This window comes from Monodon monoceros, unplaced genomic scaffold, assembly GCF_005190385.1.
Source record: "Monodon monoceros isolate NGI ecotype Baffin Bay Population unplaced genomic scaffold, NGI_Narwhal_1 Super_Scaffold_12, whole genome shotgun sequence".
In the NCBI taxonomy this organism is placed as follows: domain Eukaryota; kingdom Metazoa; phylum Chordata; class Mammalia; order Artiodactyla; family Monodontidae; genus Monodon; species Monodon monoceros.
The window spans coordinates 117,134,046-117,422,403 of NW_021703768.1; the positions used below are offsets into that span (position 1 = coordinate 117,134,046).

Below are 288,358 nucleotides of genomic sequence, written 5' to 3' on the forward strand. Positions count from 1 at the left end.
TTGTCTGACATAAAGAGTTCTGGGGATGGAATTGTTTTCTTGGCAAATCCAGCCATATAGATCTAACTGCTGTATGTAGAAGACACCACCTGTAGGAGCTGGAAGGTATCAGTGCTTCTCACATTGTAAAGCATTGGCCTAGGAAGGTGAAACAGTTGTCTTTGAAGGATTTTTTTTTTCTGCTGGTTCTTTGGGTTTTGATTTGGTATTTTTAAGCTCCCTGGTTGAGTGTGTTGTCTTTGAGATCTACTGTATGTGTTGAATAACAAGCTATTTCCATTGTACTGTGCATTTTCCCATTAAATTGTTTGCTTTTAATATTCATACAATGTTTAATATGAGGTGACCGTACAATAGTTAGGAGTTTCTTTACTTACAAAATCACTGGAAATGATTAAATTGCTTTTCCCCTTCCCCCAAGGTGCATTTTTCTTATTTCCATATAGTAAAGTTGAGCTTTTACAGTGCATAATGTGACATTTGGAATGCTTATCAACTGCATGTAAACATTAATAACCTGCACTTTTTTGTCTTAAGGTTTGTTGAGCTGTTTTGTTCACTGTACTTTAACTGTGATATGGAAAAGACTGCATTCTCTGTGCTGTTACTAGTTAGGAAAGAGAATTGCTTTGATTTTGTCTCTTGTTTACTATAGCTTTTTAAAGTTAAGCCTTGTACTACAGGTTGTTGGAGTACTCCTAGATCAGTGTTTCGTAGTAGCCAGCAATAAGTAGTGCAAGTCAACAAAAAACACAGCAAACTTAGGCAAAGTGTCCTTTCTTTGAGATGCGAGTTCTTTCATGAGGTTTTCTTTAGGGTCCGAGTTACCTAAAGCGAAGCCTTTCTTAGCTATAGACTTCAGATTCTGCTTGGAATCCTACCGGATCAAGAAGCACATGTATTGTGCAATTGTCTTTACACTATAACAGTTAAACACAATCTTACTCAGATTTTGAAACCAGTGTCTGAATTATGGTCAGTGGGTTTAAAAAGAAATCCACATGCAGATCTTTTAAGACTTCTTAAGACGTGATCATAGAAAAGACAAATGACTGTAAAGATGCTCTTTTTTTGCATCTCACTTTACCTCCCCAAGTCCCCTCCCAAACTTTCCTTCTCCCCCCTCCTGTTTCATCCTTTTCCCACCCTTCCCCCCAGGTGCTCGGTACTTTACCAAGGTTCTATTTCTCAGTGTTTTATGTTGGAGTTTTTCCTTGTTTTTATTTTACTAGTTGGTAAACCCTGTTTGTGCTGAAACAAAAAAGGAAATGGTATATTTGACCATATGTTTTATTCATAGAAGACAGTATGATCAAATGTGCCAAAAACAAGTAAACAAAACTTAATTCATGACAAGTATGCCTTATTTTTAATGATCTGCTTTGTCTTACAATTAAGGTCCAAGAACTTGGTTAAACTGTATTATTTGCCTAAGTATAAAAGAACACTTGAAATGCATTGCGTTCTTTAAAATGAGAGACATTGTCAAGTAATTTAATCCAGAGATCAGCCACCAGATTTGAAATGCCCATGTAAGTGTATGTGCTTTAGTGTTGTTCGTTTTTTTGGGTTTTTTTGTTTTTTCTTTTAAGTCACCAAATCTTTTTTTAAGCTACTTTTTATTTGTGCCTCCTATTTATCATGCTGATGTTGGAAACAGCAGTCATCCAGCCACAGAGGGAGCTAAAGTTAACTAACCAGAACTGTAGAAATCATTATACATGCCTTTGACAACAAAGGAAGTTCATAAGAAAAGCCATGTTGGCTTTTCCTCCACTAGATACAGATTGGAGGTAGATGAATATTTGCCAAATGGAAAAAAAGACAATGTGAGTCAGGAAAGACAAACTTTTCCAGCTTCTCAAAAGCCATGGAGAGTAGAAACCAAAACCAACAGGGAAATAAAAAACCTTGAAAGTCTCACTTTCTAGTTGTCCCATTCAGGGGTTGAAATTTGACTCAAAGTGAAAAATGTATCAATGTGTTTTTTAGGTCTTCACATCTAGAGATGGATAACTATTCCAGTTTGATTTTTCAGGTAATGGAGAAAGCTGCTAGTAATTTTAACCCCTGCCTAAAGAAGATAATTTCATTTGGGAGCAAATACTTGTTGCCTTGAAAAATAGCACTGTAATAGCCTATGATAATTAGTTATAGAATAACCTTTATCCCTTTTAAACTATGCAAATTATTAAATAAGTGTAAATTAGGACTCAAAGATAGTTGATTATATTGCAATCAGATGGCATTCACAAACTTAACTGGAGCATATACAAATAAAATCTATTAGTCTAAGAGTTTTGTATGCTAACAGAAAAATATAATTTAGCTACCTATTCTAAAAATGGTGAATATTATTAATATTGTACAATAGGACTGGGAAGACTGCCTCCTTTTTTGAAGAGAGAGATTAAGGATTTTTATAATTGTTTTTCATCAAATTTTAATATTTTTGTCAAATTTTTAGGTATTTAATTTGTAAAACAGTTTGCTTTGTACTGGCATACAGAAAATAGGGTATTGATTTTAAACTTTTTGAAGCCAAGTGATCAAGTACATTTGTAATAAAAGTCAATGGATCTATATCAGTTGTACTCACTGTTTTCATTTCTTATACTTATTAATATAGGAATGCTGTGCTTTTTCTGCAGGAAAACAACTAAATTTGGGTGGAAGGGAGGGGAAAAGATAAGTCTGTTGATAATGAGAATCTGGGTGGGTACCATGGCCCAAATACTTTATGTAATATTTAAGTCAGTTAAGATTTGGTATATTGAAAAAGATGTATAGGTCACTTTTTTCTACTTTTTCTTCTTATGAAATGATGTTTGTGGGGGTTGTCTCATTCATTTTTTCTGTGCTTTAACATTTTGCATTTGGCAATGTTGAAACTTTCTAAACTAACACATTTTTCTTTTATGATATTTTGGATTATCTGCCAGCCATGGTTGACCCCACCATGGGCATGATTATTTTTATCTCCCACACATGGTTCACCCTCTCTTCAATATTCCCATTCATTTTTTTCATGTTACACATACACACATTTCCATATGATTTCAGAACGGAGATTTCTGAAATTGTTCTGGTGGCTTTCATAGCTCCACGATTTGTTTTGTTACACATGTGAACATACTTTTAAGATTTTTTCCCCCATAAAAAATGAGATACCAAATCTGATGACTTTTTTCATTTTCAATATCAGAATGAGATCCGGCTTTCTATGTAAAAGGATGCTAAAACAAGAGAATCTTTAGCAACTTAGGTTTGGAAAAATTGGTGATAACTCTGAGTATAACATTTATAGTTGATGATCCCTAAATCTGAATATCTTAATGATATATATATATACACACTTCCCCATGAGAGTGGAATGAATAGGAAAGAGAATTTATTAGAATTCCTTAAGTGAATAAATTCACTAAAGTTATTTGTGCAAAGTTGTCTGTTGAAGTTTATCCACTTTTAAGTCATATAATATTTCTGTTTATTTTCATTGAAAATTAAGCAAATTTAGGCCATTCGTAGTGAAATTAATGTAAAGCTTAAGCATTCACCTCTATTAAAATTACTGTTTTCACTCAGCAACATTAATTACCATGAAGAATTTGCAATAAATTTTTAAGAAAAGCTGATTTTAATATTTGAAGAGTTATTTGATCCTAAAACAAAACCTGAATTTAAGGCCTAGGCCATTTGATAGACTCTTTTTGAGCAGAAATTTCATTATTATGGGCTAAATGAAGATCATCTAAACTAACATTAGCATGGGTCAGGTAGAATTTCATAATGCAAGACAACCAGGTGAAAAGTGAAATACATGATTGGTTTCAAGCCAACAGTTTGTCATCTTTCAGCTGCTAAACTGACTACCAGATTTTGATGTTGAATGGTCCTAGGCAATATATGCCTTTAGGAAAGTTGAGTATGGCAAACGTCACTTGTTAGAAACATTTTTCTTGAAAAGAATTTCATAGCTATTCATTTATTTTTATTTTGTCCCCATATTGTGTTTGGCATTTCCTTCCTCCCTACCTTCCTCCTTCCTTCCCTCCCTCCCTCCCTCCCTCCCTTCCTTCCTCCCTTTCTTTTTTTTTTTTCCTGATGTGCTTTGCTTTTATGGAAAATTGTCTTGTTTGATAGGTAGAAACATGGTGGTGAGCCTCTGTGTAAAATAAGGTTACTTCTTATGGACCAGAAATATTTTACTCATTTTGGAATTATAAGATTTTTGCATTTTCATGAATACATACTTTGTTTTGGTGATTATTAGTAATTTGCTTGTTAATTAAATTTTTGTAGTATTTCCTGGAAAAAATTTAAGCTAAAGAGTCTAATTTTCTTGATTTAGGGTACACTTTAATAAGTCTAGAAGCCTCCAAGTTCAAGGACCAAACCTTTATAATCTAGAATTTTGAGAAACGTGGAAATACTCTTGTTAGCATGTGTTTTGCTCTAAACTGGATTAATGCAGAAGGATCCTAGGAGGACTTAAGATGTTCTTATTATGAAGTGGCAGTCAAATTTGTGGGACAGGTGACTTATGTATTCACATTGACCAGCTCAGTGATGGCCATCCACTGATGAATTAATAGACATATGTTGGGGAATGGGTCACGCTCCCTTTGAGCTGGAGTGGGTGGGCAGTTTCCAGTGCAGGTAGTTGTTGGTGACATTTGAGCTACTTCCCTACCATAAACACTGGAATTTTCTTTTTCCCATCCTTCTTTTCCCCTGTTTTTGTCTCCTTTATCCTTCTCCTTGCCATAGGCCTACCAGTGGCACTCCAGTTTACCTCCTTAGGAAGGAAGTAAAGAAATTGCTGACTCCTGCCTTAGAAAAGAACATAGCTAACTGATCCCAGAAAGATTTCTGTATTATGAGGTAATTGGGCAGTTTTTTCTGACTGTTGTTTTCCCCATAGTCTTAAGTTGGCAGTTTGAAGAGCATCGAAATTGTTAAGAAATTTGTGAATTTAAGAAAGTAAGAAGTATGTGTATTTTGGGTAAGTTCCTGGAAGCTGAGACTTACTGGTTTGGAAATTGGAGAGCAGAAAGAGGAGAGCTGTTTAATGTGTTTATGAATGGAGAGTGAGAGGTATACAAGGGAATGGTTTCAAGGTAAAGTGGAAGAAATTTTTACTGGAGGTAGGAAGAGACACTGAGATGGAGTCTTAAATGAGAGTTTGTTTGCTAAGGACAATGAAGTTGATGTTCACTAAGGAAGTTTCAGTAAAATCAGAAAATGGGTCCCTTGTTGGATATGGGAAAGCTATTGGTCTGTAACTAGATGTTATAGTGATGATGCAATATACAAATCTGTTTTCAGGTGTAGGATGTTTGCTTTTCTGGACAAATTAAATAGCACAGTTGTGGAAGGGCAACTTTCCTGGTTAAGGCAAGTTGCTGCTGGAGACTTATTTTGAGGGGAAGAAATAAGAAAGTTTCAAACTTTTTCACCGTTACCATTTTTAAACTATCAGAAATATGTATCTTACATTCTCCTGGGTTCATGTTACAATGTAGTTTACCTTTGCTTTTCAAAATGTTCTTTAGATCAAATTATTTGATTTTATAGTCCACAAAGATCCATATTATGCCTTGCATTTATAGAACCTTGAGCCTTTGTTCCACATGAATTTCTAGAAGAGGACAATAAACCGGGTAAAAACACTGAATTGCAATTTTAGGCATCCTTTCTATTTCTTTTATATTTACAATCCTAGCAACCATTTAACATTGTAGACCTTATGAGATCCTCAATAATACTATATTTCTGAAATTAGACAACACACACCCCTCCCCCCGCAACTCAAGTTTCTGTTTGTTCTCCCACTTTCTGTGTTACTTTAAAATTGTAGAATTCTCAAGAGTTCGTTGGTGGCAAATGTTAATAATATAGTTTAGTACATCTTGGAAGTTCTTACGTCCTTTGTAGGGTGAAGTGATTGTGTTTAGATTTCTGTTCCCAGTATCCCAGGAGCGTTGTAAATTATTTAAGATAAAGAGTTGCTATCATACTTGTTTTTAAAGTTACATAATTCAAGTATATTTGGATTAACTCTGTTTTCTAGTTTAGTATGGACTTATTCTCAGTGATTTTGACAGATTACTTTCAAGTTTCATTTTACCCAAATCTGTATACGTTAGTGATAAAACCTCTTTAAAGATAACTAAAAAAAAGAGGTTCTGATTTTGTATTTGGAATGTAGTGGGTTTTTTTTACAAATGTCAAATACATTAATAATAGAAGAATTATTTTTATTTTAACTTATTTTGTAGAGTTGGCACTTAGTATGGTTTTCACATAGTATTGTGTGTCAGATTTTAAATTATTATAGTTACATACTATAACTTAAGTTAGTGTAGAGCCTTCTTAAATAACCCCTCCCTTAGGAATTGTTTAAAAAGAAGTGAATTCCCAAACCTGTGTCAAGAACCAGTGATTTAAATGACTGTGAGACAAGTCTTTGAAAGGCTTCCTTGAGTCTAGTCAATGGAGATAAACGATAGCCCATTTCCATGCTGCATACAGTTGTTAGGGTTTATAAAGTTGTCAATATGTAAAAGTGCAAAAGCAGGAAAGACTGTAAAGTTGCCTATAAAATTTCTAGTTTTCATTATTTGCACTATTTATCTTTGCACTTGATTTTTTGAAAATTAAGACTAGTCACTTTCACTTTTGTTTCTAGTCTTTTCTAATTTCTTACAGAATTATGTTTTCAATATCCCTCCCAAAGCAAAACTTATATGCAATTAAATATTCTTTATAAGTCCAAGAAAATATTTCTTAGTGTTAGCTATGTAGAACAAAAATTTGTTTTGATAAAATTTTTAATATGGGCCTTTATTTGCCAATAAAATCCTTTGTAACTGTGAGTTTTATTAGACTATTTGAATAGACAAACTGAAAGCTTAGGATAGAAAAAAAATTATATATATATATACATGTATATATATATACACACACACACACACACACACACACACACACACACGAAGTAGTGTTTTTGAGATCCAGTTTCCAGCCTGAAATGGCCTGATTTTGGAGTGTTGATTTGTTTTCACTGAAGTCAATGAGATTTGAGTCTAGCTGGGTATTGGCTTTAAAAGCTGGAAGTGAAGTGGGTGGCAAGTGGCAGCTCCCTCTTTCATGTAGTTTTCCATAATACTCATGGAGTTTCCTCATGGTCTATGTGATATAACTGGTATCGAAATAATTATATTAAATGAATATTCCTTTTTGGAATTCAAGGTTGACTCACTTTTTGAGGAGGGGAGGGTGGCAGGGGATAAGAGACTTTATTTTAACTAGAGGCATTATTATAACCTCAAGATGTGCTCTAGAAAGAATAGGAGAACAAAAAGTGTACCTGTGAACATATTTTTTGTCTTAGTGAGATTGCGCGACACAGTTAGTGTTCGGAATTGCAAAAAAAAAAAAAAATTGACAGTTTTGTCAATAGAACAGAAATGTGTTTTGGCTAAAATTATATTTTGTAAGTTATTTAATTACTTCGTTTTATATTCCCTTTCCCATAGCCTTTTAGGCACTTCATACTTAAAACCAACAAGTGAGAGGCCTCTTTTCAGATCTGGTTTATTTTTGGAATGCCTGAGTGTGTTTCTGGATGGGTGGGGGGGGTGGGGGGGCGGTGCGGCGGGGCTGGTGTTTTAATTCTTGACATGCTCGTCTCAGCATGTTTTGCTATTCATTCTGGATCTTAAGTTTGCAAATTCTGCTGAAAATTCAGTGATGTATTTGAAATGAGAAACTTCTCTGTGATATAGTGTGAATGTTTGTGGCTGGACTCTATTGTGGAAACTTGTGGCTTTGTTTTTAATTGAGGTAGAAAGTTAAACTTCCGTTGTTCAGATTTTAGGTTTATCTAGTGGAATTGTGCCCAGTAGTTATCTAAATATGGACCAATTTTGGGAAATGAAGGTTGACAAATGTGTATTTGACTCTAGATAATCCTTTATTCAAAATCATAAAGGCTTACATCATTAGAGTTGTCTTAGGTTTTATGTTGTCTTGGGTTAAATGTGGATGATGATCAGCATTATATCTATGAACTTCCTTTGGGAAAAGAGAAAAATTCAGTCTCCAAACCTTTTCTTGGAGACTAAATTTACCATATATGGATAATGAAAAAATTTTAGAAAGTGGCTTTGATTATTTTTAAATGGAATTTAATCAGCTTAGTTATTTTTCCTAGTTTGAAGCACTTATTTCCCAAATGTGAATAAAGGGAAAAGATCAACAATTTGGCACCCCCCTTTTTTGAGGCCATTTTTAGTTTTCTGCCCCCATTTCCCAATCCTGTTATAAAATGAATTACGGGTATCCCTCTAAGTCCCTACAACCCCTTTTGGGGGTCACAGATACCTTTGATAATCTGACAAAAGTGATGGACCCTCTCCCCAGAAAGAAAATACAACATATACAGATAATTTTGCATACAACCTCAGGGGCATCACACATCTTCTGAAACCCAAGTTAAGGATCTCTAAGTAAACTCTGTAGAGAAAATTTTAATGCAATTAATTGATAAAATTAAGAACTAAGTATTGGCATAAAACATTTCAGATTGGAATTATCGTTAGATGATGGCCTCTACTAGCAAAATGTGACATTCCAACCAGCTTTGTTAGACATTATAACATCCAGATAGAAGGAAAAAAGAAGCAAAGTTCTGAGAGCTATTTTTAAGGAGTCAGGGCATCTCTAGACATGGGAGCCACTCCTGGTTCAAGGCAGGGGTCAGGGTGCCTGACAGCTTCTAGCAGGGTAGAGTTTGATAAACCACAATGCTCAGGATGCCAAGGGGTTAGCCATTATCTTAACCCCTTTCTCACCAAAAGATTTTAGTTTTGTGTATTGGGAAACAAGACGTCACTAGGGAAGAAAAAGATTTGCCTTACAACTTTGCTGGAACACATCAGTTTGGTGACGTATGGGACACCGGTATCATTTTTGAGAAGGTGCATAAAACCAAAGTAAATTATTCTCTATGTAGAACATTATTTACTAGTAACATTTGTTTGGATGTATTAGCTTTGACAATTTTTACCAGTAAATATTGGTTTTATTTAAAACTGGGAATCCAGTTTATAAATAAGATAGTTGATATATCTGTCCTTTCCCCCATGTAAAGAATAGTTTAAAGGTTTATGCTTACTTTTTATTTTTCTCTCTTGATGTCATGGAGTGGGGTGGGGGCGGGGGAGATCTTTGAGTCAACAACCGACAAAATATCTTCTTCAAATTTAAAAATTGAGAAAGCAGCACCTTATTTAAGTCTAACTGTATACCATTTTAGTGCATGTATTAGTTTTAATAATGATTTTTTGGTGCATGCCTTTGGGCTTATTCAAAAGTGTACAATAGGAAAGTATATGTATTTCCTTTCTTAGAAAGGAGATGTTTTTCTACTTTGCAACATGTGATTACAAAAATCTTCCTCTGTGGGAAGATTAACCATGTATTGAACTACTGAAAAGTATATATTTTTAGATATACAGAAAGCATCTACATGGAGCAGCATTCAGACCTATATAGAAGTCATAGCATTCTATATAGGACCAAAAAGGAAATAACATTAAACACTTAAACAGACTTTGTTGGGTAGAAATACCTTTAGATCTTGCATTGACTTCCAAAAAGAAAATGCCACAGAAGTTTGCTGAAAACTTTTGTTGTTTGAATTTTCTCTGTCAGTGTATTTAGCCCAAATAGAACAGCTTTGGGTTAACACATACGTAAGAATCAAAAAAACAAAGCTAACTAAATAAATCAGTCTGGTTTGCCAATCCAGCTTGACTGAAATAAGTAAACTAATCACTTGCAACATGAAAAACTGTTCAACTCCTCTAAGGTTTTGACAAAATAACCTTGGCTGATGTGGGAAGACTCCCACTTTGATTTCTGACCTGACAGTGAAGATTCATGCTTGACATGATTTCATACCTGACAGTGTCTGTTTAAGGAGCTGTGGTACAGTCTGCTAATTCAATCCCAGATACCTGTTGATTACCTGTGAGATCTAGAGTCCAAAGTAGCCAGCAGCTGTATCCCTGAGTGCTCTGTGCCCATCAGATCTCTTAAAGTAAGCAGGGTTGGGACAGGTCACAGCTCTGATGAGTGACCTCAGGTGCTGTGGACAGCCCCAGATTTAAGACTTGTATCTGCTTTCTTGGGAGTCATCGCTGAACTAATGTCCCACATGGTGTTACTTACTGTAGATGCTCTCTCTTGGAGGAGGCCCAGAGCACACATCCTAATTGCTTGTGGTACTCAGAGAGGGGGTGCTAACTCTGATGCCCTGGCCAAATTCCAGTTTAGGGATGTGGGTCTTCTTGCTATTCTAATCGGAAACATGCATCGCTTCCCATTTTCCCTGTTGATCTCAGTGCAAACTGCACTAGTATATTTCTTTGCCCCGACCCCAAGTCTCTAAGATGCTGGTGTGTATTATATAGGCCAAGTTCATGCCTTATCCTAATGCTGGAAAGTTGAGGAATGAGTGAGCTTGGTGTCACAGTGCCCTGTAGTTGGAAGGTAAACTCTTGTGGTGTTTTAGGGATGAAGCTGGCCCTCTTCTTAGCATAAGTTGGGGAATGTGCACTGGCCGGAGGCTTCCAGCCATGAGGTGTGAACTGAAACCTATTTTCCCTCTTTTCTTATAGCATGTTGAGAAAATCTGTTGGGTTTTTAGCAGTCAGGGAAGGCCGGAGTTCTGCAGCTTTAATCTGGGTAACTGAGGCTAGTTTGAGCAAGTCTTTGGTTAATTAACTAGGTTCTCAGATGCCACAGACTCCGTGAAAAGTCACCATTATTTTCAATGGTTGTGATAGAATTTCCCCCAGTAGCCATTATTTTAAGATTATATTGCAGAGTTGCTTTATTTGAGCTTTTCGTGTATACACAATCCCAAACTGGAAGAAATAATAATTAAAAAAAGGAATCCTGCTGTGAAAGGTATATATTACTCTAGATTTTTCTTACTGTAAATATTGTAAGATTGTAATACTGTCGATATTTTATTAACCAACAAATGTTAATCTATGTGAATTCAGACTTATTTTAAACGTGCTTCTTATTTACTGTGTGTGGTCCCTGTTGCTGACAGTATTAAGTTATATTCTGATGTAAGATTAACTTTATTAAAGAATGTAAACATTGTTTCCTTATGGGAAAACAAATAAAGTATAAAGAAGACAATTCTTTTCATTAAAATATACTGTGTATTTACACTTGCTAGACCCAGCACCACTTATAAATTTAGTACACTCTTCAAAATTTTAGTTAACACAGCTGACATGGATGTGCTCTGTTTGAAAGTCTAAGAGTAGGTATTGTTGGAATATAAACAGTTTGTATTTGTCTGCTGTGAATCATAATCTTCAAATTTCTAATCGAGTTTGTAAAATTTTTATAGTAAAACATTTTAACGACAATTTAAAAATTTATCTTCTCTAAAGAATGGTCAAAACAATATCCTTTCAGAAATAGAATTGTTCTCTAATATCTTTCCAAAATGATTTTGGTTAAATGGACCAGATGTATGTTAGTTAAAATTGAAGACAAAGTTGTAATATTCTTTGAGTTTACAAGTTAATCCTTATTGGAGATGTGCCAATTATACAGTAGAATATCATTAATTTGCACTGTTTGGGGACCCCATTAAGAATGCTGAATTTTTCCAACTAAGAAGTAAGCAAATGCAATTTAAAAAGTAAATTTGAGCATTCTGTATTAAATATGTGCAGTTATTATCACATGAAGAAGCTCAGTGTGTCGGGCTGTAATATAACCATACTTGCTGTCATGTTCTCCCATCTCAGTGCTGGGAACTCACCATGTGGAAACCAAGCAAATGTGTTGTGCATCAGCCGGCTTGAGTTTGTTCAATATCAAAGCTGAAACTAGCGAGGTCTGCTGTACTGCTTATTGAAGTATTGTGATTCTTTTAGGCATTGATTCTTACAAAATATATACTGTAACAGTATACTTTGTACAGATTTAAATTTTATTTGAAAAAAATGAAATAAAGTAGGCAAAAAAATAAAGATGTTTATTTTTCATGTGACTATATAAACAGATCAGTCTTTTGTTTCAGTGCCTTTGGTGGGGGTGGTTATGGTTGCTCTTGGAATTTTTGGGGGGGAGGGGGGATAGAAACCATTTTAAGGATTCAGCAGCAGGTATACTTGCCTAATCATTAACTTGCTGTAAGGATTAAGTGGGCTGTCTCACACTGGAAAACTGTTTTCTATTTTATTTTAAAACAAATTTAATTTTAGAGATTTTATGTGAATGGCTTCCCCATCTTGCTTCTTGAGTCAGTTTTTTAAATTCTCTGGTGGTGTGACGGTTAACCAAGCTATCACAATTGAAGAGAAAGAGAAACTTTTCCCATAGATCATGTCCCTTTTCCATAGAAGGCTTTTTGTTTTCTGTCGTTTTAAATTTGAAGTTGGTTTGGGTTACAAAAGAGTCATGACAAAAGATGAAGAGAATCCTCTGCAGAAAATAGCAGTTGTGCTTGAAAATAAGATCCTTTCAAAAATGCTCTTCTAGTGAGTGGAGTGGTAGACAGTGAATGAAGTTACCAATAAAAATGTGGCACAGGAGTGATCCTTCAGAATAGTTTTAATGGGACCTTCTCAGAGAAGATTAGATTATCTGACCAAAAAGAACCATCCCATTTATGGCCTCTGACTCAAAAAGCAACAGTGGCTTCAGGTGTATGGTATTTTCCTCAACCTTTAGAAATGGAGTTGGAAGTTTTATTTGTGCTTTCTCCTCATTTTATCTTTTCTGATGCTTTCACTTACTTTTAGGCTGGATATGAGAAGGTTCAGAACAAGCAGTTGCAGGAACAACGTTCCTGCAAAAGTCACACTATAGAAAATTTTTTCATTGTTATTTAAATGTGTATGACAGTAGTTATACTCTGAAAACCGATGCATGGCCATAGAAATATCTCAAGTTCGCAGTAGCACAGTTTCAGGCTTCCCTGGGTAAATTCCAAGAAAGTTTTGTTGTTGTCGTTGTTGTTTTGGGTTTTTTCCTGCTAAAATGGCCCTCCTTTGTAGAGAACAGCAGACTAGCTGTTGGACTACAGCTAGCCACAGCTAGCTAGCTTTGGACCAGCTTCCACATCTGACAATCACCAACTCCAGTAAAAATAATACAGACATTTTGCTGCATGAAAACTTAAAGCCGAGGGTTTTGGGTAGGTAGGGCAGGTACTAAGAAACTCTAATTTTCCCTAAGTTCGGTAGTGCCTCTGATTTGGGTGGCACACAGAGAACAGGTGGGTACTTCCTGAAGATTCCCCTCTCTCCTCAAGGTGGAATCGGACAAACTCCTGGGTCCCTGTCCCAGAGGAGGGCTCTCTAGTACAGGACGTTGTGGTAGAAACTCTAGCCACGATTTGTAGTAAGTATAAGGGAGTGAAAAGCCAGAAGCCAGGCCCCTTCCTAACTGTCCTGTGGCCTTAATCTTTAAAAGATTCCAAATGGGACTATGATTAAATATGCCCTGTGGTTATTTTGGAGGGCTGGAGGTGAGTTCTATTGCAGGGCTACAGGGGGAACATCCCAGACTTGGGATGGGTCTGAACTATACAGGGCAAGGCTTACAGGCCCATGTGAGCCTCTCAAGAAAGGGGCCCAGCATGGTCAACAGAACTGTTAGTCATTTTTATTCAGCACTTTCTTTTCTAAAGTGATATAATTGGCAATTGCTTCCCACCCCCCACCTCCAATGGATGTTAACTTTTATTTAACCATGTGGTATGTCATTTACTTAGGCCCTTTTGCATGGTTTTTAGAACTCCCTTTGTTCCTAGTGCCAGTAACAATTTCTAAGCGGATTGGACTTTTTGACTTGGGGTACTGGGTTGTGGAAGAGGTTCTGCTCATTCAGGATCAGAGGAAAGAGATCCCTTTTTCCCTGTTTGGCTGCCCGGTAACCTCAGGGCCAGCACAGTCACTGCTGCTTTCACTTCAGCACCATCCCCCACGCTTCCGGAACTTGAGGAGGAGCCACTTTTTTTTCTCTGAAAATGGGGATTCTACCTTAATTTTGCTAATCTCTGGAGTGTTTCCAATAACGTCGTTCCAGTTTTCCTACCAACATTGATTTTCATTCATTTTGATCAAATCAGGCCATTTGGCACTTAGGCTGGCAGTGAGAATATGTCGCAAACAGACTCACTGAATGTTGCAATGTTTAAAAAAGCAGGATATCCCTACCTCACAGCCAGCAGGGTTGTCCAGTTAACCCCACCATCCTAGGAATCCTGACTCTCCCTGCATGCTCAGCTCACAACTCAGACCTTCCCCAGGGAGCAGGAGTTTCTCTGTCAGCCTCCTAGGAAGATTGGCAGCCGCTCTGACCTAGCTCGGCCTTCTCTTTCTGTCTCTGGCAGTGACACTAAGGGTGGGTCTGTACTGCCACCATCCTAAATTTTTCCAAGCCCCCCCACTTTTTTGTTTTTAAAGCTAATATCGAGTGCTTAAAATATGCAAGCTGTGTTTTATCTAGGTTATTTCATTAAATCTTACTACAACCCTATGAAATAGGCACTATTATTATCCCCATTTTACAGAAGAGGAAACTAAGACAAAAAGAGATTGAGTAGTATGCCCAGGGTCACACAGTCAGAATTCAAGTCATGAGGCCTGGCAAGCTGAGACCCTTGGTCTCAGACACTCTAGTGCTACCTCCTCCCCTAACTTGCAGGGTCTTCCTGACTTTGACAGTGCCTTACCTCAGGATGTACTTAGCTGGATGGCAAAGCCAGCGTTCCCTGCGGCAAAGGAAGATTTCTCTGTATAACTCAAAAGCCACATTTCCTGTTCTGAAGGTTGATTCATGAATGAATCCACATTTTCATTTCCCCTGCCCCTTTCATGGGGGAATGACTTACTCGGAGCAGGTCTGAGGAAAGCTGGCAAATGGCCCTTCCAGGCCTCTCTCCACTGCTCTTGCTTAAAGTACAGCGCTGAGTACTCTTCCTGCCTCTTCCCGTCCTCACCACGATGACCTGATCAAAAAGCTCTGTGAATGAGCTCTTCAATTCTGTCTAGCGGAGCTGTCGATTTCTTTCTTGTTCCCAGATTATACCCCCCAGCAGACACCCTATCATCCTTATGGCTGACCTCCTATCTGGGTTCATTTGGCTCCAGATATAGGCTCAAAAAGGAACAGGAGGCAATCTCCAGGAGAGGATCTGGGTCTGCCCAGATTCCCCAAACCTCGCTATTTTCCAACAATTGGCCAAGTAATTGGATCAGTCAGGGCCAGCCCTGTAGTTTCCAACTCAAAGTTTTGCTTGGGCTGTTACGTTTCTGAAGGCACTTTCCTGCACCCTCTAAAATACTACTTCCCAGGTGCTTCCTGACCTCTAAGGGAAGGTCCAGAGTGTCACTCTCCAGGGGCTTCTTCCAAAAATAAAATATGAAATTCCTTGGGACTTAGGGGTGGTTTAGAAGGCTGTGGTATCTATTAGAACTCTTGTCTGAAAAGGGGCGATCATAATCCCTCATAATCCCTCATGTTTCTTGTATCCTCTAAAGCAGTGATTCTCAAGGTGTGGCCCCTGGACCAAGAGCATTAGCATCCCCTTGGAAATTGTTAGAAATAGAAAAAAAAAATTTTCCCAATTTTTTGGCTGCGCCACACGGCATGTGGGATCCTAGTTCCCCAATGATTGAACCCACGACTCTTGCATTGGAAGCGTGGAGTCTTAACCACTGGACCACCAGGGAAGTCCCCAGAAATAGAAACTTCTTGGTCCACACTCCAGACGGAACTGAATCAGAACCTGCAGGAACCCAGCAATCCCTGTTGTAACAAGCTCTCCAGGTGACTCTGAGGCACAGTGAAGTGTGAGAACCACTGCTCTCTAAAGCAAAGCTTCTTTATCTCTTTTGGAGTTTTAGGTTTGAGACTCATGAAAGCTTGGGGCCCTCTCGCCTGCTTCACAGACCTCCTCAAGTCCGTGTTAAGAATCCCTGCTCTGGAACTTAGAGCTTGTCCGTGCCTCTCTGGCTTCCACCCTCTCCACACCACCTTGAGAAGGGGTGGCCACATGCTCCCTGTTTGTTCCTTCATTCATGTCCTATTGGTTGTCGCTGAGAGTGGACAGCCCCCGTGCCAGAGAACACAGGGGAAACGGCTTCCTGCTCCATTTGTGCTGCAAGTGTAGCCTGTGGCCTCTAAACAAAAACCAAATGCTTGGGCATGGGGCACCAGGCCAGAGCCTGGGCAAACAGCAAAGTGATTTCTTCTCCTGGAGCTGGGAGCTGTGTGTCAGAGCAGAACTGCTAAAAACTGTGGAGCTTCCTGTGACAGTCCTGGCTGGGGCATACTGACGGCAGCTAGAGCTTTGTCGGTGGCAAGTCCTGGTTATGCCTGTTGTCCCCATTTAATTGTTTGTGGCACCCCTGTTCAGTTACACAGGTATCCTGGTTTGGGTAACAGATTATATGGTCCCCCATTTACTCACCTAATGGCCTCCTCACAGGTCTCCTTATGGCCGTTCTTGCCTCCTGTAATCCATTCTCCACACAGCAGCTTGCCCATAAATATGGTTACAAGACCCTTATGATCTGGCCCCATCTAACTCCTCAGTTTTCTCTCCTTCCTTTCACCTCCTTGTTCATCTCTCTTAAGCCATACTGGTCATCTTCCCGTGTCTTGAATGCATGGAGCCCATTGCCACATAAGTGTCTTTGGCTTTACTCTTCCTTCTGCCTGGAATGTGCTTCCCTACAGATCCTCACACAGTGGCCCTTTTTCATAAACAGGCCTCAGCTTTCATGTTCTCCTTTCAAGGAGACCCCCTTCCAATCACTCTCCCTCACAGCACTGTTTCCTTTTTCTTCCTAGTGCTTATCACTGTCCAAAACTGTCTTTTCTTTTTCTGTTGATGCACTAACACTGTGAGGGCAGGACTGAGGCATCCCCAGTGCCTAGACAAGCCTGGCACACAGCAGATACTCAGTAAACATCTCTCAGCTAGGCGGTTGGACTTCATCCACTCCCAGAGTGCCTCTGGGGGCTGACTTCCTCATCCATGTTGAATGCAAGTACTATCATCCTGTTTTATCTCACCTCTTGCCCACAGGTGGCATAGGACAGGGACCCTGAATATGAGATGATTCTTCTCTGCCTGCTGCCAACTCTCCTTAGCTTCCTGCACCTCCCACCTCTGTACGGGCCTCAGCATCTCCTCTCCCTAGGTATTTCATCTCCAGATGAGGTTCTGGGGAAAGGGCAATAACCCTGGCCTCAACAGATAGCTTAATGCCCACTCTGCCCACAACTGCCCCCCAAAGCACTGTGGGTTGGGGCTCCAGCCATTCAGCATGCACTTAGGGGGCCCCTTGGCCACTGAGCATTTGATGGGCAGCATTCTTCTGGGCTTCTTGATGAGCTGGGAATTCACTCTCCCTGGAATCCACTAGTTGAGGGAAGGGAGGAGACTAGCTATCCAAGAGGTTATATGCCCTGTTTCCAAATGCCACAGGGTAGGAGGTGTCCAGAGAAGTATGGCTTCCATAGAGCACCAACATCACTGGTGACGTTTCACCAAACCCTGGCTCTTCTACTCTCTGTTACTTGGCCCTCCCCTGAGTCTTTAAAATGAGAGTGGTGACAACTAAACCCCCTCCCTCCCATAACATTCCAGGGCAGCAGCGAAAAAGAACCTCCCTCCTTCATTCTAAACCTGAGGAGGAAATGAGGCTCCTGAGCTCAGCTGACTTTAAAATAAATTTAGGCTCCAAGATAAATTTAGGGCTATGGAATATGGACTCAAATAGCAAAGTCATACAGAGATAGGAGGTAGAGTTTGAGAGTTTCCAACCAACTCGCCATAAAGTGAGACCCTGATGAGAACCAGGCTGCTGCATGGTGGGCAGAGGATAAGGAAGGGGAAGCAAGGACTTGGAGACCAGACCATCACTCTGGAGGATTTCCAGGGCCTTTGTCCGAGTTCTGGCCTTTGGGGAAGGAGCATGGAGGTGGAGGTTAAAAATATTAGGTTTGAAATCAGATCGATGCAGATCCAGACTCTGTCACTCACTAGCTTTGTGGCCTTCAGCAACTCTACCTAACCTCCCCTGGTCTCAATTTCCTCATCTATAAATGGGATAAGAGTTCATTTGATTGTTGGGAAGATTAAATGAAATCATTCCTGTGAAGAACTTACAGCACAGAGTAGTGTTTAATAAATGCTTTCATCATCATTATCCTTGCTGTTGTTGCGGTTGTCGGTCAGAAGGGAGACAAATGTGGAACTTGTGTAGCCGATAGGAGCCCTGCTTCCATTAGCCTCCGCGCTCCCAGGTGGAGGAGCCGTGAAAAGAGCACATGCCTCTCAAGAGTGACCAGCTAGACTGCATTTGGCTGAAGGGAGGGGAACCCAATCTGACCCCTTCCCATTTCAGCTTTGGTCCTACCTACATACCTTTCTCCTGCCAGCCCAAGGAGGATCCAGTCTGTGGTGCTCTCTTCACAGGCCCAGATGTGTACTGGACCAGATTTATTTTTGGTTTGTCGCTTACTATCTCTGTTCCAGGCCTGGAATGTCTGAGGTTTTCTAGGGATGGTGGAGGAGAGCGCTCTTTTGAAAAACAAAACGAGGTCTCAGTCTAGGGGCTCTGCTTCCTTCTGGCTACAGGCAACAACAGAGAATCTGCCATCTGCCAAGGGTGCAGGATGACTAGAGGTCAATGCTGAATATTAATTCACCTGTTGGACATCTAAGATAGCAGTTAATCAGGCCTGGGGAACAGCTCTTGCATAAGGAAAGGAGAGATTTGCCTTTGGCAGAAATTTTTATTTATTTATTTATTTTTGGCTGCGTTGGGTCTTCGTTGCTGTGCACGGGCTTTTCTCTAGTTGTGGCGAGCGGGGGCTACTCTTCATTGAGGTGTGTGGGTTTCTCATTGCGGTGGCTTCTCTTGTGGTGGAGCACGGGCTCTAGGCTCATGGGCTTCAGTAGTTGTGGCACACAGGCTCAGTAGTTGTGGCATGTGGGCTCTAGAGCGCAGGCTCAGTAGCTGTGGCGCACAGGCTTAGTTGCTCCGTGGCATGTGGGATCTTCCCGGACCAGGGCTCGAAGCCATGTCCCCTGCATTGGCAGGCGGATTCTTAACCACTGCACCACCAGGGAAGTGCTGGCAGGAATTCTTAAGCTGGGGCTTTTGGGAGTCTGTAAAGCTCCTGAAATTTTCTACAAGATTATACCTGTATGTGCAAGGTACATTTTTCTGAGAAGAGGATCCATAGTTTTCTTCAAAACTCTCAAAGGAAGTTACAGCCCAAATAGGTTCAGAATCACTGGTCCTGATCTGAGAGTAGAAATAGAACCCTCCTCTAGGGGGTCTCTGAGAAGCTGCATTCTTCAGCTTGGCTGATCAGAAGGACTGAAGAGGACCTGGAAGCAGGGCTGCTTAGGCTTCGAGGAAAAAGTGCTATTCTCTTTATTGCACCTAGGTTGACTGGTTGGAGCTTGCCCTCTCCATTTGGAAGTTGGGGATTTTGAGCTAGCTAAATATCCCTTATTTTCTCTGAAGTTTGGTTGCAATATTATAAAGCACTCTAAACTGCCATATTTTGTGCCAGATGGGGGGACTGGCCTGGTGTCAACTCAGAGGTGGGAAGCAGGGTTGAGTGACTGTGCTAGGTTGGTGTGGTAGCAGTAATGGTGGGGGGTGAGGTGCAGGGGTCTCCTTATGTTGCCCTCATTTGGGTGCTTGTTACATAGTTGGTACTCAGCCACAGTTTTTGCACTGATATGTAGTTGTTTCCTTCCTTTTGGAGACGTTAAATCTAAGTTCCATGGTCCATTTTTTAATTTCACCAAGGCAGTGGCTTCTCCTTACCCCTATGGCATCTTTTCATGAGAGGCTAGGAGCCCCAGTCTTCTCCCCAGCTGTGCTTATTTACTCCTTACCCCTCATCCTACAAACCCTGAAAAATAGCTCTGAAAGCCAACTTGGGACCTTTGAGATTGTTTGCTGCTCCTTGGAATATGATTCCATCATTGAGTGTATTCCAATTCTGGCCAGTCCTGGTACTGTCTCCTGCTTTCCTCAATACCCATCATTCCTTGTTGCAGCTACTCGTTCATGTTAAAAAATGGCATCTATCTCCCTGCTGAGAATTTTCCCCCTCCTCTCAAACCTCAAGTCCATGTGCTCAACCCAGCTTACTGGATGGCATCAGAATGCGACAGAGGTTTCCTAAGGCTTGCCTGTCCTCCTACCTGAATCAGGCAAACACTCTCTTAGCTCAGAGTCAGCTCACAAGTAGGAAGTATGGGCTGAGACTAGCTGAACACAATGGTTCCCTGGTCTCCCCCAAGAGCAGAACCTGATCCCTCTAGGGTGAATTGGCTGACAGAAGCTCCATGGGACAAGAGTTTCACTTTTCTTTGAGGGCCTTGAGTTGGAGTATTCTCTAGACATGAAATAGAGTCAAGTCTCTAGGACATAGGCCTCTGATTTGGAGTCATCAGACCATATAAGGCCACTCAGCCCACCCAAGAACACAGGTACTCCCATCCTCACTGCCACTAGGGGTCTGGACAGGGGCCACCATCCCAGGACTACCCTGATCCTCACAGAGCTGAGGGGTCTGATGGAGGTATTAAAGCCCACACAGGGCAACATTTTCTCCACATGCTCTTCCAAAAGGCTCTCTACGCAGGGAAAATGAGGTCTTGGGAGGATCTGCCTGAGCCACATCCCCTCTGTGAAAGATGGGCCTACAGACTGGAGACCATGATGTCTGACAGAGAGTCAGCCCTTCCTCCTCCTCCTCACCCAGGGCCAGCAAAACTGTTTCTGGTCCTTCCATCTTGCTTCATTGCTCCTCTCCTGCACACTGATCCACTTAACCCGCTCATTTTACGCTGGCTCTGAATAACTATGACTTGAGTTGTCTCTTGATTGTAGGGCTCTGAGGATGATAACAATGGAAAGTACCCACCCTCTGGTGTTTGCTTCCTCCTGAACCCTGACTTCTACGAAGGAATTGTGAGGGAAAGGAAAGGCCTTCGAGGCCATCTGGTCTCACAGTCTGCTGCCAGGCAGAATGAGCCACCCCTTGGTCCAGGCCGACTTGTCCTTTTAACCTTATAATAGTTCCTTGGGTTATACAGAGGCTTTTTATTTTGATCAAATGTATCTGTCCTCTCCTTCATGGCTTTGTATTTTATGGTTTTTAAAGAAGGTTTCCCTATGCCCAGATAATAAACATATTCTCCCATATTTTCTTATATTTCTTTCATATTGGGTTGGCCAAAACTTCATTCGAGTTTTTCCGTAAGATGTCACGGAAAAACCCGAACGAACTTTTTGGCCAGCCCAATAGTTGTACTTCTATGTTAGTTCTTTAATCCATCTGGAATTTATGTTCATATATGGTGTGAGCTAGGGATCTAACCTTATTTTCTTTTCTTTGGGCAGAGGGTCACGTGTTGCCCAGAATTATTTATCCTATAGGCCATCCTCTCCCCCGTGACTTGAAATACTACTCTTCTCATATTCAAAAGTCCCGTAAATATATGTGACTGTCTGGATTCTCTATGCTGTTGCATTGAACTTTTTTATATTCCTTGTACAGTACCATTTTAATAGTTGTAGCTTTTGAGTGTGTGTCGATACAGTGTATTTTTCTCTTTCATCCTTTTCCCCCAAAATTGTTTTGTTATTCTTACATATTTTTTCTTTCCAGATGTACTTCCCAGTCAGCTTGTCAAATTTCATTTAACAAGTCCTATTGGGATTTTGGTTGGGATTTTATTTATCATGTAAATTAAGTTGGGAGAGAGTTGATATGGTTACAATATTGAGCCTTCTTATCCAGAAATAGAATGTCTCAGCTATGTTCTTAAGGGCCTCCAGGGGAGACATTCTCTCTTCTCCTGACCCCTGCAGTCTCTCAGTGTCCATTGGCTGGTGTCCTGAGCCACCAGAGCCTGGTGTTGCAGTGTCCTGTGATTCTAGCTTACTCATTCCCTCTTCCCACTCAGAGATGGATGAAACAGTTGAGTATTTGCTTTTGCTCAGGAATTCCAAGCTTTATCTGTCCAAGACCCAAAAGTACTCAGGGGAATTGTCCTATCTCTTTTAAGCCCTGCTTTTATATCCCGTTCCTAGAATCCCCCTTCTCGTCTTGCTCTCTCAGGAATTCCAATATTTCAAATCTAGAGTAGTACGGCTTAATATTTTCTTTAGTCAGGATTTCCCTGAGAGTCTGGTTGGCCTGAAACACAGTCTCTCATTCTGACCTTCTGTCTTTTCACATTGTTCCATGTAATTTCTAAGCTTCATTCAGACAAGATGATAGCTTGGAAGGAGAGCTCACAGGTATTCGAGAGAATAGCAGTGTTAATGATTCTATGCCCGATGCCTACACTAAAAGGAAGAGCTTATTGCCCCTGACTTGCCAACAGATAGCAGCCTATGACTCTGCTCACCACCCTCAACTTTACAGAGTGTCTAGGAATTCCCAGGCATTTTTGATTCCTGATTTCTGTGCACCAGCCTCAAGAGGCAGGTTGTTAGATCCAGCTGACTGCCAATGGCCAAGAGGTCCTAGCCCTTCTGCTCAAAACTCTTCCAGGGATAGCTGTATCCAGCTGTTTTGCTGCCAATATGAAAGCCAAAAAAGCCAGAGCTAAAGTTTTCTGGGCTCTCAGAGCAGGTGTGGCAGCCAGGAAGTAGGAAAAAGGAGCCTGACCAGGGTCCAGGTCCTCACCTCATCCCCCAGAATAGCTGAATGTGCTTTAAGGCCAGGTACGATGGCAACACAAAGATATAGGCAGTTTGCCCAAAGTGTTTGCATATACACCTGAGTACCAAGAAAGGCCATGGAGTCCAGACACCCAGACCTGCTTTGCCCGGCCATGTTCCTCTCCTGTTTCTGCATCCACTTGGCTGTCTGCATCACCTCCTCCTGTTTCCAGGTACCTTTGGGTGAGGTCAGCACCACTTACCACTAAAATATCCCCTTGATAAATCTTCACCTGCTGCTTATCCAGTGAATAAGATTTCAGGGTAAGGACTGCAGAATTTGTCATAGTGATTGGAAAGTTACTCCAACTTAAGACTTCCATAAAATGATTCCTAGACATTTGTGTTTCAAAGGACAGAATGAGCCACTCCCGCATAGTGAACCAATTTCAAGGCCAGGAAATCTGCCACAGGGGCTGAAAAGTTCTATAACACAAACAGAGCTACAGCGTCTGATTCCTCGAGGTCTCGCTTCCAAACATAATATGCTGCAAAGAATTTTCCCTAACCATCTCCCACCACACCCCCCAAGTTGCTCAAGGCCCAGCCAGCCACCCAGTTTTACATGTCTAAATCTGAAATCAAAGTCCCAGGCAGGGAGAGGGATTGTCACAAGTAATTGCAACATCCCACAAGAATTTGTTTGGGAGTTAAAAGGAGCCAAACCTGGGCCTTCTCCAAAGCTTGCAAGTCTGAATTTTTTGAGAACCACATTTGATCTGTTCCAATACGTTGAATGTAAACGTTTGTCTTGTGCCTGCTTGGCAGCTCTAGGGGACTCTGCAGGGCTCCTGTGGCCCACCATGGCAACCCGTGTGACTTCCCCTAGGAGAGGACAGTGTGGGGGACTGCCTGCTATGAGCCACAGGCCCCCAGAGTTGGCCTTAATCTTCTGAGCCCTGCTCGAAACACTATCCCAAGGGAAAAGGAGGAGTGAGGGCTCTGAGGGGCAAAGGCTCCCAAGTGGCTGCAGGAAGAGATTTGGATGGGAGGGGAAAGGGCATAGGCATCCTGCCACACTGCCACATCCTTTCTCAGCAACTTCTACACTCACTCTTCCCTTGCCCTCACCCTTACCTTGTCTCATTTTAGCCTTACATGTTGACTTCATGACATTATTTAGAGATGATGTTCTTTCTTTTTCCATATAGAAAATAACCACCTTCAAAGTGACAGCTTAGGGCTCAAACACAGTAGCTATTCCAGCTACATCTGAAGACAGACCAGCATTATTAGGGATACAATTGGTTGTTATGAACCAGACAGTCGTCGTCGTCGTCGTCGTCATCAAACAGGTACTACTTGCTGAGCCCTTACCTTATGCACAGGCCCCTTGTGAGGCTGACCTTATTACTTCCCTATTTAATGGAGTAGGGCCAGGCCTGGTGAGGTTAAATGGCCTGCCCCAGGTCTCCCAGTTGGTCAGAGGGGGAACTGGGCCTCCAGAGGGCCTGAGCCATTGCCATGGCTCATTTTCTTCTGGAAGAAGCAGAAGGAAGCAGAGCCCAGCAAGGCGCCTGCCGGCCCCAACAATCTAACACTGCCAGCAACGGTGGGAAGGGGCTTTCACAGCATGTCTTACCTGGGTCCCAGGTCCCCTACAGCCGACCCAGGACCACAGGGACATGATGACTCAAGGATGAGGATGCAGTGGGAGGGGAGGGTGAGGGCCAGCCAGTTCTGTCTTGTTCCTTAGAGAACTCTCATGTCATTGTAGGCAACGGGGGGGGGGCCCCCGTGCGCACGGGAGTCCTGCCTACCTCCTCCCAGTTCTCCAGGACTTCACAGGGGAGGCTTTCTCCAAGAGGGGTTATTCCTCATCCCCACCACTCTGGCCCTAGCTTCAAAGAACGCAAAGAGAGCCAGGGCAGGCCAAGATCAATTTCTACTTGAAGGCCAACAGTCCTACTGTCCCTCAGCCCAGCTTCTTTTCAATATAGCCTAACGTCTCTCTGTCCCCTCTGCTGATTTACATGGCAGGTTTATTTAATTAGCCAGAGGGGAGTCAAAGTGCAGCTTGTCCTCAGAGTTAATTAATACTTACTGAGCCACCACACTGTGAGTGATGCCAAGATTGGACTGTGTCCTCTATATCAGCTTAGGGAACAGACTTCAACCCCTTGTGCCTGGCTGGGATTGGGAACTGGAACCAGTTAAAGAGTAGGAATGATGGGGCCCTGAGCTATTGTGAGGAGCAAATGAGGCCGTGCACCTAACATGTTTGCCACAGTGCCTGGCACATAGTAGGGACTTAGATATTGATACTGTGTTTGTAAATTTGAAAAACAAGTGGCAGGGAAAGGTGGCCGAGAGGCCATGTTCCCCTCTGGGGCATGTTCCAAGGGAGAGAGGGGTAATGGTAGCAAATACCACAGGGAACACAAACCCTCAGGCACACTCCCACAAGCATTGTCCATGAAGAAACGCAGCATGCTTCTCCCTATTTTCACCAGGCTCCTTTAGAAGATGGGGAAGGACTTCCCTGGTGGCACAGTGGTTAAGAATCTGCCTGCCAATGCAGGGGACACGGGAAGATCCCACATGCCGCGGAGCAACTAAGCCCGTGTACCGCAACTACTGAGCCTGCGCTCTAGAGCCCACAAGCCACAACTACTGAAGCCCATGAGCCACAACTACTGAAGCCCGCATGCCTAGAGCCCGTGCTCCACAACAAGAGAAGCCACCGCAATGAGAAGCCCGTGCACTGCAGCAAAGACCCAATGCAGCCAAAAATAAAAAATGAATTAAAAAAAAAAGACACAAAAAAGTTGAACATGAAAGGATTGAAAAAAAAGAAGATGGGGAAAGTGCAGGTGGTTGACCCTGGAAGAATTCAAGCAGAGCATGAGTAAGTGGAGGCTCTCCTTTAATTGTGATCTGATTGCTAAGGGAAGGAAATCTGGCCTGGGCAAAGGAGTGCTGCTGGCCTATGCGATTCCTGCCAGGCCAGGGCCCTTCCCCTCCTTCCATCACCCCATCTCTGCACACACTGGAACCCCACTCCACTCTTATGTCAAAAGACTTTTGACCCTGGCTTTTCTTTCAAATGGTGCTTCCTTGGGCCCTCTCCTGTGGAGTGCCCTGACAGAGCCATCACTAGGGCAGGATTTGGTGACAGTGCTTGCCCTCTCCCTCTGCCTCCTCCAGGGCTGCCATGCCTGACGAGCATCTCATAGTCTGCCCTGTTTGACTGCTTGGCTGCAGGGGAGTCCCGTCGCCCAAAGCCCTCTTTGCGGTTGGTGGCTTGGGACAGCCTGCCCTAACTCTCCCAGCTCAATATCTGGGCAGCTTCAGTCCTTCTCTTGGGAGTGCTGGCATAGCCAGTGCCTGGGTGTGTGGGCTCTTCACTCTTTGTCTGCCAGGCTTGACCCCATGATCCTATTCAGAGCCTGCCCCAGAGTCTGGATGAGAGGTTACCATGAAGCTACCCAACCCCAGGCATGGATAGTCCTTTCTGGATGCTAAGGCCAAGTAGGAAGACACACTACTGAGGCAAGACCCAGTGGCTGTCTCCGCTGCCAGAAAGATAGCTTTTCTAAGCCAAACGCTGAGGCAAGATACCTGCAGCCCTAAGACCTAGACAGATTTGGACAGGAGGGCACAGTGAGGCTTAGAAGTTTCATCCTGGGTTTGCCACATCTTCTGTACAAAGCCAGATGCTGGGAGGGAAGCATTCTTCCCAATTACCTGAGATGACTTTGGTAAGGAAAATGGAATGCGAAATGGGTCAGAGACTGACACAGCCAGACTGTCAACTACAGCCAGCTCTGGCGGGCCTGAGGTTCTGGGGCCCCTGCGCCCCCTGCTGGCCCCTCAGACAGGCTCCTGCCCTTTGGCTTCCTCCTCCCCAGGAAGCAGCCTGGTGCTTCCTTCTCATCCCAGCGCTACTTCATCGGCTCCCTCCCACCTCACTCTTTTAATCTTTTCACCTTTGGACCTAGCCTACAGCCGCTCCCTCTTCCTTCCATAACCTGGGCTTCCTCCTTCTGGACAAAAACCTCTGAGTGTGACCCACGGTTTTTTTTGTTTGTGGGGGGAGGGGGGTTGTTTTGGTTTTTGTAGTGTATGACCCAGCCTCTTGAAGAAGACCTCGGAGCTGTGCAAGTGGCAGCCTGCCTCAGCCAGCACCTCAGAGCAGGCTCTTCTGCTGCTTCCCAGAGGGCATCCAGCCTCCAGCTCTTCCTTCTCTCTGTCTCTCCCACTGCAGAAGCCCACCCTTACAGAGCCTCTAGGGGTGGCCCCTCTAGCTCTCCCAGACCAGCCCTCCACACCACTCCAGACTGGACCAGGAATATCTTCTATCTCTCTTTCCCTCCCTCCCTCTTCCTCTCCCTCTCCCCTTCCAAATCCTGTCCACTTAGCAAGTTCTAATGGCTCCAGTGTTCACACTCCAGCCCATCTCCACTATGTCCTCTCCTGAAGCTCCTGCTGCCAGGCTACTTGCTATGACAACAGTCTCTTAGGTGTGTTTGTCTTCTGAGATTGGAAGCACCCAGAGGGCAAGGACTTTTAACCTCCTACAAAACCAAGGGCAGTGCTAGGCTCCCAATGGGCACTCGGGACCCCGTTGAACGCTGATCCTCTCCTACTAACCTACCAGCACTGCCTCAGGGCTCTCTGCCTGCGCAAGGTCCGAGGAGTGGCAGGTCCGGTGCGGCTGTGCCTTCAAGGCTACCATTGTCAGGTCACTGCAGAAGGAGGGAAGATGGGGGCCATTTCCCAGAATGGGTGAGAATGACAGGGAGGCTTTTATTTCCAGGGTGAAGGGAGGGAGGACCAGTCGGGAATGAGGTGCCTGGGTGTCAGTTATCACGCTGGTGGAGAAGCCCACGCGCGATGTAGGGGACGGGGATCCCAGGAAAACCCCCAAACCTCATAGTTGCCTCGTCCTACCACCCCTCCATTCCTCCCAAGGGCGATCTGCCTCCCGGTTCGCAGCCCTGGGACAGATCCTTGCGTGACCTCGGGCGGCGCCCAGTGCTGCTGTGGACAGCTCATCCCGCGGCGGTGGTGGCGGCGGCGCCCGGCGTGTCCCCAGAGCCGCCAGGGGGCGAATAGGGTGCCCGCCGGCTTTTGGGACGCCCGGGGCGCCGGCGCTGAGCTCCGGAGCGTCCCGGCCAGGGAAGACGCGCCCGCCAGAACCTCCTTGGCTTCCCGCCGCCGCCGCCGCCGCAGCGGGGCCGGGCCGCTACTTCCAGCCCCGCCTTCGGGCCGTCTCGGTCGCTCTGGGCGCCCCAGGCCTGGGTGGGGGCGCAGCCGCTGCGCGCCCGCACAGGTGACGGGCCGCCAGCGCGCCCAGCTCCACGCGCACAGGGCACTGCCCGGCGGACTCGCCTCGCTCGCATCCCGCCCCTCCTTCGCCCTCTTGGCAGCCCCGGCTCTGCTCTCGCAGCCGCCCCGATTTTGGGGCCGGCGATTGAATAGGCCGCACCCCGGGCGCAGCAAATGGAGGACGCTGGAATTTAAGGAGGGGGCGAGGGAGGACGCATCTCAGCCCCCTGCCTTCTCCCCACCACTGCGAAGCGGCCACGGGCGACGCGCAGGCCGGTCTCTGCGCCCTGGGGCTCTGGTCTGGCCCGGCGCCGGTGCCGGTACGGGTGCCAGGGAGAGACCCCGCGCGAGGTTGGCCGGGCGCAACCGCGCTGCACCTGTTGGAGCGGGCCTCTACGCGCTCGGACCCGAGCCGGCCTCCACGGTACACGCTACCCGGGCGTGTACTGAAGGGCCACAGTTGGCTTTAGGAAAACAAAACGAAATATTTATCTAGAATGGATGTATGCGTATGTCGGCTCCTCTCTGGGTCAGCTGGTTAGGACCATATTTCGTTAAGTCTCAGCCTGCAGCCTGAGACCCCCGACGGCTTAGGACCTGCCCCCTGGCTTTGGCACTGCTGAGGATCTTTTGACTTGATGACATGCTGTTTCCGTTGAAAAACAGTCTGTTCTTTGGAATCCAAATCAGCTTTTATCAAAACATGTCGGGCCTGACAGAGTTGGTGATAAACGTGTGTGTGTGTTTAAATCCTTTTTGTGCCCACACACTAGCCTGCATCCATTCTAGGTAAATATTTCTACCATTGAACAAAAGGAAGTCAAGTTTGTTTCGTTTCAAAAGGAGTCTTAGAAACAGTATCTCTCTACTTGTGTCTAGTCAATTACCCACACTTTATTTTGCTTTAATTTGGTTAGGTTTAGGGGGTTTTGCGACACTGGAAGCAAGAATTTAGGTTAAAGTACGTCTCAAGCTGCACATGAGCTCTGGTTTCAAATCCTAACATTTAGCACAGGCTTTCACAGCGGGAGTGCCAGGGTTGACATCTGTGTCCGGCTGTATTCTGATTCATGCCGGTCAGAGAGATGCTCAGACAAACCCCTGGGAGAGGGGATCCTGAATGGTTGCACTCCTCTGCCCACCAGGAGGGAGTCAGGAATCCACAGGACAAGACGAGTTTGTCGGCTAAGGGAGCCAGCGCTATATGTCTTAAGTTGCTTTCAGGCTCTGGGATGTGGGATTGGGCTGCAAACTCTGGACTCTAAATCTGTTTAGCATACAGGACCTGGGTCCCAGGAGACTCTCTACCTTCTCCTCAGTTCATCTGGACATGAAAGGTGGGCTCAGAAATCAACAAATCAACCGATGGTCAGAGAGCCTGGGCGATTCTGCAGCCCTGAGGGAGCCTCACCCATTCCGCACTCCCCCTCCCCCCCGCAATACAGCACTAAGGCTCTGCTGACAGGGCAGGGATCCACCCCAAGCCCAAGGCAAGATCCCACCCCCGCTCCTTCTGTCCTTCAGTTCCCCGTGTGTCTGAGACTTCCTGGCTCTGTGAAGGCAAGGAGTAGCCTAAAGTCCAGAGCCTCACATCTAAAGAGTGGCACTTGTGGGAGCCCTGGCCCCAGTCCCCAACCTCAGGAGGCTCTGGAGATGGATGGGGTCAGGTGAACAGCCGGCATGACTGCAGCCTCTGACCTTAGCCCGGACACCAACACTGCTGCCACCCTGCCTTCTTTGAGCTTTCCCAGAGTTGAGCGCTCACCAGGTATGGCTCCCACAGAGTTTCCCCATTCACCGGAATGCAGCCACGTGCCTGGAAGAGCACTCTTAGTTCAGCCCACCCGAGACCTCAACTCCCATCCTCTTCGTGAGTCAGCACTACACTTCCCCCTTCTCAGCTCTGCTGGGGAGCCCTCTATTCCCAGGAGAGCTACCTGGAGGAGAAGGCCATGTCCTCACTGCCTCACAGGTGGGAAGGGATAGACATGAACACATCTGCAAAGGCTCTTCCTGGCCCCCCTTAAATCCCAGTGAGTCGTCCATCCCACACTATTTATTGGTTACTGACTTTGGGCCAGGCACGGTGGCAGAGGTCGGGGAATACAAAAATAAATGAAGCCGTTCCTGCCCTTAGAGAGTCCATGGTGTCTGATGGAGGAGTTTATTCTTTAACTCATTCTTTCACTCAGATGAATGAGTCCCTTTGCCAACTGCTAGGGAGACAGCGAGGAAGACAAGCACAGCCCCAGCCATCCTAATAGTACCACCTTGTAGACCCACAGTCTGTAGGGGAGACAGACATTAATCAAGCCATCTGGCAAATAGAGAACTATAAGCCATGATAAAGAGAATCACAGGATGCTTGTGAGCACGTGTAAAGGGCCGGGGCGGGGTGTGTGTGTGTGTGTGTGTGTGTGTGTGTGTGTGGAGAGGGGGAAGACCGGCTGAGGGGGAGGGGCAGTAGGAGGGGACTGACCGGGACCCAGACCTGGCAGAACCTGGTATGGTGCTTATCTTCCTCATGAAACATGACCTCAGAGCTTCGAGAAGGCCCCTCCCTGTACCCTATCCCTCACCCCCACACTCAGGAATTCTGCCAGCCTCTCTCTCTGAGGATGCCAGTCGCTTTTCCTTGCCGCCCGTTGGTGGCAGGAGGCCACAGTGCCCCTTGTGGCCACTGACTGAAGTTTCCAGGACCGTAGAGGGGTGGGGTTTCAGGCTGTGGAGCCGCTGTGTCCCAGCCTCCTGAGCTCCACCAACTAGCCTCAGTCCTTAGGCAGAGCCTCTCTCTCGTGCCTCTTGGTGTCACCAACAGGGGACTCCAGGGTGGCCTGCCTGGGAATAATGCCAGGCTCCCTCAGCTGACACACAAGTGCCTATGCGGCTGCCACGAGTTAGCCAGCAGTAGCCTATGGTGGATAAGGTGGCCTAGACCCACAGGCAGCTGTGCCTCTGCATTTGCTTCCTTTTGTCTTTACAGATGTGGTGGATGTTACCTCCTGTGTGCTCCACATAGTGAGGCCAGAGCCTGGGATCCAGGGGAGTGCTTTACACACCTGCTTCCCTCTGTGGCCCAGGCCTTTGGGGATGTGGGTCTCTTGGCCTCTTCCTTTCCCCTCTGCCAGCCACTCCACATTCACGGTGGCTACAAAGCTTTGTGGCTGGATTTGGTTGCCCTTGAGGCCCAAGCACAGAGAAAGAGGCCACTTGCCCTGCTGGTATCATCGTCTCTGTGGAGAGGAAAGTTTGAAAATCCTCATTAGAAAGCTAGAAGCAAGCACTGAGCAAAGGCATGATCCTTGTTAGCACTTTCTAGCCAGGCACACATCCCAGCCAGGGCACTTGGGCCTCAAATGGCAGGGCTGCCCGCCTGCCTGAGTTTCTCACAGGAGGAAGGTGAAGCAAGACCTCCTTGAGCTTTTAGACGTGGAAGAGCTAAGGCTAGCAGCAGGACCACCTGGGGCTCCAGGCAGGGGTAGGGGCAGAAAAGGAGAGCATTCCATGCCTTAGAACCTGGTGGGCATCTTTCTCCTCTCATTAGGTTGACTGAGCTCCTCTTTAAGGTATTATAAATGTTCAATGAATTCTGATTGTTAGGTTGGACAGCATTAAGGTATCCTGGGTAGATGCTGGAACACAGCAAGGGACAGGTAATAATAACAGTAACACTACCATGTATTGTTCACTTAATATGTGCACTCTGAGCTCCACGCACTGCATGAATTTTAGTATTTAATCCTTACGACTTTCTCAGAGAGAACTGCCGTTGTCATCCCCATTTTATAGCTTAGGAAACTGAGGCTCAGAGAAATGAAGTAATTTGGCCAAATTCACACACAGCTAATTAGGATTAAAACTGAGATCTGTGTGCCTCCAGGGTTCACACCTTCCTTCTCTCCCACCAACCATCCTCCAGAGCCCAGAGCTGGGAGAGGGAAGAGCACTGGAGAGAAGGAGTGGGTGCCATGCTGGCCTCCGCCCTTGGTCAAGTTCATCCTGCCTCCACACAGACTGTCTTCCTGTGGCCTTGGGGATGGTGGCCTGAGGATGGGCAGTGAGGCCTCCAGATGCCAGGGCAGGGAGGTGGCTGCTCACTCATGTCTCTGAGAGCTGAGCTCCCCAGATACCTGGGCTTCCTGATCTGCTCCCCACCTTGGGCCTAGGTGGTGACTTCTCAGAGCCTGGCACCTGGCAGGCAGGTGGGCATAGGATCGAGGACACACCCTTGGAGCCAGAGGCACCTTCTGAGCTCAAAGCCAAACACGAACACATGGGCAGAGAACCTGCCACTGAAGCCACTCACTTATCCCGTGTGCCCAGAGCTTCCTCTGGAAGCTCTACCACATCACTTCGTCCCAGAGCAGCCCTGGCTTCTGTGTTATGGAAAGGTATGGACCTAGGGAGGGAATGGGGTGGGGGCGAGGGGTGCAGAACTTCTGCAAACAGGATGTGGTGCCAGAACCCAGAGCTGCCCTCCCCTCCCCAGAGGAAACCACAGACCTTGGGGAAAGAGAGTCGCCACTTGCCCAGAGGAGCCAGGGGGAGGGAAGGGGTTCAATATGGGGATTATTACATTCAGTCCTTAAACCACCCTAAGAAGGTGCTATAAATTATTCATTTTACAGGAGAGGAAACCGGGGTCAAGGTCTTTCCCAGCTGGGAAAGCTGGGTCCCTCATCTGCCAGGTAGCCCCCTGTTAACTCCTCTGCTGCACCATCTCCATGGCCTTTATCAGGTGATGGCAGTGGGGGGCAGGGGTGGGCGTAAGCAGAAGAGAAAGGGGCCCTAAACCCCAGGCCTTAGAGAGGGGAGAGGCAGCCGCAGGTGTACATAAGGTGTTTGACCTAAAGCCCGAAGGTGACCGCCACTCATTGGTTGATTCCAATTGAGCCCCTTCCACATGTAGGTCCAGCGATGGCAGCGTCCCTGTCCTCTGGCAGTGAAAGGGGACAGATGCTTTACCAGGCGAGTACCCTGGAGACAGCGTGTGGAGGTGTGGAGGGACAGCCAGCCCAGCCTGAGACGGGGAGGGATCAGCAAGGCTTCCTGGAGGGGAGTCCTAAAGAAAGAGTAAAAGTTAAATTAGGGAGAGGAAGGGATGACTGGAGGTAGGGGCAGAGGGGACCACAAGAGCAAGGCCCAGGGAAGCCTAAGCCCTTTGAGAGCCGCTGAGAAATGGGGGGTGAGGGGAGCAGAGGCAAGAGGAGAGGGTGGATGGGCAGGCCAGAAGCCACAGCGTTTCCAAGCCCAAGGAACCTAGGACAGCCAGACACCCTCCCACAATCTCCCTGCGGACATCGCTGCGAACCGGACCGGGAACATTCCAGCCTAATCGAAGCTCAGATCGGGAGCTCCAGAGGCTCCACACGCTGGGGCCGGCCTCCCCCGGGGAGCTTGCCCGCTCCCTCAGGCCAGGCCCCAGTAGGGGCTAAGGGGTCCTCAAGGGTTCAGACCCTAAAGAGGCTGGAAGTTTTCCCTCTCCGGTATCGGGGGGGAACTGGGTAGGGATGGAGCAGAGGGGAATGGAAATGGAGCTGGAGGGAGGGCCGTCTGGGTTCTCAAGGGGCCCCTGCTCAAGCCGGTATTTCGGAAAAGGGCTGAAGGGCAGGATTTCAGTCCCAGCCTGAGCCCAAGCCTGTGCTGCCCTCTACCAGGCCCAGCCTCGTCTGCTCTCGGCTTAAGTGGGGACACAGGCTAGGATATGGGAGCAACAGCCCCCCCAGCCCTGGAAATGGGGTGTCAGATGGCCAACTGGACTGCATATTCTGTTGTCCGTTAGTCATTTTTATTTCTTCATTAAAGCTTCCATCCTTTTACTATGTAAACAGCATCATGCTTAGGAAAAGAGCTAAGGAGGTGGAAGGGTATGGGGACAGAAGTCTTAAATACATTACCTAATGTCACCAATTTCAGCCTAAGAGAGAAGTGACCCCTATCCTCTTTATACACTGGAGAAATTCCTGCCTCTGATCTCCCAGCTCCCTTGATCTTCTCTCCACCCTGCCCCCCACCCCGCCCCCTCACAGAGAAGCAGGTCTCTGGCATTGGCAATAGTTAGAGACAAAGAAGCAGTGAGAGGAAAGGAAGAGAAACCAGGCTGCCTCAGGGTAAGGGGACCCCATCCCACCTCACAGGCTGGCAGGACACCACCTGCTGGGAGTGGGGGTGGAGTGGGGGAGGGCGACTCTCCCTTCCAGGACCTCTGAGCTTCCTAGTTCAGGTCCAAGGACCTGGTGTCATTATCAGGGGGACCAGGCCAGGAGGAAACCTCCCCCAGCTGACCTGGTTGACCTTCTTCCAGAAGCTGGCCAAATTCTTTGCATGGCCTTGTCCCCAAGGTGTCATCAATAACAGTAGCAGTGGCCACAGCAGCAGCAGCAAAGGAGATTATGCATGGAGGGTTGGCTAGGTGTCTGCACTGAGCTCCCACATTTTTCATTATCTTTTGAAGTCCCCACAAACCTCAGGAGATTTTAACAACCCCATTTTACAGATGAGACGACTGAGGCTCAGAGAAGTTAAGTGACTTCCCTAAGTCATATAGTTACTAAGTGACAGTGTCAGGACTCAAACGAGGTCTCACTGACTCCAGAGGGTGAACGAAGCTGCACTGCCTCTTCCCTTCCCCCGCCACGCCCGCTCACTCCCAAACCCAAGGCCTCACAGGGCAGCATCTTCTACGCTCTGCAACCCTTCTGACCTCTTCTTCCTCACGCTCAGTTCTGCCCCAGCTCCTGGCCCACCTTTGCAGAGCTGGGGAGGGAGCAGGATGGTTCTACTGCTGGGGTGGAAGGGCCCGTGCACCCTGGCGCATGGGAAGGGGCCCGAGCTCAGCTTGGCACACTGACTGGCTTGGCCTGGCCAGCAGGCATCACTCACACGTCAGAGTAGCCATGGTCACTTTTGTTAGTCGAGATGACTGCATTCAAGAGGGAAGAGGAGAGAAGGAGGGGCCCAAGCCCAAGAGGGCAGAGTGGGTGATCAGGGACCATAACCTCCTAGGGGCACAGGTGAGCGGAGATTTGTGGCTCAGGCTGACACACCAGGCTCTGTAGGTGCCCTCAGCACCCACCTGCCCTGGGAGGTTCTCTCCCCACCTCTCCACTGCTGCCTGCTCTGACCCCACCATGCCTGGGGAACCAGGGACCACCTCCTTCACCTCCCAGGAGCCCAGGCTCTGGAATCAAAGGAACCTGGGTTTGAATCCTGGGACCCTAAGCAAGTTACTTTATCTCTCTGGATCTCAGGTCCCTTAACTCCAAACTGACAGAACATTGTGATAAAGGAGCTAAAGAAAGAATGTTTAATAGTAGTAACATTAATGTTTATTCAGCACCCACTGTGTGCCAGGATGTTTCATGTATTATCTCACTAAATCCTCAAAACCGCCCTAGGAGTTCAGTGCTATTATCATCGCCCCTATTTTATAGGCAAGGAGACTGAGGCTTAGGGGAAATAATTTGCCAAAGCTGGCAAGCCACAGAGCTGGGATAGGCCTCCAGGGTCTGTGCTCGCAGCTACCTCGATGTGTGATGTGCAGCTGGCTTGAGTGTTTGAGCCCTCAGATCCTCTGGCTTGCTTCCTATTCCACTTTGCAGAGGGGCTGCAAGAGTCCCTGGTATCAATGGGGAATGCTGACCTCAGGGGTTGGCACGCTGCCCAGGATCCCCTTCCTAGGCCTTTTTGAGCCAGTGACAGACTTCTCCTGGTCACCTCCCTGAAAGGCTCTTCTTCCTTCCCCAGGGCTGAGCCTGGGGATCTGCCTCAGGTGTCCCCGGGTGACACAAGTGAGGACAGCAAATGTCAGGAGGATCCTGTGTACTGGGGTGCATATGTTTTGAATCTTCTCCCATCTGACCACTTAATTGATCCAGGAAGGGCCTGAGGTTCCACTGGGTCAACAGATGAGGAAACTGAAACTCAGAAATATTAAGTGATATGTGCAAAGTTGCCCATCATGTGCAGGGTGGAGGGAAGATTGTGGAGCCAGGTGGCCAGAGCCCAGAATCAGAAGTCTTAACCCCAAGCTCTTCTCTGTCAGGGGCAGACTCTCTAATTTGATAGTTTGGGGCAGGTGCAGCCTGTTAATGGGCCCAGGCACTGCCTGTATTCACACATGCTGAACTGTCAGGATCCTGAAGCCCTGTTCCTACTCCCATTACTCAATAGGGCCCTCATTCATTTATTAGGTTGACAATTATTTATTGAACACCTACTGTGTGCCAGATCCTATACTAGGCACCAAGGATGCATTGGTGAACAAAAGCGGACCCGGTGCCTGCTCTCATGGAGCATATATACCAGTGGAAAAGAATCAAACAAATATGTGTCCAGTTACAAATTGTGATACACGCCAAGAAGGAAAACTACAGCCGATTCTAAGGCAGAACAACAGCGGGGGCATAACTTAGACTGGGGGGGGGGGGGGGGGGGGGCGAGGAGCAGCGGGCGGGAAGACCTTTTGGAGATGACTTTTATATACGAACATAACCAATCAATCAGCCAGTTGATTAACCCAGACCAGAGAGGTGGTCAAGTTCCACATGCTATGATTTCCAGAGTAAAGAGGTTTCCGTTCGGCTTTCCTCTCCATCGAGGAAAAGTGCTGTTGTCTACGGCCGTTTTGCCATTTGCCTTGAGACTCCAGGTCCCGGTGATCTCAGAGTACAAGTGAGGGAAAATATAATCTGACTTGGTTTTTTGGATAAAACAAGAAGTGCTGGGTCCCCCCTCGCCCAGATCGGCGCCGGCCCCTGCCTCCCCACCCGCCCTCAGAAGTGCGGTGCTCTGTCGCCACCTGGTGGATGTAACAGACCACGCACGGGGTCGCCCGGCCTCCCGGGTCTGGGATAGGATACGGAAAGCGGCTTCCTTCGGGCGGAGGCTGAAAAGGAGGCAGTGGGTTTGGATGACTTCCTGGCAGGGGGCGGAGATGGGGAGAAGGAGCGAGGGTGGATGGAGAACTGCTGCTTGAAAGTCAACTGACTAGAGACCGACAATGGCCCCATTGTGTCCGGAGCCTTGACCTTGATTTCCTGCCACTGTCGTCTCCCGGCGTGGCATCACCCGGGGCTGATTGGCCCGGAGTCCGTTCCGTGACAGTGGGCGGGCCCCGGGCTTGGATGGCGAGCACTGGGCTCCCCCGGGGGCTGAGACACGCGACTGGCCCTGTCCCCCCAGGAATCCCAGGGAAGGCGGGTAGGGCAACAGGTCGACGCCTCTCAGAAGTCATTTCCTCCTTGCTGCCCACAGTCGGGAGTTTGGGGCAAGAACTCGGGACTTTCTTTGAAAAGCAGTGCTACCTTATGGTTAGGAACTGGGATCTGCAGTCTGAGAGACCCAGCTCCAAATTAGGGGATCCCTGGACACAGCCTTTAAAACCACCCACTCTTTTCTTCTTTCTTTCTTTCTTCCTACCTCTTTCTTTCTTTCTTTCTTTCTTTCTTTTTCCATTCTCTTCCCTTCCTTCCTTCTTTCTTTCTTAGCACATACTGGGATACACATTCCCTTTGTAAAAAATATTACACAATACAATAAAAAGTTACAGCTCCCCACCTTTGTCACACACACACACACACCCTCAGGTAATTGCTACTGTTAGATTGATGTGTGTCCTTCCCGACCTCATTCAATGAATTTACATGAGTCTGTACATATGAAAATACATGATTCCTTGTATGTACTCTCCGGGCCTCAGTTTCCTAATCTGAAAAATGGGAATGAAAATAATAGTAGTTAATTCTGAAAAGTTACTGAGAATGTTACCTGAGATAATTCATGTGGAGCGCTTGGCTCGGCACCTGGCACACAGCATCTGTGACTATTGTTGTCATCATTCACCATGATTATTATCATTATCATTGGGACCCAGACCCAATTCTAAGGTCTGGATAGAAGCCCTGTCTTCCTCCACAGCCTGCTCTTCCCCCTCCCCCTTCTCCCTCCTAACAGCCTGTGATAAAAATCTGTGTTCCCTAATGCCTGTGTTTTTTAAAAACTAGAAAGAGCATCTGGTGTTTTCTGCATGTTCTCTCCTCCCCTTCCCTTCCTTCACCCCACCCGCCCCTTCCCTTCCATATTTGACCTAGATGTGACTGCTCACCCCACCGCAGAGAGAACATTCCATTCTGTGTCAGAAGAAGAGTTTCATGGCCCATACGATGCTGTTGGACCCACAGTGTTTGTACATAAAGGCTGTCTGCTGGGTAGGGGTAGGGCTAGTGGCTGAAAGGGGGCAGGGTGGGGGGCGGCACGCTCTGTGAAAGAGCACATAGTAAAGCAGGTAAGTAAGCAGTAGGGTCGGCTGTTAGAGCAACCCAGGGTGTGGCCAAGGGCAAGTCATTTCACCTGTCTGAGCCTCAGTTATCTCACCTGTGCAATGGGGCTACTAACAATAGCCACCACATTCAAGTGCTATGAGGATAACAGGGAACCTGTGAAGGAACTTGGTACTGAGAAAGCCAAATAGTAGTTATGTTGGAAAACTAAGTGTCATGTTTGTTTAGCATTTTATGTTTGCAAAGAGAATTTCTAACTTCTTTTTTTCTTTTTAATATGAACTAGTTTTTGCTGCATGGAGAAGGAAGTTTGGTTTGGATTTACAAGTCTCAGGAGAAAGGCAAATGCCTTTTCCTGGGCCTCTGTTGAAGCAGCCAGGTGCCACTTCCTGGAGCTGTTGCTGGTCCCTAACATAGCCACAGAGAGCATCAGGATACAGGACACTGAAGGACCTCACTGTTCCAGAGGATGTAGCAGGAAATACGTCAAATCCATGTGAGTAAGACAAGGCCAAATCACCCATTCCACAAACAGTCATGGAGCAGCTGCTTCATGCCCAGCCTGTACTACAGAGCCCTGCACAGCTGAGGGTCCCTGGAATACAGGGGTTTTTTTTGGCGGGCTTGGTGGGGGGAACTTACTGCACATACAAGCTAATATTTATTCAGTGCTTATTAGATGCCAAGTGTGTTATAAGGACAACAAACAAGTCTTAGATAAGATCTTTGTCCCCCTATAGCTTGTGTTTTATTGTAATTTTTAAAAACTTTATTGAAGTATAGTTGATTTACAATGTCATGTTAATTTCTTCTGTACAGCAAAGTGACTCAGTTATACATACATACATACGTATATATATTCTTTTTCATGTTCTTTTCCATTATGGTTTGTCACAGGATATTGAATATAGTTCCCTGTGCTATACAGTAGGACCTTGTTGTTTATCCATCCTATATATAATAGTTTGCCTCTGCTAATCCCAAACTCCCCATCCTTCCCTCCCCTACCCTGCCTCCCCCTTGGCAACCACAAATCTGTTCTCTATATCTGTGAGTCTGTTTTTGTTTCATAGATATGTTGATTTGTGTCACATTTTAGATTCCACATATAAGTGATATCATATGGTATTTGTCTTTCTCTTTCTGACTGACTTTGCTTAGTATGATAATCTCTGGGTCCATCCATGTTGCTGCAAATGGCATTATTGCATTCTTTTTGATAGCTGAGTAGTATTCCATTGTATATATGTACCACATCTTCATTATCCATTCATCTGTCGATGGACATTTAGGTTGTTTCTATGTATTGGCTATTGTAAAGAGTGCTGATTTGAATATAGGGATGCATGTGTCATTTTGAATTAGAGTTTTGTCTGGGTATATGCCCAGGAGTGGGATTGCTGGATCATATGGCATCTCTACTTTTAGTTTTTTTGAGGAACCTCCATACTGTTTTCCATAGTGGCTGCACCAATTTACATTCCCACCAACAGTGTAACAGGGTTCCCTTTTCTCCACACCCTCTCCAGCATTTGTTATTTGTAGACTCTTTAATGATGGCCATTCTCGCTGGTGTGAGGTAGTTCCTCATTGTAGTTTTGATTTATATTTCTCAAATAATGAGTGATGTTGAGCATCTTTTCATGTGCTTATTGGCCATCTGTATGTCTTCTTTGGAGAAATGTTTATTTAGGTCCTCTGCCCATTTTTTGATTGGGTTGTTTGTGTCCTTTTGTTGTTGAGTTGTATGAGCTGTTTGTATATTTTGGAAATTAAGCCCTTGTTGAGCGCAACATTTGCAAATATTTTCCCCCAGTCTGTAGGTTGTCTTTTCGTTTTTTTCTTATGGTTTCCTTTGCTGTGCAAAAGCTTATAAGTTTGATTAGGTCCCGTTTGTTTATTTTTGCTTTTATTTCTATTGCCTTGGGAGACTGACCTAAGAAAACGCTGGTACGATTTATGTCAGAGAATGTTTTGCCTATGTTCTCTTCTAGGAGTTTTAAGGTGTCTGGTCTTATATTTAGGTCTTTAGTAGCTTGTGTTTTAATGGTTCTTCTATACATGTTACTTTCCTCTGCTTTTTTGGGGGGTGTTATACGCACATTAAAATTTATCTTTTTGAGTGTACAGTTCTGTGAGTTTCAACGAACACAGACATGAAACCACCATCACAATCAAAATATAGAATGTGTCCCCCCCCCAAATTTTCCTCTTGCTCTTTAGTGATAAATAAGACCTCTCCCCCAACCCCAGCCACTGGAAACCACTGATCTGATTTTGTCCTTATAGTTTTGCCTTTTCCAAAATGGATTCTTACCGTATGTAGCCTTGAGTCTGCTTCTTTCTTTTACCTTAATGCTTTTGAGATTCACCCACATTGTTGTACATATCAGCGGTTTGTCCCTTTTCTCTTTAACTTTTCATTCTAAAATGTTTCCAATATAAATTTAAAAGAATAATAGTGTGGGAATTCCCTGGCGGTCCAGTGGTTAGGACTCAGTGCTTTCACTACTGTGGCCTGGGTTCAATCCCTGGTCAGGGAACTAAGATCCCACAAGCCACACAGCCAAAATAATAATAATAATAATAGAGTGAATATCTTTAAATCTACCACCTATATTCAATAATTGTTTGCATTTTGCTATATTTTAAAATAACATCTATAACAGGCATATATTTGCTGAACCATTGGAAAGTAAGTTGTAGGCACTGACACTTCACCTCTAAAACTTCAACACATATCACCTAAGAATGAGTGATGACCATACGTTATCACACCTAAGAAAGGTGACAATAAATTCCCAAGTGTCATCTACTATTCATCCATTTGCAAATTTCCCAAATTTCAAAAAAGACTTTTATAGTTTTTATCCACTTGCTAGAGGGGTTTTTTGTTTGTTGGTTTGTTTGTTTTTGGCCGAGCCCGGCAGCTTGTAGGATCTTAGCTCCCCAACCAGGGATGGAATCCTGAGGCCCCAGCAGTGAGAGTGCCAAGTCTAATCACTGGGCTTCCAGGGAATTCCCAACTAGAGTTTTATTTCTAAACTTTTAGTTTTGAAATAGTTATAGACTCATAGGACGTTGCAAAAATAAAAGAGTCTCATGTACCCTTTAACCATCTTCCCATAAAAATGACATATTACATTGAGCTGTAGTAAAATATCGAAACTAGGACACTTGCAGTAGTACATTACTGTTAACTAGACAACAGAACTTATTCCGTTTTCACCAATTTTTTTTTTTTTTGTGGTACGCAGACCTCTCACTGTTGTGGCCTCTCCCGTTGCAGAGCACAGGCTCCGGACACGCAGGCTCAGCGGCCATGGCTCACGGGCCCAGCCGCTCCGCAGCATGTGGGATCTTCCCGGACCGGGGCACGAACCCGTGTCCCCTGCATCGGCAGGCGGACTCTCAACCACTGCGCCACCAGGGAAGCCCGACCAATTTTTAACCTGCATTCATTCGTGTGTGTGTGTGGGGGGTGTATGTTTAGTTCTATGCACTTAAATCCCAAGTAGAGATTCTTGTAACTACCACCACGGTCAAGGTTGTTACTGTTGAGCAGAAGCAAGAAGAACTACAGTCCTGCAGCCTGTGGAACGAAAACCACATTCACAGAAAGATAGACAAAATGAAAAGGCAGAGGACAATGTACCAGATGAAGGAACAAGATAAAACCCCAGAAAAACAACTAAATGAAGTGGAGATAGACAACATCCCAGAAAAAGAATTCAGAATAATGATAGTGAAGATTCAGGACCTCAGAAAAAGAATGGAGGCAAAGATCGAGAAGATGCAAGAAATGTTTAACAGGGCTTCCCTGGTGGCACAGTGGTTAAGAATATGCCTGCCAATGCAGGAGACATGGGTTTGAACCCTGGTACAGGAAGATCCCACATGCCGCGAACAACAAAGCCCATGCGCCACAACTACTAAGCCTGCACCCTACAGCCCGTAAGCCACAACTACTGAGCCCACGTGCCACAACTACTGAAGCCCATGCGCCTAGAGCCCATGCTCCGCAACAAGAGAAGCCACTGCAATAAGAAGCCTGTGCACCACAATGAAGAGTAGCCCCTGCTTGCCACAACTAGAGAAAAGCCCGTGTGCAGCAACAAAGACCCAATGCAACCAAAAATAAATAAATAAATTTATTTAAAAAAAAGAGAAACGTTGAACAAAGACCTAGAAGAATTAAAGAACAAACACCTACAAGAATTAAAGAACAAACAAACAGAGCTGAACAATACAATAACTGAAATAAAAAATACACTAGAAGGAAGCAATAGCAGAATAACTGAGGCAGAAGAACGGATAAGTGACCTGGAAGACAGAATGGTGGAATTCACTGCCATGGAACAGAATAAAGAAAAAAGAATGAAAAGAAGTGAAGACAGCCTAAGAGACCTCTGGGACAACATTAAACGCACCAACATTCACATTATAGGGATCCCAGAAGGATAAGAGAGAGAGAAAGGACCCAAGAAAATATTTGAAGAGATTATGGTCAAAAACTTGCTAACATGGGGAAAGAAATAGCCACCCAAGTCCAGGAAGCACAGAGAGTCCCAGGCAGGATAAACCCAAGGAGAAACATGCTGAGACACATAGTAATCAAATTGACAAAAATGAAAGACAGAAAAAGTATTAAAAGCAACAAAACAAAACAACAAATAACATACAAGGGAACTCCCATAAGGTTAACAACTGATTTCTCAGCAGAAACTCTACAAGCCAGAAGGGAGTGGCATGATATATTTAAAGTGATGAAAGGGAAGAGCCTACAACCAAGATTACTCTACCTGGCAAGGATCTCATTCAGATTTGATGGAGAAATCAAAAGCTTTACAGACAAGAAAAAGCTAAGAGAATTCAGCACCACCAAACCAGCTCTACAACAAAAGCTAAAGGAACTTTTCTAAGTGGGAAACACAAGAGAAGAAAAGGACCTACAAAAACAAACTCAAAACAATTAAGAAAATGGTAATAGGAACATACATATCGATAATTACCTTAAATGTGAATGGATTAGGTGCTCCAACCAAAAGACACAGTCTCACTGAGTGGATACAAAAAACAAGACCCATATATATGCTGTCTACAAGAGACCCACTTCAGACCTAGGGACACATACAGACTGAAAGTGAGGGGATGGAAAAAGGTATTCCATGCAAATGGAAATCAAAAGAAAGCTGGAGTAGCAATACTCATATCAGATAAAATAGGCTTTAAAATAAAGAATGTTACAAAGACAAGGAAGGACACTACATAATGATCAAGGGATCAATCCAAGAAGAAGATATAACAATTATAAATATATATGCACCCAACATAGGAGCACCTCAATACATAAGGCAAATGCTAACAGCTATAAAGAGGAAATCAACAGTAACACAATAATAGTGGGGGACTTTAACACCTCACTTACACCAATGGACAGATCATCCAGACAGAAAATTAATAAGGAAACACAAGCTTTAAATGGCACAACAGACCAGAGAGATTTAATTGATATTTATAGGACATTGCATCTGAAAACAGCAGAATACACTTTCTTCTCAAGTACACACGGAACATTCTCCAGGATAGATCACATCTTGGGTCACAAATCAAGCCTTGGTAAATTTAAGAAAATTGAAATCATATCAAGCATCTTTTCCAACCACAACGCTATGAGATTAGAAATCAATTAAAGGCAAAAAAACGTAAAAAACACAAACACATGGAGGCTAAGTAATACGTTACTAAATAGCCAACAGATCACTGAAGAAATCAAAGAGGAAATCAAAAAGTACCTAGAGACAAATGACAACGAAAACACGATGATCCAAAACCTATGGGGTGCAGCAAAAGCAGTTCTAAGAGGGAAGTTTATAACAATACAAGCCTACCTCAAGAAACAAGAAAAATCTCAAATAAACAATCTAACCTTATACCTAAAGGAACTAGAGAAAGAAGAATAAATGAAACCCAAAGTTAGTAGAAGGAAAGAAATCATAAAGATCAGAGCAGAAATAAATGAAATAGACACAAAACAATAGCAAAGATCCATAAAACTAAAAGCTGGTTCTTTGAGAAGATAAACAAAATTGATAAACCTTTAGCCAGGTTCATCAAGAAAAAGAGGGAGAGGACTCAAATCAATAAAATTAGAAATGAAAAAGGACAAGTTACAATGGATATGGCAGAAATATAAAGCAACCTAAGAGACTACTACAAGCAACTCTATGCCGATAAAATGGACAACCTGGTAGAAATGGACAAATTCTTAGAAAGGTATAAGCTTCCAAGACTGAACCAGGAAGAAATAGAAAATATGAACAGACTAATCACAAGTAATGAAATTGAAACTGTGATTAAAAATCTTCCAACAAACAAAAGTCCAGGACCATATTGCTTCACAGGTGAATTCTATCAAACATTTAGAGAATAGCTAACACCTATCCTTCTCAAACTCTTCCAAAAAGTTGCAGAGGCAGGAACACTCCCAAACTCATTCTACGAGGCCACCATCACCCTGACACCAAAACCAGACAAAGATAGTACAAAAAAAGAAAATTACAGACCAATATCACTGATGAATATAGATGCAGAAATCCTCAACAAGGGTCTTCCTTGGTGGCGCAGTGGTTGAGAGTCCGCCTGCTGATGCAGGGGGCACGGGTTCGTGCCCTGGTCTGGGAAGATCCCACGTGCCACGGAGCGGCTAGGCCTGTGAGCCATGGCCGCTGAACCTGCGCATCCAGAGTCTGTGCTCCACAACGGGAGAGGCCACAACAGTGAGAGGCCCGCGTACCACAGGAAAAAAAAAATCCTCAACAAAATATTAGCAAACAGAATCCAACAACACATTAAAAGGATCATACAACATGATCAAGTGGGATTTATCCCAGGGATGCAAGGATTCTACAATATATGCAAATCAATCAATGTGATACACCATATTAACAAACTGAAGAATAAAAACCATATGATCATCTCAATAGATGCAGGAAAAGCTTTCGACAAAATTCAACACCCATTTATGATAAAAACTCTCCAGAAAGTGGGCATAGAGGGAACCTACCTCAACATAATAAAGGCCATATACAACAAACCCACAGCAAACATCATTCTCAATGGTGAAAAACTGAAAGCATTTCCTCTAAGATCAGGAACAAGACAAGGATGTCTACTCTCGCCACTATTATCAACATAGTTTTGGAAGTCCTAGCTACAGCAATCAGAGAAGAAAAAGAAATAAAAGGAATACAAATTGGAAAAAAGAAGTAAAACTGTCACTGTTTGCAGATGACATGACACTATACATAGAGGATCCTAAAGATGCCACCAGAAAACTACTAGAGCTAATCAATGAATTTGGTAAAGTTGCAGGATACAAAATTAATGCACAGAAATCTCTTGCATTCCTATACACTAACAACGAAAGATTAGAAACAGAAATTAAGGAAACGATCCCATTCACCATTGCAACAAAAAGAATAAAATACCTAGGAATAAACCTACCTAAGGAGACAAAATTCCCGTATGCAGAAAACTATAAGACACTGATGAAGAAATCAAAGATGACACAAACAAATGGAGAGATATACCATGTTCTTGAATTGGAAGAATCAATATTGTGAAAATGACTATACTACCCAAAGCAATCTACAGATTCAATGCAATCCCTATCAAATTACCAGTGGCATTTTTTATGGAACTAGAACACAAAATCTTTAAAATTTGTATGGAGACACAAAAGCCCCCGAAGAGCCAAAGCAGTCTTGAGGAAAAAAACAGAGCTGGAGGAATCAGACTCCCTGCCTTCAGACTACACTACAAAGCTACAGTAATCAAGACAATATGGTACTGGCACAAAAACAGAAATATAGATCAATGGAAAAGGATAGAAAGCCCAGAGATAAACCCACACACCTATGGTCAACTAACCTGTGACAAAGGAGGCAAGGATATACAATGGAGAAAAGACAGTCTCTTCAATAAGTGGTGCTGGGAAAACTGGACAGCTACATGTAAAAGAATGAAATTAGAACACTCCCTAACACCATACACAAAACTAAACTCAAAATGGATTAAAGACCTAAATGTAAGACCGGACACTATAAAACTCTTAGAGGAAAACATAGGAAGAACACTCTTTGACATAAATCACAGCAAGATCTTTTTTGACCCACCTCCTAGAGTAATGGAAGTAAAAACAAAAATAAACAAATGGGACCCAATGAAACTTAAAAGCTTTCGCACAGCAAAGGAAACTATAAACAAGACGAAAAGACAACCCTCAGAATGGGAGAAAATATTTGCAAATGAATCAACAGACAAAGGATTAATCCCCAAAATATATAAACAGCTCATGCAGCTCAATATTAAAAAAGACAAACAACCCAGGCTTCCCTGGTGGCGCAGTGCCTGCCGATGCAGGGGACGCGGGTTCATGCCCTGGTCCGGGAGGATCCTGCATGCCATGGAGCAGCTGGGCCCATGAGCCGTGGCCGCCAAGCCTGTGCATCCGGAGCCTGTGCTCCGTAATGGGAGAGGCCACGGCAGTGAGAGGCCTGCGTACCGCAAAAAAAAAAAAAAAAAAAAAAATCAAAAAATGGGCAGAAGACCTAAACAAACATTTCTCCAAAGAAGACATATAGATGGCCAAGAGGCACATGAAAAGCTGCTCAACATCACTAATTATTAGAGAAATACAAATCAAAACTACAATGAGGTATCACCTTACACTGGTTAGAATGGGCATCATCAGAAAATCTACAAACAACAAATGCTGGAGAGGGTGTGGAGAAAAGGGAACCCTCTTGCACTGTTGGTGGGAATGTAAATTGATACAGCTACTATGGAGAACAGCATGGAGGTTCCTTAAAAAACTAAAAATAGAATTACCATATGACCCAGCAATCCCACTACTGGGCATATACCCAGAGAAAACCATAATTCAAAAGGACACATACACCACAATGTTCATTGCAGCACTATTTACAGTAGCCAGGTCATGGAAGCAACCTAAATGCCCATTGACAGACGAATGGATAAAGAAGATGTGGCACATATATACAATGGAATATTACTCAGCCATAAAAAGGAATGAAATTGGGTCATTTGTAGAGACGTGGATGGACCTAGAGACTGTCATACAGAGTGAAGTAAGTCAGAAAGAGGAAAACAAATATATATTAATGCATATATGTTGGATCTAGAAAAACGGTACAGATGAACCAGTTTGCAGGGCAGAAATAGAGACAGAGATGTAGAGAACAAACGTATGGACACCAAGGGAGGAAAGCAGGGTTGGGGTGGTGGTGGTGGTGGGACGAATTGAGAGATTAGGATTGACATGTATACACTAATATGTATAAAATAGATAACTAATAAGAACCTGCTGTATAATAATAAATAAATTAAAATTTTAAAAAAGATTGATAACTGTTACATCACAACTCTTAACATCACTAGGAGGAACTCTATAGTGCTACCTCTTTGTAGTGAAACCCACTCCCACTTCATGCCTCTCTGGTCCTCCTCCCTGACCCCTGGAAACTACTAACCTGTTCTCCATCTCCACAGTTTTGTCATTTTGAGAATGTTGTAAAAACGAAATCATACAGTATGCAACCTTTTGAGATTGAATTTTTTCACTAATAAGCGTAAGGTTCTTGAGCTTCCTCCAGGTTGTTGCATGTATGATCGGTAGTTTGTCCTTTTCTATTGTTAAGTAGTATTCTTACATGGATGTGCCACTCTTTAGCCATCCACCAGCTGAAGGATATTTGAATTTGTTTCCAGTGTTTGGTGATTATGAATCAAGTTACTGTGAACATCTGTGCAACAGGTTTGTGTGAGAACATAAGCTTCACTTCACTTGGGTAAATACCTAAGAGTGGTATTGTTGGGTTGCTTGGTAAGTGTAAATTTTTTTTTTTTTTTTTTTTTTTTGCGGTACGCAGGCCTCTCACTGTTGTGGCCTCTCCCATTGCGGAGCACAGTCTCCAGACACGCAGACTCCACGGCATGTGGGATCTTCCCAGACCGGGGCACGAACCCGTGTCCCCTGCATCGGCAGGCGGACTCTCAACCACTGCGCCACCAGGGAAGCCCACATGGTAAGTATAAATTTATGTGAAATGGCTAAACTGTTTTACCAGCTGGCTCTACCATTTTGCATTCCCACCAGCATTGTATGAGAGTTACGGTTGCTCTGCATTCCTGCCAGCATTGGGTATTATCACTTTTTTATAAAAATGTCAGCCATTCTAATACATGTGTAATACTACCCCACATAACTCTTAAACCGTAAGTAAGACCGTGTCACGACCCTTCTTAAAATATGCTTCACATCACACTCAGAATAAAATTCAAGCTCATTTCTGAGGCCTGCCAGACCCTCTCTCCTGACCTCTGGGTCTCACTCGGCTCCAGCCGCAGCAACCTCCCTGTTGTTTCTCTGACACCCTAAGCTTGTTCCGCTGGAATGTTCTTACCCTCGGTATCCAGGTGACTCAGTTTCTCGCTCCATTTACTCTGTCTAATATCAGCTTCTCAGAGGCCTACCCTGATGGTCCAAATGAGCCCCATCCCTCCACTCAGCTCACAATTCTCCTACCCTGTTTTATTTTTCTTGAAGGCACTCATCTCTGCTTGATACAATACTGTATCAATTACTGAACTGTTTACTGTCTGCCTCCCCCATAAGGACAGGGATTGGCTTTTTGATGACTGTTTCCAGTGCTGAACCCAGTGCTTGGCACATAGGAGACACTCAATAAATATTTGTTGAATGAATGTGTATCGGAGACCTCTTGTGACCCTCCTCCCATCCTGGCCCACCTTTTACTCAGCCGTCGCCGTGGCAACCAGTTTTGGGGCAGGTAAAAGCCCCCTGGGTTAGCTGCTCCCCACAGGTCTTGCCTTCTGCCCAGGCTTGTGTCTGGACTCAAGCACTGTGGCTTGGAAGTGTGAGGAACTTAACCCTACTGGGGCAACCCTGGACCCACAGATATATGCTTGCTTCTCTGATGCTCGGTGGACAGTTCTGAGGTGCCCTCCGTGTTGCTCCTCAGCAGATCCTCCCCACCGGATTGAGCCCCACTTGCCCACAGTGGTGACCAACTCCGCAACACACCATTGTCCTGCTTTCCTTCTTTCCAGTCCCCCTCTCCCCACGGCCCTACTCCTGTTCCCAGGGGCCTGGTACATAATAAATATTTATTAAGCGAATAAGGTAATTACTAGCAACACACATGCACACACACACACACACACAAAAGAAAAGAAAAAAGAAAATGTATGTCCACACAAAGGCTTGTCATGAATTGTCATAGCAGGTTTATTTATTTATTTTATTTTAGGTTTTTTAAAATTGAAGTATAGTTGATTTACAGTGTCATCTTAGTTTCTGGTATATAGCAAAGTGATTCATAGATAGATAGATAGATAGAGATATTCTTTTTCAGATTCTTTTCCATTATAGTTTATTACAAGGTATTGAATATAGTTCTCTGTGCTATACAGTAGGACCTTGTTGTTTATCTCTTTTATATATAGTAGTTTGTATCTGCTAATCCCAAACTCCTTATTTATTCCTCTGCCACCCTTTTCCCCTTTGGTACCATAAGTTTGTTTTCTTTTTTTTTAATTTATTAATTTATTTTATTTATTTATTTTTGGCTGCTTTGGGTCTTCCTTGTTGCGTGCGCACTTTCTCTAGCTGTGGCAAGCAGGGTCTACTCTTCGTTGCAGTGCATGGGCTTCTCAGTGCGTTGGCTGAGCACGGGCTCTAGGCACGCGGGCTTCAGTAGTTGTGGCTCGTGGGCTCTAGAGCGCAGGCTCAGTAGCTGTGGCACAGGGGCTTTGTTGCTCCGCAGCATGTGGGAACTTCCCGGATCAGGGCTTGAACCCTTGTCCCCTGCATTGGCAGGCGGATTCTTAACCACTGCTCCACCAGGGAAGCCCATACGTTTGTTTTCTATGTCTGTAAGTCAAAGCAGCATTATTCATAATAGCCCAAAACTGGAAATGGCCCAGGTGTCCATCAACAAGCAAATAGATAAATTGTGGTATATTCATACAATAGCTTACTACTCAGTAATAAAAAGAAACAAATGCTGATAAATGCTACAACATGAATGGACCTCCAGAACATTATGCTGAGTGAAAGAGGCCAGACAGGAAGAGTACATACTGGATGATTATATTTACACTGTTTTTTTTTTTTGTTTTTGGCTGCACTGCGTGGCTTGTGGGATCTCAGTTCCCCAGCCAGAGATTGAACCCAGGCCACAGCAGTGAAAGCGCCAGATTCTAACCACTAGACCACCAGGGAAATTCCTGGATGATTACATTCAAATGAAGTTCTGGAACAAGCAAAATGAAGCTATGGGAACAGAAAGCAGAGCTGAGATTGACTGGGGCTGGCCATGGGGAGGGAGGATATCGACTGGAAAGAGGGCTCAGGAAAATTGTACAGATTATGGAAATATTCTATGTCTTTCGTAGAGTGGTGGATACTTGGGTATTTGTCAAAACTCACATAACTGTACACCTTAAACATGTGCATTCTATTGTATGCAAATTATACCTCAATAAGGCTGATTTTTAAAGTGAATTAACTATAAATGCTATGAAGGGAAGAAAATATGGTATGTAAGAGAGAATGGGGGGAAGGAAGATTACTTTTGATTGGTTGGCCAAGTGATTCTTGAGGAGGTGACATTTGAACAGAGATTTGAATGTCAAGAGGGAGACAGCCATGGAAAGATCTAGGGGAGGCCATTCCAGAAAAAGGTCAATGCGGGAACAAAGACCCAGAACAGGAAGGAGTTTGGTAATCTTGGGACCAGTCTGAAGGCCAGTGTGACTAAGTGAAGTGGGTAGGGCAGAGAGGGGTACGAGACAGGGTGGAGAGTTGGGCGGAAGCCAGATCACTTACGACCTTATCAGCCCCAATAAAGGTGTGGAATTTGAAATGAATAAAATGCAAATCCCTCATGGGTCTAGTGGAGCAGAAACACATAAGCAAATAAAGGCAAATACAGGGTCATGGGTGATATTTTGGGGACGTGTACAGGGAAAGAGGAGGGAGTAGTCAGCGCTACCTGGGAACATCTGGGAAGGCTTCCCAGAGGAGGTGACATTTCAGCCAAGACTTGAAGGAAGAGTAGAAGAGGAGAAAGGGTATTCCAGTGGAGGGTGCTGTGTCTAGAGTAGCCCAGAGGTGAGCAGCTCCATGGAACATTCAAAGACCTGAGCATAACATAGGTCTAGTTGGAGTTTTGCCTCTAGGGGAGTGGCAGGAGATCTGAGGTTGAAGAGAAAGGCTTTTAGATGCCTCATCAAGGACTTCCCTGCCGGTCCATTGGTTAAGACTCTGAATTTCCACTGCAGGGGGCAAGAGTTCGATCCCTGGTCAGGGAACTGAGATCCCACATGCCGTGAGGTGCGGCCAAAATACATAAATAAACGCCTCATCAGACTTGATCCTGCAGGGGATGGGAAACCCCTAGAGAATTTTAAGTAAGAGAGTATTAGGGCCAAGTTTATATTTCAGATCAAGACCTCCAGATTGGGCACATGGAGAGCAAGACTGCTGGTTCTGGTGTGAAATCACGGGGAAGGCCTGAACAAGGACCGGTGGGGCAAGGAGAAGGGCCAAACTCTGCTACGAGGTAATCAGGGCTATCTTGAACTCAGGGAAGTTCAGGTCTCTGGCTTGAAGGCCTGGCTTCCCTGCCGGACGGTGGTCCAGTTAAGCCAGACACACGAGGAGAGACAGGTTGAGGAAAACATCTACAGAGTTTGAGGTACCAGAGGGCCATAAATGCTAACTTTTACGGGCTCTGCTCCCTCAGAGGGCTTGTTACTTGAAGATTCCTAGGCCCTTGCTCCAGTGATTTGGAAGCAGTGGGTCTAGGATGGAGCCCAGGAAACTGCATGTGTACACAGTGCCCCTCCCACTCTGAGGCAGGTGGACTCCACACCTACAGAGCTGTCAATGTGGCCTCTCCAGGGAGGGGCCTGGAGCAGGAGGTGGACAACAGGCACACTCTCATCTGGACTGTGGCCAAAGCAGCCAGAAATTCAGGCAAAGGTGGTGTCCAAAATAAGGCTCTAGGGGTAGTGGGTGCAAAGGTCTCCCCTGCTGCAGCTAAAGAGTTGCACTAGAGAGAAACAACAAGGTTCTACTGTATGGCACAGGGGACTGTATTCAATATCCTATGATAAGCCATAATGGAAAAGAATATGAAAAAGGATATATATATGTATAACTGAGTCACTTTGCTGTAGAGCAGAAATTAAACACAATATTATAAATCAACTATACTTCAATAAAATTAAAAAAAAAAAAAGAATTGCACTAGAGTGGCCCTGGTCATCATGTGTAACTCCTGATCACCTGACCAAGGAACCACAGAAATTAGTGGTAGGGCCAAGATGAAGCAGATACCTTTTAACTTGTTGCCTCTCCGAGGGTGTGGATGGAGGGTAGCCATGGTGAGGATACATGGAGGCTTCGGTGACCTGGAGATGTGCTCTGTGCAAAGAGAGCAGCTTTTGTGCGCATCAGTTTACCCTTGCGACATCTCTATGTGCCTGGGCCTATTATTATTTCCACTTAACAGATGAGAAAACTGAGGCCCAAAAACATTTAGTAAAATGTTCTGGGCTCCAAGATGAGTATGTAGGGGAACTGGGGCTGGAATGCAGGTCTCTGGACACTCCTAATCATAGCATTACCCTGCCTCCCTGAGTGGGAGAAGTCACTTCACCTCTTAAGTCAGGGGTCCCCAAACCCAGGGCCATGGACCGGTTTCAGTCCGTGGCCTGTTAGGAACTGGGCCACACAGCAGGAGGTGAGTGGTAGACGAGCAAGCGAAGCTTCATCTGTATTTACAGCTGCTCCCCATGGCTCACATTACTGCCTGAGCTCCGCCTCCTGTCAGCATTATGGTGAGTTGTATAATGATTTCATTATATATTACAACGTAATAATAATAGAAATAAAGTGCACAATAAATATAATGTGCTTGAATCATCCCGAAGCCATCCCCCCCACCCCACCCCACCCCCGGTCCGTGGAAGAATTGCCTTCCATGAAACCAGTCCCTGGTGCCAAAAAGGTTGGGGACCAGTGTCTTAAATGATTGTCCAAGCAAGGGATGGGGGAGAGTACACGTTTTCCTTGTCCTATCCCTTTCAGAAAGTGTCTAAGTCCTTACCATGTGTGTTTTCCAAAGGAAAGGCTCCCAGGGCCCAGAGGAGCTAGGATTTAGAGCCTCATGGTACAAACCGACTTGTAGGGTCCCAGCCAGGAACAATCGCCCATCTTCTAAGAATCTCACAGCAGTGCCACATGCCTCAGCTTTATCCAAGCAACAGAAGGAGGTGGTGGAGGCGGCGGTGGCAGCAGCAGCCTCAGCAGCAGCAGCAAATCTGTCCCCAGTGCACGACAGCATTGTTTTGCTGTGATGGAATACACGTGGCATATGTCTGCAAAGTTACTATCTTGAGAGCGGGTAGAAAGGGGGTTTTTCATGTGCCAGATTTCACTTTCCTTTCTGAAACAATTCCTGTAGTAAACAGAGGTTTTCTGATCTTGCTAAGATCCAGAAGATGGGAATCCCTTTACACATTTTTAAGTAAAACTATTGTCTCGTAGAGTTTCAGTCTATTGATGGTGCAAATGTTTTTTTTGTGGTACGTGGGCCTCTCACTGCTGAGACCTCTCCCGTTGCGGAGCACAGGCTCCGGACGCGCAGGGTCAGCGGCCATGGCTCACGGGCTCAGCCGCTCCGCGGCATGTGGGATCCTCCCAACCGGGGAACGAACCCGTGTCCCCTGCATCGGCAGGCAGACTCTCAACCACTGCGCCACCAGGGAAGCCCGGTGCAAGTGTTTTCTAAACGTGGAAGCTCTCCTGTGCCCCCTCCCTCCCTCCAAAGGCCAGGACAGGAAGAGGCACTGCCACCTATAGGCAACCAACTCTGTTCCAGTCTCAGACCACCCCAGTGATGAGACCACCGTCTGTCCTGTGGCTGCCATCCCCTGGCAAACGGAGTGGGTAAGAGGAAAGGCTTGCTGAGCATGGGAGGCCTGGGGCGGAGGCGGAGAGGCAAGGAAGGGCCAGGAGGCGAGCAGAATGTGACTTTTAGGAGGAGAATTATTTTGAACTACATCTTGTGTGCTGACAGCATAGTGATCATTATTAGGACCTCAGATGCAACACGAAGCCCGCCCTGAAGTTAAATTTTCCCTTTCCGATAAGCATGGCCTATCAACCCAGCCTAAGATAGCTCAATGCAACCTCCTCCAAGGTAGGGGGTTGAAATGCTCCAGCTGCTCCCTCAGTTACCTTTCATTAAGGACTTTGCCTTATTGGTAAACAGGGGCACCTGTTTGCCTTAGCCTTATCAAATCAACCTGACAACTACTTTGTGCAAGAACCAGAGTTGTATTTGCATTTTTCTACCCACATTTAGTTTTGGGGGGTGCTGTTACATGGAGGGGCAGACCTGTGGCCTGAATGATGCTCAGACAGATTTTGATTGGCTTTCACAGCGTTTTTAAAATTGGTTTTCACATCAAAATCCTGTTTGCCGGCTTCTCTTGAAAAAATCAGAAAACTTGGCCGCACTGGGCCACATTCCCCTGGGCCAAGTGGCCAGATAGTGGCTCCCTTTGCACAGAGTTTGCTCTCCAGTTTGCCATAACCCCACCACTCCCCATCAGCTCCCTTCCACACCCTAAGAAAAGGTACAAGTTAAAAGGCAGATATGGAGAAACGAGTTTCAGTCTTGGCCCACCCCTTACCTCCTAGGGCCCCTTGAACAGGTGTCTACATCTCTCTGAAGCCTGTTTTTAATCCCTAGGAAGAAGAGAATAATGAGATAATGCATGCAGAGCACTGGCCAGAAGCCTCGCCTTAGAGGAAGCACTCACTGAGAATTTGCCCTGTATGTTTATTGGTGATTATGACTAATTCCTGTCAATGACGCAGGTGAGACCCAACACTGTATACAAGTGGACACACCTACTGAAATGTAAGTTTGATATAAGCAAGGATTTTGAAAATCTGTTTTGCTTATTCCTACATCTCTAGAGCTTAGTACAGTCCCTGGGACATTGTTGGCGGTTGGCACTTAGTAAATGTGCTGACTGAATATGTGGATTTAACGTTTCCCTGAGTTCTTATTCTTCATATGTCATGTGCTAAATCATCATTAGTCCATTGTATAAATATAAATGCAAATGGACATATGGGCTGAGTATTTCAAATTTATATGGGCTGATTTTTTTTTCTTATTTTCAAAATATCAAAAGGTAGGGAGATTCTTAAGAGTTGATGGGAACTTCATACTCAGTTGAGTCACAGCCTAGGAGAAAAATGTGTTTTCCTCCAGGACTGGGTTTCTAAGATCATTATCCGAATGCCAGGCCACTTCAGGAATCAGTGCTTCAAAAAATCACAATTAAAATTGCACGGCTTTCTGTGATGCCTCTTGAGAACTCAAGGTGCTGTACAAACACATTTAAAGCATGAAGTGCTCCCTGAAGCACTTTCTTCAGAAGTAATACTTCCAGAGAGGAGAGTACACTTAGGTAAAACCAATGGTGAGTTTTATGCCATGATCTCAGCAAGACAACCTCTGAGTGCTGGAGTTTGCACCCCAGTGGATGCAACTTTCCTGGAAATATGGAAGGTGAGTTGGCTCCCAAGTGGATTCAAAGCTATCCTACTGGAATAATATTGGAATATTATGTTACATGTGCCTACAGGACTCTTCAATAAGCTTGTGGTTTTGGTATCGGTGGCCTGTAGGGGTCAGCTGTGTTTTTTGTTTGCTAGGCATCCGCTCTTCCTAGTGCTGGTAACTAAGCTTCTATTTTCCTGGGGAAGCTGTTCCTTCCAAATTTTAAACTGTGGGGTTTGGGGGGGTGGGCTAACCTTACTCCCAGGCTCCAGAGGACAGCATGGAACTAGCCAAGATGTCACATCCTCTGGCTGCAACCACACATTCAGAGAAAAGCAAGTTACCCAAAGCCGATGCAAACAGTCAGACTCCAGTCTGGAGCTTTTCTTAGTACTGTTGGGAAAGAGAAAGCCTTTTGTCTGCTGGGAACTTTTTGCTATGAGAATGTAATTCTGACACTCTCAGAGGGACTGCCTGAGAATGCAGAGAAGAGAGCTGAGAGAGCAAGAGAGGAGACTCCTGGTGATACTGTTTGAGTGCCCGGATCTGGCTATGCCTGAAGTTCAGATTTGCCTCTGGACTCCTGGTTTTAAGAGCCAATAAATTCTCTCTCCCTCTTTCTTAAACTGATTTGGACAGCATTTTAGTCACTTGCAATGGAGACACTCCTGACTAGCAAATTGGAATTCGAAAATGTAAATCAGAAAAAGAGGCATAAAACTGTGAGACTCATTGCTCAGGTAAAACCCAAAACCTTAAACCATGACCAGAAGCAAACTCATGCCTCTTTCTACTTCACATGAACCTCAAATTCCATTAGAACCAGGCAGAGCAGTGAGCTAGTGAACAGCAGAAGTGAAATTTTCTTCTCCTTTCTTTAACATCCTCACACACAAAAAGAATCTGGTCATTCTTTTCTGGGTTTTGTGCATGTGCTGGCCACACTCACTGGCTTTCCTTTCACATGTGTTCATTTGTCTGCTTCCATGGGGGGAAGACACTGAAATAAGCCAGAGGCCAAGTCTTAGTGGATTTCTCCAGTGCTTTAAAACTCTGTTCTTAGGGGAATTCCACAGTGTTTGCCATTGAGCCTGAGAGCTCCAGAAAGTCATTGTTTGACTTGTGCAGCATGTAGAGATGTTCATTTAACAGGGTTACTGAGCGCCTCTGCCTGCCAGGCCCTGACCGCCACACACGTGTGAGCAAGGGGGCACAGTCTTTCTCTTTTTCAGGAGGGGTGGTTTCTAGTACTTCGTCAGCCCTTCCTTACCCTTTGGGGCTGCACCTTTGCCCCTAGTCTCCCTTCTGACCAGGTTGAATTCTGCTGCTAAATGATTCTTTACAAAACACTGCATCCCATTCCCATTTCCCATTCTGAGGAGCTTCAGTGGTTTCCTATACTTTTTGTATTAAATCGATACTCTTCTCAGGCCTTAATAAAACTAATACTAATAATAAAGAAAAGTGAATAGTTTGGAGCACTTACTATGTGCCAAGCGCCACATTTAGGTTTCATATGCATTATCTTAGTTAATCCTCAAAATAACACTATAGATACACTGGGGGTGGGGATGAGGGTGGGAAATAAAAACACTGTAAAGTAGATAACAACGTTATCCCTATTTTTTTCCAGATAAGGAAGCTAACGCACAGAGAGGTTAAATAACTTACTCAAGGTCATGTGGCCAAGAAGTGATGGAGTTCGACCCTGTCACTCTGGCTCCAGACCCCATGTTTCTACCGGAAGATTTTGCTATCTCAAAAGCTCCTCTACAATCTGCTGTGTCTCTACCTTATTTCTCACAACTGTCCAATTTCCACAGTCCACTTAGGCTGATCTTATGGCTATGCCCACCATTCTCTAGTGTTATTGCCCTTGCTTATTTGTTCATTCATTCATTCAGCAAATATTTACTGAGCCCCTGTCTCAGGTGTTCATGTCGTCCAGATGATATAACCAAGAATGCTCTCTTCTCTCACCACTTCTCCAAATCCTCCAAATTTCAGACTTTGTTCCAGACCCTTTCTTTTATACATCCCACTTCAGCCAATGCAGCTGGCATGGCATCCCTCTCCATGAATGCTGAGGGCAGAGAAGGGCATGACATAGTTTAGCACTCAATTTCACAGGGGCTTTGTGACCTCTCATGCTGTCTCACTGTCCTATCAGGAGTGTGATGTCTGGAGGACCGAGTCAGAGAACTTGCTCCTTTCATATCCATCACAGTGTGGAGTGTAGATTAGGCATCCAAGAAACATTCTTTCACCCAATTGGTGACTGAACAAATGGGGTCCAATGAAAATACGATTTTTTTTTTTTTTTTTTTTTTTGTGGTACGCGGGCCTCTCACTGTTGTGGCCTCTCCCGTTGAGGAGCACAAGCTGTGGACACGCAGGCTTAGCGGCCATGGCTCACGGGCCCAGCCGCTCCACAGCATGTGGGATCTTCCCGGACCGGGGCACGAACCCGCGTCCCCTGCATCGGCAGGCGGACTCTCAACCACTGCGCCACCAGGGAAGTCCACAACGATTTTTTAAAAAATTAATTTATTTATATTTTTGGCTGCGTTGGGTCTTCGTTGCTGCGCTCAGTCTTTCTCTAGTTGCGGTGAGCTGGGGCTCCTCTTCATTGCAGTGCGCGGGCTTTTCCTTGAAGTGGCTTCTCTTGTTGTGGAGCATGGGCCCTAGAGCACAGGCTCAGTAGTTGTGGCGCACGGGATTGGCTGCTCTGCGGCATGTGGGATCTTCCTGGACCAGGGCTTGAACCCATGTTCCCTGCATTGGCAGGCAGATTCTTAACCACTGTGCCACCAGGCAAGCCCTACAATGATTTTTTAAATGGCCTTCTGAAAAACTGTGAATCTGGGTTCTTCCTTTGACCTAGAATTCACCTCAAGTTGCTGACAGTCTCCTGAGGTAGGTATTATACCCATTTTACAGATAAGACTGAGGCTCAAGGAAGGTGGGTAACTTGTCTGATTTCACAAAATGAATAAACCTCAGAGCACAGTTTCCCAACCCCTGCATCATGCTGCCTCCACAATCCTTGGATTGTTCTCCTGAGTTCACAAATGTTGAAAATCCATTGCAGTTCCAGTGGCTAATGGACTTTCACAAAAAATATGCTTCGTCAGGACCTTCCACACAGACATTTTTATTTCTGGGAATGGAAACTTGTGAAGAAACTCCAGTGACTTCTACATCTGGCTGGCTGCTTACTCCTGGGACTTGAGGTCAAATCCTAGAAAAGAGTCATGTGGGATGTGCTCCCTGGCCATGTCTCTAGTTCTTGGATGCTGCCAAGTAACATTCCTTGAGTTTGTACTCATCTGATAGCACTCCTTCCTCAAGGGGGTGGTGGGGATGGGGGTGGGGAACGTTCTATTTTTTCCTTTGGTGGTTATGCCCTGTCACACCCAAGCAGCTCAGTAAAAGGGGAGTGGCCAAGGACCTTACTGAAAACACCGTTCTTTCATCTCTTCTCCCCCAGCATGACCCCATATGTCCCAGCTGCCCTCTCCAGCCTCGCTCCCTTGCAGGGGCAGTTATCTCCACCGTGGCCCTCACCCTCACCTTGACCTGCCCACAGTAGAGCCTCAGAGGCCCTGTGCTTTCCCCTCGGGCCTACATCAGGTTCTTCTCACCTGCTCCTCCTTCTCTGCAGTCCTCACTTTTGCAGCCTCTCAGCCTCCCTTCCCTTAATGCTATTAGTACACGTTTCCATTCAGCAGCCTCTCCCCAAACCACTGCTCCTTCTCCTTCTTCTAGATCCCTTCTCCATTCTCTCTGCTCCTAGCACTTCTCCCCTCCACTGCCTCCCTCAAACCTCATTCTAGCCCAACTCTTCCCCAACCTGTCCCTAACCTGCAGTTGGAGTTCCCCTCCTCAGATCTGCCACCCCAGGTGTGGCTGCCCCTGCCCTGCTCCCACCATCTTCCTGCTTCCGAATCTCTGCCCTTTGGGACCTGGGCTCATGTTTTAAATCTCTTCTCTCCTATTAGTACACCTCTGACTGGAGTCATGGCTCTACTTTATCTTTCACAGCTGTCTTTTATTCCCATTTGTATGCTAGTTTCTTTTTTTTTTTTTAAGATTTTTTTTTTGATGTGGACCATTTTAAAAGTCTTTATTGAATTTGTTACAATATTGCTTCTGTTTTATGTTTTGGTTTTTTGGCCACGAGGCCTGTGGGATCATTGTTCCCCGACCAGGGCTCAAACCCGCATCCCCTGCATTGGAAGGCCAAGTCTCAACCACTGGACTGCCAGAGAAGTCCCGCTAGTTTCTTTTTTAAATAAATGTATAAAAATAAAGAAGTGTCACTTAAAATGAAACTATTAAGTAAACAGCACAGGTGGTACTTGGATATGAGGTACACCACCGATAAACTCCTGATCTTCAAGAATCATGCCTCAAGCAGCCTGGAATTGCTCATTGCTCATTGCACACATTCTAGTGTGCTCACTAGAAGTTATTTATAAACTAACTTTTTGGTTTAAAATCCCACCGGCTGAGAGGGAAGGACGACATACATGAAACCTCCATAGTGGTGCAGGGACTAGAAGAGTAAAACTTAAATGGAACTCAGAAAGTGAAGGGACGAAATAAGCAGTGGCTTTCAAACCAGGACCTCCATGGAGTGTTAGATTTTCATTTTGAAGCTGATGGTCTATGTCTAGCAACTGGAAAGTCATAGAGGTGCAGGCATACGATTATAGTGAGCAAGGGGAGGAAATTGAGAAAATCGATATCTAATCTGAAAAACAAAAAAGCTTTTCAAGTAGGACGTCCAGGCTTGTTCTAGGCTTTGCTCTGGGAGTGTTTCAGTGCTTTCTCTTTCTGTTGGAATAGAAGGAGGCCTTCAGGACAGGAGGTCTGGGCCTGGGCTTCAGCCCGTCTCCTCCCCTCTCCTGAATGAATGAAGTCTTACTACTTTCTCCAGCAAAGGCTGCACTACTTGTTGAGAGGCTTATGGGGAAAGTTGCCAAAGAGCAATCCAGTTATCAGCCTCAGCCCCAGCCCTCTCAGGTACAGTTCGCGGAGCAAACCCTCGAACCTAGTTGGGTCCAGACCCAGAAGACACGGAGAGGAGCAGCCCACAAGCGAACCTGCGTGCCACGCACTGAACCGGGTATGGTGGGGACACAGGCCCTGCCAGCCAGGCACTTGCACTGGCGGCGAGGGGATAAAGTCTGGAGTCTCGGAGCACTGATCGAACTTGAGGGGAGTGCCTGTTGGAGTCTCAGGTATCCATCCCAACTCGGAGGGCTGAGCAGCCAGGCCAGAGACGGACCTCGAGTCTCCGCGTCGTCAACAGCCCGGGAGCGCTCCAGGAGGCGCTTCCAGGACCAGCTGCAGGGAACTGGGCTCTTGCTATGACGCCGCCCACCGCCTCGCCCCGCCCCGTGCGGGTTGCCAAGGTGATCAGGTGACTCAGAGCTTGCGGCGCTCGGGCCGGTTGTGACGTCAGGCGCGCCCAGGCTCCTCACTCGCTCCTTGGCAGGTGCGGCGCGACTTGTGCGGTCTCGTCTGATCCCAGCGGGTCCGGGCCGAACCAGTGCCTAGCAGGTTCGAAGAGAAGAGAGGTAAGGTGCGGCGGAGCCGGACCCGGCCAAGCTGGGACCAGGGAGGGGGTGAGGCGCGGGCAGGGCCCTTCCGGGGTTTTGCGCACCCCCGAGCTCCCCAGAGGGCGCCGGAAGAGCGAAGGGCCCCGGGGCGGGATGGGCCGGCTCCGGCCGAGGAGTGCGCACGGGCTGGGAGAGAGGCCGGGAGCTGGGGAGCGGTTGCAGCCGGCCCGATGCCCACCCCGGCTCATCGCGGCTGCTCCTCCGGGTCCCGTCGCAGCGCCGCTGGCGGAGGCTGGGAAGATCCAGCGCCGCCCGCCCGGCCTCTGGGCAGTGGACTAAGGGGCTCCGCGTTGCGAGAAGTCGGCTGACTGAGAGCTGGGCTCGCCACACCCGGTCTCGGGAGACGTCTGCGGGAGGCTTCTGCATCTCTTCGCCTTGGGCTGCGATTTCTAGGGCGCTGCCGGGGATCCACTCCGTGCTCTGAGCCGGGCCTGCTGGGGGCGGGAGAGCGCTCGGGAGCCCCTCGGGTGGGAGCAGGGGCCGGGGGTGTTCAGGAAAGGTGTTGCGGGGGAAAAGGAATCTTCACTATTGAGAACGGTGTCTAGGGATCTGAATAGACCTGTTGGAGGAAGTGAAATCTGAGCGGAGCCCTGAGGGGGGCGGCTAATCTCCGGCAGCTGTGGGCATTGGACAAGTAGAGGGAGGGAAAGGGGACCTCTGGAGAAGGAGACCTTGAGCCTCGCGCTGGAGGTAAGGGAAAGACGATTCGGCGACTTACTGGACCGAGTGCTAGGGCGGTTTTGGGGGCGGAGGGGAAGTTTGGAGATTTAGGTTAGGGCCGGTTGGGAAAAACTCTTTGAGCGCTTAGCTGAGGGTTTGTGTACTGTGGGGAGCCATTGAAGCGTCGGCTGCGTTGGGGTAGGGGAACACTGGGATGGGGAGACACCGAGGAGGCAGTTGTGACAGCCTGGAAAAGAGGTGACAACGCCTAGAACTCTGGTCCGTTGGGATTCTGTGAACCCTGCTTCTGAAATCTTTGTAGCAGACAAGGATGTGGGAGCAGGCAGCCAGGTGCCAATTACCCCGGCCATTGTTAGCAGATTTTTTTTTAAATTCCTTCTTAGGCGGGAAAGGAAGCACGCAGCTGCGGCTCATTTTCTCTTCTCATTTGGCCGGGTGAGTTAATGACTCTCTGAGGGCTTTGCTACCCTTGATATGCACTGAGGTTGTATTGTCCACAGCACTTACCCTTTAGAAATTTCAGAGTGTTCTACAAACACCTCTTATCCCCAGGGTGAAACCCAACCCTGAGCGAGTGGTAGGAGATTTAATGCAGAGAAGTTATTGAAGGATAATCAGTGCCCCAAACATGAATGGGGGCATTGGGGAAGCTGAAAGGAGTCCCCTGCTCTTTGTTAATTGTAGAACAGAGTTCCCCTTTCCTACCTGCTACCCTCAGTTTGTGGGCTTCTTAGGTAAGGCTGCTTAAGTGTTAATTGGCCATTTTGTCTTAAATTCTTGAGAAATAGGAAGAAGATATTTTGATTTTTGAAGAGGAATGATTTGGTGATATATGGGTTTTTTTCCAGCTCTGAAATTTACTGATCCTGTGAACAACAACAAAAAGCACACAGTTGTCCTTTTTAGATCGAACCTTTCACAAACTTCTGTTTTCTGGGAGGAAGTGAAATAGCTGAAACTTCTCACCAATTTGTTTTGTATTTGTTTGACTCCAGAAAACAGAATTGGACTCCAGGAATCCTGTACAGTAAAAGGCAGTTGAGGGAATTGCTGCGAACTTGGCAAGGTGGCTGCAGCTGGTTTATGCATTAAACGGAGAAACCAGCACAGCACTCAAGGGAGGACAAATCCAGAGTGCTGGCAGCTGGGGAGAGCGAGCTTCCCAGTCAGATCAGCCACATCATTCTCTGTAAAAGATGTCTTAAGACAGGTCATTTGAGCATTGAGCAAATATGTGTTTACCACATATTTCTACTTACCCGAAGAGTCCCCCCCCCCTCCCCGTGTACCTATTCATTGGCTGGGCTTGTTATGATAGAGCTTTTTACAGGGCTCTCCAGAAGCCCCATAATATTAAGAATCGCTGGAAGTTAGATTTCTGGGCCACATTTTTAAAAAACTGTTAACCATTTTCTAAATGGTCTTTGGAATTATTTGGAACGGCCAACTAATCATGCTTCCTTTGGAAACAGTCTGCGCCCCCTCCCCCAGACACTGTAACGATGTGCTGTCAGGGCGGTTAAGTAGGCCGAGAGTTTTGGGAAATTTTCTGCTTTCATTCATCCCGGCCGCCCCCACAAATGTTCCCATTGGTAGAGAATTTAAGACTTCAATGTTAGGAAAGAAAGATAGTGTTTCCCTCAACACAAGCAATGATAAACACCAGGCCTGGCTGTTCTGTTGAAGAACAGAAATACCCTCCCTTAAGGGGAACTGGGCCCAGGTGAGAACCAGGGCTAGGGTATGAGCCAGAGACCCCCACGGAGCGTTCTAGGCCTGCACCTTTGTCACCCAAGGGCAGGCCCTCCTTTCTTGGCTGGAAACAGTCCTCAACCTTGAAACGGGGTAATGGACTGCAGCACACCATAGCAGGTCCTCTGCACAGCAAGGCCTCCTAGGGGTTTGTAATGCAGAGACTCTGCCTGGGCAATGGCGCACAGACCGCTTATGGCCAACTTTTCAACATAAAGCTCTACACTGCCCTCATGGAAGCCAAATCTCTTCTGAAGCACAGTAGTCAATTCCTGGATCCGTCAGCCCTTCCTCACCAAGAACATTCTGTGTCCTGGTGGCCAAGATAATGATTTCTGTCCTGGTTGGTGTAACTCGGACCTCAACTCCAGAGTACCCATCTTCAGCCAGCTCCCTAGTGAGAAACTCGTTCAGTTCAGCTTTGAATATGCCGTCAGTGACAAACTTCCTCTTCTTGGAAATCTGCACGGCCATCTTGCCACCGCGCTCCGCCGAAAGGAAAGGCTTCACAGAGGGTACCCCCCCCATAAATTTATTTATTTATTTTTGGCTCTGTTGGGTCTTCGTTGCTGCGCGTGGGCTTGCTCTAGTTGTGGAGAGCGGGGTGGGGGGGGGCGTTACTCTTCGTTGTGGTGCGTGGGCTTCTCATTGTGGTGGCTTCTCATTGCGGAGCACGGGCTCTAGGCGCGCGGGCTCAGTAGTTGTGACTCACAGGCTCTAGAGCACAGGCTCAGTAGTTGTGGCGCGTGGGCTTAGTTGCTCCACGGCATGTGGGATTTTCCCCGCCCAGGGCTCGAACCCGTGTCCCCTGCATTGACAGGCGGATTCTTAACCACTGCACCACCAGGGAAGTCCTTCACAGAGGTTCTGAAGGAATATTAATGGGAGGCTTTTATGAAATTTGAGCTCCTCTAAAGCAGAATATTTTAATTTTGGGATGATTGGTATTTTTTTGAGATGCAGTGAAATAAAAAAAGAGGTGGACATTCTAAATTTTTTTGGTAAAAGCCTCATTCAGCACCCTAAGGCTTTTTTGTTTTTGTTTCCGGGTGTATTTGGGCTTGGTTACCAATAAGCCAATAATCAGATCTGGAGGCCTGAGGGTAAGTGCATGTTTGCATTTCATATGTAAATAATTTCAGACTGTTTCACACTTTATCCAGCTGGTTTAGAGTGCCTGGAGTAAACCTTGCAGCTTCTTGGGCTTTGGACCCTACATCCTTTCGACCCAACATCCTTTCAACCCTAAAGGAGTTACTTACTAAGCACTTCAGAGACTGAAGTGGGCAATAATGCTCACTAAATTGAATGAGGAGTGAAATAGTCATCTTTTAAAATTTCATTCTCCTGAGTCACTCTGCCAGTCCTCCATCAGATAGAGATTCAAGTGCTTGCTGACGTGCCCAGGGAACTACAGAACTACAACGTCCATCTCTCGGACTTGTGACATTTGTTGCCTATGCATAGTTCTCACAGGGAAGTTCTGACAGGAGAGGCTTCCTGTTTTTCTCAGGCTGAATTGAGTGCTGTGTTCTAGGCCTCCAAGCTCCTCACGCTTGACCAGCCCTACTAATTGGCTTGGCTGTACAATGGGAGTCAGCAATTAAAACACAGCAGTTTAAAAGCAAGGGGCTTGGGCATGAGTTGACCCTCCAGGCTCTGGCCAAAAAGTTTCACACCATTTTGGGCACTGTATACAAAGGGCTCTTCAAAAGGCAGTGAGCTTAGAATGACTTCTTTTGTAGTTTTTAGGAGACAGATGTGGAATATTAATACTGATTTAGGCCTCAAAACCAGAGCTAGGAAACTGGATGGGCCCTCAGTTCTAAAGCAAGGGAGGGAGTTCCCTGGTGGCATGGTGGTTAAGAATCTGCCTGCCAATGCAGGGGACATGGGTTCGATCCCTGGGCCGGGAAGATCCCACATGCTGCAGAACAACTAAGCCCATGCACCACAACTACTGAGCCCGCGCGCCTAGTCCTGTGCTCTGTAACAAGAGAAGCCACCACAATGAGAAGCCTGTGCACCGCAACGAAGAGTAGCTCCCCAGTCTCTGTAACTAGAGAAAGCCTGCACGCAGCAATGAAGACCCAACGCAGCCAAAAAAAAAAAAAAAAAAAATTAAAAAAAAAGCAAGGGAGATAAATGGTTTGAATCCAGTGTCTGTGGGTAGCAAGTCTGGTATGGCTTTGTCAAAAACAAAGGATGGTTTATATTTTTCTGAACCTTTTGATTAAAGGCATACCTCGTTTCATTGTACTTTGATCTGTTGGGCCTTGCAGATACTGCGATTTTTACAGATAGAAGGTTTGTGGCAACCCTGTGTCTATCGGCGTCATTTTTCCAACAGCACTTGTTCACTTTGTTTCTCTGTGTCACATTTTGGTAATTCTCGCAATACTTCAAACCTCCATCAGCAAAAAAGATTACAACTCGCTGAAGGCTCAGAAGTTTGTTAGCATTTTTCAGCGATAAAGTATTTTCTTTTTAATATTTATTTTATTTATTTATTTGGCTGTGCCGGTTCTTAGCTACAGCATGCATGTGGGATCTAGTTCCCTGACCAGGAATCCAACCCGTGCCCCCTGCGTTGGGAGCGCGGAGTCTTAACCACTGGACCACCAGGGAAGTCCCACAGCGATGAAGTATTTTTAAATTACGGTGTGTACATTATTTTTTTAGACATAATGCTATTGTACCCTCAATAGACTACGGTATAGTGAAAACATAACTTTCATCTGCACTGAGAAACCAAAAAATTTGTGTGACTCTCTTTATCGTGATATTCAGTTTATTGTGGTGATGCGTGTGAATGATTTAAGGGAGTCTTGGTAATCAGGGTGAGAGGAGGGTTTGATCTACCTGAATTTACTCATTGGAGAGTAATGCCTTATTCACAGATGCCTTTCATCAGTTCTCTGATTTGTGTTAAAGAGTCATTAGTCTCAAGAGAATTGGCCCAGAAAATAAATCACGACTGAAATCTACCTGGCCTCCTGGCCAGTGTTCAAAGAAAGGCAGGGGTGGGGAACAATTGAATTGCAAAGGTATTTGGGAATAGGAAGACCTGGGAAGTGGTGCTAGACTTCTGCTCTCAGTACTTCACCCATCAGCTTTCAGTATTGGGACCTCGGGCAGGATCATTTGGGGACAGTATGTGTGAAGAGGGGGACTTCTATAGGAACGTGCCTATCTCATGAGTCCTTGCCGTTAAACCTATACTTACTGCTTTCCTGCTGCCCGCTAGCTTCCCAGAGACCCCAGACCCCGTGTCCCCCCTTCCCCCACCCCCAGCCTTTCTTCCGCAACACCCTCTCTAAAGGCTGGTGTGAGTCATCAATCTCTGATCCGATTTCTGCGTCCTCTGGTTCTGCTGACTTTGCTGAACTAAATCTTGGTGATATTCGATGTGTGATGCTGGCAGAACTCCAGTGAGGGGTAGTTGCATTCTAAGGGCTTGGAGGTGGATGCTTCATCTGTTTCTCACACTTAATTTGTGTTCCACCTGCATGATTTTTGTCTTATCTCTTTGCCATCAGTACTATTATTTAACATTTTTCTTTAAATTATGCCATTTTTTAAAAACTCTAAAAGTTATTTGAAAGGGAAACTATGATTGGCTTAAACTGGAAACCACTATCACCTGCCACAAATAGAAAGCAAATATTAAAAAGCATAACTATCAAAATTAAGTTGTCTGTCCACATTCCCCAAATTGTTCCACATACTCCAGTTGGAAAAATACTGCCTTCATCCAAAGATATGACTCACTCTGTTAATTTTTTCAGGTGGCAGTAAACAGGTGGTAGGAATGGTTTGGGGGTAGGCAGGGCTTCAGAGAGGGCCCCTTGAATCCCATCTTCTGAAACTCTGCGTGGCTATATGACACCAGGAAGACAGCAGAGTGAAAAATGTAGGAAGTAAAAAGAAATACATGCAGTCAGTTGAAACCACTGGTGTTTCGACATGAGGTTTGCCAAAAGGAGGCCCAAGTGGTGGTGAGCCTGTATACTACATTAAATTCTAGGCCCTCCACCAGGGATGTGACTTCATTGATGCTGTGTTCTGTTGTCCTTTCTGTGCAGGTGCGCTCTTGGAAAACTCAGATTTTTGTTCGGGGTGGATGCAGTTTGTTTTCTTGTTTTTGTTTTTAATTCATCAATACTCCATACTACTTTGGGCCCCTTGTCTTCCACACGTACAGTTGCTCTTGGTGGATGTTACTAATGACAGAACTCTGAAGTTATCATCTAGCATGTGTTTTTTCTAACCTTTTTGTCCATAATGCGTATTCCTTTAAAAAATTCTATGAAAATGAAAGCGGGGGGAGTGAGCTGCCCTGGGATGTCTGGTCCTTAGGGTGCTCACATGGCAGGTGTGACTGGTACTTGCTGGTGTTCAGTGAAATACACTCTTGTCCTTTAAAGCCGCCCTGCGGTGCTGACTGAGCTGCCGCTCCCGCAGAGGGTCAGGAGAGCGTGCTTTAATGGTGGAGCAAAGCCAGGGCTGGGCTGGTAGCCGGCAGGAACCAGGAGTGCTTAGTTAAATTGCCAGCACATGAAGCTGTAGGGGCCTTTTTCTAAGCCGTCAAGATTTCAGTTTTCCCACAAAGCCTAGTCTAATGCTCTGGGAGGGGGCAGGCAGAGCCTGTCTTTCAGGGGCCGTGCTGGTGAGGGACCTGGCCTGGGAAGTGGCCTTGTCAGGCTTGTTGGGAGGGATAGACTGTCCCTTTCTAGTGTGTCCTGTCAAGTTGGCAGGAAGCAGAGTTCCTCCCTTTTCTCTCTCTCCCTGCTCTAACCTATTCTTTAATCTCCCCAACTCACTTTCTCTGTTAACAGCTTTCTTCCCTTTTTCTTTCCCTTCTGTTCACTGCTGCTTTTGCTTCCTACCCTCCCTCTTGCTGGGCTCATTTTCCCTCCATTGTCACTTTGAGGGCTGGCTGTTTGAAGTTCCAGAGTTACAATGCTCTCCTGTACATCCCATGACTAGATGTAATTCAGAGGTCCCCAGCCTTTTTTTCTGAGCAGGAGCCAGCCTTCACTTCCCCATGGCTTTAAGATAGCAGCATCAGTGGGGTGCTGACCGGAGTTTCCGAGCTGAGGGACGCAGCTGGTGGTTGGAGTTCCCAAGGGGGGAGTGGGCAGTGGGGGGGGGGGCTTGCTGGCATTATGGGAGCTGTCAGACAAGGGGCTGAGTGAGGTCCACCTTTGGGGTGTCCTTCCAGAAGCTGAAGGCAGAAGGCTGTCCTACATTCAGGTAGTCCTCTGGCTTCTGCAGAGGACCATCCGTGACTAATAAAGGCTGGAGAAGGGGCCCTTGGTGAGGTTGGCCTGGAACCCATGGGACTGTTCACAGCTGTGGATCCTGCCCTGGTGCTGGGACAAAACATGTTCTCAGTGGTAGCTGGATGGTTGTTGGAAGCATCTAGAAGTGTGGCCTTTCCTGCTCAATGAGTGAAGAAATAGGTTATTTTCTCCTAAAAGCCATGGGGCAGACATTACCCAAAGATATCTTTCATTTTTTACTGTGTGTAGTCATCTCTCAGTAGTTCCAGGACCCCTTCATACCAAAATAATGTGGATGCTCAAGTCCCGTAAATAAAATGGCATAGGGTTTGCATTTAACCTACGCACATCCTCTGAATACTTTAAATCATCTCTAGATTACTTATTATTTTTTTTATAAATTTATTTATTTTTGGCTGTGTTGGGTCTTCGTTGCTTCATGCGGGCTTTCTCTAGTTGTGGCGAGTAGGGGCTACTCTTCGTTGCGGTGAGCAGGCTTCTCGTTGCAGTGGCTTCTCTTGTTGCGGAGCACGGGCTCTAGGCATGTGGGCTCAGTAGTTGTGGCTCACGGGCTCTAGAGCACAGGCTCAGTAGTTGTGGCGCATGGGCTTAGTTGCTTCATGGCATGTGGGATCTTCCCAGACCAAGGATCGAACCCCGTGTCTCCTGCATTGGCAGGTGGATTCTTATCCACTGTGCCACCAGGGAAGTCCCAATTATTTTATTTCTATTATCAGTGATACTGAAGGGGAAGAGGAAGGCAGCTAGAGTTCTTTCTCTCATATCCTCAGTACTGGGCTTGTCATGTAATAAGTACTTAATAATGTTGAATAAACAAATGATTAGGTTTGCCAATAGTATCTGACAAGCAAACGAATAAAATTACATGACTCCTATTAAAAGAGATAAAGGATAACTATAGAAAAAGAAGCTGCAGTGATCCTGAAAGTCTACTCTTAGTAAGGCTGTTTATCTCTGACCGGAGTGTGAAGGTTGAGTAATCCGCATTTCCCTTTCAGCCTAACTCTCAGTGTGATCATTGCTTCCCGTTAGGAGCCTTCTCTGACTTCCCTGACCTACTGTCTCTACTTTTTATTTTTATTTTTATTTATTTATTTATTTATTTTTTGCGGTACGCGGGCCTCTCACTGTTGTGGCCTCTCCCGTTGCGGAGCACAGGCTCTGGACACGCAGGCTCAGCGGCCATGGCTCACGGGCCCAGCTGCTCAGCGGCCATGGCTCACGGGCCCAGCCGCTCCGCGGCATGTGGGATCTTCCCGGACCGGGGCCCTGCATTGGCAGGTGGACTCTCAACCACTGCGCCACCAGGGAAGCCCTGTCTCTACTTTTTATAGAAGGAACAAATGACTGTGTGAATGGAATAAACGAACACATCAATGCCAAAATTTAACAAAAACTGTAAACCTGAGATGATAGAGCAGCACCAAACCAGTAATTCTAAAGCTTTTTTTAGCCCAACAAACAATACCCGAAATTATGGGTATGAGAATCAAGAAAAACTGAGGGACCTAGAATATAAAATAATCTATTTACGAAGATCCCTAATTAGGGAGTTCAGAAAAGACACAGAGGAGGTCTTCAGAGTAAAATCAGCCCTTTTTTTTTAAAAAAAACTTTACAATTTTATAAATTCACAAGAAGGATATGTAAAGATGGAGGGATAAGCATGACTTCTGGCTTTGAAGATAAGAATAGTTCCAAGGTAGGGGAAGTCTGCATGTAACCAAGAGAATTTTTTTTTTAACCCCATGTTTGGTACTTAGCCAAGTGACTTTTCAGTTTGAAGCAGAGAAAAAACATTTAAAGAACTTAAGAAGCTGAAGTGTCTTGTGAAAAAAAGAATCATGGGACTTCCCTGGCAGTCCAGTGGTTAAGACTCTGCACGTCCACTGCAGGGGCCATGGGTTCGATCCCTGGTCGGGGAACTAAGATCCCACATGCCGCATGGTATGCCTCCCCCCCACAAAAAAGAACCACAATTACAAAAATCACTGTAAAAAGCAGTGAAGAGCAGATATAAAATAGTTTATCCACAAGGGAAAATTAATAATAGGAAGGGAAGTTGGGGCACTAGAAGGGGTCTACAGAAGCATTCTAGGCATTAAAAAAAAAAAAAGAGGTGGGTAACATGAAAATACCAGAAAGCACTAAGAAAACTTAATTTTTTTCTGACTATATAGGTTCCTTATTGAAATTTTCAAACATACAGAATAAATAACAATTGCCAATAATTCCAGCACCCAGGGAAAACCACTATAAGTGTTTTTTCCTTCTAGCCAAATTTTGTCTGTCTACTGTTACTGTACACTTAAAGCATGAAAATCTTTTTTTTTTTTTTTCCCATTTTAATCAGGGCTTCTCAGGATGGTCCCCTCAGCCCTTCCCAGGCTTGTCTGCCAAAGCATGAAAATCTTAATGTACAACTCCAAAACTGTTCCATGTAATCATGACTCAGCTCAAGATGTGGAACATCTCCCTTATCCCAGAAATCTCCTCTTGTGCCTCTTCCAGTCAATATCCGTAGATTCGTTTTGGCTGTTCTTGAACCTCATATAAATGCAGTCTTACAGTGTGAAGTCTGTTGAGTCTGGCTTTTGTTCATCATTGTCTGTGGGACTCATCCACGTTGCTGCATGTAGTAATTGTTCTTTCCTTATCACTGGGCAGTGTCTATTGTATAACTGTACCGTAATCTTTCTGTTCTGCTGTTGATGGACATTTGGATGGTTTCCGGTTTGGGGCTATAATAAATCAAGCTGCTATGACCATTCCTTTTTTTTTTTGGCCATGCCGCGCTGCATGTGGGAATGTGGGGTCTTAGTTCCCTGACTAGATATTGAACCCGTGCCCTCTGCACTGAAAGCACGGAGTCTTAACCGCTGGACCACCAGGGAAGTCACTGACTATTCTTACATGTGTCTTTGGTGGACTTACGCACTCATTTTACTTCAGTATATATCTAAGAGTAGAATTGCTGGGTCATAAGATAAATATTTCCAAAGTCATGAATATATTATAAACTTTGTTCTAAAAGTGTGATTGTGTCCAGGGTACAGTGTGAATTATTCTTGGTTTATAAGGATGGAGATCAAGGTTCATTTTTTTATTTTCTCCCATTAGAATAGCCAGCACTCTTTATTGGAAAGATTAATTTTTACTTTCTGAGTTGCAGTGGTGCCTTTCTATTAAATTAGGTGACTACTGTGTGGGTCTCTTGTAGAATTCTTCATTCTGTAACACTGATCCATTTATTTATTTTAAAGAAAATGGGATCATGCTTTTACATTTTTCTATGCTTACTATTATATCATGCTTCAAATTGAGAATAATTGCAAAGGAACTATTATATAGATGTACCGTAATTTAGTCTTTTCTTTTTTTTTGGACGTTTGGGTTGTTTTTTCTTTTTTCTGTTTTGTTCTTTTATGTTGCAGGCTTTCCTCAAATGTCTTGATAATCCTTGTTCATTCATTTATTTATGAGGCAATAAAAAGCTGATTAGAAGTTCTGCGTGCATGGGCTTTTCTGAGGAGTGACTGGGTGAGTCATTGGAGTCTCCTCGAGTATTATCAGTAATTTTTTCCCCTTGGGCTGCTCAGTTTTTCCAGAGGAACATTCTCCACTCTACTGCCTGCAGGGTCAGTGCCATGCTACCAGGTGTCTTGTCATTTAAAAAAATAACTTTGAAAACTATTATCTTTTCCTTCATCTCTGCTTTGATGAGGTCTTTTATTGTGATCTTACCTCCATGGGCCACTTTCCGAAAGAATAGTTTCTGCTCTTCTCATTGTATGGTTGAATGACTGAAAATCCTATGACTTTGAGCGTGTCTTGAGTGGGATCATCAGATAAGAGTGTTCAGTGCAGCTTTTTTTTTTTTAATTTTTGTTTTATATTGGAGTATAGTTGATTTACAATGTTGTGTTAGTTTCAGGTGTACCGCAAAGTGATTCAGTTGTACATATACATGTATCTATTTTTTTTCAGATTCTTTTCCCATTTAGGTTATTACAGAATATTGAGTAGAGATCCCTGTGCTGTACAGTAGGCCCTTGCTGGTTATCTGTTTTAAATATAGTGTACACGTCAATCCCAAACTCCCAACTTATCTCCCCACCCCCACGTTTCCCCTTTGGTAACCATAAGTTTGTTCTCTAAGTCTGTAAGTCTGTTTCTGTTTTGTAAGTAAATTCGTTTGTATCATTTTTTTTAGATTCCGCATATAAGCAGTATCATATATTTGTCTTTCTCTGTCTGACTTACTTCACTTAGTATGATAGTCTCCATGTCCATGTTGCTGCAAATGGCATTATTTCATTCTTTTTTATGGCTGAGTAATCTGCCATTGTATATATGTACCACATCTTCTTTATCCATTCATCCGTTGATGGACATTTAGGTTGCTTCCATGTCTTGGCTATTGTAAACAGTGCTGCAGTAAACACTGGGGTGCATGTATCCTTTCAAACCATGGTTTTCTCTGGATATATGCCCAGGAGTGGGATTGCTGGATCATACAATAGCTCTATTTTTAGTTTTTTAAGGAACCTCCATACTGTTCTCCATAGTGGCTGTACCAATTTACATTCCCACCAACAGTGTAGGAGGGTCCCCTTTTTTCTCCACACCCTCTCCAGCATCTGTTGTTCATAAACTTTTTGATGATGGCCATTCTGACTGGGGTGAGATGATATCTCATTATAGTTTTGATTTGCATTTCTCTAACAATTAGCAATGTTGAGCATCTTTTCATGTGCCTGTTGGCCATCTGTATGTCTTCTTTGGAGAAATGTCTATTAGGTCTTCTGCCCATTTTTGGATTGGGTTGGGTTTTTTTGTTTTTGTTTGTTTTGTTTTTTGTTTTTTTATGTTGAGCTGCATGAGCTGTTTGTATATTTTGGAGATTAATCCCTTGTTGGTTGCATCATTTGCAAATATTTTCTCCCATTCTGTGGGTTGTCTTTTCACTTTGTTTATGGTTTCCTTTGCTGTGCAAAAGCTTTTGAGTTTAGTTAGGTCCCATTTGTTTATTTTTGTTTTTATGTCCATTACTGTAGGAGACAGATTGAAAAAGATATTGCTGTGTTTTATGTCATAGAGCATTCTGCCTGTTTTCCTCTAAGAGTTTTACAGTATCTGGTCTTACATTTAGGTCTTTAATCCATTTTGAGTTTATTTTTGTGCATGGTGTTAAAAAATATTCTATTTCATTCTTCTACATGTTAGTTGCCCAGTCTTCCCAGCACCATTTTTGAAGAGACTGTCTTTTCTGTATAGTCTTGCCTCCTTTCTCATAGATTAATTGACCATAGGTACTTGGATTTATTTGTGGGCTTTCTGTCCTGTTCCATTGATCTATATTTCTGTTTTTGTGCCAGTACCATACTGTTTTGATGACTGTAGCTTTGTGCTATAGCCTGAAGTCAGGGAGCCTGATTCCTCCAGCTCCATTTTTCTTTCTCAAGATTGCTTTGGCTGTTCAGGGTCTTTCGTGTCTCCATACAAATTTAAAAAAATTTTAGCCATGCACATGGTTCATGAGAAAAAAAATTTTTTTTTCTAGTTCTGTGAAAAATGCCATTGGTAATTGATAGGGATTGCATTGAATCTGTAGATTGCCTTGGGTAGTATAGTCATTTTGACAATATTGAGTCTTCCAATCCAAGAACATGGTATATCTCTCCATCTGTTTGTGTCATCTTCAGTTTCTTTCATCAGCATCTTATAGTTTTCAGAATACAGGTCTTTGTCTCCCTAGGTAGGTTTATTCCTAGGTATTTTATTCTTTTTGATGTGATGGCAAATGGGATTGTTTCTTTCCCTTTTGTTGTTAGTGTACAACAATGCAACAGATTTCTGTGTATTAATTTTGTATGCTGCAACTTTACCAAATTCATTGATTAGCTCTAGTAGTTTTCTAGTGGCATCTTTAGGATTATCTGTGTATAGTATCATGTCATCTGCAAACAGTGACAGATTTACTTTTTCTTTTCCAATTTGTATTCCTTTTATTTGTTTTTCTTCTCTAATTGCCATGGCTAGGACTTCCAAAACTATGTTGAATAAAAATGGCAAGAGTGGACATCCTTGACTTGTTCCTGATCTCAGAGAAAATGCTTTCAGCTTCTCACCATTGAGTATGATGTTAGCTGTGGGTTTGTCATATATGGCCTTTATTATGTTGAGGTATGTTTCCTCTGTGCCCACTTTCTGGAGAGTTTTTATCATAAATGGGTGTTGAATTTTGTCAAAAGCTTTTTATGCATCTATTGAGATGATCATATGGTTTTTATTCTTCAATTTGTTAATGTGGTGTATCACACTGATTGATTTGCAGATACTGAAAAATCCTTGCATTCCTGGGATGAATCCCACTTGATCATGGTATATGATCCTTTTAATGTATTGTTGGATTCTGTTTGCTAGTATTTTGTCGAGTCTTTTTGCATGTATGTTCATCAGTGATATTGGTCTGTAATTTTCTTTTTTTTGTGGTATCTTTGTCTGGTTTTGGTATCAGGGTGATGGTGGCCTCACAGAATGAGTTAGGGAGTGTTCCTTTCTTTGCAATTTTTTGGAATAGTTTCACAAGGATAGATGTAAACTTTTCTCTAAATGTTTGATAGAATTCACCTGTGAAACCATCTGGTCCTGGACTTTTGTTTGTTGGGAGTTTTTAAATCACAGTTTCAATTTCAGTACTTGTGATTGGTCTGTTCATATTTTCTATTTCTTCCTGGTTCAGTCCTGGAAGGTTGTACCTTTCTAAGAATTTGTTCATTTCTTCTAGGTTGTCCATTTTTTTGGCATATAGCTGTTTGTAGTAGTCTGTTATGATCCTTTGTATTTTTGTGGTGTCAGTTGTAACATCTCCTTTTTCATTTCTAATTTTATTGATTTGAGCCTTCTCCCTTTTTTTTCCTGATGAGGCTGGCTAAAGATTTATCTATTTTGTTTATCTTTTCAGAGAAACAGCTTTTAGTTTCATTGATCTTTTCTATTGTTTTCTTTGTCTCTATTTCATTTATTTCTGCTCTGATCTTTATTACTTACCTTCTACTAACTTTGGGTTTTGTTTGTTCTTTCTCTAGTTGCTTTAGGTGTAAGGTTAGGTTGTTTGAGATTTTTCTTGTTTCCTGAGGTAAGATTGTATTGCTATAAACTTCCCTCTTAGAACTGCTTTTGTTGTGTCCCATAGGTTTTGGGTCATTGTGTTTTCATTGTTGTTTGTCTGTAGGTATTTTTTGATTTCCTCTTTGATTTCTTTGGTGATGCATTGGTTGTTTAATAATATATTGTTTAGCCTCCACTTTTGTGTTTTTTTACAGTTTTTTTTTTCCGGTAATTGATTTCTAATCTGAGTGTTGTGGTTGGAAAAGATGTTTCACATGATTTCAGTTTTCTTAAATTTACCGAAGCTCGCTTTGTGGCCCAGCGTGTGATCAATCCTGGAGTATGTTCCATGTGCACTTGAAAAGAATGTTTATTTTGCTGTTTTTGGATGGAGTGCTCTATAAATATAAATTAAGTCCATGTAGTCTAATGTGTCATTTAAGGCCTGTGTTTCTTTATTGATTTTCTGTCTGGATGATCTGTCCATTGATCAAAGTGGGGTGTTAAAGTCCCCCACTATTATTGTGATACTGTCGATTCTTCCTTTTATGGCTGTTAGTATTTGCCTTGTATATTGAGGTGCTCCTATGTTGGGTGCATATATATTTATAATTGTTATATCTTCTTGGATTGATCCCTTGATCATTATGTGGTGTCCTCTTTGTCTCTTGTAACAGTCTTTATTTTAAAGTCTACTTTGTCTGATATGAGTATTGCCACTCCAGCTTTCTTTTGATTTCTATTTGCATGGAATACCTTTTTCCATCCCCTCACTTTCAGTCTGTATGTGTCCCTAGATTTGAATTGGGTCTCTTGTAGACAGCATGTATACAGGTCTTGTTTTTGTATCCATTCAGCCATTCTGTATCTTTTGGTTGGAGCATTTAATCCATTTACATTTAAGGTAATTATCAGTATGTATGTTTCTATTGCCATTTTGTTAATTATTTTGGATTTGTTTTTGTAGGTCTTCTTTCTCCCCTTCCTCTTTCGTTCTCTTCTCTTGTGATTTGATGACTAACTTTAGTGTTGTGTTTGGATTGCTTTTTCTTTTTTGTGCGTTTTTTATCTATTTTAGACTTTCAGTTTGCGGCTGCCATGAAGGTTTTTTGTTTTTTCCCCTGCCCTGTGGAATCTTACTTTATTATTATTTTTTTAATGTTTCTACATCTTTATTGGAGTATAATTGCTTTACAGTGGTGTGTTAGTTTCTGCTTTTTTTTTTTTTTTGCGGTACGTGGGCCTCTCACTATTGTGGCCTCCCGCTATTGTGGCCTCTCGCGTTGCGGAGCACAGGCTCCGGACACGCAGGCTCAGCGGCCATGGCCCACGGGCCCACGGGCCCAGCCGCTCCGCGGCATGTGGGATCTTCCCAGACCGGGGCACGAACCCGTGTCCCCTGCATCAGCAGGCGGACTCTCAATCACTGCGCCACCAGGGAAGCCCTAGTTTCTGCTTTATAACAAAGTGAATCAGTTATACATATACATATATCCCCATATCTCTTCCCTCTTGCGTCTCCCTCCCTCCCACCCTCCCTATCCAACCCCTCTATGGGTCACAAAGCACAGAGCTGATCTCCCTATACTATGTGGCTGCTTCCCACTAGCTATATAAACATGATTGTCTTAAGTTGCCAGTCTTTTAATTTCAAATTCATTTCTAATATCCTACATTTGTGCTCTCCTCTTCTCGTGATTGCTGGTTTTCATATCATATTTGTGTGTGGATGATTTCCTACCTTTACTGTATATTTGCCTTTACTGGTGAGCTTTTCCACTTATAATTTTCTTATTTCTAGTTGTGGCCTTTTCTTTTCCACGTAGAGAAGTTCCTTTAGCATTTGTTGCAAAGCTGGTCTGGTGGTGCTGAATTCTCTTAGCTTTTGTTTGTCTGTAAAGCTTTTGATTTCTCTGTCAAATCTGAATGAGAACCTTGCTGGGTAGAGTATTCTTGGTTGTAGGTTCTTCCCTTTCATCACTTTAAATACATCATGCCACTCCCCTCTGGCCTGCAGTTTCTGCTGAAAAATCAGCTGATAACTTTATGGGAATTCCCATGTATGTTTTTTTGTTTTTGTTTTTCCACCAAGCAGCTTGTGGGATGTTAGTTTCCCAACAGGGATTGAACCCGGGGCTTTCACCCAGCAGTGAACGTGCCGAGTCCTAACCACTGGACTGCCAGGGAACTCCCCCCTTGTATTTTTTTTTTCTTTTTTAAAATAATTTTAAATTTTATTTATTTATTTTTGGCTGCATTGGGTCTTCGTTGCTGCACGCGGGCTTTCTCTAGTTGCCGTGAGCGGGGGCTACTCTTCGTTGTGGTGCATGGGCTTCTCATTGCAGTGGCTTCTCTTTGTTGTGGAGCACAGGCTCTGGGTGCATGGGCTTCAGTAGTTGTGGCTCGCAGGCTCTAGAGTGCAGGCTCAGTAGTTGTTGCGCATGGGCTTAGTTGCTCCGCGGCATGTGGGATCTTCCCGGACCAGGGCTTAAACACCTGTCCCCTGCACTGGCAGGCGGATTCTTAACCACTGCACCACCAGGGAAGTCCCACCCCCCTTTTATGTTATTTGTTGCTTTTCCCTTGTTGCTTTAAAAAATTTTTTATTTTATTTATTTATTTTGGTTGTGCTGGGTCTTAGTTGCAGCAGGTGGGCTCCTTAGTTGCGGCTCACTGGCTCCTTAGTTGCAGCCTATGTGCTCCTTAGTTGCTGCCAGTGGGCTCCTTAGTTGTGGCATGCATGTGGGATATAGTTCCCTGACCAGGGATTGAACCCACATCCCCTGCACTGGAAGGCGGATTCTTAACCGCTGTGCCACCAGGGAAGTCCCTTTCCTTGTTGCTTTTAATATTTTCTCTTTGTCTTTAATTTTTTGTCAATTTGACTATGTGTCTCAGCGTGTTCCTCCTTGGGTTTATCCTGTATGGGACTCTCTGTGCTTCCTGGACTTGGGTGACTGTTTCCTTTCCCATGCTAGGGAAGTTTTCAGCTATTGTCTCTTCAAATATTTTCTCAGGTCCTTTCTCTCTTCTCCTTCTGGGACCCCTATAATGCAAATGTTAGTGTGTTTCATGTTGTCCCAGAGGTCTCTGAGACTGTCTTCATTTCTTTTCATTCTTTTTTCTTTATTCTATTCCATGGCATTAATTTCCACCATTCTGTCTTCCAGCTCACCAGTTTTTCTGCCTCATTTATTCTGCTATTGATTTCTTCTAGTGTATTTTTCACTTCAGTTACTGTGTTGTTCATCTCCATTTGTTTGTTCTTTAGATCTTCTAGCTCTTTGTTAAACATTTCTTGTCTTCTCGGTCTATGCCTCCATTCTTTTCCTGAGATCTTGGATCATCTTTACTATCATTAATCTGAATTATTTTGCAAATAGATTCAATGCAGTGGTTTTTTAAAAAATTTTATTTATTTTATTATTATTTATTTATTGTTTCTGGCTGTGTTGTGTCTTCGTCACTGCGCGCGGGCTTTTCTCTGGTTGCAGTGAGTGGGGGCTACTCTTTGTTGCGATTTGTGTGCTTCTCATTGTGGTGGCTTCTCTTGTTGCAGAGCACGGACTCCAGGTACACAGGCTTCAGTAGTTGTGGCATGTGGGCTCAGTAGTTGTGGCTCGTGGGCTCTAGAGCACAGGCTCAGTAGTTGTGGCGCACGGGCCCAGCTGCTCTACGGCATGCAGAATCTTCCCGGACCAGGGATCGAACCCATGTCCCCTGCACTGGCGGGCGGATTGTCAACCACTGCGCCACCAGGGAAGCCCAGATTCAATGCAGTTTTAATGGATCTTGGCTGCTGCTTGATTTGAGCTGTCTCTTTTGGAGCTATGATTTGTCTTTAATGCTACAATTTCCACTGTTTACATTTGATCCTCAGTGTAACACACTCTACTATAGTAGAGCTTACATTTCACCCGACCAAATTTATAAGGGAAAACATTCATGTTTTAAAGTTTTGTGTCATACCTTAAATTTAAAGCTCATTTATATTTTGCTTATATTAAGTGGTTTGTACTAGACTGTGTCAGTGTGAGGGAATCTTTCTTTACTTGGTTTCACTTCTGTACAAGCATGGGAACAATTGATTCCCACTGGGTGAACTCCTGCTTTTAAGATGCCAGCTCTGGAATCTTTGATCTTGACACAGATGCTATTTCTATGACTTTTGCTGCTCTCTTACTGGGATTTTTTTCCTGCTTAGAGGAAACTGAAAATAGTTCCAGATTTTATTCCTCTAAGGTGACTGTGTTCTGGGAACACAGGACAGAGTGTGGGGTGGGGGGTGGTCATGACAGAGCATCTGTATGGCTTATGCTCTTTATAAGTGCCTCTGAGTAGTACATGGGGTTCCCCTGACCCCAGACATTAAGCAATTTCTCAGGCAGAGGGAGAAAGTTACATACTAAAAATGAGGGGGAAACATGATTGAGGGAGAAAGGGGAGGACACATACATTTGGGAGAGTTTTGAGGGTCCCAGGAATAATGAGGAATAGATACACATAGATCGATCAAGAAAAGTCATGAAACATTGAGGTGTGAGGTTGTGATAGTTCTAAACACTTTGTTCTCTGTGCCTTCTCATTGCTCATTGTTCTTAGAAGGGCAGTGTCTTCAGAGAAATATAGGTGTAGACTTTGCTAGAGGGAGAATGATCATTATTACAGGGTCTTGTTGGATTAATGAAGTTAAACTACAGTTTTGATGGAATTAGGTCAGTACAGAGGACACACACACACACACACACACACACACACACACACACACACACACACTGAACTTCAGGAAAGAGTAGTTATGATGGCTGTGTTCTACTTCTGTGACTTAAAAAATAACTAATGGAATAGCTGTAGGGGGGTTAATGAGACTGATTTCTGTGTTAACCAGGGCTCACTAGGTTTACCACAGCCTTCCAGGCAGGAGAGAGGGAATGCAGAAGTAGTCAGCAGTTAGGTGCCCAGGTTCACGTGATGATTGCAGTGTTTGTCACCGTGAGCCTTTGGTTTAGGGTAAAGGGAAAGGCCATTTCCAGATCAGAGTGTGATGCCACGTTGGCATAGACCAGAGAGCAAAGAAGGGAAAGAACCCTAGTTCTTTTCTGAATCCCTCCCAGGCCCCTGAAGAAAGAAGAATGAGAGACAGAATGCAGATGAGGTCAAAAGAGAGATCTTCTAGCCATTCTGATTTCATCTTACAAAGTTTCAGTTTATTATCCCCTCCTTCAAGTGACACTCTCCTCACTCCCACCTCCTCTCAACTGAGTTTAAGCCCCTACTGCTACCCAGCAGTCTGTTTACCACCTTTTCTAAAAACTACCATCCTTATGTTTGTCTTTTTAACCTGTTGTCCAGGGGAAGGATTTGAAGCATATCCATTTCTATACCCCACTACTTAGCACAGTGCCAGGCACAGTCAGCACTGCATAAATGTCTGCTTGCTTGAACATCAATCAGAGGGGTTCATTAGCTTACCTTACTATTGGTTCCTAGTAGTGGAAATTCTACAGAGGTAGCTTAGGTTAGGTTGGTGTTTTGTTTTTTGTTTTTTTTTTTTGTGGTACAGGGGCCTCTCACTGTTGTGGCCTCTCTTGTTGTGGAGCACAGGCTCTGGACGCGCAGGCTCAGCGGCCATGGCTCACGGGCCTAGCTGCTCCGCGGCATGTGAGATCTTCCAGGACCCAGGCACGAACCCGTGTCCCCTGCATCGGCAGGCGGACTCTCAACCACTGCGCCACCAGGGAAGCCCTAGGTTGGGTTTTAATCTGATTTATGAGCTATTATAAAGTCATCTGGAATTCCATTTCTTTCTTTATTTTTTTAAAAATTATTTAGTTATGTATTTATGTATGTATGTATGTGGCTGCGTTGGGTCTTAGTTGCTGCACACGGAATCTTTGTTGCTACATGCGGGACCTTCATTGCAGCCTGCGGGATCTTTTTTGTTGTTGTTTTAGTTGTGGCATGTGGGATCTAGTTCCCTGACTAGGGATCGAACCCATTGGGAGTGCAGAGTCTTAACCACTGGACCACCAGGGAAGTCCCTGGAATCCCATTTCTTTCCTTCTTTCTGCTCTACCTTTCTGAAGTATCTACTTCATCTTAAGGCTGGTGGCTCCCTCACGGCTGCAGATTGGCTGTCAGCAATTTTGTAGGCCATGTCCTTGCTAGACCGTGTATTTGACTGTGTTAAGGGGAAGGGAAGGTTGGGAGTGTGTTAGGAGAGGCCCAAGATTTTTGTTTTTGTTGTTGTTGTTGTTGTTAAATTTATTTATTTATTTTTGGCTGCGTTGGCTCTTCCTTGCTGCGTGCGTGCTTTCTCTAGTTGCGGCGAGCGGGGGGCTACTCTTCATTGCGGTGCGTGGGCTTCTCATTGCGTTGGCTTCTCTTGTTGCGGAGGATGGGCTCTAGTCATGCAGGCTTCCGTAGTTGTGGCTCGTGGGCTTCATTGCTCCGTGGCATGTGGGAACTTCCCGGACCAGGGCTTGAGCCCTTGTCCCCTGCATTGGCAGGCGGATTCTTAACCACTGTGCCAGCAGGGAAGCCCAAGCCCCAAGATTTTAACTGATCAAACCACTTTCGAACTAATCTGAGTGGCCAAGGGTTGCCATTTGTGATTGGCTTAGTCCTGGAGTCCTTGAATCAGTCTTGATGGAAAAGAGGAAAGGGTGACCTGGATTGGCTTAGGTTAGATTGGGCTCACCCTGGAACTGGTAAGGAATGAGCTTCCCCCAAAGCACATGAACTACAGGAAGAAAGAATGGGTACTTAACTGGGAATCTGACTTATTATGAAGGGGGATGTGGTTGTTGCATGGGTAGCCAGCAAAGTCCACTGTTTTAATGCAGATTTTCTAGGGAACCTTACTTTATGGCTACTCTGTTCTTATAGAGTCATTTATGAATTTATTGATTGCATATTATGAAAAAGAATTAATGGTGAAATTATTAAATTTTGAGTATGAGACTCTTCCCTCTATTAACTTACTCAGATAGGTAAAACGTTAAACATCAATACAGGAGAGGGGTGAGTACAAGGCAGCAAGATGACAGCAATCATGTTCATCCAGAATATATGTACTTTGCATTCCCCAGTAATGCTTTTAATCAGGAAGTCATTGTGTCAGGCACTTCGGGGGCTACAGAGATGATAGAAAGGAGATGCTGGCCCCCTCCAGACTTCAGGCCCAATCAAGAGAATGGATAAGAGGCTTTGGGGACTGGGAAGAAATGGCCTCCCTCACAGAAGCAAACCACCCAGAACAGGAACCTGTAAAACAAAGTGGGGGCTCCTGGGGAGTGCTCCAGAGTCCTGGGAGCCTGGATGGTCAGAAGAGATGCTTGGCATGTTCTGTGGGCAGTTCTGCCCTTTGGGTAGTGACAACCGAGCATACTGCTCAACTGCTCAGAGCTGTGGGTCTCAGGAGAGCAACCAGATCACCCAGTGCCCAGGGTGGGGGCAACCTTTACACTCACTGGTCACTCACTGCCGGTGTTGCTGCTTGTTAGAAAACCCCATTGTGGCCCAGCCGTGTTTGTTGGAGGATTTCTGTCACCAGGTCGGCCTCTGCTGATCTGATTCATAATTAATGCTTTTAGACTTTCTGCCTTCTTCTTAGAGCTATCCAATCACATTTATGGATATTTTAGAGAATTAAAAAACAAAATAATAATCGGTTCTTCATTCAGCACATTTACTGGGGCCTGCCTTGTGCCAGTCACTATGCTAAGCTCCAGGGTCATGGTGGTGACCCCAAACTGATGTGATTCCTGCTGTCACAGCCTGTAGTCTAGTGGGGGAGGCAGACAAAAGGCAAACAGATACATAAGATATTTGCCAATTGTGATGGTGAGAAGGAAACAAAATGGGCAGAGCTGAAGATGTGCAAGAGGTTTAAGATATCTTTAAGGCAATTTGTAAACGATCTCATGATTACAGTTTTTATCCTAACGATTTCCCCAGATTAAATGCAAATAACTTTCATTGTCTGTCTCTTAGGTGTACTCAGCAGGTCCCTGATGAACCCAGAGAACCCTCCACCGTATCCAGGGCCCGGTCCCACGGCTCCATACCCACCGTATCCACAGCAACCGATGGGGCCTGAGGTCTACCCTCCAGGACCTATGGGGGGACCCTACCCACCTCCTCAGGGGTACCCCTACCAAGGATACCCACAGTACGGCTGGCAGGGCGGACCTCAGGAGCCTCCTAAAAGCACAGGTACTGTGACGTGAATGGGGCATGTGTACAGTTGGTCCTCCATATCTGCAGGTTCTGCACCCACAGATTCAACCAACCACCAGATTGAAAATATTTGGGGGAAAAAAAATTCCAGAAAGTTCTAAAAAGCAAAACTTGAATTTACTGTGCTCCAGAAACTACTTACATAACATTCACGTTGTATTTACAACTATTTAAATGACATTTACATTGTGTTAGGTATTATAAATAATCTAGAAATGATTTAAAGTATATAGGAGGATGTGCGTAGGTTATATGCAAATACCTTTCATATAAGGTATTTATATATAAGGGACTTGCGCCACCGCAGATTTTGGTATCATGTGGGTCCTGAAACCAATCCTCCGTGGATACCGAGGGACGACTGTATGTGTATTACGTAGGTGTGCATGTGTGCAGTCCAGTGTCACCAATGGAAATGTTTGCATGTTTTCTTTGGCAGAGAAGAAACTCTGGCCTTTGTTTGCCATGGTTGACATTTCCAAAGCTTGGTGACTGCTTAGGGTGGCTTCTAACTCCTGAGAAGGACTTCTTTCTTGGGAGGGCTGAATCAATTCTGCCTCCTTTCTCTTGTCCCCTGTGGGGCTGATGACTTCCTGGCCGACATGTTTTCTGAAGGCATCTCCTCGAGCAGTGAGAGGGGGCAAAGTACCAGTTGGATTCTTGCTCTGGCAGCCAGTTTTGCTTTACAGGTTTAGCCTGTTGGGATTGTTTTATGTCTCAACTTGTTGACCCTCAAGTCATCCTCTTGCCCCTGCTATTGGGGTGGGTTTTCTTTACTAATATGTTTTCATAATTCTGTTTAACCTGCTAGCCGAGTTGTCAGCAGGCTTCTGAGTCCTTCTTGTGTGCTGGAACAGTGCTACTCAAAGTTGACTGTGCAGACAAGTGCCAGTCCCTGAGCGGCTATCAGGCTGCAATGAGATAAATACAGAAAGTGAGAGTAAAAATGTTAAAACTTTGAGAGCAATTTGATATTGCTGTGACATTCGAGCATGGAATCTTGCATTTTACAAAAAAGTAGCAGTCTGTGAAGGGTTAGGAAGGAAACATCTTGAGAAGCACTGTGCTACATGTCTTGGTGACCGTTATGACTGTTTTATAACCTTTTGGTTTGCAGAATAGTTGCTGTCTTAGAGCTTTCAGCTTTTGAATATAGCTCATTCTTACCGAGTGCTTATTATATGCCAGGTGCTCTCCTAAGAGCTTTATATACATTCACGTTTAATCCTTGCAACAGTCTTATGAAGTTATTCCCATTTTACAGTGAAGTAATTGAGACACATAGTGGAGTAACGACTTGCCCAACGCCACCCAACTAGAAATAGCCAGACCCCAGATTTGAATCCTGAAAGTTTGACTGTGGAATCTGTACCTGTATCTTATTGCTGTACTGTTGTCCCTTTCCTGTCTTTTCTGACCTGACACATTTGTCTGAATTTAGGGCCTTAGGCTGCCTCAGAGATTTTCCTATAGTTTAACCTCTTACTAATCAAAAGTAATAACAGAACTGACAATTCAATTTATTTCAGAATTTGAGGGTTCTTTAAAATGGGTGGATGCCAAGGAAGAAAAATAGGTTTAAGAGGAATTGTGCGCTCAGTATGGGAAAGATTTTACTTTTATGGGGTCAAGTCAGGGGCTGTATTGAGATTGAATAGATTTGAATAGCTTTAAAAGATTTAGTTTATCTTGAAGGAAAGCTTTTACAATCCAAGGTTCTGTTTTGTTATAAATTGTTATAACATCTGCTTGGAGGACTGCAGGAAGTGCAACCAGTATAAATCAGAGCAGTTGGCATCCAGGTCTATGACATGAGAGGGGGATTTCCTGAAAATAAATCTGTTTCTGGGGTTTCTGCTTCAAAACAAGGTAACCCTGTGATGAATGAAAGAAGGCCGACTGAAAAGACCACATAATATATGATTCCGTTTTTGTGCACTTCAAGATTAAGCCTAACTAATCTACGGTGATGGAGATCAAAATAGTGGTTACTCCTGGCTGTGGTGTCGGAGACTAGGATAGGGTTTGTTATTGACTAGGAAGGACACAGGGAAACTTCTGGGGTATTAGGAGTTTTTTTGGTTTTTTGTTTTTGGCTGCATTGGGTCTTCGTTACTGTGTGCAGCCTTTCTCTATTTGTGGCGAGCGGTGGCTACTCTTCGTTGCAGTGTGTGGGCTTCTCACTGCGGTGGCTTCTCTTCTTGCGGAGCACAGGCTCTAGACGCACGGGCTTCAGTAGTTGTGGCTCGCGGGCTCTAGAGCGCAGGCTCAGTAGTTGTGGCGCACGGGCTTAGTTGCTCTGCAGCATGAGGGATCTTCCCGGACCAGGGCTCGAACCCATGTCCCCTACATTGGCAGGCAGATTCTTAACCACTGTGCCACCAGGGAAGCCCTAGGAGTATTCTTTTATCTTAATCTGGGTATAAACATTTTCAAGCCACACACTTAATATTTGTGCACTTTAGTATATGTTATATGTCAATGAAAAAAAAGTCAGCCCAGCATTTGTATTAAACAATAGATTCAGGCCAGTGCCTCCCTAGGTTGTGTCTTTCACCCATAGCCCTCCTGCTGTATGGTTTGTAGGCCGTTTCTGGGCCTGTATTGTTTATACTGACTGTAACTACCATTCAGTGGATTTGGAACATTATAGAGCTTGTCTAGAATAAGTGCTTCCTGGGCTCAGTGGACCTTGTCCCCTCATGCAGAAAATACAGGTTTGGCCCTTTTTCTTACCTTTGGTGTAATTTAAGTATTACATCAGCGTTTTTGAGGGAAAAAAAATAATATCTTAATTCTTCTTAGGATTAAAAGGCTTTTTTATTTCAGTGTTATCAATTTATCAGTGATTTCATAAATGCAGTTGAAAGCTGTTTAACATCCTTTTCTACAGGATTTCTCTCTCTGTCATCAGCCTGTGCATTGTTAACTGCCCAGACCTGTTCTATACCAGGTATGGCAGGGGATGCCAGGTGGTCAAGTTCTTCTCTCAACCTGGGGTCCAGGTTCTGTGAATGGGACCCTCTGACCCCCCTCTCACTAAGGGATGTGCTTTTTAGGGACCCCTTTCATTTCTTTCTCTTTATATTGCTCCTGGGATCCCCAATCGGAATCATTCTTGGGGCCTGTATTCTAAGCATGTGTCTTTGAGCTCTCTGCAGAAATTTAAGGGTTTTTTTCTCTAGCAGGATGATTTTAGATGTATCTACTACTGCATATGCCATCTCTCAGCTGAAGTTCATGTGTGTAGTCCCTTCTGTTAACAGCTACCTGGGTGGAAATGATTTGTTTTAGGGTCTTAGCTACTCTTAATTGGTGTCTGGTAATTAGTAAGAGTTTAATAAAGCATTGAATGGACAGGTCGGTGGGTAGATGGATAATCTAAGCAGAACCTTCTTTGGTAGTCTATTTTTTAGTTCAAATTTCATTTTTTCAGATATTGTATTTTTTAAATTTATTTATTTATTTTTGGCTGCATTGGGTCTTCGTTGCTGTGTGCGGGCTTTCTCTAGTTGTGGCGAGCAGGGGCTACTCTTCGTTGCGATGCGCAGGCTTCTCATTGCGGTGGCTTCTCCCATTGCGGAGCACAGGCTGCAGGAGCACGGGCCTCAGTAGTTGTGGCATGCGGGCTCAGCACTTGTTGCTCGCGGGCTCCAGAGCGCAGGCTCAGCAGCTGTGGCGCATGGGCTTAGTTGCTTCGTGGCCCATGGGATCCTCCCGGATCAGGGCTCGAACCCATGTCCCTTGCATTGGCAGGTGGACTCTCAATTGCTACCCCACCAGGGGAGCCCCTGTATTTTTTTTTTCAAGCCTTTGTTTTTCTCAGGAAACCAGCTTTTTGGAAACCATGTGATTGGAAGCAGCAGGTGCTTGTGGGAATGAGGCTTCCCAGGGAGCACACCTGCAATACGTCAAGGATCTCCTGGGGAGAGTCTTAATAATAATAACAGCTATACCAACTAGTATTTCTTGCACTGGCATTAGCTTCACTGGCATAATCTTCATAATGACCCTGAAGCATTAGTCCCATGTTATAGAGGTGGAATCTGAGGCTCAGAGAGGTTGTGATTCAGTTATTTATTGTATAACATACCACCCTGAAACTCAGTGGCTTAAAGCACTCAGTGGCTTTATTATTTCTCATGATTCTGTGAGTTGGCTTTAGGGGATCTCTCCTGGGGTCACTTGCATGACTTAATCCAGCTGTCAGCTTGGCTGGAGCTGAAATGTCCAAGACTGCCTCGCTCACGTGACGAAGGCCTGGGTATAGCTCCATGAGGCCTCTCTCTACACATCTCCCTTTCCACGGCAACTAGCTTCCAAGAGTGTGAAAGTAGCAGCTGCCAGGCTTTTAACGGCTAGGCCCAGAGCTGGCACCGCCTCACGTACCCTGTATTCTGTTGCTCAAAGGCTGGCCAGATTCAGCAGGAGGGGAAATAGATGCCATCTCCCCCCACTCCTGCATTTTTGGCAACAGCTTTATTGAGATAGAATTCACATACGATACAATTCTCCCATTTAAAGTGTCCAATCCAGTGGTTTTTGGTGTATTCACAGAGCTGTGTGACCATCAGCACTGTCTAATTCCAGAAGATTTTCATCACCCCGAAAAGAAACCCTTTGGCAATCACTCCCGATTTCCTTAACTCTCCTCCTACACGAATCTACTTTCTGTCTCTATTGATTTGCCTGTGTTGAACTTTTCTTATAAATGGAATCATGTAATATGCGCTCTCTTATGACTGGCTTCTTTCACTTAGTGTAATGTTTTCAAGGTTCAGCCACGTTGTAGCAACTATCAGTGCTCCATTCCTTTGCCAAATAACATTTTATTGTATGGATATACCATATTTTATTCATCTGTTCATTAGTTGATGGACATTTGGGTATCTGCTTTTGAGCTATTTTGAATAATAAATAATGGCTGTTATAAACATTGGTGTAAAATAGATTCCATCTCACTAGGAGGAACAGCATGTGAATACAGAGTGAGATGAATCATTGGTGGCCATCTTGGTAGACAGTCCACCACGCTCCAATCTTTCCTTTTAACAATTCACCTCTCTCCCATATGCAAATTATACCCATCCCCTTCTAAGACCACCAGATGTCTCATCCAGTAACTACCTCAGCTTGGAGTTAAGGATGTCACCATCGAGGATGGCCTCTAACCAGCCATGCTGCTCCCTTCACTCCCTACTCCTCATTCCCATTCTGCGCAACTGTACGGAGAGATCAAACAGAATATCAGCACTTCTGTGACGCTTTCCCTCCTGTATCCCACACGTCCCATAGAATTTACCACTCCTAAGCGCTTGCAGCTGCACCCCATACAGACTTCTTTCAAAGCATCTCCTCTCTCCAAATTCAGTTAGGTTTCATGTTCTCTCTAATTTACCTCTTTAATGTCTGACTCCAGTCAACCTTGCTCATACTATTTCAGTTTAGGTTTCCACCATTTGTGTGGGTCAAGACTCTTCAGATTGCAAGTGACAGAATCTCAGCCTTAAATATTAACAACAGAGGATCATCGGAGACCTGAGTAAAGGCCCCAGGTGATAGATGGTGACCAAAACAGACAGGAAAAAGGGACACTGAGGGAACAGAGGCAACACAAGGAGCAAAAACCCTACTACAAAAAAGGGGGGGAATCTTCTAATATTCTTAGATATGCAGGGAGATTTCTTACTGAAATAAGAGTAGGGATGCTGTATAAAAAGCAACTCAGGATACAAAAGCACTTAGGCAAGGAGCATGTGTCAGCCCAAGGATTGGGTTCAAAGACCCATTTGGATAGCCAGGTCTTGCCAAACCAGAACTTAAGACTTTTTGCCGCAGGTGGAAGCTTGACATATGTTTTGGTTATCTATTGCTATGTAGTAAATCACCCCAAATCTTGGCGTTAGAGATTTCTATAATTTGGGCAGGACTTGGCAGGAAAGATTTATCTCTGCTCCCTGGGCCTGGAACATAGGAGATAACCAGTGTGCTGCATTGAATATGTGTACTTTCTACCCTTGAATGGGATTTACAGACTTTCTTTCTTGGCTTTCATATTTATAGTTGTCTAAAGGGGCACTATTGGGTTGGCTTACACCAATAATACAGAGGAAGAAGCTGTTTGGTTTGGCAGGTGCTTTGGAAGAGAGAGAGGGATGGGAGCATGACTGCTGTCTGTCTCACTGCTGGGAGGGGTCACGTGATGCCCGTGCTGAGAAGCTACTATGTTTATGCGTGTCCCGTCCAGGCTTGGGCTTTTCCACTCTTACTGGCTTGGTTTGACCCTCTTGTTTCCCATGAAGTTAATTTAAGTTCAGTCGTATTCTGTCAACTGTTTTCAGCTTCAGTGAAATCTTGTACTTCTGGTTCATCATAACAAGGAATTGTTCTTTTGAGTGCAAAAAAAAAAAAAAAAAATCCCCCATCCAGTATCCCTTTTCCCCCTCTCCCTCCTTCCACGTGGCCTCTCAGTGTGGCTGACTTGGGCCTCACAGTGTGACAGCCTCAGGAGGTCTGGGCTCCTTAGGCGTTAGAGTGCAAAAGTGGCAGCTGCCAGGCTTTCCTTTAAAAAACAAACGAAGAAAAAACTTTTCCTTTTACTTCTAATTTTGAAAATATTCCAGACTTACAAAAGCTTTGCAGAAATAGTACAAACAATTCTGTATACCTTTCACCCAGATTTCCCCAAATCTTCTGCAACTACAAGGTAATGATCTCCCTGGCTTTTTTACTGCCCAGGCTCAGCACATCACTTCCACCACACTCTCTGTCAAAGCAGCCACAGGTCTAGCCAGCAGAGATTCAAGGGGAGGGGAAATGGACTTTACTCTTGATGGGTGGGTGACAAAGCCACAGTGCAGAACGGCACATGGGTGGGGAGATCTTCAGAAACTCTGCCCCCAAGTCCCAGTGGTGATGGGTGAACTCATGTTCAGTGAAGCATTCTAAATAACAAAACTCTAGGTTCTTATGAATATGCCATAGTAACAAAGCTGTTTAAAGTGAAAATTAAACACAACAGTATCTCCAGTCTTAGGTCAGAAGATAGGCCATCTGTCTTTCAAAGGAAAGTTCTGTGAATTGGTTAGAAAGTCATGAAGTCCGAGGTTTTTAAATTCTCTCACCAAGTGGTATGGACTTATATACACTACCAAATGTAAAATAGATAGCTAGTGGGAAGCAGCCGCATAGCACAGGGAGATCAGCTCGGTGCTTTGTGTCCACCTAGAGCGGTGGGATAGGGAGGGTGGGAGGGAGGGAGACGCAAGAGGGAGGGGATATGGGGATATGTGTATATGTATGGCTGATTCACTTTGTTATAAAGCCGAGACTAACACACTATTGTAAAACAATTATACTCCAATAAAGATGTTTTAAAAGAAAAAAGAAAGAAAGAAATTCTCTCACCAAAATTGAAATGGCTCCCACTCAGATACCTCAAATCATTGGAAATGTTATAGAGCTCTCAGCTGATCAGCCTTCCGAGCTCATGGCAGACATCACTCATCAATTCTGGCTCTAGCTGCTCAGCCCCAAATTTGGCTTCAGAATCCTCCTTACCGAAGGATCCTAGGCAGCCGCTATGAGTGAGGCTTGAATTGTTAGGTAAAATGAGGCCGTTTTACCATTCCTTGCTAGGCCGAATCCCTCTTTTTAGAGATACTAAAACTGAAGTACAGTGAGGTTTAGTGACTTGCCCAGGGTCCACGAGTTTTGACTAGGATGTAAGTCCTGATTCCAAGCTAAATGCATTTCTTTATGGCCTGCTACTGAGATCCAGCACTGATTCCACAGCAATTCCCAGACACCTTCCCTCCACCTCCTCCCTCCGCCTTGCCCCCAGCCACCGAAACAAACACAAAAACCTGGTAGTTATAACAGGGTACCACTTTCCTAGTAGACAGGTGAGGTGGAGTGTGATAAAAGCTGCGTTCAAATCCCCTTATTAACACGAGGACCTGGGCAGATTGTTTAACCTCCCCGATCTTTGAGTGCCTGCCTCCCCTTGTAAGCTTCCTGAAGGTGGTTTTTTCTCTCCTTCATCTCTGCTTCCACAGAACCTAGAACAGTGCTGACACGTGGTATATGCTCAGTAAATATTTGCTGGATGGATGGAAATATCACCAGTTCGAAAGGTGGTTGTGAATTCATGCTCCATGTCTGGTCCCCTTTCCCTTTGAGCCCCTTCCCTTGCTATTTAACTCTTGTGAGTCCAGATACTGCGGTTTTATTCTTCTGGGTTAGGACCGATATCTGACAATGTATCGATGTAAAATAAAATGAATTCTGCTCCAGCAGAGTCCTTGGGATGCCCCCATGGAGTTCAGAAGCCTGATTGGCCTTTGAACCGGATTTCTCAGCCTGTAAAAAAGTGCCCCTGTTCTTGCTCTTTGTAATTTGAAGAAGCAAAAGGGGGGAGCACCTGTTCCAGGAGAGCCCTGCCGGGTCACTGGCCAACCAGCAAGATGCTGTGAGCGACCTTTCCTCAGTCCACAGTCAGAGTGCCGGCTGGTAACATGGCATGGTGCCCCTGCACACTCCCTTTGGTGTCTGACACTGCTCTCATCACTCAGCACAGGGATAAACGAGAAAGGAGTTTAACCGTCTGGCATCTCTGGCTAACTGGCTTGAGGTCTGGAATTACAGCTTGGCTTGTTTGAGCCTTTTATGCTTTTTTTTCATCAGAAACTCTGATCAGGCATCGTCATTGCCCCGAGAAGACTTTTCAGCATAGATAAAGTCCAGCTCAGTACCTTCTTTCTCTGCCAGGCATCAGATGACAGAATGTGTCAGCAAGGACACTGCCTGGTGCCACCTAAAGCCACATTGGCTTAGGAATCTAGGTGGAGTTTCTCCAGTTCCCTGAGTTTCTGTTTCCTTATCTGTAAAATTGGTATTATAGGACTGTGGCGAAGCGTAAACAAAGTCATATACCACGTAGAGTGTATGGGCAACAGGGACTCAGCACCCTCCCTTGGCCCACACCACTTTTCTGAATTTTTGCTTGTGGTTGGATGGGGGTGGTGAAGACCGGAAGCCCTCAGGGGAAAGGTGGGGAAGCCAGTTGCTGAGGGTCATTCCTGATCTACCCTGAGAATCCCCACCCGTCTGAGACAACCGTGGGACGGACAACTCCAAAGTCATGTCATCTGCAGTTTGTAGCCTTATAACTGGTCTCCCTCCTCCTGCTCTTGCCCCCTGCTGTCTGTTTTCTCCCCAGACCCTCTAGAAGCTTCCCTTATCACTCAGAGTAAAAGCCAGTCCTTAGGGTGACCAGCCAGGCCCTCCATGAGCGGGCTGCCTCCATGCACTGCTCCACCTTCACAGGCTGCCCCATTCCCACCCCGGCCTTGGTATTTGCCATTCCCTTTCCCTCTCCTCCAAAGTCGACTGGGCTTGTGTCCTCTCGTGGTTCTTGCTCAGCTGTCACCTAGTCAGAGAGGCCTTCCAGCCACCTCCCCTCTCCCTCTGCCCCATTTAACCAAGTACCCCAGCCTGGCACACTCTCCCCACTATGTCCACCTCTTTTCTCTTGCCAACACATTGTTCACATGTCCCTTGGCTGCCTTTCTCCTCCTGCTGGAATGTAAGCTCCTTGAAGGCAGGGACTTTTGTATGTCGTGTTCACTACTCGATTCCAAGCATGTGCTGACTGGCTGAGCGTCCCCTCCCTCAATGTCCTCTGCCTGCACAGGTGTCTTTGCAGCATTCTACTTCCAGCCTTACCTTGGGTCCCTGTTCCTCCTCATCTCCTCTGTACAGAATCCTGGGAGTGGCTCCAAGGAGCTGCTACTAACTGAGTTTTTGCTGTGTCACGCCTGGTGCTGAACACTGTATATCCATTTAATTAGCGTGACAGCTCTATGAGGTGGGTCTTACTAAAGAAGAGTTTGCCCAAGATCAGAGCTAGTAAGTGGCGAGCAAACATTCTAACACTGTGTGTGACCTGAGAGCCTGTTCTCCATGACGGTGCCCCTGAGGCTCCCCCACCGGGATAGGTGCCAGCGCCCGAGGGCTCTGCCCCGTTGCTGCCTTCCAGTCTGGCCAAGGTCCACGCTTGGCCTACCTTGTGCTGCTTCCTTCTTGGTCTCCTGGTTTATCCTGATCTCTGCCTTCTTCATGGCAAGGGTTGACTGTCTTGTGAAATACTTCTTTATATCTTATCCTCACTTGATCTTTGTTCAGTTAATTCATTTAACCTTCGTCCTTCCTCTTGCATCTCTTAGCACACGTTCTGGGACGTTCAGTTGAATCTTCTAGTGCCCAAAGGGCATTTTCATGGAATTCCTTGGAAAAGTGCCCTTATGTCTCACATGGGCTTGGGCCAACATCTTTAAAACTTCAGCCAGCCCTGTCAGAATCGGGAAACTTGTGGTTTCTGACTCAGCAAGTAGGTCTGGTCACATAGACTCTTTGCTATGAGAAGAGAGACAGACCTAGTGGCCACAGGAGGGAGGTCTCTAGAAAGGGAGGAAGAAGAGGAAGATGAGTAAGGAAGGGATATGAGAGGGAGACAGTATGGTTCCCAGACCTAGCACAGTAGCTGGTAGGTAGTAGTGCTTCCAGAAAGATCTACAGAAAGCATGAAATCTCAGGGCCTATCTAGATGAAGGTGCAGAAACTGGGGGCAAATGGGACAGTTGCCTGTGGTCTGATCCAGCCTGAACTTGGCCCCTCAACTAGGAGAAGGCGGGCTGCTTATAGGGTCCTCCTGGGATGTGTGGCTCTTGATAAGGGCTCTGACCCCAGCTGTTCCTCTCAGCACTGCAGGGCCCCCCTTTCCCTATCTCAGGGAGGGCAGGGACCTTCATGGCCCATCAGGCTTAGAGCTTGCTGATTCTTGCTTTGGAGGGGAAACTGCTCCTTCTTACTTTTTGTCATGGTCTACTGGCTTCCATTTAGTGGAGGCTTTGCTACCAGCCTGGGTTTCTATGTGATAGGCCAGAGGTTTTGATTTACCTGAGGATAAAAAGGTTTTTGTGGAAGCAGTTCCTCACCTAATACTTGGGCGTGCTAGAGTAGAACCTATACAAGTTAAGGGCTCAAACATTTCTTTTGCCCTCCTTAATGGTTTTCTATTATTCTTAGAATAAAGACCAACATTCCAAAAGGTGTTGAGAGGTCCTTCAGGGTCTAGCCTTGCCAGCAGATTCTGTTTCAGTTTCTCAGCCTCTCTGGGCCTCTCCTCCCATATGGTTTTTGCAAATGGTATTTCCTCTGTATGGCTTGGAAAATTCACACCTCTCTTGACTCAGTACAAATAACCTATTAATCCTTCCCATTTCACCCCTGTGTCACTTCAGTGATGCTGAGTGATACCTTACCCCCACCCTGGTCTGGGTCAGCTTCTGTCCTTCATAGGACTCTTGGGTTTGTAATTTTACAGCCTTGGCTCTAGTTAGAGAATTACGGTCTCCACCACTGTCTGAAAGCATCCTGATAGTAGAGACCTTGTCTAATTTGACTGACCACTTGATTCCCCAGTAACTACTTGTTGAGTGATTGAAGATGAGAAGTTTAAAGATAGCACAGGGAACTCTGCTCAATATTTTATAACAACCTGGTTGAGAAAAGAATTTGAAAAAGAATAGATACATGTATATGTATAACTGAATCACTGTGTTGTACACCTGAAACTAACACAACATTGTTAACCAACTATACTCCAGTATAAATAAAAAGTTAAAAAAAATATGCAGGAGAGGAGACAGGGTGAGTTTCTGGAATAAGCTTTTTTCAAGTGTTAAACTCTGGGTTTGAATTTGCAGAAAAGACTGTTTTGCACTACTTTTCACTCCCTCACGTTATTTTTTGGTCTGGGTTCTGAGCAGAATATTCACTGTGGAGCACTGTTGCAATACTGGCAGTCACAGGTGTGTGAATTATCAGAGCTGAGAGATGCAGCTTTGGGTCATTTTTACCTCCATTGAGTGGTCTGGTCCCTAAACATAGTAACGACTCTCATAGAAAAAAAAAATGTTTTCCCATTCATAGTCCAGATACCCCATCATCTCAAATCTTTTTTGTGTTCTTATTTCCTAGGCAGGTCTTACTTACGTGCACGTGTCATTTGCACCTGGCTGCCATTGTAGTGTAGATTCCATTGTGTATTGTTTTCCTCCCAACTTACTTTGTCATAAGCAAATTTCCTATAAGGCAGGGTTTCTCAGCCTCGGCACATTGACGTTTGGGCCGGGTAATTTTGGCGGGGGCAGTGGGGCACTGTCCTGTGCCTTGTACAATGCTTCGCAGCATCTCTGGCCTCTTCCCACTAAATGCCAGTGGTATCTGCTCAGTTATGACAGCCAAAAATGTTGTCCAGACATTACCAGATGTTCCCTAGGGGCCCAGAACCTGCCTTTGAGAACCACTGCGATAGAGTCTTCATAATGAAAACTGTACGTTGGGCTTTTGAGCCCAGTGGAGAAAGAGGCCTTCCTAATCAGCTCCATTAGCAGCTGAAAAATTCATGACTTTGTCTGGTGACCTGCCCAGGAAGAAGGCTCCGGGAACTTGGAGCTATACAGAATTCCCTCTTGACCTCTTACTGGACAGACAGGCTTTGTTTCTGAGCCTCTCTGCAGGTGGGATGGGAGAATCTAGGTGTTTGATACCAATTCCTGGATTAAAACCAGGAGGACAAGAAGAGTTTGAAGCCGGTGGTCTAAGTTTTTGAACATTTAATATCAATTGTCGAATAGTTAATAAATAATAGTTAAATAAAAGAGCTAATAATTATCAAGTGGTTACGGTGTGTCAGACATTTTTATGTGTTAACTCATTTAGTCCTGAGAACAACTCTCTGAGGTCGATCTTTTCTCATCCCCGTCATGTAGATGAAGGAACTCAAGCGGAGAAAGCATGAAACTTGTTCATGGTCTCACAGCTAGGAGGTGGTAGAGCTGAGATTCAAACCCACCAATCTAACCCCAAAGCCTGTGCTCCTCAGTGACTACTATTTATTGAGCACCTAGTGAGGTGCCCAGCTTTGGGCTGAGAGCTTTATGGGCATGGCTTCAATTCTTGCAATAGTCCTTCCAGGTAAGTGGTGTTATCCCAGATCTTACACATATGGAACCTGAGTCTTAGAGAGGCTGTAATGTCTTGCCTGTGGTTCCCCAGGTGTCTGACCCAGAGCCTGACATGCTTCCATGTGTCATGGGGCCTCCCATGAATGAGTAGGGTTTTTTTTGTTTGTTTGTTTTTTTAACTTTGTCTTCCTTTCTTTTTGGAATCTCACCACTCGTTCAACAATTGTGAAATGCCTTGTGTAATTTAGTGCCAAGCACTAAATAAATGTTACTGTTTCTAATTGGATCTTGTTCAGGTGCTTTGTGTACATTATTTTTTTTAATCCATACAGTGGTCTTGGTGGTTTCCTATTTCAGAGATGAGGACACAGGTTCAGAGAGGTGAATTAACTGGCCTAAAGTCAAAGAGTAACTCACTAAGCCATGAATTGAACCCAGGTCTGTCTGGTTCAAATTGTATTCTTACCTTTCATGCTCATTTGCATTCCTTTAGGAAATACCCTTGAAATACTTCAAAATATTAATAATACTTTTATATAATATATTATATATGTAATATTAATAATAACATGCATTGTTAACAGCGGTAAAGAGGTGGGCTCTCTGAGTATGACGTGTGTTCTCTGGGACACTCAGTTGCAACTCTTTTCCTTTCTTTTCACAAAAGCAGATGCGGTTGGCCTTTAATGAGTGAACTGGGCTCTTGGCACCAGTTTTGATTCTCATTCCCCGTATTTGTGACCTCAGGCTTTAACTTGATAGATCTGCTTAGCTAGGCCCGTGCTTAGATGAAGTCCCGTGCGCCTGTGCCCCGGCCCCCGCCCTGTGACTGCACTAGGTCTGGGAACTGGCATCACATGAAGACAGTCTGGTCACGAGGACACTGGGGGACCAAAGGCTCCTAAAGATGGCCTTGGGTTTTTCCATCTTCTTGGATGTAGAGACACAATCTGTTTTGGTCAAATTCTTCATGTAAAACACTCTCTTTTGCCTTTTCAAAAGCCTTGGCCTGCCCAGCGCTCAGGGGTAATGGAGTATGAAAGGGCAGCTGCTCTTTGCAGATCCAGTTTACTCAGCTGGTCAGGGAAGTGTGCTCAGTTGGCTGGACCGGGCTGGCCCAGGAAACAGGGGTGTTTGAAGTCCTACCCTGCTCCTAGACCACTCGCCCTCAGGTGCAGCCCGGGTTTTCTGCTCCAGTACTGCATGCCTTTCGTTCACATCTCGCATAAGCTTTTTAAAGTTAGGTTGATGTAAACAATGAAGAAATTAGTTTGGTGGGCAAGGAAAGGAAGGCTGCTTTGGGTAAAAGGCATCCAGGGAAACTGGAAGGTGCAGTTGGGATAGATCAGGTCGTCTCTAGGATTGGAGCCAGGACCATGGTGTTGGGACCGCCCTATGAGTGAGGTCACCTAGGGTGGCGGGGGACTTTCACTAGGATGCGTCCTTCCAAATAGCAGTGAGGCATTAGCTGTGCCGAGAGGCCGGCCCAGGGCCCGAGCACAGGCCGTGTGGCTCTGCCTGCAGCCCCAGCCGTTGTGGCCCAGCGCCCATGGGCACCCGCTTCCCCGTGGTCAGTGTGGTTAGCCGCAGGGGAAAAATCTATATTCTGCTTACATTGTGGCTCCCCGGAGCTGAGACGCTCCAAAAAGCAGGACACAACACAGGACGATCATAACTAAAATGCTGACAATGAAGATGGCGAGGGCTGGTGTCTATAGATGAGGGCTTAGCCCAGCGTTCACTGACACCAGTGTGGGGACCACGCCCAGCATGGTCAGGGGCCAGAAGAGTGGCGTTCTCCAAACCCTGATTTAGTGCAGCTCTGCTGTATCCCAGGCCACTTACTCCTAGGGTACAACCGGGTTCTCACATAGAAAAACATGGCTTCATTCTAAATTACAGGAGTTACTTTTTAAATTACAGGAATATCTCTTCTTTATAGAAAGTAAATGATACCCATTCTTTTGCTATCCAGAGACAGTAGTTAACATTTTTGTATAAATCTTTTGGTCTGTGTTTAGTTTTTTATGATGCAGCCCTTTTTGAAATTTGACTAGTATGTTCATCTCTGTCCAGGAGATATATTTGCAGCTAATGTAAATGCTATGTAAAAGTGTTATTGGGTGTTTTGGGTTTTTTTCTTCATCTTAAATTCATCAATCTGTGTACCCTCAGCTGCATCTTGGTCCCGTAGTATGTGAGTCTTGTGGGTGGCAATCAGTGGTTTCCGGTGAAGTCTCCATTGCAGATGTCAGTCTCACGCTGCTGACTTCATGCTGGGCGCCCCCAGCACCCCCTCCCCCACTCTACAATACAGTGCTTTTCCTTCTAGCCATTTATTTTTTTTACAGCAGCAATAATACTTATAATGTATTATCTGTTTACTTTGTGCCTGGCACTGTGCTGCTTTTCAAGGTGTTAATCATCTAATCTTTATAACGATCCCAAGAGGTCGGTGGTATTACTGTCTCCGTTTTTCAGGTGAGGAAGCCGAGCCACAGACAGCTTAAGGGAAATGCATTCTACCGAAATGGACTATTCCAGGTGTAGCAAGCCCGGCCCCCAAGCCCAGTGAACCTGCAGCCACAGTGGCTGGACCCTGGGGGCTGCAGCCCTTGGGGGCTTCCTGCCCTGAGAGCTGGTCTGGCCGGGGCTGAGAGACCCACTGGGACCGGCCAGTGAGTGGACCGTGATGGTATTTGTAGCCTGCCCTGCCCTTCTGCTGTTGGACACTTGCCTTGGCTCCCTGAGGGAGTGGCTTCCTTCTCCGGGAAATACCGACTTTCCTATCCACTCTTCTGGAAAGCCTTATCAGCTCGCAGCCAGGAAGCTTGCTGCTGTGTGCCGTCAGGGCTGTAACTCTTTTAGTTTTGAGAGGACAGTACTGCTTCCCTCCTTGTTCCCCTGCTGGTCTCAGTGGCTTTTTTCTCATTATATCAGTGGTGTGCTGCATGTCCAAGCTAGGATCCTGGTTGGAAAAGGTGGCTCGCTCCCTAGGGTGCCCTTACACATCCTCAGCCTCCTAGACCTTAGAGGCTTTCTGAAGCTGGAGAGGGGCATCCCCACCGCCGCCCCACACACGTGTAAGCGCATGCACACGCACACACGTTTCCCCTAGAGCTTGCACCTGGGTGTGTGTGGCGGTGATGTGGAAAGCTTTGTTCTTGGTGTCCCAGGCATCAGAACCTTTCCCGGGGACACAACCTGCTTAAAGACCATAAATTGAGAATAGCCTAGGAAAGATTTCAGTGCTTTTCAATTGCATTTTCCTTAGGGGAAAAAAACCATTTCCATTAGCCTTACTTTTTGGTAGTGTCTTGGTTCCCTCTGAACTTTTCCATTTAACCCTGAAATGAGTCCATTTGGTAGCCTGGGATACCTTGTCAGCCTGGAGGATTTTGGAGCATGCAAGATTCTTTTCGAGTTGTTCTTAATGGGTAGAAATGGACTTTTGCTTCTGAGAATAGGTGTATCATGGGTAGTTCATAAAGGATCAATATTCTCCGGCCCCGCCCCCTCCCCCCAAAAAAACCCTGTCCAAGTACCCTTGGGCAGCCATGGGTAACCATGAGTTCCTCAAGCCTGTGGTCACAGTACCCTAGGCCTACAGATCTGAAGGAAAGGCTCTCAGGAAGGCCCTCTGGAGAAAGTGTCTTCTGGGGCTGCAGGGCCGACTCTCCCTGGCCCAGCCAGGCTCGGGCCCCTGAGCTCCTTTTGCTTGCTTCACTCTTTCCCAAGATGATCTCCTAGTCACATGGATCCCTTCTGGGATAGAGTGATGGCCCTGATACCAGGGACTGCCCTCAACCATTTCAGGAAAGTTCAGGATGAGCCAAGATCTCTTGAAGGACTTAAACTGACAGAAGTGGGAGTGACACCCTTCCTTAAGAACTTAAGACTGACAGGGTCTTCATATTTTTTCTTAATAGTGCTTTGCCATTGCTTCAGAGAATAGCCAGCTAAGCCTGTATCTGCAGCTTGCTCGCAGGGTAGACTGGAAACAGCTTTTCCAACTGAGGTGAAAGGTGCAAGACAAATCGTTCATTCACTCATTCATTCGTTCACTCATTCATTCCATGTCCCCTATATGCCAGGCCTACCGAGTGCCCTGTGCCAGACTAGGGGCATGACATGGTGAGTGACGCTGGCATGTTCAGCATTTTTATCCAGGTAGAATCAGGAGCTAAGGGTCACCAGAATTCGTCTTGGAGAGCAAAAGGAATTCCTCAGCAAGACCTTTCCCCTGTGCAGGCCTGGGAGAAGGGTAGGGAGGGTGAGGGGTTGGCAGAAGGATTCTTGGTGGTCGCCAGCTCCAGCTGCTGTCGTGGTGGGGCGGATCACTGGGGCAGCTGTGAGGTTGTGCCTCATTGGGGGCAGTGCCCTCGGCCCTCCTGGGTCATCGCCCAGCAGCCTGGCATCCTCAGGAGGTGGCCCGGCAGTACCTAAGGGAAACAGACACCTCTTTTACCCTATTTCCCTGTCACTTGTTGGTTCTTCAAAAAGACCTCAGTTCATTGTGTAGAAGGAAAAACTGTCTATAGACTCTGCAAGCAGCCTTACATAATGCCCATGTTGCTTCCAGGTGTCTCAGCAGTTAGGGAGTCCTGCCTTCTGTCCTTCAGGTCTCTGTCTTGGGAGTAACAACGGCAGCTAACAAAAACCAAGAGTCTGCTGTATACTGGGCACTGGCCTATGTGGCTTAACTCATTAAGTCCCCAAAAACCCAATGACGGAAGAGGTGCTATTATTATTCCCATCTTACAAGTGAGGAAACTGAAGCTAGGAGAGGTTGTCACCCTTCAAAGTGGCACTGAGAGCGGACCCCAGGGGATACGACTCTACAGCCACCTCTCCTCATCTCCACGGTGTTTCTTGGCGAGCTGCTAGGAGGCTGGGGTCTGTTTGTGCTGTGATTTCAGGGGCGCTCCTGGCTGAGGACGACAGCAGGGAGGCAGGAGTGAGCCCTAGGCCAAGTGTGCCGGGCTTTCAGAGTTTGCTGAGAGCCCTTCCATTCTCCAAACTGGCAGGGCTGTAAATAAATCCACCGCTTTGGGCAGCTGAACCCCACTCAGTGGATGGGGAGCAGTCAGCTGCCTTCCATCCTTCCTGACATGTTGGAGGCTCCCTGCGTACCCTCTCCATCTCCAAGGCTAATCTCACCTAGTTTCCCACCTCAGCCTTTCATAGCAAGGATTAGCCTGTCTCTTCCTGTTTCACTGGCAAGGTGGTTGGTCATGCTGTTGGAGACTTGTTTTTGGATTCAGCTTCAGTGACAAGCTGGCTAGAACTAGTAGAGTTGACCATGGAAGGAAGTTGTCTTCCTGAACTCCAGCCCTGCCTGCCTAACAGTTCTAGTCACAGCCCTGCAGGCCAGGCCCCCGCCTCCCCTTCTCCCCTGGGGAAGTCTCTGGCCTCACGTTTGCCAAATGGCCCATCTCAGTGGATGTGGTGGTAGCTTTCAGGACCCTTGGTGGTTGACTTTTGGGTGGCTTGCGGCGGTGTTACAGAACAGCAGGGACTGTTGGGGACTGCTTGGTGGAGCCCAGGCCCCCCCCCCACCGACAGTTCTTTCCAGATCTATAAGGATGACCTTTGGTGCTGTGAAGTGGTGGGCGGTGTGCTTCAGGGGGCAGAGGGTGGGGTGGGGGGCACTCGTTACAAATCAGGTGTGCCTTGCTTGAATCACCTGCTCACCACGCTCACTGAGAGTGGCTCTCCTGTCCCGTCCGTCCCTTAGAGCTCACCATGTACCAGGGCTCTAAACTGGGGTGCCTTCAGGTGAAAATACAGCTATTTTTACTGTCTGCCAAATTAAGCTTGACCAAGGAGGAAGAAAACAACCTCGGGCGTTTTACATAAATGTGTCTGCTAGGACTGTTAATGAGTAACTCGGGAACCTGGTACATGCAGAAGCCAGTTGTCGTCTGTATACCTAAGATAAAGACACATTTTGTGTTCAATAAACGCGATACGGTGGTGTTTGCCTTGTTAGAAAGTGCAGCAAGACCTATTTGGATGAGGCTCCTGAGGCCGGCACTCAGTGTGAGTCAGGCTCATATTGCCGATGGCAGAGCAGCCTGTGCCTGTCTGTGCCGGGGCACTAATTGTAAGAACCCGCAGCCACTTCCGTGGTGATCTCTGCCCATCTGGGCCCATTCCAAAGAGCCAGCTCCCCTCAAAGGAGCCTTTCCACTTTTTTCTGTAACCCGGTGCCTGAAACCAGAAAAATAATTTTCCTGTTTCTGTTTAGCATCCAGAATCATGGCAGTTGTTGTCTTATATTCAGGGGCCGCTGACAGTGGGAGTTGGAGGCTTCTATTTCTGTTCTACTCCTACCTTTTTTCTCCTTGCTTTGTTTCCGTGATTCCCTGGTTCCGAGCGTCTTCCCTGCTGCTTAGCAGGGTATGAAATAACAGATCGTGCAGTTCATCACCGTCACCACCACTCCCTCCTTGGGGCAGGGGGTGTCAGGCCATGATGACTCTATCGGTCAGGAGAAGCCAGGGCTGTAGCACAGCCTGGGCCAACCTAGAATGCTGCCTGTTTCTGGGTGAGCTGCTCACTAGCCAGCGTTTCTTTAAATTTTCTTGTAAAGGAAGGGAAACAAGGACAGGGCAGTAGTAGGATTGACATTCCTCTCTCCTTAGCTCCTTCTGAAAGGCCCTGTCCTGATTCTGGATTCTAGTTTTGAACATTGGTCCCCCCGCCCCCCAGTATGGCATGTCACCATGCACTTCCTCAGATAGGTCCTTGGCTCTTCTTTCCAAGGTGTCTGTGAGCTGCCTGAGTCAGGCACCATGTCTTTCATCCGGACTCCCCTGCAGGGTTGGCTGTGTCAGGGAAATGAGGAGTGAGCATGTGGGGTGGGAGGGAGCCTGAGCAGAGTACCTGCCACCACAGCAGCTTCTCTCTCCTCCAGCACATCCTCTGTGAGGTCTGGCTGGAGAGGTCTGGAGGGGCCTTCGGGCTGGAGGGCAGGTGGGCACCTGGCAGACAGCGGACCTCCTTTTTTTGATGGCTGTGATGGGCGTCTAGCCGTCTGGCCTCAAGGGCAGCCCGGGGGAAGGCGGGATCAATCACACCACCAACCCAGGAGAACTGAAACAGCTGCTGGGACAGAACGTCCCTGAGCCACCAGCCTATAGAGCCTTGCCTCCTGCAAAGCTCCCGTATCTCTTTCCCTGCAGGGTGTTGATATGCCTGGAATCCTCATGAATAAGCGGAGGATGGAAGAAAGTAGCGTTTATCATTTTAACCACTTTTAAGGGTACCGTTTGGTGGCATTAAGTCCATTCACGTTGTTGTGCAACCATCACCACCGTCCATCTCCACAACGCCGTTCATCAGCCCAAACTGGAACTCCTTACCCACTAAAAATAAAGCCACTCTCCAGTCCCCGGCAACCACCTTTCTACTTTCTGTCTCTGAATTTGGCAGCTCTAGGGACCTCATGTAACAGGAGTCATACGGTATTTGTCCTTGTGGGGCTGGCTTACTTCACTTAGCAAAGTGTCTTTAAGGTTCACCCGTGTTGTAGCAAATGTCAAAATTTCTTTCTAAGGCTGAAGACTATCCCATCGTAGGTATAAACCGTGTTTTGTTTATCCTTTCCTCCATCGGTGGACACTTGGGTGGCTTCCACCTTTTGGCTGTGGCGAATACGCTGCTGCGAACGTGGGTGTGCACATACCTGTTCAGCACCTGCTTTCAATCCTTTTGGGTACGAGTTGTAAAGCACAGGAACAGGGTGTCTTTTGAAGGTCAGTTTCTGATGACTCACCCTTCTCCACTGGGGGCTAGACTCACAGGCCAAAAGGTGGCTTTGCTCAATGCCTAATTTTAGACTCCAGCATAACCACCACTGGTCACTCATAACGTCAGGCTTCATTTTGATATTTGATAGGCTCTCACAGCCCCAGTTTTACACATTACCTGTCACTGACTGCACCTAGCTGGCCACTTCCTTGTGATTGTGGAGGCACCCTTGTCACTCGGTGGTGGGCACTGACACTAGGCAGTGTACCTCATTACACCCGGCTTGCTTCCCGGGGGTGCAGGCTCTTGATGACTTTGCCCCTCCTAACCCAAGTCGGGCTGGTCTTTCGGTCTCGTCCCCAGACCTGGCTCCGTCCTGGGACCCGAAACCCTGAGCCCACTGACAGCTGAGGATGTTGAGGTCACTTGTCTTCTACGCGCAGCGGCTTTGGGCAGGTGTGGTGTTACCCCCCAGGTCTGCTGGTTCTTGTCATCTGTTTTCGTTTCATCCAGTTCTTACACAACGTTTAACGTTATTAGAATTATACATCATTTCTTTCCTAGGAGAGTAAAATGCTTTTCTGAAATACCTTGGCATTTGGAATTGCTGCAAGAACTGGTGTTCCCTGCACCAGCTTAGCCCCAGCCCTAGGGCCCCCATCTGGGGGATGATGGGCTTTCGATGGATTCACGTGTCCTGTCATGCACGGGTCTCTCTACCTCTGGACGAGACTTCCTTTGGCCAGCGCCCGTCTGTATTTGTCAGACGGGTTAGGAAGTAGAGATGGGAGCCCAGGGAGAAGACCTGTACCCTGCACTTGAGGACCTCATAGTCTAGTTACAGCATTTAGAAACCCTGAGGATAAACTAGCCATTTCTGAGGCAGTCCTGTTTTCTTATCATTTCCAATGCCGCAAGTAAAAAAATCATTGCCGGCCTACAAAGGGAAAGGCTCCTGCTCTTACCCCCAGGCTCTGTTCTGGGCCCTGTACCACACGTACTGTACACGTAGCCTCCCCTTTTCATCTAAGGGCTTCCCTCGGGCCCATCTCTGTCTTGGTGCTGCATTCTTCTTAAGGACTGCTTGGTATTTCTAAGACTAAGGTTTTTGAATGATTGTAATGATAGTGTGATAGCAGCAATTCAGAGCCAGAAAGATCCTTGATGGGCTGGGCCAGGTCAGGAAGGCTTCTCGGAGGAGATGCGCTGAGCCCCAGGTGGTGGGTCCTGTCCTGTCAGCGATGCAGAGGAGGAGGAAGGCGGCTGTTTCTCTTCTGCTGTTCTCGGGGCTGACTGTTGCTTTCTCCTGCTCTGGCACGTGGCACTAGTACACGCTTAGAACTGTGCCGCCGTTTTAGTCCCCTGACGGTCGCCTTATTGGGCTTTGGTTTTAGATGCTGGAGGATGAAGGGAGGAGTTTGCCAGACAGCAGATTAGATGCTTCTCAGAGGATCTGAAAGATCTGTGTGAGGTGTGGAAGAACCTTTCACATAGTAACCCAACCTGGAGCAAGATCTCTGGCCTAAACCCTGGGAGCTAATGAATCAGGCAGCTGTTTCTGGAGCTGACCTGGAGGAGAGGCAGGTGAGCCATTTCTCTGGCAGGGAGAGAAGGAAGAGGCTGTTAAGGGTGCACAGCCGGATCTGGGAGGCAGGCAGGCATCTCTGCTCAGGTGTCACATTCTGTACGGGAAGGCTGAGGACCTGCAAGTGGTCTGGGAGGGACTGTGAAACCCACTGTGGGCTTTCCTGCCACACAGGAAAGGCTGCCACACAGCCTTCAGGTCTTTAGCAGGTGGGTGGGTTGTCACTAGGCATGGGCCTGGCAGTCAGGATGCAGGTCTGTCTCTGGTCCTTGGGTTATAGCCCTTGTGCTGTTGTCCTGTTTGTTCCCATGCTAACCGGGTCCCTCTTCTGTCCCAGGCTCAGTATATCAGCTCCCCCGTCCCCTGTTCTGGGCTCTGCCTGAGGTTTCCAGAGTCACACTTCCCAAAGACGTAACCATGTCTCCCTGACCCTGAACCTGGGCTCTGATACCATGTGGTTGGTTGAGGCCAAAGGAAAATTGACAGGGACTGTGTGTGTGTGTGTGTGTGTGTGTGTGTGTGTGTGTGTGTGTGTGTGCGCGCGCACACGCGCGTGCACGTGCACGCGTGCCCACGGGCAGTTAGGGTGAGAGCAGGGCCCGGAGTTGGCTGGCAGTTCTCCCTCCAGCAGTCGTCCGTCCTCCTGCTGTGGCGCCACTGGAGGTGGCCTGGCTCTCTTCATCTGCCCCTCCCCTCATAGTGGCTTTGAGCACACCCCTCCCTTGCGATGGACCTGTTAGCCTCTGCCCAGTGAAGGGCTAGCTGACCTTGCAGGCCCTTTGCTTCCAGAACAGCCTATGACTCTGCCTCCTGGCCTCTTGTTTATTTCTGAGGCTTCTCCCCTGAGTCCGGGTGAGCCCCCCACCCCTTCCCTCTGCCGGTTTAGGCCAGCTCTTTAGTCAGTCCTGGGAGGGGTCTGCCTGAGAGTCACCCATTTGAGTAACAGCAGTAACACCAGTGAGCATTTATTGAACGCTTGACAACGTGCTAGGCACTGTGCTGTCAGCATTTTGCCTGCCTGATCTCTCCATTTTCCCAGCAAGCCTGTGGGGTACAGCTTACTGCCGTTACTCCTATTGTACAGCACAGGAAGCTGAGGCTAAGAGAGGTTGCTACCTGCCCAAGGCTACATGGCCAGTGAGTTAGATGAGCCTATATTTAAATCCAATTTGATATGGCTTATTAAAATCTCTGCTCCTAAATTCTAATTGTGGTGCCTCCCACTAGATTGGAGCAGTGTGTCTTTGGGAATTGTGACCTGGATTGGGGCAGCAGTATCAGGTAGGGAAGGGTTTCTTCCCTGCTTCTCTCCAAACTTCCCATCTCCAGACTCTGCTGACAACCCACTGCTTACCCATCCCACCGCCCCTCCTGCTGAATCTCGGGTTCCTGCGAAGAGTTGTTGGAGCCTCTGGGGCCGCTTTGGCAAGGAGGAGGGAGGGCTGGGCAGATGGGGACGAGCTTGTCTGAGAACACAGCCAGTGCCCCTGCACTGGGTTGTCTTTTTGTGTGCTGTCGGGTAGGGCGCAGAGCGCAGGCTGGGTCTGTGCTAGGCGGTCTCTGCCTGCGGGAGGGATGTGCTAATACACACCTTGCCCGCTGCAGCTGTCAGCATCACTGGGGTTCAAGGCAGTTGTCTCTCTGCTCCGTGAATACGGCCCTAAGTGGGCTCCTGCCTCCTCACGGCAAAGCTGTCCTCACCCTGCTTTCCACAGAGACCAGAGTTCTGTGGCCACCAAATACAGGCCTCCGTGTTTGAAGCCCAGAGGAACTTCAGCCCATAGAATGAATACTTTTCTTTGGATTATTAGTTAACCAAGTACCAGCCTTCACACTGTGCACGCGCCTGGAATTGGGTTCCTGACTCGTGAAGGGGAGGCATTGGCCCCACTCCTTTTCAGGAGACCTTCCGGCGCTCTCGTGTGGTATGACGCTCGCTGAGCCAGGGCTGGGCTGTGCCTGCTGACAAGCAGCCTTACTCGTGGGGGCAGGTAGATCCGATCTGAGTCTTGCAAAAGCAAGGGAATTTGGCTGTGAGGTGCCCAAGGCCCTTATAGGTAGGGCTCGGTAGCGGGGTTGCTGAACGTGGCCGGATACAGGCCCATGGGATCCATGCAGCGTGACTGAACAGTCTAGGTGGCCACGGAGAAAGCACTGTAGGAAGGAGGAGCCTGGATGTCTGTGAGCAAAGGAGCGACTCGATGGGCAGGCGGGTGTAGAACAGTGGGAGTGTGCCGTGTGAGAAGCCGGGAAACTGGTGTGTCAGTGCTACCTTCTGGTTGACTCTGGACGGACCACATAGCCTTCCCTCATGCAGTTGCCTCCTCTATGAAATGGGACCACAGTGTGTTCTCTGCCTGTGGATGTGCAGGGATCTACAGACTTCAGTCCAATGATGGTGAAGAAAAGGGTGATGAGGGCTGAGTCTGGGAGCAGCAGGCAGGTGCCTTGGTGAGAAGGCATCTATCCCACGTCCCAGCACTCTGGGGTGCTGCTGGAGGGCCCCAGAGGCAGAGCAGAAATGTGGAGGGGATACTTCCAGGACGAAGGAATGGAGGATGAGCCCAGTGACTGTGTTGCTGGGGTCAAGAGAAAGCCAAGGGCTGGGGCAGGCGCTGCTTTCAGGAAAGGTCAGGTGCGAAGGCACTAAAGTTGCCGACAGCGCTGCCGAGGGAACAGGCTGGTAGGGCGGACAGCAGCAGCGTGGGGCTCTGCTGAGGAAGTGGGAGGAGAAAGAAAGGCATGATGCTGGCACTCACATGGGTGACGGAGAGAGGGGAGCCGAGGTGGGGGGGGGTGAGGGACCTGAAGGTGGCCCCTGGCAGACCATGGACTCCCCAGGGGTTTGCAAAGGCTAGACTCACTGTACCTGCTCCTCGGTGCCGTCTTTCTGCAGGACCAGGCTCCAGTGGGCTTCTGACTACCTGCCGAAACCCAAAGGGGAGGAAGAGAAGAGGCTGGGGTTGGTTTGGGAAATGCCACCAGCTCGTGTCGCTGGAGAGGGAAGGAGTGGCAAGTGGGGCTGTTTGGGACCTGGCGTGGGAGTGTTTCTGGCTTATGGGGCTCAGTCTTAGGAATTGCACCAGCGCGAGGACCCTCTGGTCTCCGAGCTCCTTGCAGGGAGGGGTGGTGATTTGATACAGCTGCCGCTTGCCAGGTTTGCCCAGTAGGAACCCCAGTGTGTGCCCAGGGCTGAGTCAGCAAGGCCTGAGGGGAGTCAGAACTGCATTGAAGGCAAATCTGATGTGTGAAACTGAAGGTCACAGGCCGTGAAGGGAGCGACATAACTGGGAGCACAGGTTAGGGGAGCTGGGCCAAGGGCTGTCAGTAGGTAACTGTGACATTGGGGAAGGCATCCAGGACTGAGGCCAGTGCCACCAGGGAGCCCAGATCAGTGGTTGCCAGCTGCCCCCAAAGAAAGCCCCTGGAGCTAGCACTGTGGCAGAGGCTAGAAGAGGTCCGAACTCTGCTGAAACTGGACAGCCCTCCCTCCTGCCTCCAGGACCCTGGCAGTGACATTGGACGAGCGGCTTTTTTTATAAATTTATTTATTTATTTTTGGCTGCGTTGGGTCTTCGTTGCTGCACGCAGGCTTTCTCTAGTTGTGGCGAGTGGCGGCTACTCTTCGTTGCAGTGCGCGGGCTTCTCATTGTGGTGGCTTCTCTTGTTGTGGAGCACGGGCTCTAGGCACACGAGCTCAGTAGTTGTGGCTCACGGGCTCTAGAGCACAGGCTCAGTAGTTGTGGCGCACGGGCTTAGGCGCTCCGTGGCATGTGGGATCTTCCCAGACCAGGGTTTGAACCCGTGTCTCCTGCGTTGGCAGGCGGATCCTTAACCACTGAGCCACCAGGGAAGCCCAGACGAGCGGCTTTGAGTGTGGCTTTGGAACCGGACAAGCCTGGATTTGAGAAAAATATAAAATGCAAAGCAGAGTAAAAGCTCCCACCCCTCCCACACTCTGATCTATGTTTCTTGCATTCTTTCAAAAATCTGTATGTATATGTGTGTATGTATATATCCTTTTAATTGTACAAAAATAACAATGCACTGCTGTATACCTTTTATCCCTTGCTTAATTTACTGGCAACATGGAAGAACCATCTCGTTCTTTTTAATGGCCATTTAGTATTCTATTCTATGGTATGCATTAGCTTACCTAATCAGTTTCCAGGTGACAGACATCAAGGTTGTTGCTAGTTTGGGGTTATTTTGATACAGCAGCAGTCACAATGTACACATATTTTTGAACAACGGGACAATTATTTCTGTAGAAAAACCCTAGATACAGGTTTTCTGGGTCAAAGTTGTATGCATCGCCCCTCCTCACCCCCTCCCAAGGGGTTTCTACCAATTCACACTCCTGCAAACAGATTTTGAGAGTTACAAATGATAGTAACAGAGCTGTTGTGAGGATTAAATGAGATAATGTGTAAAGCTTTCAGCCAGTCCCTGCCACATCAGGCTGTAGGGCAGGCCTCACTGCAAACTGAATCACTTTGATGAGTCAAGAAAAGTGCTGGGTTGGGTTTCGTAGTCAGCTTGGGGAAGGGGAGGTGGCAGGAAACAGTGGTCTGACAGCTGCTGAGCAGATTTCACCTTCATTCACACATCCAGGAAACTACCTGATGTGCGCCAGACACTGGAGCGGGGATGGAGCGGGGAACCAGATAGCGTGGCTCCGCCTTCACGGAGCTGACAGTCTGGAGAGAGAGGGAGACCTCGAACAGGTCTCCACAGATTGTGCTAAGTGCTTGAGCAGCACAGCACATGTCTGCTCACCGTCCCCTCTGACTGGGTCTCTCTCTCCCCGCCCCCGCCCCCGCCCCCCAGTGTACGTGGAGCAGGAAAGGAAGACGGACGACACCGGGTGTCTGGCGGCCCTGGCCGCGTGCTGGGCGGCTCTCTGCTGCTGCTGCCTCCTGGACAACTTGGACTGAGCAGCCGAGACCCAAGTGCTCCCTGCAGGCCGGCTACCTTCTGTTACTGGAATAAACTACTAGTGCTGCACAGTTGACTTTTTTTCTTTCTTTAAAAATTACCTAATCTACAGACTTCAAAATTTTAGCATCTATGATAGGTGTGAAATGGTATCTCACTATTTTAACTTACCTTCCTCCTTACTAGTGACCTTGAACATAAATAGATGTTTTTGATTTGCCTTTACAAATCTTGTGAATTGCTTGTTACATATCCTTAGCCTGTTTTTTTCTATTCGTTTGTCTTCTCTTACTGATTTGTAGGGAATCTTTAAATATTCCACACACTAATATTTGTCACTTTTATAGGCTTGGAAATGCCTTCTTCTTATCTGTCTCTTAACCTTTTTATAGTGTATTTTCTAGTATGAAAGTTTTGTTTATTTTCTATTTTATTATTTTTGGCTGCGTTGGGTCTTCGTTGCGTCTTCGTTGCTGCACGTGGGCTTTCTCTAGTTGTGGCGAGCAGGGTCAACTCTTCGTTGCAGTGCGCAGGCTTCTCATTGCAGTGGCTTCTCTTGTTGTGGCGCACGGGCTTCAGTAGTTGCAGCATGTGGACTCAGTAGTTGGCAGCGTGTGGGCTTCAGTAATTGCTGTGTGCGGGTTCTAGGGTGCACGGGCTCTAGAGCACAGGCTCAGTAGTTGTGGCGCACAGCCTTAGCTGCTCCATGGCATGTGGGATCTTCCCGGACCAGGGATCAAACTCATGTTCCCTACATGGGCAGGTGGATCTTAACCACTGTGCTACCAGGGAAGTCCCGAAAGTTTCTAAATGTCATGTTTATCAATCTTTCCCTCATGCTTTTGTGTGTTTTAATCTTTGAAAAATCATTTTCTATTCCAAGATTGCAAAGATAAGCCTATATTTTCTTCTAAAACTTTTTCACAGTCTTTTTTTTTTTTTTTTTTTTTTGGCTGCATTTGGTCTCCATTGCTGCACGCGGGCTTTCTCTAGTTGTGGCGAGCAGGGGCTACTCTTCATTGCAGTGCGCGGGCTTCTCATTGCGGCGGCTTCTCTTGTTGCAGAGCGCAGGCTCTAGGCATGCGGGCTTCAGTAGTTGTGGCTCGCAGGCTCTAGAGCACAGGCTTAGTTGCTCCGCGGCATGTGGGATCTTCCCGGACCAGGGCTCGAACCCGTGTCCCCTGCATTGGCAGGCGGATTCTTAACCACTGCGCCACCAGGGAAGCCCTTTCACATAGTCTTTAGTCCACCTAAATTTGTGTTTGATCATGGTGTAGGTTAGGGTTCTGGTTTTCTTTTTCCATTTTGATAGTTCCAGCACCATTTATTGATTAGGTCACCCTTTCCCCACTGATCTGAAATGAGATTTGTCATATAACAAGTTCCTACATATAAATGGGCTAAAATCAGAAGTCTGGTGTGACAAGCATCTTCCCTGCCCCCAGGACATGCATACACACATACTCCTTTTTCTTCTTTAGAATTTTCTTGGATATTCTTAGCCATTTACTCTTTTACTGTAATCTGGATTTTAGGATGAGTCTGTCCGTTTCTATGGAAAACTACCATGTTTGGCTTTAATCGGAACAGCATGTAATTTATAGAGTAATTGGGGGGAAGAGTTGATGTATTTAAGAGAGTTGTCTTCCTATCTGGAACATGGTATCCCTTCATTTTTTTGGACTTCTTTTATGTCCTTAGATAAAATCTTATAATTTCTTCACGTACCTTTCGCATTATCCTTCGTTGGTCTTTAAAACTGGAAGTCTTCTCAGGTACCTTGCAGTCTTAATGCTATTGTAAATGGACTCTTTTAACCCAGTTTTATCACAACATTGCCTTGGGACACTTTAAAACTGTGGGAGGAGCAGTTCTTCAATCTGCCCCAAGTGTACTCCCAGGCAATCACCCTCCGACTGACACTCAGTAGATGCTGAATATCTCCAGTGTGTTAGGCGATGGACCACAGAGAACAGACCCCATCCCTGCCCCCATGGGGCTTACACTCTAGGGAGGGAACCAGACATTAAACAGTCCCACAGGTATTATTGACATTCTGCTTTCCTATGAAAAGAAGATATGTATTGCTATGAAAACATATGAAAAGGGGACAGTCTGCACAGTCTGGGAGGGTGCTGAAAGATGAATAGCTGTTAATAGGCAAAACAATTGTAGGAAAAGCAGGTGCATAGGCCCAATGGCAGGAGAGAACATGCCTCATTTGAGAAACTAGAAGAGGAAACTGGTGTGGCAAAGAACAGTGGGGTGTTGGGAACAGATGAGGAACAGGCAGGGGCAAGACAGGGAGTCACAGCCCCACTTAGGGATTTTGGGTTTTGTCCTGTGAGCAGTGGGAAGCCATTGACGGATTTTAAGCAAAGGGATGACATGATCAAATTTGCATTTTTAAGAGCCCCCTTTGACTTCCATGTAGAGAATGGTTTGAGGCACAAGTTCACATGATGATGATGGAAAGACATGAACATACTTGAGAAATTTGGAAGTAAAATCACAGGACTTGTAGATGGATTGGCCATGGGGATTGAAGAAACAGGGAGTGGGGATGACTCCTGAGATTCTGACTGCAACTAGATGCCTAGTGGTGGTGTTTGTGGAGGTTGGAAACAAAGGAAAGGAGTATATTTGCTCAGGAGGAAGAAAATCATGTTGGGCTCTGAATGTGTTGGGTTAGACTGAGGTGTTTATGAGACATTCGAGTAGAGATGTCAGGTAAGCAGTTGTATATACACCTGGAGCTTGGAGGAGAGGTTGGGCTGGAGATTTAAATGTGGAAGGCACTGGCATATTGGTAGTAACTAGAACTGTGGGAGTGAATAAGATCACATCAGGTAGAAATGTGGAGGGAAAAGAGAAGGTGGCAGTGTAGGGCTGAGCTTTAAGGAAAACTGACTTGGACCTGTAGATGATGAACCTGCAAAGGAGTCAAAGATGGAAAACCAGGAGAATGGGATGTCCTGAAAGTAGAAGAATTCGTATTAAGGGAGTGATCAGTAGCATCATTGCTGGGAGGTCAGGTTAGAACTCAAAAATGTGCATTGGACCTAGCCACACTATTGTCACAGAGGGGTAGACTTCCCTCCAGTTCCTATTCTGTGAAGGACACCAACAGAGGGAAAGACAAGATTGCTAGGACCAGAATACAGGGTTGGAGGAAGGCAGGCATTTGTGTAGGCGTGGAAGAGACAAGCTCAGAGTGCAAAGAACCAGCTGGGCGCCATGAAGGCTCAAAGCCTCTGCTAAACTAGAGAGAACCATGAAAAAAAACAAGTTCCAGAAGGGTCAGACACCAAGTAAAGGAGTCAGATTATTGTCACTCAGCTTTGAGCCTGGACAGAGAAGACACTGCTCCTCAAGCAAACTGTGTCCCCTGGGGTGGCTGTTGGAGGATCCAGCATGTAGATTATCAAGCATGTGACTATCCTTGCTGGGGAGGCCCTTCTGAACAGCAGCAAGTATAGATCCGTCATGACCACCATTTCAGCCTTTCTGATAGTTTTCAGATTTTTCTAATATAAATTGTTTTATAAGAAACTCTCCATGCAACTCCAGTGTGGAATAATACTACGGAATTGCAGTTGAGGCAAGGATGGGCCATCCTCTACCTTTTTATAGAATCCCAGGGACCTGAGGAATGCATCTGAAAGCCTTAGGTCGTTCTGGATTTTCCAGTACATTTGGCTAAGGGAGATTTAGGCTGGATGGGTTTTGCCTCTGGGATACTGCCTTATAAGCAGAATTATCAGAGTGTAATTGCTGGTGTATTTTCTGAAGATCTGGGCGGTACTTTATTGCTGAGTAGTATTCCATTGTCTGGAGGTAACAGTTTATTCATTCACCTGTTGAAGGACATTTGGGTCGTTTTCACTTTTTGGTGATTATAAATTTATGTACAGGTTTTTGAACGTAAGTTTTCATTTCTCTAAGTGAAATTTCTGGCTCCAATGATTAAGTGTATATTTAACTTTAAGAAACTGCTACTGTTTTTCAGAGTGGCTGTACCATTATGCATCCCCATCAGCAATGAATGAGGGTTCCAGTTGTTCTGTATCCTTGTCAGCACATATTGTCACTGATTTTAATTTTAGCCATTCTGATAGGTGTGCAGTGGTATCTCCTTGTAGGGTTTTTTTTCTTGATTAAACAAGGATTGTATTTATTTTGAAATTACATATCATACTCAAGCTGCCCTCAAATGTAATTTTCCATTATCTACATTTTAATCCTTGTAGTTTTAATTTGCATTTTTTAAATGGCTAACGATGTTGTTGTGTATGGATTCGCCCTTCCTATACTATCCTATTTGGTGAAGTGTCTGTTCGAGTCTTTTACCCACTTATAAGTTGAGTTTTCTTATTGTGGAGTTTTGAGAGTCTTTATATGTTCTAGATAAAGGCCTGTGTTGGATATTATTTGCATATATTGTCTCCCAGTCTGTAGCTTGTCTTTTCATCTCCTTAACAGATTCTTCTATGGAGCAAAAGTTTTAAATTTTGATTAAGTCCAAATTATCATGCTTTTGTTGTTAGGCCTCAGAACTTTTTACCTAATTCCAGGTCATGAAGATTCTCTTCCATGTCTTCTTCTGAAACCTTTACAGTTTTGTGTTTTACATTTAGATCTATGATCCATTTTAGGTTACTTTTTACATAAAATGTGAGGCTTAAAATGGTTGAGGTTTTTGTGTGCCAATTTTTTCAACATTTGTTTGAAAAGACTATCATTTCTGCATAGAACTGCTTTTGCATGTTTGTCAAACGTCAGTTGGCCGTGTTTATTACCGTCCTCTCTATTCCGCTCCTTTGATCTGTCAGTCCCTTCACCAATACCATAACCGTCTTGACTATTGTAGCTTTATATTAACCTTAAAATAAGGTAGTATGAGTCCTCCAACTTTATTTTTCAAGATTATTTTAGTTATTCTAGTTCTCTTGCCTTTCCATAAATTTCAGAATCAGCTTATCTACAAAAAATACTGCTGGGATTATGATTAGAAGGCCTGGTGGGTATTTAAATGGCATGACTTGCTCCCTCTTATGTGCCATAACCTCTAAAGAAGCAAGGCAGCCTGCCTGCTCCTTCATTTGCTATGTTGTGATTATTCCAGCTTATGATTGATTATATTGGTGTCTTTTGAAGTTTGGCGGTAATGAGGTATGTCTACATCGAATTGGGCAGGAATAGCCATGAAAAGATGACCAGTATGTTGAGGGGCTTGTGGGCCAGGTCATGCTCTAGGGCAGGTCAGCCACCATCATTCACAACCTTGGTCTCCATCTGTCTCCCTGCTGAGCAGGTAGAGCAAGACTTGCCAGTCATTAGAGGAATCTCCCTGCCTCGGGCTCTTTGCACCTCTGCCACAAGGTCATAGAACTGTCCTGTATTGGGCATGATCCGATTGTCTCTCTAGATTTTCCTTAATTTCTTCTGCCTGGCATAACAGCCTCACTCATATTTATTTCTCAAACAAACAGCCACATTAGAAGTATATTCATGATATGTCATGAGATAATGAACTGCTTCCTCCTTTCTGCTGTAGTAACACTACCCATGACATCAGGGCTTCCCATGCTCATCTGTTTGACCTTCCCCAGCTCACACCCATTGTTCCTGTGGTCTGAGGCAATGGCACAGGCAGACTTGGAGAGGAAAAGCGGGTACTGAGGGAGCGCTGCACACATCCTCACCCTGTGTCCTCCCATCATTGTTCTTCAGGCCCCTCCCCAGTCTCTTGGCTGACTTAAGGATAAAAGAAAAGCTGCTTTCTGTTCTCCAAACTAACACCGGCTGTTCTGTCTCTTCGCCTCAGGGTATATGAGATTACTTGCCGAAGTCTTCTGTCACCCTAGCCAACCATTTGAGTTTCCCTTTTGGTCACTTACTTTTTCTCATCAGCAGAAGCAGCAGTTCTTGGTTATCTCCTCAGATTTACCAAAAAAAAAAAAAAAAAAACCCCTAAAATTATCTAAGTTTTCCATTGTATAAGCTCATCTGGATAGAGCACCCCACCCCCAAGCTGCTGGGCCCTCGTGTCAGCCTGTGGCATTTCTGTGCATGTGCCAGCCCTGCCCGCTCCTGGGCCTGGGCCGCTCCCTGTGGCTGTGTGGTCAAGACCAAGCTCTGTGCGTGCTGCTGGGCCAGCAAACAAGTTGTAGAGGCTGAACTGGAATGCCTGGCACCTCTTAGGTCTTTAGCTCTATGAACATTAACAGTGGAATGTCTATCAAATTATGAAAGATACCGTTTGAAATATACTATATGATCTCATCCCATGGTGAAACTTGGCTGTTTGTAAATTGAGATTTTTTTTTTTTCTTTTTTTTTTTCTTTTGCGGTACGCGGGCCTCTCACTGTTGTGGCCTCTCCCGTTGCGGAGCACAGGCTCCGGATGCGCAGGCTCAGCGGCCATGGCTTGCGGGCCCAGCCGCTCCGCGGCATGTGGGATCTTCCCGGACCGGGTCACGAACCCGTGTCCCCTGCATCTGCAGGCGGACTCTCAAACCACTGCACCACCAGGGAAGCCCTGTCCCATCTTAATAATGATATTCACCTTTGTCCTCATCCCATTTTCCCATGTCATCTAAGGCAGTAGCTTCCAAAACTGTCTTTCCTTCCTATGGAGGAGGATGCAGGGGCTCTAAGAAGTCAAGTGACTTAACCCTAAGTCACCCAGCTGTGGCAGAATAGAGCCAGGACCTCTCAGCTCTGGTCTGCAGGCCCTGGTCTTGACCTCTTCTGTCAGTACAGGGTAAAAAAACAAGCCTTTATTTTTTCTGTTATGTAAGTGGGGTGAGTGAGTTCCAATCTCCTGCTTGTAGAACAGCATGGCCTTTACTGGAAAGTACCGAGCACTGCTGGATCTCCAGCCACACACACCCAAACTGGCAACTTCCAGCATCGCATTGAGTTCCGCGTGACGAAGAGGCGGCACTTGTGCGGTCACACACCCTGTTCAAGCTCCTCAGCAACCTTCTTGCTTTCTGTGGCATCTCCATTTGGGAGATGGGAGGAGTATGGTCCTTTCACTTTAATGTTTTGTGACAGTGGGCAGAAAACGCTATCAGCTCCTTTACCCCATTTCTGCACATTTCCTAGACTAAAAAACAGATTGGAGGGAACTGTTTCTCGAAAGACACTCTCTTATCCCCAGAGAATTTAGTCCTTTTCCTGAAATTCAATGAACAAGGCCACCCGTCCAGCTGGAATTTTCGAGGTTTTGAGTTGTGAACTGATCACATTTGACTGGCTTTAAAGTGTAAGGAGAAACGCCCTACTCTTCAGTTTTAAGTCTTTTTAATGTGTACATCCCTTGTTGACTGTTCTCTTTCATATTATGTTCTTCTACTGGCCTTGGTGTCTGCGTTGTCTTAATGCTAGCCATAGACTCATCACGTCCAAGCAAATGCTCACGTGTGTACGTATGAGGGTTTCTTTACTCCCTTTACCTAAGAAAATGGGATGTTTCCAAATATTTCACCCTATTCTCTTGAGGCGCCTCAACAGCTAAAGTTGTTTGTATTCCGCCTTCCTAGCCCCCAATACACACACAGCCCCTTGCTTCTCCCCTGGGTTGTCTCCTTTCCCATTTCTGAGCAGCTGTGCTTCATGTGGACTGCCGGTTCCTCTGCTTTTGTCACCCTGTGATGATCTGGTGCCACACATATGAATACCAATCCGAATATGGATTGGTTGGAGGAACCCCTCCCCGCACACAGACTCAGAATAAGAAAACAGATTTCTGGTGATTTTTTTTCTGTAGGATGTCATCACATTGTGGTTCCCATTAAGTCCTCCCTCCTTCACTCCATGGCAGGCCCTGGGCCAAGCACTTTACATTCTTATGTTTTTGTCACAAAACATAGGCTCTTAGGCACTGCTTCCTCCCACCACTTCACAAGTGCGAAGGCTGGGGCATGGGGAAGCTGACCGTCACTTGGGCAGTGCCCCTCCAGAGCCCATGTACATAGCTCTTGTCCTTAGATAATAAAACAATTCAAGTGGTGGGGTGCCCAAGGAAAGTCTGAAGTAGATTTCTTGAGGGGGACGTTCCAGCTACACCCCACCCCCAGGAGGTGCCTTGTTCTGGGCCAACACACCCACCGAGTGGTTGCCAGGAGGGACCCTGAAATTCACTCCGTCTCCCAGTTGACTGCTGGACCAGGTCCATTCTGCCCTCCCTTTCGGACACACTGTGGAGTAGGGTGAGGGCTGGATCTTGCTCTCCCACAAAGACAGTGGATTTCAAGGGAGAACCAGGCAACAGAGGCGAGGCCTTTCACCTGTCCACACACATGTTTCAGGTCACTTACAGCCAGGCTGCTGATTTAAAGTGAGCCTAATCTTTTTTTTTTAACATCTTTATTGGAGTATAATTGCTTTGCAATGGTGTGTTAGTTTCTGCTGTATAACAAAGTGAATCAGCTACACCTATACTTATATATGCCCATATCCCCTCCCTCTTGCATCTCCCTCCCTATCCCACCCCTCTAGGTGGTCACACGGAGCTGATTTCCCCGTGCTATGCGGCTGCTTCCCACTAGCTCTCTATTTTACATTTGGTAGTGTACCAAATGTAAAGGCTCTCTCACTTTGTCCCCTTCCCCTTCCCCCTCCCCGTGTCCTCAAGTCCACTCTCTACGTCTGTGTCTTTATTCCTGTCCTGCCCCTAGGTTCTTCAGAGCCATCTTTTTTCTTAGGTTCCATATATATATGTGTTAGCCTGCGGTATTTGTTTTTCTCTTTCTGACTTACTAGGGAGCCTAATCTTGATGTGCAGAGAGCACTGGGCCAGGAGGCAAGAGGGCTGGGTGATAGGCCAGGACATACCTTTAATTCACTATGCGACCTCAGTTACCACCTCCCGTCTTCGGGCTCAGCATTCTTTTTTTGTTTGTTTGTTTTTTGTTTTTTGCGGTACGCGGGCCTCTCACTGTTGTGGCCTCTCCCGTTGCAGAGCACAGGCTCCGGACGCACCGGCTCAGCGGCCATGGGTCACGGGCCCAGCCGCTCCGCGGCACGTGGGATCTTCCCGGACCGGGGCACGAACCCGCGTCCCCCGCATCAGCAGGCGGACTCTCAACCACTGCGCCACCAGGGAAGCCCCAGCATTCTTTTCTTACCAAAAAATGACTGGCCACATGATCTCCAAGGCAGTTTCATTCGCAGTTCTAGCATCTAGGATGTTCTCAGTTGTCCCAGCATCTACAACCACCTCTGTCCCAGTGGCCCCAGCAGGTCTAGCCCAAGGATAGGTCCACAGGAGGTGGTGGCAGTCCAGTCATACTTACCAGACTGGTATGACATGTCCAAACGCACTTGACCGTTTTTGTTGTTTATGAAACAATTTTACTATCAGGTCTACCGTTCATAAAACTGATTGGGTTGGAGAGGGCTAAGGTACAAGCTGGCCTGTGACTGAGCCTGGGAAGAAAGAGGCTTGGGCCCACTCTCCGGAGGAGGTGGTAGTGAGGGCAGTGAGGCCGAGGTGGCCTGGGGAAGGTCCAGAACTGAGCAGGCAAAGGCAGCTGCTGTCGCAGAGCCTGGGCCAAGGCTGTGCCAGTGCTGCCAGCCCCGTATCCCTCCTCTACCTGTGGAGGAACAGGAAAGTGGAAGATATTCCTCACCTCTCCTGCTCTTAACCTCTAGACTCCAGTGAAAACTACGCGCCCTTGATTGCTTCTACTATTCCCGGCCAACCTTCACCCCTCACTGTCCCCCCTCTGTATATTTACCTGGTGCTCATGGCCTTCAGAGCAAGTGGCACTGCCTTTAGGGCACCTTTTCTCACCAGTGCAACCCCCTTGTTCTTGAGTAATAAATGATCCCACTGCACGTGCACACCCAAGGAAAGCTGAAGTGCATCCTCACCGAGCTGTGTGTTCTCTGCCCCTGCGTGGAAGGGGCAGGAACCATCCTATGGCTTTCCTGAGATTTAACTTATTCCTAAGATGTGGAAAGATCTTTCCCTCTCTTCTACCTCTGGTCTGAGCAGTAGGAGGGCTGTTCGGCAGCCTCTGATACCTCCTGGAAGGCTGGCCTTCTGTTGGTTTGGATGCTGGTTTAGAAGATGGGGTGACTACAGGCCTCCTGCCTCTGGCAAAGCTGTCATCTCCACTGGGGGCACTTCGGGGAGGTGCTCTGGCTGTGGTGGCCTTAGTAGAGATGCAGCTTGGGTGCCCATCACTGGTCTTGGTCACAAGAGACCAAGGTGTAGCTTCCTTAATTAGCTCCCGGAGCAAGAAGGTCCCAGACGTCAGAACTCTCTGGGAAGCCCGTCTTTTTGTTTGCTTCTCCTTATACTAGCTCTCTGGGTTGGGACTGTGCACAGATGCAGAGACAAGTAAGAATGGCCTAATAAGGCTCAATTACCACTTCAAAGCCCTTGATTAATCATTTAAAATGTCTGAGCTGAGCAAGAAAAGGTTTCAGATTCCAGGATGGGGCTGACTGAGGAACTGGAGCCTTTAGCAGAGTAAGCCTCTGCTCACACTTCTGCCCAGGTCCCTGTGTGGTCTGGAGCCCCACTTGCCCACTGCCTGCCCAGAACCAGTAGCCCATGTGAATGGCCCCCCTGGGGTTGTACAATATGGTTGTCCTAGAATTTGGGACTGCTGGTTGGTGTGGCTGGTGGCCCTGGAGAAGACCCCAGGGCTTGGTGGGCAGTTGGGCACAGGGGGATGCATGCCTCTAAGCATCTTGCATCTGTCTTCTCTGCTTCCAGCAGAGAGGCAAGAAGGCAGATGGGGACCCTCTTCCAGAATCTGCTCAGCTTCCCACAGGTTCTGCACCCAAGACCTACCTGGGTCTTTATGACCTAGTCGGGGCATCTGAGTCACATCTATATGCTCATACACCTCTCCCTGCACATTCCCCCAATGCCCTTCACCACCACCACCACCTTTGCACTTGCATGCACACGGCAAAGCTCTGAATACCTGGCCCTCTGCAGGCCCCACCCCTGGGCTGGGGCTGAGAACATTGAAGGTTGGTACCAAAGGGCTGTGTGAGGCAAGAAAGACAAGCTGGTGAAGGACCCCTGGACCTGATCTCCAACTCAACCAGTTTTCTGGAAATGGAGAGTCCCTTCAGTCCCTTGCCTGGGACCAGGGCACAGGATCCCGGCACTGGTTGAATAGGGTGGTCTTGGCTCCTGAGACACTAGATAGGAAATGAGATGGTTAGCCTTTTGGCTGATATGTGTGTGAGCCAATCTGTAAAGCCCTGCCTGCGTCAGAAGGAGCTGGAGCCCAGCCTGGCCACAAGGGGGCACTTAATCCCTAAGTAGGCACTCAACGTGAGTAGCCTCTGCAGACACCAGACCCTCTGCTCCCCACTGGGAACTGACTGCTCCCAACTCCACCCATTGCACTTTTGATCCCTCTCGATTTCTTTCCTCCTTTAAAAGAAAAAAAAAATTTTTTTATTTTGGAGTAATTCTAGATTACAGAAAAGTCAGATAGTACCGTTTCTGTTGTTGATCCAGCTTCCCTTAATGATTAACATCTTACATAACCATGGTCCTGCCCAGCTTGCCAGTATAGGCCAGTTGCCAGGAAGGCCCATGTGGCCTGGGTGTGGAAACACCTGTATCAGAATCATCTCTGCCCCAGCTCCTGCTGGGTAACCAGTACCACCAAAAAAGCTGTGGTGTACACAGTCCCCTGGCTTCAAGTACCCAGGGAGGCTGTCATGGCCCAGGACTCATGCACTCAGGTGCATCCTAACGGCTCAGCCAGGGCAGTATGGGAGCTCTCAGGCAGATTCACCTACTGGGTGGCAGGGATGGGGACAGGTGGCAGATTAGCAGAAGCCCCAGGGTGGGGTGGTGTCCTGGGGCAGACTAGGCCTGCAGCTCAGTGCAGCAGGCACCCTCTAAAGGTGCAGTACCTCAGACTCTGCAGGTAAGCAGGGCATCTAGGCAGATACAGTTGTAAAATATGCAATTTCTGGATCCCACAGCGCATGCTGTGAGGAACTGTGAGGCCTTCCTCAGAGCTTTCTCCTGGGCCAGTCATCCCTGCTTTTAGTGATGGAAAGAAAAGCAAGGAAAACACAAGTCACTCCTACCTCCGCACCTACCCTCCCACACATGCACTCTTCCACCCCCATCTTCTTAACAGTCTGGAAGCATAGGTTCTGTCCTCAGCTAATGCAAGGGAAAAAGTCATAAGGGATTTGGAAGACTCGGTGCTCCAGCAAATAAGTGACTCGGGTTTCTAAGGTATGTACAGCACTAACTACCCCTGTCAAGGTTGATGCAGCCCTCTGGCTTAAAGTCCTCTGTTCTGTAACCAGACTCATTATTTCTAACCTCTGTAAGCATTGTCTGGGAGTAATCAGCTCAGTCTCTACTGCCCCAGGTTGTGGAGTATGGCAGGTGAAATAAGCCCTGGCAAGGACAAACTTGACTAATGGAGAAAGGTGATAGAGGAAGGAAGACTGGGACATTTTTGTTTCCCTACGTTACCTGAGGTTCAGTGGTTTTGAGAGGAAGAAGGGCTGGGAGCAGGGGAAGCAGTGAGGAGACAGGTGTCCCACAGGGTTGTGAAGATCAAATGGTGCTGAAAGGCCCTCAGCACAGGTCCAGGCACATCGTGAGCACCTCTGTAAACGCCAGTTTAAGAGAGACTGCAGGACCTGGCACATAGCAAACCAGCCTCGGGCTGGGTCTCAAGCCTGGGCTAAACAGGCTGTTTCCAGAGCTGGCAGAGGAGGGGGACTTTATGTCCCAGGGGCAGCAGAGTGGCAAGGAGAATACAGCAAGAGATTATTCAAGGGGGTCCACAGCCAACTGTGTTCTCAATTTCCCTGTCCAACACTACCCATGCATGATCATGGGAGGCTGGGAACTTGGGCAGGTGGCAGGTGACACCCTGCTGTGGTGATCCCAGAGTTTGGAGTGCCCAGGTGGGTGGGGTGGGCTCTGGCTGGAGTGAGAGAGGACTGTCCTGGAGCCCGTTCATCCCTGTGCTCCTGGTCCCTATGCTACCCAGTTGGGGCCTGAATTCACATGCTGCCTCTGGCTGGTCCTGTGCTGAACAAGAGACTTAGCTCTCTTAAGTCTTGATCCTTACCTATGAAATGGGAATGATGGTATCTCAAAGTTACTCTTAAGACTAAATCAGGTAATGTGCCTTACCAGACCTCAGAAAAATAAATGGGTTGTCACCTCCTCTTTGACTAGGCTTGCCTGGTGGTGGGTCTTGTCTCCCAGACCCTGAACAACTTTGTCTGTGTTGAAAGGGGCCAAATGAAAACAGGCTGAGATTAGACCTGTGCCGTGAGAGAAGGGAAAGGGATGTCTCTGTGGAGGGCGGCTGATACAACAGAACCTGGACAAGCTCACGCTAAACCCAGCGTGTTCTAGCTACTTACTATACCAGGCTCTAGAGAAAAGAGTTGCCAAGAGAGGAGGTATAAAAATAGATACACAAAAATAGAACTAAAAGATGCCAAAGGACTGGTTTAATTTATAAGATTCATGTATTCATGAACTTTCAAAAAGTTTAAGATCCTTACTGCTTATTACTGAGTTTGATGATGGTTGTTTTGAGATTTTCTTAAAAGTGCCTGCAGATCCTTTGAGGCCAAGGTCAACCATCAGACTTTCTAATGAGAAGCGAGGCTGACGTGAGCCACAGCTCACGAGTAAAGGGTGGTTGGGGGTCCTTCTTGATCTGGGGATTTGTTTGGCACTCAGATCTCTTAATACAGCGCTTAGCCCTGACAGGGCTCAGATTTCCTACTCCATTCTGAGGAAACGCAAGAGTACCAGGCTCCAGCCATAGCCTCCCACTTGCCTAGGTTTTCATCCTGCCTACCATTGCTTTGTGCAAAAGTTTAGAGGCTGGAGCACATACTGCATTGGCCAGGTATGAAAACCAAGATTCTTGGTTAATCTTTTAAAGCCTAAAGCCCCCTTTTTAGGAGATTTTACTTACTCTCTTGCTCTTGGGAGATGGCTTAGATGTATCTAAAGAAATGCCCCCCAGTTCCCCTGTAGGATTCGGGACAGAGTGCTACCTGGTTTATAAACCAAGTAGGGTTAGCCAACTCTGGCCAGAGAGCAATGGACATTTCTTACTTAACTGGCTGCCTTGGTGAGGCCACTGGTTAGGTTCCCTAGTGCTTGCCCTCCTGCAGGGATGAATGTCCTTAGGAGGAGGAGGGAAAGTAGTTGAGCCACCCTTCCTCCATTCACCCAAGACTGCATAAGTGGAAAGGCTGCACAAAGTCTGCTCAGTGGCTTTGAGCTGCTGTATGTAGCTCTCCCTTGGTCTGGGAGGTGTTGGCCCTGTAGAGCATGGGGTTTGTGCCCGTTCATTTTCACCCTCTCTCCCCTTCCAGTGTATGTGGTGGAAGACCAGAGAAGGGATGACCTGGGCCCATCTACCTGCCTCACAGCCTGCTGGACTGCCCTCTGTTGCTGCTGTCTCTGGGATATGCTCACCTGACGACCCTGGCTCTCCTGTCCTTCCAGCTCTGCCGCCACCGCCAACAAGTGTGCCTGCCCCCATCTCTTCTGATTGCTGAAATCAATGACTAGCTCTGCACAGACACTTCTACCTTCAACGCAGTGGGATTCTAGATTAGCAGGGGTTGCTGCTGTTTAATTCAGTGACTTGATCTTTTTAATGTTCAAATCCATTTCTTATTGGTCTTTCACAAATGTGCTAAATCACTTCCATTTTTTTGGCCAAAGGCTTAGTGACAAAATATATATTTATAATTTTAAAATTATACATTCAAGGTAGTGGCATGATATAACATACCACTGAATGATTTCTCTGCTAACACCCTGTATGTTTCAATAAATTTGTCTAAACTTCAACTGTCTCAGTTATTCCAGATACAATCTAAACCCTGGGTTTCTCAGCCACTGTCCAGTATATGATGAGGAGCCGATCTACCTTTTCATCCTGGCTGCTACTAGGAAGGCAGGGTCCAAGGCCAGGTGTCCTTCAGCCAGGTCAAGGAGTCCTCACCGAGCGAGCATTCTCTCTCTCCCTAGTCCCACTGAGATATGGACTCACCAAGGAGCCACACTGGCTTTTACCCAGAGCACAGGAAAGGGCATCTTGGTAACTGTGGCTGCCCCAGGGCCTGCTCTGGAAGGAGAAGCCACAGTTGGGGCTCAGGTCGAGACCTGAGGCTTTCTCTTCCTGCTGTCCCCTCCCAGAACCCAACCCCTGTCCACTGACACACAAAGAAGAGAGCTGTCATAATACAAACTAGTCAGCCACACCATCCATCTCAGTTTTGGCCGCAGGGTGGCGCTGAGCCACCATAGCAGCAAGTCTAATTTTCCTTCTTCAGCTGGCCATCCCTGAGAGGCATAGTTGACAGCTCCTTGCCTAACCTCGTCTGCCCACTTTCCCTCTGAATCAGCCAGGTGCTGATAAATAACTACCAGCTCTCTTTAAAAACAAACAAAAAGCCAAGATTCTGTAGCATCACCTGATTTCTGTGGAGTAAATGGTGGGTCCCACCGTAGCGGATTTCAAGCTACCAACGTGATATCCTGAACATGGAGTTGGGAAGACAAGGGCAGCAGTGCACTGCTATGCAGTATTTCCACCATCCAGATACAACAGACTGCTCACCTCAAAAACACAGATAATGGCTAAATTTAGTAAAGTAATTTGGAAGGGGTAAGTTCTAAATACTTATTAACCTTATTTTTAATATAATGGTAAATTTACAAACTTAATTTTTAATAATGGCTACTGTTTAACAACTGGCTTGCAACAAAATTCCTGAAAATTAAATAATTGGCTCTCCCGAGCCAGCGCCAGCACACCACTGCCCCCACGCCTCCAGGAGGCCTCAGGATTGTAATGTCCACCCTATGAACTGACCAAAGGGAGACCGTCTTGGAGTGCTGCTGGTTTATTACCAGATTTTCTTTTACAGTGGGAGGAAGTGGGAAAGGAATCTTTAGGCAGACTGCCACTGAGGCACCACTGTTGTGTCCACTTACATTCATTCAGCTGTGCCCTGCTCTCCTTTTCCTTATCTGCATACTACATGGAGGCTTAGAAGTTGAGGGGTTTACCTAAAGGAACAGAAAAAAGAAGGCAAGGCTTCAATGCAGAAGGAGGAGGCCCACAGCCATGGAGGAGAACAGGGAGGAGCTGAGGTGGAGATAGCCTCTGCCTCTCTGATCCTCTGTTCTCATCCATCAACTCAAGAAAAGCAGACTTAGCAGAGTGGGACAGGTGTCTTTTATTGGTCTGACCAGCGTGACTAGTCGTAGGCCCAGGAAGAGCTCTCCTATCTGTCCCGGCTCCCATCTTCCCTCTCCTGGGGGTTCATGACTCACCCCCAGGGAAGAAGGGTGGCAGGCAGAGCCAGGATAAAAAATACAGGGATGGGATCTGAAAGGGGCTCCAGGTGACGCATAAAACATAGGGTTACCAGACCATCCAGACAAAATGTCCATCAGGCAGAGCAGAAGCAGTTTCCCTATACAGGCCCCTGGCCAGGAATGGCAGGGGTCAGGAGGAAGAGCTTCCCTAGAAGCTTCCTACTGTGCCCTTCGTGCCATCAGCATCTCCCGGATATTGTCCTCAGCTTCCTTCACACTCCGCTCCAGGTAGGATTTTTTCTGCTGCAACATGAGAAGGAAATATGGGTTAGGACCAGGGGGAATGTGCCAAGTTGGTAGATGCAGCTTCTATGCCCAATGGTTATGGCTTCTCTGTGACCAGTGACTTCCAGGAGCCTATTGTCTATTGGGAGCCAAGTATACACACCTGCCCAGAGTGTTCCCCCAGCCCGACCCCTGGGCACAGGGAGGGGGTTGCTCAGTACAGGAAGCAGGAGTGCTCTCTGGATGGCAATAGCACTCTTCCCCCAGAAGGAAGTAGACTCTAAAAACAGGCGTCTTGGTACATGAAGTTATACCAGACAGACAAAGGCCAGGAAATTCCAGGACAAAGCTCTGGCCCCATAACAGATTGTCTCTCAAGGTTTTCCATGGCCCAGGCCAGGCGCCTGTAGCTGCCACTGCTACAAAATGGACAGCATACCCTCTGCTCTGTCCAGCAAGATGATAGATAGGCTGCATCACACGTCTCACCAAGGCAGATGAGTCAAGATGAAATCTGCTTTTCTAATGAAACTGCTGCCTGCCAGGAATCCAGGACAGTGACACACTGAATAAAACAGACCTTTTGAAAGTTTACCTCCTACCCCATCTGGGTCCTAAATTAAAAATCTCAAGACAAAGAACTTTACTTTCAGGAGCCACACCTGGACCAGGATTAGCAAAAGATTAGTCAAAGGAAATGAGGTCTGTACATTATTTGCCCTGTGGTCACCCCAGAAGTATGGTGGCTTCACCACTGGTCCCTGCCCTGAGGACACCGTTGTGGCTGCATTCCCACTTAACAGACATGAAATGAAGTCTCCGTTTTGGGGGAATACTCAAAATAATCCTCTCCCCAGGGTGCATGTGACTGAGCCACACTAGAGCCAGAAATGCAGAGCCCTAGCCCAGATGCAGCCAGTGCCCTTCCCTCACCCCTCCTCCCTTCACCCAAGCAGCTGGGGGTTCACTTTGACTACTGAAGTGCCCAGGTGACCTGGGGAAGCCAGGGAAAGGCTGGGGCAGAGGGCAGGTAAGTAGCCTGGTCTCAGGCCTTGCTTGGGAACTCATCCCCAACCTCTGAGACAGGAAAATGGAATGAAGTGCTTCTATTACCTGAGGCCTTCACCAATAAACCTCTCCGGTGCCCCTTCTACATATCCCTGCCTCTTAATTTTTCCCACTCTCTGTCCAGATTTTTTCTTTTTTTAAAAAGAAGATGTTGGGGGTAGGAGTTTATTAATTAATTTATTTATTTTTGCTGTGTTGGGTCTTCGTTTCTGTGCGAGGGCTTTCTCTAGTTGCGGCAAGCGGGGGCCACTCTTCATCGCGGTGCACGGGCCTCTCATTATCGCGGCCTCCCTTGTTGCGGAGCACAGGCTCCAGATGTGCAGGCTCAGCAGCTGTGGCTCACGGGCCCAGTTGCTCCGCAGCATGTGGGATCCTCCCAGACCAGGGCTCGAACCCGTGTCGCCTGCATTGGCAGGCAGACTCAACCACTGCGCCACCAGGGAAGCCCCAGATATTTTTTAAATGATACATTTAGAGACTTTATAGTTTCCTTTAGGTGCCAAATGCTGAGGCATCCACAGTATTTTTTAGTAAAATTTTATTGAAGTATAGTTGATTCACAATGCTGTGCCAATTTCTGCTGCACAGCAAAGTGACCCAGCTACACACATATATATTCTTTCATGTTCCCCTCCACCATGGTCCATCATAGGACACAACATAGTTCCCTGTGCTACACAGCAGGACCCCACCGTTTATCCATCCTATACATAATAGTTTGCATCTGCTAATCCCACAAATCTTTATCATAGTTCTTATGTGAACCTCTGGTTCCTATTTGTCTTCTAACTTCAAATTTCTTGAAGGCTAGAAAGAGCCCGATCTCTTTACTCATCTCCCATCTGTCCAACTTGCACACAATTCCTTACAAAAGAACAGGAGCTCCACAAAAACTCATAGTGACCACGATAATTCTATGGCTGAGGAAATTTGTTTAATTACACTGCTAAACCTGATATAGTCCTATCACTGTGATATCAGAGTGGGAACTTAAACTTCCTTTGATAAACAACTTGTGGTGAGTAAAAAAGAGGCAAATACTAGTAACTCCTGATACACAGCTGAAGAATGTACATGTACTATGTGTTGTGCAGCAGCTAGACAGCAAGTGCCATGCACCATTCTGGGCACCTTTTGGGTCCCAGACCCGTAGGAATCTAAGGAAAAGGCTTGTGGAGCAAGTGGGGTTCTATCCTGGCAGTAGTCAGCCAGTGCTCAGGAGCCCAGGTCTGTTGCATTCCATCTCTGCCAACTTGCTGCCCCAGCTAGCAAAACCATAAACTTGGAGCATCAGCAAGAGCTTTTCTCCCTACTGCCCAGGCCTCTGGCCAATCAAATTCAGGTTGTAATTCTCAGCTTTAAAATTCTTCACTCTGTCACATCTCTTCCTTCTATCTTCCACTTCCAGTTTCATTACTTTTTCATGATTTTTACTACTGCATATCCTAAAGTCTTCAAGTTTCAAAAATAATGTAAAATGAACCTGTCTTTACATCTTTAGTTTAAATAGACTTACTGGACATTAAAAAATTTTTTTTTCATCCCAACAGATGGGGCATCTCTAGCACAGACCTGCTTTCTAACTGTATTTCAATAGCTCCTGTCTCATCCTCAAACATACCTAAGCCCAGAAGACCCTCATAGTCAAACCCAGACCAAAGCACATGATGTGGGTTGAACTGTGTCTCACAAAAAGACATGATGAAGTCCTAACCCCCGGTACCTGTGAATGTGACCTTATTTGGAAATACGGTCTTTGCAGATGTAACCAAGTTAAGATGAGGTCATACTAGATTAGGGCAGCCCCTAAATCCAATGATTACTGTCCTTATAAGAAGGCCACGTAAAAACAAAGGGATACACAGGGGAAATGCCATGCATTGATAGAGGCAGAGAGTGGAGGGTTGCATCTGCAAGATTAGGAAGGCGCCAAGGATGGCCCACAACCACCATAAGCTAGAAAGAAGAAAGGAAGGAGTCTTCCCTAGACCCTTCAGAGAGCATGGCCCTGCAACACCTTGATTTTGGACTTTCAGCCTCCAGAACTGTGAAAAAATAAACTTCTGTTGTTTTAAACCACCCAGTTTGTGGTAACTTGTTATGCAGCCTTAGGACACCAATATAGCACCTGAAATGAAGGATGCTCCCAGAGACCGAGTTTATCCCAAGGTTCTTTTGGACCCACAGCTTCTACCCACACTGAATCACAGAGGCCTAGGTAAGGATCCCTAAAAGTTAGAATACTGGGATTGTACTTATCCCAGAAATAACTGTCATAGAACTGACCCAAATACAAATGAGACCATCAGAGAGAATGGAAAAAATTAAGGAACCAATGACTAAGTTAAACTTTTTCTTCCTTGAATCTCCACAGGTTAAAACCACTAGTCAAATCAGAAACTCTGTGGACCCTGCTCTTCCCCATTCCTGTAAATAACAACTCCATTCCTGCAACTCAAGACAAAAACTTCAGTGTCATCCTTGAAATCTTCTTTCTTTCACATCTGACATCCAATCAAACAACAAATCCTGTCAGTGCTATCTCAAAATGCATCCAGAATCTGACCTTAATGAAGAGCCTCCTAAGTGGTCTCCTTTCTTCTGTCCTTGACCCCCTTCAGTTTCTTCTCCACACAGTGGCCAGAGTCGTCTTTCAACATTTAAAACCTTCCAATGGCTTTCCACCTCTCTCAAAATAAAAGGCAAAAGCCGTTTCAAAAAGCCACGTACACTCCTGCTCTAAGCTGACTCTGACCTCCCGTCCCATGACTCCCTCTCTCTCTCTCATTCAGCTCCAGCCACACTGGCCTCCAAGTTGTTCCTCCAACCCACCAGCTATGCTCCTGCCTGTCCTTTGCCTTTGGGTCCCTTTGTGTAGGAACTCTCTTCCCCAGATATCTACATTACTTGCTCCTTCACGTCCTTCAGGTCTTTCTCAAGTGTCACCTTATGGGAAAGGCCTTCTTGATCATATGCGGCTCCATACTCTCTATTCTCCTCACCTTGATTTTCCTCCTTAGCACCTATCGCCACCTGAAGCGGTATTTGTCTGTCTGTTTTCTCTTATGAGAAGGAAAGGTCCATGAGGGCAACACTTTGTTCTACTCTCTAATATAGTCCCAGTGTCTAGAAGAATCGCTGGTTCATAATAGGAACTCAATAGTTGAATACAAGTGCATTTATCGTGGGAAATGATGCCTTACTGATTTACTTGTACACACACTCCTTTTTAGTTTTCCCTCCTGACCTGAATGAGGAATACCCATCGGAGGAAGCAAAGGCAAAAAATGACCATTCTCCTTCAAGGTGGTTTTCAGTTTTTGACACTGCCCTCTAACCTCTGCCCCTAGATAAACAGGTTTAAAACTCAGACCTCACTGATCCTGATGGGGACATGAAAACCTTGCTCCCACAAACAGGCCCTAAGGGTCAAAGCCCTTACGCTTTATTCTCAGGTCAACTTGTAAAACCATAAAACCATCCCCATTTCCCACGTCCTGGAGTTGAAAATCCTTGAGAAACTGCTCCATGTGATGTCAGTGTCAGGGCCACTGTGCACTACAAGGGGATAATAATTGCTGTGGAAACTCTAGGAGGCATGTGAAACCCCCACCTTCCACCGGGAGTCCTGGGAAGGCATTTGCTGGCCTCACTGCAGCACCTTTCCATCTTACTGAGCAATCTCCCTCAGAACCCTGTCTGTAGGAAATTCTCTCCTGGCATCAAACCACAGAGCTCTAGGTGCGGCAACATTCCTGTGGGGCCTTGTCCTCACGTAAAATTCTGAGATTTCCTGTGGGGCTCAGCATGGCCAGGGAAATGACATTGTTGGACTTATTGCTCATCAGCCTGAAGTTCTTCTTTCCGGGAGTCAGACTGAGGGGCTGGTGTTTCATTCTCATCCTCTCACAAAGGAAAGAGGCTCAAGTCCCTAGAACTTTTCCGACATGACACAATCTCTCAAATAGACTCCTGAGGTAATTCATCTTGTGACACTATCTCTACAGACTTCTTCTTTTCGTAGGAACTTTGTCTCTTTCTCTAAATTAATATTTTTCCTGTTTGTATTATCTTAGGGTATAGAAAAGTCTTTTCCCCTCTCACCTTTTATTTCCCCACTTGTAAAATGAAGATTTGGGTAACACCAAATTAAGAACTCAAGAGCTTCAATGAATCTCATGTTCTCTCAGTCTGCAGAACTGTAAAATGGCCAGAGGGGGCCAGCTGCCCATAATGGGGAAGTTTAGCAAGAGGCCAAGAATTCACTGAAGGCTGAGGAGGCATGTCTTGGCGGCCAGGGTAAAATGTGAAGAAGGCAGGGAAACAAGAGGAAGAAGAGAAAAACAAAGGCAGTGCAGGGGCACAATGAGAACTCAGAAAGGGAAATGAGACACGATGGGCAGAGATCTGAAAGTGCAAGTACTACAACAGCCTGAATGGGTGAGGAGCACTCACCAGAAGCAGGAAAGGCTGGCCAAATGTGACCAGGAATTTGAAGATAAGAGACAAGTGATCCAAGGACAGATGTCCACTTGTGAACTCATCTGGGTTTATCCACTTCACCATTAGGGATACAACTAGGCTACAAGGTAACTGCTGAGCTACATATGGCTGGGAGACAAGCTGAAAGAATGAGAAAGCAATTTTAGGCATGGAGCAGGAGAATAAAGAGAAATCTAAGAAGGGGTTACTGTCTCTGCATCTTTTAGAAACTGCTTTCAAGACATCTTTCAGAGGTTCCTCTGCTGAAAGACAGGGACAAAAGACTTGGATCAAGTTGAGCAATGACCTTGGTTTTTCTCCCAGATGTTCTTTTACCTACCTGCTAAAGAGACTCTGACACTGCTACCATATAGGGTCAGACTCCCAAATCCCACCTATGATCACATGGCTCAATGTACCCAAGATAAACCTCCGCTCTACTCAAGTACCTTAGAGCAGAGATATACCAGGTGATGGTGGTGGGGGGAGAGAGTGGATTCTTATTTCTTCCAAATGATAGTGTTTTTAGCCTTTTAGTCCACCTAAAGTTTATGTGATCTCTATCTACTATTGCCCTCCCTAACACATAAGCTTCATTTAAGTCCCAGAGAAAGACCAGTACATCAGACAACCTGAGAAAGAAAGAAAACAAGCTCACAGGTAAATGAAGAGCAAGGAGAGGCAACTGTTCCAATGCATATGGCAGAGATCAGGCTTCAGCCAAAGAATCATTATATTTATAGGCACCAAACTTAAAACGATAAGCCAATAATCATGTCAAGCGATAAACAGCTGATGTAGGTAAGGACATTTGGCTCAAAGAATATTAAGGGGAGAAGGAACCCAATCACCAACTTAAATATCTAAAACAATCGCTCTTAAAGTATGGTCCCCAGACCAGCAGCACCATCAACACTGGGGAACTTGTTAGAAATGCATTTTCTTGGGCCCCAACCCAGACCTACTGAATCAGAAACTCTAGGGGTGGAGCTTGGCAATCTGTTTTCACAAGCTCTCCTGGTGATTCTGATGCAAACTGAAGTTTGAGAATCTTCAAAAGTGGAAGTCAGCAAAATTCTTCTATAAAGGGCCAGACAGTAAATATTTTAGGCTTTGTGGGGTTGTCTCTGTCACAACTACTCAATTCTGCCACTACAGTGCAAAAGTAACATAAAAAACGTGCAAACAAATGGGCATAGCTGTGTTCTAAAAAACACAAAAACAAGCAAGACAGATCTGGTCAGCAGGCTACAGTTTAGCAACCTCTCTTCTGAAAAAAGAGGGAGTCTTAAAAGGTAGAACTGAATCTAGCACATAGGGATTTTAACTTTCCATGAAAGTTGCCTAATGAAAGCATAAATTTCCATCCATGCATCATTCCATTCATTCATTCAAGCCTACTGCCAAATCATTTCTCCTCTTTTTTTCCTCCAAAAATCCTGGTTCCTGAAGTTGTAGCATCATGGTGTACCATCCTCTTCTCCCTTCCTTGCTGCTGCAATCTACCAATCTACCAATATCCTGGGTACTGCCCCTCATTCATCAGAGGCTCTTCCTCTCCACCACTGCTGCACCACTTGAGGTGACTTCAACAAGAATGGAGATGATCCATCCAATACCATGACCTTCTCTCCCCTCACATTTTTTACTTTACCCCACCTAAGCCACCCAGCCCATGTTCATACCCTAGAGATTTGACAACACCAGTAACTGCACCACCTCCAGAATTTCAATTTCACCGCCACTACTTCCTATTTTTCCAGGTCGTTTCGATCTGGTAACTCTCCCTCCAGCACTTCTTCAACCATATCACTCAACAAGTTTTTCATTATTCATTCTGCTTCCATGACCTTCTCCCCTTCCACCCAGCTCAGCTTCCACAGTCCTTCATTTATATTTATTCCCCTCTGAACTCCCTTTTGCCCCTCTCTCCCTCTGTTGCACTTCCCTGGCAAAATACCAACCCAAGCTAAAATAAACTCAACCATCTACCTACTCCATGTTTGTACCCAAATAGCTGAATGCTGCTGGAGAAAAACACTTAAGTGTGCTGCATGGTTTTACTTTAAATTTAGGACTATGAATCTCAAATAGGCACTCACCAGTGTCCAGAAATTCTATTAAATTTTCTTAATATATTAAATTCTCTGCTCTCCAGGGCTTCCCTGGTGGCACAGTGGTTAAGAATCCGCCTGCCAATGCAGGGGACACAGGTTCGAGCTCTGGTCCGGGAAGATCCCACATGCCGTGGTGCAACTAAGCCCGTGAAGCACAACTACTGAGCCTGTGCTCTAGAGCCCGTGCACCGCAACTACTAAAGCCCTCATGCCTAGGGCCCATGCTCCGCAACAAGAGAAGCCACTACGAGAAGCCCGCGTACCACAACAAAGAGTAGCTCCCACTCGCCACAACTAGAGAAAGCCTGCGTGCAGCAACGAAGACCCAATGCAGCCAAAAATAAATTAATTTTAAAAAATTCTCTGCTCTCCAAAGTAACTATTTCATACTTTATCTTGTCTCCTCAAATCTATACTCTCTCCTCCCCTCTCATTCCCAGCTAAGAAAACAGCAGCAATCTGATGAGAATTATCTCTTTCCACTACCAAATCTACCACCTGACCTACACCTACCTATACATATACTCTCTTCTTTCCCTGTGTTAAAATGGATAGAGGGGTTGTGTTTTGATAGAAGCAGAAACACAACCCTTCCACTTGGGTGTTGAATCCATCCCATTCTCAAAAGTTTCACTCCCACAGTTATCCTTTTTCTTTCTTCCTAATCTTCAATGTCTCTTTCTCTGCAAATTCCTTCTTGGTAAGGCAAGTCACACACACACACAAAAAAAACACCTTTCTTGTCCTCACATTCCCCTGTAGGTACTGCCTCCTTTCTCTCCTCCCCTTCTTGCAAAACCTCTTGAACCAATTGTTTAGTAGTTGCCTCCACTTCCTTACCTCCCATTATCTCCTCAAACCTCTCCAATCATGCTTCCCATCTACCCTATTGAACTTACTGTAGTCCAGGTCACCAACGATCTCTATGTTGCCCAAAGCAGTGGTTACTCTCTATTCTCTTCTTGCTCAACCCGTTCTTCCTCATCAACAGCATTCAACACAATTCTTGAAATACTTTCCTCTCTTAGCTTTCATGATTCCACACTCCTATTTTCTTCCTACATTACTGGCTACCCCTTCTAAGTTCTCTTTTGCTGACTACTCCTCCTCTGCTCAACTTCAAAATGTTGACATTTTCTGGAAAGCTGTCCTTAACTTCTCTCCATCACTCTCTCTTAGAAACTCTCATCTAGTCTCATAGCTTTAAACATCATTATGACTCCCAAATTTATATCTCCAACCTAGACCTCCCCTTAATTCCAGATTTATACATCAAATTGCTTATAAAACATATCTTCCTGGATGTCAAACCCAAACTTAACATGTCTAAAACAAGCACAACTGATTTATAGTCACCCCACACCCTCCCAGTCTTCTCCATCTCACTGAATGGCAGTTATCCAATTGCTCAATTTAAAAACCACAGAGGGCTTCCCTGGTGGTGCAGTGGTTGAGAGTCCGCCTGCTGATGCAGGGGACACGGGTTCGTGCCCCGGTCCGGGAAGATCCCACATGCCGCGGAGTGGCTGGGCCCGTGAGCCATGGCCGCTGGGCCTGCGCGTCCAGAGCCTGTGCTCCGTAACAGGAGAGGCCACAATAGTGAGAGGCCCGCGTACCGCAAAAACAACAACAAAAAAAACCCCACAGAGACAAAAAAATACAAAAGCCAACAAAAGCCATCCCTGATTCTTCTCTTTTCCTCGAACCCAATATCCCCCCACAGCCACCCATCAGTCTTAACTTACTTCCAAATATATCCCGAAACCATCCTCTTCTTTCGATCCAGCTCCACTGCTACCATCCTAGTCCAAGCCTCCATCATCCTCTCCTGGATGTTTGTCATGGATATTTTAACATGTAATTCAGGTTACTTTCTGCTCAAAACCCTTGAAAGTCTTCCCATGACACTTCGAATAAAATCCAAACTCCTTAACCTGGGCAATAAGACCCTGCATGATCTGGTCCCTGCCAACCACTCCAACCTTATTATGACTCTTCCCCCTTTCACTTGCTTAAACAATTCCACCAAACTTTTTCCAACCGTAAGACATTTGCACCATCTGTGCCTTCTAAGAACCTGGAATGTTCTTCCTTTGGATACTTTTAAGTGGCTAGCTGCTGCTTTTCATTCAGATCTTAGCTGAAATTTCACCTTTTCAGAGAGGCCTCCCCAATAACTCTCTAAAATATCACCTTTACTACATGATATTTTCTTGTTTGTATCTTTACTGTCTGTATCTGCATGTAAGTTCCATAACAGTAGGGAATCTTCTCTGACTTGATTAAAGCTTCATCCTCAGTACCAAGAACTGACATAATTAATTTAACCAACATTTATTGAGCACTCAATATATGTTAGACCCAAAGAGCACTGGGATTAGAGCAGTGAACAAGTCAAACACTTATTCACAGAGATTACACTGTTGCAGGGCACATAGACATTTAACCACCATTGCAATAAGGGCTCCAAGGGAAAAGCACAGTGTCTAATAGAGGAAACACCTGGTATAATCAAGGAAATCACAGAAGCACTTTTGAACAAGCTCTGAAGGATGAGTAGGAATTAATAAAGTGGAGAGGTTAGCATGGGGAAAGAGCAATTCCAGGCAAATGGAGCAGCAAGAGCAAAGGTCAAATGAAGCAGGACATGTTTGGGAACTAAATGACAGCCAGTGAGGCTGAAGTACTGAAGTGCGGGGTGGGGCAGGGAGGGATAGATAATATAGAAGGATGAGGCTGGTGAGATTGAGTCAGATCATACAGGGTCATAAGCCATATTAAAAATTTGGTATTTATCTTAAAGATGATGAAAAGCCACAAGGTCTTAAGTGGGAGAAACAAAAAAATCAAATTTCCATTGAAAATAAAAAATTACTCTGGCTGCAACACAGAGAATGAGTTAGAGCAGAGCTTCCTGCAGAAAGCCCAGTGAGTCATGAATGGGTAATAGATGTGTCCAAGATATTGATCCTTTGAGTCCCTAGAGTGGCCGGGTGCGTTCAGGGCAGCCAAAGCCCCCCTGGGCAGTTGCCTCCACCTTGAGCACCCTTTGTCCACTTACCCCAGTGAATCATGCAAATACTCCTCTAGGTGCTGTGATGTAAAAAGGGTTGGGAAGCACCGGGTTAGAGAATACAAGTGTGAATGTTGAGAAACCTACTAGGAAGCCATTGCAATAATCTTGGAAAGAGATGACAGTATCTTAGTGGTGGTAATGGAGCTAGAGAAGAATAGATTCAAGAAATATTCAAGGGCTTCCCCGGTGGCGCAGTGGTTGAGAGTCCGCCTGCCGATGCAGGGGACATGGGTTCGTGCCCCGGTCCGGGAAGATCCCACATGCCGCGGAGTGGCTAGGCCCATGAGCCATGACCGCTGAGCTTACATGTCCAGAGCCTGTGCTCCGCAACAGGAGAGGCCACAACAGTGAGAGGCCCACGTACCGCAAAAAAGAAATATTCAAGAAAAAAATCAACAAGAGGACTTCACCAAGTCCTTCACCATAACCTTCATTATTTATCAGAAATTGGGGGGGGGAGTGTCAAGAATACCTCCCAAGAGGACCAGGTTTGGAAAAAAAAGATTATAAGTTTAGTTTTAGACACATTGAGTTTAAGGTACCTGTGAAACATCCAAGTGAGATGTGAGAAGAGAAATAGATTGGGGCAGAAATTAACACACCATTGTAAAGCAACTATACTCCAATAAAGATATTTTAAAAAAAAACAGATTGGGTGTGAAGTTCACAGAAGAAGTCTGGGCTAGAGATACAATTTTACATATAGGTAGTACTTGAAGCCATGAGAATGAAATTCCTAGAGAAGGAACTCAGAATAAGAGGACTTAGCCTTATAAAAGTCAACATTTAATAAGAATGAAAGGAAGAGGAGGAACCAGCAAGTAACACTAAAAAGGAGGGACACTGTGTCATAGAAACCAAAAGAAGAGTAGTTCAGGAAAAAGGATGAGATGACTAGAAATCACTGGATGTGTTCAAGTAGGAACCATGACAAAACATGTCAGAAATGGTTGGGGGCAGGGAAGGGGAGTGCTCCATCAAGTGGCCTCTAGGATATCTTCCAACTTTAAAAAGTCTAGGGAATTCCCTGGCGGTCCAGTGGTTAGGACTCCAAGCTCTCACTGCTGAGGGCCTGGGTTCAATCCCTAGTCGGGGAACTAAGATCCCACAAGCCACATGGTGCAGTCAAAAAAATGAAAATAAAAAGTCTATAGCTCTTTGAGACCTGACCCTAAAACTTCATGAAGGAAAACTACCCAATATTTTAACTGTCACAGATGAGCCCTAAGAGTATGTGTACTGTAATGTCAGGATAAATAATTTCACCTCCTAACTTCAAAGGAGACACTGGGCTTTGTACAGATCCAACACAAGCATTGTAGAAGTATCAGTATAATTACGCCCAAGGAAATTATGAGAAGGGCTGAAATGCTATAGTCAGGAAATAAAGATGCAAAAAAAATGTCCTTCAGAGACCACACAATGCCACAACTGAGAACTGCATGTTGTATAAATCTATTAACAATATACTAAACATGACAAGTATTTGATTCAGGATCTGCGTAAAAGAGATCAGAAAAACGATGCACAAAGACCTCTACCAGTATCACAACCCTGAGGTCCTTGATTCCTTTCTAAAACAAACCAAAAAACCCTAAAAATTATAGCCCTCATAGGACACTATTCTAAGTTCCATCATATATGAGAAATAAATGTACACAGTACATAATAAAGAAGTCTCATGAAAACAAATTTTACAAAAGCAAGACATTTCCTCGTATACACTGTTTTACTTCTGCTTCTCCAGGGTCAGAAAGCCAAGTGTCTATCAATAGGACTATTAAAACTCTACAAGTCTTCCAAATGAGCAAATAAAACAAGTTTTACTATTTCAGTTGTCTTTAGTTTACTCTAATCTTACAAGAAGAGCAAGAGGATCAAATCAACAGTGTTTACTATGGAGTTTGGCCTGTAGGCATGGTAAAGGGGTAGGTGAATAAAGGTGTGCCTTCTGAGAGCGGAAGTAAGGGCAACACCTTGCATTCTTGGAAGTGGAGGTGTAACTGACTCACCTGTGGCAGCAAGACTAACATACAAGTATGTGTGGCAAAAGCCTGAAGTCAGTCTGATCCTACTCTCTGCTCCAAGCAAGTCCAAGAATTTCTATTTTCTTATAACTCGACAACAAAAAGATACACAACCCAATTAAATAATGAGCAAAGGACCCTCAAACAGACATTTCTCCATAGAAGATATATTAATGGCCAATAAGCACATGAAAAGATGTTCAACATCGGGCTTCCCTGGTGGCGCAGTGGTTAAGAATCCGCCTGCCAATGCGGGGGTCATGGGTTTGAGCCCTTCTCCGGGAAGATCCCACATGCCGCGGAGCAACTAAGCCCGTGCGCCACAACTACTGAGCCTGAGCTCTAGAGCCCGCGAGCCACAACTACTGAGCCCGTGCTCCTAGAGCCCGTGCTCCCCAACAAAGAGCAGCCCCCGCTCAACGCAACTAGAGAAAGCCCGTGCGCAACAACGAAGACCCAATGCAGCCAAAAATAAATAAGTAAATAAATTTAAAAAAAAAAAGATGTTCAACATCATTACTCACTGGGGAAATGCAAATAAAAACCACAATGAGATACTACTGATACTTTACACCCACTAAGATGGCTATAATCAAAAATGGAAAATACAATTTAACAAAGACATGGAGAAATCAGAACCCTCATATACTGATGGTGGGAAACGTAAAATGATACAGCTGCTATGGAAAACAGTTTGGCAGTTACTCAAGAAATTAAAAAGACAAAATTATCATATGACCCAGCAATTCCACTCTTAGGTATATACCCAAGTAAGAGAAATGAAAACAGGTGTAGTAACAAAAACTTGTGAATATTGATAGCATTACTCGTAACAGCCCAAAAGTAGAAACAACCCAGATGTCCATCAACTGATGAGCAGATAAACAAAATGTGGTATATCCATATAATTGAATATTATTCAGCCATAAAAGGAATGAAGAATTGATACATGCTACAACAATGATGAACCCTGAAAACATTAAGCTAAGTGAAAGAAGCTAGACACATGCTGTATGATCTATTTATATGAATATCCAGAACAGGCAAATCTATAGAGACAGAAAACAGATGAATGGTTACCAGGAAGGGGAAATGGACAGCAAATGCTTAATGGGTAAGGGGTTTCTTTGGTGGGGGGGGGCACGGTTGGTAATGAATATGTTCTAGAATCAGACAGTAATGATGGTTGTGTTTAAAAACAAGCATGACACGGCAAGTTCCTAATGAATTATTTTCAGAGCAAATTAGTCTTTACTCCACCCAAAGACTGAGAGTAACATATACACAAACCAGCCAGGATAAAATAAACTGACGTACTAATTTCTGAAAATTAACTTTAATGTTATCAGCAGAAGCATTAACATTTAATGAGTTAATAAGGTACTCTGGGAGAGCCAATGGACAAACAAAGGCAAGGAAACTTCTATGTGATCACATTACTACTTTCCAATCAAGTAACATATTTATACAACTAAAAAAATAGAGATATGGCAACCGGAAACCCATAAAAGGACCTGGAGACAGTGAAAACAAGTAAAAGCTCAAAGCCACTAAAAGCACAGATGCATGACTCATCGGCACCTCCTCTGCTGATTTGTATAGGTCATCAGAGGGTAGAACTGGAGAACTATAAACACACTCTAATATCAAAGGGTTATTTTATAAAGCTTTCAAAAAAACCTCAGCTTTCTTTTTACTAAGAAAGAGAAAAGGAAAACTCATAGTTATACCTGTCGGTATCACCAAGAAATCACTGTTCTCTAACTCTAGGCTAAACCTCTAGGTCAGACAAGCAGCCCAGGGCCTTTGCTCATGGCTCTGAGTGTTCTGAGGGGCACTGAGAAGTCAGGTCTCATTACCCAGTGACACTTCTCCATCTAGGGTGATAAGGGGTTCACAGCACGATGAAATCACTCTATAGACCAGGCATCACAGCTGCCCCTTGTCCCAACTCCACACCCACCCAGGTTACCATGGAACTGGTACAAACAAATAGTTTAATATGCTATTAGCTCTGATCTAAGTAGCTGACATAACACCAATTAAATTTATAATGACACTGGAGTAATAAAAGAGCACTTGGCATACTTCTCTTTGCAAACATGATTCAAGGGGTGGTTTTCCTTTTGCCCCTTCTTCAATTTCTAGCTGCTAGGCCACTTAGAAGCCACTTAATCTCTTTACTCAAAGAGTTGGTGTTTAGGGCTTTATCATTTTATAAGAAAAGGACCACTAATATTAGAACTAGCTACTGGGAGTATCCAACCATGGCATAAGAATCCTCATTTCTTTCAGAGTAAAAGTGAATGATACAGTGGTTGGAATCTAGAATCCTGGGTTCCCACTCAAATCTCGCTCTCTTTCTGAATAATTCTGGTTCTGGCTCTGTGAAGGACACATGATCTCCATTTCTAACACATGGGCAGAGGCCATGGACACTTGTCTTGGCTTCACCACAGAATCCATGGCTGTGAGGAAATGAGAGCAGCAGATATTATTGAGTGCACCAACCTGCTGGCGCTTGCATCCTTGAGCCCACTGACCAGCCTTACCAATGTCTATATTTATGCTACATATGGAAGGAGTCATCAGGCCTTTTGGCCACTTTTACATGCTATACACTAAAGCTATCAAAAATGGGTCCTTTGAAGTTACATTTTCTTATGGAATACCCTACAGCAGTTAAACTGAGTAAACTACATATATTTATTAGTGTGGGTAGAGCACACACACACACACACAAAGCAAGTTATTGAAAGACATGAACAATATGATATCATCTGTTGAAAATGAGATGTTATAAAACATGGATTGGAAAGATACACCTAATACCTGATAGTAGTTTCTTCTGGTGAGTGGGAATGAGACTAACGTGGAGCCAGGAGGCAAGTTACAAAGGAGACTTCAATTTCATTAGCATGGTTTTATTTTTGTAAAAAACACACAAAAATATATATTACAGTACTCTAACATTTGTTAGTTCTGGGTGGTGAGTACACAGGTGTTTGTTAAATTAGCTTTGTACATTTGTGTATCTTTATTTTTTTCCCAGTTAAAAAGAAACCTTTATCTTGTAAGTACATGTTGGCAATATGCTCAATCAGTAAATAGTTGCTGAGCATCCATAATATGCAAGTAAAAAACTCCTGCATTTACCGAGTATTTACTGTGTGCCAGGCACCGTATCAAGTGATTTACATGTATTATGTTATGAGGTAGGTGCTTTTTCTAAGAAGGGAGAAATGCTGATCCTCTTCATCTCCAGTTTTCATCAGCTATCAGTCCTGGCCTCTTCAATCTACTCGCAGGAAGACTACTAGCTTTTCCAATTGGTGTGTTTGGAAAAAGCAACTATGGCTCAACTCCTTCCGCTCTGCCAGGATCTGCCTGCTTGCAGAAGGTACACATTTTCCTCATAAGTTTGACAGATATGCTCTGACTGCCTCTGCAGAGACAGACCTGTGGTTGTCCCACACTTCCAAAGATTTGCTGGGTAGCTACATCTAAATTTGTATGCTTAATTCTGGATCAGTATTAGAAACCATTATTACTGCTGCACACCTAAGCCACATCCTTCAACCTAAGCTTTATCAGTTATAAACGTAAAATACATTTAAAATTTTCATATAGATTTGGCTTGCAGTTGATTCCATACTTAAGCAGGAAATAAAAGGGTTATTTATTGTCCCTATGCATCAACCCTGCTGTTGTTGCTGTTTTACAGAAGAGTATATTTAGTCTTGGAGACACTAAGTAATTTACCCAAGGTGGTAGTATGTGGCAGTCAGAGTTCAAATTCATATTCATTTGATTCCAGAGTTCATATTCTTTTTTTTTTTTTTTTTTTTTTTTTGTGGTACGTGGGCCTCTCACTGTTGTGGCCTCTCCTGTTGCAGAGCACAGGCTCCAGACGCGCAGGCTCAGTGGCCATGGCTCACAGGCCTAGCCGCTCCACGGCATGTGGGATCTTCCCGGACCAGGGCACGAACCCGTGTCCCCTGCATCGGCAGGCAGACTCTCAACCACTGCGCCACCAGGGAAGCCCCCAAGTTCATATTCTTAATAATTATGCCAAGGCATTACGCTATGCATATCAGGGCAAAGAAAAGCAGTACCAATTACTTGCTAAGAATTTGTAAGATGAACTCAAAAAATATTCTAAAGGCTGAAGCTTTTCTTAGTATATACTGAAAGAGGGTAGGAAAGTGTATGTTTGTATATGCATATGTGTAAGTGTATACAAGGAACCGTGAAAGTACTAGTTATTATAAAATTCTTTTAGGGAACTTTTAACCTTCAACTCTAGTAGGCATGTTTGCTTCCACCCATTAAGTACCCCGTCCCTCAAATTTTACTCAAGAAACCACAGATACACAGCAGGGTTTCTAATCTCCTGTGCTTTAAATGAACTGTGTTGAACTACTCCCTGCAGTGTAGTTCCCCCAGACAGCATGCTCAGCTCTGACATTAACTTGATGTCAGTCTCTACATTCTGCAATCCCTCCTCGGGGAAAGCAACCCTTCCCTCAGCAGACCAGGCCTGCCTAGCTCCAGGTCAGTGCTAATAAGAGAAAGCCACAAAGCACTTGAAACTTAGGTCTAACTTAGCTGACAGCCCCTGCTATCTACACAAAACCAAGGGCCTGCACAGCCCCCTAACCATGGAGGAAGTTGCTCCCATCCCTTCAGCTTGGCCCCTTCACAGCAGAGGCTTGCCCGTGTGGGTGTTCACTCAGTTCTCTGGACTCACACTGCACACTATCCACACCTCTGTAAAGAGCCTTTACATCCTGCTGCAGTGCCCCTGGCTCAGTCTGTGAACCTTGTTTATACCTCCTGTACCTACCTTTTCTCCTTAGTTGATCTAATCCAGTCCTATGACTTTAAATGCCACCTATAAACTGACAATTTATAGACAATTCTCAATCTTATTTCATTGGTCTGGAGTTCCGGATTCATACTTCCAACTGTCTATTCAACATCTCTACTTGGGTATCTAATAGCACCCCAAAGATAACAAGGCCCAAGCCAAACTTTCAATTTGCATTTAAAATTACTTTTGAGGGCTTCCCTGGTGGCGCGGTGGTTGAGAGTCCGCCTGCCGATGCAGGGGGTGCGGGTTCGTGTCCCGGTCCGGGAAGATCCCACATGCTGCAGAGCGGCTAGGCCCATGAGCCATGGCCGCTGAGCCTGCGCGTCCGGAGCCTGTGCTCCGCAACGGGAGAGGCCACAACAGTGAGAGGCCCGCGTACCGCAAAAAAAAAAAAAAAAAAAAAATTGCTTTTGAAACTTGAAAACTGATTAGGAAACACTGATCTATGAATTATCAATAGTACATATGTTCCCATAAACATATGGAATCTCTGTGGAGCCCATCACACATGGAATGCTATGTGGAAACCACAGTCAATGAACAGCATTGCACTGGGAATAACTACTTGCCCAGAACAAGGAGTACTTACTTATACAAAGTGAGTAGAAACAATGCTGATTTCATTCATTTTACCCTTAACTTGTTTCCCTTAGGCCTTTCCAACCTCATTTCTCACTTTAACCCTTCATTCCACCACTCTACTTCCAGACTTCTGTCCATAGTATTTCTTTGATTTGAAATGCTCTCTCCTCTGCCCCAACCCTATGTAGCAAAATTCTAACTGATCTTCAAGGCCCAGCTAAAATGCCTCCTCTCTCATGAACCCATTCCAAATCTCTCCAACAGCTGAATGAATGATATATGTGGGAGGAAGGAGGTATGATTCCTTCATAACAGGTTCAAAACTTTGAGTCCTCTCTTTCATCCCTACACCCAGTTGTCTTAGCTCTACCTTAGAATATATACAGATTCTGATCACCTCCACTGCCACCACCCTGGTGCAAGCCAACATCAATCTCTCGCCTAGATATAATGCAACATCCTCCTAACAAGTCTCCTTCCTTCCACCCTTGCCCTCCATAATCTATTCTCACCAAAGCAGCCAGAATGGTCCTTTTAAAATGTAAATCAGGTCATGTCATTCCTCTGTTCAAAACCCTCCCCAAACTCCCAACTTCATACCATAATCCAAAATCCTTAATATGGCCTACAAAGCCCTATATAATCTCTTCCCTGATACCTCTCTGATTTCACCTCCTACTATTCTTGATCACTCAGCTCCAGCTAAACTGGCCTCCTTGCTATTCTCCCAACTCATCAATTATGCTCTCACCCCCAGGTTTTTATACTTGCTGTTCCCTCTGCTTGGAACCCTCTTCTCCCAGATGTACACATAGCTTGCTCACTCCCTTCAGGTCTCTCTTCTCAAATATCACCTTATCAGAGAAACCTCCCTGTCAACACTATATAAGACAGCTTATACACTCTCACCATTCTCTGTCTCTTTACCCTGTGTTGTTTTTCTTTTTAGCATTTATCAATTATATTATTTGTTTATTATCTGTCTCCACATCCCATTCTCCAGAATATAAGCTCCAGGCCATCAGGGCCTTTGCTAATTATGTCTTTGCCTATAATAGTGCATGGCACATAGTAAATACAGTAGACTGTGGGTTCCTTAATGTATAAGATTGAAAGTAAGAACAAAAAGCCTCCATATTAGTCAAAACCCCAAAGTACTCTGTATAATCAAGACACCCAGCAAACGTTTAATGATTTTTTTTTTTACATGCATACACACTTCTTCTGGCCAATTATTATTGGCCAGAGCCTCATATCATGAATCTTAGAATTGTTTAGTCCCCCAAAGGAAGGAAAAATCAGTTGTAAGTGGAAAGTTCAGCCTCTGATATTGAAAGCATCAACACTTAAAAATTAAGGCAAATGATATTTTACAACTCAGTTCAAAACTTGATCCATTTTAAGGCTTCAACTATTGTACCAGAAGCTCCTTCTTCCTCTTATGTTTTCTATCACCACCTATAGCTTGTTTCCCTCTCGTACCTTCTCTAAAGAGAGAAAGACACTGAGCTTGCATTAATGAAGGCTCTGAGTTTGAACCCCAAAAGTCCAGAAACGGAAAGTGATTTTTTTTTACAAATTTCTAGAGCCAATTAAACTCAACCACAAATGATATCAATCCTGAGCTACTTGTAAAGATTATAAGTGCTGCCATGTATGTCATTCCACATGAATCACAAGACTTCATCATCTATATAGCATAGATATTGTTGAAGACTGTGCTCTAAATTATAATTTGAGACCCTTTAGTTCAGTTAAAATGATTATGTATTTCATTAAATTAGGGAGTAAAGCAGGTTGGTGACTTAAAAAATGCCTAAAAGTAATAAGCACTCCCAAAGCCTGCAGTGTCCAATTGCTCAATTTCCAAAGCTTTAGGTAAATACCAGGATCTTCATTAATACAGGCTTTCCCAAGATACTCCTTACCAAGAATCTCTAATAAAAGCAATCCATTTTTTCCTTTGGTGCTAAAGTGGCCAGGCTCAGACCAAAAAAAAAAAAACAACACCAAAAGAATTACATAAACGGATTTTTGGATAGGACTTACAAAAAAATCAATAAGCAACTTCAGAATATAAAAATCAGTAAACCTTCAGGTGAGTTGACACAGAATGTAGAACACCAGAAATATAACTGAAAATTGGCTCCCAGTTCTCACACACTCCATCGCTGGTAAATACATAGCAGAGGATAGGAAGGATATTTAAATCATCCCTTCAGTGATCTTCAACAGCTTTACAAACAAGTACTAGACTGCTATCTCCATTTTACAGAAAGTTATTTCTATTATTAGGAAGAAGTTAAGGTGCAGGAAAGTCAAGAGCCAAATCCACATAGAGGTTTATGCTGGTAATGGGGGGTTAAAATTACGTGCAGGTATACTGAAGTCACATGTGTGGTTAATTTTATCAAACAACCTGACTCTGGGAACACTGAGGGCAGAAGAGAGTACTAAATAGATGTCTTTATTCTCACAATAACTCCTCCATTTTAACTACCATCTTCTCTGTCTCACCCTCTCTCACAAACTAACTGCACATTTCCACTGTCAAAAGCCACATTAAATTCGAGCAAAAGACCACAATCACCTAGTTAATCTCTAGTACAACCACTGATTAGAGGATGCTCTTGAGACCCCCAGCTCTGGCTCTCCACTATAAGTGGATGTGGGTACATGAGCCCTATGGGGTTTGGGAAAAGAGAGAGCTCAAACAATGTACTTGTCAGCACTTTAAACAAAAAACCCATTCAATTAGAATGGCACCATGTTCCTTTTGCCCTTTCTCCTTAGGAACTAAATTAAACAGATTACAGACAGTGGCAAGAGCTGGCCTTAGAACAGCCTCCCCCTTATTTGTTATTTTTAGCAATTTAGTCCGACAACGCCTGACAACTAAACATGCCTAGAATAGCTAAAGGGAGGGGGGATTATCAGATACTACCAGCAAAAAAACACTAGTCATCACTTCCTCCAACCCTAAGAAAGAATCATTTTCCATGTCTTTATAGCATCACAGAGTTTGAGCTTTTAGAGTCTCATATAAAAACACAGCACATATAAAACATCAGTGGAAACTGATAATGCTTCCTGACCTGGAGTATTGTTCCACCCTCATGTGTTTTCTTAAAAACAAAAGCATAATAAAATGAACTAAATTGTTTTACACAAAAGTCAGGAGTACAATGCATGTGTGTCCATTTTGGAAAAATTCCAGCACAAGATAATTATGTACGCAAAAGAATGGCCTCATGAATAGTGATGGAATTCATATATTTTTATTATACTGGTGGCAGGTGAGAGATTTGTTTCAAAACAAGACGAAGTGAGGTGGGAGAAAATCATAATTAGCAAGACAGCATCAACCATAGACACTATTTTTAAATGAAATAATGTAGTAAAAATTCTTTGAAAAATGAATAAAATGGTAAAATAAAAATGGTAAAGTCCTAAGCAGTATAACTATCTGCACTAGCAGATTAACTAAAATTCATTAAAACCCATTTTATAACACTTACCACTTACAATAAAAGTCCATGTACACTCAAAGAATTTAAGAATTTTTCAATATTTTCTGAATTTTTTTTGCCACTAAGTATCATGTATTTTACATGACACTATAGGATAAAGCACTACAAATGATAAAATGATGTCTCCCTGAGTATGTTACTTTATGCATGTGGAGTTAATAAGCTATTACACAGCTCTACCCAAAAGTATCTCTAAAACAGGTGATACCTAATACAAACTACCTTTAAGCCATCACACAAACATCTCTGTGATTTCAGTTATTTAAGCAACTACTACAAAGATATCACACAATATGCTGTCACCTCGTATTACATTTTAGCTGGCAACTGTAGCTAAAAGCTGTAGGCAGACAACTAGTTTTATTTTACCTGCAAAAACAGGATTACAATTAATAATCCTGTTTAGGATTTCTAAACAGAAAGGAAACTGGGGTTTTTTTGTTTTGGTTTGCCTCCCTCCATCTTTTCATTTTAAGGGGACATTTTTGCTCCTAAAGTGGCAATTCAGAAAAAGACCAAGGTTATAATGATAAACTTAATAGAAGTGACCCTAGATATCTTCTAATCCAACCCTCTTGTTTTACAGATGAGGACACTGAGGCTTAGAGTACAGCAAGGGCTAGAATCCAGAACTCCTAACTCAACAGAAGGTATTTAAATTAGGAATTTAGTATTTAAATTAGGAATTTAGGGTAATGAGTGTTCTTCTATAAGTCTAATAGACTTTGAGATCTCCATTCATGGTTCAAATATCAGCTTGGATCTTGTTCTTTTGAGCTGATTAATTACAGTGTGCTCATTAATACAGGTGTGACCTGTTCCACATTGAGTACTGAACAACTCATTTCTTCTGGCCAGCATCTATTACTCCAGATTAAAAGAGACCTGTCATATAAAGACTGATCAGAGTAAGAATCTAGGGTAAAGAAAAGTATACTGATTAACTTCACCTTACCATCTAGTTACAAGAGCAGGGAGGCATGCAGTAACACGAAATAAATTTCAAATTCTAAGTCATCAAAAGAAATAATTCACTAAGCAGCCTGAAAATGAATGGAGGAACTCTCAGGCATGGGAGGGCGGAGGCTAAGGACAAATATTTATGGTCAGACAAAGAAAAGTACAGACCATATAAAGCATACAGCAGCGAAGGATGAGGTCAACAACCCTCTGAAGCATTCAAAGGGATAGTCTGGTGTGGTTATAGACAAGTGTTCCAAGGAGGGGAATCAGGCCACCCCCGGAGTGTATCCTAGAAGAAAATAACTGAATCAAGATGCAAAAGGCTGAATTCTGGACTAACTGGAATGCAAATCCTTTTGTAAATCTTAATCACAAAAGAAGACACACAGCAGTGAACAGATCAAATCAAAGGAGTGTGTGTGTAAAATATCTGTAATATGCATTTCACAGACAAATAAGAAAGGCTGTCTATAAAGGGCAAGTCTATCTGGACTGTTTACATCTAACTTCTTACCAGACCTGAAATATTTCTACTGATCAAATGAAATATATCATAGATAGTTTACATTTGGGCAAATATTAGCACTTGAATCATAACACATATATACTGACCAAGATATTGATAATATTCATAATAACCAATAAAGAATACTCAGCCAGAAAAAGAGCATATATGGACTTACTCAGATTCATTCTTCTCTGAAAGTCACAGAGGAGGATCACACAGCTACATTAAGCCCTAAAACACCAGGATGTGGAGAATATATATAGTTCACTATAACTCTAGCCTTCCAGCCATCAGGCTCTTTTAGACAAGTCTTAAATAACTAAAAACTATTTTAAAACAAACATCCTTTTTCATAAATGTTAAGAATACAAATGAACTCTATAGAGATAAGTATTCATATGTGAAATCCCAACATATGGAACAACAAGAGAAACTTCACCCAAGACTCCCCAAATCAAAACAACATAGAAAGAGATTAATTTACTAATCTTGTAATTATTTAAAAAAAAATTTTTTTAAGACACTCAGAGGTGCCTAGCTATCTAGTTACTACTGAAGGTGGGAAATCACCAAGCTAATATTTAGAGTAGAGACATTTTATACTTTACTGCTCTCTAGTACTCAAACTCTCCTGGGTTGGAGTAGGAGATGTCTCTGAAAAATAGCTCTCCTCAGCAAGAGGCTAAGAGAGAAACTGTGCAAATGCTCCATGAGAACATCTTGACTTCTTAAGGGTAAAAATGAGCTGTCTGGAAAGATAAATTGTGGTACAACTATATAATGGAATACATACAGCAATGAAAATGAACAAATCACAATCTCAACATGAATGTACTTCACAAACACAACGTTGAGGAAGAAGCGAAGCAAAGCAAAAAATATGGAGATGGATTTTGTTCATATAAAGTTCAAAAACTGTCTTGAGGGATATACACATAGGTAGTAAAACTATATTTTTTATGAAAGGAAATAATTATCCAAAAGTTAGGGTTACCTGAGGGAGGGGGAGAGTAGGCAGGAATGGAAGGGAGAAAGAAAGGTAGGGGCGGTGCTCTGGTGTCCTGCCAATTTTTGATTTCTTGGTTCGGATGATTGTAACAAGTGTTGGCTTTATAATTATTGTTTAAACTACATGTATTTTAATACATATTTCTGTAAATGCTATATTTCACTACAAAATAAATAAATGACTAATTTTTTTTGATGGATTCTAAACTTTGAGCTATGCAAGCAGATGAACCATTGGGTGTAATTCTTGTTTAATATATAAAAAACATTCTTGGGTTTCCCTGGTGGCGCAGTGGTTGAGAGTCCGCCTGTCGATGCAGGGGACGCAGGTTCGTGCCCCGGTCTGGAAGGATCCCGCGTGCCACGGAGTGGCTTGGCCTGTGAGCTACGGCCGCTGAGCCTGCACGTCCAGAGCCTGTGCTCCGCGACAGGAGAGGCCACAGCAGTGAGAGGCCTGCGTACTGCAAAAAAAAAAAAAAAAAAAAAAATTCTGCCACTGGCTTTGCTCTCACCTGCCCTTCTCTCTTCATTGAAAACACAAGTAAGAATCAGTGCTTATCATATAGTAGTGTCCACCTGACATCACGTCCAAAGAGGGTGTCCCATCATACACACAAAGGTACTAGCCCAGGGCTTCCCTGGTGGTGCAGTGGTTAAGAATCCGCCTGCCAATGCAGGGGACACTGTGAGCCCTGGTCCGGGAAGATCCCACATGCCGTGGAGCAACTGAGCCCACGCGCCACAACTACTGAGCCTGCGCTCTAGAGCCCGTGAGCCACAACTACTGAGCCCTCGTGCCACAACTACTGAAGCCCGCGCGCCTAGAGCCTGTGCTCTGCAACAAGAGAAGCCACCACAATGAGAAGCCCGTGCACTGCAACGAAGAGTAGTCCCCACTTGCCGCAACCAGAGAAAGCCTGCACGCAGCAACGAAGACCCAATGCAACCAAAATAGCTAAATAAATTAAAAAAAAAAAAAAAAAAGGTACCAGCCCAAAAGTGAGGTACTTAGGGCAAAAACTGGACATCCATCCAAGTGCCTACCAGTGCCTACCCATGCTATGGAAAAAATGATCCTCATTAGGCAGAGTAAAATCTCCTCAATCATGGAAACTCCAAAACATTTTCTCATCAGAGTCTCAGAACTCAGCCAACTGCAGAGTGTCACAGGCACCTCCTATCCAGTATTCTTGCCACTAGTCTTCCTACTTGTTTCAGGAACTACTGTCTGACCATAATAGCCATTTCTGTGGAAGAGCCAGGACTTTCACAGTTTCTTAGATTTTACTTATAGCATGGGCTGGAGGGCTATTTCACAACCCTGGGATTGTAACATTCTGCGTCAGAAGTGGCATTATGTAGGCCAGAATGTCCTGGTTTCCTTATTCTTATTTTTAATGTGTCATTGCTGAGCTAACTAGGGTGGTGGAAGGGGTGGTAACCACGTCAGAGAAAGAGGGGAAGGAAAGTGGTCAACCAGTATTTGCGTGTGCCTAAAATATAATGGGGATTTTAAACTGAAGGCAGATGAGCCTGAAGCGGTAATTCAATGAGAGAGGACATAGGAGAAGAGTGGTCAAAATGTGTTCAAATATACCACTGAAAGCTTATCTCAAGGATTCCAAATACTTGAGATTCAAAAGGCAAGACATCAAAAATTCAGCTCTAGCTCATCTGAATGCTGAATCTAAGTTTTTGCAACTGCAAAAGAAGTCCACAAGTAATTATTTTCTTTTTACCTCTAAAAAAGTGAGCAAAAATATAGGATGTATTTTTCACTCTTTAGAAGATACATATCTCTTCAATCTATCAATAAGGTTTTAACTCAACTTTACCTAAGGTTGAATTTTCTTAAAAAAAAACTATACTTTCTTTTTGTAGCAATGCTGTACATTTCAAAAAGAAAATTATTTTTACAAAGACAGATGAGACTCATGAAGTCCTAATTCCAAATCCCAATTATACTCATGTCATTTTTAAAAAGTACGATTTTGCATTTTCTAACATATACTGTATTACATATTATATACTCAGCCATCTTCTTTAAAATTATTCATTATCAGTATTTTTTTTTAAATAGAGAATTCCCTCAATGACATAAATAACATGGTTACTCTATCATACTAAAGCATTTTATTTTTTCTCTTCAATCGGATTACCATCATTGGTCTGCTAATCGCCATTAAGAGAAATGGTGACATTCCCTCCCAGAACCTGATCAACGATCTCTATAAAGGCAAGATAAAAATCTACATAACACTATCACATTATGAGTCTGTTACGAAAACACTTCCTAGTCAAACCCAGGAAAGTGATTACAGCCTGAAGAACCCAACATAGGGGTATTAAAATGTAAAATATGGAATTTTAAGAAGAAAAAGACTATCTTCCCAAGGTTAAGATGGTACTTGTCTTTACCCTTCTAGTATGTAATATAACTCCCTATCAAGAAGACATGAGGGGGCTTCCCTGGTGGCGCAGTGGTTGAGAGCCCGCCTGCCGATGCAGGGGACACGGGTTCGTGCCCCGGTCTGGGAAGATCCCACATGCTGCGGAGCAGCTGGGCCCGTGAGCCATGGCTGCTGGGCCTGCGTGTCCAGAGCCTGTGCTCCACAACGGGAGAGGCCACAGCAGTGAGAGGCCCGCGTACTGCAAAAAAAAAAAAAGAAGGCATGAGGGCAGAGACTTCCCTGGTGGTCCAGTGGCTAAGACTCCATGCTTCCATTGCAGGAGGAGCAGGTTCGATCCCTCGTCGGGGAACTAAGACCCCGCATGATGCGCCACGTGGCCCAAAAGAAAGAGGACATGACAGCAGCATTACAGTACCCCCACCTCTGCTCCATAAGAAGAAAAGGGCCAGCAAGTGAGACACCAGGCTGGTTGACAATGTAGACACAGCATACTACAGTTATCAAAAGCTAAACAAATTCTAGGTTAAGTAGGACTGGGGAAAAAAATCTGGAGAGGGCAAACATAAACAGTAAGAATGGAGGTGGAGGGCTTCCCTGGTGGCGCAGTGGTTGAGAGTCCACCTGCCGATGCAGGGGACACGGGTTCGTGCCCCGGTCCGGGAGGATCCCACATGCCGCGGAGTGGCTGGGCCCGTGAGCCATGGCCGCTGGGCCTGCGCATCCGGAGCCTGTGCTCCACAACGGGAGAGGCCACAGCGGTGAGAGGCCTGCGTACCGCAAAAAAAACAAAAAAAGAATGGAGGTGGATAAAAGCAAGTCCAGAAAATACTAATGAAGATGGGCTCTCCGATCAGACTAGCACCTATGTTATGTCATGGAAAAGAATGATCCATAGCGTCATTTATATAGACGGTTGGTAGGGGGTGGGTAGGCACACACAGTGGGGCCGAGTTAATAGCTCTGGTCAAAAACTAGAACTTTGGACCCAAACCAAAAAGCTTACTTCATCAGAGATGAAAATGTGCTAAATTAAACAGCCTGGCCTTTGTCTGCAGAGTTATGTATAAATTATGCCTCCTCAATTTAATTGTAAGGTATCTGAGGGTAGAAACTAATAATGATAATGATAATTAAATAAGATGAAATACGCTGGACTGACAAGAAATACTAGGGCCCAGAAGAACAGACTGTATATTTGAAAGGCAGAGTAATAACTGGAAGGCCTTGGGAAAAACTATTTAGAGGTCTGAATCTGCATCAAGCTTCCCAAGTAATAGGAAACCATATTTGTAATTACTTCAACTGATGATAGTTTATATGCCCAAATCCTCACACTGTGCTATGAAACTAGTAGAATAATTAGACAGAACAAGGGAAAAGCACTTAATTTAACACTGAGGAATCAGAAAATGCTTCTCAGAAGAAGTAGCCCTAAACTAAGATCTTAAGGATTAACAGAGCTGGTAAGAGCAGAAGGAGGAAGTTCCCAGGCGGAGAGAATTACTTTTGCAAAGACCTAGTAGAAACAAAGAAAACACAGCAAGTTCTAAAAACAAACTATTTCTGCATGTCTGGAGCATACAGTGTAAGAGAAGGAAGAGGATATGAGGGACATGAGAGAAAGAAACAGGAGTCATTTCATAAACAGCCTTGAAGGTATGTTAAAAAGCTTGAATGTTACCCTAAGAACAATGATGGGGTTTACACAGAGGAACAATACAACAGATTTAACATTTTAGAAGGTCATTCTAGCTTCAATATGTTAAAAGGATTAGAACAGAGAAAGTTGGAGGTGGAAAAACCAGTTAAGATGCTACTACAGATGATGGAAACAGCTGGTTTAAAGGTGAGAAAAAAATTCCAGAGGGAAATACCATTTAAAAGAGAAAACAGTGAAGAAGTAATATTCAGAGATAGTAAGAACTTTCCAGAATTGATGAGTCACTAATCCTCAAACTCAGAAAACTCAACTTAACCCAGATAGGATTAAGAAAAAAAGCAAAAAGACTAAATCCCCACCTAAACATATACCAGAGAAACTACACAGCATGAAAGATGACAAAACAATATTAAAAGTAGCCACAGAGAAAAGACAAAGGAACAAAAATTAGGCTGATAACTTCTAAACAGCAACAATGGAAGCCAAAAGTCAATGGAATGCTATCTTTAAAAGAGCTGAGAAATTCCTAAACATATAAAGCAAAATGAAACATATCATCTCAACTATGCATACAGTAATAATGAGCATTTACAGCACCCAGATAGTAGTTTCTAAATACCACTGCCCACTAAACTGAAAGACTAAGGAGAAATTCATAAATATCATCAGAGGGAGATCTGACACAACTCTCTCATAACTAACTGAATAAGGAGGAAAAATAATCAGTAAGAAACAGAAAATCTGAACACTGCAACTAACAATGTATGTGTGCATGCATGCACATGTGGGTCTGTGCACATGTGTATACATTTCAGGCTGAAGTAACAAAATTATAAAGGTATGGCAGTCAAAAAGTATAGGATTGCTTCAGGGAAGAGAAGAGTGTGTGTAGTGGGTGATACCATTAAAAATACAGGTTAGGGCAGTATTGGAGAAAACACTAAATGCAGAGGCAGGGATCATGCAATAATTGAATGTTGAGGTAATAAGGAAACTATGATGGTAGGATAAATGGAAAACAAGAAACAATATAAACTAGATTTACATTACTAAAATGGAAAGGTAAATTGTCAAATGATGAAAAACATTATATACAGCATAATCCCGCTTTACTCAAAAAAAGTGTATATATGTGTGTATGAACTTGTTTATAAAATAAAGTTTTATAAAGTGTAATGATACACATCAAACCATAAAAGTGACATTTTGAGGGTATGCAGAAAGAGGAGAAAGTCATTATTTTTGTTTAATCATGTTTTAGTTTTTGACTGTTTTTCTTTTTTATAGTATACTTACATCATTTTTATAATATAAATAGTGTATAAGATGAAAGATTAAAAACATAAAATAACTTCCTAGGGTAGAGGCTATAGTTTAACTCTGCTAGTTTTTTGTAGCTGTTAATTAGCATTTCAAATACCAACAAGCTAGCTAATCTACTTCTATTACCTGACAGATATCAGGATACTCTTACCAGTATTTGAGAGACTCCGTGAAACGAAACTTTTGGAAAATGAATTTCCTAATATTCATCAGAAATGAATAGTATGCTAAACTCATCATCTGTGGCAATTTTACCTTGATGATTTTTTTAAATTATAAAAGTTAACACAGGGAGATGCAAGAGGGAGGAGATATGGGGATATATGTATATGTATAGCTGATTCACTTTGTTATACAGCAGAAACACACCATTGTAAAGCAATTACACTCCAAAAAAGATGGTAAAAAAAAAAGGTTGACACATACTTGTTATAATTTATCCAACACAGAGGTTATAAGAAAAAAACAATTTTATCCCCATGTCCCATCTAATTTCCTTAGAGTAACCAGTGTTAATTTAATATATATACCTACAAATCATTTTCAATGTTCATATACAGATCTTGGTTTTTGTTTGTTTCCATAAAAAGAATTAATTACACGTTACTTTGCATCTTGCTACTTATTCATCAGGACAATTTTTAGATATATTTACCAACAAGTGCAAAAACACTTTTTTTGGTAATCTACATGAAATATTTTCGTTCAGTTTTTTTAAGATACTTTTGTTTGGAAAACTCAATCTAGAAGAGTTGGGCTGACAAAATAGGATATAATAACAACCTGGTTACTACAGGATAAGTTTTCTTCCTTTTTTTTTTGTTTGCTTATTTGTTTTGTTTTATAATACATTTTCTGAGCTACAAAGCCACTATCAAGTTTGTTTAAATTCTCATTGGTAGTCAAACAAAAATAACCCTAAGTAACCTAAGATACAACATGCTTGCCCCAGCCATACCAAGTCAGTGTCCCTGAGAAATCCCCTGAAGGCTACATGGGGTGTCTCACCAATTCAGCAGAGGGCTGAGTCAGATTCTGAACCACTGCCTCAATTGGTATTCAAAGAAAATAGATAAAGTGACCTATGAAGTCACTGTATCCACCCCCATCTCAGGAAATCTTGGTCCCAAAAAATAATAACCAGTTTTTTTGTCCTGTCCAACTTTTACTATATACAGGATAGACCATTCACCAAAGCCCAAGAAGGCTATTTTATCTGAGGTTTTAATGTATAAAGAAATGGTAATAATAAACTCCAATTTTCCAAAGATTTACTAAATTATTACTCTTACCTATCATCTTTTTCCCTAGCTTAAAAAAAAAAAAATTGTTTTCCTCACTGGAGCACTACCCTTCGGATAGTTAATTAGTTATAGCTTACTACTCAGTCCTTGTCTAGAATTACAATGTGTGAAAGAGTCATAAAACTAGATCCTTTGACTACTATTATCATTACCTACTCTCATGCCCATCCACCACAACATATGGTGTTTAAATATACACTGTGCTTTTATTTTATTATATTTTTTAAGAATAGACATGTTCACTTAAAGGCAATGGAAGAAATACATTCAGGTTAACAGTATCCTATCTTCTTCAAAACTCCCTAAGGTTTCAAGAGATTAGTCTTTTTTCTGGTCTTATACACTGCTGTAAAAAGACTGCTTCATAGTTCTAGCACAATTAGAAAAAATGAAAACAATGTGACATGACCTTGGCAGGCATACATTTTCATTTAATATGACACGATAATTACTTTTTTCCTAAAAGTCGACTACGACTATCAGTATTCAGTCAAAACTTACTTACTTCCAATTCTTTAATTTTTTCTTCCGCTATCTTCTGTTTCTCTAACAGCTGATTATGAATTGCCTCCTTGGATTGAAGAATAAACCTACAAAGCACAAAAAAGTTGAAGATTAAGCCACGTGACTACTATGTTCATCAAAATCAACAACTATATGCCACAAATATTAAACTAAGAAAACTAGAAGGATGATCTCCAATTGAGAACAAATAAAATGTATTACTATGTTATGACAAACTCAGGAAACCTCCACAGGTTGAAGCCTTCTTGGCTGAGAAGGAATAAAAGCTTAAAAGTAAATTGTGCCTTCTGGTCTTAAGAAGGGAATTGGGCTTCAAGTATATTCATAGACAAAAGGAAAAAAAAACATAAAGGGATAAAAATCTACTGTAGGCTAGAAGAAAAGTTAACAAACAATAAAAATCCCCCATAACTTTAATTTTTCAGTTTCCTGTATCAACTTTTATCTAGATATCTTTCAAACAATATTTGTAAATTACAGCTCCTCCTCCAACCTTTAAAAAAAATTTTTGTAACAGCAGTAACTCATGACCTTTTAAAGTCACAATCAAGTACTGTGTTAGGATCAATGCATTAGTGTTTATATGAGTTCCTCACACAAAAAGCTCTGTATAAGGCCCAGTATCTTTTATTATTATATCCAGAGTGTATAATACCTCTGAAAAGCTCAAAATGCACAAGTGGAAATTTTCAACTTTTTCCATTTTACATTCAGGCACATTATTTACAGTTGATGAGGGTGGAAATATGGAGAAACTTTAAAAGTTAATACTGAGGGGCTTCCCTGGTGGCGCAGTGGTTGAGAGTCCGCCTGCCGATGCAGGGGACACAGGTTCATGCCCTGGTCCGGGAAGATCCCACATGCCGCAGAGCGGCTAGGCCCGTGAGCCATGGCCACTGAGCCTGTGCATCCGGAGCCTGTGCTCCACAACGGGAGAGGCCACAACAAGTGAGAGGCCCGCGTGCCACAAAAAAAAAAAAAAAAGTTAATACTGAATCTGTTTTGTGACTTTAGGTTCATAATTCTTGCTGTGGGCAAAGGAAGAGTAAACTATTTTATAGCCTAAAGCAAGTAAATTGAAATATTTCCCTTCCACTGGAAGAAAGGGAAAATCTCAATTACTCAAATCTCTTTCAGGACTGTCCAACTGGGTTATAACAGATTCCAAAAAAGAACAACAATGAAAAATACAATTAATTAAGTAGACAGTTTCTTCTCTTTGAACATAACTTAGAGTTTAGCAAAAAACTAAACATCATCTCATTACATGCATGATTTTACTAACAAAGTCTTTCGGCCATGGAAATAATTTTCAGAGTAAAATATACATTTTTAAATAGCACTGATTGCTGGCCAGTGAATAGTATTCTCAAATAATAGGTCATCAGACATTATCTTTATTAGTGTCTGGGAAATTTTCAAAGCTAAGATTAGAGGTCAAGTCATTACTTATGTGGTCTTTAAAAATAAAGTATCTGAACAGATACTAAATCCCTTGAGCAGAAAATAAAATTACTAGAAAGCAAGAACACTCAACAACAAAAACATGTTTTTCCATGGCCACACACCCCTGAGGTATCTATATTGAACTGTGCCAACTTCAAAGGCCAGAGAGATGTCATCAAAGCTGGCCAATCTACAAGCCTGAGGACATCTCAGCTATGAGAGTTTTAAACAAGGATGAGTATGGAGTAAATTCAAATGTCTATCTCAAAGAATAATTACATAGACAAAATTCAAACCAAAAAAAATTACAGAAAATTTAGTTCTCAATTTTTAAAATGCCAAAGATACATTGTATGAGGATTGGAAAGAGCCCCCAGAAACATTTGGATTTCTGGAAAAAGTCTTTAGAAAACACCTTTTTCTAGTGTTAGAAGACAATGAATTCTCAGACGTTATTTTGAAGATAAAGGATATATCATGATAATGTAATTATGACTGGTACATGATAAATAAGTATTATGTACACTACTTCTCACAGACATCCTGCCTGATAGTTTATGGAAAGCCAAATGATAGACAAAGGATTCCACAGTTCAGAATGCCACAAAGGAAAACTAAAGCATGAAATGAAAAATTATTTTCATATAACAGATATGCACAAAACATGCTTATTAATACTCAGCATCATATAATCTACAATAGTCACTGCTTTGTATTGATAAAAGGCCTCTACATTGGAAATCAATGCCATGTGACCCTGCACTGTAAACTATCAAGGATATGTAGCCTGCTGTTTCATTTCCTCATTTATTTGTAATTATGCCATCTGAAAAACATAATTTATGATGGCTTTTGGTTTTCTTTATTTGAGAAACATCAGAAGCTGTGTTCTGAACTCTCCTGCAGGCTGATACATAACTTCTATTTTCTAATGATTCAGCATATATAAAAAGTGTTGTTCACCTGCAAAAACACAATCTAGGATCAGTGGCAATGCTGTTTTTGGGTACACTTCCAAAGTATGGTAACCTGAACATAGATTATTCAGAAACAACAATGTGCTTATGATAATGCATTTTGTTTGGGTGGGAAATTTTTAGAATATGAGAACATATTCTAGTGGCATGTAAAGAATCCGCAAATTAAGTAGCACACAAAAGGCTAGATAAAAATGATCATATCTTGCTCCTTTGCCTCACTCCGCTGGTGATGAAAACTACTTGCATGTGTGCACAAAGAACATGCAAAAAAATTTTTTACTTCATAATTTTTTAGCAAAACAAAAACAAACAAAAACCTAAATCCCTTAGTAAAGAAGCAATTAAAATTTATGCTACATCCATATTGTGAAAGGTTGAGTAAGACTTCTATTATTGGCATTATGCAGAGTAGACATCCAGAGCAATGCAAAAAAAAAAAACTTTAACATTTTGCTGAGCAACCACAAATTAAAGATTTCACAGCGTGGAGAAAAGGGAACCCTCGTGTACTGTTCGTGGGGATGTAAATTGGTGCAGCCACTATGGAAAACAGTACAGAAGTTCCTCAAAAAATTAAAAATAGGGCTTCACTGGTGGCACAGAGAGTCCGCCTGCCGATACAGGGGACGTGGGTTCGTGCCCCGGTCCGGGAGGATCCCACGTGCTGCGGAGCGGCTGGGCCCGTGGGCCATGGCCACTGAGCCTGCGCATCCGGAGCCTGTGCTCCGCGGTGGGAGAGGCCACAGCAGTGAGAGGCCCGCGTATGGCAAAAAAAAAAAAAAAATTAAAAATAGAACTACCATATGATCCAGCAATTCCACTCCTGGGTATTTATCCAAAGAAAATGAAAACACAAATTAGAAAAGATATATTCACCCATATGTTCATTGCACCATTATTTATAATAGCCAGGATATGGAAGCAACCTAAGTAACCATCAATAGATAATGGATAAAGAAGATGTAAGATGTATATACATATATAAATACACACACACATATACATATATATGATGAAATATTACTCAACCATTTTTTTAAAAAGAATGAAATCTTCCCATATGTGACAACATGAATGGAACCAGAGGGTGTTATGCTAAGTGAAATTAGTCAAAGAAAGACAAATACTGTATAATTTCACTTATATGTGGAATCTAAAAAATAAATTAGGGACTTCCCTGGTGGCACAGTGGTTAAGAATCCACTTGCCAATGCAGGGGACATGGGTTTGATCCCTGGTCCAGGAAGATCCCACATGCTGTGTAGCAACTAAGCCCATGTGCCACAACTACTGAGCCTGCGCTCTACAGCCCATGCTCCACAACAAGAGAAGCCACCACAAAGAGAAGCCAACGCACTAAATGAAGAGTAGCCCCCATTCACCGCAACTAGAGAAAGCCTGCCAGCAGCAACAAAGACCCAACGCAGCCAAAAGTATATTTAAAAATTAAAAACAGGGCTTCCCTGGTGGCACAGTGGTTGAGAGTCCGCCTGCCGATGCAGGGGACATGGGTTCGTGCCCCGGTACGGGAAGATCCCACATGCCGCGGAGCAGCTGGGCCCGTGAGCCATGGCCGCTGAGCCTGCGCGTCCGGAGCCTGTGCTCCACAACGGGAGAGGCCACAACAGTGAGAGGCCCACGTACCGCAAAAAATAAATAAACAAAAACAAATTAATAAACGCAGCAAAAATGAAACAGTTATAGATACAGAGAGCAAACAGGTGGTTGCTGGAGTGGAGGCGGTAAGGAGAAGAAAGAAATAGGTGAGGGAGATTAAGAGGTACAAACTTCCAGTTGCAAAATAAATGAGTCAAGGGTATAAAATGTACAGTGTGGGGGATATATTCAATAACTATGTAATATCTTCGTATGGTGACAAATCGTAACTAGACTTACATGGTGATCATTTTGAAAGACATTTTGAAATACACTTCTATACATTTTGAAATGTACTAAAATACTGAATCACTATGCTATATAACAGAAAGTAACATAGCATTGTAGGTCAATTACACTTCAAACACAAACACACAAACCAACTCACAGAAAAAGAGATCAGATTTGTGGTTACCATAGGCAGGGGGTGAGGGAAGGGGAACTGGATAAAGGCAGTCAAAAGGTACAAACTTCCACTGAGACAAATAAGTACTAGAGATGTAATATAAAACATGGTAAATAAAATTGCCACTGCTGTATGTTACATATGAAGCTGTAGAGTAAATCCTAGGACTTCTCATCACAAGGAAAAAAATATTTTTTTCTATTCTTTAACTGTGTATCTATACGAGATGATGCATGTTCACTAAACTTATGTGACAAACATTTCATAATGTATGCAAGTCAAATCATTATACTGTGCACCTTAAACTTACACAATGCTGTTTGTCAATTACATCTCAATAAAACTGGAAGAAAAAAAAAAGATTCTACAGGGCCCAAAATGAAGTGAAATCAGAAATTGTGGAAGGTAAGAAAGCAATAAATTGGTTTTCACCATGAGAGATTCTGCTGAATCCTAGAGACCTTCAGTATCCAAACTGGCACAGACACAGGAGATAAAACCTAGGCACCATCCAAAGTGATGATGTTATTAAGAGAATCCTCAATTAAAGGGTTCCACCTTCAGTCTAAGAGTGAAAACAACAACAACAACAATTTGTCTCTCAGTACGGTAAAATAAACTTGTCTATCTATACCTTGGTAGTAAGTAAAATTAAAAAACAAAAAAGTCCCCTAAGAATTTGTAACCATAAGGTGACTTCCTCATGGGTTCTGGTCCAAATTCACCCTATGAGGGAATTCCCCGGGGGTTCACTGGTTAGGACTCCACACATTCACTGCCAATGGCATGAGTTCAATCCCTGGTTGGGGAACTAAGATTCTGCAAGCCACACAGCACAGCCAAAAAAAAATAAAAATAATTTTTAAAATTAAAAATTAAAAATTCAACCTAGTTATGGTCTAGAAAATCTCAAGCACAGAATTTCATTTACAGTGTTCCTAATTACATACATGGCAAAGGTGAAGTAAACCTGAAGATGGGTTAATAAAAATTAATCAAACTAAAACACAAAGAGAAAAAAAGGTGTAAAAACCAATAAAACAAACCAAACAAAAACAGGATACAGCAGGAAAGACATGAGACAATATTAAGTTGTCTAACATACGTGTAATTAGAGATCCAGAACAAGAAGAAAAAAAATGGAGAAACATCTGAAGAGACAATGGACAAGAATTTTCTAAAACAAATGAAAACAAGAAGCCAAATCACAGTTCCAAGACACTCAGAGAAACCCAGACAAAAATAAATACAACAAAACAAAACTAGATGTAACATAACCAAATTATTGAAAACTAAAACTAAAAAGAAAATCTTGAAGGCAGCCAGAAAATGACATACTGCATTAAGAGAAACGATAAGAGTTACATCAAACTTCTTGTCACAAACTATGCAAGGAAGACAATGGAATGACATTTTCAAAATACTGACAGACAAAAGCTATTAACCAGCATTACATACACAGTGAACATATACTTCAAAAATGAAAGAGAAATTCAAACAAACAAAAGCTGAGAGAATGTATTCTAGCAAACATACATAAGAAATTTTAAAGGTAGCTGTTCCAGCGGAAGGAGTATGATAACATATGGAAACTTATAAAGAAATGAAAAGCACTGGAAATAGTATAAATTAAGATAAATATAAAAGGCATGTTTTTCTCATTGTTAATCATTTTAAAAGACAGTTGGGACTTCCCTGGTGGCACAGTGGTTAAGAATCTGCCTGCCAATGCAGGGGACACGGGTTTGATCCCTCGTCCGGGAAGATCCCACATGCCGCAGAGCAACTAAGCCTGTGCGCCACAACTACTGAGCCTGCGCTCTAGAGCCCATGAGACACAACTACTGAGCCTGCGTGCTGCAACTACTGAAGCCCACGAGCCTAGAGCCCGTGCTCCGCAACAGAAACCCGCGCACCGCAACAAAGGGTAGCCTGCACTCGCCACAACCAGAGAAAGCCCACGTGCAGCAATGAAGACCCAACGCAGCCCAAAATTAAATAAATAAATAAATTTAAAAATAAATAAACAAAAAAAAAATAAAAGATAGTTGACTGTCTAAAGCATGGGTTGGCAAACTGGCTTGCAGGCTGAATCGGTCACACTCATTTGTCTATAGAATGTCTATGGCTGCTTTCTCCCAACAATGGCATAGTTAAGAGAGCTCTGACAGAGATCATATGGCCAGCAAAGCCAAAAATACTTACTATATGTCCCATTAAAAAACAAGCTTTCCGGGCTTCCCTGGTGGCACGGTGGTTAAGAATCTGCCTGCCAATGCAGGGGACACGGGTTCAATCCCCTGTCCAAGAAGATCACACATGCCACAAAGCAACTAAGCCCGTGTGCCACAACTACAGAGCCTGTAGCCTGGAGCCCGCAAGCCACAATTACTGAGCCTGCGTGCCACAACTACTGAAGCCCACACGCCTAGAGCCCCGTGCTCCGCAACAAGAGAAGCCACCACAATGAGAAGCCCACACACCACAACGAAGAGCAGCCCCCACTCACTAAAACTAGAGAAAGCCCATGCGTAGCAACAAAGACCCAACACAACCAAAAATTAATTAATTAATTTTTTAAAAAAAGAAAGAAATACGGTCAAGAAGGTTTTAAAAAAAAAAAAAGACACTGGCGGCAGTAGTTCTGGGAGTACTCATTGGCGTGAGCCCTCCTGGAGGCTACCATTCTCTCACCAAGACCTGGCCCATCCAACAACCTGGAGGCTCCAATGCTGGGATGCTTCAGGCCAAAAAACCAACATGGTGGAAACACAGCCCCACCCATCAGCAGAAAGGGAGCTTAAAGTCTCCCTAAGCATACAGGTGCCCAATAAACACACCCCCTGACATGGCCCTGCCCACCAGAGGGACAAGACCCAGCTCCACCACCCAGTGGGCAGGAACCAGTACCTCTGACCAGGAAGACTGCACAAGCCTCTTAGACAGCCTGATCCACCAGGGAGCAGACAGCAGAAGCAAGAACTACAACCCTGCAGCCTGTGAAACAAACCACAATCACAGATAATTAAACAAAATGAAACAGCAGAAGAGTAGGTCCCAGATCAAGGAAAAGATAAAACCCCAGAAGAAAAACGAAGAATGGGAGATAGGCAATTTAACCGAAAAAGAATTCAGAGTAATGATAGTAAAGATGATCAAGGAACTCAGGAGAAAAAATGGTGGCACATAGAGAAGACACAAGAAATGTTTAACAAAGACCCATAAGAATTAAAAATGAACAAACAGATGAACAATACAATAACTGAAATGAAAAATACACTAGAAGAAATCAATAGCAAAGTAACTGAGGCTGAAGAATGGATAAGTGAGCTGGAAGACAGAATGGTGGAAATCACTGCCATGGAACAGAAAAAAGAAAGAAGAAAAAAAAATGAGGACAGTCTCAGAGACCTCTGGGACAACATTAAATGCACAACATTTGCATTATAGGGGTCCCGGAAGGAGAAGAGAGAGAGAAAGGACCTGAGAAAATATTTGAAAAGGTAACAGGTGAAAACTTCCCTAACATGGGAAAGGAAATGGTCACCCAAGTCCAGGAAGCACAGAGAGTCCCAGGCAGGATAAACCCAAGCAAGAATGTGCCGAGAGACATAGTGATCAAATGGACAAAAATTAAAGACAAAGAAAAATATATTAAAAGCAAAAAGGGAAAAGCAACAAATAATGTACAAGGAAACTCCCATCACATTATCAGTTGATTTCTCAGCAGATACTCTGCAAGCCAGAAGGGAGTGGCACAATATATTTAAAGTGATGAAAGGGAAGAACCAACAACCAAGAATATTCTACCCAGCAAGGCTCTCATTCAGATTTGATGGAGAAATCAAGTTTTCCAGACAAGCAAAAGCTAATACAATTCAGCACCACCAGACCAGCTTTGCAACAAATGCTAAAGGAACTTCTCTAAGCAGAAAAGGCCACTACTAGACACAAGAAAACTGAGAATAAAAAAGCCACCGGTACAGGCAAACATAAACAAAGCCAGGAAATCATCTACACACAAATATGACATCAAAACCAGCAATCGTGAGGACAGCACAAATGCAGAATATTGGAAATGCATTTGAAATTAAAAGACCAGTAACTAAAAACAATCTTGTTCATATATAGACTGTTATATCAAAACCTCATGGTAACCACAAACCAAAAACCTACAATAGATATACACATAAAAAAGAAAAAGCAATCCAAACACAACATGAAAGATAGACATCAAACTACAAAAGAACAGAAGAGGAAGGGAAGAAAAAAGACCTACAGGGCTTCCCTGGTGACACAGTGGTTAAGAATCCACCTGCCAATGCAGGGGACTCCGGTTCAAGCCCTGGTCCGGGAAGATCCTTAGTAACAACTAAGCCCATGCACCACAACTACTGAGCCTGCACTCTAGAGCCCACAAGCCACAACCACTGAAGCCCGTGTGCTTAGAGCCCGTGCTCTGCAACAAGAGAAGCCACCCAATGAGAAGCCCGCGCACTGCACCGAAGAGTAGCCCCTGCTCGCTGCAACTAGAGAAAAGCCCACGCGCAGCAACAAAGACCCAACACGGCCAAAAATAAAAATTTTTAAAAAAGACCTACAAAAAAATCCAAAACAATTAACAAATGGCAATAGAAACATACATATTGATAATTACCTTAAATGTAAATGGATTAAATATTCCAACCAAAAGACACAGGCTGGCTGAATGGATACAAAAACAAGACCTGTACATATGCTATCTACAAGAGACCTGCTTCAGATCTAGGGACACATACAGACTGAAATTGAGGGGATGGAAAAAGGTACTCCATGCAAATGGAAACCAAAAGAAAGCTGGAGTAGCAATACTCATAGCAGACAAAATAGACGTTACGATAAAGACTGTAACAACAGACAAAGAAGGACACTACATAATGATCAAGGGATCAATCCAAGAAGTAGATATAACAATTATAAAATATATATGCACCCAACACAGGAGCACCCTAATATATAAGGCAAATGCTAACAGCCATAAAAGGAGAAATCAACAGTAACACAATAATAGTGGGGGATTTTAACACTCCACTCTCATCAATGGACAGATCATCCAGACAGAAAATCAATAAGGAAACACAGGCCTTAAATGACATATCAGACATTCCATCCGAGAGCAGCAGAATATACTTTCTTCTCAACTGCACATGGAACATTCTCCAGGATAGATCACATCTTAGGCCACAAATCAAGCCTCAGTAAATTTACAAAAATTGAAATCATATCAAGCATCTTTTCCAACCACAACACTATGAGATTAGAAATCAATTACAGGAAAAAAAACTGTAAAAAACACAAACACATATTTAGTAACAATATGTTACTAAATAATCAATAGATCACTGAAGAAATCAAAGAGGAAATCAAAAAATACCTAGAGATAAATGACAACAAAAACATGTTGATCCAAAACCTATGGGATGCAGCAAAAGCAGGGCTAAGAGGGAAATGTTCAGCAATACAATCTTACCTCAGGAAACAAGAAAAATCTCAAACAAACAACCTAACCTTACACCTAAAGCAACCAGAGAAAGAAGAACAAACAAAACCCAAAGTTAATAGAAGGTAAGAAATCATAAAGATCAGAGCAGAAATAAATGAAATAGAAATGAAGAAAACAGTAGAAAAGATCAATCAAACTAAAATCTGGTTCTTTGAAAAGATAAACAAAACTGATAATCCTTTAGCCAGACTCATCAAGAAAAAAAGGGAGAGGGCTCAAATCAATAAAATTAGAAATGGTAAAGGAGAAGTTACAAGCACAGAAATACAAAAGATCATAAAAGACTACTACAAACAATTATTGAATATATGCCAAAAAATAGACAACTTGGAAGAAATGGACACATTTTTAGAAAAGTACAACCTTCCAAGACTGAACCAGGAAGAAACAGAAAATATGAACAGACCAATCACAAGTACTGAAATTGAAACTGTGATTTAAAAACTCCCAACAAACAAAAGTCCAGGACCAGATGGCTTCACAGGGGAATTCTATCAAACATTTAGAGAAGAATTAACACCTATCCTTCTGAAACTATACCAAAAAATTGTAGAGGAAGGAACATTCCTAAGAATCTGAAAAAAAAATGAATATATGTATATGTATAACTGAATGACTTTGCTGTACACCTGAAACACAATATTGTAAATCAACTATACTCCCATAAAATTTTTAAAATAAATAAGTAAACTCAAAGACATAGCAATAGAACTATCAAGACAAAGCACTCCGAGAAAAAAAAACAGGAAATAAAAAAGAAATGAGGACTTCCCTGGTGGCGCAGTGGTTAAGAATCCGCCTGCCAATGCAGGGGACACGGGTTTGAGCCCTGGTCCAGGAAGATCCCACATGCCGCGGAGCAACTAAGCCTGTGTGCCACAACTGCTGAGCCTGCGCTCCAGAGCCCGCAAGACACAACTACTGAAGCCCTCACACCTAGAGCCTGTGCTCCACAAGGAGAGGCCACTGCAATGAGAAGCCCGCGCACTGCAACAAAGAGTGGCCCCCGCTCACTGCAACCAGAGAAAGCCCACGCACAGCAACGAAGACCCAATGCAGCCAATAAATTAATTAATTAATTTTTTTAAAAAAAAGAAATGAGCTGGGACTTCCCTGGTGGTCCAGTGGTTAAGACTCTGTGCTTCCAATGCAGGGGACGCGGTTTCGATCTCTGGTTGGGGAACGAAGACCCACATGACGTGCAGCTTGGCCAAAAAATAAATTAATTAATTTAAAAAGGGACTTGCCTGGTGGCTCAGTGGTTAAGAATCCACCTGCCAATGCAGGGGACACGGGATCAAACCCATGTCCGGGAAGATCCCACAGGCCACAAAGCAACTAAGCCCACACACGACAACTACAGAAGCCTGTGTGCCCCAGAGCCCACATGCCACAACTACCAAGCCCATGTGCTGCCACTACTGAAGCCCCTGCGCCTAGAGCTCGTGCAGCGCACCAAGAGAAGCTAACACAATGAGAAACCCATGCGTTGCAATGAATAGTAGTCCCTGCTCGCCGCAACTAGAGAAAGCCCATGCACAGCAACAAAGACCCAACGCAGCCAGAAAAAAAAAAAAAAAAAGAAATGAGCTATCAAGCCATGAAAGGACATGAAAAGACATGGAGGAAACTTAAACGCATATTGTTAAGTGAAAGAAGCAAGTAATGCAAATGCTCTTTTACTCTGTATGATTTCAAACATATGACATTCTAGAAAAGGCTGAACTATAGAGAAATAAAAAGATGAGGGGTTTGAGGAGGGAAGGATGAATATGTGGAGCATAGAGGATTTGGGAGACAGTGAAAGTGTTCTGTATGATAAAGTGATGGCAGATACAAAACATTATACATTTGTCAAAACCCATAGAACTGTACAAAAAGTGAATCCTAATATAAACTACGGACCTTAGTTAACCGTAATGTATAAATATTCCTTCAATTGTAACAAATATACTACACAAATGCAAGATATAAAAAGAGGAAGAAACTGGGGCGGGGGAATGTGAGAGCTCTTTGTACTTTCTGCTCAATTTTCTTGTAAACCTAAAACTTATGCTCTAAAAAAGAAAGTCTACTAATTAAAGCAAACAAACAGGTTGGGGACATGTTAAAAGGGTACAGGAGACAACCTGAAACAAATCTATGGAACACAGCAATGTTCAAATATAAACTCTGAGTGATTCTGCTGCATCTTAGTACAATACTATTCATGTTCCCCTCATCAACTCCTATATTCATAAACCCTCCTTCCTCTTCTCTTCCAGTACCGATATTACAAGCATTATGCAGGCTCTAGGCTAAGCTATTTGTACCCAAAGTCCCTCTGAGAACTCATTTATTTTCAAGGCTTCAACCTGGCTAATGACTCTCAAAATATTATCAACCCCTATCACCTACACTATCATCTAATGGTCATTTCTACTTGTATGTTCCACATCTCCTCAAATTCAACATGTCCCAAATTAAACTCACTTTTTCTACCCATACCAACATTCCCTACAGTTTTCCCATTTCAATTTCAGTCTCTATCAGTGACATCACCACTTGCCCACTCACCTAAGTCTCAAACCTGCAGCTATTCTCTGTGTCCCCATATTCCCAATTTATCTCTAAGGCTCATTACTTTCTTTCATACTCACCCTCTTTCCTCTCCATCCCACTTCTGCCACTTTACCTTCTGCCCTTATTACCACACTCCTGAATTACTTCAAGAGCTTCCTACCTGTACTCCCTGATTAAACTCCGTAATTCATCTTAAATATTTTACCCAGTTTTCATGTAGCTAGCCCTGAACTGTTGGTCACTCCAATGATTGTTTTTGATGATTTTAGCAGACGCTATTGGTTGGCTACCCAGTATCTGCTCCTCTTACTTTGTTGACAGAGCCCCAGTTTTGTTTGGGTAGCCTGCACTGTCAAGAGACTCAGGGAGGTGAATCCTGTGGTAAATCTTGATTGGTCTTACCCATTCATGGCAGTTCCATCCCACAAGATTTAAGCCAAGCATGTAGCTCAGTTCTTGTCATGAAATGTGAGAGGTGGTCCTTTTGAAGACTTCTGGGAAAGATTTCTTTGCTCCCACAGAAGTGACACAAAACACATGATACTTTCTAACTCTGGATGTTGTCACATCTGAATGAAATCCTTGGAACTCCTGCAACCAATCTGAAAATGAAGCTGGCAAACACAGAGAGGAGGGCAGAGGCAAGAGTACTTAAAGAAGTGGAATTAAAGCCCAATATACAGTCCCTGAGGAGGACTGATATGCACAGCATGGATAAATCGTGGAAGTACTATGCTTAATGAAAAAAGCCACAAAAGGAGTACATATGATAATGATTCTATTTATATATTCCATATAAAGTTCTAAAATAGACAAAATTAATCTACAGTGACAAATCTGATTATCAGTTGCCTAGAGCAGGATCTGGGGGAGTGGAGGACTGACTTGGAAAAAGCAATAAGGAACATTTTAGAGCGATGAAAATGTTCTATATCATGATTGGAGAGGTGGTTACATTTGTCAAAACTCATCCAACTCTACTCTTAGAATGAATGCACGTTACTATATATAAGTTATAGCTCAATAAAGCTGACTTAAGAAAGATACATAATTAGTACTATAGTAGGCCAGATGGTTATACATGCCAGGAGAAAAATAAAGCCAAAAAACAGAGCGTACAAGAGGCAAGTAGATGGGAGGTGGAAGTATGTATATACTACTTTTAAATAGGATGGTCATACCCAGCAATCCCATTACTGGGCATATAGCCAGAGAAAACCATAATTCAAAAAGACACATGCGGGCTTCCCTGGTGGTGCAGTGGTTGAGAGTCCACCTGCCGATGCAGGGGATGCAGGTTCGTGCCCCAGTCCGGGAAAATCCCACATGCCTCGGAGCGGCTGGGCCCGTGAGCCATGGCCGCTGAGCATGCGTGTCCGGAGCCTGTGCTCCGCAACAGGAGAGGCCACAACAGTGAGAGGCCTGCGTACCACACAAAAAAAAAAAAGACACATGCACCCTAATGTTCACTGCAGCACTATTTACAATAGCCAGGTCATGGAAGCAACCTAAATGCCCATCAACAGACAAATGGAGAAAGAAGATGTGGTACATATATAAAATGGAATATTACTCAGCCATAAAAGGAACAAAATTGGGTCATTTGTAGAGACATGGATGGATCTAGAGATTGTCATACAGAGTAAGTCAGAAAGAGAAAAATATCATATATTAATGCATATATGTGGAACGTAGAAAAACGGTACAGATGAACCAGTTTGCAGGGCAGAAATAGAGACACAGATGTAGAAAACAAACGTATGGACACCAAAGGCGGAAAGTGGCAGGGGGGATGGTGGTGGTGAGATGAATTGGGAGATTGGGATTGACATATATACATTAATATGTATAAAATAGATAACTAATAAGAACCTGCTGTATAGAAAAATAAATAAAATTTAAACGATAAAAATATAAACAGGGCTTCCCTGGTGGCACAGTGGTTAAGGATCCACCTGCTAATGCAGGGGACAAAGGTTCAAGCCCTGGTCCAGGAAGATTCCACATGCCGTGGAGCAACTAAGCCCGTGCGCCACAACTACTGAGCCTGTGCTCTAGAGCCTGCGAACCACAACTACTGAGCCCACATGCCACACCTACTGAAGCCCGCACACCTAGAGCCCATGCTCTGCAACGAGAAGCCACCGCAATGAAAAGCCTGCACACCGCAAAGAGGAGTAGCCCCCACTCGCCACAACTAGAGAAAAAGCCCACGTGCAGCAACGAAGACCCAACACAGGCAATAATAAATACATAAATAAATAAATTTAAAATAAATAAATAAAATGAATAAATAAGGTGGTCATAAAAGAGTGAATATACTGTATATGTATAACTGATTCACTTTTTTGTACAGCAGAAAGTAACACATTGTAAATCAACTATACTCCAATAAAAAAAGATTTTAATATATTAGTAAATAAATAAATAAATAGGGTGGTAACGAAAGGCCTCAATGCCTATTTAGTAAAGACCAGAAGGAAGAGAAGGTATAAGCCATACAGACATCTGGAAGAAGGTGGCTTCATTCAGAAAAACCAGAAAATACAAAAGCCCTTGTCTTTTTCACTGACAAAATTTAAAAGTCATCTGAAGATTCTGACTAGAGTGATCTGAATTTTGTTTTAAAAGAGTCACTCTGTCTGCTCAGTTGAGAACAGCTATAAAGTGTAAGGATAGAAGCAGGGAGCCCAGTTAGGAGGCAACTGCAATCCAATGATAGTTTAGACCAGGGTGGTAACAAGTAATGCTCAGATTCTGGGCAAAATTTAAAGATGGAGTCTTTGCTAATGGACTGAACGTAAGACTGAAAGAGAGGAGTCAAGGATGACTCCAAGGGACTTCCCCAGTGGTCCAGTGGTAAAGAATCCGCCTTCCAACGCAGGGGACATGGGTTTGATCCCTGGTCAGGGAACTAAGATCCCACATGCCATGGGGCAACTAAGCCCACACGCTGCAACTACTGAGCCCTCGCACCTCAACTAGAGAAACTGCATGCCACAAAGTACAGAGCCCATGCACTCTGGAGGCCACGAGCCACAACTGGAGAGAAGCCCACGCACTGCAATGAAGATCCCACGTGCCGCAACTAATACCCAAGGCAGCCAAAAAAAAAAAGGATGACTCCAAGATTTGAAAGAGCTGGAAGGATAGAAAAGCCATTTGCGGGACTTTCCTAGCGGTCCAGTGGGTAAGACTCCATGCTCCCAATGCTGGGGGCCCGGGTTCGATCCCTGGTCGGGGAACTGGATCCCGTATGAATGCCGCAATTAAGAATTTCGCATGTCACAAACTAAAGATCCCTCATGCCGCAACAAAGATCCCACATGCCGCAACGAAGATCCCGCATGCCACAACTATGACCCAGCATAGCCAAAATAAATAAATAAATAATAAATAAATAAATATTAAAATCGTTCCCCTACCTCCAACCATCATTCCAACTGCCTTTAAAAAAAAGGAAAGAAAGAAAAGCCATTTGCTGAAATGAGAAAGACTGAAGGAGGAACTGGTTAATTTGTACCTAATGAGAATTTTATTTTGGTCAAGTCAGTTTTGAGATGCCTATTAGACCATCAAATGTAGATGTAAAGGAGGCAGGTGGATATATGCAACTTGGAGTTCAGGAAGGGTTCTAACCTAAGATAAAACTCTGCCAGTTGTCAGTATATAAAAAAGCATTTAAAGAGATAAGCCTGGATGAGATCACTAAGAAACTGAGTATATACAAGAAAAGAGAAAAAAAATCCAAAGGCTGAGCTGAGCCCAAGATCAATCTAATATTTGGAAACGGGAAAGAAAAGGAAACAGTAAAGGAGACTGAGAAGGAATGGCCAGTGAAATAGGAGGAAAACCAAGAGGTGGTATCCTGGAAGCCACAGGAAGAAAGTGCATCAAGGAAAGAAAGATAAACTGGACTAAATGCTTCTAAGTCAAATAAGATGAGGACTGGGAATTCACTATAATTATTTAAAAAATCATGGTCCCTTCAGGAAGCCAGTTCCATGTAAACATTCCTTGTTCTAGATGAGTAACTCACATACTGATAGGTTCAATCTGTACTAATTAAAAATCACTGTGTATTTTTAAATCAAACTATTACTCTTGAAATAGAAACAGTAGTATGTTAATCTATTTTAAACATGACATTTATTTTTGGTGACTACTTGGTATTCTAAGCATTCTGGTAAATAATCACCTCTGATGTTTACCACTTTTACTCTGGCCTCATCAAACCCCAAACATTTCCACACATAAGCATCAAGCTATGCTACAAGTTTTTCCAAGATGTGATCTTTATTTTCCTAGTAGGTTAAAATATAACATTGGATAAACGAGAACCAATGGATAATAAAACATTACTATCCAATGAGTACTGAAGGACACAAACAGAATACTCTTGGTACAAAAGCAGAAAGTCACAGAGAAATATAAATCTATTTTGGCACAAGTGCAAAAGACTCAGACACACACATACAGGATGCATATTGTGGTCCAAATCTTTTTACCCTGAGCCAAACAATGTAAAAGGCTTGGCTTAGGGCAGTCATGCTCTTATCTATTTAGAGATACATTTTCAATACTGGGCTCCTGCTGCTGTGCAAATTTTGATATAAGAATATTCTAGTCCTCTTCAAAGCCAAAGGGATAGTGTCTTCCAAGTAATCTGGTCCATTTCAAGGTAACTGATCTTAGAACAAGAGTTGATAATGAGAGTTTCTGGCCAGAACAATGAGATAACATTCTCCCAGACATGTCCATTCAAACCTGAAATCTAAAATTAAAGTGGGTATACATTCTCCACAAAACCACAGGCACAGGCTTCCCTGGTGGCGCAGTGGTTGAGAGTCCGCCTGCCGATGCAGGGGACACGGGTTTGTGCCCCGGTCCGGGAAGATCCCACATGCCGTGGAGCAGCTGGGCCCGTGAGCCATGGCCACTAAGCCTGCGTGTCCGGAGCCTGTGCTCCGCAATGGGAGAGGCCACAACAGTGAGATGCCCGCATACCGCAAAAAAACCCAAAAAAACAAAAACAAAACCACAGGCACTAATGGTACATGCAACACACTGCAATCCTAATTATTCCATCTGGGCAAAGGATATTTGCAATTCACAGCAATTCCTGATAGAAGTAATAAGAAAGAAAAGAATACCAATAAGTCATTACCAAGTGTGTATTGATGTATATGGACTGACTCTTACCTTTTAAGTCAATATTTTTTCTGAGTTCCTTTTGGGTGTTTCATTAAGCAGACTATGTTCCTTTTTTTTTTTTTTTTTTTTTTTAATTTTTGGCCGTGTTGAGTCCTCGTTGCTGCTCGCAGGCTTTCTCTAGTTGCAGTGAGCGGGGGCTATTCTTCACTGCGGTACGCGGGCTTCTCATTGCAGGGGCTTCTCTTGTTGTGGAGCATGGGCTCTAGGCACGTGGGCTCAGTAGTTGTGGCTCACGGGCTCTAGAGCGTAGGCTCAGTAGTTGTGGCACACAGGCTCAGCTGCTCTGTGGCATGTGGGATCTTCCGGGACCAGGGCTCAAACCTGTGTCCCCTGCATTGGCAGGTGGATTCTTAACCACTGCACCACCATGGAAGTCCCAGACTATGTTCCTTGACATGAACATGTCAGTCCTCTCTCAAACAGATTAGATAGCAAGTTGTTCCTAAATTTGCCACTATGAGATAAGTGGCAGCTAAAATCACAAAATTCTTGGTACAGCTTAAAATTGATTGTTTTTCACTTCAGAGAAATTCACCCAGTGAATTAACAAAGTTCAAGATTACTGCTATCTTTATTTTTACTTACATAGGAACAACAAAGTAATTTTTTTACCCTTCCCTCAGTTAACTACATTAATTCTTGCTTATCACCAATTGGAATACACTGCACTATCCTCTTGTGTTGTTGATTGTTACTTTCATGCAACAAAAGCAGATCAAAAAAAAAGTCAGGCCTTTTGATGTCAGGAAATGCACAAGGAAACTCCTCCAAGTAATGGTAACAAAATGAATCAATTACATTTAAACAAGTTCTAGCCTAAACTAAGCAACCCTACAACAAAGACACATTAAATAAAAAAAATTTTTTTTTAAATTTTATTTCAGCATGTTTGTACATCCCAAGGTAAGTTTAACAGACTTCTTTTTCTTTTCTTATAATAAACTCCTAATTGACACATTTTTGAAATTAATTTCCTGTGTTTCAGTGAGATTGTTTGGATTCTGGAGAACATGGGAGGGCAAGAAGGGAAAGAATTATTAAAAGTATTCTTCTGCAAAAGAAAAATGGCTATGTAATTCCTACGCAAATGTTTGTTAACTTCCCCTGCCATAAAACCAGTGATGTCATTCTACACAGCAGTAATCACAGTTATAACGAACACGGAGTTTTTAAATCACTGACAGCTTACAGAAATTAAGAATATTACTCAAAAATCTCCTCTCCCTAGAGTACCACATCTGTGGAAGAGGAGACTATGCCCAGCTGGGGTTATATACATACTCAGCATCAACAAAACTGAAGTCATTTTCCCTGCACACCAGGAAAAGTTGTTTTTTTTCCCCTTAGGACTCTGAGCAATGAAAGCCATGACTTTATATGGCTCTGTATAAAAATACAAGAAGGCTGGATCACATTCTATTAGGAAAAGCAGCTCAACATCAAAACTCCTCTTCCTTTAAAATAAATCTAAAAAAATGACTAAAAAAATTTCTTCCTACCTTTGAAAATTATTTTATCTTTGCTTCATTTTCTCTACTGTAAACTACAGATTAATACTTTCAAAGAGAGTAAAAGGAGCTTATAAATTCGAATTTGCTGTGTGGCTCTCACAGCAAAAGTAGTTTGCATTTTTTTTCTCCTACAGTAAGCATTAAATAAAATATCTAAACTTGGTTCTAGTGAGAACAACAATATAAACCATTATTACTATAATATCAATAATACTTAATATTTACTACACCAAGATTTGTTGTTTATTAGGAATGAAATATAGTACAGCTATATCTTCAGCTTTAAAATTACCTCGAGGGGCTTCCCTGGTGGCGCAGTGGTTAGGAATCTGCCTGCCAATGCAAGGGACAAGGGTTCGAGCCCTCGTCCAGGAAGATCCCACATGCCGCAGAGCAAATAAGCCCGTGTGCCACAACTACTGAGCCTGCACTCTAGAGCTCGCGAGCCACAACAACTGAAGCCCGCACGCCTAGAGCCCGTGCTCCGCAACAAGAAGCCACAGCAATGAGAAACCACCGCAATGACAAGCCCAAGCACCGCAATGAAGAGTAGCCCCCACTCGCTGCAACTAGAGAAAGTCCGCGTGCAGCAACAAAGACCCAACACAGCCAAAAATAAATAAAATAAAAAAATTTTTTAATTTAAAAAATTGTAAATAAATAAATAAAATTAAAATGACCTTGAATTGACTGGAATACCAACTCTACATCAATATGAAATTGTAAAATGGTTGCAAAACTTCAGGTAGCATGATTATACCCCTTTTGATTAATATTTAACATAACTAAACCTAGAGCAACTGCAAATGTTTCATCTTGGCTTTTCTAAATGTCACAACTCAAATTACAAGTCAACATTCAAACTAACAATTAAAATCACAACAAAACCAACATGACATTTTAAACAAAGGGCAGTTCAACCAAACTGTCACAAAGAGTTCAGATTTATACATCCTAACTAGCTGAAAAGTTGCTCGATTATTTAGATTTTTTTTAAATTTTGTTACCTATCAGAAATATACCTACTATTTTCATTTTCTACCTCTGCCACATTTATCTTAAGTTTTATACTTCTGGATCTTTCAACCATTAGAGATCAACCATCAAATTACTTCAACAAGTAGAAATAGCAACACCGCTCCCAAACAGCAATTTCTGCATTGCTAGACACTTATCTAGTTGGTAGATTTATACCATTGTTCATTCTTAGTTCCTTAAATGTAAAAAAATACCCACAGAATGGTGGCATACCTCTAAATTAGTTTAAATATGGTACAAAGTTATTTTTAGTTAGGTTCAAGTTTTAAAAAGACACTAATCATTCTTCTCAAAGGCTAATCTACTCAAGTTCCTCCCATATTAAAAAAATAAAAAGCCTCATTTATCTCTTTTGGAAAGAAGAAATGTTATTTATGTAATGTTCAAGCACAAGGATATTAGAATAATGTACCTAATATCAAATCAGGGTCTGGATCATACATATTGTTAATAAAAATAAATTTGACCTTTATTCTGATGATGGGCCTTTCAAACACCAGCATGACTAAATGTCATTTATGTGTTCTTTCAAATGTAATTCTAACTTTTAAAAATACTCTTATCTTCTACTATGCAAAGGAAAAAGGAAGAAAACTCCCATAAACGATTACAAGCTGGTTCTTATTCATGAAAAAAAAAAAATACAAGAAACATTCATGTAATATTTATTTGAGATCTGTTCCCTCCTTGCATGCTAGAAAGATGAAGACAAACACCTCCAACTATTCAGACAGATCATTCCACAGTTGTAACTTTCATCATAGTTCTTAAAGCGGTATGGTGAGGTCAGCTCACAAACAGCTTAAGTAGCAAAACTAGAAATTGGTGGTAGTAGTATCAGGCTACATAACAGCCTCTCCAAAGAATATGAAGTAAGAGAACTAAAATGTACTGGCAACATGCCAAGAGACTGGATAGAATATAGCTTTGAGCAATGAATATGCAGAGCTTACAGTATATAGCAATTTATCATCTCTTACCCCGTAGCCTGATTTTCCTTGTTTTAAACCAAAAATAGCCATATATAAGGGGTATTTAACAGTACCAGTTTTCTCCATGCTTATGACTGGGAAAGGCATATGGGCTTGAAATGACTTGACAACCTAAATACACACCCTAAAATGAAAAATCTGACTTCCATCCTATGTGAGGATGAGTAAGGTAAAATATACAATTGTATTGATATTATTCTGCACAGAATAGCTTTTATTCTCCAAAAATTATACTGCCCTCAGCATAATCCTAAAGGCTTGGGTTTTTCTATATTGTCAGTTCTGACTATCTCTGCAACTGGTTGACATGTAGAATTTGTCAACCTTCTCAACAGATTTAATAAAGAATTAATTCTGCCAGATCAAAGGACATAATTTTGGTCAGAAACAATTCCTTTGACCTTAATCAAAATATATGTTACTTTTAGGGCTTCCCTGGTGGCGCAGTGGTTGAGAGTACGCCTGCCGATGCAGGGGACGCGGGTTCGTGCTCCGGTCCAGGAGGATCCCACATGCCGCGGAGCAGCTAGGCCCGTGAGCCATGGCCGCTGAGCCTGCGCGTCCAGAGCCTATGCTCCGCAACGGGAGAGGCCACAACAGTGACAGGCCCGCGTACGGCCAAAAAAAAAGAAAAAAAATATATATATATATGTTACTTTTAAAATTTCACCTTTATTGAATCATATATTTTAAAAGCATAATAAACTCCAATTCTTAAGTCTCTGACACTTCCTAAACATTTTCTTTCTAAAGAACCAAAAGAAAATGCGGTTATTTTAGGCGAGAGAATCATATTCAATTCAAATCCACATGCATTTAACACCTATTTTGTGCCAGACATTATACTGAGAACTGAGGAAACAAAGATAAATATGTATATGGTCTCACAGAGCTGACAATCTAGTTGGGAAAACCAGACCATTTCAAACTCAATCAAGTTCTGCCCCCTACCCTCATACTGCCACCCACGTGCTCTACTAGCTAGAGGAACAAAAGCTCTGGTATCTTCCAGGAAAGTGTAAGTAAATCTGCCAGGCAAGATGGAAAAATCTTCCGAGAAGATAAGCTACGTCTTGAAAGATGAGAATTTCACAAGGGAAAGTGGGATACTGCAGGCCAAGAAGGACAGAAGGAGCAAAATCAAGAAAGCACAAAAACACGGCATGCGTGAGGAAACCCACGTGGCAAGGGTAGGGATAACAATTTTGGGTACATGTGCTACTACTCTTCTACCCTCAGCCCATGACAGACCTCACTGATCAATTAAAGCATGTTTAAGTCCACATGAGACTCAAACTCCTTCTCAACAGATAACTCAAAATCAATGGAAGGAGGCAAGTCCACGAGATGAAATTTATGTGCTATCCTCAGCCTGGGAAGAGAAAGTGGTGGGATGTGAGGCTAGAAGGGTAAATTAAGAACAGATTATGAATGACAGTGAATGCTAGGCTAACAAGTTTAGATTTTATTCCGTGGGCAACCAAGGGTGAACAGAGGATTTTATGAGAAATAATGACATGATCAACTCTGGCAGATGTCTGGCAGATGTGCAAAGAAAGCTTTTGGACCAACAGAATAAAGGCAGAAAGAACAGTTCAAGAAGCTATACCTTCAGGACTTCCCTGGTGGCACAGTGGTTAAGACTCCATGCTCCCAATGCAGGGGGCCCAGGTTCAATCCTGGTCAGAGAACTAGACCCCACATGCAAGCCGCAACTGAGAGTTTGCATATCATAACTAAGGAGCCCACCGGCCGCAACTAAGGAGCACACGTGCCATAACTAAAGGAGTCCTTGAACCGCAACTAAGGAACCTGCCTGCCGCAACTAAGACCTGGCACAACCAAATAAATAAATTAAATAAATATTTTTTTAAAAAAAGAAGCTATAGCTTCTCAGTCCAGGCAAGACACAATGAGGCCTGAATTTCAGCAATGGCAAAAATCTATTGCAGGTTCTAAAACAAAAATGTAATGTTTTAGATTTCATAATTCTTGGTGCCTTTTTTTTTTATAACTTTATTTATTTTTGGCTGCACTGGGTCTTCGTTGCTGCGCACCAGTTTTTCTCTAGTTGAGGCGAGCAGGAGCTACTCTTCATTGCAGTGCGCGGACTTCTCACTGCAGTGGCTTCTCTTGTTGCAGAGCACGGGCTCTAGGCGCGTGGGCTTCAGTAGTTGTGGCATGCCAGCTCAGTTGTTGTGGCTCACGGGCTCTAGAGCACAGGCTCAGTAGTTGTGGCACACAGGCTTAGTTGCTCCATGGCCTGTGGGATCTTCCCAGACCGGGCTCGAACCTGTAACCCCTACATTGGCAGGCGGATTCTTAACCACTGAGCCACCAGGGAAGCCCCTAATTCTTGGTTTTAAAACAAGTTTGGGAAGAATTAGTATTCCAATTAGAATTCCCTAATAATACTCAAAAAGGAAAAGGAAAGACAAATTAAGGTAAACACTAGAATTAAAGAAGTGAATCACAATTCAAAATTACTCAAGACTATAAATTCAGAAATAGATATTTCAGGTTTAGCATCAAGAAAGAGAACATCCTCATGACCAGACTAATACTCAGCAAGTCTTTTCTTCCTGAGGGCACCAATACTCTAGCCAACAACACTACTTACCTTACATGCCCCTACAAATCCCAGTGAGAGGCAGAAAGCACAAAAGTCAAATTTAAAACCATATCTCAGCCTTTAAACTCTAAAATTCTTTGTGAATACAACCCATATGTAGCACTTTGGGCAGTATGCAAAAAAAGCAACTTCCTATCATTTCTGCAGAATGTTTAATAAATGAAAGTATTCTAATTAAAAATTAGAACTTCACTGTAGATCAAAAGGCCAAAGAGAAAAGTTTTTCTGTTTTGTTCTTTAGCTGTTGCAAACAAAGGCTAATGAAATCCAGGTGCAACATATCAACAAGCATGCTCGAAAAGCTAGCATTACTGTTTTAAGACCTAAGGATATTCAAACTAAAGATAAAATTATCCTGTAGTGAATGCCAACAATGCACTTCATACTACACAGACACATATTCAAGGGTTCTACTTTGTTCTCATCCCAATTCTTTTGTGTCCCAGTAACAAACTCTCAAATTGGGATTATCTTCCTTTTAAAACAAGCTAAAATGAAAAACATGAACTCCAGCAATAAAATTTATTTGTGGTGTATTGTTTATTCTGAGAAAGCAAATCAGAAGAACAGTTTGTCATAATCAATCTCTTTTCCAGAAAGATATGGATTAGCTAGTCATGAGCAGGGTCTATTTCTCATGATGTCGTTCTAAAGTCATCACTAAATGTTACACATGCCATGCTTCCTTCAAATCAATCACAAAACAAGTCATCCTAGACTGAGGTCAAATTCCTTTCCAACTAAAAGAGCTCCAAACTTAAGTAATGGTCCACTTACTAAGTAATAATCAGAGACCAAATTCCAGAAAAACCCTCCTCCTGTACCTCCCCCACCTAAAAAAAAAAAAAAAAAATTAGTCTCCTTTTAGCTCAGTGTAATGGAATGTGACCTGTAGTTAAGGGGTTTTCCATTCCTATTTACTGCTTAGAGAACATGAAGCAGATCTATTCTCTCTCAGAAGGGTAATGTATTTTTTTAAAAGAAAAAAAGTGAAGTGTAGGAGGTTAATCATATATAATAATTAGAACAAACAAAAGGTAAGTTGATTTACTAGATTTCTCATGTTCGACAGAATGAGTATATTTAAATCACAACTGAATGTTTATTTTTATTTTACAACCTGATCAGACATCTAAAAGATTTATGATTTGTGTGACTAATAACAACTAGGTAGGGAAGGGGAAGTTAAAACTACAACTACTTAAATAAATCTTCACACATGAAACTACTATAAACATCTTTTCACAACAAATCATATCTTTATCATTGAAGTTACACACTTAAGTACCTAAGCATGGAGAGAAGAACAGGGAATAAATATTTTTAAAATGTACTTCACAGTTTAAAATTAAACACATCTATCTGGAGTTCAGTTTCTCATTTTTTAAAAAAAGAAGATATTTGACTAGGTGATCTTTAAAGCTACTATGATACTTTAACGCAGGTTGTAAAGTGAACAAATTCTATGATTTAATTCAGACAAACCTCTTTGAAGATAATCCCCTTAAGGATATACTTTACTTACATTCTTCCTACACCTTCATACATGTTAGTCTCATCTACCAAAGTCATAATCTCTGTATCTGTAAGATGTGCATGCTTTTTCGTTCTGTTTAGCTGTTCAATCTGTATGTCTGCAAGCTTCACCTTCTGTTGAGTGTCAATCACTTTGGCTTGAAGCTCTGTGAAGGCCTAAAAAATAAGTCCATGATTTAGTAGCTGCAACATTTTACAGGAAACATTTAAGTCAAATCTAAATATATTAAAATAAAGCCTGCTAACCAGAGACAAAGCTGTGAAATTTACCACAGCAAACATCAATAAAAATCAATAAAATTGTAAACAATCAAGCCACTATGCTAAATACATTTGACTCTTGAACAATTCGGTGATTAGGGGCACTGACCCTCCGTGCAGTTGAAAATCCAAGTATAATTTATAGGTGGCAGCTCCTATACAGCAGTTCCTCTGTATCCTTGGTTCTACCGAGTGGATTCAACCAACTACACATCATGTAGTACTCTAGTATTTTCTATTTTTAAAAATCTGCATACAACTGGATCCCCGCAGTTCAAACCAGTGTTGTTCAAGGGTCAACTGTACTGAATTTACTCAGTCCTCAGAAGATGCAACCTATTTGAAGCAGAACAAAGGTAAATAATAACCATATCAAGTAGCAAGTATCCGAGGAGTAATAAAAGCACTAAATGCAACAGTCACAGGATGAAACCCAGAGATCCAAAACAAGAAACATAAATGTAACAGCTCACTACATCTGTATTACACAACTAGGTGTAAAGTACTTTCCCACATTTGTTTGAAATATTAACATGTGAATATTAATATGAGAATACTGACAGATATAATAAATGTCTCATTTACTCTTTTCAATAATCCTGAGTTAGGGATGGCAGTTTCACCACCACAGTTTACAAATTAACTAAATGTTTTAAAGAGATATAAATGACTTGCACAGGGCTGAGCAACTACTAAGTGGAAAAGCAAGTACTTAAATCCATTTCTTCTGACCTCTAGTTCAGGAATCTTTCTATTCTACTATCTACAGTAATACTCAGAAAATGAATATTTTAAGAGAAAAACAAGAATTTCAAAACATTGTTAGAAGAATTGCATCATGATCTTCATACGCACATACCAAGCCAAATTTGACACTTGGGTACCCTTACTCAAAGATAAAAGTTTCTTGGATACTCATGAAGTGCCTAGAATGACTTTCATATGCTCTCAAATTTATGCCTTAATAATAACATTTGCGGCTGCAATACACAGCAAAAGCTAATACTTAATTTTTATTCTCACTTTGTTCTCACGGACTAGTAAGGTTTCAAAAGATTCATTTTGGGGGGAGAGGAAGTGCCTAAAGTTTCCTACTAGTCTCCACCTGCCGTGCCCCCCACCCCCCGGCCACCGCCAAAAAAAAACCTTATAAAGATATTAGAAGACCTTTAAACATGTTTCTTTTTCAATTAATTTCATTGGTTGTCAAAACTACCCAATTTAAGTCTGTAATCATTTTCTTAGTTTGCATTCACTGTCCACAGGTTTCCTAGCAACAAATTCAAATAATACTGAGCGGTAAGTCCATTCACAGCTGTACTCTATTGTTAGCTCTTTCACTAAACCCTAACTTAAATTTGAACTTTTAACAGAAAAAAAAGGTAAACTTTTATAACACTTTAAGACACAGTTTGCTAAGGAAGCTGGTATATTGTTAATGCTAAGATATTACAGCACTAGAGGCCACATAAGGACTAAAGGTACAAGTTTCAAACAAGAAGCAAGACACACACACATAAATCCTCAGAGCAATAATAAACAGCTTCATTTATTAGGTGGAAAAGCTATTTCAGCTGTCCTATTTCTTATGCAGAGGTTGACCAGGAGACAGCCTTAAGTAAAAGTTGCTCTTCTAACGAACCAAAACTAATGGTCAAAAGGTGGGAAGTAAGGCAGAGAATACTGGATTCTAGTCCCAACCTTGGTCTGAGTCTTTTCTGAAACTGTTTCCTTTTCTAGAAAAGTATAGGTTTAAAGTAGGTAAAGTCTACGAATCCCGACAACTGTTTAAGCTGCGAAAACGTTCCTGAGTAACAACACATTTATAGGCAATTGTTTGAAAAGAGAAAACCAATTCCTTCTGATACCGATTTTATCTGGAAAACTTTGTTTCTTTTTTGACAAGTCTTTAAATAAAAACGGGGGCGGGGCGGGGGAGCTAAGACCAAAGCCCTAAGATGAACACTGCTATGAGAATACCTAACTGAACTGTATGCAGCGACCTTACAAGGTATGGGATTGAAGAAGTGGCCTAAAAACAGGTTGGACTTGGGTTTTTTCAAAGCAAATTAGAATGCAGAATTACATGCCTCAGCTCGGGCAGCCGTCTCAAAGGGCTCCAGCTGGAAACGCTCACTTCAGGCCTCACTATGGAACTGAAAACTCCAAGCTCAACGAAAGGTCTCTGGAACTCGGAACTAGGGAACAGAAGAGCTATCGGCCCGTCAGACTTAACCAGGCCCAGCGCAACCGGCTCTTACCCAGCAAAGAGCAGCTCGCCCCCGACTCCAGCCTACAGAGACCCTGTCCCGCCTTAGGTCTCTGGGAAACCATTCCCCATTTCCCTGGAGCCTTCCGCAGAACTCGAGTCTCACTCGATATTCTTGTCCACAGTTCCCTTAGCTTCCAAAGAAAAAGTCTCTGCCTGCTCAAGACCCTCTTTTACCTTCTTTAACTCCAAATCCACGGGGGCCGCCATCTTGCTTCACTCCTGCGCTTGCGCAGTGGGAGAAGGCAGGAAAGAGGATGGGGGAAGGGCGCTCCTTGACGGTTTGATTTCCCCCCTCCCTTCTGCGCCTGCGCATGAGTCTGGCTGCTCTGTTTTCCAACATTCTCCAGCGCTGGCAACCCCCGAAATATCCAGGATTCCGATTCAGAGTACATCTTCCCCACGTGACCTATAGGCCTGCCCTGCTTCTCCACATTCTTCCAAACACAGCACAACGCGCAGATTTCGTGTATGGTTTTAAGCATTTTGACAAATAGCTTAATTTGTGCTGCTAAATTGAGATGTATGTAGATTAGGCCAAAATCTCTTAAGTCATTCATGCCTTCGGCGAGTCCCTGTGCTGTCAGGCATGAGAGAATTGGCATGAGAGAGTCAGCCTGAGAGAATCAGCCTGAGCTTCGGGCATGGCAGTGTGGAGAAGACCAGAAGGCTTAGTTGAAGTGTTCTCCCAAAGAACTTATTTCTACTGAACGCTCCTGGAAGACCTTCTAGACATAGTGGTTCTCACGAGAGGCCACATTAGTTTGTTTAAAAAAAAAAAACAAACAGATTCTCTGATCCTCATCCCAAACTTAATTACTTAGAATCTTTGCTATGGGGCCCAGAAATTTGCACTTTTGCAAACTCCCCTTATGACCTGGTGCAAGTGGTCTGCAAACCACATTTTGAGAATCTGCTATAAAGTACCTGGCATTTGAACCAAAAGAGTAACTAGTAATTGGACTTCTGGACATGAAAGAAATATATGTCTTACCTACTCTAAAAATCTGTGGGGGAGAAGAAAGGGCAGGGAATTTGGAATTAGACAGATCTGTATTCAAGGTTTGGTCTACCTTGAGCCTAGGTATGTCTGGTTCCATATACTAGTTGTATAGCAATAGAGTTTGTCTCCTCATTTAATATGAGAATAACCCTAACAGGGTTATTCTGAGGAATAAATAAGATCAGGATGAAAAGCTCCGAGCATAACACAATGCACACAGTAGGTACACGATAAATAGTTGTAGTTAAGTTCATGTAGTTAGCATTGTTGTGTTTGTCTTTCAAGGTCCAGCAACCGGCCCCATCCTCCTTTATGTATTTTTTTATTTTTTACATCACATCACACAGACCATAAATAATCTCTCCTCAGACTCTCAAGACTACATCTACTCCTTTTTCAAGGCTCTTTCTATCTTAAACAAATTTTTTTTCGTATTAGACTTACTAGCAATCCAAGTGTCCATCAGTGAATGAATGTATAAACAAAATGTGGTATATACCAGGGGTCCCCAGCCCCCGAGCCGAGGTCCAAGCAAAGCTTCATCTGCCTCTCCCCATCACTCACATGACTGCCTGAACCATCCCCCCACCCCACCCCACCTAGTCCATGGAAAAATTGTCTTCCATGAAACCGGTCCCTGGTGCCAAAAATGTTGGGGACCGCTGGTATATACGTAAAATGGAATAGCATTCAGCCTTTAAAAGGAATGAAATTCTAATTCTACTTAGAATTCTAATGCTACAACACGGATGAACCTTGAGGACAGTACGCTAAGTGAAATAAACCAGTCACAAAAAAGACAAAATATCGTATGATACTATTTATATGAGGGACTTAAGAGTAGTCAAAATCATAAAGACAGAAAGTAGAATGGTGTTGCCAGGGGCCGGGGGAAGGGACAGAAAGGGGAATTCTTGTTTAATAGGTATAGAGTTTCAGTTTTACAAGATGAAAAGAGCTCTGGAGATGGAAAGTGGTGAGGGTAACACAGCATTATGAATGTTTTTAATACCACTGAACTGTACACTTAAAAATGATTACAATAGTAGATGTTATATTATGTATATTTTACCACATTAAGAAAATGAAAAAATGTATTTATTCTTCTTTCAAATCTACATGTTCTTTTCTTTTTCATAATGATATGCAGTGATATGTTCTTGCCTAATAGTGAAAATAATTAGAACATAATGAACATAATTATTTTTAAGTTTCTTTACAATGTTTTATCACCTGAAGTTTTTTGGGTGTGAATTCTTCCACTGGGGGCGTCTGCTAGTCTTTCTTATGAGACTTGATTTTCTCATTTGACTCTTAAGTTTTTGATTAAGTTCCTATCTTCAGTGTCTAGCATGTCCTGGACGATGGAAACATCTCACATTCACTTCTTTTTTTTTTTTTTTTTTTGGCTGCACCACACACCTTGTGGGATTTTAGTTCCCTGACCGGGGATTGAACCCGGGCCCTCAGCAGTGAAAGCGCCAAGTTCTAACCACTGGACCACCAGGGAATTCTTCCACATTCACTTCTACCAGAGCCCTGTGAGAGTTCCAGACCAATTTTTAGGGTGATTCTTGACACCACATGAGTAAAGCAAATTTAGCGAAAAATAAACTTTGCCCTGAGCATAAAGTTGGTAGAATGTGTTATACATTTATAGACTGGCAGCCACTGTAATATGTTTCTTTTTTTTTTTTAATATTTATTTATTTATTTATTTGGTTGTGCCGGGTCCTAGTCGTGGCAGGCAGGCTCCTTAGTTGCGGCACGTGGGCTCCTTAGTTGCGGCATGCATGTGGAATCTAGTTCCCTGGCCAGGTATCAAACCAGGGCCCCCTGCATTGAGAGCACGGAGTCTTAACCACTGTGCCACCAGGGAAGTCCCTGTAATATGTTTCTATATGTCCTTTTTATTTGGGCCTTCAAAATAAATATTTCCTTTCTCTCTCCAGAGCTTCTAAAATGGCAGGAAAAGACTGTCTATGAAAGCCCTAAAGAGTCTGCAGTCCTTGGACACTTGCCTGGAGAATAACCGCTCTGTGCTTGCTTCTATTATTTTTATTTAAAAAGAAAAAAAAAACAAAAACAGACTTCACACTGAAAGCTTCACTACTACAGGGATATACTCCTTCTGAGGTTCAAACAGTCCACAGTGGTGGAATTTAAAAGGTGATCCTCTATTACCCTTCGGCTCTGCTAATCCATGCACAATACACTTATTCATTCAACAAATATTTATTGAACATCTGTTAGGCACTAATCTAGGGCCTTGGGATACAACAATTAACAAGAGACAAATTCCCTGACCTCATGGAGCACACATTCCAGTGGGGAAAGACAAACAATAAACATGCAGGGACTTCCCTGGTGGTCCAGTGGCTAAGACTCTGCTTTCCCAATACAGGGGGCCCAGGTTCGATCCCTGCTCAGGGAACTAGATCCCACATGCCACAATTAAAGACAAAGATCCCGCACACGGCAACAAAGACTCCGCGTGCTACAACTAAGACCCAGCGCAGCCAAATAAATAAATAAATACTTTTTAAAAAAAAGATCGTATGTTCCAATAGCTAGAATAAACAAATCTATTTTTTAAAAACATGCAAACAAATAACTTCATATATTAATAAGTATTATTAAGAAGAAAATAGCAATGTGGTTAGAGACTGACTGGGTGGAGGCCCCTTAGGTGTGGGAAGCTCTCTGGAAGGCCATAACATTTGAGATGAGACCTGAAAAATGAGAATTAGACAGCTATGCAAAGAGCTGGGGAAAGAGCATTCCAGACAGAAGGAACAGCAAGAGCAAAGGGTTTAGGATGGGAGCAGGCTTGGCATATTTGAAGAACAAAAGGAAGACATCAGTGTGGCTGGATGGGGAGAATGGTAGAAAACCATTGGTATTCTTTTTTTTTTTTTTTTTTGGCTGCGTTGAGTCTTCGTTGCTGCATGCAGGCTTTCTCTAGTTGTGTCGAGTGGGGGCTACTCTTTATTGCAGTGCGTGGGCTTCTCATTACAGTGGCTTCTCTTGTTGCGGAGCACGGGCTCTAGGCACACGGGCTTCAGTAGTTGTGGCTCATGGGCTCAGTAGTTGTGGCTCACAGGCTCTAGAGCGCAGGCTCAGTAGTCGTGGCGCATGGGCTTACTTGCTCCACGGCATGTGGGATCTTCCCGGACCAGGGCTTGAACCCGGGTCCTCTGCATTGGCAGGCAGATTCTTAACCACTGTGCCATCAGGGAAGTCCCAGAATGTTATTCTGAGTGTGATTGGAAGCCATTGAATAATTTCAAGCAGGGGATTGATATGATCTGAAGAGATTGATATGATTCTATTTTAAGGAGACCATTGTGGATTCTAGGTGGAAAATAGATGGGAAGGAGCAAGTGTTGAAGCAAAGAGACCAGTTAGGAGACTACTCCAGTAGTACATGAGACAGATGCTGATGGTCTGGGTGAGGATGATGACGATGGAGGTAAACAGAAGTAGTTGGATTCAGGTAGAGGTTACTGAACTCAATGAAGGAATGGATTGGGGGTAGGAGGTTGGCCATGAAATAAAGAGAGGAATCAAAGATGATTTGTAGGGACTTCCCTGGTTGTCCAGTGGGTAAGGCTCTGTGCCCCCAATGCAGGGAGCCTGGATTCGATCCCTGGTCAGGGAACTGGATCCCACGTGCATGCCACAACTAAAGATCCTGTGTGCCGCAACTAAGACCCAGCACAGCTTAAATAAATAAATAAATATTTTTAAAAAAGATGATTTGTAATCTCCAAATAAGTATGCTGAGTGAAAGAAACCAGACGAGAAAGAGTAACATGCTGTATGATTCCATGTCTAAAGTTCTAGAGTATGCAAATAAATCTAAAGTGACAGAAAGAAGATCAGTTGTTGCCAGGTAGATTGGGGGTGGTGGAAACCAAGGAGGAGGCAGAAAGAAGGGGTTACAAAGGAGCATTAGATAACTTTTGTGGTGATGGATATATTTATTATCTTAATTATTAAGATGGTTTCCTAGGTGGGAATTTATCAAAGTGTACACTTAAATATATTCAGTTTATCATATGCAATTATACCTCAATAAAGTTGTTTTAGAAGAAAAAAAAAGACTCCTAGGTTTTTGACCTGAGCAAACTTGTTGAGTGATATGTCTTCTACTGAGAAGAGAAAGTTAGTTCTTATGATATAGCCTACATGCAGTCTCAAAGCCACTCTCCAGGAATAATAAGAATAATCTTTCCTCCTGTGAATAGACTATATTTGTTAGAGTATAGGTTCAGCTGCTGTAACAGAGTTCCAAAATAGCAGTGGCTGGAACAAGATAGAAGCTCATTTCTCTCCGTCACAATCATCCAGACAAAAGCAACACAGGGTAAGTATGTGAGTTCTACAATGCCAGGGTTCCCAGGCTCCATCTATCTTATCCATGTGATCCAAGATGACTCATCACCACCATATCCATAGCTTAGCTAGAAGGAGGGGGAAAAGGACAGGGGAGACTCACTCTGTCCCATTAAAGGCATATCCCAGAAGTTGTAAATGTGGCTCTGTTTGCATCATATTGGCCCAGAGAGAATCACGTGGCCATTCCTGGTGACAAGAAAAACTGAGAAATGTAGTTATTATTGTGGGCAACTATGTGACTAGCTAAACACCAGGAATTATATTATTATGAAAGGGAAATAAAAGAGAGATACTGGGGAAAAATTAGCAGTTTCTGACATGGGAGCTTTTCAGCTTACAAAGCCATTTCCCATTAATCAAGTTATTTGATCTTAACAACTTTCTACGATGGATACTCTGAAGGGTTCACTCCATTTGAGAGAAAGTTTAGCAGAGTTAAGAGTTAAGGTTAAGAGTATAGACTTTGGAATCTGACCACCTAGTTTCAAATCCTGTTTCTACTGTTTACTTGCTGTGAGATCCAAGGAAAATTATTTAACCTCTCAGGGCTTCTGTCTCTTCAACTGTAAAATAGAGATAATAACAGTACCCATCTCATAGGTTGTTATCAGGATTAAATGAGATAATGCATGCAAAGTTCCTGATATACAGTTATACCTAATCTACATTAACTATTATTTGGTGTCAGGTATTGCAAACATACAGATAAATAAAAGAGCATTTCACAGTACAGTGGGGGTCACAGATAAACAGAGAGTTATAAAAGAATATGAAAATTCTTCTGTAGAGGAAGTAACCCCAGGAGTTGGAAGAACACAGAGGAGGGGCTCCTAACCCAGGAGTCTTGTAGGAAAAATAAGAGTTTGTGGCAAAGAAAAGAGAAACAATATTCCTAGAAGAGACTAAGACACCAAGGCAAGAGCCTAGTGTCTTTGGAGAAATACAAATTGTTTGGTATGCCTGAAGCACAGAAGCATGTCAACCACTGAGAGAAAGGGACAGAGAGATGAGGGCCAACGGTGGAGGGCCTCCCAAGTCAAGCTCATTGAATGCAATGCAATAGTCATTGAATACAATGCAATGGTCAGTAAATACAATGGAGTGCTGTAAGCAAGGGAGTGACTGGTCACATTTACACTCCAGAAAATTGTGGTGGCTGCTTTAGGTGGAATGAGAAGAAGATGAGAAACCAGATCAGAACTAGAGCAGCCTTCCAGACAGCGAGGGACCAAAACTAAGGCAGTGGAAGAGAGGAGAGCCCCAGCGTTCATCTGCTTTTCAAAATTCCTTTCCTGTCTTTAGCAAGTTCTCTCTTAACCTTGCCTTACCTCAGCTGCTTTTGCATCACTTAATTTACTACAGAAATATCCTCTTTGATAACATTTCTATATACAGGTGATCAACCATCATGGTTTGTCCAAGACTATACCAGTTTTTGCATTGAAAGCCCTGTGATCTGGGAAACTCCTCAGTCCTGGGCAGGCCAGGACAGCTGGTCAACCAACCTATAGATCTTTACGGAGAGGCAGTGTAATGGTTAAAAGAAAAATTCTGGACCCAGATTGCCTGGATTCACATCCCAGTCCGATCATGTATCAGGTACAGGACCTTGAGCAAGTTACTTTACCTCTCTGTAGTTCAATTTCCCCACGTGAAAAATGGGGATGCTGCAATGTAGTAACTACCTCACAGGGTCATTGTGAGGATTAAATGGGTGAATATATAGAGGTGGCCCTCTGTATCCATGGATGCAAAATTCAAGGTAAGGGCTGACTGTAAGGAACTTGAAAATCCCGAGATTTTGATATCTGCAGGAGCGGAGGAACCAATCCCTGGTGGATACTAAGGGACAACTATACTGAGTATTTACAATTTAGATTGACACCTGGAACATTGTATTTTTCATGACTATTTTGAAATTGTAGCTGTAATAACCTTACTGCCTTCTGGTTTATTTCACTTCCGTCCCACACTTCCCCTTGCTCTGTCATCCTTTCTTGGATGTCTCTAGATCCTTCACTTGAAGCTCTCAGTCACCTCACCCAAAGATGGTGAGAAAAAGTAGTTCTGAGACTCGGATCTGTGGGTAGCCTCTGAGAGCATTAAATTGAATTAAAGAGAATTTAAGGTTTTTAAGACTCTCTCCCAAGTGGGCTACTTCCTGATATCCTCAGGAAGGGAGAATTTGCATCTGTTTCCTTTGACAATGAATTATGCACAATGGTCTGCCTAGTAGTAGGGTGGGATGGGGTGGCGCATTTGTACGGCTTATATGGTTCTGTGAGGGCTTTAGAGACAGAGATAGGGAGTGATCCTTCCCAGTGACACATTTGCCAAGAAACTGAAGTAGCTCTTCTAGCTGGCTAAGTTAGGTTTGGGGCTGGGACATTCCTAGGAGGGAAAGGGGAGCCTTAGCTGTGCTTACCAAACAAAATAGTCACTGTAAACTACAAGGAGAGGAAGTGAGTTGTCCTAAGCGGGAACTGTCAGCGGCTTTTCCCAGGCACCTTGCCACATTTGATTCAATCTGTTTATGAAAAGTCCAAAGAAAATGAGTATTTTCAATCAATCTGATGATTTAACCTTGCCTAAGAAATGAAGCTGGGTAACAGAGCATAACAAAGACTGGGATAATTATCCTATTGGTCACCAGAGAAAGTGATGGGGTGGGGCCTGCCAGAGGTGAGAGTCAAGGATAGGAGACTCAAGAATCGGGAAGAAATAAGGTCAGGGAAATCAAAAGCCTAGTGGAGAATCCATGTCTCTATCGCCGCAGCTCACCCCAAATGGAAAAAGTTCATTGTCCTTTAAAACAGGAAGAAGAATACAATGGGGTTGGGTTGAGATCTGGACAAAACTCCACATGAAGTTTTTAAATAGGCACCAAAAAGCATCAACACAGAAGAATGTTTTTCTACCCTCAGAGCTGTACTTAGGATGTGGTGACTAAAGCTCTTCCCCAGAGCACCCACATTTAGCAGCTCCAAATTTTAAAATAAAGATTTTTAAATTATAAGAAGCTTAAATTTTTAATATTTTTCCTTTTATAAATTAGAACATGAGTGAGTGTAGCACCTAGTAAGCAGGAAACTTAGTTGAAACAGGAAACCACACATCATTCACCTGTTACTAACTTGCATATGTAGCCACAAGCAATTCCAGACTTACATTTGACCAGTTTAGCCTCCAAGTGGAAAGAGACAAGGCTTCTTTCCTTTATGGTGACAGAAAGAGTGCCAGAATTGGATTTCCCGGGCCTAAGTTGATCATATGACCATCTTTGAAATAATCACAATAGCCAGAGGCATGGAATGCTCTGATTGGCCAGGTGCAGGTCATACAGCCATTCCTGGAAGGTTAGGGGTATCAGCCCCACCCAAAAAGCACGTGGACTGAGGGAAAAGTGTCTTCTTTACCAAAGAGTAAAGTATAAGTATCAAAGGAAGAGGTGATGGATATCACAAATAGGGAAAAAAAAAAAAAAATAGATGTCCACTACACCTTAGTTGCCAAAATTTCAACTTTTTCAATCCTCTCTCCTAATGAATAGGCCAATTCCATTTCGATAGGTACATGAACTTTATGATAGTGAATCTCTATTCTTCCTGAGATAGTGGAGGTCAGGGACTTCAAGGAAACAGTCTTGTTTTGCAATGGAGTCCTTGGATCATTGGATGTGGAGGGTCGCATCCAAGGGGACTGAATCTAAGACTTAGTGTTGTTTGGCTTTTCTAGCCCAGGACATTAAGTACTATCTCTTTGTTTTATTAAAGACAAATTGTAGCAGCCACTGTTGATAGGGATGTGGAAGTTACCACTTCCTTTTGTCCCCTCAGCTAAGGTCAAATGCTAAGGTCAGCTTGGGCTTGGGAAGATGGCAAAGGGTAGCTGGCTGTGGGTGAGTAGCCTCCATGACCTCATAGGTCTTTGTCTTTTTAACCATAGGGATTAGTAGAATACATAAGAAGTCACAAGCAGGAATACTTATCCTGAAACATCAGCATCTGAGGACAGAAAGCCACATAGAATTAGACGGTGAACTTTGCAATGGATCCTAATTAGTCCATCCATTTTGTCACATACTTATTTCCATTGTGTTCTGCCATCTGAAGTTTAGTATAAAATTTCCAGGAAAAAATCCTAGACTTAGAGAGCTGGAAGGGATCTTTGAGTTCTTCTAGCCTACCCCCTTACTTTATAGTTGAAAATATAGAAAATATACAGAAATATGTAGAAAAATATAATATAGAAATACAGAAAATGAGGCTCACAAAGGAGAGGTGGCTTGCCAAGAACATAGCAAATTGGTATTCAAGCTAAGACTAGAGCCCAGGAGTCTTGGATTCCCTTCCAGAGTTCCTTCCATTCCACCCTGTGGCCTTTCTTGGGTGGATCCTGGCAAGACTATACTGAGTCTCAAAAAGAAGAATTTAGAATCAAAAGGTTCCATTTATCTGGAGAATATGGGACTCCTTTTTGTACCCAGTTACCCTCGACTGCACTTAAACATACAGATCTTGGAAAAGGGCTTCAATCCCAGGGCACAAAGAGAAGTTGAGATAGAAAAAGCTCTAGGCCTCTGCTCCCTAGAAGCAAGATTAACCTGGTGTTCTTTTAGATTTGGACTATGCATTGGGAATTCTGGGTACTCCATAAACAGAGCCATGCTGCGTGGCTTACAGGATCTTAGTTCTCCCACTAGGGATCAAACCCACACCCTCACAGTGAAAGTATGGAGTCCTAACCACTGGACTACCAGGCAATACTCCAGCAATCTTTGAAAGCACTGATACATGGGCCCCTCCTCCTGGAGAGGTGGATTCAGTAGATCTGTGCTGGAGCCCAGAGAATCTGCATCTTTTAGAAGCTCACCAGGCTTAGAAGCTGCAGCTCTAGAAGAAAATGTTAATGGAAATGCTTTTCTGGGAGGGAGAAAAAAAATTACGTTAAAACTTGGCACTTTAAAGCCATTCTGATGTAAACGCTTCAGGTGTTTATGACAAAGAGAAAACGAGAATTCCTGGAAAGGGGAGGAAGTTGAAACCCAAGAAGTCATAGAGGGAACAAAGGAAATAGAAGGCGGCTGAGTTTCTGTTTTACTGCATTGTGACCACAGCTTACACTCTGACACATCAGCTCTTAGCCCAGACTTTGTTTCCCTGACTCTACCCTCCAGTGACAGATTCTGTGAATTCCCAGTCCTCAGGGCAGAAGAGCATTAATGCAAATCAACCACATCTTGGCATTTTTATAGTTTCTGAACAAAAAAGCTAATCATACATTGGCTTTGTCCATGTATAAATGAAACAAATATTTAAGTACCTACAGGATGCTAAGTGCTGCTCTAGCAGTGAACAAAATAAACACCTTCCCAGTCCTCATGATCCTTAGAGTCTGGCATAGGTGGTGGATGCATATCATAGAACTTACTGAGAACTGGGGTTGTAAAGAGATCCTTCCCTTTATTTTAGTGGCTTCATCACACTAGTTTCTCTTCTATTCCTAGACTACATCAAGCATTTTCTTTCCTCCAGGCTTTATATGTGCTGGTTCTCCTCTAGAACACTCTTACCTGCACTCTGCCCATCACCTACAACTAAACTTATGGGTGTCAGCTTCAAAGCCCTTTCCATAAAGAGGCATTTAACTGACTCCATAATTTATGTATACATTCTTTTTTATATTCTTTTCCATTATGGTTTATCACAGGATGTTGAATATAGCTCCCTGTGCTATACAGTAGGACCTTGTTGTTTATCCATTCTATATATAATAGTTTGCATCTGCTAACCCCAAACTCCCAATCCATCCCTCCCCCATTCTCCTCCCCTTTGGCAACCATAAGCCTGTTCTCTCTGTCTGTGCTGACTTCACAGTTTAAAGTAGCTGCCCCGGGGCTTCCCTCGTGGCACAGTGGTTAAGAATCCACCTGCCAATGCAGGGGACATGGGTTCGAGCCCTGGTCCGGGAAGATCCTACATGTTGTGGAGCAACTAAGCCCGTGTGCCACAACTACTTAGCCCATGTGCCACAACTACTGAGCCCATGCTCCACAACAAGAGAAGCCACTGCAATGAGGAGCCCGTGCACCACAACAAAATGTAGCCCCCTGATCTCCGCAACTAGAGAAAGCCCATGCACAACAATGAAGACCCAATGCAGCCAAAAATAAAATAAATAAAATTTTTAAAATAAATAAAGTAGCTGCCCCGTTATTCTCTCTCAGAGCACCTTATACTTTTTCTTCATGCCATTTATCACAGTTTTTTTAAAAATTTTTATTTATTTTATTTATTTATTTTTGGCTGCATTGGGTCTTTGTTGCTGTGTGCGGGCTTTCTCTAGTTGCTGCGAGCGGGGGCTACTCTTCATTGTGGTGCTCTGGCTTCTCATTGCGGTGGCTTCTCTTGTTGTGGAGCTCAGGCTCTAGGCACACGGGCTTCAGCAGTTGTGGCACACGGGTTCAGTAGTTGTGGCTTGCGGGCTCTAGAACGCAGGCTCAGTAACTGGTGCACGGGCTTAGTGCCACCAGGGAAGCCCTATCACAGTTTTTAACAGTATATTTATTTGCATGATTATTTTTAAACTCCACCTTAAAAAAATTAATTCACACAGTAACCACATATTAAATGAAAACTGTAAAAGGGAAAGAAAATTAGCTTCCTGTTCCTGACACCCTGGTTCTCAACTCTTCTTCCCACAGGCAGATGCTATTATATTCTATAAATATTCTATATAGCTCTGTGGGTCCATGTAATTATTTGTTAAGTGGCTATCTACTAGTCTGAAAGTAGGTACTGTGTCTATTTGTTCATTGCCTTATCCTTAGTATTTGGCACATAATTAGCACTTCATCAGTATTTGTGGGGTAAATGAAAGGATGTTAAAAGAACAGAGAAATTGGGTCAATATCTGAACTGCCAGCTTTTATGCACCTTCCCTGCCCCACTCAGCTCTGAGCACACAGTAAACTTTATCGATGCTCCTGTGCTCTCCCAGCTCTCCGTTTACACCTCCTTGAGAGCAACGTCTCACAGGGTGCTGAAACTATAGTTCCCTTGCCTGTTTGTCTCTCCCAGTAGTCAGTGAGCTCCTTGAGGGCTGGGACCACGTTTAATTCTTCTGGAACGCCGTTCCCAGACGTTAATGAACACTTTCTGACTGGCTGCTTGTCTAACCTGATGCATCAGACTGTTGGCTCCTTTGCAATTCTGTTCTCAGCCTGTCAGAGCAGCTCAGAGTTGTTATTTTTCTCATAAAGACTAGCGTTTGCTTCAACATCTCTAGTTTAGAGAGGTGCATTTTATTTGAGCCTTCCTGCGGATTCTCATTTCTTTTAGGACTCAGTTTGCTCATCTGTAGAAAGGGAATAATCATGCCAAACTTCCAGAGTTGTTGTGATAATTAAATGAGGTCTTATGTAAAAGCGTCGAGCACATCAAAGCAGTTGTTCAATTCCCCACACCCTTTCAGCAAGAAGAGTCTAGGTGTCTGTTTTACTGAAAAGGAGAGAAGCTCTCTCTGCGTGGGAAGTAGGGTCAGACAGACAGGAACTTTAATTCCAATCCCAGTTCAAACATTATTGAAACAGTGAGATGTGAATCACTAATAAAGTAAAAAATTTGCCCTTTTTGGACAATGACTTGAAATATAATGGTTACATGTTAAAGAAGCTGCTGAGTGATGCACCCTCAGGACAGAATACAGAAACTTAGAAGGTCCCTCAAGGCCATATGCAGTCTGGTCCCTGCCTGTCCCTCTGTCTCATCCTGCAGCACTCCCTCCCTCCTCCCTTCTAGGCTCTAGCCATACTGAACTTTCTTTGTTCCTCCATGCATCCTTTTGATGCCAGGCCTTTGCATATGCTCTTCCATCTGCCTGTCACTTGCTTATCCTAAGCTTAAAAATTTCTTCCCCAGGAAGACCTCTTTTTTTTTTTTTTTTTTTTTTTTTTTTGTGGTACGCGGGCCTCTCACTGTTGTGGCCTCTCCCGTTGTGGAGCACAGGCTCCGAACGCACAGGCTCAGGAGCCATGGCTCAGGGGCCCAGCCGCTCTGCGGCATGTGGGATCTTCCTGGACCGGGGCATGAACCCGTGTCCCCTGCATTGGCAGGCGGACTCTCAACTACTGCGCCACCAGGGAAGCCCAGGAAGACCTCTCTTGACCTCCTGAACCAGAATAGGTCACTGTGTTGTAGGTCAGCCTATAAAACCCTGTTCTTCCCCTTTCCCAGCACTCATTACAGATGTAAATTCCCCAAGGGCCTTATTCAACCATCTATGTATTCAACAATCATTTCTAGAATTCCTGCTATGTGCTAGGTGTTGTTCTGGAGGCTGAGGATACAGTGGGAGGCAAGATAAACCACAGACCCTACTAAAGGACACTTACATTCTAGTGAGAAAGGAAGACAATAAACAAATTAATATAGGGACCTCTGCCCTGTTCATTTCCGCATTTCTAGAACTGGACATTGTATACCCAACGCATAGTAGATACTCAAAAAATGCTTGTTGAGGTGAAGGAACATGAAGTGAGTGTGAGTGGCAGCCAGCCTCAGGAAAGAGGCAAGGGTGGCCAGTGTCAGAGCCAACATGACTAACTACTGGAGGGATCATTTCACCCTGAAGATCTGTCCAGCTTTCAGGAAGGACCAAAATGGGTTGGAGCCTACCCTCTCCTGTTGGTCTCCAAGAACATGAGACTGGGGTGGGGAGAAGTGGCTTAGCTTCACTTCTGTCTGCCCTGTGCCTATGTAGGCATGTAAAAATGGGGATAAGTGAGTGGGTGCAAGCCCCAGACTTGCCAAATGATCTTATCCACTACTGTGCCTTCCTGTGTCAGACACTGGCTAGCTGGTGGCCAAACCCATTTCCTCTTTCTCATGGACACCCACCTATACTACATTTTCCCACTTCTCTTATAGTTAGATGTGACCACATGATGAGCCTTTGTCAGTGGAATATGGACAGAAGTGATAGAAACTCCCATGCACGATCCTTCATGCTCTTTCCACATCAAAGTGACCTCGGAAACCATGTATTAAAGGTGGCAGAGACCCAAGATGGAAGGACTTAGGTCCCTGAACTACTATTTGGAGAAGAGCCTCCCATTTATTAGGACAGCCGTTATTTAATTTATTTTTTAAAATATTTATTTATTTATTTATTTGGGCTGTGCCGGGTCTTAGTTGTGGCACATGGGATCTTCGTTGCAGCACACACATGGGATCTTTGTTGCAGCATGTGGACTTCTTAGTTGCAGCATGCATGTGGGATCTAGTTCCCTGACCAGGGATTGAACCCAGGCCCCCTGCATTGGGAGCACAGAGTCTTGCCCGCTGGACGACCAGAGAAGTCCCAGGAACACCCATTTTAGACTTGATCTGAGTGAGAAATAAACTACTGTGATGGGCCACTGAGGCTGGGCATTTACTTGTTAGAACTGCTAGCATTATCTTAACTATATGCTTCCTTACTCTCTCCAGGACAATGGTACTTCTCCAGCCCAGAGCCTCCCCTGGGCTCCAAACTCAGCTCTACAGCTATGCACGAGACATTCCTATTGGCATGGTTGGATATATATATAAAGCCTTTTTCAGATTCTTTTCCATTATAGGTAGTTACAAGATATTGAATATAGCTCCCTGTGCTATACAATAGGTCCTTGTTGTTCATCTATTTTACGTATAGTAGTGTGTATCTGTTAATCCCAAACTTCTAATTTATCCCTCCCCCACCTCCTTTCCCCTTTGGTAGGCATATGTTTTCTGTGTCTGTGAATCTTCTTCATCCATTCATCTGTTGATGGACATTTAGGTTGTTTCCATGTCTTGGTTACTGTGAATAGTGCTGCTCTGAATGTTGGGGCGCCACACTTACTTTAAAACCCTACGCTGGCTCCCATCACCCTGAGGATCCAGTCCAAACTCCTTGGCACTGTCTTGAAGGCCCTGCATGATCTGACCCGGCCTCCCTCTACCTCTTCACCCCTTCTGCTGACCCCAACCCAGCTGTCTACACTGCGGTCACACCAAATTCATTTCAGTTCCTCATTCACATCATCCTCCCTCCCTGCGCTGACTGTTCCCTCTGCCGAAGAATACTCTTAAGCCCTCCCTTCCCTTGGGCCACATCTGCTCATCCTTTAGGCTTCAGCTTGAATTTCACTTCCTCAAGGAAGTGGCCTCCCTGACCCCTGGAGCAGGCTCAGCCACTAGCACCTCCTACTGCCCATCATAACCCTCTTGACACTTGATTGATGTGACTTGTTTAATTGTCTATCTTTCCTGTTAGAGTGCAAGTTTCTAGAGGGCAGAGCCTGGGTCCTGTTCACTCTTGCGTTCTTAGCTTCTAGAACAAAATAGGAATCACTGTATGAATGTTAAATGAACACATGCTATCAGTGAACTAGCTCAATAATCGTCAACTTAAAGTTGCCATATGGCATCTCTCGGCAACCTCTTAGGAATATCAGTGCTCTTCCATGGTAGCAAACAGTTAATTCTCAGAGTTTCTCTGTGATCTGAGTCAGCGATGATTCACCCCGACTTCTTCACGAGGAAACAGAACCCCAAGGGAGCAGGTGATCTGCCCTAGGGAAGCAGAGAGGAGAAGCAGTAACAGGGCTCTAGCTATGACCATATTACCTCTACCTCCGCCCTCCTCCCCCTCCCACCCCAACCCCAGCCACCAACTTTTCTTGTTTCTGAGCACCAGGCGGAAATGTAATGTCATGACACATTGGGGCATTTCTTTCTTCCCCTGCATTTTTCTGATGTGACTCCAGCCTGGGGGTTGGGAGAGCACAGGCCACAGGGGGAGGGAAGCGGGTGGTGGGGAGGTTAGCTGCCCCCGCATTCCTCGGCGGCCTCCGTTTGCATAGTTCTGAGGGAGAAGAAAGCAGTTAGCAAGCTTTGGCAGATGCACTGGGCATTCAGCTCCTGTTCTGGCAGCTGCAGTGGTTGGGACCAAACACACGCTCTGCCAAGGCCAGGGAGGCAGGCCCTCTCCTGGCCCAGGCTGCCAAAATGCGGTGGAGGAGGTCAGCACCTCTGCCTAAGATGGGGAATCACAGAAAGAGCCCCCTTCTTTCTGCCCAGTCTGGCAGCCAGTTGACCATGAGCCAGTAAGTGTGCGTATATGTGGGAGTGGGAGAATAATGTCAGGGCCTCAGGACAAATCCTTCCAGATTGGAGGGCTGGGGTGGACATCGGAGGGTCTGGGGGTGCTTAGCCCTTGCACACCCTGAAGATGCTGGAGGGGAAGCCCCTGGGCAGATGTCCCCATCCAGCTGCTGGGGCCACTGACATCGCATTCCAGAGAGGGCTGCAAGTCACAGACCGTGGCTTGAGAAAGAGCGTGCGGCCTCGCTCACCATGGAAACCAGGCTTCCCAGGAAAAGGTCACATATTTGATGTGGCTGTCATCCGGACACCTTAAAAGAGGCCCTGTTCCTGTTTTCTTGAGGACACCCGCCAGTAGAGAAGGCCTGAGACAATGGGGGTAGCAGCTGACCAGTTTGCCCGGCTCTAGGCAGGCCCCTGTCACAGTTTCCCCTTCTCAGCAAAGCCCAGTGTGTACACGCTTCCACAGCCTGACTCCAACTCATACCCATTGGGTCAGCGCTGCAGACACAGCCATGAGTCTGGCAAGGAGATTGGCTGTTCCAAGAATCTGGAGAAGGAGGTGCCAACAAGATCTATGAAGGTAAAAACTAGCAGAGGGCTAGAAGTCAGAACTTGTTAATAACTACCATGTATTGAGTACTTACTTCACACCAGGTACCATGATAAATGTTTTACATGCACCATAATCCTCACAAAAACCAGAATAAGAAAAGTGAAGCTTTATGCAACTAGAGATTATCATACTAGGTGAAGTAAGTCAGAAAGAGGAGGACAGATACCATATGATATCACTTATATGTGGAATCTAAAATATGACACAAATGAACCGATCTATGAAACAGAAACAGAATCACAGACATAGGGAACAGACTGGTGGTTGCCAAGGGGGAGGGGCTTGGGGGAGGGATGGAGTGGGAGGTGGGGGTTAGCAGATGTAAGCTATTATACATAGAATGGATAAACAATAAGGTCTTACTGTATAGCACAGAGAACTATATTCAGTATCCTATGATAAACTATAATGGAAATGAATTTTAAAAAGTGAAGCTTTAAGAGGTTAAATAACTTGTCCAGGATTATTATACAACCAGAGAATGGCCTGGTCAGGGTTTGAACCCAGCTTTGCCTGATGCACAGCCTGAACCCTTAACCTCTACCCTATTTTCACTCACTCTTTTATTCATGCATTCATTCATTTATTCAACTGTCCATTCATTCATGCATGCATCAAACATTTAGTGAGAGCCTCTGATGTGCTGGGAACTGTATTGGGTACCGGCAGAGAGAGCTGCAAAACGACACGCCGCATGACCTCCATGAGCTCACAGTGAGAAAAATAGATAAGTGAATAATGACAATACACAGTGTGATGGACACCATGGGAGAGGAACACCAAAGGTGCTATGGGAAGAGGACCAATTTTCCTTGCATTGTCCAGGCCCGGTTCTGTGGAAGCACAGGGGAAAAGTGACTAACCCAACTGGGACTGGCTGACTTTCTCCAGAAGGTATCCAAACTGGAAAAGGATATTTGTACCTGCAGGTTTGAACTTGGGTCAGGCTTCTCAGGCCTCGAGTCTCAGGGTCTGGAGTTGTATCGACTAAGCAGGAGAGCACACTTACCCCCTAATGGACCTGATCAGGCCCTCCTTACCAAGCACAGGGCTTCCCAGGGCCACCAATCCACTCAGTACCCTCAAAGAAACAGAAAGAAGTCAGGCCTTCCTAGAGAGCCTTCGGTGAGGGCATGGTGTACATAACCAGGCTTAACCCAGACACAAATAGCATAAAGGAAGAACAAGTGGTAGCTTCTTCCTTATTTCACACTCCCAGTGAAGCATGCCTGCTGTCAAAAGCTGGGGGACAGCAAAAATAAAACTAGTCTCTCAGGGACTTCCTTGGCACTCCAGTGGTTAAGACTTCTCCTTCCAATTCCAGGGGTGCAGGTTGGATCCCTGGTTGGGGAGCTAAGATCTCACATGCCTCGTGGTCAAAAAAACAAAACATAAAACAGAAGCAATATTGTAACAAATTCAATAAAGACTTTAAAAATGGTCCACATCAAAAAAAAACACACTAGTCTCTCATCATAGGGAAACCAACCCAATGACTTCTAGGTTACAAGGAAATGAGGGTTGGGGAAAAGGGTGACTTAATTCCTCCCATCTGTCTGGTTGCTACATCCACACCATACATCTTTGGGGATGCCTCCCACGCAGGCTCTGATCCACTAACCACAGCACTCCAGCCCTGAAAGGGGCCCTTTTCCTTAGACGCCCTGTTGGTTAGTAATGGCCAAGATGCTGGGAGGGAAGAATGGAGGGAGGGAGGGATGTTCTCTGAAGAGCAAGAGGGCAGCTGGCTTCCTTCACAGCTGTGTGGGTGGCAGTGAGCTAAGAGGTCCTGTTCTCTTTCTCCGTCAATCAAGAAAAAATGTGCAATTTTAAAAGTTCAAAAAGGAAATCCAAACCCAAACAACCTCCAAATTATATTAACATGGTGGTGGCCTGACACTCCGGAAACCAACCATGGAAGGGGCAATTCTAACTTCTTCCTCCTGCTCTCAGGCAAGGGTAGCCTTTTTCTTTTTCCGGGGTTGGTCTCCATGGAGCAACACTGCCTGGTGTCCTGTTCCCGGAGGCCTGGCCCGGCTTGGGCGCCTCACCACAGCAAGGAGGAAAACACAGAGGCTTCTCCTCTCTTCTCTCTTCGGAGAATGGTGGTCAAGATAGAAGCTCGTGGTCAGTGAGAATTGCATTAGGTAGTAATAGCCTTGTGGAAGGTTCTTCATTCCTCCAAGTTTCAGGGCCCTCTTCCATTAAACTGGAGATAATAATACTACCGACCTTTCCGAGGCACTGTAAGGGTTAAATAAGATCCTCTCAGAGAAGAACTGTGAAACACCAGATAAATGGCAGGTGTCCTTATTTTTCTTTTTTCTTTTTCTGTCTTCAGGTCCTTCTTATTTATCCCTTTTGCTTCCTTTATTCTCCTCCTTGCCTCCTTCTCCCTCCCATCACCCTCACTGTAGTGCCCTCCTTCATCCCATTTGGCCTTAAAATGTCCACAGAAGAATTCTCTTTATTTTTAATATATATTTATTTATTTATTTATTTTTGGCTGCGTTGGGTCTCCGCTGCTGCGCACAGGCTTTTCTCTAGTTGTGTCGAGCGGGGGCTACTCTTTGTTGTGGTGCGCGGGCTTCTCATTGCAGCGGCTTCACTTGTTGCGGAGCACGGGCTCTAGGCACGGGGATTCAGTAGTTGTGGCTCGTGGGCTCTAGAGTGCAGGCTCAGCAGTTGTGGTGCACGGGCTTGGTTGTTCTGCGGCGTGTGGGATCTTCCTGGACCAGGGCTCGAACCCGTGTCCCCTGCCTTGGCAGGCGGATTCTTAACCACTCAGCCACCAGGGAAGTCCCCACAAAAGAATTTTTGATTTCTGTGGCCCCTGTGAACTTGCTCCCCCATTCATTCCCATCTTGATGAACAGAACCATTATTTGGCCAGTTTCTCAGGCTAAAATCCAAGAAATCATCCTTGATTCTTCTCTTTCCCTTAGTGCCTACATTTGATCCTTCAGCCTGTCTTATAGGTGGTTCCTGCAATACGTATCCTGTATCTGACCATTTCTTACCACCTGCTCTGCTACCACCCTTCTCCTGGCCACCATCATGTCTTGCCTGGATGACTGCAAAGGTCTCCTAACTCTTGCCCCCTAGGACCCCTTCTCTGTATGTTAAAGTCATACTTGTAAAACATAAATTAAATCATATCACTGCTCTGCTCAAAACAATCCACTGGCTTCCAAATTGTTTACCATCCGGTTCTTACCTCCCTCTTCAACCTCCAATGACTATGCTACAACTCAGGGGTTCCTTTCTGTCACTCACACATACTAAGCTTATTCTTTGCATGCCTGATCCTGCCTTGTCCCAGTTCAGATGTTACCTCCTCAGAGAGACCTTTTCTGAGCCACCTATGTAAATTAATTCTGTCCCTACTGACTCTTTAGTAGATCACTCGTGTGTGTGTTATTTCTGAAATTATCCCATTTCTTTATTTACACATGTATTGTTGGTCCATGTGTCAGTCTTGCCCACTGTTCTCCAGTGACAAGAATATTACTTGGCACATTGTAAGTGCCCGTCAATTTTTTTTTAATGATAAATGAATGTACTTGCTCCAAGATTACTTCTTCTCCCCCCCCACCTTACTCCATCAAAATGCCCTCCCTCTTCTTCAGAGCATGGATTTCATTTGAAAGTTGATAGAGAGGCCTCCACAAATATTTGCTGAATGGATGAAGCTAAAATGAGTTACGGGGCTTCCCTGGTGGTGCAGTGGTTAAGAATCTGCCTGCCAATGCAGGGGGCACGCGTTCGAGCCCTGGTCCGGGAAGATCCCACATGCTGCAGAGCAGCTAAGCCCGTGCGCCACAACTACTGAGCCTGCGCTCTAGAGCCCGTGAGCCACAACTACCGAGCCCATGTGCCACAACTACTGAACCCACGTGCCACAACTACTAAAGCCCGCGTGCCTAGAGCCCGTGCTCCACAACAAGAGAAGCCACCGCAAGGAGAAGCCCACGCACCTGAACAAAGAATAGCCCCCACTCGCCGCAACTAGAGAAAGCCCACACGCAGCTACGAAGACCCAATGCAGCCAAAAATAATAAATAAATAAAATAAATAAATTTATTAAAAAAATAAAACGAATTACGTCAACTAAGAATGCCAGCCTCTTAATGTATAGCTATTCCCAGGAGTATTAGCATTCTCAAACAGGAAGCTTGAATTTTCAGGCATCGTTGACAAAGGGAAAAATTTCAGGCCAGCCGAGTTGAAGTGACATGTTTGGACTGAGTTTCTCTTCCATGTCTTCTTAAATCCACATATATTTGTTAAGACCCTTTAGGGCTCCTTTGAAACCAAAGCTGCCGTTAAAATCTAAAACAATAATTGAAAAGCATTGCTTGTTTCTAAGAAAAGTATTGTGGATTGAGAATCAGAGGCCTGGGTTTCAGTCCTGGATGTGCCACTACTTAGCTTCTCGGACAGGTTGCTGATGATAACTATCATTTACTGAGCGTCTAACACGTGGCTGACCCTGAGCTAGGCACTTGGCTCACATATATCATTTCTGCAACTCTTCCAGGTGGGTATTTTTAGTATGTCTATTTTATAGATAGGGAGGAAGGTTCAGGGAAGTCAGGTATCATTCATGAGGCCACATGCTAGTAAACAGTGAAGCCTAGACTCAGACTCAAGTTTGTGTCAGTCTGTATTCCTGTTCCTTCCCCAGCACCCTGATAAGGCATCTTGGGGCAGGAGAAGAAACTCTAAGGAGTTGCTCTCTAAGATCTTTTTCATGTAATTTCTTCACTATATACTTTCTGGATTTGAGAAGAAGAGGACACAAGTGTGGCCCTGAGAACTCATTTGAGAATGTAGCTTAGTGGTTAGAGTACAGCCTTGGATGTCAGACTTCCCGAGTTAACAGCCTGACTTTACTGCTCACCTTAAGCATCTACGTCATGCGTGGAGTCAGAGCACCTACCTCCTGGCCCAGTGGGCCCTACTTAGTGAGTACTCCATGAATGTTAAATATTTATTAACCTAATAATGATTATTATGTACGTCATAAAAGAAAGTCTCTCAAAGGATACTGAAAGGAAAGCTCACAGAGAAGAGGTAGATGTTTCTCAGTACTCACAAGGGCCCAATCTCTTCTGTTGGCCAATCTTGAGAAGTGGCTGCTGGTTCAGAGGCTCCCAGAGTCACTGTATCAGCCAAGTAGATGCCCAGGGGAGCTCCAGTGAAGCCAAGGAGAGCTTTTATCAGCAGCAGGGGCAGGAGGAGAGAGCAGCTGAAAAGCAGGAAGCCCAGGACCCACAGGAAACATTAGCTGGAGAAACAGTGTGTTCGGAAAAGCCCAGCCCTGAGTGAGGACTGGAGGCTTGAAGCTTAGAGGCAGGAAAGGGAGCCCCACGAAGAGTTCAAAGTAACTCATTGCTCCAGAGTTATTTCTGTACCATTTTCTCTGACTACCGAAGTAATACATTGGTACTTTACAGAGCTTTATATAATGCAAACAGCAAAAGAGTCCCCTACCAAAGTTTTTAAGAATCTTTTTATTGAAGTTTAATACCTGTAGAAAAATGCACAAATCATACTCAATGAATTTTCTCAAAGTGAGGTGCACATGGGAAGCCAGTACCTAAATCTTAGAATATAACATTATCAGAACACCAGAAGTTCCCTTATCTTCCCCCTTCCAGTCATTATCAATCCCAATAGTAACCCCTTTCCTAATTTCTTTCCCCATAGATGAGTTTTGCCTGTTTTAAAATTTTAAATAAATGGGATCACACGGAAGGTATCCTTTTGTGTCTGGCTTGTTTGACTCAGCAGTATGTTGTGAGATTCATCCATATTGCTATGTAATATTTCATGGTATAGATATACGACAATGTATTTATTCATTTCATCATCAAATACTGACGAGTATTGGGGTAGTTTCCAGTTTTCACTTATTGCAAATAATGCTAAGATCACTCTTGTACATATCTTTTGGTGAGCATATGTACTCATTTCTCTTGTGTATATCACTGGAAGTGGAATTGCTGGGTTATAGGCTATGCATATGTTCAGCTTTGGACAGTCAAAGTACATGTAAGATCTCTCTGTGGGCTCCCGGAGAAACTTCACAATGTCACAACTCTCAAAGAGAAGAGGATGCGGAGGGGGCATCCAGTAGCACTTGTCTAACGGCCTCCCAGTGGAAGTCTCTGCTTCCACTCTGTCCAGGACAACATGACCTGTCTCGAATTCCATTCATCCCGTCATCCCCATCCATCCTCCCCAGCAAATGCCCTTCTTTAAACCCAATCACACTTCCAGGGCAGCACTGCCTCACATACCTGTCCACTTGCTGGCCTTGGATTGGATTTTAGTCATTTCTTGTATTCATTCATCCACATAACAAATATTGTGTGCCTACAACTCAATTGCACTCTTTTACAATCTGGGACTGGAGCAATGTATACACCCCTATCTTCATGGAGCTAGCATTCTAGTAGGAAGAGATAGACAAAAACAAATAAGAATATGTTAGTGGTGATGAGGGCAATGAAGAAAAATAAAGCCGAATAATGAGAGTAAGAGGAGTCGGGTGGGAGAGGAATGTGCTATCGTATAATAGGGTAGTCAGAGAAGGCCTGCAAGATCTGGATTATGTTTTAAATGATCACTGGCTATTATGTTGGAAATGGGCTATATGGGAGTAAGGTGGAAGAAAGGAGACAGGAGGCCACCACAGGAGTCTAGGTAAGAGGGAATTCTCTGATGGTCCTGCGGTTAGGACTCTGCGCTTTCACAGCTAAGGGCGCAGTTTCAGTCCCTGGCTGATGGTCAATTGGACTGGGATGATGGTAGTGACAGTGATGAGAAGTGGCTGCATTCAGCATGTATCCAAAAGGTAGGTCTGACAAGATTTGCTGATAGACGATAGATGGAATGTGGAGCATGAGCGGGGAGTCAAAGGTGACTTGTTTCCTCCAGGAGCAATGCCTGCTTGCACAGACAGCATAGGCCCTGACGCCAGGGTCTGCCCACTGAATGGGCAGATGTCTTTCCCGGTTACAGCCAGCCCAACTTCCTATGTGAAAGACCTATTCTCTACTGTCTCAGAGATGGTATGATATAAGTACTAAGACAAATGATTAGAATCAGATTACCAGTTGCAGCTCTCTCACTTACCAACTGTGTATCCTCGGGCAAGTTACCTAACCTATCCAAGCCTCAGTTTCCAATTCTGGAAAAATGGGACAATAGTACCTCCTACATAGGGTTGTTGGGGATACTGAGATAGTATATATAAATAGGCCTGGGCTATTTATGGGCTTAGAAAATACCTACGTTAAACTAGCTCCCAGTTAAAACAATCAGACAGAAGGCTATGGAGTAAGGGTTATCTTTATTTGAATTGCAAAGTATAAATATAAACCAAGTTTGGAAATTCAGGTTTGTAACAGTTCAGTAATGGCACCAGAAACTTCCAGAAGGGACCACGACAGCATACCTTTGTAGTTTTGGTGAGGTGGGTGGGTTTACACAAAAGCCCTCCTCACCTCCAACCTTCTCTGTAGCAATTGGTAGGTTATCAATTACTAAGAACAGTCAGCTCCAATGTTTCCTGTTCCTCCTCAGCCTTTTTCTTTGCTAATAGCTTTTCTAGATTATCCTCTGCTGCATTGACCCCTGCATGGAGTAGCACCAGAAGAATGGCAGGATAAGAGAAATGTCTTGACACAAGGGACAGTGAGTTCCCACTCTGTGGACCTGGACCCGTGGAGGGTGAGGGGCCAGGAAAGCTTCAGGCATGGAAGCCCAACTTCTTCTGAGACTGGGCAGGGAGAGGACACAGGGGAATACCGATATCTGTTACATCTTGACATCAGCACCTTGGGCTTTCAAAACACAAACGGTAGACACAATCGCCTAGGCAAGACTGTCGTCCAACTCATAGAGTGGATCTGACAAAGTTAATTCCTACAGCCTGACCATACAGAACTCCCCCTGTGGCACTCAGATCATGGAAGGTCTTCCGAAATGTGGACAGACAATAGATTACTACAGATGGATCACAGAGCCATCTCACATTTGCAGCAGGGGAGACTAATGCTGAGCCAGAGGGTGGGGGATGCAGGGTGGAGGGCCAGGAAATTGCCAAAGTAACAGTCTAGGCACTTGAAATATTATTGTTAGATTGTTAAAAACTAAATAAATTAACATACATAGAATAAAATAAATATATAATTTAAGAGGCATTTTACAAACAAACAAACAAACAAAAATAGTTGTTATTTTTCCATCTGGGTAGAAGTCCCAAAATTCAGAGTTCTCAGGTTTATGGTATTTCACAGTTAACTCATCAAATTCAGCACTGAAGGGTCCAAATGGCAGATCCCTTGGTGGCTTGTTGAGCACATGGCTTCTCAATCTTTGTTACTTTCTTCCAGTCCCCGAATCTTTCTTTCTTCCTCTCCTTCCTTTTTTTTCAGGCAAAGATCCTGGAGCATATGGAATTTAACTGGCATTTTAATCCAGAAGATAAGTGTTTAAACAAACTTATGGGGGTAAGTAGGGCTTGGTGGAGGAGAATCAGAAGGGCATGAAGGTCCCTCACTTTTGCTTTCTTCTGACCCAGATCCCACTGGACATATCCTGTTTGGCACTTGAAGGCTCTGGTATTTTGGCAAAGCAGTTATGGGAGGCCCAATTTAGATGGCAACTGGGGATGAAGGAATCTTCATGGCTAGTTGTGAAGTCCTTCCCCTCTGCAGAGTCTGTCATCAACTTGTATCTTCTCAGAGGTAGCAGTCCCCAGCTGATTCCTAAGCACAAGAAGAAGGCATTTAAAGCTGGATCCAGCTTAAGAGGTCTTAAGAGTCTCCTGGGTCCAGCTTTAAGAAGTGGAAAGAGGGCTTCCCTGGTGGCGCAGCGGTTGAGAGTCCGCCTGCCAATGCAGGGGACACGGGTTCGTGCCCCGGTCCGGGAGGATCCCGCATGCCGCGGAGCGGCTGGGCCCGTGAGCCATGGCCGCTGAGCCTGCGCTTCCGGAGCCTGTGCTCTGCAACGGGAGGGGCCGCAACGGTGAGAGGTCTGCGTACCGCAAAAAAAAAAAAAAAAAGAAGTGGAAAGATCTCTGGGCAGGGGTGGGAAGGAGAAGAGACAAGGACGAGAGAAGCTGTCTTCTCAGGCACTGGTCTTGGGTATCTCTCTAGCAACTTCCACCCTAAGTGGAGATGCAGCACTGAGAACCTTTTTGAAAACAATTCTGCAGTGGGACCCTGACTCCATAGCAGCCCAACCCCTAACTCCTAGGTCAAGAGAAGAATTCAGCATGCCTAGAAACAGATCCAGGAAAGGTGGTGATGGTACCATTGGGCAAAGGATGGACCATTACCTTGAGCACAGGTTTCTCTCAGTGGGACGTAGTCATGCCCAATTTCACTTTCTCTTCATTTTCCACGTCATAACCTCCTCTCCTGTGGTACCTGAGGAAAGTAAGTTTTGTGAGCAAGCTCTGCCTGCTACAGCAGGGTGCAGGCCCCAGAGCTGGTCCTTCCAAAAGATTCTGGCCCAGTGATTCTCTCCATACTTGGAAAAGCCCAGAGGATACAGCAGCTCAACAGACCTCTGGCCAAAGGTCCAACTGCCCCAAAGGATGCCTGTCTCTAATGGCAGGCTACAATTTGCTAAGAACTTTCACCTCATTTATACAATCCTCACAACATCTTTATGAAGTAGGGGAACAGAGATTACAATCACTGAAAGATTACAACCCTTAGAAAGACAGGTAACTTGATCCAGGTCTCACAACACATGAGTTGCACGCTTGTAAATGGGCACAGAGTGCTTAGTAGGTCTCCTCAGTCTAGAATATAAGCTGGATTGAAAGCATGGCCTGGGGACTAGATGCCCCAGATTTGGAAGGATATACCAATAGCGCCACCCATGCCCTGACTACCAAACCACACCCTAATGCCATCAGAGAACAGAGTCAGGAAAAAGAACTGTGTGAAGATGTGGCTCCATGGGTGGGTTGCTGAGCCTGCTGTGAGAAGCAGGACCTCCTATGGCCTGGCAATTTTTTTCCTGGGCTCTAGACACTGGACATATGTCATACCAGAGAAGCCAGGTTCTTGGAGAGCCTGTACCCAGGAATGTTAGTCAGACTCCTAGCCCAGGATTTGGGAGGTTAGAGGGCTCATGTGACCATCAGGTAGAAGATCCTGGAGGAGGAGGAATAGAAGTGATTTGCAAAAACAGCCTGTAACACTCACCAAAACATGAGAAGCCCCACGATGACCAGCAGACAGACGGATGACAGCACCACGACCACCACAACCAGGATGGTCGTGTGATCATAGGTATATAAACGATTTTTCACTGGGAGGCTCAGCCCATGGCACCTCTCTCCATGGTAACCCAGGTGGCAGCTGGTCCAAAACAGAACAAAGCAGAGATGAAGTTAGTGGTTTGGCTTCACTCTTGGCAACGGGCCACCTACATAAGCCAGAGCCCACTCCTCACAGCTTCAGCCTGTCAGTCCCTAACTGTGATTCCTGTCCTTCCTCTAGCCTTCTATAGTACAAGACTCTTTAGAAGCCCCTCTAAAGGCTCTGTGGCCTTCCTCCTTCACTCCACGCCCTCCCCTTCTTCATTCCATTTGGTCTCTGGCACAAAATTCCTACTCCAGGCAGGGAAAAAGCAAAGGAGGACTTCAGGTCTTGGCTAGATTGTTCCACGTGTGGATGATTAATTACATGTGTGTTAAAATGTTCGGAGGACTTGGGCACAAGAGCTGGTGGGTTGGACTGAGGGGATTCAGTATCACTCCCTCTTGTGAGGCCCCTCAACACTCTGACCCAGAAATAAACCCAGCCTTCCCCACCAATATTTCCAGCGTCCAGTCCCTCTGCCACTGCCCAGCCTATTAATAGGCCCTGCTCCTTTGCCAGAAGTCATTTTTCTCAAGTTTCCTTCATTTAACTCCCAGCTCCCCCTGGGTGCAAGGCCCAACTTGAAAGCTGAATTTTGGCCTTTGGCCTCTGAACGCTGGGCTATCAGGCCTACTTCATCCCAGGACAAAGCAAACAAACCGAGAAAACATCTTCTTGCCTAGCTGTCCTGCCAGTACATTTTAGAATGTCACAAAAAAAACCTTGGCTTTTCTCACTCAAGAAATAAATCAGATGGCAACTGCCTCTTCTAACACAAAACTTTTCCTGGAAGCCCTTGGGAAGATTGAGAAGTGCCTACAGTTGAAAAAGCACATTCACGTCCCTTTCTTTTTTTGCGGGGGAGCTGCGCGGCTTGGCTTGTGGGATCTTAGTTCCCCAACCAGGGATTGAACCCAGGCCCTAAGCAGTGAAAGCGCGGCCCTAACCACTGGACTGCCAGGGAATTCCCTCACATCCCTTTCCTTATCTGAGCATCCCAGAGATCCTTTGATGTAGGTAGGAGCCCATGTTACAGAAAGGCAGAGCTATTTTCCCCACAGTCACATAGCGGGGCAGAGACATAGACACAGATTGTCTGATGGTGAGCTCAGTGTGCTGCCCACACACATCTATAAATGCCCAGTCAGGGATGCCGTGGCACTGTCTGCCTGGGGACTTTAGGCCACTAACTGCTGAAGGAAGCACCGAGAACCCGGTGGCCCTCTATTCTGAACTGCACATCCTCTGGGGAAAAGGTTAGGCACCTCATTCCTCAGAGCAAGGAATCCCTTCTTCCTGCCGAGAGGTACCAGGAAAGTTCCAAGGAGCAGACCTATCAGACCCAGGGGCCGGGCTGCCCCTGCCTTCCTTCCCAGCACCTCTTCCTTTCCCAGCTCCTTCTGGGTGTTTCGGGGAACCACCTCACTGCAGGATAAATGTAGGTCAGGCCCACAGCAGAGCACACAGCTCCTTGCCCAGCCTCTCCATGCATCTGTCCCATCGGCCCAGGTGGACAAAATAATGACCCCTATCCTGCCAGGACACAGAGGATGCTCTTAGGAGCACCCCTGGAAAATCACTTGTTCAAAGAACTTTATAAGACACTGTCCTTATCGACTAGCTTAACTGAGACTCATAACACCCTGGTAGGCAGGTATAACCTCTTTTACATATTGAAAGACTATGATTAGGGTCAGAGAGAGTAAATGATTTGCTAAATGTTTCACAACTAGGGAGCAGAAGGGCCAAATTCCAAATTCATAATTCTTTCCATTCTGAACAGTGTAGGTTACCCAAGGAAACACATATCTGATGGGCTTGATGGGTTTCTGGAGCAGAAACAGAGAGCGGTCTGACTCTGCTCTCTCAGTTATTATTACTGTTATCTTGAATGATAAATAACAATTAATAGCACACATTACAGGCTTACTATGAGCCAAGTCCTCTGTGCTAATTGCTTTACAAGGATCATTTCATGTAATCTTAAAAACATCTCTATGGGCTTCCCTGGTGGGGCAGTGGTTGAGAGTCCGCCTGCCGATGCAGGGGACGCGGGTTCGTGCCCTGGTCTGGGAAGATCCCACATGCCGCAGAGCGGCTGGGCCCGTGGGCCGTGGCCGCTGAGCCTGCACGTCCGGAGCCTGTGTTCCGCAACAGGAGAGGCCCCAACAGTGAGACGCCCGCGTACCGCAAAAAAACAAAAAAAACCAAACATCTCTATGAAGTAGGAGTTACTATCCCCATTTTAAACATGAAGAGACTGAGGCCAAACTTCTGTTAGATATCCTGCCCAAGATTACACAGGTAGTGAGTGGTAGAACCAGGATTTGACTCAGCAGTCTGGCTGACTTCAGAGACTGTGCTTTCCTGCGGGGAGGGAAGGTGAAGTTGAGTCTGTTTTTCACTTCCAGCCCATCATTCAAACCCCACAGGTACTTACTCAGATGATAGAAATAAAGCTTGGCCTCAGAGTCCCGCAATTCAGTTACATAATCCCTCCACCCCCACCCTGAGTCAAAAGGATAATAATGTAAACATCCTAATATTACCCACGTCCCCCTCCCTTTGCAGACAACTCCTGGCTCCCCCAGGGAAGGAGCATTCCAAGCATCCCAGGGTGAGGGCAAGATCGTGTGTCTTGCCCAGAGCCAGTGACCCATCAAACTGCGATGTGTTGCTCCTACCCACGTCTGTGGCCCATTTCAGAACTTGTATTACAACAGAAGCAAGGACCCTCTAGAGTACAGAGACATCTTCCAGTTTGGATTTCTCCACCCCTACCCCAGGAGGTGGAGGGGGCACCATTTGGCGCAGGGGACTCAGAATACATGAGTTCCAGACTGGTCCTGCTGCTATTTCTAGCCAGGTGATCTGGAGCAAGTTACGGTCGCGTTTCCAAGCTTCAGTTTTCTCATGTGAAAGGCAGGAATAATAAATGCCTACCTCACTAGAGCTTTGTGAAGCTCAAATGAGATAATACAAATAAAAGCACTTAATAAAAGGCCAAGTCCCACATGTGTGGGAGTTACTATATAATCAGATTCCGGAGGATACTGCCCATATCCTGAGGAAGGGAGCACCAAAGTCAGACGGAGCCAAAGAGAAGGGGGCTCGCCATTCCTTCTTGGCATCTGGGCAGTGAGGCCAAGTAAAGCCTTCAGGCCTGTCTCTCTTCCAGCTCTGAGTCCTCATCAGGCTAACTGTCCCCAGGCTTGCTCCAGCCACAGGAAACTTTGCAGCCAGTTTCTGGGTCAGCAGCTCATCAGGAGCCCCAGGAAACTGCTCTTTGAGGGCAACTTTTGGCTGGTGACACAAAAGGGTTTTCCTGTGGGTGATGGCTGCAGAGGGCTGGTTTAGGAAGCCGGCCAGCCTCAAGCTCACCACGGCAGCCTGACACACCCGGCTGGTGGTTGCTGGGTCTGGAGGCAAGAAGGAGCCACAAAGCGTCCCAGATGTAGGTGCCCAGATGTCACATTCTCCCAAACCAGGAGCTCTGTGTCTTCTTGCTGCCTGCTGCCCTGAGTACCAAGGGCTGGAGGCAGGAGGCTGCCAAGCCAGACACAGAATCCAGCCCCTTGAAAATCTGCCTAGGAAGCAGACACAGAGTCTTCACATCAGATTCCATGCTCTTCAATTAGAAAAAGCCTTAGGAGACCTCTAGTATAATAGCTGCCCTCTGTAAAATCGTGCTCCAACTCTGTAAGAACAGACAGGGAAGAAGGACGCAATCCAACACCCAGTGCAGCCTGGGGGCATGAAAAGCATGTTGGACGGGAAGTCAGGCACCTGAGTGCCTGTCCTGTTTCCACACACTTTATTTAGCTGCTGATCTCAGACAAATCACTTCCTACTTCAGGGCTCCAGTTTCCTCATCTTTCAAGTACAGACAGCAAGCCCTGCCTACCCAGCAGAGGACTTTTGAGAATACAGGGCTGTATTTTCCCGTCCCCTAGAATAGCTGACACCAAGTAGGTGCTCAACAGAGACCTGTTGGGCTCAACTCATATTAAATGTAAACTGTAAAGCTCCATGGCAAAGGAAGGAAGGCACTGTCACAGTTACCATCACCATCCCTAGGGCCACCTTGACCCTGGACACCATTATCTAGGTTCTCTGGGTTTAGGTGGTCAGTCAAGCTCAGCTCTCCAGGAGAGAAGCCTTAAAAGAGTTCTCAGCTGAGCAGTGGAAGTCCGTCCACCAACGCCCTGGACCAGTTCGGCCCAGACAGGTTTCTGGCCTTGATCCATCTTGACTACGCTCAGAGTCACTGCCTCCACCCTGTGCTAATGAGGCCAGTTTACAAATTTAGGACAAACATTCCCTGCCCTGTCTCAAGACTTCTGGAAGAATAATTGGGGGACTGTCTAGGTCACTCTTTTTTTTTTTTTAACATCTTTATTGGAGTGTAATTGCTTTACAATATTGTGTTAGTTTCTGCTGTATAACAAAGGGAATCAGCTATACGTATACATATATCCGCATACTTCCTCCCTCTTGCGTCTCCCTCCCACTGTCTAGGTCACTCTTAAGCAACCCTCTCCAATACCAAGCTCTTGACAAGGATATGAAAGGAGAGGACACACAAGTGACTGTAGACATGGAGGAGGGTGATGGGTCTGTCTGACAATTGCCAAATACAGGGCAACTCTGCTATATGAGATCAGATGGGATAAGGAAGCTTTAAAAAAAAAAACCAAAGGATCTGTACCAATCACAGCAGAAGAGATGCGAGGCAGCCAGCCTTCTTGACAGGCTGGGAAGCGGTGTGCACACAGCAATCTCCTGACTCTGTCCAGAGCCTCCCAGGTCACAGAGGTTGCCACTCCACAGAAACTCAGGCCCAGCAGACGAGAGTGCATGTTTACAGCCTGATGTGGGTGTTGGTCTCAGGCACAGTGGCGACATTATGCCTGCCACAGAGCATGGCAGTGTCGTCATCCCTGAGGGGTTGCCAAGGCAGCCATTTGCTGGGCTTGGCCTAGCAGAGTGGCTGGGGAACCCATGGCCTCTCCACCCACACCCCTGCCCAGGGAAGGGGTGGTGCTGCCTGACCGGGGGCTGATGCCTACTGAGTTGGGTTCCATTTTCCGTTAATCTTACACAAAGGAAGTGTTCTCCCACCCCCATAGCCAAAGGTCAATACCCACCATGTCCCCCACCTCCTGGCCCTGGCCAGGGTGAGGAAGAAGGGAGGAGGGGCTTCTCCCTGCTCCCACAATGATTGCTTTCTCTACAGTCCTGCCATGTCTTAGAATCAACCCACATTTGCTCATTCATATGCACATATGTCTGAGTACACATACCTGCATAGCACATATCCAAATGCACCTCATACCTACCTGCAGGACTTGGGAAAGAAGGCCACGGGAGCTCCACTCCACCCAGGAGCCCCACTCTGCCATGTTTCCTACTGGCTTCTCCCATCTGGAGTAGGGCATGAGGCAGAAATGAAGAACCTGCCTTCAGGTGTCAGCTCTCCTAGCGTGTGCTCATTTCTGAGCAAGCAGGAAATGCCCCCAAAGATGAAAGAGCGTCACAAACCCACGCCACAGGAAATTGCATCCTATGCTGGGGGGAGCCCCTTCCGCTGACTAAAAATATTTCCCCTCCTCCCAACTTCCTCCCAGAGGTTGAGAAGAAACTGGGTGGATTTATGAATTCAAGGAACAGTGACAACCAGGAACAGCCACCAGGCTGACAAAGAGTGAGCTGTTAACAGTCAGCCCCGGGGAAGGGACACTTACATGCAGGATGGAGCCCGGAGCTCCTTCACATATTTGCATTCTCCATGGATGCAGAAGTCCTTGTATTTCCGAAGACATGGGTCTCTCTTCTTCCCTAACCCCTTGCCTTTCTTCTTTCTTTTCCCACGCTCCTCCTTGCTCGGTGTGGCCAGAGCTTGTGGCTTGGAAGAGAAAGCAGCTGCGGTAGAAAAGTACCCTGTTACGTCTTTGACTTCCTCAGGGGAAAAAATCAGAACAGCACAGTGTCTGGAAGGATGTTTTGATCCTACCTGAAGTCAGAGGCCTGGGAAGGCCTCTCGGCTCAGTGCCTCCCAAGAGCTGAAGGAAGACTGGGCAGACCTCCCAAAAGTGGTGGAGGAAGTAGAGGCTGGGGGGGTCCCAAGGAAGACATTTCATAAACTCAGTTTAAGAACCTCATTCTATGGACTTGAGGACACGGGGAGGGGGAAGGGTAAGCTGGGACGAAGTGAGAGAGTGGCATGGACATATATACACTACCAAATGTAAAATAGCTAGTGGGAAGCAGCCGCATAGCACAGGGAGATCGGCTCAGTGCTCTGTGACCACCTAGAGGGGTGGGATAGGGAGGGGGGGAGGGAGACGCAAGAGGGAGGGGACAAGGGGATGTATGTATATGTGTAGCTGATTCACTTTGTCATACAGCAGAAACTAACACACCATTGTAAAGCAATTATACTCCAATAAAGATGTTAAAAAAAAAAAAAAGACTACTGGGTCCAAGTGACACTAAAAAAAAAGGACCTCATTCTAAGAATGCTGGCTTCTGTTGAGTAGCTTCTGTTGAGTAACTGGAGCTGATTGGGCAGTTCTACTAACCTCACCCCCACCCCACTGTCCATCCTCATCTCCTACTCCCCCACGCCCACTTGGTTCTATTTTGGCCTTAAATCAGCCTCATTTCCTGATGCTACACTCAGTGACCCATTTGCAGGAAGACAGCGTCAGAGATAAAAACTGCTTCTGGAGAAGGTACTTGGAGAGTATTTTAGAGGGAAGAGGCTCCTAAAATAAGAACAGTGCCCATGTCCAGGTGGTCCCCTCTGGGGTACCCATTAGCAGCAGCGGACCATGAGCCCAGAGCAGAACCAGGCTCAGGGACAGCAAGCAGGCCACCCCTGGTCAGAGATTTGCTGTTTTAACTTTTTAAATTTTTTTAATTTTAAAAATATTTTTATTGATCTATAGTTGATTTACAATAGTGTGCTAATTTCAAAGAGCCTTGCTTTTTTGACATCAAGCAAAATATTTACCCTGCTCTGTGTGCTATTTGCAGCTCACCACTTCTCTCAAAGGTCCATTTACATATATCCCCAGATGTCCTGTTTATAGCTCCCTAGGATGGGGAGTACAGTGCACAAGAAGCAGAAAGATGGAAAGTAAAGAACTATCAGAAGGAACTAGAACAATGATAACTCTCCCCATTCTTTCCACACTTAAAAAGGGAAAAACAACCTCACACAGACATCCAGCTGGGACTGATCATGGGCTATGCCCATCAGCCCAGGGGTCTGACACAAGTCTCCCCTCCCCTGTCCCAGCAGAAAAAAGGTGCCTGCTGTCTATGGCTATAGCCACATGTCTGGTAGAAGGATGAGCGTCATACATTAGACTGGAGTCCTAGGATCCTCAAGGTGGAATTGACCTCAAAAAATATGGCTTTCCATTTTCTGTTGAAAAACTTGAGGTCCCGAAAGGCAGTGACTTGCCCAAGGTCCTACAGGTTTGGGATCTGAAATGTGGTCTCTGGACTCCATATCCAGTGCTCTTTCCCAGCACACCAAGCTGCCTCACACAACCCAGTCCCCTCTTCCAGACAAGCCTAGAGCACATGGGATGCTGAGCCAGGAATGAGACAATGAATGGGCTCTGAAGTTAGCAGACCCATGCTCGCATTTCAGCCATGTGATCTTGGGCAAGTCACTTAATCTCTCTGAACCCTGTAGCTCTTGGTAAAAAGTGGAGAACAGGTGTTCCTATCTCAGAGGGTTGCAGCAAGGATTAATTAACCCACAATAACATGTTAAGTGCCTAGAATACAGGAGGCACTTAATAAATGGTAACAGTTATTTATTTTAGGTGATAGGATCCCTAGACCTGAAAAATAGTCTTTGCCCAGCAAACCCAAGTAAAAAGAAGAGGCAGATGCCAGTAGTAGTCCCATAGACTCTTGTTTCCTCTGGTGCAGACCCAGGCCCTTTCAGAACTCAGAAGGTGAGGCAGATGCTCAGAGGAAACCAATGACCATGGCTGTGGTGAAATTGAGGCAGGAGGGCCCAGCCGATCAGAAAAAGGAGGGAGAGGGACTTCCCTGGTGGCGCAGTGGTTAAGAATCCGCCTGCCAATGCAGGGGACACGGGTTCGAGCCCTGGTCCAGGAAGATCCCACATGCCGTGGAGCAACTAAGCCCGTGCGCCACAACTACTGAGCCTGCACTCTAGAGCCCACGAGCCACAACTACTGAGCCCGTGTGCCCCAACTATTGAAGCCCACACGCCTAAAGCCCGTGCTCTGCAACAAGAGAAGCCACCACAATGAGAAGCCTGTGCACCACAACGAAGAGTAGCTCCCGCTCTCTGCAACTAGAGAAAGCCCGCACGCAGCAACGAAGACCCAGCACAGCCAAAAATAAATAAATAAATAAATAAATAAATTTTAAAAAAAAAGAAAAGGGAGGGAGAGAGTGACAGGGTGACAGCCAGGCTCCTGCCGGGGAGAGGGAGCAGTGAGTCAGGTCTGCAGAGCTAGGAGGAGCAGCTGTGTGGGTGGAGGGTGAGTCACAGCCCAGCTCTGCCCTGCCTATGAGGAGAGGGCCGGGAGAATACAGGTTGTTCAGGCCAGGAGTGACCCCCAGAGGGCCACTGTGAGAGGATGGAAGGTGGGAACCCAGCCTCAGCTTTGGGGCAGACCCCTGATGTATACTAAATAGAGATAGCACCTAAGGGAAACTCTGGGTAAGGAAGAAGGGTGGCAGAGGAGCAGACAGAGCCAGAACAGGTGGGTATCTTTCCAACCAAATATAGTCATTCCGGGGCTCCAGGGCTCAGTCCCTGCTCCACCCTTAAGAATCTCTGCAGGTGACTGGGGGCAAGGAAGCAGGCAATACTGGAGGCTCTGGACTCTGCTCTGTGCTTGTATTTACTTAGCCACAGCACCTCTGCTGGTTGAAGGATTCCATTTGGCCCTTCCTCCCTTGGAGTCTCTCTCAGGGACTCAGGGTGGTCAGGAAGTATCCAGGCTTGTGTAGGATTTGTAGACACCCAGCATATCAATACAGCTCTCTAGGGACCCAGTGCTCACCATTCACAGCCTTCCGAGGAGGTGCTGGCCTAACCTGAGGGGGAACCAAGTGCTCCTCGTTCCCCTGTTTCCCCAACCTGGAGACAGGTGGATGGAGGAGACTAACACTGCACACCTTGTATGTGCCTAGCATCTCCACATCTGTTACCTTATTTTATACATAATAGTCAGTTGATGTGGGAATTAGGGGTTGTGCACATTTTTTCATAGAAACTCTAAGGAAAGCATCTCAACCATTCCTTGTTCCTATCACCCAGCTTACCTCAGAGGAACGTACCAACCCCACACACCTTGCCTGTTTCAATTTGCCTCAGAGTATCCAGAAAGGCAGCAACGTGGCATGTGAGACTACGTTGGGCAAGAAAGACAACAGGAGCTACATTCTAGGACCCCCCAGTGAGTTTGTCAGGCCAAGCGGCTTTTCCTTGAGGTCCTCCATGAAAACCCCCAAACCATAGGTGTGTCCAATCGGCATAAATGCCAGATCCACTTATTCTTCAACTGTCCACCGGGGTCCGAGGATGGGCATCCCTCACACCCACCTCTGAAAAGGTCCAGGTCTGTCTCTTCCAAGTCCAGGACTTCCCGGCCTCGGCCACCTCCCGGGGGCAGCAGCTGGTCCGTAGATTGAGTAGGGGAGTCCAGATTGCTGGTTCCAGCCGCCAGCCCTCTTCGAAGCCGCTCCAGGCTGTCGCCGGTCACCAACGCCGAGAGCACTGCGGGTGAGGGACGAGGCCGCTTCAGACCCGCCGCCCAGACCCCCGTCGCCACGTACCGCTGCCGGCGCCCGCCTGCCAGGGAGCACGGGCCCCACCAAGTGGCCCGCGCCGGGGGCGCTGCAGCGATCTTCCTCCGTGTCCCCTGCAGAGCGTCCCCATCCCCCCCGACCCCCGGCAGCCCTCTTACCTGCAGCCAAAAGAAGCTTCAGCACCACCGACGGCAGCAGCTTCATGGTCCCGGACTCGGCGGAGGCGGCGAGGCAGCAATCACTTTGGAGGCGGCGGCCACCGGGCGCTGGCACGGGAGCCGGGTGGGAGGAGCACAGGAGATCCTGCCGGGCACGTTCTGCTGCCGGCCTCTGCGTGCAAGCCTGGCTGGGATCTGAGCGGAGCTCGCGGCCGCTGGGCGTCTCTGTATTCACTCTGTCTGTCCGTCCGCCCGAGCCCTTGAGCCTCAGTAAGTATAGCCAGCTGCCTTCCGCGCGCAGCTCCCTCGGTAGACTGAGCGCTCCCGGGCTTGCGGCCGGGAATAAGGCTCCGGGAGGCGCCGAGACTCCGCCCCGCCCCCTGCCGCCCCGCCCCCCCTCCTCCCGCGCTGGGACTCCCGCCGGGCTCCAGGCGCCTGCCGCCCAGCCCCGGACCCCGTGGGCGCGGCTGGGAAAAGGGGCGGGAGAAGGGGGCGGTGCTCACATATTTTGGGACTAGGCCAGAGCAGCCGCGGCCTGACTGTGGGTAGGGCTGCTGACCGGCAGGTGGCGGGGACCAGCTCCTACCTTTCCCCAGATGCTTGTCACGCTGCAGCCTTGGGACTGCTGAGCTGCGCTTCGCCCTCGGACACCCCTCATTCCTTCCTCTCTTCCAGGCCTGGTCCCTCCGGTCATCCCTGCTCTAAACCAGAGACCTCCACCCATGTCATCTTCTGAGCTTCAGAAATCCTCTTCTTTGCCTACCTATAAATCAAGTAGTAAATAATAATTAATTCATTTATCATTTAAAATTAGACACATGAATGCCAGGAGGTCTTGTGAGCCCAAGGTTACCAGAGTTGCAGTTGCAGGCACCTGGTATCAACCCAGCAAAAGCAAAGGAAGTTAGTGGTATTCTTCCAGCCACTGGAGTGGCTTCTCCCCATCTTTGTCCCAGAGGACATTGTCTCCATTAGGATTTTTGAACTATTCAGTATAATTCCCAGGCTTCTGGGATTGGAGAGACACAGGCTGTGAAACAAGCCTCCTACTTTTCCTTGCCTTTGAGCACCACCTTCTTCTCCAACATAAAAGCTGAGCCCCCTCCCACAGGACCCAGCTGGCTAGCCTAGGTTGCCACGTTCAACAGGTGCCAGGAGATTGATGTGTTTTTCTTCCAACTTACGAATTTTTACAGGGGTCTTCTGGAGTCAATGTCCCGACCCAAAGAAATTACTCTCTCAGTAGGCATTTCAGCTCCCAGGGACACGCTGGGACGGGAGTTGTATGACACAGGGCTGGGTTGGCATTCAGAGCCCTCAAATTGTGCCAGGTAGAGCTGCTTGCCTGATTCAGCCCATGTGTAGGGATAAAAACAGGCCTGCTATTTATACATAGTCTATCCCACTCTCCCTCCCCATCCCCACTTCTGCAGGGGTAAATGGGGCTCTTCCCTCTTAATTTGTCCCTAGCAACTCTCCCCAGGTTTAGGTTTCCATAATGCCCTGGAATCACTACAGATCTAAGCTGGAATCCTAACTTTGCTTCTTACTGTGTGACCTTGGACAAGATATTTAATCTCACTGAGTCTCAGTTTCCACATCTCTCAAATGGGAATAACAATAATAATAATGCCTACTTTGTAGAGAGCTTCGTGAAGATTGAACGAGGGAACACATATAGAGCAATTAGTATAGGGCCAGACATATTGTCATAAATGTGACCTATTATTATCATTATTATTACTAATCATTCTATACTGACTGTTCCACTTCCTTAGCAACCTCTTTTCTCTCCCTTCCCCACAGGTCTGAGGCTCCATGTGTGGTTGGGCTGGTTTTTAGGAGGAAGCTCACCTGTCACCTATTTGGCCAAGTGCCACTGTGGGATTGTTCCTTTTGGTGGTCAGTATTGGGCCTAGGACCTCAGTAGATTGTCACCACCCAGGACACACCTTTATTCTCCCTCAGCAGCTGCCTGACAGCCTGCTTCCCCAAAACGAAGCCACCTTGGGGTCAGGGCTCTCCCCAGGGGAGGGTGGAGGGAAACACTTCCTGACACACAGCCAAGTCACCCCCTTCCCCTCACCACTGCCAGTTTCACACCCTGCTCTCCCGTCCCAGCCTGCCTCTCCCTTCACACACTGTGACCTTCTGCCTTCTCACCCTCACATCAGTCTTAGCCCATTCATTGGGCAACTCCAAGCTTTCATCACACCTGTGAGCCTCACCCCAGCTCGGTTTGTGTGTCAGCCAGGTTTTATGGGAAGGACCTGCAAAAAGAATACAAAGGGCCTGGAATGGTTTGGGGACAGTCACTTCTCTCAGAACTTTGGGTGTCCTCTAATCAGAAAAAGGAATCACGATTCATTCTGGGGCAAAGTCATTAACTCATTTATTCCACAAATAATCACTGAACACTTATCAGGCACTAGGGACACAGCAATAAACAAGACAGCCAAGGATATGCTTTTATGGAGCTTGCACTCTACCGTAGGGGGAGACAGGCAACACATTAAGTAAATTAAAAAGTAAACTAGATCCTATGATGACAATCGCTAAGATGAAAGTTAAAATTCAATGATATGCTATAGGATGTTGTGTCCCAGTGCTTGGGGCAACACGTTAGACTTGGTGACTGATTAGCAAAGGTCTCTCTGAGCCTGTGACCTGTAAGCTGATGCTTGAATAAGCAGAAGGAACCAGACTTGTGATGATCCATTGCCGAAGTATTCTAAGCCGTGCAAATAGGGCAAAAACTTTGAGATGGGAACAAGTTTGGAGCACTCAGGGAACAGCAAGCAGGCCAGAAAGGAGGGAGGGTTATGAGATAACATTGAAGCAAAGGCTAGTGACAGATAACAGAGAATGTTACAGGCCCAAGGTAGATGCTGGATTTTATTCCCTATCACTGTGAGCATCAAAGGAGAGACGTCAGTGAGAAAGCATAGTTATGCAGGATTCTTTCACCTCTTCCCCTTTCTCTACCCAGGCCTCTCTACCCCACCTGCTCTCTGGCAGTCAAGTGACAGGGACACACTCCTGAGGAAGCAGACAGGCCACTCTTCTTTCCCTGACTATCTGTGGACCGTGGGCAACTGAGGCTTAGAAACCTACTGGCCCTGGGCCCCTAGTGAGTCACAAGGGGGCAAATCCACAGCAGAAACCTTGGCATCCTGCTTCCCAGGTCTGTGCTGGGTTCCCAGGCCTCTGGAAAGACAGGCTCCTTGGGACACTGTCACTGAGTCAGCTAGGCCATACAGACCTTCATTTAGGGAGAGCACTTGCAAGCCAGTGGGAAGGAGGTGCTGGCGGTGACAAGAAATGGGAGAAGGGGACTTGGAGACGGGACCCACCTGAGTCCCTTTCCCACTGTGGCTGAGATGTCTATGCTCATAGATTGGTTCTCCCACACCTGGCTATGCATCAGAATTACCTGGGAACTTATTTAAGATAAAGAGGTCCTCCTAATTTAAAACTTCCTGGGGTGGGTCCCAAGCATTTACACTTTTGGCAGGCAATTCTGACATCAGCCAGTTTATGAAGCACTGGTCTGCATAATTAGGATAACAAGTTAAGCATCTGAACGAAATCTGAACCTCTGAGGCAGAGGCAGAAGAACTTTAAATAATGACACTTCACATGTGCTCATGATCTTGCGTGATCCTCACAACTGCCCTAAGACTAGATACTCCTCCCTATTTTAAAAGGGTGAGGCTAAAAACAGGTGAGTAACAGCCCAAGGCCACCCAGTTAGTAAGAATCTCAGCCTCAATTAGAATTCCTCTCTTTTTCCTCGGCCTGTGCTCTTAAGCTCAACACTATTCTGAACAAATGCATGAGACGATGGCCGCCCTCTCTCTGCCTCCACCGACAATAACATCCTCAGCTTTACTGAGGCTCAGTGCTCCATCTGTCTTGGGGGGAGGTGCTAAGAATCTCTGCCTCACAGACTGGAGGGAGGCCTAGGTAAGGGCAACAGGGCAGCTAGTGAAATGGGTACACTCCCGGGAGCCAGACTGCCACGGGTTCAAATTTAGGTTCTGCTATTTTTCTCTCTTTCTAACTTTGGACATGTTAGTCAATTTCTCTGATCTACAGTTTGCTTATCTGTAAAATGGGGATAATAATAGTAGCAGAATATGATGCTTGGCCCACAGTAGGTGCTTACTTGGTGACAGCTGCAGTTAGGACCAAATGCTTCCTTCTGTCTTCCTTTCCCCCTTCCTTCCTTTCTTCCTTCATTTCTCCCTCCCATTCTTTGTTCCTTCCTTCCTTTCTTCCTCCCTCCTTTCCTTCCAGTGGGAATTTAGTAAGGTGCTGCTTTCACCTGGGCCAGTCATCCTCAGTTGAAGTGGTCCCTCTCTGCTGCGAGATGGCCATTCTTACCAATGAGTTGGTGGATCTGCAAGGCCACTCAAAGTTTCAGAAACCTCTACCCAAAAAAGCAGCCCTCATCGCTCAGAGAGAAGCATGTGACCCCTGGGGGATGGGATTCAGCTGCCTTCTCCTTCCATTCTGACCAGAAAAGTGAGTCCCAAGTAGAGCCAGAACTCGGCTGGCTGGGGATAACGGAGGGGCTCCTCCACTGAGGGTACTTCTATCACCAGGTGGCCATGAGCCCAGTTACCCAAACTTGGAAGCTCACGGTAAGGGGTCATTTCTCCTACCCCAAGCTGATTTCTCTCATCCGTGTCTCTATCCCCATGAGAGCCAGTTGATCAGGCAATTTGGGGGGGTGCAGCGGGATTTGAACTCAGGCCTGATCCTTGGAGTCCCCATGCACCTCCTATGCTGACTGGGGCCCCTGGAGGAAGTGCCAGATAATACTTCTTGTGCACCTGGGTGTAGAGAGGCTCTTATGTCTCATGGCCTGGGGTCAAGATCCATTTGAATAGGATGATAGATAGGAATGGATGAGGTGGGGGTGTGTGTTAAGGGGACGTCTGAAATCCCTATCATCCCCAGAAGATGTTGAGGAAAGGATACTTATGATGTGCTTGGCGAATGCCTGGATTCCAAGCCATCCTCCTCCATTTCTGTGGCTTCAAGAGATTTAAATCTCCAGCCCCAGGACTTTACCCCTTCCGTCATCCCCTAGCACAGATGGCTCACTGGAGGGACAGGCAAGTGATTCTCATCCATTACACAACCTGCCTCCTTCCTCAAGCCTCAGGTTCCTCCATATAAAATGAAGGTTTGAAACAATTGTTCTGTATTCAGGCACTGGCCAGTGATGTCCAGAGTGAATTGTTGGCAGTCGTGCTGCTGTGAAAAGTCTTGCTGAGACAATTCTATGACGATCAACAGTGCCTGATCTACAGGGTGTGATAACTTTCTCTCTGTGCCTCGGCTTCTTCATCTTCAGATGGGGGGAGAATAACAATCTACTTAGGGGGTTCTTGTGACAATTGAAGGAGATAGCATCTCTGAAAGTGCTTGGCAAAAGGGAAAGCCCTATATAAATAGGTCAGTACTATTATTAACGTCTCCAGAGCTCAGCCTTGGAACGAGGTCACATCACATCCTGTACCAGGAATGTATAAGTTTGGTTCCTCTTAGAAATGTGGTCACAGAGCTGCAATTTAACAATATCCATTTGCTCTTTTAAAATTTATTTTATTTTATTTTATTTGGCCACGCCACGTGGCTTGCGACATCTTAGTTCTCCAGGAATCGGGACGTGCTCCCGGCAGTGGAAGCGTGGAGTCCTAACCACTGGACCGCCCGGGAATTCCCATTTGCTCTTTTTTATAACTTAAGGTTGATCTAAGACAATGGTTCACAAAGGAAGAGATACTACCTCCTAGGGGATATTTTAGTAATCTGTGGGAGAGTTTTTGGTTGTCACCGATAGAGGAGTCCTCAGGCATTTGTGGGGGAAGGACGTCAGGCACACACAATTAAGAATTGCCCCAACTTCCACTGTTTTTGAGTGTCCCGTCAGATACTTATATGGGTGAAATTTTGATTATAATTACTTGAGCCTAGACTCATTTCTAATTCACACAAAAATACAAAAAGAGTTTTTGCACTGACTTTTCCAGGAATGAAATTAGCATGAGTTTTCATTTTGGCGTTATCTGAGTTGCCAAACGACAAACCTGTGTCCATTAGTATTTGTAGTTGTCACATTCAAGGTAAGTCTGTGTAGGTGCAACTACACTGAGATTTCTAGAGTAGTCTGACCAAGCATTTGCCTATTCAAATAATATTATTTTATTTTAAATCACCTCTTTTATATTAATTAGGGTATTCACTTTCTTTAAAGAGTAAATGTGCAGTTAGGATATTATTTGTGAACTTCATTTCAGAATAGTAAAGGGACGTTAATGTATTTGTTATAAAAAGGAAACATCGGGCTTCCCTGGTGGCGCGTGGTTGAGAGTCCGCCTGCCGATGCAGGGGACACGGGTTCGAGCCCCGGTCTGGGAAGATACCACATGCCGCGGAACGGCTGGGCCCATGAGCCATGGCCGCTGAGCCTGCGCGTCCGGAGCCAGTGCTCCGCAACGGGAGAGGCCACAACAGTGAGAGGCCCACGTACCGCAAATAAATAAATAAATAAATAAATAAATTTAAAAAAAGGAAATATCGATTCTGAAAAGGTTGAGAACCACCAACATAAGAGATGTTCACATGGAATATCCCTTGTAAAAACGCTGTTCTAGATATTATTACATAGAAGGTCCCTGGCCAGTGCCTGAATGAGGTGTAATAAACTCCTCTTGTAGTTCAGTGTTAGGAAGTTTGGCTCATCTGGTATCTGGTATAGGTACTTCCTTTTATGAGATAATGCAGGTGTGGAATTCATATGCTCCCTTTTTGCATCCACTGCCAGGAAGCTCACAGTTAAGTTTTGGTGCTCAGTTGCAGTGATTATCCCCAGTCCAGCATTTTGAAGACAATGATTTCTTACTTCTCCAATTTGATTTCATTATGGAGCTCTTTAATCCTTCTGTAAATATTTACTTGTTTCTATGTCTCTTGTCTAAATCTTTTCTGGAAGTAAGGGGAGCATAAGTAATTAGTTTGAAACTCAATAATCACATACCTGCAGTTGCCTTCCCAACACTTCCTGAGTCTGGCAGTCTAGGTCAGAGGCGACCGGAAAGCCTGAGGTAAAAAGGTTTACTGAGGGCTCGGGTGGTTTTGCTCTGCAGACTCGATCTCTCTTTTTCCTCTGCCTCTTCCTTTCAAAGGCTCTCACCCCTCCACTCCAGATGGAGTGTCGGCATTGTGACAAGTGGAAGCAGGCTCCAGCTGTCAGGGTCCACTCCAAATCTTGGCTGGATCTTGGTATCTGGGGTCAAGGTGGGGTCAGAGAAGGGCACCCCAGCCCCAGGATGAGAGATGCCCAAAGCTCCAGCTGGAGAGACTCTCTCCCCAGACACTCTCCTAGCATCTTGTCTGAATCCCTCAGAGAGGAGACTTTAAGCTTGGGCTGAGGCATGTGACCGACACCTTTCTGCTCCCTGGGTCCACCGGCCCCTAACTCTGACCTTGAACAAAATATCTCTCTGAGCCTCAGTTTCCTCATCCAGAAATGGGAACGTTAGCTACCTCAAAGGGCTACTGTGAAGACTCACTGAGGTAACCTGCAAGGTGCTCATGCAGTGCTTGGAACATAGCAAGTACTCAGAAACCAGCAGTGGCTGTTCATTCCAGTCTGCCCTGGATTGGTATGACTCATAGGCCTGTCTGCTGGCCCCAGCTGTGAGCTCCTGGAGGCAAGAGCGTGCATTCAATCTCAGCTCCTCATTCATAAGTTCAGTGACTGTGGCAAACTGCTCAACCTTTCTGAGCCTCAGTGTTCTTATGATAAAGTAAGAATAATGAAATATACCTCAAATTTGTGGGGTGAGTAAAATTAACAGTGGTTATTTTGGGGTAAAAGGGCATTTGAAAATTTATTTTATGTTATTTTTACTCTTATGAGCATTTTCTGTTTTCTCTAGAACAAATGCGAATTATTTATGTATTGAAGTCATTTTTCAAAAATGTGCTTTTTTTCTAAAAAAAACCCTTAAATTTATTGAGCACTCACTACATTTTAGGTATTGTTCTAAGAGCTTTACATACATTATTTCATTTAATTCTCACAACAGCTCTCTGAGGAAAATAGTATCTTCACCCCCATTTTTATTTATTTATTTATCTATTTATTTATTTATTTGGTTGTGCCGGGTCTTAGTTGCGGCAGGCGTGCTCCTTAGTTGAGGCATGTAAACTCTTAGTTTTGGCATGCATGTGGGATCTAGTTCCCTGACCAGGGATCGAACCCCGGTCCCCTGCATTGGGAGCATGGAGTCTTAACTGTTGCACCACCAGGGATGTCCCCACCCCCATTTTATAGATGGGAAAACCAAGGCTTAACGAGGCTGAGCAATTTGCTCAGCTGGTTGTAAGTGAATCTATACATGTGATAAAATTTCATAAAACTATACACCCAAACACACACAAATGAGTACATATAGAAACAAGTGAAATCTGAATAAGGCCTGCAGTCTAGTTAACAGTGTTGTGCTTATGTCATCATCCTGGTTTTGAATATTATACTATTGTGATGTAAGATATTACCATTGGGAGAAGCTGGATGAAAGGTACCAGCCAGAGACCTGCTTTTTTTTACAACTTCTTTTTTTTTTTTTTTGCTGTACACGGGCCTCTCACTGTCGTGGCCTCTCCCGTTGAGGAGCACAGGCTCCGGACGCGCAGGCTCAGCGGCCATGGCTCACGGGCCCAGTCGCTCCGCGGCATGTGGGATCTTCCCGGACTGGGGCACGAACCCGTGTCCCCTGCATCGGCAGGCGGACTCTCAACCACTGCGCCACCAGTGAAGCCCTACAACTTCTTCTATAGTTCTTCTTCTATGATTAGACTCACGTCGTTTTTTAAAAAATAAGTTAAATTAAAAGTTTTAAAAAACTGTGAGTTTTTTAAAAGCTTGTCATAAGAATTACATGAGATAATGTGCCTAGCACAGTGGTTGGATGCAACTGACATTTCACTATATGATATTTTCTTTCTTCCCCACTCTGGAAGTGACTATTTTCATAGCTTTTAATTATAACAGCCTCCCTCTATTGTGTTTACTATGTACCAGGCCTATTTTACATGCATTGTTCCATTTAATAAAGCCTATGAAATGGGCACTTTTATTATTCCCCTTCTGCTGTTAGGAAAACTCAGGTTCTGCAAAGGTAAATCTCTTCTCCACTTGCTAGAAAGTGACCAAGCCGGGATTTACACCCAGGCAGCCAGTTAGTGACACTGCTTCCTGCCCCTCAGGGCCAGTTCAGTGTACTGCTAAAGGTCTACTTTGAACCTTGGAAATCATCTACTCCAACTGTCTCAGTTTCGGTGGAAGAAAACAGGCTCAGAGTGGGGAGCGGCTTTGCCCAAGGACACCCAACAAGTCTGTGTTTCAGCTAGGATGAGAACCAGGTCTTTGAATTCCTAGGCCAGGGTATTTTCCAGGGCTCATGCCCAGGGCTGCTCTCCCAGACAGCACATCTTCACTGGCCCTGTCTGGGAGACCACTGATGCCCACAGACAGACCCTCACTCACCTCCCTCACCAACCTGTGCAGCTCAGGGCACTTGAGACCCAAGAGGGAGAAGGGCCCAGGGAGGGTGGAGGCATGGTGGCCCTCTATTTCAGGCAGCCTGGGGAGCCAGAGTAGTTGGGGCCACAGAGAGGGCAAGGGCAGACCCTCTGAACTTTAGCTGGAATGGGGGAGGGAAGGGAGGCTGTGCTTGTGAGGGGGTATTCATGCCAAATCCAGCGCCTGTTCCCCTCAGGCTCCCTTGAGTCACTTGCCCCTGGGGTTGGGACACATTCTTGAAGGGGTGGTCACGGGGATTCCCCACCCTCTCAAGCCCTAGGCCAGTTTCTATTCTTCCTGGGACTGAAACCAACTCCCCCATCAGACTCAGCACCCAACTCCCAACTGGTAATATAGTGACTTGCTCCTCTAATTCCTGCCCTGGGAACTCCTTGGACTTGAGAAATTTGACCCAAGTCCATACCTGGGGTTGGTGAGGAGGGCCAGCCTGAGTCCCATTTTTCAGAGAGGAAATGGGTCCCAGGTATCCAGTGGGGAGGTTGACCTGCATTCAGATGAGCCTGATGGGTCTCTCGCCCCATCGCTGTTGCGCTCCCCCGCACCCCATCCCGCCAGGCCAGTCTGCAGTGGCTCAGGGCAAGGCGGAGGATCAAGGCCCCTTCTTGCCATCCCCACCATCTCTGCGCCCTAGTGGGTCCGCTCTGGGAAGCAAACCCTGCCGCTTGGCCCAAGGGAGCGGCCCTAGCGATCGTTTCCGCGGGGAGCAGCGCCCTCATGTGGCCTCAATGAGAAGCTCAGCTCATTTCCCAGCCTCTCCCTTCCTATGACCTCATTGAACAAGTATTTATTGAGCGCCACCAGGTGCTCTAGGGGCAGTGGTGAAGAAGATAGATAAAATACCTGCTCCGTGGAAGGTACATTCCAGTGTGTGTGTGTGTGTGTGTGTGTGTGTGTGTGTGTGTGTGTAGGGGCAGGCAATAAATGATTAAAAAAAAATAAACAAGGCAGTTACTAGTAGTGATAATTGCCAGGAAGAAAATAAAACAGAGAAATGTGATGGAGAAACTTAGGACTCCATGAGTAGGTAATATCTAAGATGAGACGTAGGTGACAGGGATCCAGTCCTGTGAAGATCTGGGGTAAAAGCCTTCCCTGCAGAGAGAAGAGCCACTGCAAAGACCCTCAGGAAGGAACAGGCTTCACATAAGAGAGGGAGGCCAGTGTGGCTGGAAAGGAGTGAGCAAGGACAGAATGGTATGAGAGTCCATCAGGGAGGCAGGAGGGCTGGAGCCAGACTATAGATCAGATCTTATAGACCATGACAGAGTTCGATTATTCTTCTAAGAGTAATGAGAGGGGCTTCCCTGGTGGCGCAGTGGTTGAGAGTCCGCCTGCTGATGCAGGGGACACGGGTTCGTGCCCGGGTCCGGGAAGATCCCACATGCCGTGGAGCGGCTGGGCCCGTGAGCCATGGCCGCTGAGCCTGCGCGTCCGGAGCCTGTGCTCCTCAACGGGAGAGGCCACAACAGTGAGAGGCCCGCGTACCGCAAAAAAAAAAAAAAAAAAAGAGTAATGAGAATGTATTGGGTGGGTTTTGAGCAGAAGAGTTATATGGCTTGATTGCCTTTTAAAAGAACCTCTATGTTTGAGTGAAATGGAAATGTATTTTAAAAAATAAAAATAAAAATAAATGAGGGCCCCTAGGGCTGCTGTGTGGAGAATGGAAGAGTGGAAGCAGAGAGATCACCGTAAAAGGTTAGAAAGCTATTGAAATAATTTGGGTGAGACATGATGGCAGCTTGGAACAGGGTGACCACGTTGAAGTGGAGAGATGTGGTGGAATTCCGGAACTGCTTTGAAGGTAGAGCCAACAGGACTTGCTAATAGACCACGTTCTCCCTTGCACATCTAGTGCCAGGAACTCCTCCACACGCACACCCTAGCTGGCTCCTCCATCCTCACAGCGGGGCTGAGTTAGAGAGGCGGACCCCAGGCACACAGCTAAATTACGAAGTTTCCAGGTGTTGTTAGACAAAGGAATTTAAGACTCAGGCATCTGTTCTTCATGAACTGCCTCCACCTTCCATCATCAGCCCATTTAGTGGGCAGGGCCTCTGCCTGCTATCTCCCTTCTCCCTTAGCCTGCTTGACTTCTATAGACCCAGTTAGTTATTAGGTCTCTGTTTGTCCAAATGAGTGCCCTCAGGGTGTGTTGGTGACACTCAAAACAGTCCACGGTATCTGGTGTTTGTATTTGATACAGAGTATCAAATGGGTATCAAGTGGGTAGTATAACCTGGGGGTCAGTCCTAAGACCCAAGCCAGCGATGTATTCCTGTTAATTTACACAAAATGCAGTGGGGTCAGACCGGATCCCACAGGAAATGCACACCGCCATTTTGCCCCAGGTTGGGCATTTCTGGAGAGCCTGGGAAAGGTCAAGCTAGCCTCACACTCTCAGGCTAGCAGAGAATGGGGAAAACAAGCAGGGGAGGAGGTGACTGGTTGGCTCTGGAGTCAGTAGGCCTTGCTGTTTGTGTTGTGCTGCATGCGGGGTGCATTATAAATGCAGCCAGCCAGCGGGCCCCTGGCCTCAGAACCTAGGAACACACCGGTCCCTGAGAGTCTGTGCAAGCCTCACCGAGATGAAGCTGCCAGGCCAGGAGGAGTTTGAAGTCTCCAGTGCTTGTGAAAATATACCCACAGGAGAGCTGGACAGTGGCCCTGGCTCTGGCCCCAGCCCTGATGGCCCCTTAGACACAGACAGCAGGGAACAGGGGGTACCCAAGGACCCTCTGCCTTTCATTCAGCTGAATGAGCTGCTGGGCTGGCCCCAGGCACTGGAGTGGAGAGAGACAGGCAGATGAGTGGGACCCAGGCCAGTTTTACAGGGCCCTTCCCCTTCCCCCACTGGGGCCTCCTCCATGACTCCCAGCTCTTCCTCTGTGTGGCGTGGTATTCTCACCCCCAATCAGGAGTTCCTTCCTGTGTTCCCCATTTCAGACCCTCACCCTCTATGGTGCTCAGCCTTCCCTGCAGTCTGGTTTTGAGTTCCCCAAGACCCAAGATGAGGGCTGACTGCCCGGGAGGGGCATACTCTGTACCACTGGGCCCGCAACTTCCCCACTGTCTCACTTTCCCTGGCTCTCCTGTGTCCCCACTCCTGAACCTGGGAGAGATGCCCTCAGTAACATTGTCTGCCCCTCTTCACCACAGGTGGGTGCTGTTTGAGGAGAAGTTGGAAGTGGGTGCAGGCAGGTGGAGCGCCCCCCCCGTGCCCACCGTGGCACTGCCCAGCCTCCAGAAGCTCTGCAGCCTGATGGCCAAGGGCCTTGTCCTGCTGGACTGTCCAGCTCAGAGCCTCCTGGAGCTCGTGGGTATGCTGCGACCCTTTGCTGGGAGGGCCTGGGCATCCATGCCATTTCTATAAGATTTCCCCCACAAAGTTTTGGAATTCTCCAGAGCCCACCCCGCCCCACCCTGGGGGATTACCCATCCCCGTCACAGGGGAGAGATAGAAATGCAGAGTGAAGAGAAAGTTCACTGGCCGCTGCGTTCCCTAGACTCTCAGAAGGGAAAGGGACCTGAGCAGAGGGCAAAGGGGAGAGTTCAGGGGCAGGGAGTTCGCAGGAAAGGGTGGGAGCCCCACCTCTGTTCTCCAGAGCAGGTGACCAGAGTGGAGTCGCTGAGCCCAGAGCTGAGAGGGCAGCTGAGAGACCCCCACACCTCATCCAGACCACAGGCACCAGCCCCTGCTGAGGTGAGAGGCCCCTCCCTGGGCCCAAGACCAAAAACCCTGGGGTGGGAGGGTCCCAGATCTCCCCTGCACCTTCCTGGACCAAGAGTGGCCTAACCTCAGCTTGGACCTCAACCCAGGACTCATGAGTGAGAAGAAGCTGGGGTAGTAGTGAGGGGAGAAGAATGGAGGGGCTAGAATCACCACAGCCAGAGCTCTGTGAAGGGATGGTCTTGGTAGGCACTGTGCCAGAGGTCCACGCACAGTATCTTACTTAATCTTCACAACCACCCTGGGAGGTAATACCACAATTATCCCCATTTTAGTGATGAGAAAACTGAGAAGCAGAGGGGAAAGTTGTGCTCCAGTTTTCACAACTTGGCAAAGCTGGTCAGGGAGCCCTGGTAGATCCACCCCAAAAGCCTGTGCTCGTAATCACCGCATAATCCTGTTTTGTAGGATCTGCTCGTCCAAGGGAGGCTTCTTACAAGGAGGAAGCTCCCCTGAAGGAACAGGTTTGTGGCACTTCCTTGGGCAGGGCTGGGAGAGGAGTTAGGGATTAACAGAGGTCCACCCTCCACTGGACTCCTCCTCAGTCAAGATCCTGCCAACATCCCCTTCCCTGAATAACCTTTCATCCTCTGTCTCCTTGAACCCCAACCCAGTATCAGAACCCTCTGAGACAGAAGCTCCCACCAGGGGCTGAAGCAGGGGCTGTGCTGGCAAGAGAGCTCGGCTTCTTGGAACAGCCAGTGGGGGTCTTTGTGCGACTGCGGGATCCAGTGGTTCTGGGGCCCCTTACTGAGGTGCCCCTCCCCAGCAGGTGAGGCTGCTGAGTGGGGGTTGGATATCCTGGAGCCCAGAGAAGGCCTTTACCCGCGAGGGGATTAGGAGATTTTTGGGTCCAGTTCTCTGGGGGTGGGGATGGGGACTGGTACTCAGGGAGGGGTGGCAGTCAGCGCTGCAAAGAAGGTGTGCTCAGGAGTGTGTATAGGGGGTTGGTAGTGAGGTCAGAAGCAAGGGCTGCCCTGTGAGATAGCAGCCTCTGACTCTCTCTCTGGGACCTGGTTCCTTCCTCAGGTTTTTCTGCCTTCCTCCTTGGCCCTCCCACACAGGGAAGGGGCCACCATGAGATGGGCCAGGCAGTGGCCATCCTCCTCAGTGACCCGGTGAGCTGGGCAGGCACGTGTGTGTCTCTGTGTGTGTGTATACGTGTGTGCGCGCTTGTGTCCGTGAGTATATGGACTCTCTACGTGTGATCAGGACAGCAGTGAAGCAGAGTGTGGCTTCATGTCTGTGAGTATGAGGACTGAAGTTCCCTTGGCTACCACCACACCTCCACCCCTTACCTAGCACAGGGCTGGCACACAGGAGGCACCCACAGATACTCATTGAATGCATGCATGCGTGAATAAATGCTTGAATGACTCGTCTGCCTATGTGACTTGTGTCTAGTTTTGAAACTGTGAAAATGCATGTAAGGGTGCAGATCTGTATTTAGTGCCCCTCTGTGCCCCTATCCCCAGCAATTCCAGTGGTCAGTTCGGTGGGCCACCAACTTTCATGACCTTCTGGCAGCCCTGGATGCTTTCCTAGAGGAGGTGACAGTGCTCCCTCTAGGTCGATGGGACCCAACAGCTCAGATTTCCCCGCCTAAACGTCTGCCTTCTGAGCACAAAAGGTATCTGGGGGTCATCATGCCATAGAGATCCTTCCCCAAAGGCCTTGGGTCCAGTTCCACTGTTGAGGAGGGGCAGTGGGGTAGGGGAGGGGACAGGAAAGGAGCAGACCTGAGTTCTGCTGGACCACTCTGTCGCTGTGAGACCTTGAACCTTCCCCTGCCGGAGCCTGGCTTTCACTCTTGTTAGAAGGTCAGAATGTGATCTGGACCTTGTTGAAATGAGGCCCAGGTCTCCGCGGTCAGAGCCGCGCCCCCAGCCAGCAGAGACACGAGCCGCCGCCAGGGGGCAGGGTGTCGCGAACTCCGGCGCCGAGTTGTGGTCTGATCGGGGATCCTCAGCCAACTCGGGTTCCCCTTGTCCTCAGGCTCCCCTCGCAACTGTGGAAGCCCAAGAGTCCCTCTGCCCGGCGAAGGACCCCGGTTGAGGACAGGCATGGCCGCGGGCTGCACGCGGCCAGCCCGGAGTTGCGGCGGACTGGCAGGTGAGTAGAGCTGGGGTGGGAGCGAGGGTAGCTGTCCTGGGCGGGGAGAGGAGTCACACGGGCCCCGAGGTGTGCGCTCACTGTGGGGGGGCGGGGGAGGCTCACCTGGCCCCAGGGACGTGGGATGCGGGAACCTGGATCACTGATGACCCACGGGCGGGAGGCTCCTTGTCCAGGACGTGCGCCAGAAGGCCTCGTGGTACCCCAAAGACTTCTTGGACGCCCTGCACCCCCAGTGCTTCTCGGCCGTGCTCTACATTTACCTGGTTACCGTCACTAACGCCATCACTTTCGGGGGTCTGCTGGGAGAAGCCACCGACGGTGCTCAGGTGGGGGTCGGAGGTGGGCGTGTGGGGAGTAGGCATAGCTTTGGTGTTCCACCAGCCATGCCCTTCCCCCTCCTCTGGGTCTATGGCTGGGCTGAGGAGACTCCTCGGAAGCTTGGGTTCCTGGGCTGAGGAATCCAGGGTCCTGTGCTGACAGGGCCCACTGTTGGCTTCTAGGGGGTGCTGGAAAGCTTCCTGGGCACGGCACTGACTGGAGCTGCCTTCTGCCTGATGGCCGGCTAGCCCCTCACCATCCTCAGCAGCACCGGGCCAGTGCTAGTCTTTGAACACCTGCTCTTCTCCTTCAGCAGGTAGGAGAACTCCCCCACCTCACCTGACCCACTAGCACACCCTCAGCCTGGTCTCAGCTGGGTCAATAGGGGAGGGTGGAAACTGGCTCCAGGGGCACCTGACCTGGATTAGGTTGGGAGCAGAATGGGCACTTCCAAGCCCTGCCTGTCTCTCATGCCCCAGAGATCACAGCCTGGACTACCTGCCCTTCTGCCTCTGGGTGGGCATCTGGGTGGCCACCTTCTGCCTGGTGCTGGTGGCCACGGAGCCCAGCGTGCTGGTGCGCTACTTTACCCGCTTCACCGAGGAAGGCTTCTGTGCTCTTATCAGCCTTGTCTTCATTTATGATGCCATGGGCAAAATGCTGACCTTGACCCATGCCTATCCCATCCAGAGACCTGGCTCTCCTGCCTATGGCTGCCAGTACACAGACGCAGGAGGTGGGCGAGGAAAATAGGGAGCTTGGCAAAATAAGGGAGGATGCAGGAAGGGTTGTCCCCGTACTGTCCCCCTTAGTTAAGTTCAGCAAAATGCTGAGTACTTACCCAGTAACCAGCAGCACTCTTCCCTATTCTGGTTCTGAGTCAGATGAAAAATAAGTCAACAGAGCAGACCCAATATCTTTATTTCTGCCAGTGCTGAGAGAAGAACATTGTTGTATCTATGGGTGTATGGGCTTCCTAATGATGAAACCAAAATTGGATCAACTTACCCACCCAGTCATGGTTGCACTGGACAGGGACTGTCTCACCCTAGAGGAGCAGAGCTAAATGCATGCAGGGTGCAGGCAGCTTACTCCCCAGAGAGGGAGAAGAAGGGGCAGGGCCAGGCATGCCCAGCTTCTCCCAAACTCACCAATCAAATAAATCACTGCTCTTCTCCTGGGCCAAGTTACTGACTGGGTGGAGAGGAGCTTGGAGTGTTACACTTGCACATTTCCCTCCACATGGACCAGGATTGAGGAAGACGTGTCCTCTCAAGAGTTCCAGACTCTGTACTAGGCATGAACAAGACTAATTCTGGCCCCAGTGGAAACACACAGATTTGTGTGCTCATCCATTTGTTGGGTGTCTGCCCTGTGCCGGGCACCTGGGTTACAGATAGGTAGGGAATTTGAAGCGACAAGGGCATGAGGCAATTTCCTGAGGACAGACTTGGTAGTGATCGGAGTCAGCAGACAGATGAGTCAGAACTAAGAACTGTCTGGTTCAGCTGGACCAGTGAAATTAGGCTCCTGATTTGGGCTAGAGAAGGTTCCAGGGGAGGAAAAATCATCTGAATTCTTTTTTTATATTTTTTAATAAATGTATTTATTTTATTTATTTTTTATTTATTTTTGGCTGCGTTGGGTCTTCGTTGCTGCACGCGGGCTTTCTCTACTTGCGGCGAGCGGGGGCTACTCTTTGTTGCGGTGTGTGGGCTTCTCATTGCGGTGGCTTCTCTTGTTGTGGAGCATGGGCTCTAGGCACGCAGGCTTCAGTAGTTGTGGCTCACGGGCTCAGTAGTTGTGGCTTGCGGGCTCAGTAGTTGTGGCTCGCAGGCTCTAGAGCGCAGTTTCAGTAGTTGTGGCGCATGGGCTTAGTTGCTCCACGGCATGTGGGATCTTCCCAGACCAGGGATCAAACCTGGGTCCCCTGCACTGGCAGGCAGATTCTTAACCATTGTGCCACCAGGGAAGTCCCCACCTGAATTCTTCTCTCCTTCCAGGAAATGAGTCTCAGTGGACAAGCACAAAGCCAAAAGACAGAGATGACATCTTCAGCGTGGTGAGGGCCTGTTCCTGGGAGGGCCCAGGAAAGAAAGGGTGGAGACCAAAGAAGTCAGTAGTTCCAGGCTCTTCCCACCCCTCATAGGTCACTGAGGCCCAGCCATTTGCTCTGGTTGCAGATCTCCTATCTTGTGTACTCAGTCTCGGTGGACATCAGTGGACATTTATTTCACTGCCCATAACCCCATCCAGGACCGCCTCTCCACACAAGACCTAGGCCTGGTCAATGCATCCTTGCTGTCCCCACCTGAGTGTGCCCTGCAGGGAGGCCATCCTCATGGGCCTGGCTGTCATACAGTCCCAGACATTGCCTTCTTCTCCATTCTCTTCTTCGTTACTTCCTTCCTCTTTGCCATGGCCCTCAAGCACGTAAAGACCAGCCGCTTCTTCCCCTCCATGGTGAGTGTCACCTCTCTTTCTGTGGGAGAGAACTGGCTCTTGGCCTCGGGCCCTGTCTGCAAATGGGAAAGGGGGCAGAAGGAAGGGGATGGTGGCCTGAACCTGATTGAGTGTCTGCTGGGTGGCCAGGTGTGCAACATGCTGGGTGACTTCTTCTCAGTCCTGGCCATCCTGCTGGGCTGTGGCCTCGATGCCTTCCTGGGCCTACCCACGCCGAAGCTCACGGTGCCCAGAGAGTTCAAGGTGAGAGCTGGGAGTGGAGGGCAGAGGGCAAAGCAGGGCCAACAGAAAGGACCCTAGAGGAGGAAGATGAATAGATCCCATACTTCTTCTCTAGTCTTCTGTTTTCTCACTCATAAAATAGAAATAGTATAATAATGGTCTCACAGAGTTGTTGTGAGGACACATCGTGTGCCAGACACATAGCAAGCACAGAATAGGTAGCTACTATTATAGGTAAGGGGTTAAAAGAATGGGTTCTGGTCAGCCAGCCCTACGTCTGAGCTGCACTTCTGTCACTTCCTAGCTGTGTGACTTAGGGAAGTTAACCCGCATTCTGAGCCTCAATTTCTTCATCTATAAAATGGAAATAATAAACTACCATAGTTTCTACCTCATAGGTTGTTTTGAGATTCACAGAAGATCATAGTGCATAGCACTATCACATTTCTGGGACTGGCACATACCAAGACCTCAATAAATGCTAGCTATTGTTGTTACATGTTCTCCCTACTCTTGGCATGGCCCTACCCACTACACTACTCCCCAAACTCTTCTTGGCACCCACGATTGCCTGCTCTGATCCAGTAAAGCTGGAGCTCCCTGCCCAGGGCATGACAGTACACAGGACAAGGCTCAGCACTGTTAGCGCCTAAACTTTGCCTGTGCATTTGGAGACCTCCCCTCCAGCTTCCCTCACGGCAGGAGAGCACGGGGGCTCCAACTGAGGCAGCCTCAGGGGCTCAGAACCCAAGGCAGCAACTGGGGCCCTCCCCCACACCAGACGCTTGTAATCAGAGCAGACTCAGACACACCCAGCCCTGCCCCTGCCCCAGATCTAGGCAGGTGTGAACCTGAGTTGCCCAGCGCTGGATGGGGGTGCGGGGTGCCTAGGGAGAAGCTCTCTGTACATCAAGAAGTGTGGGCGGGCCTCTTCCACCACCTCCTCCTCTTACAGGGAGGGAAGGACCCTGAGAACCAAAGTCCAAAGCCCCTAGCTCCAGCCCAACCCCTAGGCTGGTCCCCCTCCTTCTGCCCTCTGCCATCCTTGCACTGGGATGCTTTGAACCAGCTGTGCACATACAGACTGCTCCCACCTAGCATTCAGTGTCTTAGAGCATGCGGGGAGGGGGGAAGGAGGATGAGGGGGGGAGTTGTGGAAGAGTGCCAAGGCTGGAGTGTGCAGGTGAGGTGCTCATGAGATACCCTCTCCAACCTGTCCACGGACTGCCCTTCCCTAGCCCACACTCCCTGGACATGGCTGGCTAGTGTTACCTTTTGGAGCCAACCCCTGGTGGCTGAGTGTGGCAGCCGCCCTGCCTGCCCTGCTATTGTCTATCCTCATCTTCATGGACCAGCAGACCACAGGGGTCATCCTCAACTGCACTGAATATAGACTGCGGGTAAGGACTGCTGGGTAAGACCCTAGGTCCCTAGCCCAAGGGACAGGAGCTCCAGGGTGGGGTCCAGGCTCCCCCTTTCCCACCCCAGAAGACAGAGGGCCCAGATCTGGGCTAGCTTCATCCTCATTGCCCCACCGCTATCTGCAGAAGGGAGCTGGCTTCCACCTGGACCTCCTCTGTGTGTCCGTGCTGATGCTGCTTACATCAGCTCTTGGGCTGCCCTGGTATGTCTCAGCCACTGTCATCTCCCTGGCCCACATGGACAGTCTTTGGAGAGAGAGCAGAGCCTGTGCCCCAGGGGAGGCTCCCAGCTTCCTGGGCATCAGGTGAGGCCAGTATTCAGGGGGCTGGAATAAGACGTGGGCAGCAAGGTGGGGTATTGGGTACAGGGCAGAGTTATTTGGGCAGCTTAAATTGTAAGCTGGTGGGCTTCCCTGGTGGCGCAGTGGTTTAGAGTCCGCCTGCCGATGCAGGGGACACGGGTTCGTGCCCCGGTCCGGGAAGATCCCACATGCCGCGGAGCGGCTGGGCCCGTGCGCCATGGCCACTGAGCCTGTGCGTCGGGAGCCTGTGCTCCTCAACGGGAGAGGCCACAGCAGTGAGATGCCTGCATATGGCAAAAAAAAGGAAAAAAAAATGTAAGCTGGTGACTCCAGAGGGCTCTCTCACTGCCCCATGAGCGCTGGTGTGGGGTGAATGGGTGGGTTCTGGGCTCTGAGGTGGGTGAGTCAGGTCTTCCCCTCTCCTCCTTCAGCCATGAGGCTGGGAGGGGCCTCCAGAGGAGCATCATGGATATGAGTGTGGAGGCAGCCAGGGCTGAGCAAGGATGAGGTGCTACCTAATAATCCCCACTCAGTGTAGAAGCACCTCATTGATATTACAAAGTAACCATCACAAAAACAATTTTGTTGGAAACACAGTCTAACTGTCGAAAGTATGTGAAATCAACTTTGCAAATTATGAAGTAGAAGTGTTTATGTTAGTATAAAAATCGCTAATTTTCCATCAAAATAAAAGATAAAAACAAAGAGCAGCCCTGAGCTTGAGCTGCTGAAGAGGACTGGGACCCCCGTATTGAAGTGACCTGTCCCTTCCTCTCGGCCAACTTTTCACACCAAGCTAAGGTCCCCTCCCTGCCAGGTTACTGTCGGGGGATCCCTCCGCTTCCCTCCTGCCAGGGTCTGTTGCGATGTTTGGCCAGCGTGCCCAGCCTGGGCACCCCAGGGGCTCTCCCAGACCCTAGCTAACTCCTCCTTTCCCCACAGAGAGCAGAGGCCGACGGGCCTGGCGGTGTTCATCCTCACAAGAATCTCCATCTTCCTGGCACCTATACTCAAGGCACCTTAGTCAGACAAGCCAGCATCGGGGGCAGGTCAGTAATAATAATAACTATAGGAAGAACTGACATTGGCTGAACATTTACCACATGCTGGGCACTGTGTTAAGTTTTCTCCATACATAGTCTCATTTAATCCTCACATTACCGCTGAGAGGCATATGCACTTTAAAACCGAGGAACCTGGGCTTCCCTGGTGGCGCAGTGGTTGAGAGTCCGCCTGCCGATGCAGGGGACACGGGTTCGTGACCCGGTTCGGGAAGATCCCGCATGCTGCGGAGCGGCTGGGCCCGTGAGCCATGGCCGCTGAGCCTGCGCGTCCGGAGCCTGTGCTCCGCAAGGGGAGAGGCCACAACAGTGAGAGGCCCGGGTACCGCAAAAAAAAAAAACAAAAAAAAAAAACGAGGAACCTGAAGGTTAAAGAGGTTAAGGAGCTTACAAGAGACCACCAAGAGACCTAGTTTCTCAGATCTATCTGAGAACCCAAACTCTGACCCAGTAGGCTTTCTACCCAGTGGAGCAGGGTGCAGACATGCCACCATCCCCAGGGCCCAAGCACTACCCTTGCTCCAGACTCTCAATGAGCCTTAGACTAAGAGTGTGATCATCACAACCCAGAAAAACTTTGAGGCAAAACCCCTTCACTTCTCCCTCACCAGATGTTTATAAACACCTACTGTGTGCAAGGCTCTGCGAGGCACCTGGGAGAAGGGGGTGGGCAGGGGAGTAATACTGAAGAAGAATATGGAACCAAGCCCCTGTCAGCAACACACACACATGAATAAAAATTAAGCAACAAGTAACAGCAGAAAGGTTCAACAAGCCAAGACAGCAAAGCAGTCAAGGAGGATGTGGAGAATGGTTACACAAATTCACAGGCAGGACGGCAAGAGGTTAGCGGAGGGAAAGGTCACGGAGGCTGGGTGAGAGGAGGGTAGTTGAAAGAGCCAGATGGACCGGATCAGCCGCTGACTAACTAGGTGACTCTCATTCAGCAGATTTTTACCGAGCATAAGCCATGTGCCAAGCACTGTTCCAGGGACTGGGGATATAGCGGTGATCAAAACAGATCATCCATATCTTGCATTCTGGTGAGAGGAGACAGATAAAAACAAAGCTATAAACTAGGATAATTTCAGATAGTGATAACTTCTACGAAAAATAAAAGAGGGTAAGGTGATTAAGAGCACTAGGGGTCTACTTTATTTATTTATAAATTTATTTATTTATTTTTGGCTGCATTGGGTCTTCGTTGCTGCATGCAGGCTTTCTCTAGTTGCGGCGAGCAGAGGCTACTCTTCATTGTGGTATGTGGGCTTCTCATTGCGGTGGCTTCTCTTTTTGCAGAGCATGGGCTCTAGGCACACGGGCTTCAGTAGTTGTGGCACATGGGCTCCGTAGTTGTGGCTCGCGGGCTCTAGAGTGCAGGCTCAGTAGTTGTGGCACACAGGCTTAGTTGCTCTGTGGCATGTGGGATCTTCCCGGACCAGGGCTCGAACCCATGTCCCCTGCATTGGCAGGTGGATTCTTAAACACTCAGCCACCAGGGAAGTCCCCAGGGGTCTACTTTAGATTGGCTGGTTTCTGGGGTGTCATGACATGAGTAGTGAGAAGCGTGAGTAGTGAGAGGGATGTCAGGGAAGAGCATTTTAGGTGGAGGGAATAGGGAATTCTCTGGCAGTCCAGGTTTAATCCCTGGTCGGGGGGAAAAAAAGAGAAACATAAGTGGAGGGAATAGCAAAGCAAAAGGCCTTGCAAGGGGTAGAAGTAAATTTGGACAAAGTGAGGAAAGGAAAGGGGGCCAGTATAGCAGGAACAGAGAGAGCAGAGAGGAATGTGAGAGAGAAGAGTGGTAAGAGAGGTAATGGGCAAGTTACTTAGCCTCTCTGAAATCCAATTTCTTGATCTGTAAAATGGAGAAAATTATAGAATTTACTCCATCTGATTGATGTGAAGCTTCAATGAAAGCAGGCAATACAAAGTGTGTAGCTTACATGCTGGAGGCTGGATGCTGGGGTTGGAGCCTGGGGGGGTGGGTATCTGGGCAGCTGGCAGAGGTGAACTACTTTGCCAGCTCTCCACTTCTCTCTACCAATTCATCCCAATGCCTCTGCTCTATGGCATCTTCCTATACATGGGGGTGACAGCAATTAGCAGCATCCAGATGAGTCCATTAAAATCACCAAGTAACCCCACTCTTCTCCTTTTCTTTCCCGCTGGTACCTCCTGCCTGCATTTGCCAATTCCCCTCCTCTCCTCTTTTCCTGCCTCTCCTGGCCACAGGGACTCTGCTGCCACGCTGTGGTTGGGGAGGGGACCAAGGGAGCCTTCTGACCATTCCCAACACTGGGCTTGGATAGCTAACAGTGACACCCTCCAGGCTACCTGAGTACACTGCTTTCCTCCTCCTCTTGTTCCCCCAGTTCACGAAGAGGGTGCAGCTATTATTGATGCCAGCAAAGCACCAGCCGGACCTTCTGCTCTTGCGGCATGTGCCTCTGAGGAGGGTCCACTTCTTCACAGCCATCCAACTTGCCTGCCTGGGTCTGCTTTGGATAATCAAGTCTACCCCTGCAGCCATCATCTTCCTCCTCATGGTTACTCGGGCCAGAGTTGGGTGGTGTCCTGATGGCTCCCAGGAGACTCAGCCTGAGAGGGTGGCCAAGGCCTGAATGAGAGCAAGAATCTACCCTCTGTCACTTGCCTTGGCTCTGCCTGGTTGGGAATCCTAGGACAAAGAAAGATGGCCAAGAGATGACTACAGATGGGCTAGACCTGGGATACCTGGTTCAATTCCTTTCCCAATCTCTTTGGGCTGATCAGCCACAGGTAGGGATATAAAGCCCAGAAGAAAACTGAAGACCTGGGAGAGGCAAGGCTGGCACTTTTGTTACTCAGTAAGGTGATAATGTAAGTGGATTCTGGCTTTGTTCTTACTCACTGAGGAAGTTAAGAGACATGGCTATTGCTGACAACCCTTGGCTTTGTTTCTATCCCTGCAGTTGCTAGACCTGGTGGGGGTCCGAAAAGCATTGGAGTGGGTCTTCTCACCACAGGAACTCCTCTGGCTGGATAAGCCGATGCCAGAGGAGAGAAGCATCACTGAGAAGGGGCTGGAGCCAGAGTACTCATTCAGTGGAAGTGACAATGAAGATGTGAGCTCCAGGATGGGCCCTCTCAGGAGAACAGGGCAGGGGTGTGGGAGAGAGGACTTCTCCAGGAGTTGCCCCTAAAGTGTAATATCTCTGTTAAGTCTGAAGATCTGATCAACACAATCATTCCTCTTTGTTCTGTATTAACATAGGCACACTGAAGGAGCGAGGGAAATTTTTTCTTCATATGAGCCCAGGGTGGATGGAAAGGCCTGGGGACAAAGTCCTGATCTTTGTCTTAATGTGGGTTTATATCCTTTCACTCTCTGGGTTCCTTTTTCTCTGCTATCTGTCTCAGTCTTTTGTCTTTCTGTTCCCAACTCATCTTGGGATCTCTGTTCCATAGTCAGAGCTGATGTATCAGCCATAGGCTCCGGAAATCAACATCTCTGTGAATTAGCTGGTATGGAGTTGGGGCTCCAGGAAACTGAGCGTGAGGTAAGGGTGTGAGGAAAATGCTCCTGGTGTTGAGGATGGGGAGGTGCAGGCTCAGACCTTGGAAAGCTCCAGTGTGCTGAACAGCCCTGTTTTCTCTACATGCTCCAGTCCCTCCTGAACCCCCTAGTGGGGGAGGGGGTAGCAGAGTCTCTCCAGAGGAAAGAAGGAAACGAGCGAGGGTTCATGGGCTTGGCTCCCTGTGGCACTGAAGTCTGGCCAGTAGAGGGAGCTCAAGCTCACACCAAACTGGAAGGGATGGGAGGTGGGGAAGGGGAGGGCACAATGATAAAAGAACGGGAAGGAGCAGGGAGGAGAGGAAGGGAGGATAAAGCCTCCTGCAGCTTTCTTTGCCTTGGAGGCTCCTCCCATAGGCTGCTTAGAACCACACTCCAGACAAGTGGAAAGATTCTTTGTCACTTGCCCTCTGTGCCTTTCCTTCATTTTATTCATCCATTTATCAAAACGTTTTCTGAGTACTTTTGGAGTATCCAGGTACTAGAGATACACAGTGGTAAGACAGTCATGGTCCCTGACCTCAGGAAGTTAAAATTCCAGTGGGAAAGACAACTGTTAGAGTGGGATAGTGCTGGCTAAGGGAGGGAGAGGCTGTGGCAGCAGAGAGGCCTCCGATCTCTTCTTGGAGGGTGGTGAATGTACAGTGGTGGGAGTTGGGTAGGGCTTCCAAGAGGAAGTGGTCCATAATTTGAAATCTGAAGAATGAACAGAAGCTAGCCAGGATAAGATGGAGGGAAAACGTTCTAGACAAAGGGTACAGTACCTGCAAAAGCCTGGAATTTTTTCCCCCTTGATGAAATGAACTCTTTGGGGCTCCACCTCGCCATGTCTCTCCAAGCCCAAGAGCCCGAGTCCCCACCAGTTGCAATGGAAAATTCTGGGGGCTGGAGGGAGACAGGGAAAATCACGGGATGGCCCAGAACAAGATCTCCTGAGCTCTCCTTATCCCCTATCACGTCTTGGCTCTGTTCTTTGCCTTGTTGTGTAGTCCTTGCTCTGACCCCACTATGTCTTCTCTCTGTTCACAGGTATTTACTCAGGAAGTCAGGACATTGTTGGCCTTTGGCTTAACTGCCAGATGCTCAGTCGGCTGGGAACCTGGAACGTTGGGGCAGGACTGGAAGGCAGCTGGCCAAGACCTCATTCACCCTCCTGAGCCGGGGGTGGAGAATGGCAGGGGACAAGCAGGTTTGCTTTGTGGTTGGGAAAGTCTGGTAAGCCAGAGGGACCGAGCAGACCCCATTCACTCTTTACCCCATTGAAGGAACCTAAGTCTAGAAGCCCTTCCCATTTTGAAACTTCTGTCCTCACAAATTCTCTTTTGTACAGTCAGGGTGTTGTCAGGGAACTCTTTTCAGTTTGCAAAAGGGAAAAAAAGTCCCTCTTTCCAGAAAAGTATTTCTCTATTTTAAACAGTTTTTTTACACATATAAAAATAAACTTTAGTTTTTGACCACAAAAGTGAATAAGATTATTGCAAAATATTGGAACACTCCAGAATGTATAATTTTGAAATGGAAATCATCCCAGAGGTAGCCAGTGTTCACATTTTAGTGTATATTGTTCAGATTTATTGAGTTCTATGACATGCTTGATACTTAATATGTGTTGGATGTTTTCCCCATGTCGGTACTACATACATATCCAACATTCCTCTTGCATAGAATAAATAACTTTATAAATTGAAAAAGATATCATATATACAAAAGAGTATATAAAATGTCTTCTGCAAGTGCAAGAATTTCTCCAGAGTATATGCCTAGGAATGAAATTAAAGAGTAACAATAAAAAGAACACCTGTGTATCCAACACTCAGGTTAAGAGGTATCCTAGTACCTCAGAAATCCTTTTGTATGTTCCTCGCATACTGCACCCCTAACTCCCCATAAACACATCTGAATTTTATGGTAATTATTTTCTTGCTTTTCTTTATAGTTTTAACATCTATTTATGTATACTTATGTATTTATTATTTTGCCTATTTTTGAATGTTATATAAGTGGAATCACAGTATATGAGTTCTCTGCTTCTTTCACTCAGCATTGTTTTGAGAATTATTCATATGGACCTATGCAGCTGTAGTTTGCTTATTTTCATTGCTGTTTAGCACTCCACTGTATGACAATACCACAATTCAATTATCCGTTTTACTGTTGACTCAGAAGAATTCACTGCTGAAGCCATCTGGACCTGGTGCTGGCTTTGAGGAAAGTTAAGTTCATTCAAATTTGTTAATGGTTATAAGATTTTTTAAAAAAATTATAGACTATATATTTTTAGGATATAAAAAATTGAGGTTAAGTTTAATTTATAATTAACAAAGGTAAAATGAAGTTTCATTTTTGTTTTTTTCTTTTTTGGCCGCTTGGCTTGCAGGATCTTAGTTCCCTGACCAGGGATTGAAACCTGGCTCCCAGCAGTGGAAGTGCCAAGTCCTAACCACTGCACTGCCATGGAATTCCCAAAATGAAGGTTTTTATTGAATTATTTAACAGCCTACAATTTTTTCCCCAAAACATGAAGATCCAAAACGTCCCATAAACAATAAACTGTGATTCCAAAGCACACAGCCTTTCCATTACTGAAAATGTTATCTTTATCTTATCTCAGTTGGTCCAGGGCAGGTTTTAGCAGCATTATTTTGGTAATTTTGGCTTTATGTTGGCTGGGGAGAATTTACAGGTGGTGACTAACAGGCAAATAATTTGAGAAGTTCCTCCCTTAAATGTTTTATAGGGACTTCCATGGTGGTCCAGTGATTAAGACTCCGTGCTTCCACTGAAGGGGACATGGGTTCCATCCCTGGTCGGGGAGCTAAGATCCTGCATGGCAGTGTGGCCAAAAATTAAAAAAAGAAAAATTGTTTTATAGACTTGAGCCTCCTCTTTCTATAATATTATGGCTATTTCAGCCCCTGGCAAAAAAGCATTTGCTCAATAAATGTTTTGAGAAAGAGTGTTTGAATAAATGATGCAGAAATGTTATGAATGCAACAGATGATTGTTAAATATTCAGTGAACATCAGTGAGAAGAGAAAATCATACTTTCTACCCTAAAAAATGAAAAGTGCTGTCTCTTTTGCCACGCTTTCCCAAAATGATTTAAGAAATCTGCTTCACAGTTTGCAGCACTAGTTGAGAGTAACTTTTGGGGAAGGTACATAATGAAAAAGACAGTACACAGTCTATTAATATAAATTAATGATCCCAAATAAGGATTTAAATAATGGGGGCCTAAATCAGTTGTGTGGTTTTTTTTAATGGTGATGGAATACACTAAAACAGTGATATCTATATCAGTAAGAGAAAGGAAATATGAAGTACCAAGTTCTTAAATATAATTTAAAATTTTTATTTATTTATTTTTCTGGGCATGTCGTGCGGCATGCAGAATCTTAGTTCCCCAACCAGGGAGTGAACCCATGCCCCCTGCATTGGGAGTGCAGAGTCTTAACCACTGGACTGCCAGGGAAGTCCCCCTTAAATGTAATTTTTTTTAATTGAAGAGTCCTAGTCTTCCTCTTCATCACATAGGCAGCACCTTTGAAGTAAACAAATCTGTAACTTGACCAGCTTTTTGGAATGCGGGTCACAGTGTGACCCAACCCAGCCTCTGATGGTTAGCTTCATCATAAGCTCCATGGCCTCAGCTCTGGGAAAGACTGTATTTTTTTAGCACCATTTTAGGTTCAGGATATAGGATTTTTAGGCTCTTTATTTCTTCTTTAGCCAGTTTTGGTGAATTGTATTTTTCTAGGAATCTATTCATCTTATCTAAGTTTCCATATTTATTGGCATAAAGTTATTAAAACCTTTATCTGTTTAATATATGTAGCACATTTAGCTGTAGTCCCTTATCATTTTTAATATTATTTGCACTCTCTTTTTTTGTTCTGGTTACTCTTGCCAGAAGTTAGTCTATTTTATTAGTCTTTTTTTAAAATAAATTTATTTATTTTTGTTTATGATTTTTGGCTGTATTGGGTCTTCGTTGATGTGCACGGGCTTTCTCTAGTTGTGGCGAGGAGGGGCTACTCTTCGTTTGCTGTGCGTGGGCTTCTCATTGCAGTGGCTTCTCTTGTTGTGGAGCATGGGTTCTAGAGTGCGTGGGCTTCAGTAGATGTGGCACGTGGGCTCAGTAGTTGTGGCTTGTGGGCTCTAGAGCACAGGCTCAGTAGTTGTGGCGCACGGGCTTAGCTGCTCCGCGGCATGTGGGATCTTCCTGGACCAGGGCTTGAACCTGTGTCCCCTGCATTGGCAGGTGGATTCTTAACCATTGAGCCACCAGGGAAGCCCTATTAGTCTTTTTAAATAATTAACTTCTGGCTTTGTTGATCTTCTCTATTAAATATTTTTTTACTTCATTAATTTCTACTCTTCATTATTTCCTTCCATTTCTTTAGGTTTATTCTGTTAATTTTCTAAGTTCTTAGCTCATTATTTTGAGCCTTAGTTATTTCCTGATGTAAGCACTACTGCTATAGATTTCCTTCATAGTACCACTTTAGCTGCATCCCACAGTTCTGATATAGTATTCTCATTACCATTTATTTCTAAGTATTTTCTAATTTCTACTATGAATTCCTCTTTGACCCACAAGTTGTTGAGAAGTACATTTAAAAATTTTCCGAACTTATGGTTTTTCCCCCTTAATTATCTTTTTATAACGGATTTCTAACTTAACTGCATTTAGACATTTGTGAGGCTAACTTTATGACCTGGCGTGTGGTCAGTTTTTATAAATGTTCCATGTGTGCTTGAAAAGAATGTTTACTCTCCAATTTTGGGGGGCAATTTCCTACCTATTTCTATTAAGACAGCCTGCTAGTTGTGCTGTTCAAAATATTCTATATATTTCATAAGTTCTTTTTGGGTCTGTTTGAACTATCAAGTACTAGAGGAGGTATGTTAATATACCTACTATGATAATGATTTTGTCAATATCTCCTTGTGGATATGTCAACTTTTGCTTTTATATATTTTTAAAAGCTGTGCTATTGGGTGCTTTCCAGTTTAGAATTGTTATACCTTCCTGGTTAAATGATCCATTTACTATTTTGTAATGGTCTTATTTTGTGATGACTAGGAATGCTTTCTGCCTAAAAGTTATTTTGTCTGCTAGAAATATAGTTAAATCAGCTTTCTTTTGGTTAGAATTTACCTATATTGTATATTTACATTCTTTGAATTTTAGTCTGTGTTTTTATATTTTAGGTGTATCTGTTATAACAAGCACATAGAGAGATATGGTGGTTGTTTTTTTTAACCCAATTTGACAATCTGTCTTTTAGCTAGAGAACTCAGTACATTTACATTTAGAGTAATTACTAATATATTTGGTTTTGTTTTATTGGTTTTCTATTCTGTTTTTCTGTTTCTTTTCCCTTTTCTCATCTTATTTTGGATTGATTGAGCTTTCATGTCTTTTCATTTTCTTTTCCATTTTCCTCCCTCTACGCATTTGGGGTATAAAGAAAAGGGAAGTCAAGGATGACTCCAATGTTTCTGGCATAAGTGACAGGAAGAATGGAATTGCCATTGACTGAGTTCATATTTGGGCATTTTAAGTATGATGCCTTTTAGATAATAAGGCAGAGATGTCAAATAAGTAGCTGGACATGCAAGTGTGAAGTTCAGGGGAGAGGTCTGAGTCAGAGATAAAAATTTATAAGTTTATTAGTATATAAATTATATTTAAAATGGACTAGGTGAGATTGCCAAGGGAATGGACTTAGAGAAGAGATCCAAGGACCAAAGCTTGGAACATTCCGGTGTTAAGAGGTAGGAGGTTGAGGAGCAACCAGGAAAGGAGAAGATTGAGGAAAGGCTGGTGACATGGAAGCAAAACCAGAAGAATATGGTATCATTCTTGAAGTAAGAAAATGTTTCACAGCGAAGTGTTTCTGGTTAAAATTTGTTTTAGGATCATGCTAACTCATTACTTTTGTGCCAGTTCGTCTATGAATTTTAAAGTTAAAAATTATATCTAACCTAGCATTTTAGTTGTTTAACCTAGCATTTAGTTATTTAGGTTGTTCAGAAATTTAAATCCATACAATGCCAGAAATGGAAATTCTGATGGCTCTTTTTAATGTTATAAAGAAGGATCCTAACATTATAGTCTAAGTATCTATTGATGGAGAGAAATATATATCAGAAGTATCATTTAAACTTAGATAATTGTATATTTTGTTCATTTTAACAGCATCTACATATTGTTGAAAACATCTTCATTTAGACTTAAATATTCAGCAAATACTTACTGAACATCGACAGTATCCTGTCAGATAAGGTTCCTGATTTCATGGAGTTTACATTGTAGTGAAGGATAGAAGTAACAAACAATGAATAAGTTCATCTCAGATAATGGTAAATACTCTGAAGAAAATCAAACAGGGTAATATAAGGACTGGGAGAAGACATTACTTAAGATGGATGTTCAGGGAAGGCTTCTCAGAGGAGGTGACCTTAAGGTAAGACCTGAGTGACAAGGAACCAGCCAAATTATCATCTGCCTGCAGTCAAGGATGGTAAACATACACATGAATTTTTTTTTAAGATTTATTATTTATTTAATTTATTTTTGGCTGCATAGGGTCTTAGTTGTGGCATGTGGGATCTTCACTGAGGTATGCAGGATCTTTTGTTGCGGCTCACGGGCTTCTCTCTAGTTGTGCATGCGGATTTTCTCTTCTCTAGTTGTGGCGTGTGGTCTCTGTAGTTGTGGCGTTTGGGTTCCAGAGTGTGTGGACTCTGTAGTTTGTGGCATGTGGGCTCTCTAGTTAGGGTGCACGAGCTCAGTAGTTGTGGCGTGTGGGCTTAGTTGCCCCGCGGCATGTGGGATCTTAGTTCCCTGACCAGGGATCAAACCTGTGTCCCCTGCATTGTAAGGAGGATTCTCTACCATTGGACCACCAGGGAAGTCCCCCATACACATGAATTTAAGAGCTCTATAGTCTTTTTTTTTGGCTGTTCCAGGGCGACATGCGAGATCTTAGTTCCTCGACCAGGGATTGAACCCGTGTCCCCTGCAGTGGAAGCACAGAGTCCTAACCACTGGACTGCCAGGGAATTCCCAAGAGCTCTATACTCTTTAGATTGGGAACCACTGTCATATGGGAAAGATTTTTTTTTTTTTTTTTTGCGGCGGGCCTCTCACTGTTGTGGCCTCTCCCGCCATGCAGCACAGGTTCCGGACACGCAGGCCCAGTGGCCATGGCTCACGGGCCCAGCCGCTCCGCGGCATGTGGGATCTTCCCAGACCGGGGCACGAACCCGTGTCCCCTGCATCGGCAGGCGGACTCTCAACCACTGCGCCATCAGGGAAGCCCATGGAAAAGATTTTGAAGTACTGGCTTCAGACTTAGCCCTTAGCTTGGTCAGTCCAGACCATATGGGCCTGAGATATTCCTTTCCAGGCTCTAACCCATAGACTTCAGTTTTCTGTCAGTAAAATGGGGACAAGAGCCTGGATTCTAGGGTGCTGCGAGGGTTAGTTAATGCCTATAACATTCTTTAAGATCTTTAGTATATGTGCTGCCAAAGTGAGCACTCTTTAAGATCTTTAGATGAAAGACCTAGTGCTGCATAGACAGTTATTAGAGCCTCCCAAGCCCCAGGGAAAATCTCGCCCTATCAGTAACCTATATTCTCTCCTCTCCAGTCTGTAGCTGTGGAACAATGGTTCTCAAAGTTTCATGGGAATTGGACTCAAACGTTGTTATAATGTGAATTTCTGGGTTCTCTACTTGAAGTTCTTCTTTGTTTGTTTTTGTTTTTTGTTGTCGTTGTTGTTTGTCTACTTGAAGTTCTGATTCTCCCTAAGGTTCTGGGTTCTCATCTTCCTAGTTCTGTGTTCTTCTGTCCTCTTGTCCAGTGCCTCATGCTTCCCAACACTCTAGATTTTTGTCTTTGCAAATGGACCTGAGTGTGCATTTGTCCATATATACTAAGGTCAGAGACATCTTTGGTCATTTTTCCTGAGAGCAAATCACAGCAGATATTGGGGGAGGCAGGAATGTGTTTGTATCTACTTCTCAAATTAGTCACATGTTAGAAGGAGGATTTCAGGGAAACTTCCAAATAAAAGGAGGGAGAAATTGCTCACTGGTGCAAAATGGGAGATGAATACATGGAAAGTAATTAATCCTGGTTTGAGGACCAGTTCACTGCTTCTTACCTCTCTTCTTGGTGCTGAATCCCAGTATAGGAGCTGTCCAGGGCTTGATGGATCACTTCATTCATTTACTCATTCATTCATTCAACAAATATGTATGTATTAAATATCTATTATGTGTCAGGCAGTGTTTATATGTTGGAATTCAGTGTTAAATAAGACAAGATCTCTATTCTCCTGGAGTATCCATTATAGTAGGGGGACACAGAAAATAAATAAATATATAAAGATATATACATAAGACTGTTTCAGACACTGATAAGTACAATACACAAGTTAATGTGATAAAGAAGGCGGGTGACTACCTTAGATTAACATTTGAGCAGAGACCTGAATGACAAAAAGAAGTCAGCCTTGAGAATAGGGAGGAGGGGATGGAGGGGAAGCATTTCTGGCAAAGGGAATATCAGTGCAAAGGCCTTCAGGCAGGAAGGACTTCAGAATCTTTGAGAAAATGAGAAAAGGCCCACATAACTAGAGTGGAGGAGTGAGGGAGAGAAAATTTCAGGATGAGGCTGGAGAGTTTGAGGATTAGGGTTGTAGGCGACCATAATGTATACCTTGGAAGAAGTGGTGTGGATGAGGCCTTGTCCCTGGGGGTAAGAATAGTAGAGGCCAACTCAGAATTGCCAGAACAATCTTGAAAATGAAGAACTGTGTTGGTGGACTCACACTTCCCAATTTCAAAACTTAATTCAAAGGTATAGTAATCAAGACAATGTAGTACTGGCATAAGGAAAGACATATAGAATTGACAGTCCGGAAACAAACCCTCACACTTATGGTCAATTAATTTTTGATGAGGGTGCCGAGACAATTTAATGGTGAAAGAATAGTGTTTTCAACAAGCAGTGCTGAGAAAACTGGATATCTATACGCAAAAGAATAAAGTTGGACCCCTACCCCACACCATATGCAAAAATTAACTCAAAATGGATCAAAAACCTAAATGTAAGAGCTAAACCACCTCTTAGAAGAAAACATAGGTATAAATTTTCATGACCTTGGATTTGGCAATGGTTTCTTAGATATGACACCAAAAGCACAAATAACAAAATAAAAAAAGAAATTGGGCACCATCAAAATTTAAAACTTCTGTGCTTCCCTGGTGGCACAGTGGTTGAGAGTCTGCCTGCTGATGCAGGGGACACGGGTTCGTGCCCTGGTCCGGGAAGATCCCACATGCCGTGGAGCAGCTGGGCCCGTGAGCCATGGCCGCTGGGCCTGCGTGTCCGGAGCCTGTGCTCCGCAACGGGAGAGGCCACGACAGTGAGAGGCCCGCGTACCGCAAAAAAAAAAAAAAAAAAAATTTAAAACTTCTGTGCTCCAAATGATACTATCTAGAAAGTGAAAAGACAACCCACAGAATGGGAGAAATATTTGCAATCATATATCTTATAAGGGACTTTTATCTAGTTTACAACTCAATAATAAAAGGGACAAAAGCAATTATACTCCAATAAAGATGTAAAAAAAAATAATAAAAGGGACAAATAACCCAATTTAAAAATGGACAAGGGATCTAAATAAACATTTATTTAGATATATAAATGGCCAATAAGCACATGAAAAGATGCTCAACATCATTAGCCAGCAGAGAAACACAATTCAAAACCACAATGAAATACCATTGATAACCACTAGGATGGCTATAAACAACAAGTATTGGTAAGGATGTGGAGAAACTAGAACCCTCACACATCGTTGATGGGAATGTAAAATGGTACAGCAGCCCTGGAAAACAGTTTGTGTTCCTCAAAAAGTTAAACACAGGACTTCTCTGGTGGCGCAGTGTTTAAGAATCCACCTGCCAGTGCAGGGGACATGGATTTGAGCCCTGGTCCAGGAAGATCCCACATGCTGCGGAGCAACTAAGCCCGTGCGCCACAACTACTGAGCCTGCGCTCTAGAGCCCATTGGCCACAACTACTGAGCAGTGTGCCACAGCTACTGAAGCCCACGTGCCTAGAGCCCATGCTCTGCAACAAGAGAAGCCACCGCAATGAGAAGCCCGTGCACCACAACAAAGAGTAGCCCCTGCTCACTGCAACTAGAGAAAGCCTGCATGCAGCAACAAAGACCCAACGCAGCCAAAAATAAATAAATAAATAAATAAAAGTTAAACACAGAATTAATATATGACCTAGCAATTATACTCCTAGGTATATACCCAAAAGAACTGAAACCAAGCACTCAGACACTTGTACACCAATGTTCATAACAGTATTATTCACAATAGCCAAAAGGTGGAAACAACCCAAAATGACCCAACAACCCAAACTCATGAATAGATAAACAAAATGTGTTATACCCATACAGTGCAATGTTATTCAGCAATAAAATGGAACAAAGCACTGATAAATGCTACAACATTGATGAACCCTGAAAACATCATTCTAAGTAAAAGAAGTTAGTCACAAAGGACCACATGTTGTATGATTCCATTTATATGAACTATCTAGAATAGGTAAATCTATAAAGACAAAAAGGTATACAAGTGGTTGCCTAGGGCTTGGGACCTGGGGTGTTGAGAGATAATGGCTAATGGGTTTAGGATTTCTTTTTAAGGGTGATGAAAATGTTCTAAAATAGATATGATGGTTGTACAACTCTGTGAATATAACAAAAGTCACTGAAATATACACTTTGGAAGAACTGTGTGGCATGTGAATTATATTTCAATAAAGGTGTTAAAAAAATAAAAAGAATTGTAGAGCCCGATATCTAATTAGAAGAGTCACAACAGGGAAGTTGAAAGCCTCTAGGGCCTCCAAGACCAAAGGAATTACCACTGCTGGGCAAGAACTGGGGAATTCTCCAATACCAACTCTAGGAACGTACTAGCTAAGTGAACCCAAGGGAAGAATCATGGCCTTGGGAGGTTTCTCCAGGTTGTTTTCAGAGACCTGTGTTTGTTCATCTCCCATGAATATATCCATGTCCAAAGGGGATAATATGTAATGATGCAAACTAGAGCTTTGTTCCCTCTCTAGATTCTCTGCTCTTTTCAATGACATTTATTTCAGAGTCCTTAGCTCCAGCCTGGACATATCTCCTGTTCATTAATAACTATAGGATCACAGAGCTGGAAGATCATCTCATCTGAAAGATGCAGAAACTGAGGGTCCAGAGAAGGAGAGTGATCTGCATGATCACACAGCCAGTAAATGGCACAAAGGAGTATCAAATCATGGTGAAATGTCTTATGCCTAAATTCCCCATCCTGGTGACTATATCCCTAATGAATCAGCAATAGCCTAAGGAGAGAAGGGCTCAGGCCAGGGGAGGGGTGGATGGTAGGAGGAAAGTAGAAGCTTAGGTGAATGTGGAGGTGGAACAGGAGGTATATGGGAAAGTAGCAGTTGTTATTATGTTGGTTTACATTTTTTTCTCTTTAAACTTGATTTCATGTTGATCTATTCTAATTAACCAGGTGGTACTGTGGCCTAGAAGAATTGTTGGTTCTTAAAGGCCATTGAAGGGTTTAGGCTATTTTAAGAAATGGGCCAGAGCAGGAGGAAGGGAATCCGAGTATTACTGCTTTAGGGGATGTCCCTGGCTCCTTCCTGTTCATGCTGTTGAGCCCAAGTGGACCAGACGTGGCCCCTGAAAGTTTGTCTTTACCAGCTAACTTCGGAGTTTCTAAACGCCTTAATAGCTGTGCAGGTGCCTCACTCTCATCTTCCCTTTCCTAGTCTCTCTCTTTACCCAGCACAACCCATAAGTCTTATCTGGAGACTTAGACAGGGAGAAGAAGGGAAAGAAGTGCCTTTTCCCTTTCATAAACTCACATCAGAGATACCCAGAGCACAGTTCAGAGCTCTTGTTCCCATGCTTTGACTGCTGGGCTAAAGATGAGCAGTGGCTGAGTGGGAAAAGACTGAAAACCCAGCAGAGTCTCCATAGGTCATCTCCTCCATTCTTCTGCCACTGCTGGAACCGCTATACTATAGTACTGCAGCAGCTCTGAAACTTTTTGATCTCAGAACCCCTTTACACTCTGAAAACTTATTACAGACCCAAAGAGCTCTTGTTTATATATGTAGGCTTTGTCTATTGATATTTTGTCTACCAATATTTACTGTAACAGAAATTTAAACTGAGGAATTTTTAAAAATCCGTAATTTCATTGCGTAACTGTGAACACGCGTTACATATTTTTTATAATTAATTAATTAATTAATTAATTTTGGGCTGTGTTGAGTGTTCGTTGCTGTGGCGAGTGGGGTCTATTCTTTGTTGTGGTGCACGGGCTTCTCGTTGCAGTGGCTTCTCTTGTTGCGGAGCATGGGCTCTAGGCATGCTTGCTTCAGTAGTTGTGGCTCACAGACTCAGTAGTTGTGGCTTGTGGGCTCAGTAATTGTGGCTCACAAGCTCTAGAGCGCAGTCTCAGTAGTTGTGGCACATGGGCTTAGTTGCTCCGCAGCATGTGGGATCTTCCCAAACCAGGGCTCGAACCCATGTCCCCTGCATTGGCAGGAGGATTCTTAACCACTGTGCCACCAGGCAAGTCCATGATCTTTTAAAACAAAAATAATTTAATGAGAAGAGTGGAAGTTTTTTCTTTCTTTTTTTTTTTTTTTTTGCGGTACGCGGGCCTCTCACTGTTGTGGCCTCTCCTGTTGCGGAGCACAGGCTCCGGACGTGCAGGCTCAGCGGCCATGGCTCACTGGCCCAGCCGCTCCGTGGCATGTGGGATCTTCCCAGACCAGGGCATGAACCCGTGTCCCCTGCATCGGCAGGCGGACTCTCAACCACTGCGCCACCAGGGAAGCCCCAAGGGTGGAATCTTTAATGTCTGGCTTAATAAAAGATGGATGGATTCTCCTATCTGCTTCCACATTCAGTCAATCGCAATATAGTATTTTGGTTGAATAACATGAAGCAAATCTGGACTCACACAGATATGTAGTTGGAAAAGGGAAAAATATTTTAATGGCTTGTCCAGATAATTGTGGTTATTCCCTTTAATACCACACCAAAATTAAACGACTGTTAATTTTGTAAAGGTTGAAAACATAACTATAAACTTTTCATATTCTGTTACATTAAAATTCATTGGTCTATCTTTGGATGGTTGTTTTACTCGTATATGGGTTTGTAACATCAGCCATTGGTCACTTGGGAAATATTGGTCCACTGAGTTATGTAGGTCTTGCAAATACTGACACATTTAATTATATAATATCGAAAACCACATTTGTTAATATTATCACTACCTCAGGACTTCCCTGGTGGTCCAGTGGTTAAGACTCCACACTCCCAATGCAGAGGGCCCGAGTTCTATCCCCGGTCAGGGAACTAGATCCTGCATGCCGCAACTAAGAGTTCGCATGCTGCAACTAAAAGATCCTGCACGCAGCAACGAAGGTCCCACATGCGGTAACTAAGACCCGACGCAGCCAAATAAATAAATAAATATTTTAAAAAGTATTATCACTATCTCTTCAGAAAAGTCTTTTAAGTTTTGGGAAACTGTAAACCAATGGTAGTGGGTACAATTTTGCAAAATCCTCATTTTTGCCCCAAAGCCTGAATTTTATAACTGGAAACAAATACTGTCAGCTGTTTCCCTTCAGATGGCAGGCTCCAGAAAATGTCTGCCAAATACACAAGTCTGAATTGCCAAAACTTATCTGTCAGTCACACTTTTCATGTAAAAATGGTATTCCATGAAAAAGTTGTTAGTTCAGCTTTGCAACTGGAAAGTTCAGCTTTGCTGCCTAAGTGTTTTTCCTTGAGACAATCATGTACTTGAGGCAAGCAATGTATAGCAGAAGTGCTTTATGTATACTTCCCATTTCCTCACACAGAATATTTAAAATATATGTACTCAAGTGTTGAGTTTTGTTTTCTGTTTTTAATATTTATTTATTTGGCTGCACTGGGTCTTAGTTGTGGCACATGGATCTTCGTTGCTATGTGCAGGATCTTCGTTGAGGCATGCAGGATCCTTAAGTTGTGGCACGCAGGATCCTTCAGCTGCGGCATGCGGGCTCTTAGTTGTGGCATGCACGTGGGATCTAGTTCTCTGACCAGAGATCGAACCTGGGCCCCCTGCATTTAGAACGTGGTGTGTTAACCACTGGACCACCATGGAAGTCCCAAGCGTTGAGTTTTAATAAAATTAATTTTACCTGCTCCATTAAGGATATTCGTATTAAATTTGGCTTTTTTTCCCCTTTGCATGCTGAGTGGAGAAGACTCCATTAACTACTAGTACAGTTTGATACCATTGCCTTGAATCGTGCTGAGGCACCAGCAATTTTTACCCACCATTGCTTTTTTTTTTTTTTTTTTTTTTTTGCTGCCCCGGGTCTTAGTTGCAGCATGTGGGATCTAGTTCCCTGACCGGGGATGAAACCTGGGCCCCCTGCATTGGGAGCATGGAGTTTTAAGCACTGGACCACCAGGGAAATCTCTACCCACCATTGCTTTCATACTATCAAAAAGTCAACACAGTGAAGAGTTGTATCTTAGAATTATAATGAAAACAGTTTTGATTCCACAGCCCTGAAAAGGCCTTGGGGCCTCCAGGAGTCTATAAACCATACTATGAGAACTGTGGCAATATATGTGTGTGTATGTGCGTGTATATTAAAATATATGTAAAATAGTTCTCCCCTAAGTTCACATTTCTCTGAGTTAAATATAATTCTCTATATCTGACCTTAAGAAGTACATTCTAGGGCTTCGCTGGTGGCACAGTGGTTGAGAGTCCGCCTGCCGATGCAGGGGACACGGGTTCGTGCCCTGGTCTGGGAAGATCCCACATGCCACGGAGCGGCTGGGCCCGTGAGCCATGGGTGCTGAGCCTGGGCGTCCGGAGCCTGTGCTCCACAACGAGAGACGCCACAGCAGTGAGAGGCCCAAGTACCGCAAAAAAAAAAGTACATTCTAAATTTTAATGAATTTGCTTTTTCCTCCCAATTTTAATTTATTGGACAAGTAACATTACAGCAATAGAGCTATTTTAAAATTTAAGAAAATCATCTACCAACTTCTTAGTTTAAAGGTAATAATGGCGGGTGCTTTTGGAAATCTATTATTGCAAAAGTGTTATATGCTCATTGTAAACAAATTCAAACAATAAGTGTACAAATAAAATATTTTTACTCAAAAACAGAAATAATTGCATATATTTTTTTGCTCAGCAGTTTACCATGAACATTTTACTTAGAGTTTTCATTCATTCTTTTTAACAAGTGTATACCAGGTCGTTTTATAGCTGTACTGCAACTTAGCCACTTTCTTATTGACGGACAAGCAAGGTTTCAATGAATTTCCTTGTACAAATATTTTTGAGCTCACGTGTGAGTGTCTCTGGGCACTATTCCCCCAGAATTGGAAGTGGATTTGCTAATCAAAGGGTATGCACATTTAAAAATTTGAAGGCTGGGCTTCCCTGGTGGCACAGTGGTTAAGAATCTGCCTGCCAATGCAGGGGACACAGGTTCAAGCCCTGGTCCGGGAAGATCCCACGTGCTGTGGAGCAACTAAGCCCGCATGCCATACAACTACTGAAGCCTGTGCTCCTAGAACCCGTGCTCTGCAACAAGAGAAGCCATCACAATGAGAAGCCCGTGCACCACAACGAAGAGTAGCCCCTGCTCGCGGCAACCAGAGAAAAAGCCTGTGTGAAGCAACGAAGACCCAACGCAGCCAAAAATAAATAAATAAATAAAATAGAATAAATTTATTCTTTAAAAAAATTTTTTTAAAATTTGAAGGCACCTCCAAACTGATTTCCCTAAAGACTGTATCAATTTTCACTCCTGCTAAAGGTATATGAGAGAGCAACATGGGACTTGTTTAGTGTAACTGCTGGGCAGGAGATGATCAGGGACTGAATAGTGGTCTCACCATTGCTCTTGGGTTTTTTAATATTTCTGAATCCTTTGGTCACTCTCCAGGAATCCTAGTATTCCTCTAAAATCTCTAGTAGATAGAGCAATATTGCTGCTTTCTTAAGACTCTCTATTACAGCTCAGTCTCAGATAAAAAAGCTGCCAGCTTATGGGCAGAGGCATTGGGACAGTCTAGGGCTTTAGCCAAACCCCAGAGGCCACTGACAGGCTTGCCCATTTCTCAGACATTTGTCCTACATAATTCTTGTACTGGTGAAGGAATCTTCTTCAACTGACAAACCTTTTGCATCCACTAGATCTCTGCTGGAAAAGTCCAACCCTGGCTGTTTTTTTCTTCCTTGTCACCAGTGGTGCCAATGCCAGGATTTAAGAAGGCCCTCTAGGTGAGAAGTTTCAAGGTAGAGTCCTGACCACAATTTTCCTTACAGCTTCTGTGAACTTGTACCAGACTCATGTCTCAACTAGACTATCTATGGGTATACTTTCGGGGCCATAGTAGACACCATGCCACTTCTTTGGGGCAGAACATCTGGGAGGTGGCACTGTTACCTGACCTGAAGGTGAATGCCATGCTGTGTCTCCTGATTTATGAGCCTGCCTTGATGAGCAAGGGGTGTAGTAAACTGAATTGAGTTCAAACACTCCACTAGAGTCTCCAAGATCAGCCTTCAGAATGACTCAGTTCTCACATATAAGCCAAAATTCCTCCCCGAGCTGGAATCCTGGGCTTGTTCGCTCCTGACTTTGGTAAACAATGATGTACTTCTGATTCTTACAGGAAACATCGGAGGGTTAGATAGACAGGGTCATAGAGGAACCTCAGAGATTTTCCAGCAAGGTATTGACCCTAATGCCCATTCCTCCAGTTCCTCCTTTATTAAAAGGAGGGAATGTTTATTTTTTTATAAATTTATTTATTTTTGGCTGCACTGGGTCTTTGTTGCTGCGCGCGGGCTTTCTCTAGTTGCGGCGAGCAGGGGCTACTCTTCGTTGCGGTGCGCGGGCTTCTCATTGCAGTGTCTTCTCTTGTTGTGGAGCACAGGCTCTAGGCACGTGGGCTTCAGTAGTTGCAGCACGCAGGCTCAGTAGTTGTTGCTCACGGGCTCTAGAGTGCAGGCTCAGTAGCTGTGACGCACAGGCTTTGTTGCTCCGCGGCATGTGGGATCTTCCCAGACCGCGGCTCGAACCCGTGTTCGCTGCATTGGCAGGCGGATTCTTAACCACTGCGCCACCAGGGAAGACCCGGGAGTGTTTATTAGAAAGACTAAAGGACTCCTTAAGAGCCCTTCTGATTCAAAAGTGATTTACTACGTGCCAGACCACCATGACCTGCAAGATAAGCTGATTCTTGCTGTGGGGTTTACTATTTAACTGTTCTCCCATCAGTTTCCAAACCATGAGATTCCATTCCAGCCGTGGGACCTTCTAAAGTCTATGGCAGAATGCCGTGGTACCAGTCAAGAAGAGCTTCTACAAAAGATGGGTGTGGCTGCCCAAGTCGTAGGGCACAAGAGGACGTTTGGAGTGGTTAGCCTCAGGTTTCCCAAGTGTGGAATAGGATAGGTGGGGGCTTCATTGCGATGCACATGATAGGGTTCTGTGTTTCTCCAAGGGATCTACTGATTGCAGGCTCTTCGAACCCTCTTCTTGTCAAAGTGCTCGTACAACTGTGACCAGTGCATCTGGGCTGAACCCTTATATACTTACTGGTACTTATTCCTCAGTGTGATTCTTGACCTTCCCTTTTAATTAGTACTGAGGGATGGCGGGAAGCTCATAGAATTGCTGCTAGTACTCATATTTTCAGTATGCATCTTTCAGTGGAGGCAATACCCAAAATATATTCACCAAAGATTCACCTGGGGGGAAAGTGACTTCACCTTCATTGCTAACCACATGACCTTTCTGCATAGAGATGTTTCTTTTTGTGGAAAGCAAAGCTACAACTTGACATCTTTTAAAAATTTGTTTCCAGTTACAGTAAAAACATTTGTTCCTTTTTTTAAAATTTTATTTATTTATGTATTTATTTTTGGCTGTGCTGGTTCGTCCTTGCAGCGCGTGGGCTCTAGAGCACGCGGGCTCAGTAGTTGGGGCACGCAGGCATAGTTGCGGTATGTGGGATCTAAGTTCCGCGACCAGGGATTGAACTCGGGCCTCCTGCACTGGGAGTGTGGAGTCCCAACCACTGGACCACCAGGGAAGTCCCCCTTTATCTGTTTCTGTTCAGTATGTTCCTCTTGAGAGTTTCTTGCGGACTTACCATGTAATGTTCTATATTGGCTAAGTTCCCCCCATTGCTGTTTGAAACCAAACACATAGGGTGAAATCATCATCATCTTCTTTATCTGAAAAATAATTGTTCCTGCTTAATTTTTCTAACACTGCCGATAAATACCCCATTTGATCAGTTCCCTGATTTTATACATAAAGTGATTTTTTCTTACAAACTATATTAAATTTATTTTCCTTATCACCAGAGTACTATACTATGTATAGAAAAACTGAAAACATAAATAAATAAAATAAATAAAAACACCCATTATCCCACCATCCACAGATAATCTCTCTGTCTGGTGTATGTCATTTTGATGTTTGGGAATATTCTATCCATTCTAGTGTATTGGGAATACTATATATGCTTTGTTTTATAATTTTATCTTTTATTTAATATAATGTGAACTTCATTTTTAATAACTATAGAATCAAATTGTATACCAAAATCGAGTTAACATAAATTAATTCCTGTTAGATATTTAGGTTGTATTGATTTTTTTTTTACTATATGATATTTTGTGCCATGTCTAATTAACTCTTAAAGATAAATTCTTAGAAGTCCAAGAAATAAACATTTTTTAAAATGAACTTCTATAAGAGTAGATCTTAGAAGTTCTCATCACAATAAAAAAAACTAACTGAGGTGACATATGTTAACTAAATTTACTGTGGTTAATCATTTTGCAATATATACATGTATCAAATCATTATGTTGTATACCTTAAACTAATACAATTAGTGTCAATAATTATATGTCAATTATATCTCAATAAAACTGGAACAATAAAAATAAAATAAATAAATGTAAGAATAAAAATAAAATAATTAAAATAAAAACTTTAAATTTTGGAATAGTTTTAGATTTAAAGAAAAGTTGCAAAGATAGTACAGAGTTCCTAAATAGCCCATCCCCAGTTTCCTCTGTAACTAACATCTTAACATTAGTATGATACATTTGTCACAATTAATGAGCCAACACTGATACATTATTATTAGCTAGTGATACATTATTATTAACTAAGGTCCATACTTTATTCAGATTTCCTTCATGTTTACCTCATGTCCTTTTCCTGTTCCAGAATCCCATTCACGATATCATATTACATTTAGTCATCATGTCTCCTTAGGCTCCTCTTGACTATGACAGTTCTCATACTGCTTGCATATATCAAGGGTACATACTATTAACATGATTTATCACTGTTGATGTTAATCTTGACACCTGTCTGAGGTAGTGTTTGTCAGGTTTCTCCACTATAAAGTTACCCTTCCCCCTCCCTTTTCCATGCTGTACTCTCTGGAAGGATGTCACTAAGCACAACCTACACTTAAGGAAAAGGGAGTTACGCTTCACCTCCTTGAGGGCAAAGTATCTACATAAATTTGGAATTCTTGTGCATGGAAGACTTATCTATTCTCTCCATTCATTTATTTATTCAATCATTTACTTATATACATATGAACTCATGGATATTTATTTTATACTTTGGGTTATAATCCAATACTAATTATTTGCTCAAATTGTCCCAGCTTTGGCCATTGGGAGCTCTTTCAGTTAGCTCCTGTATCTCTCTGAGATACCCTCATTATTTTGTGTATGTGTGTATGTTTAGTACTTTCTTACTTTCTGGCACTATAAGATGATCCAGGCTCATCTTGTACAATATATTTACTGCCCCAGTCCTAGAATCAGTCATTTCTCTAAGCAGCCATGGTTCCTTTTATTGAAGAACGATATTAAAAACCAGGAGTATAAGGTGTGCATGTTGCTACTGGAATGTCATTTCTAGCTGACAGAGCAAAAAAAAATATGCGTATACTAACTTGTGTATATATACATACCTATACATATTTCTACATATATTCACTTGTAACTATAGTAAACTAAATATGAGTTCATACTCATGTTTCCAGCTCTAACCCATCACCACACAGATCATTCTAGCCTATTCCCCTTGCTCATCTGTAGCCTCCCACTCTAACAGTGAGAAAGTAGGCTCCCACAATCTGTCATCCATTTACATAATTGTTCAGTTCCAGTACACATACATAGTGGTTTCAGAACTGTTAATGCATAATCTCCATGGGAAACAACTTGATCAAGCATAGTACAGCGCTTATGTGCTGTTCCTTTTGTCTTTAGTCTTAGAGCCACCACTCATTTCCAAAGTTACGTAGGTCAGTATATTTTTCCTTCACTTCCTTCAGTGAGGTTGTTTCACACATTTTTTTTAAAAAATAAACTTATTTATTTATTTATTTTTGGCTGCATTGGGTCTTCATTGCTGCGCACGGGCTTTCTCTAGTTGCGGCAAGCGGGGGCTACTCTTCGTTGCGGTGCGTGGGCTTCTCATTGTGGTAGCTTCTCTTGTTGTGGAGCATGGGCTCTAGGCGCGCAGGCTTCAGTAGTTGTGGCTTGCAGGCTCTAGAGCTCAGGCTCAGTAGTTGTGGTGCATGGGCTTAGTTGCTCCACGGCATGTGGGATCTTCTCAGACCAGGGCTTGAACCTGTGTCCCCTGCATTGGCAGGCAGATTCTTAACCAATGTGCCACCAGGGAAGTCCTGTTTTGCACATTTGTGATACAATTAGATTCTTTTGCCATAGTCTGCATTCCATTCTGGGATCCTCTGGACTACTAAATGATTAAAAAATTTTTTTTTCATACGTTAAATTTCACTCTTTGTACTGTAAAGTTCTATAGGTTTGACGAATGAATAGTGTCATGTATCTACTATTACAGTATCATACAGAATACAATATCATACAGAACTTTACCACCCCCAAAAATCCTCTGTGCTTCACCTATTCAACTCTTCCCCCACCTCAACCCCTGGCACATTGATCTGTTTACTATCTCCATAGTTTTGCCTTTTCCAGAATGTCATATAAATAGAATCATACAATATATGGCCTTTTCAAACTGGCTTCTTTCACTTCACAATATGCATTTAAAATTCATCTTTGTCTGTGCATGGTTTGACAGCTCATTCCTTTTTATAGTATTCCATTGTATGGCTGTACCACACTTTGTTTACCCATTCATTTATTGAAGGACACCATGGTTGCTTCCAGAAGCAATGATTATGAAGAAAGCTGCTATAAACTTCCCCATGCAGGATTTTATGTGGATATAAGTTTTCAAATCAATGGGTAAATATTTAGAAGTGCAATTGTGCATTGTACGGTAAGACCATGTTTAGCATAGTAAGAACCTTCCAAACTCTTTTCCAGAATAGCTGTACCATTTTGCATTCTCATCAGCAATGAATGAGAGCTGCTGTTGTTTTGCATCCTCACCAGCAATTGGTACTGTCAGTTTGTTGGATTTTAGCCATTCTAATAGGAGGAAATAAAAATTTAAAGAAGGGATCTTGATACATAATACCACATTTCCCTTCAGAAAGTTTGTATTGATTTCTCTAGAGTAACTTTTGTTCCTAACTCTACTGTTCCCCACATTTCATCAGGCATCAAGTCATGCTGATTCTTATGCTTGCTGACAGTTCCATTCTCTCATTTTGATAGCCACTCCCCTGACTCAGGCTTTCATTACCTCACACCTGGCCTAAGCACAACAGCAAGACTGCTTGTTTCCTAGACTCCAGTACCTCCTTGTTCCATATCCCAACTCATACAATGCAGCCCAAACAAAACAAAACAAAAAGTTGTAATCTCCCTTTGACAATTTTTATCTTGGTAACTTTGCTTTTCAGTAACTACGAACCGAAATTTAAAGCCCTCAGTCCAGTATTCAACATTTCTTTAACCAAATTTCTCTTTAATCCTCTTTCTGATTTCTCTGCACTGACCAAGTTATTCTTTTAACCATTCCTTTCCATTTGGAAGGCTTTACCTCTTCTATTTCCCTCAGTTAGTTCCTAGTTCAAAATGATAATAATCAAAACTTTTTCCTAACAGACCTACTAGAGAATGGACTTGAGGATATGGGGAGGGGGAAGGGTAAGCTGTGACAAAGCGAGAGAGAGGCATGGACATATATACACTACCAAACGTAAGGTAGATAGCTAGTGGGAAGCAGCTGCATAGCACAGGGAGATCAGCTCGGTGCTTTGTGACCGCCTGGAGGGGTGGGATAGGGAGGGTGGGAGGGAGGGAGACGCAAGAGGGAAGAGATATGGGAACATATGTATAACTGATTCACTTTGTTATAAAGCAGAAACTAACACACCATTGTAAAGCAATTATACTCCAATAAAGATGTAAAAAAAAAGCTTTTTCCTAAATAAACTTACTCTATTTTGATTTCTCTATTACTTTCTACCTACTCAATACTGCAAAATAGTTTATTATAGTGTCTTGAATTTGTCTTTCTGTTAAGACTGTTCTCTATTATCCCCACGTGCGTTTTATCTACCTAATCATCAGTCAATAAGTATATGCATCAGTGTAACTGAAAAGAAGTACATTATCTTCTGCTTCTTTTATGTTTTCTCTAAAGACTTGGCAAAGTGCCATGCACACAACAGGAATTAAATAAATGTTGGTTGAATGTACATGTGAAAAAATTGCAAAACTAATTTGAAATATTTGAAAAAACTTTTATTACACATAAAGTATATGTTCACTGTGGAAAAGTAAAAAAGAAAAGCCTAGAAAATATAAATATTCAAAAAAGAAAAAAAAGAATTTTATAAATCTCCGTACAAATCTATTACCCCAAAGATAATTACTATTAACATCTTGGTTTTACATGTAACCTACCATACTTTTTCCATACATGTATGATATTTGATTTAAAGTGATGACTATGTTTTGTGGTATGGAATGTCTCTTAAGTTATGTACCTTTAAAGTGTACCTCAAAAGGTCAACTGGACACACAAACTTTCTTGGTCAAGGAGCACAGCATCATGCACAGAAGTATACTAGTCACTTGAAGTAGATTTGGTATTTCTGATTCTCAACTCAGAGACCCTCCCACCAAATCCTACTACTTCCTCTCAACCCTATTGCATATTCTCCTTGACATGCTGTCCTCTGTTAAACAATTCAAGGATTAAGGAATCCTGATAGAACCCCAAGGAAGAAAATGAATATGGGTATTAATTGTTCTCTCCTCTCTCCATTGTTGAGAACCTGAGTGATTCTACTACAAGAGGTATTTATATACTTGTTAGTTTTAGAAGTTTTATATATATATATATATATATATACACACTTTTCCCATTTTCAGGTAGGCTCAGTAAATTTTCTGAATAATTTGGTATAATTTTCTTAGGCTATGTGGTGGGGTAGTCCAGCTGCAGGCATAGCTCCTTGTTTTTTAAAACATGCCCACTTCCTACATCTTGCAGTTATATTCAAGTATAGCTCAAATAAGTGGTAGCCTTCAGCCTGGTTGCAATTTTATGGTTTTTCAATTGAACTAAGTTGTGCCCAGAACTTCCTGGAGGATAGAGAGTAGGTTTATTATAGGAAACAATAGTTTCCTATCCAGTTTATAGTACTGGATAAATAAATTATAGTATGCCTGGTTAACAGAATACTATGAAGCAGTAAACAAGAATTACAGAGCTCTTTACATACTGACATGGAATATCTCTACAATATATCAGGTGAAAAAAGCAAGATACAGAAGTGTGTATAGTATGCTGCCATTTGTGTTAAAAAAGTAGACAGGTACGAAATTGCTTATATATGTATAAACATTCCTAGAAGGAGACTTAGAAACCTGATAACATGGTTTGCTTATGAGGGGATCTGGGTGTTCAGTGGACAAAGTAAAAGGACTACTTTCATCGTATTTTTAAAATTCTTTTTGAAATGTGAACCATGTGAATATATTAACTATTCAGATTTTTTAATGTGAAATTACATGGTCTAAGAAACTAACAATATAGTTGGAGAAACCAGGAGATAAGTTTTAAATTAAATGTTTCCAACTGTTACAAAAGAGAGAGAGATCAAATTTGGTAGCAGTCAGGGATAATTTACCTAGAGTCCTAATTAGCAGGTTTATAAAGATATAATGGTTGAAGTATTATATCAGTTTACCTGATTGATGAAATTCCTCTACCTTTGAGGGTACCATGGAATCAAAGTGATACAGTGGGAAGAGCATGGGTTTTGGGATCAGGCAGAAATAAATTCAAATCCTAGCCTTTTAATATACTGGCCTTATATATTTGGGCAAGTTATATAACCTTTTTGGAGTTTCAATTTCCTTATCTGTAAAATGGGTGAATTCTTTTTTTTTTCTTTCTTTTTTTTTTTTTTTTGGTACGCGGGCCTCTTACTGTTGTGGCCTCTCCCGTTGCGGAGCACAGCCTCCGGACGTGCAGGCTCAGGGGCCATGGCTCACGGGCCCAGCCGCTCCACGGCATGTAGGATCTTCGTGGACCGGGGCACAAACCTGCGTCCCCTGCATCGGCAGGCGGACTCTCAACCACTGAGCCACCAGGGAAGCCCTGGGTGAAATCTTGATAGGGTTATTATAAAGGTTAAATGACATAACATCCAAGTGCAACAAATTTGTTGGTTTACTTATCCTTCTTTCCTTATATACATGGGCTGAACTGAGATGGACTGACATGCAGAAATTAAATGTCTTGAGAAAATGCAGGTTGCATGTAAAAGAACTACATGTAGCTAAAGTCCCTGTATCTACAATTTAGTTGTCAATCTCATATTTCTTATGAGGAATAAAGCCTTTTATTACCTCAAAGTTAAAAAAATCCTTGGACTATACAGTTTCCCTTTTTCCTTCCCTGTCTGAAAGATGATCAAAAGGAAGAGAGTGCTTTGAAACATGTTAAATTAGACCCTAATAAATATTCCCACTGGTTTTCTGTGGGAAAATATTTTATTCTAATGTTAATTTCCAACAAATATACTTTTAAGAGGGATTTTGTGCTCCACTACTTATTCAGCCTTTGAAAAATCAGTGTATTACTTTTCTTTCAGTAGTAAATACCATCTTAATATATATCAAAACCAAGGTTACCCACTAAATCACATTAGTACTTATTGATATTTTACACTGAATACATTGAGTATGACTTTATATATTCATCAAATGTATTACCTGATATTTCTCAATTAGTTTTCACATTTGTAAAACCACATGAATGTGGCATATATGGAAATATTAATTTATATTTAATATACAATCTATATAGCAGTCACCAAAATCTAGGAGATTGAGAGTTCCTAACTCCAATACTGACTGTCAAACTACTGAAAACAAGTGTCTTAGGTAAAGGTCCTGGTGAAACAAAGATCACTGCTTGATCATTATACTCACAGTTATACTCAGGGTTGGTTGCTAGGGACTGAGTAGAGAGTGTATTTTTCTCTCTCAAATATACTGGGGGAAATGTATATATCCAGATTTCCTTTCTCTGTCCTTGAGATTCACGTAATGAATTTACAGAGTTTGTTCAGGTAGCTGCATCAGAAATTATTTTTGTGATAGTGGTAGAAATGACAAGCAGTTCCTTTGTAATGTTGCACCAGTCAATACCTGTTTTTGCCTAAGGATGTAGCCATACCAATTCTGGATAATCCAGCTCTGAAGTGGGTTGGGCAGTGCTGGGTTTCTTTTGTTGGCGCTATTAGTTTGAGTTGTGACCTAGTCACACATGCCTACTGAAGATATGAGCTAATTAAGTTCCACAAATTCTAACTAAAGCCAGTGTTCATGGCATTTACATCAAAATAGTTTTCTAGAAAAGGTACTTTCCCCACATTTTCTACAATGTATTATCTAGAAAGAACATTTACCTAAAATGTTCTTCTCATAGAAAACTGTCTCTTTTTGACATGTGAAATGCCAAAATGGGCATTTACCAAGCCAAAAAAATGTTCACAATCTTCGAATTGCTCTTTAAATAAATGCTTGGCAGAATCGATTTTTAAAGTCATTTTAAAAATCATTTTTTGTAGAATTTTCAGATTCCAGTTCAAGGGAGGTGAAATATTAAAAATTACACAATCAAGATATACAAGGCCCTTTGTTAAAGTTGCAAGAGAGTAGACAATGCCAAAGCTTTTGCTTTTAGCCAATCTTTCTTGGCTAAACTCGTATGGACATTCTCAGGGTCAAAGAACATTTGCCATACAAACTTCCCCAAATGCCTTTCTTGCGATCTTTGATCACAGGATTAGTTAGAGCATTAGTTCTTTTAAAGCCCTCTTTATTGACAAAGGCGATAGAGAGATAGAGCTAACAGAGGTACAGAGATCTCCTCTGAGGGGGGAAGACGCCCTTAGCTAGCCTTGTTTTGCATCACAGAGACAATTAGTGTGGCTGGCAGGAGCCAGGGGGCAGGTGGAGGACTCCTGAAGGAAGAGTAACTAAAAAAAGTTAGTCTTTGCTGTAAGTTTGGCACTTTGCTAAGCGCCTGACGTTATTACCAATTTATTCATAACAACAACTCAATGAGGGAGGTATTAATATTAGCCCCATTTTACAGACGGGCGAACTGAAAGTCACAGAGACTAAACAACTAACGCCCGGAGGTCACACAGTAAGTAAGTGGCGGCACCAGAACTCGAAATTGCTCCAGATCATGCACTCTTAACCACTGCATTCAGCCCCGCGGTGTGATTCCGCGCGCTGTCCACGGCCTTCCCACCCTCCTTCGTGGGACAGTTCCCGGTACTGAGGCATGGCGCTGTCCAGCCCTCAGGCCCGCCGCCTTCCACAGGCAAGAGAACGCGGCCCCGAGGGGCGACCCCGCCCGCAGGTTGTAGAACTGCCGCGCCCAGCCACGTCCTGGCACGCGGGCTGGCCGAATCGCCACCGGGCGGTCATCCTCAACAGTTCTCTGGTTCCCTCAGCTCGTGTGGCTAGGCTCCTCTCGGAAAGGCGGGAGGCACTCAGCCGTAACGACCCCGCTCGATCGTCTCTCCCAGCCCCCTACTCCCGCCCAAAGAGCCAGAAGCAGAGTTTACACAGCCTCCCCTGTCCCAGAGGCGGTGACCTCTCTAGTGACTGACACGCCGCTCCTCCAACCAGGGACGGGCAGGAAGGTGGAGCCTACCTGAGACTGACAGCTTCTTCCCTCCAATCCGCGTGCAGCAACTCTCCGCGCCTGGCAGAGAGCGACAGGTGGGGACTGCGTTACCTCCGCGCCTCTTGCACCACTGACGTAAGAGCCTCACTAAGCGCTGGGTGAATTCACTCCAAATCTCACCGATTCTTGCAGGTCGTCACCTCGGCCGTCATTTTAATCAAGTGTGGAAATTCCCCAACCCTTTCCCGTCACCTCAGATGGGGGCGGGATGAATGGTACACTTACCGGCCAATTGTACCACGCGACGTCCTGTGACAAAGTGACCGACATTTTCTGTCGCCAATGAAGTTTTCCATTGTCAGGGGTCACTATGACTGACCACAAGGCCAACTAATCCACTTTAAGGTCGTGACGCGATAGTCAGCGAGACTGGCCAATAGACATAGAAAAAGACCGGAAGTCGGCACGTGGGGAATAGTAGGCGGGTGTTCGCAACCGCCTAGGCCTGCGCGGGTCAACGCAGCTTGGGGGCTGCGAGCCAGGGAGCGGCGCGTGACGAAGAGTCTGAGCGACGGCTCGCCTTTGCCAATGAGCTGCAGCCGCTGGGGAGCTGCAGCCAGTGGCGAGTGTGGGGGCGGGAGGCAGCAGGTTAGGCAGTGAGAAGTTAGTGGCGCTGCTGGGACGGGGGGGGAAGGAGACGCTTCTTCCTCCTGCTGGTCCTCTCGTTTCCCGGGATTGGCGGCGGCGGTGGCCGCGGCCGCGAGTGACTCGGCAGCGTCTCCGGCTTCGCGTGAGAACCATGCTGACCGACGGCGGAGGCGGCGGCACCTCCTTTGAGGAGGATCTGGACTCAGTGGCTCCGCGATCCGCCCCAGCCGGGGCCTCGGAGCCGCCTCCGCCGGGAGGGGTCGGACTGGGAATCCGCACCGTGAGACTCTTTGGGGAGGCCGGGCCGGCTCCGGGAGTCGGTGGCGGCGGCAGCGGTGCGGGCGGAGGGGACGCCGCGGCGCTGGATTTCAAGTTGGCGGCTGCCGTCCTGAGGACCGGGGGTGGAGGTGGTGCCTCTGGTAGCGACGAGGACGAGGTGTCCGAGGTACGGCTCGGGGACCCCCGCCTCCCACACAGCTTGAGGCACGAATTCTCTCTGGGCCGGCGCAGGGCAGGGGCCACCCTCCCGCTGCTCAGGCGGAGTCGTTTTCTGACAGCGATCGGCTCCATGGCGGCAGTGGCAGCGGTGCGGGCCTAGTGCGCCCTCGGCTTACTCTTCAGCCCGCGGCTCGAGCCGGACCACTTCCCGTCACCATCCATAGACCCACAATAGGGAATCCTTTGGTCTCTGAGCTTCGCGCGGGAACCGGGACTCCTCGGGCACCTCCCGCCCACCCCGCTTTGGAGATGGGGGGGCGGGGTCTTGCCAGAGTCCCTGCCCTTGGTACTGAGAGAGCGAGACAGAGGGTCAGGGTGAGAGAGGGAGAGTGAGACAGAGACAGAGAGACAGAGCTGGCTTGCCTAAAGAGCATTGCCGCTGTACTGTGTCTCTCGTCAGAGTTGCAGGGTTGGACATTATTTGCCTTATGCCTTACTTGTGTGTTTAAGGAGGGGTCTTAATTCCCCTCTATAGTTTGAGACAGGTGAGTACTAAGGAGCTCTCTGCTTTTGCGCTGAAAAATCACGTGAGTCTTGCGCCTGGAACTTTGTGTGAAGTTAGACAGGAAAAGAAAGTTCCATTGCATCTTTGAGCTTCGCAACAGCTGGATAGCTGAACTCTGGAGATTTTTAGGCTTGGAGAAGATGAGGCCCTGTATGGACACCTTTTGCACTGAGGGAAATTTGTTATCAGGTCCTTAGTTTCTTTTAACTCTTATACTGGGCCTTTTTAGGTCTAGGCAACCTAGAATGGTAGGCATCAACTTTTGGGCTCTAGAGCAAAAGGAGATGTTTTATATCTGCACTTTTTTCCCTTGACTTTGGCTTGGTTATAGTACTGTCTTGTGATGACTATTGTTCTAAGTGCTCAGAGTATTCTATTTTGGTTCTAAGATGCCTGGTTCACCCCCTATGACATTTTAACCTCCAGTGTTGGTCTTAAAGTACAGGGATTTCTATATATGTACAACTATCCTGGCTTTTGTATTTGAGAGGAATAAGGAGACACTGCATTTGTGGGTTGTAGAATACATTTAGTGCACAGTCTTGCCATTCTTGGTCTGAACAGGAATTCCTTTAGATTTAAAACCTTAGTGTATTCTAACCCCAATATTTTGCTTTGGAAAAAACTGTGTGGGTTGTAAAGGAGATAGTTCCTTGAATATCTGTATCTTTGAATTTCACTATAAGAGAAATAACTTCTAAGCCAAGGTGGGACAGGATTTTATTTGAGTAGGCAGTTAGGGAGAGACTCTCTGGAGCACTTCCACTCCTGGGCTTGTGTAAGGCTTTCATTTAGACTTTGAATGAAAATTGATGAGAGATGAACCTAGAACACATTTACCTTTTACCTAGGAAATAAAGTGGGAATATCTTTAGGCTCTAAAAGATTAGAGTCTATTTTTCTTTGAAACTTCTAAGAGAGACTGAAAAGGTTTGCTTTGGTCTGGATGTGATAGAAGGATGATGTCCTTGATTTTCTGGACCATTTTTGCATAATTGTCATTGATGAGATGAAACATCACACATTTGTTTTTACTTCAGTAGTATTCTTAAATTTCTTCAGAGGTAGAGTGCTAGTGAGCTTCCGAAGTTATGAATCTAACTCTATGGGCTCATGTGTTATATCTGGGTAAATGAGCTTTTGAAATAACCATTTATGTGAGGCTTGTTCGCTCATCCATATGACATGGAGAAGAAATTCCTGGAATATCTAGTGTCTGTTGTATATTATGTGTGGTAGGATATAGTCTATACCTTTGTGAGTGAAATGACCTTTTTTTCCCAAGGAAATTTCTTGGATTTTCTTTTTTCTCTGACAAGATGAGTGTCTTCTCCCATATTATTAACTTTGAATTTCCAGTGTGAAAAGACCATACATAATATTCTTCAAAAAACACTCACCCAACTGGCATTTGATGAATAATAATAGAACCTTTATTTTCATCATACCTAAATGTTTTAGAACCAAATATTTAGAATGTAGACATTCAGAGAGATGGGTTGGTTTGTAGTTTGAGAGTGAAGTTTGTCTTGTTCCCCGAATGGGGCAGGACTAGGTGAGAAATGAGTAAGAAATGTGGAGGCCCAGTGCATTTGCTCTAGAGTTAGTTGAAATTCTGTACATTTGGTATACAGAAATGTGGATACTTTAAGGACCTCTTTTCTATTCATTATCAGAGCCTACAGCTGAGAAAAAACAAGGTACTTTCCCTCGCTGGCTAAGTCAAAACACCTTTTAGTTTGAAGAAGGGGCTTGGATCTTTTTGTAAATTTTTTATATTAGAATTGTGCTAGCTTAGGGAATGTCACCGTTTGGGATATTTGGTTCTTGTTATTTTAAACATTGGGGTGAATACCTGTTTTGTATTTCTTCAGGCATGCTGAGCATGTTCCTTAGCTGTCCAAGGCCTTGAATAGAAGAGTCAGAACTTGCATTGGATTATTTTGAAATGTACCCATTTTTCAGAATAGAAGTCAGGTTGAAAATTATTTAAAAATCTCTTTTTAAATGTTAACTTTAGATTTGTAGTCTTTTTTTTAAGTAAGGTAAAAGGAAAATAAAATTCCTAAAGAAAGGATTTTGGTGAGGTTTATGATCTTTAATCTTTTGTCTTAAGAATGTATGCATATACTGTATGTATATGTGTGTGACATCTTCCTTTTAAAATTATAAAAGTAATATAGTCCTATGGTAAAAAAGTTCAACAGTGTAGATAGTAGATATAAGATGAAAAGTAAAAGTTCTTCTCACCCCTACTGACCCTTCAAATCCCACTCTTCAGAGATAACCAGTATTGAAATTTTTCTTTTGGAAAAATTTCCAGGCCTATATAGGCCTATATGTATATGTATACATGTTCATAAACACACTTAAAAGATAGATATCCTATCTTGAGACAGGTGCTATATTTACAATTAGTTAAAAGCACATGGAAATTGTGTACAACATTTTATAGCAAATTATAGCAAAAGCTTTGTAGGGGTTTTTTTTTTTCCTGAAGATTATGTTAAAGAGTCAAAGGCACACACCATACAGAGGGTCCATTCTGATTTTCTCTAATAGCAGATGGATCATTTCCTTTAGGGTTACTTATGACCTACTATCTAGATAGAGCAAAGTTTCTCAACAGCAACGTATCGACATTTGGGGCCAGATAATACTTTCTTGTGAGGGGCTCTCCTGTGCTTTAGCAGCATCCCTGGCGTTTACTCACTAGGTGCCAGTAAAACCCACCCAGTTGTGACAGCTAAAAATGTCCTTAGACAAAGCCAAATGTCTTGTGGGGCAAAATCACCCCTGGTTGAGAATCACTGGTCTAGAGGCCCACTCATATCTGGGATGGCAATTTTGTCATGAATACTCTGTATTCAAAGTTCAGGTAAACAAGGTGAGTCACTGCTTTTAATAGCATCTCAGGGCTTATGCTCATAACCTGAACAAGAGAGAAATTGAAAGAGGGTACGGACAGGTGTTCTATTTTTTTTTAATTTAATTTATTTTATTTAATTTATTTATTTTTGGCTGCATTGGGTCTTCGTTTCTGCGGGGGCTTTCTCTAGTTATGTTGAGCGGGGGCTACTCTTCGTTGCGGTGTGTGGGCTTCTCATTGCGGTGGCTTCTCTTGTTGCGGAGCACGGGCTCTAGGCGCGCAGACTTCAGTAGTTGCGGCAGGCGGGCTTAGTTGCTCCGTGGCATGTGGGATCTTCCCGGACCAGAGCTCGAACCCGTGTCCCCTGCATTGGCAGGCATATTTTTTTTTTTTTTTTTTTTGCTGTACGCGGGCCTCTCACTGTTGTGGCCTCTCCCGTTGCGGAGCACAGGCTCCGGACACGCAGGTTCAGCGGCCATGGCTCACGGGCCTAGCCGCTCTGCGGCATGTGGGATCTTACCGGACCCGGGCACGAACCCGCGTCCCCTGCATCGACAGACGGACTCTTAACCACTGCGCCACCAGGGAAGCCCTGGCAGGCGTATTCTTAACCACTGCACCACCAGGGAAGCCCCGGACTGGTTTAATGTTGTAAATTTTCCATGGTAAATTTATAATTTTAGGAAACTTAAAATGCTGTATTGTTTTTGAAAAACTCATTTATTGTCCATGAAAATGAATTTCTAAAAATCCTTTATGGGGACTTTGTTCAAGGTAGAAAGGCTTTACTTCATAAATTATCATCAATAGTGATAAAATAGGAAATATACCTTGGCATTCTAGTGAGCAAATTTTGGAGACATAAAAATGTCGATTGAAGGAAAAATTACATGTTATTACTGTAACAATTTTTAAAAATTTATTTATTTAATTTATTTTATTTTTGGCTGTGTTGGGTCTTCACTGCAGCAAGCGGGCTCTCTCTAGTTGTGGTGAACACGAGCCACTCTTTGCTGCGGTACACAGGCCTTTCATTGAGGTGGCCTCTCCCGTTGCAGAGCTTGGGCTCCAGGCACACAGGCTTCAGTAGTTGTGGCACAGGGGCTCAGTAGTTGTGGCTCACGGGCTCTAGAATGCAGGCTCAGTAGTTGTGGCACCTGGGCTTAGTTGCTCCGCAGCATGTGGGATCTTCCCGGACCAGGGCTCGAACCTGTGTCCCCTGCAGTGGCAGGCAGACTCTCAACCACTGTGCCACCAGGGAAGCCCCTGTAACAATTCTTTATATTGCATGAGCATCAACCTTGCACAAGTTTCATTCTATAAAGCCTTAAGACTTTACATAAAATGATTCGTTGGTGAGTATGGTTATATGGATGGTGGGTCGAAACAGAGTTGATTAGGTATGGGTAGAGGAAAACCTTTTTGTGAAACTCGAAGTATGTAGAGGTTTTCTTTTGGTTATTTAGTACATTTTCATAGGTGATTTACATTTGTACAGTTCATAAGACTAATATAAAGGCAAATACAGTAAAAAGTCTTGACCTTACTCCTGCTCCCAAGTATCCTGCCCTTTACACTTTAAATTTTTTATTTATTTATTTATTTTCGGCTGCATTGAGTCTTTGTTGCTGCGCACGGGCTTTCTCTAGTTGCGGCGAGCAGGGTTAACTCTTCGTTGTGGTGCGTTGGCTTCTCTTGTTGCAGAGCACAGGTTCTAGGCACATGAGCTTCAGTAGTTGTGACTCACGGGCTCGGTAGCTGTGGCTCACGGGCTCTAGAGCACAGGCTCAGTAGTTGTGGTCCACGGGGTTAGTTGCTCTGCGGCATGTGGGATCTTCCCGGACCAGGGCTCGAACCCCTGTCCCCCGCATTGGCAGGCGGATTCTTAACCACTGCGCCACCAGGAAAGTCCTCTCACTTGTTTCTACTTTGAGATAATGCCCTTCCTACTCTTATGAAATTAATTTTTAAAATAATCGTGTTTGACAAAATATCAAATTGGAAAGTTCATGTTAGGACTCTGGGTAAAGCCTTAACAGTATGGGAACCATTGATCTGAATGACTTGCTCAGGATCACACAGCTAATTTATAGTAGAAAATAGGTTATGTGACTCCCATTATAGTTATCTTAACTGCTACATTGTCCTGCTGACTGTTTCTCTTCTGATGCATGAACTTAATTAGTTGCTTAGGAAATGCCTTCTCAAACTAGCATTTAATCCGTAGTTCACCTTGTTGGAAAACTTTTATATTATGAAATTGGTGACTGCCATGTAGATCAATCAGTATATTAAGAAGGCAGTCAGGGACTTCCTGGTGGCGCAGTGGTTAAGAATCCGCCTGCCACTGCAGGGGATACAGGTTCAATACCTGTTCCGGGAAGATCCCACATGCTGCAGAGCAACTAAGCCCGTGCGCCACAACTATGAGCCTGCCCTCTGGAGCCCGCGAGCTACAACTACGGAGCCCGAGTGCAACAACTACTGAAGCCCACGCACCTAGAGCCCGTGCTCTGCAACAAGAGAAGCCACCCAATGAGAAGCCCACGAACCGCAAGGAAGAGTAGCCCCCGCTCGTGGCAACTAGGGAAAAGCCCGCGCGCAGCAACAAAGACCCAAGGCAGCCAAAAATAAAAATAAATAAATAAAATTTTTAAAAATTATTTAAAAAAAAAGGCAGTCAAAGGTGTGCCATTGAGTATTGGAGGAACACTACTTTAAGGTAATTTTGTAATTGCACTTAAACTCGGAAAGTTTAGGTCTTATTATTCTTCATTTTAAGCGAATTAAGAAGTATCAGAAGTACCAGTATAGAAAGGCATTTAACCAACTTTGCCACTATGGGAAACATTGGTTTTAATTTGTAAAAATTAAAATCTGTGTGCTATTCTATTGGTAGTTACTTATAGTGTATGTTTCCCATGAATAAAGATCATTTGCCTTATGATGATTGACTGGTTTACCTTTTTTCTGGTCAACTTTACCTAAACCAGGAGGAAAGTAAAGTTGTATATAAAGCTTTTTTTTATTTGATAAGCTGAAATTTAGCAACAGTTTGTCAAAGAACACATTCTGCTCTTCCTCCGCTATACATCCTTCTGTTCTCACAAAGTTTTTCCCTTAATGGATGCTGTTTTCATTAGTAGAAAGAGTTTTTTTGTTTGTTTGTTTGTTTAAAGTAGATATCCCACTGTATCCTAGTGGTTTGATTCACTGCGTTAGTTTGCAATTTTGAAAAGAAAAAGGCAAGTACACTCCCAGGGATTAGCCCCAAGAACCAAAGAGTTGAACAGGAGAACAGTTTATTAAATTGTCAAGTTTTAATGCTTTGTAATGAGGACAGTTAGGTTGAGAACAATTTTTTAAAATTGTGGTAAAACAAGGATAACAAAATTTACCATTTTAACCATTTTTTAAAATTGTGTTAAAATATACATAACATAAAATTTACCTGTTTGTTTTGGCCACGCCGTGTGGCATGTGGGATCTTAGTTCCTTGACAAAGGATTGAACCCTCGCCCCCTGCAGTGGAAGTGTGAAGTCTTAACCACTGGACCGCTGGGGAAGTCCAGAATTTACCATTTTAACCATTTTAAAGTGGTTTTACGTACATTCACATTGTTGTGCAACCATCACCACCAGCCATCTCCAGAACTTTTTCATCTTCCAAAACTGAAACTTTGTACCCATTAGACAGTAATGCCCTGTCCTTCCTTCTCCAGCCCCTTAGCAACCACAATTCTACTTTCTTTCTCTATGATTTTGACTACTCTAGGTATCTCAAATAAGTGAAATCATACAATTTTTCTACTTTTTGTGACTGGCTTATTTTACTTAGCATAATGCCTTCAAGGTTCATCCATGTTTGCAGCATGTCTGACACTTAGCTGAATACTGTTCTATTGTATGTGTATACCATATTTTGTTTATTCATTCATCTGTTGATGGACACTTGGATTGCTCCTCTGCCTTTTGGCTGGTGTGAATATGCTGCCGTGAACATAGGTGTATAAATACCTGTTCAAGTCCCTGCTTTTGCTTCTTTTCTGGTATATACCCAGAAGTGGGATTGCTGGAACATCTGTTAATTCTATTTTTAATTTTTTGAGGAACCACCATACTGTTTTCCATAGCAGCTGTACCATTTTATATTCCCACTGGCAAAGCACAAGGATTCTGATTTCTCCATATTCTAGCCAATACTTGCTTTCTATTTTTGAGAATAGCCATCCTAATGGGTGTGGGTTTGATGTTGAACATCTTTTTCATGTGCTTATTGGCCATTTGTGTATCGTCTTTGGAGAGATGTCTATTCAAATCCTTTGGCTCTTTTTTTTTTTTTTTTTTGGCCACACTGCCCAGCTTGTGGAATCTTAGTTCCGTGATCAGGCAGGGACTGAACCTGGGCCCGTGCAGTGAAAGCGCCAAGTCCTAACCACTGGACCACCAGGGAATTCCCCCTTTGCCCATTTTTAATTGGGTTGTTTTTTCATTGTTTAATTGTAGGAGTTCTTTGGATGTTAATCCCTATCATATGTATAATTTGCACACATTTTCTCACATTCCATTGGTTGCCTTTTTACTCTGTTGTCCTTTTGTGCTTAAAAGGTTTTAGTTTAGATGAAGTTCAGTTTATCTGTTTTTTTCTTTTATTGTCTGTGCTTTTGGTTTCATATCCATAAAGTTGTTGCCAAATCCTATGTCATGAAGATTTTTTCCCAATGTTTTCTTCTAAGAATTTTATCCTTTTAGCTCTTACATTTAGGTCTTTGAGCCATTTTGAGTTAACTTTTGTTTTTGGTGTAAGGTCAGCGTCTAACTTCATTCTTTAGCTTGTGGATATCCAGTTTTTCCAGCACCACTTGTTGAAAAGACTGTAATTTCTCCATTGAGTGGTCTTGGTATCTTGGTTGAATTGAATTGATCTTATATGGGAAGGTTTTTTCTGGGCTCTCTGTTCTATTCCATTGATGTATATGTCTGACTTTATGCTAGTATCTCACTGTTTTTATTACTGTAGCTTTAGTAGTAAGTTTTGAAGTCAGGCAGTATTAATCCTCCAACTGTGTTCTTCTTTTTCAAGATTGTTTGACTAGCTAGGGTTCCTTGAGATTCCACGTGAATTTTAGGATGGGTCTTTGTATTTCTGTAAAAAATGCTGTGGGATTTTGATAGGGATTGCATTGAATATATAGATTGCTTTATGAGAACAAGTTTGAATACAAATCTTACATAATTGTTTCACCACAGTAGATATTAGCAAATCAAAAAGCTTGAGACTGACAAAACATTTGAAAGCTTCTATGACAGGAGGAGACTGAGCACTCACTGATGTCCTCCCTGAAGCCATTGAACCCAGTTCACATGGAATACTGTGCTCTAAGTAGATGTTTCTTTTTTCTTTTTCTTTTTTTAAGTCTTTATTGGATTTGTTACCATATTGCTTCTGTTTTATGTTTTGGTTTTTTGGCCACAAGGCACGTGGGATCTTAGTTCCCTGACCAGGGATCGAACCTGCATCCCCTTCATTGGAAGGTGAAGTCTTAACCACTGAACACCAGGGAAGTCCCTAAGTAGATGCTTCTGTAATATAATCGTTATTTTTTCCCTGTTTGTCCTCATATTGACTAATTTGTGATTGATCATGATGCTTCATATGTTGATAAAATGCTAGGAAGAATACTTTTTATGCTTTTTATCACTAGAGATGGGATGAGTTCCATTTCGGAAAAATTGTCTCAATCTGGTATTAAATCTAGATAAATGAACCTGCAGTATTTTCTTTAATGATGTAGAATTTAAAAGTTTTCACATAGGCATTTTATGAAATCTGAGTCAGAAAATAAAGGTTTGGCCATGTCAGTTGATACCTTGAGTGGTACACTTTGCGGTTCTCTTTTTTTTTTTTTTGCGGGAGTGGTACACTTTGAAAGGACTTCCAGCACTTATCAGCTTCTAATTGATTTTCTCCTCGTGTTTACTTATTCTGCTAAATCTCTACATTTCTATTTTGGCCTT

The 288,358-nt window shown here is 44.5% G+C and overlaps 5 protein-coding genes and 3 long non-coding RNA genes across 26 annotated transcripts in view; 5 read left to right on the forward strand and 3 right to left on the reverse strand.

The window, feature by feature from the left end:
* Positions 1–7,671: 7,671 nt before the first annotated feature.
* On the forward strand, positions 7,672–12,094 carry IGIP (IgA inducing protein). Its single transcript, XM_029216948.1, has one exon. The coding sequence runs from the start codon at positions 11,764–11,766 to the stop codon at positions 11,923–11,925; it is 162 nt and encodes a 53-aa protein (XP_029072781.1). The 5' UTR covers positions 7,672–11,763; the 3' UTR covers positions 11,926–12,094.
* An 11,879-nt stretch (positions 12,095–23,973) lies between these two features.
* On the forward strand, positions 23,974–48,534 carry LOC114892272. Its single transcript, XR_003792685.1, has 4 exons — positions 23,974–24,118; positions 25,277–25,671; positions 38,661–38,870; positions 48,328–48,534. It is a non-coding gene; the product is annotated as an uncharacterized LOC114892272 (long non-coding RNA).
* A 12,973-nt stretch (positions 48,535–61,507) lies between these two features.
* On the forward strand, positions 61,508–126,944 carry LOC114892274. Its single transcript, XR_003792686.1, has 3 exons — positions 61,508–61,652; positions 84,542–84,763; positions 126,461–126,944. It is a non-coding gene; the product is annotated as an uncharacterized LOC114892274 (long non-coding RNA).
* On the reverse strand, positions 110,877–188,452 carry PFDN1 (prefoldin subunit 1). Of its 5 annotated transcripts, none has more exons than XM_029216952.1 (5): positions 188,385–188,452; positions 185,667–185,833; positions 160,143–160,227; positions 138,118–138,200; positions 127,993–128,720 (listed from the first exon to the last, which is right to left on the reverse strand). In XM_029216952.1, the coding sequence occupies exons 1-5, from the start codon at positions 188,415–188,417 to the stop codon at positions 128,693–128,695; spliced, it is 396 nt and encodes a 131-aa protein (XP_029072785.1). In that variant the 5' UTR covers positions 188,418–188,452; the 3' UTR covers positions 127,993–128,692. The 5 variants fall into 5 exon arrangements, with proteins under 5 accessions (XP_029072783.1, XP_029072785.1, XP_029072784.1 ...); XM_029216951.1 differs by having other exon boundaries at positions 127,993–128,723; XM_029216950.1 differs by lacking the exons at positions 127,993–128,720; positions 138,118–138,200 and adding an exon at positions 110,877–111,056.
* Positions 188,453–212,693: 24,241 nt separating this feature from the next.
* Positions 212,694–226,046, reverse strand: HBEGF (heparin binding EGF like growth factor). 4 transcript variants are annotated; one of them, XR_003792734.1, is made up of 7 exons: positions 225,712–226,046; positions 225,348–225,521; positions 221,488–221,665; positions 221,083–221,167; positions 215,585–215,740; positions 214,705–214,795; positions 212,701–214,132 (listed from the first exon to the last, which is right to left on the reverse strand). XR_003792734.1 is itself a non-coding variant. In XM_029217435.1 (6 exons), exons 1-5 carry the CDS (start codon positions 225,755–225,757, stop codon positions 214,723–214,725), a joined length of 627 nt encoding a protein of 208 aa, XP_029073268.1. In that variant the 5' UTR covers positions 225,758–226,046; the 3' UTR covers positions 212,694–214,132; positions 214,705–214,722. The 4 variants fall into 4 exon arrangements, 3 of the variants coding, with proteins under 3 accessions (XP_029073268.1, XP_029073269.1, XP_029073270.1); XM_029217435.1 differs by lacking the exon at positions 221,083–221,167 and having other exon boundaries at positions 212,694–214,132; XM_029217436.1 differs by lacking the exon at positions 221,083–221,167 and having other exon boundaries at positions 212,701–213,808.
* Positions 226,047–226,124: 78 nt separating this feature from the next.
* LOC114892467 lies at positions 226,125–278,066 on the reverse strand. Its single transcript, XR_003792735.1, has 3 exons — positions 278,001–278,066; positions 277,848–277,898; positions 226,125–226,474 (listed from the first exon to the last, which is right to left on the reverse strand). It is a non-coding gene; the product is annotated as an uncharacterized LOC114892467 (long non-coding RNA).
* SLC4A9 (solute carrier family 4 member 9) lies at positions 237,922–250,947 on the forward strand. The gene is given in 24 exon segments (XM_029217434.1): positions 237,922–238,136; positions 238,490–238,653; positions 238,939–238,986; positions 238,989–239,036; positions 239,472–239,527; positions 239,678–239,835; positions 240,093–240,105; positions 240,107–240,181; positions 240,539–240,693; positions 241,059–241,175; positions 241,339–241,504; positions 241,679–241,812; positions 241,976–242,232; positions 243,500–243,558; position 243,596; positions 243,772–243,959; positions 244,089–244,202; positions 245,420–245,581; positions 245,729–245,907; positions 246,847–246,917; positions 249,011–249,077; positions 249,337–249,514; positions 249,920–250,072; positions 250,416–250,947. Coding segments are annotated over 24 exon segments (2,832 nt in total). The 3' UTR covers positions 250,470–250,947.
* A 396-nt stretch (positions 278,067–278,462) lies between the features above and the next one.
* Positions 278,463–288,358, forward strand: part of LOC114893208 (ankyrin repeat and KH domain-containing protein 1) — a 122,741-nt gene continuing 112,845 nt past the window's right edge. For 7 of the 12 annotated variants that reach the window (XM_029218831.1, XM_029218832.1, XM_029218838.1 and 4 more), the window contains exon 1: positions 278,463–278,913. In XM_029218831.1, coding sequence (XP_029074664.1) covers positions 278,620–278,913 — 294 coding nt within the window. In that variant the 5' untranslated portion in view covers positions 278,463–278,619. The remainder of the gene's footprint in view (positions 278,914–288,358) is intronic. The other 5 variants (XR_003792849.1, XR_003792850.1, XM_029218834.1 and 2 more) reach the window with 1 other exon arrangement.

Coding starts and splice junctions, on each gene's coding strand:
- HBEGF (XM_029217435.1), bottom strand. CDS start 225,757: ATGAAGCTGCTGCCGTCGGTGGTGCTGAAGCTTCTTTTGGCTGCAG. Junction 225,522..225,711: donor GAAGCTTCTTTTGGCTGCAG/GTAAGAGGGCTG, acceptor CCTCACCCGCAG/TGCTCTCGGCGTTGGTGACC. Junction 221,666..225,347: donor AGACCTGGACCTTTTCAGAG/GTGGGTGTGAGG, acceptor TTTCTACCGCAG/CTGCTTTCTCTTCCAAGCCA.
- PFDN1 (XM_029216950.1), bottom strand. CDS start 188,417: ATGGCGGCCCCCGTGGATTTGGAGTTAAAGAAG. Junction 185,834..188,384: donor TGGATTTGGAGTTAAAGAAG/GTAAAAGAGGGT, acceptor CTTATTTTTTAG/GCCTTCACAGAGCTTCAAGC. Junction 160,228..185,666: donor TATGAAGGTGTAGGAAGAAT/GTAAGTAAAGTA, acceptor TGTGCTTTGTAG/GTTTATTCTTCAATCCAAGG.
- IGIP (XM_029216948.1), top strand. CDS start 11,764: ATGTGCAGTTATTATCACATGAAGAAGCTCAGTGTGTCGGGCTGTAAT.